This window comes from Melanerpes formicivorus, unplaced genomic scaffold, assembly GCF_026170545.1.
Source record: "Melanerpes formicivorus ecotype bairdi unplaced genomic scaffold, bMelFor1.0.p_v2 SCAF_12, whole genome shotgun sequence".
In the NCBI taxonomy this organism is placed as follows: domain Eukaryota; kingdom Metazoa; phylum Chordata; class Aves; order Piciformes; family Picidae; genus Melanerpes; species Melanerpes formicivorus.
In genome coordinates, this window is record NW_027142364.1 from 1,801,152 (window position 1) to 2,013,640 (window position 212,489).

The 212,489-nt window shown below is 43.7% G+C and overlaps 6 protein-coding genes across 12 annotated transcripts; 3 read left to right on the plus strand and 3 right to left on the minus strand.

Annotated features, from left to right (window-relative positions):
* Positions 1 to 550: 550 nt before the first annotated feature.
* TM4SF18 (transmembrane 4 L six family member 18) lies at positions 551 to 7,265 on the plus strand. Of its 2 annotated transcripts, XM_068144939.1 has the most exons (6): positions 551 to 641; positions 2,565 to 2,773; positions 3,952 to 4,041; positions 4,718 to 4,860; positions 5,536 to 5,716; positions 6,918 to 7,265. In XM_068144939.1, exons 2-6 carry the CDS (start codon positions 2,597 to 2,599, stop codon positions 6,930 to 6,932), a joined length of 606 nt encoding a protein of 201 aa, XP_068001040.1. In that variant the 5' UTR covers positions 551 to 641; positions 2,565 to 2,596; the 3' UTR covers positions 6,933 to 7,265. The 2 variants fall into 2 exon arrangements, with proteins under 2 accessions (XP_068001040.1, XP_068001039.1); XM_068144938.1 differs by lacking the exon at positions 551 to 641 and having other exon boundaries at positions 2,320 to 2,773.
* An 89-nt stretch (positions 7,266 to 7,354) lies between these two features.
* Positions 7,355 to 32,799, plus strand: CP (ceruloplasmin). The gene is made up of 21 exons (XM_068144931.1): positions 7,355 to 9,285; positions 9,673 to 9,895; positions 12,120 to 12,226; positions 15,102 to 15,346; positions 16,019 to 16,231; positions 16,747 to 16,920; positions 17,598 to 17,852; positions 19,048 to 19,213; positions 20,154 to 20,293; positions 21,068 to 21,205; positions 21,840 to 22,051; positions 22,943 to 23,093; positions 24,433 to 24,645; positions 25,457 to 25,664; positions 27,573 to 27,712; positions 28,203 to 28,331; positions 28,908 to 29,014; positions 29,643 to 29,859; positions 30,531 to 30,670; positions 31,155 to 31,317; positions 32,016 to 32,799. The coding sequence occupies exons 2-21, from the start codon at positions 9,725 to 9,727 to the stop codon at positions 32,084 to 32,086; spliced, it is 3,360 nt and encodes a 1,119-aa protein (XP_068001032.1). The 5' UTR covers positions 7,355 to 9,285; positions 9,673 to 9,724; the 3' UTR covers positions 32,087 to 32,799.
* On the minus strand, positions 32,759 to 53,992 carry HPS3 (HPS3 biogenesis of lysosomal organelles complex 2 subunit 1). Its single transcript, XM_068144932.1, has 17 exons — positions 53,640 to 53,992; positions 50,975 to 51,454; positions 49,090 to 49,276; positions 47,135 to 47,220; positions 45,936 to 46,128; positions 45,564 to 45,645; positions 44,386 to 44,540; positions 42,607 to 42,715; positions 42,234 to 42,415; positions 41,046 to 41,223; positions 40,218 to 40,448; positions 38,766 to 38,951; positions 37,483 to 37,671; positions 36,845 to 36,952; positions 35,611 to 35,817; positions 34,319 to 34,409; positions 32,759 to 33,322 (listed from the first exon to the last, which is right to left on the minus strand). Exons 1-17 carry the CDS (start codon positions 53,860 to 53,862, stop codon positions 33,195 to 33,197), a joined length of 3,015 nt encoding a protein of 1,004 aa, XP_068001033.1. The 5' UTR covers positions 53,863 to 53,992; the 3' UTR covers positions 32,759 to 33,194.
* A 1,206-nt stretch (positions 53,993 to 55,198) lies between these two features.
* HLTF (helicase like transcription factor) lies at positions 55,199 to 82,576 on the plus strand. 2 transcript variants are annotated; one of them, XM_068144933.1, is made up of 24 exons: positions 55,199 to 55,391; positions 57,864 to 57,987; positions 58,761 to 58,927; positions 59,373 to 59,506; positions 60,623 to 60,729; positions 61,849 to 61,923; positions 62,585 to 62,776; positions 62,909 to 63,004; positions 64,378 to 64,426; positions 65,022 to 65,109; positions 65,776 to 65,855; positions 66,845 to 66,934; positions 67,791 to 67,888; positions 68,379 to 68,522; positions 69,306 to 69,444; positions 70,689 to 70,824; positions 71,120 to 71,299; positions 71,997 to 72,118; positions 74,006 to 74,184; positions 76,006 to 76,134; positions 77,734 to 77,846; positions 78,147 to 78,327; positions 81,610 to 81,690; positions 82,291 to 82,576. In XM_068144933.1, the coding sequence occupies exons 1-24, from the start codon at positions 55,375 to 55,377 to the stop codon at positions 82,441 to 82,443; spliced, it is 2,874 nt and encodes a 957-aa protein (XP_068001034.1). In that variant the 5' UTR covers positions 55,199 to 55,374; the 3' UTR covers positions 82,444 to 82,576. The 2 variants fall into 2 exon arrangements, with proteins under 2 accessions (XP_068001034.1, XP_068001035.1); XM_068144934.1 differs by lacking the exon at positions 77,734 to 77,846 and having other exon boundaries at positions 82,291 to 82,378.
* A 2,326-nt stretch (positions 82,577 to 84,902) lies between these two features.
* On the minus strand, positions 84,903 to 100,133 carry GYG1 (glycogenin 1). Of its 2 annotated transcripts, XM_068144936.1 has the most exons (8): positions 100,052 to 100,133; positions 96,725 to 96,860; positions 94,633 to 94,807; positions 94,074 to 94,236; positions 90,214 to 90,340; positions 86,649 to 86,865; positions 85,970 to 86,020; positions 84,903 to 85,728 (listed from the first exon to the last, which is right to left on the minus strand). In XM_068144936.1, exons 1-8 carry the CDS (start codon positions 100,056 to 100,058, stop codon positions 85,561 to 85,563), a joined length of 1,044 nt encoding a protein of 347 aa, XP_068001037.1. In that variant the 5' UTR covers positions 100,059 to 100,133; the 3' UTR covers positions 84,903 to 85,560. The 2 variants fall into 2 exon arrangements, with proteins under 2 accessions (XP_068001037.1, XP_068001036.1); XM_068144935.1 differs by lacking the exon at positions 85,970 to 86,020.
* Positions 100,134 to 122,958: 22,825 nt separating this feature from the next.
* Positions 122,959 to 137,013, minus strand: ZBBX (zinc finger B-box domain containing). Of its 4 annotated transcripts, none has more exons than XM_068145699.1 (13): positions 136,841 to 137,013; positions 134,859 to 135,007; positions 133,800 to 133,933; positions 133,124 to 133,237; positions 132,923 to 133,016; positions 129,961 to 130,009; positions 129,676 to 129,785; positions 126,956 to 127,111; positions 126,099 to 126,225; positions 125,173 to 125,293; positions 123,909 to 124,033; positions 123,605 to 123,708; positions 122,959 to 123,251 (listed from the first exon to the last, which is right to left on the minus strand). In XM_068145699.1, exons 3-13 carry the CDS (start codon positions 133,865 to 133,867, stop codon positions 123,006 to 123,008), a joined length of 1,314 nt encoding a protein of 437 aa, XP_068001800.1. In that variant the 5' UTR covers positions 133,868 to 133,933; positions 134,859 to 135,007; positions 136,841 to 137,013; the 3' UTR covers positions 122,959 to 123,005. The 4 variants fall into 4 exon arrangements, with proteins under 4 accessions (XP_068001800.1, XP_068001799.1, XP_068001801.1 ...); XM_068145698.1 differs by having other exon boundaries at positions 126,051 to 126,225; XM_068145701.1 differs by having other exon boundaries at positions 123,074 to 123,192; positions 126,051 to 126,225.
* Positions 137,014 to 212,489: the final 75,476 nt, after the last annotated feature.

The following is a 212,489-nucleotide window of genomic DNA, read 5'->3' on the forward strand; positions in this document are numbered from 1 at the left end:
TCCCCAGCATCAGAAGGACTGATGACTGTTGGAATGAGTCCAGAGGAGGGTCACAAAGATGATCCAAGGGCTGGAGCACCTCTGCTATGAGAATGGGCTGAGGAAACTGGGGTTGTTCAGCTTGGAGGAGACTTTAGAGCTGCCTTCCCATACCTGAAGGGATCCTTACAGGAAAGCTGGAGAGGGACTTTCCATAAGGGTGTCTAGAGGCAGGACAATGGGGAATGGTTTGAAGCTGAGGGAGAGTAGGTTTAGACTGGACCTTAGGAAGAAGTTCTTCAGTATGAGGGTGGTGAGACTCTGCCCAGAGAGGCTGTGGATGCCTCCTCCGTGGGAGAGTTTAAGGCCAGATTAGATGAGGCCTTGAGCAGCCAAGTGTAATTGAGAGGCATCCCTGCCCATGGCAGGGAGGTTGGAGTAGATGATCTCTAAGGTCTCTTCTGACCCAGGCCATTCTGTGATTAAGTCAGTGTTCTGGGAGCTGGATCAGTTATATCCTGGAGAAGCGGTTGGTTTATGTTATACTTATTTCAGTTAGCAGAGATGTCACTCATCCAGAGCAAACCTGAGGCTTCAGTAAAGGGCTTGGCATCAACTCCCAGATGTTGGCACCGAGAAGAGAGCAGTTGTTGCAACACTTGGTAAGTAAGGCATTTGAGAAACTGTTTGCCAGGTTTGCTTAATACTTAGTATAAGATGGTTGCTTTCTGTTGTGGCAGTGTAGTGTGCCAGCAAAAGTAAAGAGAAGAAAAAGCACAGCTTGAGCTGGTATTTGCAGAGCTCAGTTTAAATACAAACCAAGTCATGATGCAGACTGCTGTACTGCAGAATGGATGTTGTTCCAGGTGTCACCTTCCAAGTAGGTTTCTTCTAATCAGAACAAATTACTATGGGGACTAGCAGCAAATCTGACAATAAACTCAGCTGAATGCTAATCATTTTGGCCATTGCTTTTAGAAAAGAAGTATTTCAGCCTTTTATGTGATCTCTGAATTTTGTAATAGAAAATAAGCCCTGGAGATGGTTTGTGCCTGTTTCCTCTGGTCTTTACTGTGGATAATCTGAGTTCTGTCCATGCCCATGAGCCTCCAAAGGGAGTTTTGTCACTAATTTCAGCTAGAGGAAGGCCTGAAAAAAAAGTTTCCATAGTGACTAGGGAGCAAAACAGAAAATATGGGAAGAGCTTCACAGTAAAGTCTGAGGACTTCAAAATGAAACCTCTTAGGAAAAAGAAAAAAAAAGAAAGGGAGAGGGGAATGAAAGAGTGGAGAGCAGAGAACAGATAGAAAAAAGGAGGTAATGCATATGTACCACCAGGCCCATTTCCTTAGGTGATCTCATTTGAAGCAATAGGAAAGAATTAGTTACAACAAGCAGCCTTTATGAGAACATGGGAGAAGCCTCACACATGCAGAGCCTAAAACAGCTCATGAGGAAACAGAAAGAAAACCTACCATGACATCATTGGTTCTAAAATCAGCCTTGCCTTTGCTAGAGCCCAAATTGGTTTTGTTCTCTTACTGTGACCTTCCCACTGAGCAAACCCTATTCTTGAATTACTTTTCTGATGATTCACATCAGGGGCATAGAAGGAAGGCTTGGGTCATGCTCTGAGCATTCACATAGCCCCAGCTCTGTGTTACCAGGATGATGTCTAGTTGCTTAGGGCTTAGGGAATGATGACACAGGAAAATGGAGAAACTGCCTGCCTTTGGCTTTGCACAGTGCAAAACAGCAGGCATTTCAAAACACAGCCAGACCTTTTGTTCTGCACAAGAAGGCATGTGTATTTAGGTCAGATCTGCAGCTATGCATGCTCAGCTCTAAGCACAGCATAAAGCTGCTGGAGAAATAGCAGAATTTAATTCATAAAACAGTTCAGCTTCATAATGCTGCAGAAAACAGTAATTAATGACAGTGTGACGAGAATCCTGCCTGGCCACTTCTAACCAGTGCCATTTGGGCTTCTGTACTCTCTGCAAGGTGGCTGAGACTCAACTTAGTGTTTTTATGAGGCTGCCCTAAGATAGCAGCAAGTGTTGGCTCACCCTTAACGGCCTTATCTGCCAAGCTCTGGCACATTGATTCCTCTGTAACGTGCGGCGGCGTGTGGCCTTCTGTACAGGGACTGGACACATTTGTCATTTGACAGCCCCTTTCCCCATGTAAGGAAGGGAAAATGCTGAGCTGCAGGAAGGCTGAGCATCCTGCCTCATGTCAGAGTATCTGCATCACGGTCGGTGTGCTCGGGAGGAGTGCACTTCTGAGCAGTTGCTAGGAAGTGAGATTTCTGAAGTTCCTTCCTGAGTCTGGCTCCTAGACATATTTCATTTGGAAGATCACAGAGGAGGATCTTTTGGAAGGGAAACTGCTACTTAAAGACATATGCTTAGAGTGGCCAATCAGTTTAGACAGCAATATTCTTCTGTTGTTCTGCTGTGAAGCACTTCCCTGTCTCTGGAATCGTCTGGCAGTCACCTGCTTCCCGTGGATATGAAATGACCGAACCAAAATGAGGAGGGCAAATGCTTTTCATGTTTAAAACCTTTCTGATCTTTTCCTAGCTTGGAAGAGCAAAACTAACGTTTCTAGAGGGATGGCTTTAGAAACATGTGGAAGCTGTTTGAGTTGCCTGCTGATACCTCTTGCACTTTGGAGTATTGTTGTTAACATCCTTTTATACTTCCCTAATGGGAAGGCTTCCCATGCTGCCAGTTACCAGCTGCCCAACTACGTGTGGTATTTTGAAGGGATCTGTTTCTCAGGCGTGATGGTAAGTGCTGATTCCGTGGATGTTTGATGAATTGTTTCTCCTGCGAGCCGTGTTGGGCTGCCGAGCAGCTATGGAGTTGTGCTTGTAAAGGGAATGTGGATTCCTTTGGCACAAACACTGCAGGCAGGAAAACTTGCCCAAACTGCAAACATTTGTGAATATCCTGAATGACATGCTCTGCATACTGATTCCATGTCAGTGCTTTGTTTTGGTTGGTTTTTTCTTCAGGGTTGATTGTTTCTTTTCTACTGACTTTTTGTTTAGGTGTAATTTACGTCTGTATTACAGAGGCAGGTATTATGTTGATTTAATCCCCTGTGGAGGTTGAATTAGAGCTCTATAACCAAAACAAAATGAAACAAAACCTAAACCAGCTTCTCATGACTGTCCAGATGTACTTAAGAGCTGTATGCAGTCCAGTCTTTAGAGGACTACATACAGTTCACAGTGCCTAGTGCCACTGTTAGGCTAACTGCAGCAGGTATCTGTCTGTGATTGGTGTAGCAGGATTTTTCTCCACGACCCTTGCAATGGGTTCCTCTGCAATGAAACTCAGAACTGCCCGCTGCTTGTACTGTTTGCTGTGTTCACAAAGAACTGTAGCCTCAGGAGCAGAAAGCAGGTATATAGTAAAAGTGCATGCACACAATCAGCACTTAAAAGTAATAAGCAGGGTGTTTTTATGAAGGTGCTGAACTGGAAGACTTATTAAAACAGGACCCACTTGTTTGAAATAGTGTAAGAAAAACCTTATCTTGTCTAGCAGAGGAAAAACACATCAAGCAGGGAGTATGAACAAAAAAGCACAGCTGAGAATTTGGGGACAGGGCAGCAGGATGTGAGAGGGTAGTGCTGTGATTCAAAAACATTCCCTTTTCATGTTTCAAAGATATTCAAAGTGAGGGCTCTGGGCAAGCTGATCTAGTTTGAGGATGTCCCTGCTTACTGCAGGGGGGGTTGGACTAGATGACCTTTAGATGTCCCTTCCAACCCAAACCATTACATGATTATATGCTTCTATAATGAGAAGAGCCCAGTTCTTGAGTAACTGTGCTTTCCTTTTGAGCAGCTTCAACATCTCAGCAGAGCATAACATATGCAGTCCCTGCCTTTAGGTGAAGAAATCTTTGGCTTAGTATCTTCATCCATTTCATTGACCTTGTAACATCCCCTTACAGATCCTTTTGTTGGCAGTAATTCTAATAACACTGGAGGGTAACCTGTTCTATCGGTGCTGCCAGAGCGAGAGCTGCAACAAAACCTACAGGGTGAGTCTGTGCTTTGTTTTTGTGCATCTCCAGATTTGCTCTGAGTGCCTTCCTGCTCCTGTGTTTCTAGCACATCCTTCTGTCCTTTCCCTGCTCTGCTTCCGCTTCCTTTCACAGAGAAGTATTCTAAGTAGGGTTGAGAGGTCCCGGAAAGTGTGGCTCCTTCCTTCTGATGCACAAGCAGGATGAAAGACAAATTAAACAAGAACAAAACAAACAAATTAGTGCCAAATAAATGAAGAATGTAGAAGCCTGAGAGTTTCAGTGAAGTGCCCCAGCTAAAGCATTTCATCCCCTTGCTTGTATTATTTGGAGGGTTTTGGAGTAATAACTCAATATATGCTATCTGGCACTCAAAAAAGTTTAACACCTGGTTGTGTTCCTCTAGCAGTTGGAGAAACAATTTTGCAGGAGTGCAGGTTTGAAGGGGAAAAAATCCTCAAATGATATTTAACTGAGAGCTGGGAAACTTCCTTAAACTCTGTTTTAATCTATATTTTTGTATATAGATTTGTATGCTTACTATTCTTTATCTGGGATTTGTCTTTCTGAATTTTGAGGTGAAATTTTACAGGTGAAATTTAACCTCAAGGAAGCAGCTTGGCAGGTTGAATGACTGCATTTGCTGTGCACACTGTGCCCATAAAGTAATACTTTTTTTCTCTCTTTACTTCAGAGCTTTATTTCAATTGTGCTAGCCCTGCTTGGAGTTGCTTTCTCTGGATACAGTTGCATCATTTTTACCTTGGGGTTGATCCAAGGCCCCTTTTGCAATTCATCAAGTGGATGGGATTATATCTTCAAAGACACTGCTGGAGGGTAAGAAGCCTAGAATGGTTGTGTCTTTCTAATACCTGGGTGTCAGGGAAGCTAAGGAAGCAGATGTGTTTGAGGAAGATGTGTCTTTTCTCTCAGCTGTGTTTGACAGACCTGTGCAGGACTTATGTTGGTGTAATGAAAGACCAGAGTCTGGCTCCTTAACTTGAAGCATATAAAGCCCAGTATGATTTTTCCATATTTTATAGGTAAACTTTTGCTGTGAGGACAGGCTGAGGGAGCTGGGGTTGTGCAGCCTAGAGAAGACTCCAGGGGGACCTCAGAGCTGCCTTCCAATACCTGAAGGGATCCTACAGGAAGGCTGGAGAGAGACTTTTCATAAGGGTGTCTAGAGACGGGACAAGAGGGAATGGTTTGAAGCTGAGGGAGAGTAGGTTTAGACTGGATCTTAGGAAGAAGTTCTTCAGTGTGAGGGTGGTGAGACTCTGGAATAGGTCGTCCAGGGAGGCTGTGGATGCCTCCTTCCTGGGGGCGTTCAAGACTAGGTTGGATGAGGCCTTGAGCAACCAAGGGTAATTGAGAGGCATCCCTGTCCACAGCAGGGAGGTTGGAGTAGATGATCTCTAAGGTCCCTTCCAGCCTAAGCCAGTCTGTGATGATGATGATAAAGATGATGTGCCACATTTAATGACTTTCACACTGCTGTTTCTCTAATAGGTACCTCACAGATTATCCTTCTTGGTCTCGGTGCACGGAACCTCCTAACATAGTGGAGTGGAACATCATTTTACTCTCTGTTCTGATAGCACTTAGTGGACTGGAGTTGATTATCTGTTTTCTCAAAGTGGCTGCTGAGCTGAAACGGACACTCTGTGGCACCTATTCTGTTTTTGTCCAGGTAACAAAATATTTGAGGTAATTTCTTCAGCATCTCCAAGTCAGTTTAGCTCCAGCAGTTTCTCTCAGTTAAGGGCTTACCCTTTGGGTTTATGCATTCTCTGTGCTGCTGCATTTCTAGATAAAAATGTCAGAGGATGTGTAGTGATAATTAAATCCATTGTGTTTAATTCATCCCCTAATTCCTTGTGCTATACAGGGATTGGTGACTGCTCACTCTGACTTTTAAGGCTAGGATTGAGAAGAAAAAAATGTGGCAGAGGTTGCTGAGCACCTTTCTTCCTGCATTCAATTTAGAGTCATTCTTAACAGTGTGTGCTTGACAGCAAACAGAAGAAGATGCCAGAGGTAATAGGCAGCAGTTGTGGTCTAGGCATCAGTGTTTGCTATATTTGCAGTAGCTTATTGAAAAAATAACTGAGAGGGCTCTGCTTTGGACAAAAGAAGCAGTTGGAACCCCAGAGCTGAAGTGACAGATGCTGCTAAGCTGCACACTGTAGTGAAGTGGTGTGGTTTAGTGAGGCATTCAGTTTCCCTAGTTTTGGAGGTAGGGTGAAATTAGACATGCTGATCCCTCCCTTTCCATCTGCACTGGGATCAAGAAGCCCTCAGGGGTTTTATGTAGCCAGCAGTCTCAGAGATGACAGTACACTCAAGAAAGATTTCTAGTCAGAAGAAGCAGCCACCCTCAGAGCATTCCTGCACACCCACACGTATGTGTGTAAGGCAAGGTGTGTCCACCTGCATACACAGCAGGGATAGCTCTGCCACGGAGGGCAGGGAGGACAGAGCAGGCAGGGTGGCAGTGCCTCTGCAGCATCAAGTTGCCTGATCAGCACTGGTCAGCCAGGGCAGGGGAATTGCAGGTCCCATGGAGAGCCTTGGGCAAGAAGACAATGGGAGGGCTTCTTGTAGGAATTTACTGGAAGAGAACCTAAGATAAGGTCAAGGCCTGGGGCAATTTTTCAAAACATTCTGCTTGCCAATGAGTGTCTCATCAGCCTGGGACCCAGCCCAGCTTCTAGTGAAGTCAAAAAGCAATACTGTCAGCTTGTTCCTGGGTGCAAAACAGGCTCACCTCTGGAGCTCTAAGCATGTCAGATTTAGATTGGATGTGGACGTTGAACAAACAACTTCCATTGATAAAACCAACTTGAACTGATAAAAAGAGGGCAACTACTTCCTTTCTTTTTTATTTGCAGGCCAATGTTCTTTGAAAATGGCAAGAAAAATCTCCACTGCTTCTCCTCCACCCCCCAGAAAGAGAGAAATACCTTCTCCAACGTTTCTGATAGTAGATTTGGGTGCTGCAAAGACCAATGTAACCATGTCTTAAATCTCTGTCTCTCAAGCCTCTCTGTTTTGGATGAAGTTATTTGAACTGTTTGACATCTACCTTTCCCCAGTTGCTTTCTGCCATTCTGGTTGTCCTTGGCAATGACTTTTCTTTTTACCCTCCAGCTTGCTCTGACAATAGGGAGGTTTGATGGCCATGGAACTGCTTTTGTATTGAAATCACCCTTTTGTGGAATAAACTGCTGTAAAACTTCTATTGAACTACTTCTATACTCCCTTCTTTTTGTTTAGAAGAGAGGTGTGTTTGTTGTTCCCAACAGGCCTGGATCAAAGGCCAGTATGTCAGGAGGGGTTGTTCCCTTGAGAATGGATGAAGCCATGATTCCTAAATGAATACATTTTCATTGCAGAAAGACCATAATGGCCATGACAAGCAGCAGCTGATCCTACTCATTCTGTCTTGGAAGTTCTGAACTGCTTTTAGAAAGGCATCCAGGATCTGATTCAAAGATCAGATGCCCAGCTCTGAAGTCAGCCCTGCTCATTTGTACACATTAATAGCTGCACTGGGTTCCTTTTTATACTTTTTTATACTTAGTGGCAAACTTTTTTGATCAGTTTTTGTATGACTTGAAGGAACAGAGGAGGGAACCTTGTGAGCACCCAGGACTATCTTAGTACTCTTCTAAATACCCAGCCTTGCTGCAAATGGAAGGCAAACGTTCTTGACAATAACAATCAGACCAAAAAAAGTTCTTTTAATTTCTCAAACACTTATTTTTATAAGGCTGATTTGCAGCCACATGGGCAGCATTTGGCTGTGTTCAGCACTGGTTTTGAGAGAAGGAAGGTCCAGAGGAATGTGACTTGGTGATCCCAAAGGTCTTTTCCAACCTGAACGTTTCTGTGATTCTGTGTGAAATACATACTTCTGACTTGCAGTAATGCCCTGGGTGGGATTCAGCTCTATCAACTTCTAACATTAAAGACTGTAAGGACTGCAAACCAAACAATAAGTGGCAGAAGTAGCAGCTGTGGGAAAGATATTTAGGGGAAAAAAATAGAGTATATCCAATTGTGTTTCAAGACAATATTGCTATTTTGCCTTGGTATTGTCTTATCAGCTTGGTTTGAAAAGCTGAGTTCTTCCTGTGAGGTTTGAAGAATGCATCTGAAGTTGGAAGTGCTTATTTTTTTATTAGGTTGCAAAAAGGAATTAAAGAAAAGGAAGGGTGTTTAAGAATGGAGCTATTCTTTTGGGAGATGGTTCAAAGTGGCATGGATGTTCTGAGCTGCACGTTAAAAAGCCATGATTATGACACGGGGACTGCTCGTAGCTGCATACTCCTTTTTCCCTAGGCTTAAATCTCCATCATACACCTCCTTAAATGATAATTCCACGTTCTTACAGGTTTTTTTGTGTGTGTTGTTTGTGGGCAGAAGAAAAATAAAGAAAACTTAACAATCAACCCGTACTCCTAGCAAACATCTTGGAGGATTTTGCTGATTTTGTGCCTGCTGTTTATTTTGAAAGTCATAGAAAGATTTTTTTTTTTCCTTTTAAACAGGTTTCGGTTATTTGGATGAAAAAAAAAAATGCATGTGTGGGGTAGACCTTCAAAGCCACCCCCCCCCCCCAGAATGGCTAAATATTCCTAAAATGAGTGGTGGCATTGGACTAGATGGCCTTTAGAGGTCCCTTCCAACCCAAACCATTCTCTGACTCTATGAATACTCTGTTCAGACTCCAGCTCAGCCATGGGGAAAATATAGACTTAACTTCAAGCAAACAGAAAGACTTTGCTATGCTGGATGAGAGCAATGAAATACCTTAAAGACACACCTGGAAACTCTTAACCCTTTACCTTGCTCCTGGATATGTCCTTTCCACTTTTCAATAACTTCTGTCTCTGATCATAGAAAGTCCTGAGCTTGGCAGACAGTGACACAAAGAACAGCATCTAGCTTGAGAGTTTGTTCCATAGCAGTGTTAATAGTGTTTGAAGTAAAAGAGCAGCTTTATGCTTTTAAAGCAGTTTTGAGAGCTTTCAGAACAGACAGCAGTTCAGCATCCTCAGTATGAGAAATGAGAGGGATATTCATGGCACCAAGCTGCAGACTCCTAACTGAACCCATTAAATTAGTTGTTTAGTCTTTTTAGGTCCTGTCTATCAGAGGAGAGAGGTTCCTGCTTTTCAAGCATCATCTGAAGATAATAATACAGGTTTGGGAAGCTGAGTCATCTCTGAATTGTTGGAGTTCCTTAGGAGAAAGGTAATAGGAGTTTGCTCAGGCACACAAATGCCTTGCAAGTTTGGAGGGTAATGGAAAAATCTTTCCTGTCCAACGTTTTTGTTTTGCCTTGAAATGAAAGCAACATGCTGGTTATTCTGTAAATCAAAATAAAAAAGGAGAGTAATTGAGAGGAGTCAGGAGCGTAAGGCAAAGAAATGCTCAGGTTTTTACCCTCAAATAAATGTGGAGATTTCAAGGGTGCTGCTTGTGAGGTTTTTAAACTCTTCCTCAGCCTGCTGGAAATGTGCACAAAAATAAACCAGCTAGCTCATATGTGGATGAACAACTCTGTTAGCTGAGCATTCAGCAGTGACTCTGAATTTAAGTAGTGTAAGAGAAGGTTAACATTTTCTTATTTTTACTCAGCTAGCTTACAGATGCAGCCTGTACAAGCTGATCTTTCCACTGACCTTCATCCATGGCAAAGAAGAGCAACAACAAAAAAAATCCCTGCAGAAATAAATCTGAGCATGTGTCACCAACCTGGGAAACTCCAGAATTTCATCATAGATTCAATCAGATTTCAAAAACTTGGCTTTGGCCACAGTCATGTAGACAGCAGCAGACTCCTTCAGTTAATGCAGTTAAGGTGAGATGAAGAACTTCACTGTTCTGACACTGCCTGATTTTTTTTGTGTGTGTGTATGAATAATAAAATTCATAATTTCTCACAGTCCTGGTTAAGTCAGGTTTAGGTTTGTATGGCAGTAAAGGAAGCATTTCATAGTTAAGTTCTGTTCTGAATCTTTGTCTGCTACCCAAAGTAATCTTGATTTTTCTGACCATTAAGAAAATAGCTTTAAAGAAGATTGTGGCTATTACAGGCATTTTTAAGTTACCATGCAATGAAAAAATGCCATTTAGGATGAGTGTGGCTGTGTCAATGCTCAGAGTGCAGAAGAGCATTCTCAAGTGACAGGCTAGCAGGTCGAGAGAGGTGATCCTCCCCCTCTACTCAGCCCTGGTGAGACCCCACCTGGAGTACTGCCTCCAACTCTGGAGCCCCTATTACAAGAGGGATCTGGAGGTGCTGGAACGTGTCCAGAGAAGGGCCACAAGGATGAGCAGAGGGCTGGAGCACCTCTCCTATGAGGACAGACTGAAGGAGTTGGGGCTGTACAGTCTGGAGAAGAGAAGGCACCCAGGTGACCTAATTGTGGCCTTCCAGTATCTGAAGGGGGCCTACGGGAAGGCTGGGGAAGGACTTCTCAGGATCTCAGGTAGTGATAGGACTAGGGGGAATGGAATGAAGCTGGAGGTGGGGAGATTCAGGCTAGATGTGAGGAGGAGGTTCTTCACCATGAGAGTGGTGAAGCCCTGGAATGGGTTGTTCAGGGAGGTGGTCGGGGCCCCGTCCCTGGAGGTGTTTAAGCCCAGGCTGGATGAGGCTCTGGGCAGCCTGATCTAGTGTGGGGTGTCCCTGCCCATGGCAGGGGGGTTGGAACTAGATGATCCTTGTGGTCCCTTCCAACCCTGAATGATACTATGACACTATGAGAGAGATATATATATAATATAGATAAGTGTCTATAATATAGATAGATATCTGTAATATAGGTAAATATCTATAACATAGATGAGTGTCTATCACATAAATAAATATCTATAATAGAAATAAATATCTATAATATAGATATGCTTCTGGTTTTCAACACAAGTCTCTACAATTTTCAGATTTACAGGCGGCTTTTGTCTGAAGCCTCAGACTCAACCATGATGGAACAGGGAAAACAAACCAGCTGAAAACTTTAGGTGCTTTTCAAACAGCCTGTGTTAAAAATCTGATTCTGGTCCTGTTTTTCAGTGAGGTTAACAGATCACTGCTTACAGGACTCACATAAAGCCAAAGCACAGCTTTCTGCACCAGCCAGTCATTTGGTAATGGTAACATCTGGAGCTTTGTACATCTGTTATGCTTTAAATCATTGAAGAACGTGGCCTGCTCTGTCTGGTGGTAGACTAGGAGGAAGGCAGCACAGGGAGTTCATTTTGTGGAATTTCTGAACCTCATTTCCATTTGGGCAATACTGAAACTGCTTGAAGTGAGATGCAGGCATCCCTGCCTCTGCCTGTGAGCAGCTCTTTCATCTCTAGCTGCATGTGCCACACTGGGCTAAAATTCCATCTCCAAGGGAGCTGTGGTGGGTTAGCAGAGCTTATCCATGTATACATCAGTGTGTCAGCTCTGCACTGACAGCAGTGACCTCAGTCCTCCCTTGTCGCCCTGTGTCACACCAGCAGAGGGGCAGCAGCAGGTCTGCAGGACAGGGCTGACCTTCCATAGCACAGGTCCCCCAGGGGAAAGGGCTCTCAGGTAGAGCTTGTCACAGGGCACTTCAAAAGTTGTGTTCTTGTGCCACACACCACAGACGTTGTTTTCTCAGTAGCATACAGGCTCCAGAGTGATCAAGACAGTGAAAAAGTAATTAAGCCCAAGTCTGTAAATCCAGTTAAATCTGCAGCACTTGCAAGCCTCAGGATCTGCTCACAGTCTAAAGGCTAATTTGTGGGCTAGTGGATTGGCAGAAATTGAAGAAATTCTTTGAAGATTATCTGAACTGACGAGGTTACCAGAATCTTTTGTTTACTCTTGACACACAGAGACATTGTGCAACATTTTATTGTATTCACCAAAGCAAACAGGAGCGGGAAGGGGGGAGGTAAGCAGGGTGGGAGGTGGGAGCAACAACAACTTATAAAAGGACATTTGATGTCCCTGTCCTGGGATTTTATTTCACATTTTCCACAAGGTTCATGAAAGCAAAATGAAGCTGCTCTTCCTAAGCTGCTTGCTATTTTCTTGCTGTTGCCAGTCTCAGGCAGTGAACAGGGAGTACTACATTGGCATCACAGAGACAGAGTGGAACTATGCTCCTGGCAATACTGATATCGTGTCTGGACAGCCTTTTGCAGCAGAAGAGTAAGTAAAACAGTTTGCACTGCTTGTGTTTGATTTTACAGCACTGTCTGCCTTAAGTCTGCAAGCCTGGTGAAGGCAGTGAAGTGAATCATCATACCCCTGTCAGTGGATTTTTGGTCAGATGTATCAGGGAATTTGTATTGTTTTCCTGGCTTGCTTGAGAACTGCATTTGAATGCTCTGCTGATTAAAAGCACTGAAATAGGCAGGGGCGTTATGAATTTGTTGCACTGCAATGTTTACTGTGACTACAAAAAGACCCTGAATGTCCAATGATGTTTAATTTTGAATGGCTAAGAGGGCAGCCCTGAAGAGAAGGCTTTTGCTGGTATGTCTTTAACTATGGAAGTTTGACAGCTGTTAAACTCTCCTTTTGGGCACAGGTTTCCTTTTTTAGACAGTCACTGTTGGCATTGACTATTTCCAGTGCTGCAGCAACACAGCTGGGTCCTTCTGTCCACAGTGGAGGAGCTGGGCTGCTTGTTACAAGGCAAGGAGGGTGCAGAGTGAGAGCAATAAGCAGGATGGGGAATAAGTATGGTGAGGAGGAGGGGAGCACCCTGAGGACATGAAAAATCCATTAGAAAAACTCAGCTATGGAAGGCGTTAGAGAAATATTTGAGAGAGAAGAAATGCTCCTTCCTTCTAATTTTTTTTTTAGTGCCTTTAAAGTGAAATAGGACTATATTAAAATAAAAACAATGAAGAGAGGAAGCAGAAATTAGAAAAATCTCAAAATTATAGTTCTCATTTAGTCTGTAGAGGAGGGATTAGAAGGTTTGCTGTGGTTTGTTTTACCTAGTGAAAGCAAACCATATCTCAGCCATAATCTGCCACTTCATCAGGCATGAGATGAAGCAACCAACTTCTTTGTTTTACTCATGAGCTGAGGGAAGTGTAAGACACTGACAGGGATTCAGCAGGCTAGCAAACTCTGGAAGCAAGGCACCTTGTCTGGAAATTGCAGGGCAGTGTTGCAATCCGACAAGCCAGCACTGCTCACTGCTTTGCTTTGCTCCATGGCAGTCTGCAACATGCTACATGAATTAATTACTACTACTACTACTATTTATTATTAGTAGTATTAGTATTATATTTCCCAATGGTTGTATGCATGCAAAGGAGCTGCTCCCTTTTATTGTACTTTTAATTTTCAGCTTCCCCAGTTTTTCTTCTCCTGATCTGTTCAATTATGAGGCTGTGCTTGCACAGAGCTTGGCATTTAGGGAGGAAGGGAAAAGTAGAGGGGGAAGAGTGCAGTGTACCTGCTAGAAGGAACTCTGCAATGAAATGGTAGCAGGTTAAACAGCCCATGAAGAGCCACAATGTATGCATTTGATCTACTTTGTGGCTAAAGAGCTTTGTGCACACAGATTTCCAGTAACTCAGCCTTTGCAAGCTAAGTTTTTGCTCTCCAAGTTTCATGGAGCTCTGAACTGGCATTTTAATTACACTTCAGATCTGTTCTTGCCAAGGTACAAACAATCCTTCCCCACATGCTCAAACAATGCTCAGCCTTGTGGGAAACACTTCTCATTTTGGGGCAGTGTCAGCTTGCTGCACTGCTAGGCATATGAAACCGAACCGGACGTGTGTCTCACCACGTCAAATGAGAAACCAGGAGGCTGCACAGCTTCTGGCAGTGTTGCCCTGTCTCTCAAGATTGCCTTCTCCTGAAGTAGGTTTGCTTCCATAGCTACTTCTGTGGTTGTGCAGAAGGATTTGTGGTTAAAGAGACTCAGAACTTAGGCTGCCAGCAGCAGCCAGCAGCAGCACTCTGGGTTTGAGCAGCCAGTGCTGGCAGCTTCTCTCACCACTGTGGTTAGCACTAATAACCACTTTTTCCACAAAGAGAACTCTGCTCAGAGAGCAAAATATCTAAGTTAAGGTATCTGACCCTCAGTGCAGGCAAAAGTTGCCTCCAAAGCTGTTCCCAGTAGATAGCTGTCAGAGAAACACAGTGAACCCTGGCCTGCAGCTGGTGGTGCTTGGCCAGCATATCTAGGTTAGGTACAGGGTTCAGAGGTACTGATGCCACGTGCAGGAAATGCCACCTCCATCAGGCTCATTTCAGCTCCTGGGTTGGATTGTTTCCTTGCTAGCTAAGCTCGTGTGTTTTATGTAATTGTTCCATTAACTGAGAGGAGCAATGGTCCTGCAGTTAAGGCACCTGGTGACCGAGGAGGTCATTACAGATTCCCTGCTCTCATGTAACCTGTTTGTATACTCTTGGGCTGAATCTCTGAAAATGAGAGTTTATTAGGGCAAATCCTTATGTAGCTCTGAGGCTGAGATCCTTCTGCATCTGTGGCTGGTGAGCTAAGCCTAGGGCTTCATCTCTCTCATTTCAGCAGTCTGCGTGCCCACCACACCCCATGCATACCCTGGACGTTAGCAGCACCTTGAGCTGCACCTGCTCCTGTCCAGACATGTTAAATGTATTTTACAGCTGAGAAGTCTGCCTCTCATTGCATTAGAACAAGAACTATGCAGACAACATAATAGCATGGTGATGGAAACCATTGTTTTTAACAAGCCATGGGAAAAGTAGACAGCAGTTTAAGCATGCAAATACCAAAGTCCCAAGCAATAAGAACTATAATTTGCCTTGTCCACATGGTCTCCAATTTGCCTCAAATGGTGTCAAATATCCTTATCTTCAGTCTACAAAATGAGTAGAAAATAATCAGGTTGGGGCATAATATTTAACCTTTACCTGAGTCCTTAATTCCTTATAGTAGGAGACATGTTTGCACCTAAACCCAGACACAGCACTGTGGAGGTCTGGTCTTTATCTGAAACCCTGCTAATTAACACCATTTCAATACAAAGTGAGGATCTGGCACTACAGATGTGTTTGCGTATTTTCTTCACAGGCAGGCTGAAGTCTTTCTCAAGCAAGGACCACAGAGGATAGGAAGCACTTACAAGAAAGCTGTCTACACTCAGTATACCAGTCAGTTATATGATGTGGTAGTTGAAAAACCTTCCTGGCTAGGGTTTTTAGGCCCTATCATTAAGGGAGAAGTTGGAGATTCCATTATTATTCACTTGAAGAACTTTGCATCCAGAAACTACACGCTGCATCCACATGGTGTAAGATACACAAAGGAAAATGAAGGTAAGCTTCAGTCTGCCCTGTGCCAGAATATATCAAGACATAGTCATTCCTCTAAGTGATATTCTCTCATTAAAGAGAAGGCTTGTCAAGAAAGTAAAAGTTTAAACCAGGACACAATAAATTTAAAACAGGAGCTAATAAGTTTGATCATTTTTTTGAAGAGTGGAATTCATAAAGGCACCAAGTTTAGAACATTTCACCTGAAATAAGAGTATGTTTATGTTTCACCTGAAACAAGGGTATAAGGGGATGTGACAGATGGAGATATTGAGGATCAATGCTGTCATGAAGAACCAGAATCATAGAATGATTTGGGTTGGAAGGGATCTTAAAGAGCATTTAGTTTCAGCCTCCCTGCCATGGGAGCCCTGGTTGTTTAAGGCCTCATCCAGCCTGGCCTTTGACACCTCCAGAGAGAAGGCGCCCACAACCTCCCTGGGAAACCTGTTCCAGGGTCTCCCCACCCTCACTGGAAAGAATTTCTTCCTAATCTCCAGTCTCAATCTCCCCTCTTTCAACTCAAAGCCTGTGCCCCCTCATCCTATCACCACAAGCCCTTGTCATAAGTCCCTCCCCAGCTATCCTGTCGTCAACTTTAAATCACGGAAGGTGCTATCCTGACACCATATTGTGAATGTGTTTTGTTAACGGTGGCTTTGTGGCATTCTTCAGGTGCTTTTTATCCTGACAACACCAAAGATTTGCAGAAGAGAGATGATGCTGTGCAGCCTGGAGGCCAGTACACTTACACATGGGATGTGACAGAAGATCAAGGTCCAGCTAAGGGAGATGCAGACTGCATAACCAGGGTTTACCACTCTCACATAGATGCTCCAAGAGACGTTGCCTCAGGGCTTGTTGGGCCTTTGATAATTTGCAGGAAAGGTAAACCATAAATAAATAAGTTAAAGAAATAAATACATATGCAAGGTGAATGATGATGGCTGTTTAGTGTACTGCAAAATAATTTAGTGGAAGGGGAGAAGATTGCAGTTAATTTTGGTACAGCAGCTTCTTGTCTTCTCAGTCAGCTTCCTTTCAATAGGACAGGAAGGCCTTTTGGTTTATGTGACAGCAAATAGAAGTTTGCCTACAAATCCACGTGGGTGAGCTGTGCTCATGGCACTCATGCAAAAGCAATCTGTAAGTACTGGTGTGAGAGACAGATTTGCTGTAATCTTATCACATGCAATATTTATTCTTAGTAAATTTGTTTTATAGCAGCTCTCAACCCCCAATTCTGCTTTCTGGGTGTCTGTGAGCTTGTGAACGCTGACACCCAAGGAAAGTGGCAAAATAAGAAGTAAGCATTGACCAGCCCCACTGATCCTGCACTTAAAGCTAATGACAAGATCATGACATTTGCCAGAGACTCTGAATACCCCATTTCTTTTTTTCAGGTACAATGGATGAGGGCAGTGCTGAAGGCTTTGATGCTGAATTTATCCTTATGTTTTCTGTGATGGATGAAAATCTCAGTTGGTACCTAGAGGACAATATCAGGACATACTGCTCTGAGCCTTCCAAAGTTGACAAAGATGATGAAGACTTCCAGGAGAGCAACAAAATGCACTGTGAGAGAATGTTTTGTTACTGTTGCTTTGTAGTGATATGGTGAAGGAATATTTTTGAGTGTTGTCTCTTTTAAGGCAAAATGTAAATATTAGGGGTTTTAAGCAGGGCTTTTTCTTGGAGGATTAAGAAAGGTCATTTTAAATAAGGAAAAAGAAGCAAAAAGCAAAAAAAGAGATGGCAAGAGCTACACAATCAATCCTTTGGAGTCATGATCTGAAATACTCAGGGGCCAAGATCTTCTTGGCCTGTGTAATTTCCCAGGCACTCTAAACAGACTCGTGTTACTTTGTTCTGTTTCTTAATCCTGAACTCTGTACCATAATATCACAGTTTAGAAAAGCAGATTTATTGTATCAACAAATAAGATATCTAACCTAGTTGAGGATGGATGCCCCTGCTTACAGCAGAGGGGGTTGGACTAAATCACCTTTAGAGGTCCCTTCCAATCCAAACCATTTTGTGACTCTATGACATGGATGGCAGAATCATAGCAGGAACTGCTGGTCATGCAGGTGGTTGTACAGGTGAAGGATGTGTCTGACTTGTGCTCACTTTCAAAGGTGTGGAGTCTTATTTTGAGCCTCTTCCAGTTTTGAAGAACAAAGCAGTGGTTCTATGGCACCTGCTTTTGAAGCAAAGATCCTAAGTTAACTGTCCCAAATACCATTTCTTTTAGCAATCAACGGGTACATGTATGGATACCTTCCAAACCTCACCATGTGTGTGGAAGATAAGGTAAAATGGTATCTCTTTGGCATGGGTAATGAAGCTGACATCCATTCAGCCTACTTTCATGGACAGACCTTAATAGAAAGGCATCATCGAGTTGACACCATCAGCCTCTTCCCAGCCACATTTGTTGATGCTGTCATGATTCCAAGGAGTCCTGGGGAATGGCTGCTCAGCTGCCAAGTGAATGACCACATTGAAGGTACAGAATCAGTTCCAGTGATCTGAATGCTTTTAACTTGAGCTAGCAGTTTACTGAGTCACTTCAGCAGTGTTCCTGAGCTGGTAGGATGCCAGCTGATGATATTCTCCTCTAGGTAACAAAACAATTGAAATAACCAAAATGCCCAGGAGTGTATTAGATGGGCTTGAGCCATGGAAATCAAGGAAATTCTTCTCTGTAATGGAAATTATTAACAGTTGGCAGCAAGTCTCCCAGCTGTGCTTTTGAAGGCCTCAATTTCAGACAAACAGCAGCATGATGTTTGCCTCATACTGAAGTTGACTAATCAGAGTTTTCTGTTTGCCAATAAAAAAGTTGACAAGGGGCACAGGATAGGCAGGCTTACTTGCCTGCTCACAAAGACATGTTGTGGGAGGTGCATTGGCCAATAAGCAGAGATGATCTGCATTTCCCTTCCCTGTCTCTTCCTTTGTCCAGTATTTGCTAACCGTATGAAATACTTAGAAGCTAATTAACCATGGTCTGTAGCCCTCTGAGTCAGAGAAGTAATTTGTCGCATAAATGGGAAGGAACAGAGAAATCAGAATGATTTCACAACATCTGGAACTTCTGATTTTAAAGGGAGTGTGTTTAACCTGCACAGTCAACCACACTGAGGTTGTAAGTTTTGAAACAGCTATCACACCAAGCACTATCCTGGTATGATTGAAGGATCCCAGGCAAGACTTGAATGCTACAAGTTGGCTTAATCCATAGTTGCACAAGAACTATAATTTATTGTATTATTTGCACCTCCAGCAAGCAGATTTACTGACAGACCTTTCTCCTAAGGTGCAAAGCCATAGGGGGTTTCACAAGTAAGATGTTGATCAGATTGAGAGGGAAGATGGTCAGCCTGGTGGCACCTGTCCTCAGCTGGAGTGCTAACCAACAGTGCTGTTTCCACTCCACCCTAACTCCTGTTGTCAGTCACAGCTTTACAAACAGAATGCACTGTACCTAGCCTGCCTGCCAAGTGTAAATATCATGGATGGGTTTCTGCATCCTAGCTCAGCTGCCATTCAGTCTGTTACATCCTTTCCATTTGTGATTTGCATATCCATCAATGGTATGGGAGTTCTCCAGGGAAGACAAGAGCTACTTGAAAGCAGGGAAAGAGAAAGTATAGTTCTTTCTCCCTCGTTTTCTCTACCTCTTCGTTTTTCCTCCCCAGGTGGTATGCAGGCCCTTTTTAAAGTAAGAGATTGCAGGAAATCCCTGAGAGATCACAATGAGAGCACAAAGATAAGACAGTATTTCATTGCTGCTGAAGAGATCATCTGGAATTATGGCCCCTCTGCAATGAACCATTTTACAGGGCAAGAATTAATCGCTGACAGGTAAATGCTTCCACTTAAAGAAGTTTCACTTTCCAAGCAGGACAGATACAAACATGCTAAGTCATGTGAGCCATGTGGTGGGTCTGACTTTCAAGCAGAATTTCTCATTGTCCTCACCTCTGCTTAAATACTAATGCTAAGATAAATATCAGACCACATGAGGTCTATTGTTTTCCCGGCTGTAATCTTGCTGTAGTGTTAGCAGTGTCACTGGGATGAAGATGAATTGCAATGCCATATGTAGGCTGAGACCTCCGATGATTCAATCTGGTTGATTATTCTGAGTTAAAGAACAAAGCCAGGAATTCATGACCATCTCCTGAGCTGCTGAGAGCCATGCTAATGGCACCTCATCTAGCAAACAACTTGCAAGAGGCAGCTTTCCCCTTTGTTCTGTGTTTAAGATAGTTAAGAGCTGGGGCGAATCATTGAATACATTGATTCCTCAGGTTTTCATCTGTAAGTTAAAGAATATTTACCTACTCCACAGGGGACAAGGCACAGTTCATTGAGCAGTGATTGTGTAACCCTGAAAGGTCCTTTCTTTGAAGAATAAAAAGGTAGACTGAAACGTGTAGGCTGAATCTTCCCCCTTTCTATTTAGGTATTCATGTTCTTGGTGTTTGTATCCACTGTTGCTGAATCAGTTGTAGAGAGTCAACTCCAGGTTACAAAATACTGACTAGAATCCACTGTTGATGAGTCTCTAAGCATGCTGGCTTGTAAGAGTGATACAGCACAGTGCCTTAAAAAGAGCTTAGTGAAGGATAATGCATTCCAGCACATCTTCATATAGGACTGCAAGTATGTGGCCAGGGCACTAAAAGGAGCACCAAAACACAAACTGCACATCAAAACAGGGTCAAGGTCCTGACTGCCTTTGTAAATGTGAGCATTATGACTTGAACTGTTGTCCTCTGTTGCCATTTCTCTTCCACAGTGATTCTCGTGTGTTCTTTGAACAAAGTGAGACAAGAATTGGTGGCTCTTACAAAAAAGCCATTTACAAAGAATACACAGATGGGTCCTTCACTGTACATAAAAAAAGACTCATGGAGGAAGAACATCTTGGACTCTTAGGTAAGATACCTACAACTCTTTTAAGTCAAAAGATTTATGAGACTAAGCTATCACTTCCACTGGTTGGCCAACAGTGGCCCTCCACCTCCGAGAGAGACTCAGCTCTGCCTGCCTCCTGCAGATCCTGGTGCCTGTGGCTTCCTCCAAGAGACACCCCATGGTGTAAGAAAGCTCTTGAAGGCAGTGCTGTGGTACTCCACTTCTTGCCTGTGGGAGTATGCCATGATATATGCAGGTCAGGCTCTGAATTACAGGGCCAGGCTAGGCAGGCCTAGTCCTATTTATAACCTGGCTTCTTCTGGCACGGCTCTGAACTGAGTTTGATGTTGATGCTAACATCTGTAGGTCACTTTCCAAAGGGAGGAACTGTACTGCATGGCACTGGCTCTCCATGAGGAGTTGGGAATGGAGCAGTCCAGTTGCTGCTAGGCTGCCACATGGTTCAGGCCACTTTCCAGGGACCTGGTCTGTGTTCATACAGTCCCAGTGGCGGCTCCCAGTGCAGCAGGCAAAGCATCCAGCCATTGATTGCTATAAGCTTGTGGTGATCTTAAAGAGAAGTTCTTCACAGAGTTGATGTCCCTGGAAGTGTTTAAGAAAAGCCTGGGTGAGGCCCTTAGTGCCATGGGCTGGTTGATTAGTTAGGTTGGGTGATCAGTTGGACTCAATGATCTTGGAAGTCTCTTCCAGCCTGGTAGTAGGTTGGTACCTGTCTGTAGTCTGCACATCACTTGGTAGAAACATCCTGTCATTAGCCCATGTGCTCTTTTCCAGGGCCTGTTATCAAGGCTGAAGTGGGAGAGCGCATCAGGGTGACCTTCCGGAACAACGCCAGCCGCCCGCTGAGCCTCCAGCCCCACGGCGTGAGCTACCGCAAGGCCCACGAGGGAGCTGCCTATGGTGCCTCCAGAGGTGTGCCTGGGGGCAGGGACCTGGCAGCACCCCAGGGCGAGCTGCCAACACCTTCACCTCTTGAAGGGGATCAAAGGCCACACTTTTGTCCAGTTCTGGGCCACTCAATTCAAGAAAGATGTTGAGTTGCTCAAACATGTCCAGAGAAGGGCAACGAGGCTGGGAAGGGGTCTGGAGCACAGCCCTGTGAGGAGAGGCTGAGGGAGCTGGGGGTGTTTAGCCTGGAGAAGAGGAGGCTCAGGGGAGACTTCATTGCTCTCTACAACTACCTGAAGGGTGGTTGTGACCAGGTGGGGGTTGGTCTTTTCTCCCAGACAACCAGCACCAGAACAAGAGGACACAGTCTCAAGCTGTGCAGAGGGAAGTTTAGGCTTGATCTTAGAAAGAAGTTCTTCCCAGAAAGAGAGATTGCCCATGGGAATGGGCTGCCCAGGGAGGGGGTGGGGTCAGCATCCCTGGAGGTATTTAAGAAAAGCCTGGATGAGGCACTTGGTGCCATGGGCTGGTTGATTAGTTAGGGTTGGGTGATCAGCTGGACTTGAGGATGATCTTGGAGGTCTCTTCCAACCTGGCTGATTCTGTGAAACAAACAGTGCTCATCAGGTACCTTTACAACCTTTGATTTCTCCAATAGGCACTGAATCTCCAGCCTCTCATGTGAGCCCTGGTGCTATGTTTACCTACGAGTGGGATGTGCCAGAAGCTGTGGGCCCCACAGAGCAAGATCCAGACTGTTTAACTTGGATTTATTACTCAGCTGTGGATGCAGTCAGAGACACCAATTCTGGACTCGTTGGCCCTCTCCTGGTGTGCAGGAAAGGAGCTCTTCATCCTTCTGGGAAACAGGTCAGTCAAAGAAGAAGAATCAGAGGATGTTAGAGGTTGGAAGGGACCTACAGGGATCATTGAGTCCAACCTCCCTGCCAGAGCCAGAGCATAGAATACAGCCCAGGTCACACAGGAACACATCCAGGTGGGGCTTGAAAGTATCCAGGGAAGGAGACACCACAACCCCTCTGGGCAGCCTGTTCCAGTGCTCTGTGACCCTCACAGTGAAGAAATTCCTCTTCGTGTTGAGATGGAACCTCCTGTGCTGTAGTTTCCATCCATTGCCCCTTGTGCTATCACAGGGTGCAACTGAGCAGGGCCTGTCCCCTCCCTCCTGACACCCAGATAGTTATAAACATTTATTAAATCCTCTCTCAGCCTTCTCTTCTCCAGACTAAGCATTTGTATCATTGTAGCTGAATCTGCTTTATCCTTCCAAATTGTGCCCCCAGGGTCTGCCACATTCATGACCACTCAGCACTACCTGCTCTCCACATGGCAATCTCATCCCTGTGCTAAGAAAGTGGGTTTGAGATTTGGCTTTGTTTTTCAAAAAGAGAAAAATCAGTCTGGCTCCAGCTGGGCAGAGTCTGTATTGTGAAACCACCCCTGGAGCCCAGGGCTGAGTGACTTGGTGAGAATGAGTAGAGAAATGTAGAGATGTTCAAGACCAAAACACTCATTCGTTGCCAGAGGTGGTTCCTGCTATTAGAAGGAGTATTAGCAGCAGAGGTTGAGTCACCAGCCACAGCAATTAGACATTCTCAGAAGGAAATATCCCTGCATGCATCTGTCCTGCTTTGTGAATTATACTCATCAATTATTGCACACAGTAATTTGTTAGGGTTTTCTTCCTGACATGCACTATTAACTCCTTTCTGTTTGCCTTTGTGCTTTTCTTCCCAACAGAAAAATGTGGACATGGAGTTTTTTCTACTTGCTACAGTATTTGATGAGAACCTGAGCTGGTACTTGGATGAGAATATTTTGATGTTTACACTAAATCCTGATAAAATTGACAAAGAGGATGAAGACTTCCAAGAGTCTAACAAAATGCACTGTAAGAAAATTATTAGCTAGCCAAATATTGATTTCTAGAACAAGATTTGGAGCCCTGGACACTTTACAGAGGCAGTGTCACACTTCATTCCACTGGGAAGAAAACCATGTTTGAGTGCAATTCAGCTTCAGCTAAGTGTGGTGCATATGGTGCCAGCTGTTAACATCTTGCATGACAGTTGAGCATTTAGCACTGTTGTGGTACCACTCTGAGCAGAGAGGGGGAGGAATTGAGTCTGTAGCTAGTGTGCAATCCCTATAAATGCAACCAGGCAGCAAGAGAAAACTGACCTCTGCCCTACAAGTGATGTAGCTGAAAGTAGGACTTCTGCCAAATCACAGACTGGTTGAGAGTTGGAAGGCAGCTCTATCTGGTCCAACCCCCTGCTGAAGCAGGGTCATCCAGAGCTGGTTGCCCAGGACCATGTCCAGATGGCTTTTGAATATCTTCAAGGATGGAGAAAGACTCCACCACCTCCCTGGGCATTGAGTGCTACTGTTTGGTCACCCTCACAGCAACAGAGTGTTTCCTGATGTTCAGAGGCAACCCTACTATGTGTCAGTGTGTGCCCATTGCCTCTGGTCCTTTCACCAGGCACCAAAGAACCTGGCTCCATCTTCATTCCACCCTCCCTGCAGGGATTTGTACACATTGATGAGCTCCCTTGAGCCTTCTCTTCCCCAGGCTGAACCATGGTAGGGCTCTCAGCCTTTCCTCATAGGAGAGACAGTTCTTGTCCTGTCATCACCTCTTTGGCCCTTTGTTGGACTCTTTTCATTATGTCCAGATCTCTCTTGCACTGGGGGAGACCAGCACTGGACACAGCACTCCAGCTGTGGCCTCATCAGTGCTGAGGAGAGGGGAAGGATCCCCTTTTCTGACCTGCTGGCTGTAGTACTTTGCTTAATGCAGTCCAGAACACCTTCACCTTCTTTTCAGCAGGGACAAATTTCTGGTTCATGTTCAACTTGGTGTTTACCACAACACCCAGGTCCTTTTCTGCCAAGCTGCTTTTCAGCTCCGTGTGACTGAAGAGCAGCTGCAGTATGACATCCATCACCTGCTGGGACCACTCCTCCTACTGGTACCCTGCATACTTGATGGGTGTAAAGCAGTGGAAGTTCCAGCTGGTCCAGTCAGCTACCAGTGCTTTAGGCACTGGGTTTTTGAGGTTGTTTTGCTTGAACTGTTTCTCTATATGATATGATAATTTATTATGGATATTTCTGTCAGTCTGAGGCATCCCTTCCTTCTGAGACAGGAATTCTTTCATCTGCAGTGCAGAAGTAAGGAATGTGTTAATCAAAGTGGGTTTTTTCCTTCCTCAAATCTTCTACAGCCATCAATGGTTATATGTATGGAAATCAGCCTGGCCTGGAGATGTGCAAAGGCAGTGTGGTGTCCTGGCATTTGATGGGCTTGGGGACAGAAGTTGATGTCCATGGGATATACTTTTCAGAAAACACATTCACAACTAAAGGCACAAGAAGGGATACAGCAAATCTGTTTCCACATACATTTCTGACAGCTGTCATGAAGCCTGATGCTGAAGGTAAATGTCTTGGGGAAAAAGAAATCCTGTTACTGGTTTAGAACTGCTTCCCTATGAACATTTTATGCTTAGAGACAGGTTTTAAACAGCAGGTGTGTTATCTTTTGAGTGCTAAAACTGTGTCTGAAGGGCTGCAAACAACTTGTATTCACAGGATGTAAGTTCTTTATGCTAAAGCCTTGATTTTCCTAGCATGTGCTGAATTTTATTACTACAGGAAGCCATAGAATCATAGAATGGTTTGGGTTGGAAGGGACCTCCCAAGGTCATCCAGTCCAACACCCTGCAGTCAGGAGGGACATCCTCTATTAGATCAGGTTGCTCAGAGCCCTGTCAAGCCTGACCTTGAGTATCTCCAGGGAAGGGCCTCAACCCCCTCCCTGGGCAACCTGTTCCAGTGTTCCACCACCCTCATGGTGCAGAACTTGTTGCTGACATCCAGTCTAAGTCTCCTCTAATTTCAAACAGTTGCTCCTCATCCTGTAGTGATAGGCCTTTGGGAACAGTCCCTCTGCAGCCCTCTTGTAAGTCCCCTTCAGGTACTGGAAGGATGTTGTTAGGTCTCCCTGGAGCCTTCTCTTCTGCAGGCTGAACAACCCCAGCTCCCTCAGCCTGTCCTCCTAGGAGAGGTGCTCCAGCCCCCGGATCATTTTCATGGCAGAACCCCCTCTCTCCACCTGCACACCACACAAAGAATTTGGATGTCATATGAGCAATATCCTGTGGCTCAGTCAGTGTAGGCAGGACAATGTCAAGATCTACCAGTCACAAACTTTTGTCCTCAAGTCTTTGTTTGCTGTACAACATCTAGGAGTTTTTGAAGTGTCATGCCTGACAACAGATCACTACAGAGGGGGCATGAAGCAGAAGTACAGAGTGAAACAATGCCACTGGTGGAACGTGGATGTATCCATGTATCTGCATGAGAAGACCTACTACATTGCTGCAGTGGAAGTTGAGTGGGACTACTCTCCCAACAGGACATGGGAATTTGAGCGCCATCAATACCATGAGGAGAGGTACTTTGGGACACGTATGAGGCAGAACATGCAAAGGAGCAGCTCACTTATCCTCTGGGCTGTTCCTCCTCCAGGTGTTTCTAGACACAATTTCTTTGCATTCCCTATATATATATATATATATATATTTTAGGGCTCACTTCAATTCTCTATTAATGGTGTCCTGTAGCTGTTAGCCAGATAGCATTCACAGAATGGTCCAACCAGCCAAGATACCACCCAGAGGAGCTCAGCCCCAGCAAGGAGGCCCAGCCAGCACCCGTGGATGATATTGGAGGAGTCATCAATCATTGCCCTAACAACCGGGGGGCCACCAGGCCCCCCGGCCTTTGTAGTCACCATCACCCAGTGTGCACCAGGGGCACTCACCAGAGATGAGAGGAGGATCCCTCAGCCCAGATGGGCTCAGCTTGGGGCTTCTGCCTTTCCTGGGGGGGATTAAATAGGGGAATGGGTGGGGAAGGCAAAGTGACCACACCTGGGGTGGAAGGAGGCTCCAACAGACCCCAGGTGCTGTGGGTTTGAGGGGAAAAAGGGGGAAAATGGAGTGGGTGAAGGACTTCTAGGGTGTCAGGTAATGATAGGACTAGGGGGAATGGAAAAAAAACCACTAGAAATGGGTAGATTCAGATTGGATGTTATGAAGAAATTCTTCCCCATGAGGGTGGTGAGATGCTGGCACAGGTTGCCCAGAGAGGTGGTGGAAGCCTCATCCCTGGGAGTTTTTAAGGCCAGGCTGGATGTGGCTCTGAGCAACCTGATCTAGCGTGAGGTGTCCCGGCCCATGGCAGGGGGGTTGGAACTGGCTGATCCTTGAGGTCCCCTCCAACTCCAACAATTCTATGATTCTAAAACAATTTTGCAGTTTAGACTGGATGTTAGGAAGAAATTCTTCACAGAAAGAGAGACTGGCCTTTGGAAATGGCTGCCAGGGAGGTGGTGGAGTCACCGTCCCTGGAAATGTTTAAAGTAAGACTGGATGAGGCACTTGGTGCCATGGTTCATGGTTTAGCTGATTAGATGGTGTTGGATGGTAGGTTGGACTTGATGATCTTGAAGGTCTTTTCCAACCTGGTTAATTCTGTGATTCTGTGAACATAAATCTTCTGTAGGGCAGCTGCAGATTAGCACAAATCCCAGACAGTGCTCAGAGATGGTGTTGACAGCCCTGCTGAAGTCAAGGTAGCCACTGTCCACTGCCCTCCCCTCATCTATCCATCCAGTGTTGCCCTCATAGAAGGCTATCAGGTTAGTCAGACATGCCTTCCCCATGATGAATCTATGCTGACTACTTCTGATAACCTTCTGCCAGGCCAAGCACTCAGCATTCTCTCAAATGCTGCACGGCCTTTGTGGTGTGGGATTTTAACCTGCCAGCTGAAACCTCCCAGTTTAACAGGCTCATTTTCATTTTGAGGGTAGCAGTTGCCTATGAGATTGGGTTCAGAAGATGATTTTTGTTTGATGGTTAATTGACATAGCTGCAAAAGATGTTTTTAAATACATGAATAAATGTACAACATATTCTTATCTTTTCCTCTTTTCTTCCCCCTTTTCTTTTCCCTTTTCTTTTCCTTTGTCTTTTTCCTTTTCTATTTTCCTTTCCCTTTTCATTTTCTACTTTCCTTTTCCTTTCCCCTTTTGTTTCCCCTTTCCTGTCTTTGTCCTCTTCCTTTTTTTTTCCTTTCCCCTTTTTCCTTTTTTCCTTTCCCCTTTTTTTTTCCTTTTCCTTTTTTCTTGTCCTTTTTCTTTTTCCCCTTTTCCCTTTTTACTTATTTTCCTCTTTCATTTTTTTCTTTTTCTTCTTTTTTTCATTTTCCTTTTTGTTTTTCTCTTTTCCTTCTTTCCCCTTTCCTTGTTCTTTTCCTGATTTTTCTTCCTTCTACTTTTTTTCCCCACCCCCCCCAGCCCTGGCAATCCATTTTTAAGTAAAGAAAACAAATTCATTGGCTCCAAGTACAGAAAGGTGGTATACCGTGAGTACACTGACCAGACATTCAGTACCCCCAAAACCAGAACAGAGGAGCAGCAGCACCTGGGAATTCAAGGTATAGTCATCATGAAGTTCAGTTTTGAAACTGGGGGAAAATTCAGTGAAACAAACCAGAACAAAAAGATACTATTTGAAGAATACAGAGTAGAGTTCTACTCACACAAAGTGCCTAAACCTTCATGGAATTGCTACTTGGATTGTGGTGCTTCCCTTGCAAGAGCACATTGCTTGCTCTAAAAGGCAGAACCCTTCTGGTTTGCTGCCTGATCACAGGTCATTGTTTTCAGCCAGCATAAACCTAGGCAGCTACATCCAAATTGGCCTCAAAATGTACAGTTGGTGCTCAGAGCTTTGGAGACTTTGGCCTCTCCCGAGATGCCTCTTATTAGCTACTCCAGCTGGCATCTCACAGGGAGTGACATTATCCATGCAGAGCTTTCAGCTGAATTAAAAGCCATTATTGTGTATCTGAACACAACAAACTGTGTCTCTCTCACCTCTGACCTTTTGTAAAACCAAGTTCATCTTTCTTTTGCATCCAACAGGGCCACTGCTTATGTCAAATCTCGGAGATAAAATTAAGATAGTTTTTAAGAACTTGGCATCGAGACCTTATTCAATACATGCCCATGGAGTGAAAACAGACAGTTCTCTTGTTCCTGTAACTAACCCAGGTATCAAAAGCATCCTTGTTGCTTCCCAGCAGGTAGCAGCAAGCCTTCTAGAAAGGCTTAGCAAGCTCTCATTTTACTTAGTGGGAAAGACTGAAGGTTTGTTTGTTTATTTTAACCTCAGGTTCTTCAGTTCTTGATGCTGATTATGACAATTAACCTGGCCCTGCTAACTAAGCTGTGCATTCTAGCCCTTGACATGACAGATCAGTAATTTTTGTGACACAGTGTTGCTGCACCTTTTCCTGAAAGCAAGGAGATTGGGCTACATGGGAGAGGACAGCTTAGGCCAGCTGTTGTATCAGCTCCTCTGCAGTCTGTACAAAGATACAACTGGTTATATTGAGTACGGCAAAGTGGGCACTGCAGCCACACACAAAATCAACCCCAAAGGATTGTGAGGAAGAGTCAAAGATCTACAGAAGGGAAATAACAATAAGGCAGCCAGTGCAGTAATAGGGAAGGGGAAGGTAAAGACCAACATAAGCTCAAAATGAAGCTAAAGCCTGTTTCAGGGTGACCTCTTACAAGTCAGCACACAGAGACCTTCTAAAATGCATCACTGTTTATTTAATTCAGGTGAAACCAAAGCATATGTCTGGAAAATCCCAGAGAGAGCCAGTTCTGGGAGAGGAGACCCACACTGTATTGCATGGGCATACCATTCCACGGTGGACATCATTAAGGTATTCACCAATCACAACTTCAACACAGATAGTGAGCAGCTGAGTCTAGTTGAGAAGTTGGAGCAGATGATCTCTAGGGTCCCTTTCAACCGGAGCCATTCGATGATTCTATCACATTCTTACAGCAAAAGGGAGATGAGTTTGAAGCTCTTCCTTCCTTCTCTGTCAGGTCATTCTCCATTACCATAGTACCTTCAAATTTAAATGGGTCTTGAATCATGCAAGAAAGTCAAAGCAGAAATTGAGAGTCACAGCCTTTTGTGTTCCTGCTCCCTGGGTCTTCTGCTGTTGGTAGAGTCACCTCTCTCACACAATTAGAAGTGGGCAGATTCAGATTGGATGTTAGGAAGTTCTTCCCCATGAGGGTGGTGAGACACTGGCACAGGTTGCCCAGGGAGGTGGTGGAAGCCTCATCCCTGGAGGTTTTGAAGGCCAAGCTGAATGTGGCTGTGAGCAACCTGCTGTAGTGTGAGGCGTCCCTGCCCATGGCGGGGGGTTGGAACTGGATGATCCTTGAGGCCCCCTCCAACCCTAACAATTCTATGATTCTCTGTTTCATGTCTGGCATAACAAGGGCTTCTGCTTAGTCCCATCTTGCTTTGATATGATGTTTCATTTGTCATTTCAGGACACTTTCAGTGGATTGATAGGCACCCTTGTTGTGTGTCACAAACATTATTTGCCATCATTTCATACTAAAAAGAAAGTTCAGTTCGCTCTTCTCTTTATGGTTTTTGATGAAAATGAGTCATGGTACTTGGATGAAAACATTAAAACCTATTCTACCAACCCTCAACTTGTTGACAAAGAGGATGAGGAATTCCTTGAAAGTAACAAAATGCATGGTGAGTTTCCCAATTTTGTCCATGTAACTCAGGGAAGTCTACAACATTGTAAATTATCTATTGGAAAGCTTTGCACAGAAGTTCAGCTTCCTCCTCTCCTCTGCATTTTCAACCCCAGGGTGGAAGGACTGAGAAATTTCACTCAAAGCCATTTGAAACACTGCTCATGCCACCAAATGACTTTGGTTGGGGGTGGGGGTGGGGGTGTTTTGGTGGGGGATTTGTTTGGTTTGGTTGGTTAGGTTTTGTTTGTGTTGTTTGCTTTGGGTTTTTTTTTGGCTGTTGTGAAAAAATGATCCCAACTTGAAATTCTGAGGAGAGAGTGAAAATGGGAGTTGAAATAAGCAAACAGATGTTGTAGCTAAGGTGGGAAGGCAATGATCATCCCCCAAACCTGTCCTCTTTACAAAGAGCTGCAGGAGATGCAGTACTGACAACAGTGTACAGCCAAGAACTTTTCTTTCAACTCCCTCTTACTTTCTAGTTGACTATGGAATATAACCAGACCCAGTCATGGGTTTATACACCATAATATGCTTTGCTTTTTTATACCACTTAAAGCCATTGTTTCTGCCTGGCCCTGGCTTTCAAATCTTGTGTTCTAATAACATTTAAACAATGAACAAAGCACAAAACCTTTGTTTTCTGCCTTGTTCTTCCCCTCTTTTTAGCCATTAATGGAAAGGTGTTTGGAAATCTCCATGGTCTGACTATGCACGTTGGGGATAGAGTAAGTTGGTATTTGATGGCAATGGGCAAGGAAGTAGACATTCACACAGCACACTTCCACGGGCACAGCTTTGACTATAAGGTAAGAGATCCTTTCCACTCAATGCCTGCTGTGTTAAAAGGGAGAGGCAGATCAAGTGCACCATGGGCTGTAAGCGCTGGTGAGAAGTCAGACACTGCAATCTCAACCCAGATTTGTAATTTGATCTTAAAGGTTTTGTCACAAACCTGTCTTTGATCAACATACTAGAGACAGAGTCGACCCGCTAGAGCACTTGCTTAGCAGAGGCCTCACAGCTCACTTTCACAAGGTAGCTGTGAACTTTCCTGGCTGTAGCAAGACAGCAAACAGTAATTTTCTTCATCTCCACTTAGCTGCTAGTTTATTATTCTTTTAAGTATGAACTAGATGCACAAAGTGAAGCTTCTGTAGAAATTACATACAGGAGATGTCTTTTCACTCAACTGATTAAGAACTTTGGTGGGAATATGGATAAAAGGTAGCTGAAAGGACTGCAATCTGGTAACAGTGCAGTGTTTAACCACTGTTTCTTTTTGTCCTGAAGCAAACAGGGGTTTACAGGTCAGATGTCTTTGATCTGTTCCCTGGGACATTTCAGACTGTGGAAATGACCCCTCAGAACCCTGGCACCTGGCTGTTACACTGCCATGTCACTGACCACATCCATGCAGGCATGGAAGCAACCTACACAGTGCTGCCAAAGGAAGGTAGGAGCTCATCTCTCTAAGTGATGCTCATTATGCTTAGAGCTGTAGAATGGGGCTCACAGACAGGCCAGCCTGCTCCCAACCAGTTCAGACACCCATCAGTCTTTCATGGCTTAATATTGCTGTCTGGAAGCCAGATGGCTGCAAGCCACCTGACCATACTTGCCTCAGCAGTGCTGCTCAGAAAGCAGAAGCAGGTAAAGGACTGGATGTTAACTAGCACTTCAGCTTCCTATCAGTTGCATTTAAATAACAGATTGTAGAAGAATTCTTCAGGAGACAAGAGTGTTTCTGTACCCAAGGAGTGGGTCAGACCCGCTACTCAATCTTCATTTAAAACACAAAGAACAACTGGTAAATAAAGCTGAAGTCATCAGCCCTAGCAGTTAAAGCACTGCAGAACTGGAACGGTGGTTTCTTTCTGAAGGACATGCGGTGGTGAAACACTGGAACAGGCTGCCCAGGGAGGTGGCTGAGGCCCCTTCCCTGGAGATATTCAAGGTAAGACTCAACAAGGCCCTGGGCAGCCTGATCTAGTTGGGGATGTCCCTGTTGACTGCAGGGAGGTCAAACTGGATGACCTTTGGAAGTCTCCCAGTCTGGACCATTCTATGATTTCCTCTGGACTCTGCTGTCCATGTGCATAGACTCTTCCTTTGATGAAATGTGCGTACCAAAAGCTATTTCCCCTCTTACAGACAAACAGTCCTTGTTGTCAAGACTATTCCATCAGTTCCAGTGCAACAGGACAGCAGACACACGGGAATGATGAACAGTTTCCAAGGCCTACCTTCAGCGAAGCGCTTCTTGAGCAATGCCATCTCCTGCACAATCATCTCCATGGCTGCTTTTGAAGATTTCATTTGGTGGCCCACAGCTAACGAAAGGTTCATAGGCTAAGAGAGCTGAATGGATAGAACAACTTTTCCTCTAAAACAAATGTATCTTGCAAGCTAAACATATTCTACATGATGCCTAATGCATGTTACTAAGCTGCTGAGGAAGAGCCAAATGACATGTACTTTCCTCTTAAGGTTGTAAATAGCCAGGTGGCAGAGCAAAACATGTTTAGGTTTCTGCTGCTACATTTTACTAGTCAGATAATGATTGCTTGGAAAGTAGGAATTTGGTTGCCACTTTTGGTTGGCAAAGTGCAAGGTCCTGCATCTGGGTCAGGCCAATCCCAGGCACATAGTTCCTCATAGGTAAGTTAAACTATTTCACTACTATTTTTATTTTTCTCCCTGTTTTTGAAGTACATTTCATTTGCAGTGTAGCTGATCTCTTCTGATGACCTCTGCAGGCTTAAGTAACCATTACAGCCTCAGTGAAAACAGATTTGATAGGAGTCAGTGTCAGCTAATTACACCTTTAGATGGCTCTTGGCTTGTGGAGTCACTCTTCTGCTTGTGGTACACTCTCAAAAAGCCAACTGCATTCATAAGCAGGTAATAAACATTGCAACAGTTTATTATCACTGAACTCCAGCTGAAGGAACAGAAGGATGTTTTCTGACAGACAAAGATCAGTACACACATGCACAAGTACCTGAGATGCTCATCAAAAACCCAAAGAAATGAGTTTTCAACTGGATTTGTGGCTGACTGATACTTCAAATACTCACAATACTGCCTGAGTGCAACAGGAGAAGAAAGAAAACAAACCCAAGCAAGCAGCAGTCTGCATCTTCTGTTCCCCTTGGGACACTGGCATTTCTCTTTCATTTAGGGCCTTCTCCTTTTGGATTGCTACATGAAAACATTTTCAGTGTAAGACCTGCATGGCTGTGTAATTAAGGGGGCAGAGCAGCCTGGCCAGCTGTAATTCCATGTAATATCTTTGCTGCAGAATGACCTAAGTGGGGCCCAACTGTTGTTTCAGGTGAGCAGCTTTCTCTGACTGCAGTGAAGAAGATGTGGCAGGAAAAATGCTGCAGCTCCATCCTCTGGTAGAAGGCTGAGGAAATCCCTTAGTTCCAGTTCTGTCGCAACAACTGATAAAGTTTCTGCTCAGAGCAGGGGAGAAAATCTTGGTTAGGGATTTGGGAGTTAGAACAAGGACATTAAAGAAGTCCATTACCAGTGTAGTTAGTAACCAAAGTCATCACATTATCTGAATGTTTCAGCTGGGGTGAAATTTCAGACACAGCCATTTGGGAGCAAATACAACTACAGGGAATCTCAGAAGTAAACTGCAGTTGAGTCTTAGATGAAATCCACACCTCCAGCTCAACTCCTCAGCTCCACCTGTGGCACTGATGCTTGTGAAGTCTGAGCCAGTGCTTCACATGGCTGTACCAGTGCAAAGGAAGCAGCACAAACAGCTTCTCAGACCAAGGGGTTGTTATGCCATTACAGCACAGAGTTTCAAAGAGAAACTGGAAGCTGATGCAGCTGAGGCAGCCCTGGGATGCTGCCCTTGGGTGTTATACTGGCATTTAAAATGCAGCTATGCCTGTGTGCTTTATTGAATCTTCTTGGTCTGGCAAAATAAACACAGCTCTACACAGTATCATTGCCTAACAACAGGACCACATCACCTACCAGGGCTGGTTTCTGTACTCTCCTACAGTGATAGGTTGTGTGGTTTTCAGTCTATAACCTAATCACTTAAACACCTACTGGTAATCACCAACACACTTAAACACCCACTGGACTATCAGTAATAGCTGTCAGTGCCTAGAACCACACAGTTACTTAGCCTAGAAAAAAAACCCTAATTATTATCTATTAGTTCTATTTAGTCTTTTCAGTGTTGTCTGTCCTTGACTTACACAGAAACAAGTCCTTTCCAACAATTTAACTGCTTTCAATACAAAGGAGGCAGCAGCCTGTACACTGCAGAATCCTGTGCAAGCCTGCTGAGCTGCATTACCTTTTGCTGTGCAAAACAGTACCCCCCCACCTCTTTTCCTCCCCCCCATGTTATCACACCAGTACTCCTTAGCCTGAACAGTATTTAGAATGACGTACATATGTTGAATTGCAATCAACTGATTTACCTTTCAGTGCTGAGATAAGAACAGGGCAATCAGTTCCAAGGAATCTGGCTCTCTTGCAAAGTTCAGGCAGCAGCTTGTTCCACCACATGGCCTAACCCACAAAAAACCCCAGCAGAAGTGTACATTAACAAGGACTGCAAGGAAGAGTATGAAAGACCTGCTAAAAATACACTGCTCTAAGCTCAGAGATAGGTACAGCTAGAGGTAGGTCACAAGGAACTCAGTAATTATGCCATGCTTTGAAATGCTGAAATTTTGCACAGGCTGTGAGTTTCCAGCTCCAGCTTTTTCTACTTGAAAAACTTTGCACAGTGCCCTCTACAGCCTCTAGAGAACAAAGCAGAAAACGTCACAGACTGATAGAGGCAGAAGATGAAGTTGTTCTTCCTTTCAAACAGCTCCATGCAAAGTGTGACTGCTGCTGTCTGCAGGACTCATCTGTCTAGTCCCACCAGCTGTAACAGTGAGCTATGTCTTGTGTGTAATTTTGTTGGCAAGAATGGAGAGAGGGGAAAGGATTTCTCTCCTTATTTAAAGTGTGGTAGCTCTGTTTTTTCCCACTTGTGTTGTGATTCTGTACTGCAGCCTTGCATTCAACTCTATAACTAACCTGGGAACAGAGAAACTGTTTCAGATCTGAATAAAAAGCACAGCTCTGGCTTTTGACCAGAGTTCTAGTCTGTCCATCTGGCAGAGGATCACCTTTGCTGCTTCCAGCCAGCAAAACAGCTGTGATGGGCAATGGAAGTAGACATCTGGAATAAAATCAGCTCCAAAATCAAAACTGCATATGGGACATAGAGGACATGGCAGCAGTACCATTCTGATGTCACAAGGTCAGCTTATGTTGCAGAAATAGCATTTAAGTGTGATTTTTACTTGAAAGACCATATTCTCTTATCAGTTAGCTTATCACTAACTTTTCATGTTATACAACACTGCCAGAATATTTAGAACACTGATTAGGGAGAAACTAGCTGGGGTTTGATTTACAGGAGAAGTGTTCCATTCCCTCTTGTGAGACACTCTGGCATCTGGAAAGGCTATGCTTTACATTTCCTAGGGTGAATACAAGAACTCACAGAAGAAAGTGGGTGAAAAAAGTAATTAAAATGAGTGGGGAGTAATTAGGAAATTCAAATGCCAAGCAAGAGGTTCAAAGCAAGCCAAACAATTTACTTTGTCTGAAAGCTTGGCTGCTTGATCCATCCTGAGTCCATCTGTACACAAAAGCATTTTGGTCAGGAGAAACCCTCCAAAAATACTGAACAGCTGCAAAGAAAGTAGCTCACCCTCCTCTCATCTTTCAGCTCATACTGAGCATACAACACAGCTGCATCAGGGCTCCTTGTGAGAAGCTGGTCAAGGGCCTCCTCGTGCTGGCCTAGACGAGTGCTGCAGAGAACACGGATGGCCAGGCCGATGCTGCCTGCCTCTGTCAGAGGCTCCAAGAGGGGCAGAGCTGAAGCTATATCAATTGACTGACTACACAAAAGAGCCTGAAGGAAAAAAAGTATTGTTGGGGCTTAAGACAAACTTGCAAAAACAGGCTAACCAAAACCTCAGAAGAGAAGCCCTTACTTATTGGAATAGTTTTTAAATGATTCATTTGTCAGGGTTGGAAGGGACCTCAAGGATCATTTAGTTCCAATTCCCCCTGCCACAGGCAGGTACACTTTCCACTAGATCAGGTTACCCAGAGCCACATCCAGCCTGGCCTTAAAGACCTCCAGGGGTGGGGCTTCCATCACCTCCTTGGGCAACCTGTTCCAGTGTCTCACCACCCTCACGGGGAACAACTTCTTCCTAACATCCAATCTCAATCTACCCATTTCTATTTTTTTTCGATCCCCCCCAGTCCTATCCCTCCCTGACACCCTAAAAAGTCCCTCCCCAGCTTTCTTGTAGCCCCCTTAAGATACTGTAAGGCCACAATAAGTCTCCTTGGAGCCTTCTCCAGACTGAACAACCCCAACTCTCTCAGTCTGTCCTCATAGGAGAGGAGCTCCAGCCTTCTGCTCATCCTTCTCTGGACATGTTCCAACACCTCCAGATCTTTCCTGTAATAGAGGCTCCAGAACTGGACACAGTACTCCAGGTGGGGTCTCACCAGAGTGGAGTATAGGGGAGAATCACCTCCCTGGACCTGCTGGCCACACTTCTCCTGATGCAGCCTAGGCTCTGGTTGGTTTTCTGGGCTGCAAGCATACACTGGCAAGCTCATATTGAGCTTCTCATCCACCAGCACCCAAAAGTCCTTTCCTTTAGAGCAATAATACTTTCTTTAATAAATGGTACTGAAAACTGAGAAAGCAAGTTCTGAGTGGACTGAAATTGTAAGTATCATTGTTATCGTCACATTGCTGCAGTATTTTTTCTTCTATCATTTCAACAGGCCTTTTAGCTCAACTTGGATAACCTGGGATGGAAGCAGGAAGGGAGTCTGTAAGAGAAATTTGTTCATACTTACATGAACATCTGCAGACTGGGTCTAAGCTGCAAAGAGTAAAATGAAGGGCTTCATACCTGTAGTTTTGAGATATCCTCATGGTAATCTTTATCAGCTAGAGATGCCATTGACATAATGGAAGTTATCCATGGGAAAATCAGCCCATAATGTTTACAGGAGTTTATCTATACAAGAATTGAGTTGCAGTAAAGGAAATATTTCTGTTAGTGACAGTTCCAGGTGAGAATCACCACAAGTGAAGAAAAGTTTACTCTCAAATAGCACAATTTACAAAAGCAGCTACTCCTCCTTCTGATTCATACAACTTAACAACAAACAAACTGGGAACTTCTCTTTTAATTCTGTGTTTCAGCCTTCCCATTGAGAATCCTCTGAAATTCCTCAGTCACACCTTTTCCTCATCTTGTCAGCTGTGTAAAATTGCAAAGACTCCACCTGACAAATTCCCATTGCTTCATTTTAGCCCCATATTTCTGTCCATTCCTGTTGGAATTACATCTGCAAAGGTCCCCAGAGAATGATTTCCCAAAGCCAGCAGTATCTGTCTGATAAGATCAGATGTTTTTCTTGCACTGCCCTTATATGCTTTCAGTCTTGTTTTGTCTAAGAGAGAAACTGCCCAGAATTAGAAGTATTTGAATAGACTTTGAAGGGACAATGGAGTCATAAAACCTCCTCTGAGTGCTCTACCTACCAGATCCTCTGCTGTTTTCAATGGCTTAGTCTCAGGAAGTTGCTGCTTTGATATCCTCCAAACATACTGAGAAGTAACCCTCAACAAAAGCTCCTGAAGGACTTCTTCCTGAGAGCATACTACAAGAAGAGCTTCCCAAAAATCCACCAAGAGCTGAGGAACAGTGTTTTCATTGTTACTACACAGTATCTGGGAACAAAAGTATTAGAAGACAGCAAGTTAGCACAGACTATGCTAATTATTAGCAGCAGAAGTTAGAAGAGACAGGAGGAACAGTTTTGATTCCTTTTTTTGTCCTGATGTATTTTTAATGCATGGGATTCTACATGATGCAGAGGTAGGCAAAGTATAAAGCTCAGGGAATGATTTTACTGTAATAAATTCTAAACAAACAGATTTGATTTATTCTTCCAAGATTTAGTCCAATGCCAGAAGCATCAGCAGACTGTCAGCAAGTATGTACAGACTGCTGATTTGGAGGATTTTTAGGGATGGCAATAGCCAAGCAGGTGTCTTTAAGAGAAGACTCTGAAGCTCATGAAGAGAAGTTGTGTAGCTCAGTTGGGCATAATGGTAGGACCCACAAGGGAGATGCTTTAAGGTCTGGTGTGTCAGTGAAAAGGATTTCACTTGGTTTTCAACTGGCTTTAAACAACATCACTTGCTCTGAGTTTCATGACAATATTTCTGATACAGGCCCTTCACAGTAACAGATACAAGACTGCACCACAGCTACATTGAAGAATATTTGGGTTTAATCCAAACCAGGTTATTCCTTGTAGGGAAAAGAAGAAAGGTTTGTCTATTTCCAATCTAAATAAAGAAAACTTCAGTGACACGAGAAAAAGCTGTTCTGTTTAGCTTTCTTCTCATAAACTGCAAAGATCCACTCTGCTTCCAGAAGTTCACACAGAACATTTGATACCTTCAAATTGAAATCTGATTCCTCAGAAGTATGTTTCAATCCTAATGATTTCTTCAAAAGGAGCTTTTGGAACTGACCTATCTAAATTCTGTTAAATCCAGTAGCTTTGGGAAGCCACTGAAAGACCTCTGAGATCAGGGTATTCTCTATTCAAATGATAAGAGTCAAAACAAAGAACTTAATGGGTTTATATTTTACTTTCTCTTGATTTAACCAGTATTTCTTTACAGGACATCCAGTTTCTACCTCTCTAGTGACTAAAATGCTGCAATGTGAGTGAAGCAGCAACTGAGGCTGCTTTGCTTACCCCTAACACCACTATGAGAAAACTAGAAGCACAACATGATCACACACCAACCTTGAAGAAGATATCTGCTTCTTCCAGTTCAATTTTACTGTTCTCATGTAAAGCCACAATGGCAGCCACCAGTAAACAAGGCTGCATCTCCTTCAGGTGAACAGCAAACTCTGTTGGTGTAACAATTCCTTCCTTACGCTGCATCAGGAGCTTCGGCTGCCCAGCGAAGCCACAGGCCAGCACTGTCTGCAGACACAGTCAGATGTAAATCAGGTGAAGAACTCAAGCCACACGTGATTTGACTCAGCACTGCCTCAGGCAGCGAAGTTTAGAAAGATGAAACAGAGGCAAGTCAGGGAAGGCAATAAAACCCTTTCTACAGTGGACAGAACAGCTCTGCAGAGAGCAAGCTCCAAACCCTCTGCCAGAGCAGCAACTGCCACACAAGAGACCCTTTGCCTGAGCACTGAGTGGCACAGGCTGGTGAAACCTGAAGGCTTTATGCACCCAAGTGCCCCAGGTTTGGCTAGGATAGGGTGGGTTTTCACGAGAGGCTGGAAGGGGCACACCCAGCTGGGCCAGCCATTGGGGTATTTGCTATCTGCTAGATAAGGGGAGGGCTGGCTGGGGTTGGGGAGGAGAGGTGGGGTCTGCTGCCTGGGCAGGAGTGCTTGGGGCAGTGAGTTGCTTGTCCAGCATCACACACTTTACATGTTACTTCATTACCATCGATGTTATTACTGTTCTTCCATCCCTCTTGGTGTTGCTTTATTAAATTGCCCTTGCCTCAACCCACAGGGTCCCGATTCTGCTGTGCATCCCAAGGGTGGGGGGGTTCAGTTAGTGTAAACATGCTGTTACACAATCCTGCCATGCTGCTGAAGAGCACTGGCTCTGCAGATCTTGTTACATCCCAGTAAGCAGCATCTAATTCATCCAAACAATAAAACTACCAGCTTCAAAACTTCTGCTTATTTGGTAAGGCCTTGACAGGATCAGACTACCTGAAGGTAAACTGCCCAGTCCCAGTCTATGCCAGCCCTCCATTCTGCTGTTCACAGAGTCATAGAATGGTTGTGAGGGACCTTCAAAGGTCAGCTAGTCCAACCCCCTCGGCAGTAAGCAGGGGCATCCTCAACTAGATCAGTTTGCCCAGAGCCCTGTTGAGCCTCACACAGACATTCAGTGAAGCCTACACAGCATATTGAGAGGAAGAGGAGTGACTGAAGGTTTTGTTTTGTTTTTACTGTAAAATACAACTATCATGGAATCACAGAATGGCTCAGGCTGGAAGGGATCTCAGAGCTCATCTACTGCAGTCTTCCTGCTGTGGGCAGGGATGCCTCACAACTCCACTGCTTAAGGCCTCATTCAACCTGGCCTTGAACACCCACAGGGAGGCATCCACAACCTCCCCAGGAAACCTGTTCCAGAGTCTCAGCACTCTCATTGTGGTGAGAACTGAACTACAAGCCAAACCTACTGACTTGGGCTTTTTCCATCACACTTTACCTCCTTGTAGGAGTCCATCTCATGTTCATACATCGTCAGGTCTCCCATTTTCAGAGCCATGAAAGCCTTAGTAAGTGTCAGGACCACTGATGGTGCAATCTTTTCTACTTTCTGAAGATAACTGACAGCTGTTGAAGGACATACATTTCTCATGCAGGTGCTGCAGAGGATATGAGGCAGCTGCACAGGATCAGCAAGATGGAATACCTGGAGAACTTTATTTGCTGATTCCTGTTGAAATAAAAGCCATTTGACAGTTTAGACCTTTCCAGACAGACACTATTCTGTGGCATCTGAAAGCATTGCTGAGGTGGTTTGGTTGTTAATAGAGCAAACAAGTTCAAGCTAACTCCTCACATGCCTTTCCTGCCTCTTTCCTCTCTAGTGATGAAAGTAAAGGCTCTCTAAGTGGCACTGATCCAGCCTGTACTCTGTGGTGCTAGAACATCCAGCACCACAGTGAATTGGTTTTACCAACCTTACAGTTGGTCAGTAGACAGGAACAGGTAGTTTTGTCATAGACATGTGAGATGGAATAAATCTGAGGCAAAGCTTTCCTAGAAGTGTCTCTGTGTGTGCAGGGGGAGCCAGATCACTATCAGCATGCATCACGATAGCCAAATCATGAAAGCAGCCCCAAGCATCCCAAGTGCTGCTTGCTGTTTTGTCTACAATAAAAGGAAACCAAAACCCACATGAAAAACCCCAGCTGTAAAGCCTTGCAAGCAACTCAGCATTTTCAAAGGAAATGAAATTAAAATTTGACACACAGTTCTTACAAACACAACTAAAGCAACAGGTTAAGGGAAAAACCAAACTTGTTTGTACCTTACTTAATTCTTCATTTGAGTCTTCATTAAGTGAGTGAGTTAAATAAAACACAAATCCTCTCTCGTACGTCTGCATTTCATCACCGTCTGAAACCAGCCTCTTTAAAACTTCAGCCATGGACAAACCTGACATTCTGTAGTATGGCAAAGCAAGGTGGTAATCCTTTGTGTCAAACCTGAAAGCAATCAGAGAGGGAGTGGAAAAAACCTGACAAAACAACCAAGGGCAACACTTTTGTCTTCTCTGGTTGGAAGACCTAAAATAATACAACACCAATACTTGCAAGTGCATAGCCCATAATCAATGTAATGTTGCATTCTGTGTTCAGTGGCAATAAAGACAACCAAGAGCTGAAGAGATTACTCAGAGCAAACTGGTTTTGTAGAACCTAAAGTTTTACATTATATATTTATAGTAAATATATGCATATATATTTACAGCATATATGTAAATATCAGTGTAAAGCAGCAAAGACTGATGGATTTTTGTTTTGAGGTTACATTATTGGGGAAAAAAGCTCACTTTTTCCAGGGGAGATTTAGACTGGACATTAGGAATCATAGAATCGTTAGGGCTGGAAGGGACCTCAAGGATTATCCAGTGCCAACCCCCCTGCCATGGGCAGGGACACCTCACACTAGATCCAGGTTGCTCACAGCCACATCCAGCCTGGCCTTCCAAACCTCCAGGATGAGGCTTCCACCACCTCCCTGGGCAACCTGTGCAAGTGTCTCACCAGCCTCATAGGGAAGAGCTTCTTCCTAACATCCATTCTGAATCCACCCATTTCTAGTTTTGTTCCATTCCCCTCAGTCCTATAACTCCCTGACACCCTAAAAAGTCCCCCCCCAGCTTTCTTGTAGCCCCTTTCAGATACTGGAAAGCCACAATTAGGTCTCCTTGGAGCCTTCTCTGCTCCAGACTGAACAACCCCAACTCTCTCGGTCTGTCTCCATAGGAGAGATGAAGAACTTTACTGAGAGAGTGGTGAGATGTTGGAGCAGGCTGCCCAGGGAGTCGATGGAGTTGCCATCCCTGGAGATGTTCAAGAAGTTGTACACATGGTGCTTCAGGATATGGTTTAGTGGTCATGGTAGCTTGGTAGCTGGGTTACAGTTGGACTCAATGATCTTAAAGGTCTTTTCCAGCCTTAGTGATTCCATGATTCTATGATCTAAAGCCCACCTGCTGTAGCAGTCTCCTAAGAAGGCACAACTTTCACTGAACGCTGTCAGAAGTTCTTCTTTCTCATCTGAGTCAAGGAAACAAGGGTCCATGATAGCTGCTCTGACCAGTAAGTGAGCTTCACTCAGCAGATGAATGCAACTCTCAGTTTTGACATTTTCATAAGTTCTGCTATAGTCTACCTAGAACAGACACAGGACATGCTTAGGCTGCTGGGAAAATCAGGAATATACAGAAACAACAACATTTGAAACAGGGTTATGGGCTGTCCACAGGAATGTATTACATAGAGTCAGCAATGGCATGCATCAGGGATTAATTAACAGTACTTATTTTCAGTCACCAAAGAACAAAAGCAGGAGCTGGGCAATACCATTTCTCTGTAAAGCTGAATTGTTGAAACAGTGTTTATAATATATAAATTCCAGCCAGGCTCTGACTCAGAATTTGTTCTGGATTTGATGCTGTCAGCCTTCCTGGAACTAGGGAGAAGTAAAAGAGTTATCAGTGTCCAAATATCATGCAGCCACCCTCCCCAACTCCCCCTCACCTTGATAATTGAAATACATAAATAAGTATGTTTGCAAGCTAGTAAACACTTGAGAGCTAAGCTGTGAATTTAAATCTTAATGGCTGATAACACAACAGGAATAGACAGGAACAGCACCAAAACTGTCTACTGCATTCCCTCCTGGGCTTAACACCAGGTAGTATCAGATACTTAGATGAAGTAATTCAAATTGCTACCATGTTCACCTGCTTCCTCGAAGGACTTAGTACACATTTTCCCCTGCAGCTCTATTAAAGTGTTTCTGAACAAGAAACAAGACAAGACATTAGGAATCATAGAATTGTTAGGGTTGGAAGGGACCTCAAGGATCATCCAGTGCCAACCCCCCTGCCATGGGCAGGGACACCTCACACTACAGCAGGTTGCTCACAGCCACATCCAGCCTGGCCTTAAAAACCTCCAGGGATGAGGCTTCCAAGACATAAGACTGCTTCTACTCACAACATACTGGCCAGGTCTGTGATGCTCTAAACACTGTAGGAAAACACAAGCTCAAATTTGCTCCATTTTTGTTGCTGTTTGGTATTTGTACCATGTTCTATTTCAGAAGGCAAAAGCAGACCTTTCTCAAATGCCAACTATCATCTCTGAGGCAATGCAACTGGCAGGAGAAAATCTGCTTTGTGCACACACAACTGTACCATACTCCTTCATGGGCTCACCTTCACCTTCTGTATAATTTCTGCTCTAGGCTTTAAGAAATACTGCTTCAGATGACTCTTCAACCAACTACAGCTCTCCCACTTTTGTTAATGAATTACCTTTAATAAATGTGAATAGCTGGTTGGTAATAGCTGCTTACCTGATTAATGTAAAGCCCTCAAAACCAGACTGACAATAAGCAGTTCTCACAGGAATAGATAAAAACTCCTAAGTGCCTCTGGCTACATACACCTACATGGAGTGTCTTGGGCCAAAGTCTGATCCTTCTCTTGTCATGGATTACTGGAGTGATGTTCCTAACTCTTCAGGGAAAGAACCCTTAGCCAAATGCAAGGCGTTGTCATTTTGTTAGCCTGCAGCTTGCAGACTCCTACATATTTTTGTCACTCAAGGTGAGCATTGCTTTCTTCTCAGATAATACCTATGCAAGTTAAGCTTTTTTTATAATCTTGAGTAATTTTTATTTCAAGCATTTGTGACCCTATCCTCATTTCTTCTGTCAGTTAAGAGAAGTGAATTTTTTTTATTCCCTATTTCATATTATTCCCTGTTTTTTATTATTATTATTTTTTATTCCTTGTTGTGTTGTGTGTGGCTGTTCTCATCAGAGAAAGGGCAGCTTGGGGTAGGAACAGGAAAGCTGCAATCCCAGCTGGAGATCACTAAGAGTCAAATCAAGGTGACACCCTGAGAAGAGGGACGGTGCAGACTGAGGGGTAAGAGACCTTGCCCCAAGCTCCAGAAACACAGAGGGGAGGCTTCAACAGCAATGACAACCAAAATGGATGCCTGATTTCTGTTCCTGTGCACCAAAACAGTTCTTCCAAAGAGTAACCTTTGTTCAACTCCAACACCCATGAATTCAGCACTGTACACAGAGCTATAAACACCGCCTCCCAAAAAGACACAAATCCTTACAGCATTCTCCTTGTAGGCTTTCTTCTTTCAGTAATATCTTCTGTGACTGCCTTAGTCAAAAGAATGATATGGTTCTTGAAGTGACAGATAGCTCTTGGTCCTATAAAAAGCTGCATTCTTAATGTGCAGACATCCAGTGTGACAGGTGGGCAAGCCTGTAAAAACAAAGTGTTTTGTGATTTCAGTTGGGATGTGCTAAAAAAAAAAATTAACCTTTGTCCACCTCAAATACTGCCTCCAGTTCTGGTGTCCCCAGCATCAGAAGGACACAGAGCTGTTGGAATGAGTCTGGAGGAGGGAAACAAAGATGATCTGAGGACTGGAACACCTCTGCTATGAAAATAGCCTGAGGGAGCTGAGGTTGCTCAAGCCTATAGAACAGAAGACTCCAGGGGGCCTTAGAGCTGCCTTTACCCACTGTTAAATTATCTATGTCATAGTTCTGAGCATTTGAATTCTTGCTTAAGGGAAGCACTTGAAGTTAAAATAGACCGTGGCTGGTTTTAGTGTCAGATCATCATAGAATCAGAGAATAACAAGGGACACCTCTCACCTAGACTCAGCTGCTCAAGGCCTCACCAAATCTGGCCTTAAACACCCCCAGGGAGAAGGCAGCCACAACTTCCCTGGACAGCCTACTTCAAAGTCCCACCACCCTCAGACTAAAGAACTTCTTCCTTGGCTTCAGTCTAACCCTGCTCTCCCTCAACTTCAAACCATTCCCCCTTGGCCTGTCTCTAGACACCCTTATGAAAAGTCCTTCTGCAGCCTTCCTGTAGGACCCCTTCAGGTATTGGAAGGCAGCCATAAGGTCACCCCAGAGTCCTCTCTTCTCTAGGCAAAACAACCCCAGCTCCCTCAGCCTATCCTCACAGCAGAGGCACTCCAGCCCTTGGATCATCTTTGTGGAAAGCATGGAATTGACTTGAAACTCTAAGTGATTGTACAGCTTTTGATGTTTCTTAAAGCATTATAGTAATGGTCCAGAACCTTAAATGGCTCTGATAGATTGTTTCACTGAGATATTTGTACACTATTAAAGCAAAATATGCCATAGGTCAAAGTAAAACAATCATTTTGGGTGTTATTTTCTTGGTTCAGCCAATAGGAACTACAGGGTTTGAGAAGGAAACAGAAGTGCCATACTACTACCACCCCCAAGATAAGAAGAGCAGCACCTTCACAGTCGTATCAATATATGGATCCTCATCACGAGCTGCTGCTGCACTGCACCGCACTGTGAAGCACTGTAGGCTCTCACTGGAGAGAAAGAAGAAACCAAAATGTTGAAGGAAAAAAGAAAAGGAAAAAAAAAGATGACTTACAGAAATCAAGTAGCCAAGAGCACAGAGAATCACATCTTCTCCCTTTGCAGAAATGGGCCTTGAAGCCTAAGCAGGAGGGTGTACTGCAATGTCACATGAGCCTACCCAGACAGTTCCAGGAGGCTAAAAAGGACATAGAAGAGGGGGAAAAAAATAATAAACCAAGAAAAAGCAGCAGCACAGAGAAAGGCAGAAATACTGCCAGCACAATCAGAAACACAGTACCTTGTAATGACATGCAGGAACTGTGGAGTGAGAACTGCCTGCTCTGACTTCTCTGAATATTGGTAAGTTGAAATCAGTTCTACTACGCTCCCAACAGAGTAGAGATATCCAACATGAGGTAAAGAGAAAAAGCAGAAGAGGCTCAGCAGTTCTCCCTTGTTCTCAGCTTCCTCATGGGCTGTCACAGAACTTCCTGGATGCAAGAATAAAAAAGGCATTTTATGTACCTCATAAATGAAAACCTGGCAATCCCTTTGCAAGCCTAACTGCAATTTGATGTCTATAAAATGCTATCAAACCTGAGTGGTTTTGTTAGGTGCTAGAGGAGAGAAAAAGAACTGCATGAAGGTCAGTGTGCAGGTCAGATCAGCACACAGATCAAACATCTGTACCTCATCTTACCTCACTTGGAGGCATTTCTAACAAATGTACCACTGAATGGAGAGATTCTATAGATGTAACAACATCTGAGAGTCCTGGCAGATTCAGCACAGCTAAGCAGGTAAAGGCTGTGTTCAGATTCTACAGACCCTCTGGTCAAAGGCTGGAAATCACAAGGGAACATAAGGCAGGTGGACTTCAATAGCAAGTAGTTCATTCTCTTGAGTCAGCTGTCACTTAAATGAGGCTTTGGCACTCAGCAGATAGCCAACCACAACGAACTGGGTGAGCAGTCAGTAAAGCTGATTGATACCCTGCAGCATTAGGTTTTGCAATGAGTCTGTTGAGGCTTGAGCTAGTGAGTAGTAATGAACCTCTAAAATCTGCATTCAACCCTTGCAGTCTTAACTAAAGCCTGTCAGAAAGGTAATGTCTATCCTAATGATTATTAAGGTTTACTACTCAGATTTCCCACTGTTGAATAATGAGCAGCTTGATATCTTCCAACACTAACTTTATTAGTGCAATGTAAAGAGTGACTGCTTTGTGATGTAACATTAATCACCAGAGAATTAATAAAAGCTGTCTCCTTCTGGTGTGGTGAATTAATATTTCAGTTCAAGGTTTATGTAGAACTTGGAAAAACTTAAAAGGTTTTTTTGTTACTAGAAGCTGCTCAATTAAAACCATTGAAAAGGGAGGAAAGACCTTAATTCAAAACCAAATCACACAGAAACACAGTAAAAAACAGAAAAGGCTCCTTATTTCTAAGGTCTCCTGTGATACAAGTTGTAATGCATCCATTCATATCCATATACCTGTCGGGTACACAGGGAGCAGCTGAACAGAGTGCAACTTTGTCTCCTCACAGAACCCAAAAGGCGACTGGTCAGGTGTAAAATGTCTAGAGAAAAGAATCCAAAACAAGATGGGACCTCAGTGAGAAATGATGAGCTACTCTGGACAAGTAAACAGCACCAGCTGTAATAGGCAGAGCTGATGTTTTCACACTCAGAATCACTGCAGTCCCACTACAATGTAATTAGCACGGCAATGCCAAGAAACATTGTAGCACAGCTAGAGACCACCAGCTTCAGTTCTTGCAGCCCAAAATCCCTTTTCTCGGCTTGTCTACAAGATGTGTGTTAATGTTTGGGATCACTGGAAGACATGTGGCAATGGATTTGAACCTCAGTTTGGGTTTTTTCTCCCTTCTCTTTTTATTTAACTGAGTTACATGTAACATGTAGCCATCCTCGGGGTCTCTTCCAACCTTAGTTATACTGTGATACTGTTATCTGTTGGACTTGGTGATCCTGAGGGTCTTTTCCAACCTGGATGTTTCTATTTCTATGATCCTGTGATCCCAAATCCTACTTTCCTACTTTGTGTCATCCTTTTTCCTGCTTTGCTTTGGAATTCACTGCTGGACTGTCATATCAGTTCTTCCTCAGTACTGGATCAAAGTTTTAAGCCTATGATCACTATCAAACAGTTTCTTAGTGTTTGAGAAACTCAATAAATTCTTTTGCTAGCTAGAGAAAGGAAGAATACTTTTTTGTAGAGGTACTCCTAGGGGTACACTGGGGGAAGAATTGGCTGGACAGCAGAGTTCTAAAGGGTTGTTGTGAAGGGGGCTACATCCTGCTACCAGCAGTGTTCCTTGGGCTGAATCCCAGGGCCAGTGCTGTTCAATATTTTGACTGATCACCTGGATGCAGGAGTTGACTGCATCATTAGCAACTTTGCTGATGATACCAAACTGGGAGGTGTGGTCAAATCTTGAGAGACAAGAGGCCTTGCAGAGGGATCTGGATAGACTGGAGCACTGAGCTATCATCACCAGCATGAAATGGAACAAGTCCAAGTGCTGGGTTCTGCACCTATGACAGAGCAATGCTTGGGCACAAGTATAAATAAACTGGGAGAGGCATTGCCAGAGAGCAGCACTGCAGAGGGACCAGGATGTGCTGGCTGACAGCTGACTTGAGAGGAGTCAGCACCTTGGAGTGCTGACCACATGCTGAGATGCATCAAACACAGCCTGACCAGCTGCTCTCACTGTATTCCACCCTGGTGTGGCCACACATGAGACCTGGTGCAGTTCTGAGCCCCACTATTTAAGAAGCATCTTAAAGGTACCTGAGTATGTCCAGAGGAGGACGACAACCTTGTGACAGGGCTGGAGAGTGTCCTCCTGTGAGGAGCAGCTGAGGACTCTGAGTTTCTCTAGTTTGGGGAGAAGGAGGCTGAGGAGTGATCTCATTGCTCTCTACAGCTTCCTGAGAAGGGGACATGGAGAGGGAGGTACTGAGCTCGTTTCCCTGGGATCCCGGGTCAGGACATCTGGGAATGGATCAAAGCTGCACAGTCAGGGGAGGTTCAGACTGGATATTAGGAAACTTTACTGAGAGGGTGGTCAAACACTGGAAAAGGTTTCCTGGAGAGATGACCATTGTCCCAAGTGTTTCAGAGGCATCTGGGAAATGCCCTTAAAGAAGATGTTGTAACACTGGGACAGCCCTGAAGTGGTCAGGCAGTTGAACTAGGTGATTGTTGTAGACCCTTTTGAACTAAAAGATTCCATTTAAAAATCAGCTGTCTTTAGTTCCACCTCATCTTCTTAGTGAAAAAGAAAGAAACAAATCAACAAACCTCAGCCTTATACAAACCCCAGAAGAGACATACCAAGTTTTTTCTTTCAACAAGCCACAGCTCATTCTGGTTTCCTGCAATCAGTTAAGCTATGAAGGAGGGAACAGATTTGTAATACCTGAAAAGCAGATACCGCACTTGGAAGCACTTTGTGTCTTCAGTAGGTAACTCTGTGGACTCCAGCGTGATGCTTATCTCACACAGCTTACACTCTTCCCCACGCAATTCCACTGGCTTCTGGCATATGATGAACTCATCTAATTCAAGCTGCAAGTTATCTTTTGAAAGAGCTTCATCTTTTAGGCCTTCACAAGGAAAAGGCTGTGTTAATTGCTCAGACCACTCCATTTAGCAGTGAGAAATTGATACAACACAACAGTAATTCAATACTCCAATTACAACTACCTGGCTAGCATTGGTTTCATCAGACCAGCAGATTTTGAAAAGACACAGAATCACAGAATTAACCAGGTTGGAACCAGTCCAACCTATCACCCAACTCCATCTAATCAACCAGAACAAGAGGACACAGTCTCAGGCTGCGCCAGGGGAGGTTCAGGTTGGATATTAGGAAGAAGTTCTATACAGAAAGAGTGATTGCCCATTGGAATGGGCTGCCCAGGGAGGTGGTGGAGTCGCTGTCACTGGAGGTGTTCAGAAGGAGACTTGATGGGGTGCTTGGTGCCATGGGTTAGCTGTTTGGGTGGGTTGGATTGGTTGATGGGTTGGACACAATGATCTTGAAGGTCACTTCCAACCTGGTTTGGTTTATTCTAAATAAAGGTTTATTCTAAAACTAAACCATGGCACCAGGTGCCTCATCCAGTCTCTTTTTAAACAATTCCAGTGATGGTGACTCCACCATCTATGCTAGATGATGTGAACAACCCTTCAGTTAAGCCTCAACACTCTGAATACCTAACAATCAAGACTTCTAAAGGAACAGGTAAACTGGCAAGTCCAGGGCAACTTGTGCTGTAAACGACTAGCCATCAAAAAACATGGTCATTTGGCTGAAGAGGTCTTAAGAAGGGAAGGGTAGCTATGATAGAAAGCTGTGTTATCTTAAACTCACTGAAGTTCTGCAAAGCAAATCCTAACAGCACTCAGAAAGCAATTTGAAACTTTCTGTTTAGGTTTTAGTGATAAAAAACAATTAGGAGCAGGATGCTATTAGCTGTGTTTGAGATCCACCTTCACTCAGTGAAGAACATTCCAGTTTACATTTTCTCTACATGATAATTCTTAGTTACCTTTACATTCTTTCTAGGTACAGTTTCCACTTCTAACAGATTATGCTTTTCTGGTTTAAGTTCCTTCAATTCATAACTGAAGAATTTTCCTAAGGTCTGTTGGTATTCATCTGACACCTCTGGAAATGTGGGAACTGACTACATAAGGATTCATTTCTTGCAATACATGGTAATGAAACCTACTGAGTAGCTCTGCTTCTGGGATTTCCAGGATTCTACCCTGAACAGGATAATTTACTGACACCTTATGCAGTTCTGAGCCTACTAACAGTTACAGAAAAGCATATGCACTGCCACAGCAGCATTCTTAAGTGAGCACTGCAGTATGCATGCTACTTTTAAAGGGTCATGAGATGCTTCTTCTATTTGACCTCCCACTTGTCCCTTTGAAGAGACATGAATGTGTATTTGGGCAGTGACACTGACAGAATAGTTTTTTCTGAGCACAGCACACTCAGCTGTTATCACTTTGATTTGGCCTATGGTGGTGCTCCAAAACAGGGACGTAATTCTATCCCTCCAGAGCTTGCACTGTCCTGGAAGTGCCTGCAGAATGATGGCACGTTTAAGTGTTACCTACAGCTGGTACCTCCAGGTGGTGTAACTTTTCATGCACTAGAATATTCAGCTGACAGCACTAAGATGTCCTGAAAATGTTTTGTGAAGGGCAATGACCTTGTTTGAGCCTGCTTTGAGAGAACAGGAATTGGTTAGCACATTCTCAGATACGTATTTAACTCCTGTACTTACCTCCACCCACAGGCTTTTCTAGTGCACACTGCTCTGTCCCCTCTGCACTTTGCTGGACCAGCTCCAGTTTCAGGATGAGAACCTCCAGCTCTGTTGTTATGGCTATATGTCTGGCACAAAATGCAACTTCAGCAGGAATAACATTATCCATGTGCAAAATCAAGGAGCGTTCAAAGTCTAACACAGTCAAGTTCTGGTGTATCACCAGGTATTTCAAACGGAACAGGACCAGTTTGTTTCTGCAGCCCACAAGAAGATCTCCATTTACAGGGCAACATGAAATGCACAGTGGAGGATCTGAAAGTGGCATTTCCACAATTGACATCTGCTCTTTTAAGGTTTCACTGTATGACTCTTCCAGCTTGTGGCCAACCATGCGAACACAAACACGAGAGCTGCCTGCAGACATGCACCTCCAGTTCGTATATGCTCTTAGGAAAGTTGCTTTGCTTTTCTCTTCAATTGTCACCAGATAGTCTCCTTAAAAGAAAGCAGCAATAGGGGTGCATCATTAAAGAACAGATAAATTTATCAGTATTCTTCAGTAAATTTGCAGATGACACCAAGTTGGGAGCAGGTGTTGATCTGTTAAGAGGGTAGAAGGGCTCTCAAAAGGGACCTTGACAGGCTGGACAGACGGGCAGAGTCCAACAGGACGGCATTCAACAAGTCCAAGTGCTGCACACTGGCCACAACAACCCCATGCAGTGCTACAGGCCGGGGTCATAGTGGCTGGAGAGCAGCCAGGCAGAAAGAGACCTGGGGGTACTGGTTGACAGCTGGATGAACATGAGCCAGTAGAATAGAACAGAACAGAATGGAACAGAATAGAATTAACCAGGTTGGAAAATAACTTTGAGATCATCAAGTCCAACCTATCACCCAACACCATCTAATCAACTAAACCATGGCACCAAGCATCCCACCCAGTCTCTTCCTGAATGCCTCCAGGGATGGTGACTCCACCACCTCCACGGGCAGCACATGACAATGGGCAATTTCTCTGTGAAGAACTTCTTCCTAACCTCCACCCTAAACCTCCCATGGCACAGCTTGAGACTGTGTCCTCTTGTTCTGGTGCTGGTTGCTTGGGAGAAGAGACCAACCCCCACCTGGCTACAACCTCCTTTCAGGTAGTTGTAGAGAGCAATAAGGTCTCCCCTGAGCCTCCTCTTCTCCAGGCTAATCAACCCCAGCTTCCTCAGCCTCTCCTCACAGGGCTTGTGCTCCAAACCCCTCACCAGCTTTGTTGCCCAGTGTGCCCAGGCAGCCAAGATGGCTGATGGCATCCTGGCCTGCATCAGAAATAGTGTGGCCAGGAGGAACAGGGAAGTTGTTCTGCCATGTACTCAGCACTGGTTAGGCCACAACTTGAGTACTGTGTCCAGTTCTGGGCCACTCAATTTAAGAAGGATATTAAGACACTTGAATGCGTCCAGAGAAGGGCAACACGGCCGGGGAGAGGTCTCAGGCACAGCCCTATGAGGAGAGGCTGAGGGAGCTGGGGTTGCTTAGCCTGGAGAAGAGGAGGCTCAGGGGAGACCTTATTGCTCTCTACAACTACCTGAAGGGAGGTTGTAGCCAGGTGGGGGTTGGTCTCTTCTCCCAGGCAGCCAGCACCAGAACAAGAGGACACAGTCTCAAGCTGTGCCAGGGGAGGTTTAGACTGGAGGTGAGGATGCAATTCTTCCCAGAAAGAGAGATTGGCCATTGGGATGTGCTGCCCAAGGAGGTGGTGGAGTCACCATCACTGGAGGTGTTCAAGAGGGGACTGGACATGGCACTTGGAGCCATGGTTTAGTTGTCATGAGGTGTTGGGTGACAGGTTGGACTTGATGATCTCTGAGGTCTTTTCCTACCTTATTGATTCTATGATTGTATGAGTTTTCAAGATCCTTACCTGCTGTAGCACACTCCAAAGAACACCTTAAGTCTCGGTTTTTACATAAAGTTAACATTTTCACCAGTATTTTTCTATAAAGAAACCCAAAGTGCAAGTTTCTTTGCTAGGTGGACCAGACTTCACATGCCACTAAAAATAAGGACTTGTAGATGGGACAAACTCCTAAGCGAATCTGCCAGAGGAGCTGTGATTGCAAAGTGTATTTGAATAATCATTAACGAGAAAATATTTTGTTCTCTAAAGAAGAGGGAAAGTCACAGACTAATGAAGGCCCGTGGGGGCCGTCTGGAGTGCCCACCCGCCCCGTGCTCTGAAATCCAAACGATGGGCAGGCACACAGGCTCCAGGCAGGGCGGCGGAAGCTGTCAGAAAAGCCAATGTGCTGGCCACGCTCCTGACTCGCCGGAGCGCTTCCAGCCCCTCGCACAGCTCTGACCAGCCCGCGGCTCAGCAAGCGCCGGCCCTGCGCTTCCGGACAGGGGCTGACAGCCAGCTCCAGGGAGCGGCACCCGAACCCGCCCTCCGCGCCAAGGCAACCGTGCTGGGCAGAGGCGGGGAGGCAGCGCCCGGCCCTGCTCGCGTCCGGCCTAGTCCGGGCGCCCGGCTCGCCTAACTCCCGCCGCCCCGGCCCAGCCCCAAGTAGATGAAGCACCTCCGCCGGCTCGCCCGCCCCGCCCGGAGGAGCTGTAGGGCTTCTTCCCGCAGTCGAGCCGAAGAGGCCCTAGATGCGTACTCCCAGACCAAGCGGCGAACTGCACTGACCTGCCTGGCTGTGCGCCATGCGCAGCACGGGACCCAGTGTGGCGAAGGAGCCCAGAGGCTCACAGAGGCCCTGGTCGCGCACAGCGAACACCTCTACCCTGCAGCTGGCCGCCGTGCTGGCCACGAACAGCACATCGCGGCCGCAGCAGAAATGCGCCGGCTCTTGCTTGCAGGGCACTACTCGCTGCGACCCGAACGGGTGCAAGTTGTACAGCTGCACCATGGCTCCCCTCAAGGCTTCTCAAGCGCAGCAGAGACGGCTCCCGCAAGCCTCCCAGGGCTGCGCGCCACTTCCGGCGCTCGTGGGCCCGCCGCCAGGGCGGTGCGCGCCGCGCCCGGAGCCGCCTTCTGCCGTGTGCCTGGCCGGGCCCGGCCCGGCCCAGCTACAACGGCGGCGGCGGGCCGTGGGTGGTCGTGGGGAGCGCCGGGGTTGTTCTTCCTTGTCAGGAGACGTCTCGCCCTGTTGCATCTTGAGTCAGGCGCATTTTTGTGTGGTACCAGCGTGACTCCATGGCCGTGTTCGCACATTCAGCCACCCTCCCCGCCCCCAGTGTCAAGGCGCCCTACGCGGCCGCGGGTCGTTAGCAAGTACTTTGCGCTAATCTGTTCCAAAGCAGAATGGCATCTTGACTTTGCCCAGCAGTTCCCTGTTTAACCATGAGGCTCTCCTGGCTCCCTTCCTTGATTTCCTACTCACTGGGATGCTCTGATCTTGAGCTTGGAAGAAGCGGTCCTTGAATATTAACCAACTATTTTGGGGTCCTTTACCTTCTAGTTCCGCAGGATTTCCCCTAGCAATTGCTTGAAAAGGCCGAAGTTGGCCCTGCTGAAGTCCAGGGTTGTGATCCTGCTTGGTATTCTGTTCCTACCACACAAGATCCTGAACTCCACCATCTCATGGTTGCTGCAGCCAAGGCTGCCCTCAACCTTCACTGCTTCAACCAGACCCTCCTTGTTAGCGAGAAAAAGATCCAGCAGTTGTCCCCTCCTGGTTGGCTCATCAACCATTTGCATTGAAAAGTTACCATCGATGCACTTGCAGGAGCCTCTTGAACAAGGAACTTTCTTGTGGTGGAAGGCGTAAGGCAAGCCTTGGAACAACTCATGAGGTGAATGCAACTCCGTATTTAGTTTGGAAACCACAAAAAGATGGGAGTATTGGCTTGTGAACAATTGATCCCTTTTACCTTCAGGCTTTTCTTTTTATGAATAACCTACTAAAATTAAGGTTTATGTTCTAGTTTTGATTTATTAAAATAAAAAGTATAAATATTTATAAAAGGGCGTTGGATTGTTTTACTATCATCAAATCAGGGTAGCCCTGAGGGAGCAGCACTTACCGGATCTGCCACAGACGGCAGCCACCAGCGGCCCCCAGCTAGCCCTGCACCGCCGGAAGAAGGGTGCGGAGTGAGCACGGCGTCCTCCCGCCCACGGGCCCTTCATTGGCTGGACCTGCGGAGCCTCTGGCAGCGATTGGTGGTTGTTGCACAGGGGGAAAGAGCGGCGTTTTTCCGTTCACGGGCCCTTCATTGGCTGGGCCTACGGAGCCTCTGGCAGCGATTGGTGGTTGCTGCACAGGGGGAAAGAGCGGAGTTTTTCTGTCCACGGGCCCTTCATTGGCCGGGCCTGCGGAGTCTCTGGCAGCGATTGGTGGTCGCTGTGCTGGGCTGTGGAGCGCGGACGTCTGAGTAGCGCTATCTGGGCGCTGCGGCGCTTGGACCTTGCTGCTGCCATGTGGAGGCTGCTCAAGTGAGACGGGGGTGGTAGCGGTGGGTGCTGTGCTGTGCCTGCACCGCAGCGGGGCCCTCCTGTGCTGGGCCGCTTGGTCTTGCGATCGGTGTCGGGCAGGTGCTGGTGACGGGGCGAGCTGAGGTGGCTGCGTGGAAATTCAGGCTCCGCCGCCTTATTCGTGTTGTCGGTGCTGCGTGCTGGGGTCGTTCCTGTGCCTTCTGCGTTTGGCGAGGCTCCTGGAGAGCTATCCGCAGGACAGTGGCAAAATGGCTTCTGGTTCATCCCCCTCTGCTGGCTCCTCGGCACAGCAGAGGCTTTGGCTTCTCCCAGTAACGCTGTGTAAACACGTTTGTGTTTGTTTGGTTTTCTGTCGGAGAAAACAGACAGGCACTTCTGTAGTGATCTGAGATACCATTTGCAAAACAAACCAAAGCCGACTATGCCAAGTTCTCCATGACTAGTATATGGAAACTTACTATTTTAATGCAGATGACAGGGAATTTTGACAAGGGCTTGTAGTGATGGGAAGAGGGGCAATGGCTTTGAGCTGGAAGAGGGGAGACTGAGACTGGACATTAGGAAGAAATTCTTTCCAGTGAGGTTGGGGAGACACTGAAGCAGGTTGCCCAGGGAGGTTGTGGATGCCTTCTCCCTAGAGGTCTCCATGGCCATGTTGGATGAAGCCTTGAACAGCCTGGGCTAGTGGGAGGCGGCCGTGCTCATGGCAAGGAGGTTGGAACTAGATGATCTTTAAGCCCCTTCAAATGAAGCCATTCTTTGACAAAATTGGGTGAGCATGTTGATCTGCTGAAGGGCTGGATGGCTCTGCAGAGAGATCTGGGCTGAAGCCAGCACAATATTGAACAAGGTCAAGTGTTGAATGCTGCACTGGGGCCACAACAACCCCGTGCAGCATTACAGACTTGGGGTAGAGTGGCTGGAGAGCTGGGCTTGTTGATTGGTGGGTGGCTGAACTTGAGCCAGGGTGTGCCCAGGTGGATCAGGAGTAGTGGCCAGTAGGACCAGGAAAGGGATTGTCGCCCTGTACTGGGCAGTGCTGAGGCCACAACTTCAGTACTGGGTTTGGTTTTGGGCCCCTCACTACAAGAAGGACATTGAGATGCTGGATGGCAATAGAGCTGGTGAAGGGACTTGAACACAAGTGTTAAGATTGAGGTTGTTTAGTCTTCAGAAGAGGAGGCTGAGGGGAGACCTCATCAAGTTATAACCGCCTGAAAGGAGGTTGTAGAGAGGGAGGGGTCAGTCCCTTTTCAGTTGCAACAAGTGACAAGACAAGAGGAAATGGCCTCAAGTTGTGCCAGGGGAGATTCAGGTTGGATATTCGGAAAAATTTCTTCACAGAGAGGCTTATCAAAGACTGAAAGAGGCTGCCCAAGGTACTGGTGGAGTCCACATCCCTGGAGGTATTTAAAAGATGAGTGGATGTGGTGCTCAGCAGTAGTGGTGGGATCGTGAAAAGCTGAACTTCATGATCTCAGAGCTCTCTTCCCACCTGAACAGTTCTATGATTCTTGTATGAATCCAGCAGCACCGCAGGGTAGTTTTGGGATATACCAAAGGTCATGGTTATTGTGCATCTGTTGAAACTCATGTTGAGATTTTAACCTAGACCTTACTTGACAAAAGCAGAAGTTGGTGTGTTGACCTTCACTCAAACATGCATTGAACTTGTGGGCAGAGATGCTTCCGTTTCTTTGTGCAGAGCAACATGAATTGCAGGGTGCATCTCTGCAGCAGAAGGGGAACCTGCTGATGGAAGCCTGTGTTAGACATACACTGTGTGATTACCTTGGTTAGGTTGGTGTAGCTGATCATCTCTGAGGTTTATTATAGAGTATGAACAACAGGTATTAAGGTATGAAGGCAAGCTTAATAAATATGAAGGCAGCAGCTTCAGCTTTTCAGCTTTTGTGTCTGCAGGCAGGAAGTTATACAGAGTTAATTGTAACTGGGGTGGGGGATTAGCCTTTTTGTTCTTAAATGGGAAAAATGGATGTTAGGAAAATACATGGAAGCTTTGCTCTGCCAGGTATAATTAGAAATGTAACCAAATCTGGGGAATCATTCATGTTGCTGATAAAGATCATCCTATGAGGGAAGGTAGGGTGGAATGCACAAGTACCATACCTTAGGCAGTTAAATTGTCAGGTCTTTATTGTGATGGGCTTAAACTGATTTATTTGGGATTAAAAAATTGCAGACAAAGTTTTCTCCTACATTAAATCTTTTTTTTTTTTTAAATGTTTCTAGGTAACTATTACCTCAGCAAAGTTGTAAACCTGGGGCTTATAGGTAGCCTTAGGCAAAAGTGTGAAACAGATTGTGAGGAATAATTCTATTATTGGTAATGGTCAAATACTTCACACATTGTCCTTCTGCAGAGATTCTGCAAGAGGATGCTCTCAAGATGACATCTCCAGAGGAGAAAGGAAACTATTCCCATTCTTTCTCTTCTGATTTTTATTCCAGCCTTGGGTTGGAAGACTTTCTCTCTGTAGGTGACACTTCTGGAACGGAGGAGGATACAGACTCTGCTGTCTTGTACGGAACTTTGCGAGGAAGTGTTGTTGGATTACGATACTACACAGGGATTGTAAGTGCACGATTGATTTCAAAGCAGCTGAAAGAGTTGTCAGCCTCAGACTAAATCTGTGTAATTAAATTCTGAGAACTTTTGCCCAAGCATAATTTCAACAGATACTTACTTCTTAACTTGCTGCATTCAATGTTATTCACAGGAAGTCCATAGTCTAACGTTTTAATTGCAAACTTTAAGGTAGCAGCTTTCAAATCTGGTATAATTATTTGGTGACCTTGCTCATCTACATAAAGCAAATAACAGTGACTGAAAACAAGAAATCAGGTTTGAACTGGCTTGCTAAAACTCAGGAGGTCCCACCTGAACATGAGGAGATAACTTCTTTATGATAAGGGTGCTGGAGCCCTGAAGCAGGCAGCCCAGAAAGGTTGTGGAGTCTCCTCTGGAGACTTTCAAAATCCATCTGGATGTGTTCCTATGTGTTCCCTTGGGTGATCCTGCTTTGGCAGGGGGGTTGGACTTGATGATCTCTAGAGGTCCCTTCCAACCCCTGATTTGAATTGTTTACATGGATGCAAAAGGAGGTCTGTTCCCTTACAAAATGTCTTTTCCTTCGAAGGTAAGGTCTTGCTCTCTGGAATATTTTTGCAATTGGTAACATTTGTCAGGTATTTGGAATAAGTAGTAGGTTGGTGAACTGAATGGAACGCTATGGCAAATGAGTCTTTAATCTTCACAGTGTTTAAGTAAAGGTATGACAGATATTTCTGCATGTAATTGGCAACAAAATGTGTGTGTTCTGGCATTTGTTTGTTATGCTTTGGTAGGTTAACAACAATGAGATGGTTGCACTTCAGAGGGAGCCTAATAATCCTTATGATAAAAACGCAGTGAAAGTGAACAACGTGAATGGAGACCAGGTGGGCCATATAAAAAAAGAACTGGCAGCAGCACTAGCAGGCATTATGGACAACAAACTAGCAGTAGTTGAAGGGTAAGTGTCAAAATTATGCTTGTAGTTCTAAGAAGAGAAATAGTGGAATGGGTTTTCTTACTCCTAGCACATTCTGAAAAGTCTTTAGAAGTGTTTCTCTTTTGCCAGAAAGAAGATCTCCTGGCAATGGGATCAAAGCTTTGTGTTTTCAGACTCTCTTCTGCTCTGCTGGCACACAGGGCATTCTTTCCTATAGATGTTAAAATGTAGAGGCACTAGTGAGAGGAAATTCCTTAAAGGCTGTTGTGGAGCTTTTAAATGAACTGCATGTGGTGGTCTGTGTAAAAGGTTTATGCAGTACAGGTACTAACACCTGTCTGGAACATTCTGTGTTTTGATGAAGACAAGAGCTTTGAAGCAGCGCTTGCTGAAGAAGTAGCAAAGTTTATTATAAAAGGAAAAGACAAATTCTACTGCTATGTGTTTTTTCCCTGCTCTTTGTCAGAGTTGTCCCTTATGGAGCAAAAAATACCTTTACCATGCCTGTGCAGATGAGCTTTTGGGGAAAAGAAGAAAACAAGGAAGCAGTGCTGAATGAGCTAAAAAAGCATGGATTTAAACTGGCTCCTCCTGTGAAAGGTAAGTCTTACAGTTTGGGGGTTTTATCCCTTTTCAAAAATACTCAGATTAATCTTACCACTGGTGAGAAGAAATCTCAAAAGGCTTAATTCTCATTGTAGTGTTGTCATTCATAAAATTATTTTTAGCCTAGCTGAGGAATAATGCAGCGCCCACAGCTATTAATTTTAAACTTCCTAGGAAGTATGCTTTTGTGTCCTAGCTTTTACCATCATGGAGTCATAGAATGGCTTAGGTTGGAAAGGCCCTTAGAGATCATCTACTCCAACCTCCCCACCATGGTCAGGGATGCCTTTCAACTAGATGTGACTGCTGAAGACCTCATCCAGCCTGGCCTTGAACACTGCTAGGGAGGAGGCATCCATAGACTTCCTGGGCAACCTATTCCAGAGTCCCACCACCCTCAATTGGTGAAGCATTTGAGCAACCTACATTTCTGATGTTCTATTGCTTGATTCCACAAGTTCCTTAAAGATCCATAATGATTCCCAGTGTTTCTCCAGACTTGAAAAACTTTATTTTTGTAAAGAAACAGATGAAACATTTTCACAGGCTGGGAGTTTAGGGACAATGCTGCTTTTTAGCAGAGTGCTAGGATGTGTATCCTACTAATGAAGTGTGAGCAAATAGAGATGAGATATTTGAACAAGTAAGCTTAGCAGACCTGATGGTTTGCAGAGCCAGCCTGGTGTATAAAGCCACCTGTGCACTTTGTTGAGACAGTGGTAGTCAGGAGTAAGGATGCAATAAACACCTGGTGAGGGATAGATCTATTGTACCTATAGCAAGCTTTCAGGTTTTATCTTACAGATTCTGTTGTGATAAGAGTGAAAAAGCATTTTGCATTACCAGTCGTCATATTTCATGTGACCAGTCAGATTTCATGTGACAGCATTTTTAAGACACGGTTGCCATCTCAAAGGATCCTGACTGATGCCTCATCCGTTTCCTCTGGGTCTTACAAAACATTGTGGAGAAAGCCTTACTGATAAACTGAAGCTAGAAGACAAGTGGTGAAAGGTGGCCTTACAGCCCCCAGTCTGATCAGCACTCTTACTCATGAAGGTTGGGACTAGGAAGTCATAATGGTGTGTTTCAAAATCCCATCTTTTTCAGAACAAGCAGGTTCAGGAGGTGGTTTTGGATCAAAGTGGGTTTCCGGGAGAGCTGGTCCAAGTTACAGTGCTCCAGCTCATGCTGCTGTCCAGTTGACCACAGAACAGGTTTGGATTTCACACTAAAACACCTGGAAATTCAAATTTTAACAGTGGGAGGCTTTAACTTAACAAAATAATGCTCCTGAAGGGGAAGCTGCTTTTGTTTTCCTTCTCTAAACCACAGATTTGCAGAAGTTTCTCAGTCTTGTGTAATTCTGGGAGATTCTGGCTGTTCAGCAATTCATTTATATCCTTGTGGGGATGTGGGATTTTTTTAACTTCTCCATCCTAATGCTTTACCAGATAAAAAAATACGTTAAGACCTTAAATGAAAATGAAGTCTGACTTCCAGACTTTGTCTTCAGATTTGGCCAAGGGTGATAGATGAAGGGTTGGGAGGTGGTTTGGTTTTACTACTGGTTTTTGTTTGCTCTTCCAAAGCAGACAGAAGTAGTTACTTCAGTGAGTGTTGGGTGAGGATGTAAACATGTTCAGCGGTCCCTTCTCAAGGTCTTGCTTGTATTGGCATGAGTTTGTCTTGGTAAAAGTGAACTTAATATTTGTCTAGCAGCAGCTAACAAACTATATTCCAGCAAACCAGGTTTGGCTATCTAAATTAGATTTATTTATAGTTTCATAGTTTCATTCAGGGTTGGAAGGGACCACAAGGATCATCTAGTTCCAACCCCCCTGCCATGGGCAGGGACACCCCACACTAGATCAGGCTGGCCAGAGCCTCATCCAGCCTGCTCTTAAACACCTCCAGGGACGGGGCCTCGACCACCTCCCTGGACAACCCATTCCAGGGTTTCACCACTCTCATGGTGAAGAACCTCCTCCTCACATCTAGCCTGAATCTCCCCACGTCCAGCTTCATTCCATTCCCCCTAGTCCTATCACTACCTGAGATCCTGAAAAGTCCTTCCCCAGCCTTCCTGTAGGCCCCCATCAGATACTGGAAGGCCACAATTAGGTCACCTCAGAGCCTTGTCTTCTGCAGACTGAACAGCCCCAACTCCCTCAGTCTGTCCTCATAAATTAGATTCACCTGAACTGGTAGATTTAGCTATATTGATTACCGTATGGCAGGAAGTTGTAATTTAATAGCCAGTGATTATTTACTGAGGTTGTTTGCAACTGCAGCCATTTTAATTGCAATTTCTTTGTTCTTGTTCATTTCTGCAGCTTAAAAGCGAATTTGACAAATTGTTTGAGGATCTGAGGGAAGATGACAAAACTTGTGAAATGGAAGGAGCAGAGGTATATTTTTTTCCTAACTAGAAACAGTTTTCTATGAAAATAGAAATAATTAAACATCTTGATGCATGTTTAGCTTTGTCTGGACATGGGGTGTGGGGGGGTGGGGAATTAGTAGATAAAACTCTATTTAAAACAAAAAGTTTCTTCCATAAATGGAATGCCAGATTTAATTTGCAAGTAATGCAAGTAATTTTATTCTAATAAAGGTTTATTCTAATACCTTTGTAGCAGAAGCTAAACTAACTGAAAGAGGATCTATGGTCAAATTATGACATCTCAGGATATTGCTGTGCATCATCAGAGCAATGGCAGTGGCCTGCATGTGCCCACATTAGCTAATGAAAGATGTCAATCATAGGTAGACGCTGGAGATAACTGTGACCTAAATGACGGTCACTAACAGTCAAGTGACTCAACCTCTTTTTATAGGACTGAGGAGGAAAATTCTGAGTTGTTAGCTATTGGAATGTACTGCCCAGGGGGGTGGTGGAGTCACCGTCCCTGGAGGTGTTCAAGAGGGGACTGGATGCAACACTTGGTGCCATGGTTTAGCAGGCATGAAGTCTTGGGTGACAGGTTGGACTTGATGATCTTTGAGGTCTTTTCCAACCTTGTTGATTCTATGATTCTATGATTCATAGCATGTCTCTTTAATTTGCAGGCTGTTGGCACACCCTTGCTTCCCCATCAGAAGCAGGCTTTAGCTTGGATGGTTTCACGTGAGAACAGCAAGGATTTACCCCCGTTTTGGGAAGAGAGAAGTGACTTCTATTACAACACACTTACCAATTTTGCAGAAAAGAAGCGACCTCAAAATGTCCTTGGAGGAATACTAGCTGATGATATGGGGCTGGTAATACTAGTTAACAAGCTGTCATTCATGTGTTTGTTTTGTACAGCATGTCTCTGTGTGTGTTTTTCGATTCAGTGGTCGTTTGGTTTGTTTTCACCTCTGGAAGATGTGATGTTCTCTCCTGTTATGCAGGGTAAAACACTTACTACTATTGCACTGATTCTCACAAATTTTCAAGATGGCAAGCCTCTTCCTGTTGAAAAGGTCACAAATGCAAAGTTCTGTGAGGTAAGATGGAAGAAGGAGGATTTAACATCAATGAATAAAACCACCTCTCCCTAATAGCTTGCTGTATGGCAAACTTTGTATCCATTTAACAGAAAATGTTATTCAGGTACATTCAAGAATAGTGTAGATTAGTTGAAAGTAGGGAAGGGACCTTGAAAGATCACCCAGACCAATGGCCCTTGCAGAGCAGGATCACCTAGAGTTTATCAACTTCCGTCCACCATATTCCCTTTCTTAAGGGGACAACGTCAAACGGTCACAATCCAGATGGGTTTTGAATGTCTCCAGAGGAGGAGACTCAACAACCTCTCTGGGCAGCCTGTTCCAGGGCTCTGTCACTCTCATAGTGAAAAAGTTTTTCCTTACAATCACATGGAACCTCCTCTACTCCAGCTTGCACCCATTGCCACTTGTCCTGTCACTGGGCATCTCTGAACAGAGCCTGGCTCTGTCCTCCTAACACTGCCCTTTACATCTTTATAAACATGAATGAGGTCGCTCCTCTGCTCCAAGCTAAAGAGTCCCAGCTCCCTCAGCTTTTCCTCATAAGGTGAACTATGTTACTCCAGAGTGTATGAATGAGCTGTAGACTGTAGTCTGAGCAATGTAAGGAAGAATTTCTGAAGGCACCAACTTTTTCAATGTTACATTTTATAAATGCTTAAGCTTCTTACAACTTTCTCCTATGTGCAAGCTCTGACTGCACAAATACAAGTGGTGTTTTAGGGGTGTGCATGCATAGATCCTGTGTGGTTTGGAGGAAGTGCCTGAAACAACCAAAACACCAGGCAGAGTGTTTCAGTAGAAAGCACATAAATGAATAAACCTTGATTTATTTATTTTTTTGCCAAAGACTTGAAATACAACTACAATTAGTTCACTAACACCAGTGTGCAAGCTTTTCTTAAGTAGTGTAGTTGAAGTGCTTTTTGCTTTCATTATGACACGATTTTCAAGATGCTGAAACAAATTCAATGCTGGGATCAGATGGTTTTCTCATGCAGTGTTCCCTGACAGTGTTACAGTTGGGAGGCTTGTTTCATTTCATCATACTTGTCAGAATTTAACAAAATAATGCTCTGTATGTGACTTCAAAATGTTAACTATGAGATACTATTAGTGTGCTTTGTTTACAGGGCAGCTGTGCAGACTTAGTTTCTCTCCTGTGTCTCTCTATAGTTTAATTTTAATCCTGTATTTGGCCACCAAAAAAAACCTTACAGCATCTTCAAGTGACTGACTGACTTGCTACTAAACAAACCTTTCATGTTTCAGAGCAGTAGTTAATCACTGGTCAGGTTAGTTTAATTATGTGATTTGGCATTTTTTTCCAGTTGCTACATTAAAGAGTAAAAGTTTCCATTTCTCAATAGGAATCTGATACTAACAGCATGAGCAGCGTGGGACCTAGAGCATGTAAAGGTGATGGCAAAGTGTGTGAAGTCCAGCAGTGTTTGTGTGATAATTAATGCTATTAGGAGGCTACTCATAGTCTGTGGTCAGTACTTGTTGTCACAAACCATTAATCAACTGTCTCAGAGAAGCATTTAAGGATGTCTCAGTTGATTTGTGAGAAGATTTAAGTGCCTTGTGAGAAAGTTGCACCTTGCCAGGAAAGTTAACACATGCAGGAAATAGATTCTGGGTTCCTTTTGCTCTCCTTTTTATTCTTCCTCGTGGATGAAAGAAGAGCAGTGTTCTGCATCTGTTTAGAGTCTTGCCTTTTATAACAGGAAACATTGTTAGATTCTGTAGGAGGTCACTGTTTAGGAAATGTTTTAAAGTAATGAGCAAATGCCAAGTGTTTAGTAGGATTTTATCACACCTGTAGTTTTCAGGTTGTGTCAGGAGGATTTATAGATAGTTAGTATGGTTTGTAAATCAGTGTCAGTAGCACTTGTGCTGTGCAGGATTAAGGCAGTTGGTATTTGATGAAGTTATGCTAAAGTTAGACTGATAACCAAGCTGAAGACTGTGGATATTTTTCACACATACTTTTTTTTTTTCCTTTATGAAGACTCTAGCAGTGTGATGGAGCCTGGTGTTTCAAGTGTGAAAAAACCTAAAATTGCTGTGTTGAAGCACTCAAGTTGTCTTCCAAAAAGGTACATCGTTGGAATAATCTTTGTACTGGTTGGTCGCATAGATGTTGAGTGAAAAATGAAGTGGTACTTGGCTATGATTAACCATGGCCTAGAGCATGTTCCTGCCGTCTCCTTACCCTTCAGTATGCTGTACTGCTGCTTACATTAGTCATAAGTTTTCTGTGTCAGCATTGCACTTTGGGATATATTAAAAAGGGTTAGCACATTCTACATGGCTTGCATGACTGCATGCTTGGATGTCTCCTTCAGTGCTAAACATGTCTGATACTCTCGGTGTGGTACATCTGAAAAACTGTCTGTGAAGGAATCTTCTAGTATCAGTAGGGTTTGTAAGTGGTTTACTTCTGACAGACAGCTTAAAGATGGTGAAGTTGTGGAGCTTGCTAATAGATTTGAAGGTTCCCAGTGCAGTAAACTCTTTATAATTGGTGTGAACCTCAGTGATGACCTGTGCCAAGTTTATGAGCATCATTCACCCTGCTGCTCTGTGTTCTGTGCTTTCCCTTTTACTAACCCCTTAAAGAGAACACATTCAAATTACAGTGGTATCTGATTTGCAATGTCAAGTTCATTTGCTTTATGCTCTTGAGATTTAATATATAAATCAAGCTGCAGTAGAGTCGTGGGGTTTTATTTGTTCTTTCTTTCTTAATAATGGTATCTTAGAGGCAAAGCCAAGAAACCCAAATACTCAGGAAGCAGTGACTTGGTAGAGTCTGAAGAATTGCAGCTGCAAGAAACAGAAAGTAAGTTGCAAGGAATTTTTGGGGTTTAGTTGGTTACTCTGACACCTGGTATCTTCCCTTCTGAAGCCAAACTGAAAAGAATTTCTAATTAACTAGAAAAGGAATTAACTGAACTTGATTTTGGGTCTTTGTTTTGTGTTGTGGGGTTTTGTTTGTTTCCTTGCTTGGTTGGTTGGTTTTTGTTTGGTTTTTTTGTTTCCCAACCAACTGCTGAAGGGGAAAGAAACATTTTGGCTATGAGTGTTGTAGGTTGTTTCCTTAGCTGAGTTTGTGTTGAAGAAACAAGCTCTAAGCAGGGTCAAATGGATGGGTGAAGGCCAGAATTGTTAAGTTTTTCAGAATTTGACATGTATTTGTTGTCAGGGCACTAGAGTTGGAAAAACAAATGAAAAATAATGAAGTTCATCTTTTGTGGTAAGTACTTGAAATGTGATCATGAGGAGGCAAGAACACATGTCACTCCTTGAACTAGGTATCTTGCATGGAAAAAACTGAAGGGCTTCTGGAACTCTGGACTAAGCAGTTCAGTTCAGTTTAGGTAAAGTTTAATTACTTGGAGTGAAACCTGTGCTAAACTATCTATTCTTAATAACTGGTAAACTGCATTCCTATCGTAGAATGGTCTGGGTTGGAAGGGACCTCTGAAGGTCATCTAGTCCAACCCCCTCTGCAGTCAGCAGGGACATCCTCAGGAAGTAAGCAGATTTGTAACCTGAAACATGTATGAAATACTGTATTTCTGTGCACATACCTGTAAGAGTCCAAGGAGCATCTGGTTGATGCTCTTAGACATATGGTTTAGTTTTAAGTAGTCCTGTGAGGAGAAGGTGGTTGGACTCAAGGATTCTTATAGGTTCCTTCCAACTCTAGTTATCCCACCTCATTGTATTGCAGAGGAGAAGTAATTTGGTTAACAGCTTTGGTTTTTATGAAACATATTAAACACCCAATGCATTCATGGTGTGAAAAATCTGTTTGGCTTTTTCCAGCAACTTCCTGTGTTACCCAAGATAGTACAGCCTTTGCATCTGCTCTTCAAACTTCATCTACTGGTTTAAAAAGGAGAACAAAGAGAAAAGGTAAGGAAGGGATAAACAGATAATACTAATTTTGCAGTTTGATAGTTGACTGAACATGAGTCAGCAGTGTGCTTGGGTGGCCAAGAAAGCATCCTGACTTGGATTAGAAACACTGTGGCCAGCAGGAACAGGGAGGTGATATGCCCTGGTACTGAGCACTGGTAAGGCCACACCTTGAGTGTTGTGTTCAGTTCTGGGCCCTTCACTGTGGGAAGGACATTGAGGTGCTGGAGCATGTTCAGAGAAGGGCAGTGAGGCTGGTGAAGAGACTGGAGAACATAGCCTATGAGGTGGTCCTAAGGGAGCTGGGGTTGTTCAGTCTGGAGAAGAAGAGGCTGAGGGGAAACCTCATTGCTCTCTAAAACTCCCTGAAAGGTAGATTAGAACAAGTAGTGGGCAGCCTTTTTGGTGTCAGGCAACAGGACCAGAGGAAATGGTTTCAAGCTGCACCAGGAGAGGTTCAGGCTGGATATTGGGAAATACTTCTTCACAGAGAGGGTTCTCAAACACTGGAATGGCCTGTCCAGGGCAGTGGTGGACTCATCATCCCTGGGGGTGCTGAGGTGCTGTGTAGACCTGGTGCTTAGGGACATGGTTTGGTGTTGACCCTTCAGTGCTAGGTCAAGGGTTGGACTGGATTGTCTTGGAAGTCTCTTCCAAGCAGATACTGTCTGTGATTCTATGATTTTACACATTTGACTTAAAGACAGGAGCTTCATTTTTTTTATAAGTTGCTTCAATGCTGAGCAGGTGAAGAAATTTAGAGAGGACATCAGGGAAACCTAAGTCTCTTGAACTTCTGCTTTTGCTTTAATGTGAATTGTTAGGCCACTAAATATGTCTCCTGTTTTCTCAGGTACCGCTGGCATTCAGTCAGTTGAGAAAAAATGTTCTGATGCTGGCCCCAGGGCAACACTGATTGTATGTCCACTGTCTGTCCTAAGCAATTGGATGGTAAGTTTATTTTTAACTAAATCAATGCTAAAATTTAAACTATGCACAAGGTCTCCAAAAGTGCCTGGAAGTCTTAAGACTTGGTGTGGCCTCACTGCTGGGAAAGGCAAATGATTGAAATGGTTTAGTGGTCATGGAAGTATTAGATAGAAGGTTGGACTAGATGATCTTAGAGGTCTTTTCCAACCTTAATGATTCTGTAATTATTTGATTTTTGAAATACATATTCCATCAGGATGTGAATTAGTACTATCTAAGAGGTAGAGCTAGAGCTCTAATGATTGAGGTGCCTGCTTCTTGTCCTTCCTCTCACCTGGGTGAAGAGGTGAAAAGAAACCCTAATCCAAATAGCTTTTGTTGTATGAGTGGATGTCGAATGGAACAGAGCTAGAGGGAGTGGCTTTTAGTTACTGAGAGCTGACTGCATGATTCTAGCAATTGCATAGTGAGGCAGCATCGTTGGGATTACTTCTGACAACTTCTCTTTCAGGACCAGTTTGAACAGCATATCCACCAAGACTTTCAGGTCAAGGTTTATGTTTATTACGGCTCTGACCGTAGCAAAGACCCCTTGGTCCTTTCAGAACAAGATGTCGTCTTGACAACATACAGCATCTTAGCTGCTGATTATGGAGTAAGTAAATGAGAAAAAGTGTTCTTGGAAAGTCCCTTCATGGTCAAGACCCTGGGTGTCTGGACTAATGTTGGCAGTACATTTAAGTGCTGCTCTGGCAGGCAATCAGGCTATGGCTGTAGTTGTGCTTTACATACCTCCTTACGTGTTCACTGTAACAGCAGAGGGAGGCTTTCTGTTGATTGCTCCTGTAGAGAAAATGATTCGATTGCAATTATGACAACTTCAGGAGGAAACTTTCACAGGATGGAAAAGGATGTCAAGTGTGGAAATCTCCCCAGATTTTGGTAGCATAAGGCTGCCATTTCTGCCTTCCCCTGTTGTGTTCAAAGAATGTGGAGCATATGAAAACATAACACCAAGGTACCTGCTGCACAGGGGCTGCAACCAAGTTTCTCCCTGCAGGAGATGCATTTCTGAAGTGGTATTTTCATAGAAATTCCAGCCATTTTAAAAGCCTGAAGATTACATCTTCAACTATAACACAAACTTGCACTTTGTTCTCTGATCCATTTTCTATAGCTCTGCCTTTTGAAGCTTTTCTTATTTCCAAGCTTAGCTTATTTTTGCTGTAGCTCATTCCCCATACTCAGTTAGGAGAAGATTTTGGTAACACTTTCTGGCAATCATTACATCTGAAAGATTTTGCTCTTATCTGCTGATAAATAAACAAGATGCCAATACATCTAGTTATGGAATGGTTATATTAAAACCTTGCTCAATCCAGTTGTAATAAAGTATTTTACTTTTGAGTCAAAGATTTACAGAGAAGCTCTGTTTCAGACCAGAGGTGAGAGCCCTTTACACAAAGTCAAGTGGCTGAGAATTGTGTTGGATGAGGGCCACACCATACGAAATCCAAATGCTCAGCAAACTAAAGCTGCCTTAAATCTGGAGGGACACAGAAGATGGGTACTTACAGGTAAAATAGTTGGCAATAGTACAACAACAACTTTTGTTTCCCCCTTTGGCTTTTTCTGGATGATGGCTGATGTCTGTCTGTGTCAGTTTCATTTGGAATAGCTTTGCGTTTGTCTTTGAGCAATGATTGAGGCATGTCTTATGGTTGTTTTTAATTTGGTTTGCTTGGTTTTGTGATTTGGTGGGGTGGCTGGTTTTGGTTTGGGCTTTTTTGCCCCAGGTTTTATTCAGCTTGTTGACACAAATTTTCAGATAACCTGATATGCAGGTTTGGTGAAAGTGGAAGTGAAAAATGACCTCTTCGTGAACCAGCACATTATGTCTAGTTAGCAGTGCTCACTCTTAATGTGCTTCTCCAAATCTCAGTAGCTTTTGGAAATGCAATGGTGATTTTAAACTGCTAGGGACCATGCAGGCATATGATCACAGTTCAGAATCACAGAATGTTAGGGTTGGAAGGACCTCTAGAGATCATCTGAGATCAGACTGAGAGAGTTTGGGCTGTTCAGTCTGGAGAGGAGAAGGCTCTGAGGAGACCTTATTGTGGCCTTCCAGTATCTGAAGGGGGCTATAAGAAAGTTGGGGAGGGACTTTTTAGGATGTCAGGGAGTGACAAGACTATGGGGAATGGAACAAAACTAGGAAGTGGTTAGATTCCGACTGGATGTTAAGAAGAAGCTCTTCCCCATGAGGGTGGTGAGACACACAAACAGGTTGCCCAGGGAGGTGGTAGAAGCCTCATTCCTGGAGGTTTTTAAGGCCAGGCTGTGAGCTGCTCTAGATTGAGGTGCCCCTGTCCATGGCAGGAGGGTTGGAACTGGATGATCCTTGAGGTCCCTTCCAACCCTGACAATTTTATGATTCTATAATCTAGTCCACCCCACCCTGCCAGAGCAGGATCACTTAGGGCAGGCTGCACAGGAACGCATCCAGGTGGATTTGGGAAGTCTCCAGAGAAGGATCTTTAATAGTAACCACTGCTGGTGAAGTTGAAGTAGAAAGATTAACATCCAAGTTTTCCTAGTAGAGAGAGCTGCAGTTTTCTCATTCTTCTACATTTAAGTGGGTTTTAATAGTTCAGTTAAATAAATACTATGTATTATACTTAATGAGATGTTAAACTGGCTATGAGAAACCTTGTCCGTGGTGTATGGTTTGGAGACAGCACAGAACTTCCGCTTTGACTGAAAACATGTAGCTCTTTGGGTTTTGAGGTTTTACAGTCTTCCTTTGTTTTCTCTTTAGGCACTCCTATTCAGAATTCTGTCAAAGATCTGTGGTCTCTTATTTCCTTCTTAAAACTGAAACCTTTTACTGACCGAGAGTGGTGGCACAGAACAATTCAACGTCCGATCACAATGGGAGCTGCAGGAGGGCTTGGGTACGAAGAGCCTGTGAATGAGTATGAGTGGCAGTGCTTGGGCAGCCTGACTGCCTCACTTTTATCATTGAAATGCATCTCTGATCAGTTCTTATTTATTTTTTTTTAAGGTCAAATTGATAAAATATTAACCACTTTTAATTACTTAGTGTTTCAGATGAATGAATGATGTATTGCTGGGCTTGGGTTTTGTGCAGAAGATGTATTTATACGATAAGTTAAAACTAAACCCAGATCCAAAGACCAAGCACCCCACCCCAGCTGGGTAATATATTGTCTGCTATGTATTCTTCAGGCGTTTACAGTCTCTCATTAGGACTATTACTCTCAGAAGAACTAAAACAAGCAAAGTCAAAGGAAAGCCTGTGTTGGAGTTGCCAGAACGTAAAGTACTTATTCAGCACATTACACTGACAGAGGAGGAGAGGCAGATCTATCAGTCTGTGAAGAACGAGGGCAAAGCTGCTATTGGCAGGTAAATAAAAAGCTTTTTATCATCCTGAAGGTTGAAGTTTGATATCACAAAGTTGTGTTTTGGAAGTTTTGGTGCTTCACTCTAGTAGGCACGTGTGTCAGTTTGGATGCCATAAGCTAATCATTGCAAAAGAGTGTAACCTCTGCTTGCTTCTGAAGTAGAGGCTACTGCATAACTCTCTTAAGTTCTGTCAAGAAACAGAAAGATACCAGATGTGTAGGCTCCCCAGAGGGGTTGTGGAGTCTCCTTCTATGGAGATGTTGAAGGCCTGTCTGGATGCGTTCCTCTGTGACCTGAGCTAGATTGTATGGTCCTGTTCTGGCAGGGGGGTTCAACTCGATGATATCTTTGGGTCCCTTCCAACCCCTGACATCCTGTGAGCCTGTGATACGTGAGGAATGGCCTTAGAATTGTTGTCAGCACTTGTTAGCATTTCTTCTAGGAGAATATGCTACTGGTAGCAATTGATACACAGAATCACAGAATTACTGAGGCTGGAAAAGACCTCTGAGATCATCAAGTCCAGCCCATGACCTAACACCACCACATCATTGTTACAGAAGAGGATTTAATAAAATAGATTCAAACAGGACAGTGAAAATGAAACCGTAACTCTAACAGCTAAACCATGATCACCTGATGCCATCTGTTACTTCAGGCTGTAGCTTTGCACACTAACAATCAAACTCTTGTTCAGGTTTTTCAGGGAAGGGACTGTACTAGGTCACTATGCTGACATCCTTGGTGTCCTGCTCAGGTTAAGGCAGCTTTGTTGTCATCCTCGTCTTTGCATAAGTATGCCTTCCAGTTTTCCAGCTGGTGAGTGAATGTTTTTGGTTCCCATGTTGCTAAAAACAAGACTAAGTTCAGAAATATGTTTGTGTGTTTTCCAAGCTTACTGGCTTCTTTCCAGTTTGGTTTTTAGCTTTTACCTACTTTTTGCTTTGTGACTGTTTTTTTCTTACTGTAGGATGTTTTGAACATGTTTAAGAAGTGGATACTTGAGCACATACTCAAATATGAACGAAAGCAGGGAAATATATGAGTAGTCACATGGGCTAGAAGCAGGAGTAAGTAAGATTTGACAGCCCATAAAGAAAAGACTGGAGAGATCCTCTGCAGAGCCAAATGAAGCTTGTCAAAGAGCAGTGCATCTGTTGTTGTAATAACTTACAGAAGTGCTTTGACAGCAGTTATTTTTCTTTGCCTCAGGAGAGAAGATGTGGAAGAGCTTTGGGGAATGGCTTGGTAATTGGTAGCCATGTCAGCAGAACCATTGCCTCTTCAGCAGAATAGGAAACTGTTGACTTTGTTACAGCTGTAAGGAAGGGTGAACACAGAGGACTGAAAGGAGAGTGAGATTTGATTTTTGACAGGACAGAACTGTGTAGCTGCATGGTGTTAATCTGCATTCCTTTCAGAGGAATGTGTAAGCTGCTTGAAATACTCTGAATTCTCTAATGTAATGTTCCTGTTCTGAGGTGACATTGCTATAGGTGTGATTATTACTTATTTTTTCTCTTCAGGAAACTGAAAGACCAATGAGATGTGACCAGAACCTTTGCTACAAGGTTGTCATTTATCTTGCTGACAAATACAGGATGGAGAAATGATTGGATTATTGGTTGACAATTATTTAGAAATTAATTAGTAACTAGAAAGGATGATTTTTAATTTCCTTTGCTTAACTAAAGCAATCTTAACTGTCAGCAGTGCCACCTCTATGGTACTGCCACTGGTTGAACAGCTGCCATTAGAAAGTTGCTAGGTATTGAGACACACAGGTATTTATCACTGAGCATGCAGCTGAGGTTCTTTGATTTCCCAGTACCATTTTTCCAAGTAAGATTATGCTGAATGTTTTTCCACAGAATTAGAGAATGGCTTAGGTTGGAAGGGACCTCAGATCTACTCCAGCCTCCCTGCCATGCTCAGGGATGTCTCTCAGTTAGACCTGGTTGCTCATCCAACCTAGTCTTGAACACCTCCAGGGAGGGGGCATGCATAACCTGCCTGGGCAACCTCTTCCAGAGTCTCACCACACTTGCCTTGAAGAACTTTTTCCTAAGATCCAATCTAAACCTACTCTCCCTCAGCTTAAAACCATTCCCCCTTGTCCTGTCACTAGACACCCTGATGAAAAGGGCCCTTCTGATTTGGCAGCCTCTATTTTATACGTTATGGGCCGCAAAGATGATCCAGGGGCTGGAACACCTCTGCTGTAAGGATAGGCTGAGGGAGTTGGGATTATTCAGCCTGGAAAAGAGAAGGCTCCAGGGGGACCTTAAAACTGCCTCCCAATACCTGAAGGGATCCTGCAGGAAGGCTGCAGAGGGACTTACTACAAGCGTCTCCACCAAGAGGACAAGGGAAAATGGATTTAAATTGAAGGAGAATAGGATTAGATTGGATCTTAGGGAGAAATTCTTCACTATGAGGGTGGCAAGACCCTGGAGTGGATTGTCCAGAGAGGTTGTGGATGCTTCCTCCCTGGAGGTGCTCAAGGCCAGGTTGGATGGGGCCTTGAGTAACCTGAATGATCTCTAAGGTCTCTTCCAGCCTAGGCCATTCTGTGATTTGATATCCTCATTGTGGATTAACTGTCCTAATTGCATTTTGATCAGTGGAGCTGTGTGGATGTGTGCCAGCTCAGAGTGTTTCCTGTATGGAAGTAACTGGGTTTTAAACATCTTTCTGTGTTTGCAGATAACACAACCCCTGAGGAACTGCGTGAAGCATTAGTGAGCAAAATGAAGTTGGTCCTGAGCTCTGGCTCAGATGAAGAATGTGCAGTTTGCTTAGAATCCCTGACCCTGCCGGTGATAACACGCTGTGCACACGTGTTCTGTAAGCCATGCATCTTTGAAGTCATCAGAAGTGAACAGGTTGGTTTCTCTGTGGTTACAGTTAATTGCAATCATGAACTGCTGTCACCAGAAGGCCAGCTAGATACTGCTCTTTTAAATCTGAAATGGTGAGCAGTGTAAATTATCAACTGGGTTATAAAAACTATTGCCCTGAGGTCAGGCTATGGAGAGAGCAGCTGTCAAACTGAAGTGCTCCAAGTCCATCAGCATTTTCAAATGCTTTCCCCTAGTTCTTTCCTCACATTGTCCCTAGGGTCAAAGTGATGGCATCCAGTGCAGCACTGTATACCTGGAGGTGTTTAAGCCCAGGCTGGACGAGGCTCTGGCCAGCCTGATCTAGTGTGGGGTGTCCCTGCCCATGGCCGGGGGGTTGGAACTAGATGATCCTTGTGGTCCCTTCCAACCCTGACTGGTACTATGATACCTCCATGTGGCTGGGCGCCCCTTTGCTGCACATATCTGCTGTGATGCATGTATCTGTTGTGCTTAAAAGAGGCCAAATCTGTGTATTGGAATCACAGAATGGTAGGGGCTGGAAGGGACCTCAAAAGCTCATCCAGTCCGCCCCCTTTGCCAGAGCAGGATCACCTAGAGCATAACTCAAGAGAGCGTATCTCTCTGGAGATAACTCAAAATCCAGGTGGGTTTTGAGTTATCTCCAGAGAGGGAGACTCCACAACCCCACTGGGCAGCCTGTTCCAGTGTTCTGTCACCCTCACAGTGAAAAAATGTTTCCTCATGTTTCCATGGAACTTCCTATGCCTTAACCTCCACCCATTGCCCCTTATCATTGCCCCTTGTTCTGCCTGGGAATTTGGCTCTTCAACTAAAATCACATCTACTCTCCTTACTGCAAATTGATAACCTCCTAGAGTGAAGTAGCTGCCTTGCTGAAGGACTGTCTTTATGGCCTTTCTCTGGACATTCTCCAGAACAAACTTGTGGATGAGCATCTTTTGAATGCCCTTTAGGTTTTTCTGTCTTGTTTTTGTTTTGTTTTTTTCTTTCATGTGCTTTGTGAGGTCTGCTCTGCATCCTGTCTAAAGATGCTTTGGTTCTGTGACCAGATGGGCTGTGCAAACCAAGTTAGTTAAAGGCTTGTTCTGTCAGGCAGATGTATTTATTTTTTCATGTCTGTCATTTTTGTTTCACAAAGTTGTGTGCTTGTGTAGCTCCCACAGTCTTTTGTTACATGCTGTGAGCAGTCCTACTATGGAAGTGCTATTACATGTTCTAAACTTGTTTTATCTATTATATATATTCTAAACTTTACCTCTTGCTTCAGAGGGGGACAAAAAAGCTTTGGGTGTTAAATTATGTCTCATTTCTCATGTCTGTTGGGGGAGAAGAGAAGATACACTGTGTCTGGCCCTGACAAAGCATATTTCATCAGACTGCTATTATTTCTGTGCAGGCTTTGAAGAAAAAGGGTAAAAGGTCATTCTTTGTTTGTAGCTAAGAAAGATCTTGTCGTTGAAAGATGGTTTATTTGTCTAATGTTTTCAATGGTCTTCTCCCCACAGCCCAAGTATTTGCTTGCTTTTAAATCTCAGTCTGCTTATTTCAAGTATAAATACTCTCAGACCACTTTTAAGAAGGGCTGAGTGTCAAAACACATAGCTTGGATGTTGCCTTCATGTTCTCACAAATAGCTACCTTGATTTGTTATGTCAGCAATGACAAAATGTGCTGCAAGAATGAATGTGCTGCTGGAGGGTTTTTTGGTCTGAACACCAATATAATGATTTCATAAAAGGGGCTTGGCAAAGGTGATCTTTCGTGCTCACTATCAGTGATTTGGTTTCATGTGTTTCTTCTGATGTTTGGGCTTTTTCCTAGCCAAATGCCAAATGCCCTCTCTGCAGGCATGAGCTTAGAGCAGAGTACTTGGTGGAATGTCCCCAAGAAGAGGAAGCAGACTCCAGTAATGGGAAGAGCTCTGATCAGGAATGGACATCCAGTTCAAAGGTATATTCCATTGTGTTTTCCTTAGCTTTCATTATGCTTTTTGGAGCAATTCAGAGTTTCTATGTAAGTAGGCTGAGCATGCTTTACATGTGCACAACAGACTTTGAGTCTTGTAAAATCTGTGCAGTGTCTCTAGCCACCAGAGGAGAAAACTAAAACTTCATCATAGACAAATTTTGCAGTGGGGGAACAAGACAAAAGGAGCACAAATTGTGGTTAGATGCTGATCATTGTGCAGTACATTATTTGTGCAGTATTAAACAGGATTTTCAGTATCATAGAATTGCTTAGGGTGGAAGGGACCTTACAGATCATATATTCCAGCCCCCCCTGCCATGGGTAGGGACACCTATCAAATGGATTTGGTTGCCCAGGGCTTCATCCAGCCTGGTTTTAAACACCTTCAGGGAGGAGTCATCCACAGCCTGCCTGGGTAGCCTATTCCAGAATCTCACCACCCTTGTACTGAAGAACTTCTTAAGATCCAGTCTAAACCTACTCTCCACAGCCTAAAACCATTCCCCCTTGTCCTGTCTCTAGACACCCTTATGAAAAGTCCCTCTGTAGCCTTCTGGTAGGATCCCTTCAGGTACTGAAGTAAAACCATATATAGTAAAGAAAGTACATACAGTAAAAGAGCTGTTGCTTTGCCTTTCATTCCTTTCTGAAAAGAGAGTAGTACTATAACCAGGGAATTTATTCACCTCTTAATTGAGTTGGAAGCTGAAAAATCTAAATCATCTAAATAAGACCTAAGTCTTCCTCCTTATGCTTTAAATGTTTTGAGAGTGCTTTTCTGAGGCATTGAATTTTCAGTGTTCCTTTGCAATGAAGCTCTTGTTCTTTCAAAACTTGGTTATAAATTTATTCTCTAAAAATCCTAGTGTGGAGGCCTAAGAACTAATTTAGGACTTTGTGGTTTTGAATAAAGATGATGATGATGATGTTGATGATTATGATAGTAAAAATAACAATTATTACATGTTATATATGATTACTAATTTTTTTGGACCTGGTGCAGTGGCTTGCATTCTCTAATTAGTGGTTCTTTACCTCATCATAGCCAATTATACAGGAAAACTGAAAATGGTTTTCCTTGGTTTTGATTCCTCAGATCAAATTCCTTGCTGCTTCTGTTCTCATGCTGATCCCAAGAGTGCTTCAGATGCCCCTCCTTATCTTCTGTCATATCACACCCAGGGTCTTGCCTGAATTTGCCTGAGTATTCCTGGGGGAACCTCTTTCAGTTTCTTGAGTATTGCTACAGCAGAGCACTTGGCTTGTGGCTGTCCCTTGCTTTAAGCCTTTTTGGAGTTCCTTTTTTCCATATGCCCTGGAGGTAGGGGACTTGTTGACTGCTGACAGTGGAGAATGTCTAGAAATGGGTTTGTGAATCCTATTCCCCACAGCACTGCCAATCACCATGTAGTTTGTGACCATTAAAAGTGCTCAACCTGTAGTTTTCTTTGGAAACTGAAAGAAACCCTCCCCACCCTATTTCAGATTGATTTCTCTACTGATAGGAACTTACCAAAGCACCAGTAGGAGAGGAATCAAACCAAGCCAGAATGAGCTGCTTAAGTCTTCATTTGGTTTCAGATAAATGCTCTAATGCATGCTCTGATAGAACTGCGGAGGGAAAATCCGACTGCTAAGTGCCTGGTTGTTTCTCAGTTCACAAGTTTCCTGTCACTGATAGAAAAGCCCTTAAAGTAAGTAGAAATGATGTGAGTTTTAATAAACTTGTGCTTTGATGGTGCTTCAGAAAGATCTGGCAAAGAATATGTAGCATCCTTTCAACTTGTAGAACTTCAGAAGAGGAACAAATTACTTTAACATTTGGTTGAGTGGGGGAAAAAGCCATGAAGCTCATTCTTGTTGCTTTTAATGTGTCACCAATTAAAGGCAGAATTGTAACTACAGGTTTTGAAGTGGAGCTGAGGATTTTGATGTGTTTCCTGTTGGCACAGAAAAATGAATGGTTAAATTGAACATTTTTACTTTCTCTTCAGAGAATCAGGGTTTGCCTTTACTCGTTTGGATGGTTCAATGGCACAGAAGAAAAGAGTGGAAGCAATTCAGTGTTTCCAGAGCAGCCAAGCAGGATCTCCAACTGTAATGCTTTTGTCTCTGAAAGCAGGTGGAGTTGGATTAAATCTGACAGCAGCTTCCCGAGTGTTTTTAATGGATCCTGTGAGTAGTGGCTTGTTCATAATGAGCTGGCTTAAGCTAGGTGAAGCTCCTTTGGTGTCTTCCTAAGAGGTAGAAGGAAACACCCTCTGAAAATGAACGACAGGGAGTATTAAAGGGCAAACAGGGCCTTACTTTGTATGTTTCCCTGGCATGTTTTTGTTTTAACACAATGTTTTTGTGCTGTGAACAGAAAGAATGCTGTTAACAAACACCTGACAGTGTCATTTGATACTGGTTCCTTCTCTATTTCTTCCTCTCTGATACTTCTGAATGTGGCTTCCTGTTAGTTCTGTCCCTAAAGTGGAATTTCAGGAGCAGAATATATTTTTTCCCCTCTTGTGTTATAAAGCAGTGCTTCTCTGCTCTAGTCTCTTCTGTTATTTTTGTGATTTTACTTAAAAGTCTGAGGTGACTTTTTATGGTTCTAGGAGACTGACACAGATGGTGGTATCTAAATTCAGGATTATTTTTTTCCTTTCATTAAAGCACTGAGGAATACAAAATTATTAGTGAGGAATAAAAATGTGAATTATGTTAATGGGTAGCAAAATGGTTTTCATAACAGAATTGGTTCATGTCTTGTCTCAGTGTACAAAAATCAAAGTTTCTCTCTTCACTTCCTCCCTTCCCCATTCTTTACTCCGCTGCTCTGATGTCCTAGTTTTCAGGTAGTTGGAAAGTGAGACATTCTGCAGCTTGTGCATTTGAAAGCAAAACTTAAGTAAATGAAATTAAGTCTAGCTTTGGTCTTGGGCATCTGGTAACACAGACAGTAAATAAAAAGTACTAGCTTGGACACCAGGTTAGTGATAATAACAGCAGGAGGACAAGGCTATTTACTTAATAAGCTAAAGGAATTAAATAGGAGCAGAGGGTGGAGGTGTTGCTCTGGAAAAGGTTTTTCATGAACTGTGGCAGATCTTCACAACCATTGTTTCTGTACAGGTGGTCAGTTGGAAGGGACTTGAAACACTATCTAGTCCAGCTGCCTTACTTTATCTTTTAAACAATTCTCTGAGTAGGAAAACTAATGGGAAATCCAGCAAGGTGTTGATTTCCTGTGAAGTTAATGAGGTACAGTGCACACTCTGCCTTGGGGTGAGCCCTCGTAAGAACCTAGGGCAAGCACCTTTAACACCAACTCAGCTACAGTGTGCAGTTACACCTCACACACTAGAGCCAAATGCAGCTGCATCCCTTGTACACCACTGATCAACTTCTCTTGATGCTGCTGGTAACCATCCCAAGTGGCAGTGTCTGGTTAGTGTTTGATGGAGGGGCAGTGGATCCTTTGTGATCTCGCGCAGCGTTGAATGAGATGCAGTCGTGCATTAGCATTCCTTGAAGTGAATTAGCAGCAATAACAGGATTTAAGAAGTAGCAGCAGCTCTCGAGGCAGTGGAGTAACCAGTTTTTCTACTCAAATTCCACAGATTTGTTGTAGAACTCTAGCTTACAGATTTTCATTCTTTCTCAGAGGCAGCCTGGTCTAGTTGAGGATGCCCCTGCTTACTGCAGAGCGGGTTGGACTGGATGACCTTCAGAGGTCTCTTCCAACCCAGACCATTCTATAATTCTATATCAAAGTGCAAAGGAGGAATGTTTATCCAACTGTAGACTACTTTCTTCCCCTTCACCCCCCCCCTTTAAAAAAAAAATATATGTTTGCTTAAATACAACACTGTCTGCTGAGTTCTCACCTTTAGGAAGAAATACAAACCTTTAATGTGAAAGTATCACAAGTATACAGAAGTTTCTCTGAGGCTCAAGCTCCTTCATATTTTCCCATGTGAAAAATAGTATCCTAGGTATGAGATATTACAGAATGGCATAAAGGTATTGCAAATCAGTTTTCTCTGCTTGGACTGAGAGAAGAGTGAGTGAGAGTAGTACCCTTCTGTCCTCCTCAACCACAGCAAGGATAAAATGGAACCTGCTTGTGCATGTTTGGACTTTGTTTGAAGACATCATCTTGTATGTGCAGTCAGATTGGCATTGGAACTGTTTGCTGTCCATACCTTGCAGTAGGCTTATCTCATGGTGATGGATATATGAGTTGTTGCTCTCACTGCCTTAGATTGGAGAAACAAGATTTGTTTGGCTTTTATCTTGCAGCTTGATATGTTAAGTGTGTCTAGGCATCAGATTCTTAGAATCTAAAATGATTTTTTTTTTGTGCTAGCCTACTGTAGTTTTTCCCTGGTTCTGCAGAAAAGGTTCATTAAGAAGAATACTTAGGTAACTGTTTCAGTATCACAGAATGTTAGGTGTTGGAAGGGACCATACAGTCCAACCCCCCTGCCAAAGCAGGATCGTACAGAAACACATCCAGGTGGGGTTTGACTATCTCTAGAGAAGGAGATTCCACAGCCCCCCTGAGCATCCTGTTCCAGTGTTCTGTCACCCTCACAGTGAAAAACCTTTTCCTCATGTTTCCATGGAACTTCCTATGCCTCAACTTCCACCACTGCCCCTTGTGCTGTCATGGGGCATAACCAGGCAGAGTCAGGCTTCATTCTCTGGCCACTCACCCTTTACATATTTATAAACATGAATGAGGTGATCCCTCAGGCTCCTCTTCTCCAAGCTAGAGCCCCAGGTCCCTCAGGCTCTCTTCATAAGGGTGCCATAGCAAGGTGAGCCCACTGCATGAGCTTTGCTTGTCCCAGACAAAACACTGTTACATTTTAGGGAGATCTAAGTATTTCTTCTCTGAGAACGAGTAGCGTTCTAGCCTTGCTTCAGGCAAAACATGCTTGAAAAGCATTGGCATTTCACAAATCCTTTTACTTGGTGTTCTAGCCTAAGCATAAGCAGGAGCTGCTGCACTACCATTTTGTGTTCAAGTTTGTTTACTTGGTGATTATTGCATATACTAATGGAAACAGACGTGGGCTTTCTTAATGCAGGGCTCTTAGTCTGCTGTTTAGTAACTGCCTGTGCTTACCTACTTTGGATTTTGCTGTCAGCAAAAGGGTACTGAGGCAGTTAGTACCTGCCGTGCTTATTTCAGCATTAAAACTCCAGCAACCTTGTTTCGATGTCTCTAATTCCTGACAAGCTTCTGCTGGTTACAAAAAATGTAACCAGTTTGTCAAATCTTTCCTTATAGTGGGAGGGATTCTTAAGGAGTGAGAGATTAGGTTAGGAGTAATGAATCTAAAAGAAATGCTTGTTCAAGAGGTGATGGTACAATAACTCCTCTGTGGTTTCATGTGAATCTATCTTAGTTTGTATTCTGAGGGGAGGTTATCTAACTTGTTCATTGTTGGTACTGGACAGGCTTGGAATCCTGCTGCAGAGGATCAGTGCTTTGACAGATGTCACAGGCTGGGTCAGAAGCATAATGTTGTTATTACTAAGGTGAGTTGTGAGAGGAGCTGTTCCAACACTTTTCTGGTCATTAATAAATAAATGCTCAAAAAAGCTTTACTGAATTCTTTAGAAGCACAGTGACACTGTACACCTTAAACTGTGGTGTGGTTTCTCCTTTGAAGGGTGTGCTTCAGACTAAGATTTTGTTAAATGTTACCTGCAGAACATTAGATGGCCCTGTTGAGTGGTTTGGAGTGACTAAATGGAGTGGTATTGCTGTCACCTAGCCTGGCTCTTACACTTTGTCTTAAGGGTATAGAGAATGGGTTTGCTTTTGTTCTAGCAGCTTGTTTAGCTCCAGAAGAGCAAGTGGTCTGCCTCTTTAGTAGCCAGTCACAACAATGTTACTTAGGAAACTGAAATCAGCTTCTCTTCTCTGTTACTTACGTAGATACTCTTCCCAAAAGTGTTACAATATTCTTAAATGCCAACACTTGGCCTCCAGCTGCATTAGAACCCTTCCCCCCTTGCATTTTCTTTGCAAAGTGGTAATGGAGCTTTAGGCTGCTTGGCTTCCTACCTCCCCCCCACGTACTTAAATTTCTTATACTAAACTTGGAATTGATTAATCCCTTCTTTGTGTTTCAGTTCATTGTGAAGGATTCAGTGGAAGAAAATATGCTGAAAATTCAAAAGAAGAAAAGGGAACTTGCAGCAGGAGCCTTTGCTACCAAAAAGCCTTCAGCAAGTGAAGTAAAACAAGCCAAAATTAATGAAATTAAGACTCTGATTGATTTATAGCTTGGAACTACGGTATTTTGAGCAAATAATACATTTAATATTTTAGTTAATATTACCCTTCAAATTACAATGGCTCATGCAAACTTTTGCTATCTTTGTGTTCAAAAGATAAAGGCTTCAAATAAATGATAAAAACAACTTTGCTCCTGAATGTTCATTTAGAAATGCACAAACTTCTTATGCATTCCTGAAATCTTTCTACTGTCCATGTCTTTGAAATGCTACTTAGTCTGTACAGTACTTAAGAACACAAAACCTCTTCAAAACAGAAATGCATATTCACACATTCTGACTTACAGACTCATACAACCATTCAGGTGGGAAAAGACCCTTGAGATCATCAGGTCCAACCATTAACCCTCCTCTACTAAGTTCATCACTAAGTACCACATCTAAATGACCTTTGAACACCTCCAGGGATGGTGACTTAACCTGTTCCAAAGCTTGACCACTCTTTCAGTGGAAGAAAGTTCTCCTAATATCCCATCTTACCCTACCCTCGTGCAGCTTAAGGACATTCCATCTTGTTCTATCACTAATAACCTGTGAGAAGAGACCAGCACCTACCTCTCTATAATTGTCCTTTCAGGTAGTTGTAGAGGGCAATAAAGGGCTCCACTCAGTCTCCTCTTCCTCAAACTAAACAGTCCCAGTTCCCTCAGCTGCTCTTCATAAGACTTAAGGTTGCTCTGAGTTGTCACCATCTAAGGAACACCATAGATTAGATGCTCTTTAGAGGCAAATGGAGTTCCAATACTTGAGTCACAATCTAAGCAGTTAATGCTTTGAGTCCCTACAGTTTCCAGCAGAAAATGGTTTGATGCATCAAGTGATGCTATTACAGGGGATAAAAAGAGTGCAGTTTTTCTGCAAATGCTGTCTGCAGTAACTATGAAGGAAATTGTGGCAGATAATGACATAGAGGTCATTCTATTGAAAATAAACTGCATAGAGTTTGGTATAGATCATACCATTTGCTTTCCTGAGGCTATAGATAAACACTTGACCATAGTATAAGTCAAAGAGGCTAGGACAGAATGGTTTTAGAAGTTTTCTTTCTTTACTAACTACATCTTTTAACCAAAAACATGCAGGTTTTTACCTTATTCAGCATCTCTCCTTATATTTTCTATTAATGTAACAAAACTTGCATGCTAAACCAGATTTTTAGGTTGGAATAGTCTCATGCCCTTAATACTTTCAGTTTTCTCCAACCAAACTTTAAAAACAAAACAAAACAAACCCATATCTATACTTTAGTACAAATACAGACAAGGGGAGCAAAATTAAGACTGTTGAGCTGTCTTCAGGAGTTATTTACCATTTTCCCTACAGAGCATTTTGTGAGCATACAGAACTCCAGTATTTGTAGCTGTTGGATAAACTATACTTTTGTTACTACAGGCTATTAACTACTAATCCCTCCTGCTTGCACACTTCAAATTTATCTGTTATAAAAAGAAATAAAATAACCCAAACACAGCAACAGAAAAATCCACACAGGAAAGGGCTAATTACAACTAGTTCAGATACTATGTACTTTTAAATAGCTACAAGCTACTTAGGCTTGGACCTCATCCTTAGTATTTTTTGCTAAATAGTGACCAAGGAGTCTTGGGTTTTGCTACTTAATTGCTCTAAGTTAAACTAACTCTCATACCCAGATTATGTCTTCTGCTTTACCAGCAAGTGGTGAGAGCTTGTTGATTTTATTTCTAGGCTGAAAGTTTAGCCCCCTCAGTAGCTTCCTGCCAAAATCCTGCTTTATTAGGAAATTATGGAATCTTTTCTTAGGGTTTCTGGATGAGTACAGAGTAGAGCTGTCAAAGGCACAACACTAAATCATTTAGTTCTGTTTAGGCTGCTGGCTAAAAGGATGGATCTGAAATTCAGTGCAGTTAACAGCCAACCTCTGTCTTCAGCACACTTTCATTCCTGTGGTATTTTTACTGCTTTTCCATGTGTCTTAGAATGTAGTGGGTAGCCTGAGTGTGGCCAAAAAGCACTTCCTTTTACTCTGCACACATGGAATAAATAGTTTTCCTAATCAGGGTAGGTACTGTTACTTAAGCAGCTATTTAATCTTTATTTGCCAAAACAGCATCACCATTGCGTATAAAGAGGTCAGTGGACAGGGCTTGGTTAGGGATGAGCTTTCTTTAGTCACCAGAAGAAAGATTCCCTCTTCCCAAGCTCCACAAATAGCTTCAGTAGGTACTTTCCCCATAGCCCTGCCCTACAATTAGGGTAAGCTAATAAGGGGATTAGCCCTAAAACAGCTCCCTGGCCACCAACTAGAGACTCTGTACACAATTACAGAACTAACAGCTGGACACTTGCTAACAGCAGCTCAAAGGGCATTAGCAAGGCTTAAGGGTTACACCTGTTGAACATTTTAGCTGGGACTGCTTCAGAGCTCCCTTTTTTAAAATTGCTCAGGAGTTTAGGGAAGCCAGAAGTGCATGACAACGTTTTATTTTCGTATCATGTGCAACATTGCAAGTAACAGATAAAACCCAGATGACTAGTCCCATAGTATACAGAACTGAAAAATGCATTCTGCCATGCTGTAGGCACTGTGCGTAAGAACCTGGTCAAAACTTCAGTGCAATTGTGACTGGAAGAGCAAAGCAGTGCTATGACTATTACATATCTGTCTGTATCCCAGTGGCATTAATACATGTATGGTAAAGCAGAATGGCTACCACTCCAGTGTATGAGCAATCCCATGAAAGAGATTTTTTTTCTTTTCCTCTCTTTTTTAACATCTAAAACAGCAAGCAAAGGAATCAAGGCTAAATCACCTTAATGAGGTGAGGTAACAAACCCAGTTTTCAAGGAATACATTGAGCCAATTGATCAAAACAGAAGGAAAATTTAAGCTGAAAATACCTGGTTTTATCTAGTAGGGAGAATTGGAAATTGGGCAGTTATAGGTGGCCCAAGGAATTCTGCTTCCTAGCTTTTGCTCAGTCTTCATCTGTAGCACTGCAGAGGCCTTCAGCCAAGAAGTTTTTCAACAAGCTACTAGCAAGTGTAACTGACCACCATCTACACCTTTCTAGCTGTTAGTTCTGGAACAAGTCCTTGCATCACCACTGTTTGAGACGGGCATTTCTACTGAAGGTAGGTATCGAGTTTCTTCTTGATGTTGTCAAAGGAATCCACTCCCATATAGTCAGCTTGGCCCTGTTCCCACCGTTCCTTGCGTTCTTCTGAAGATACAATTGGTAATACTGGTGGTGTTGATATTGATATGTGGGACACTGCCTCTGTAACCTCTGCCTAAAAGGAAAGGCAGAGTGAAAAATACAGAAATACTTAGCATAGCTAAAGTGAGCAACAGGCCATAGAATGGGACAACGAAGTAGATGTTTCTCATGCGCAGCAGCAAGCATTGCCAATGGGCAGGGATTGTGCAGCTTTCCTAGCAAAATAACAAAGCAGAGTTACAGAAGTTAGCAGGGAGAAAGGAAAAAAAAAAAATAAGAGGAAAAAAGGAAAGGAAAGTTTAAGTTCTTCATACCTCTCTACAGAAGCCACAAGAGAAAGCCAGAGTATAGACCAAGCCCGATAGCTGCAAATAGTTCATTAGAAAGATGTAAGATTAACAAGAGAAAGCACATCTCAAGAGATCAGTAACTTTGGTCTTAGAAAGGTTGAGAACTTAAACTGGCTTATGTACTAAGCTAGCAAGTCTGCAGTGAGATGCAAGCTACTGAACTCTGTGAATGAGAACTAGTTAGAAGCATTACTTAGGCTGTAAGTATTGGGATTGACCGCTGACAGTCTACCTATCCTAGGATTACTTAGATTTGTTTCACCATGCAAAATCTAGATTTATCTACTGCATGCTGGACTGTGCTGCTTCTGCTAGAGAACCTTATTAGCTCCAGCATATTAGGAGTGAGGGCCCTTCCCTGCACCTATTAAGAAGGTCACTACAGTATGATTTCTGGGGCACTGTTAGTTGCTTACATAGCTTGTTTTAGGCAAGCAGACAGCTATGTCCAAGACCACTATAGCATGCTTCTCTTCTGTAGTACCGATTATTCCAAGCTTAAAAGCTGCAAACCAAAAGGCCCTGCATCCCCAAAACTAAACCACATCCATGCTTTGAGACAGAGGAAAAGGAAAAGAGCAGGATGGTGAAGAACCTGCCAGCCATACTTGGGTAGTTTGTATAAGAACATTAGAGCGCTTACCATGTTTACACCTGTGGCTTCTTTAACAATTCCATGCTGTTCTAGTAATGGTAAAACATGAGCTAAGTAGGTGTCCCACCACATGTTGAGGAATTCTGGGTGAACTATTTTAGGGTCATCCATCTTGCCTTTTATGCTTTTTGTTCTGGAGTCATATGTGTAGTTCCATGGCTTTGTAATTCCCAGGAAGTGCACCACTTTAGTATTTGCACCAAACCTGTTGGACAGAAAAAGTTAGAACCCCCAGTTTGGGCAGGTATCTAGAAAACAGAGTTTTGACTGGGAGACTACTTTTTTTTTTTTAACCTGCAGTTTCTGTAGGTGTCCAGAAAACAGCAATAGTATTTAGGAAGCTAAGGACTAAATGACCAAACTGCCAACACCTACAGGGATTGAAAGCATCACTATACAACAGGAAAATAAAAATGCAACCAGAATTCTATATTATACTAGTCAGAATACAGCCAAAACCTAATGGTCTGGGCTACTTAAGTACTTACAGCCAACTCAAGTCTTTATGTAGAGTGATGTCCATAGCTCAGGAGAGAGCAGTCTCAAGCAGCCGTTGCAATCAGAACTGGTTTTAAAAGTGAAAAAGATTCTACTCCAAAGTCAGTGATCCAGACAATTAGGCATGACAAGCATTAGGTAGAGAAGGGGCAGTGTTAGGGTTACCCTTTCAGTTTACAGCCCTAGAGAAAAGCAGCATTGGAAAGCCTTGCTGCAGGATGACTGTGTCCCTGTGAAATAATAGCTCTGTATAACCTGAGCACTTCAGAGAACTCGGCTGCTGGTACAGCTGGATCTTGCCAGACAACCAACCATTATTTTCAAAATGACCTTAGCTAAGCCCAGAGTAGGGGCTGTGGTGCTGGTAGGCTTTTGTTTGTTTCTTAAAAGCTATTTTAACTCTGTGTTCAACATGGACTTCTAGCTTTGGCCCATATGTTACCAGTTCCTGCGTTTGGTATTAAGAGTTTGATGAGATGCCCCCCTTTTTAAATACGCAGCACTAAAGAAGATGGCATTCACTTCATTATTCTGTGGTTCCAGAACTAGAGCTCAAGTTGGATCAGTTTTAGGAACAAGCAATACCAGTCTCTCTACCAGCAACTGTCTCACCTAGTTCAGTTTGTAGCACATTAGGATTTCTTCTCCACACAACTGATTCAAATGAACAATAATGTCAAACTGGTTTGCTTAACAGCTTAGGTACATCCTGGTCACTTTGAGCAGGACTCTGCTGGTTTCCAAAACTTTAGAATAGTCAAAAAAGGCAGCATGCATGTAGGTGATAGTTTTCATGCTATTGTAAGATCACAGCATCACAGAATGTTAGGGGCTGGAAGGAACCTCAAAAGATCATCCAGTCCAACCCCCTGCCAGAGCAGGATCACCGAGAGCAGATCACACCTGCCAGATGCATCCAGGCAGGTCTTGAATAGCTCCAGAGAAGGAGACTCCACAACCCCCCTGGGCAGCCTGTTTCAGTGTTCTGTCACCCTCATCATGAAATATTTTCCTCATGTTTCCATAGAACTTCCTATGCCTCTACTTCCACCCATTGCCCCTTGTGCTGTCATTAGGCATCACCAAGCACAGCCTGGCTCCATCTTCTTGGCACTCACCCTTTACACCTTTGTAAACATTAGTGAGGTCACCCCTTAAGTCCCCTCTTCTCCAAACTAAGGAGACCCAGCTCCCTGACTTCATTTCAATAGTCATGTTTAATGTTCTGAACACAATTAACCAGTCTTCAAGAGGTCAGTTCCTCAGCTTTAATTTTCAAAGCAAAGGGTTAAGATTTGGCATAAGAGGACTACCATAGTTTTGTTAGCTGTCACAGGGCTACTTAACAGCTGAAGATACTTGTCATTGTTCAAAAATCAAGGCTATGTAAGCTAGAGAATGCCTAACAAGTGTTTTGTTACACCTACTGCAAGTGTAGAGATCTTAAGTAGATGGAAAACTAAGAGTACACTCCAACAGTTGACAGACACCAAGCTTTATGATGTTTCCAGGATCTGCTTTCTAGATACCTTCTATGTCTGCAATACTTTCCTTTGCATTTAAGCTCAGCTGTTAGGAAGCTTTACGTCCACACTGGCCTCAGCAACTAATCTGTCTTTCCCCATCTCCCAGAAAAGTCCTTCATCAATGTTTTGAAGTTGGAAAGCATTTGTCATGAATTGGCATTTTCCTTTGGAAAAAGGATTACTGAGACTGCTGTGAAATGTAGTCTCGCTGTACAAAGCTGCGAAAAACTTAGCTATTGATGTCACTAGCTTTAAATTTCACTTCATTCCAACTGCTGGTTTTCAGGAGTGTAGCTGTTGATCTAACTAAGGGAAATTGTTTCACCTATTTGTCAGGGAATACTACTTAAAAGGGGCTGTACTTCCAACATTCTGCTTTTGAAGGTCTGCTGAATTCCATTCAGCAATCAACTCAATGGCATTTTTTTTCAGGAGCCCCCAACTCTAAACCGTCTTTTGTGGCAACGAGGTCATTTGTAGATTTAAGGTCATGTAATGGACCACCAGCCAGCCATGGAAGAGGACATACTTTACAATAGATGCTGGTTAGCTTATCAAATGCTGTCTTACTACTTAGTCATTCTTAGGCTTGCATATAGTTCTTTAAATAAGTGTTCCACTTCTAGCATGACAGGATTTCAAACGGTATTCTGATCACAAGACATAGTTTGATCTTGGGCCAGCAACAGTCCTGCTTATGCGAGCTGCTGCTTTGGACACTAGTAACCTGATGTCATTCAGAGATCAGATTGTTCTCCTGCAACTGGGACTTCCCCTCCCCCTTTCCCCTGCTGTTTTTGCAGCACTTAATAAATCAGTTTCTGTGTAATGTTTCAGCTTCCCCTGCTCCTCCCCTTCCTCCTGTGTTTACTTCAACACTGAATGACCCTGCCACTGAGACACGGTTTGCTCATGTGCCAAAAGTAATACTGATAGCTAGGGAGGATACAGTTTTCCTTGCACAGGAAACGCCATAGCCTTTGTTCCATCTTGCTATTACTTAAGGAACTGTTCAAGAACTGGAAAGAATTCTAGCTTTATGCAAATGTTTGTCCACCATGTTTATTTGAATGACATAGGCTGATCAGACAAAATGTAAGCGCTGCCTGGTAAATACCTGAAGTAATTTAAGTGAGGAGAAAGCTAGTTACTTAGGTGGGATTGATACCACCAGTGACACACTGAAGCTAGCTCAAGCTGATTCAAGAGCAGGAGCCTTTGGTTAGAGCTGTAATAGACAGCATCCCATACTGGAGGAGGGTTACTTGCTTTTGCCAAATGTGCTTGCTCTAAATCAGTGTTACTAGCAGGGCTGAGTTGTTTAAGCTACTGATACAGCTCTGCATTTATCATGAGATGATTCACTTAACTAGTATTAAACTTTTTTTTGGGGGAAGAAAATGTATCTTCCTTTAGTGACAATAATGGCCTCCCTTTAGAAGAGCTTGTGAGTTTACATTGTGCCTGCTCATTCTGTACAAGACATTAGTTAATATGAAGCTCAGAAACTCTTAGGATTTTGAACTTACGCTTTAAATGCTGGAAGGTAGGAATATACTGAAGTGCTGCTCAGATTATAAATAAATGGTAGATGTTTGCTCATGTCTGTTGTTGCCCAGCTGCTGAAGAAGGTGTTTAATAACCCCTGATCTGCACCTGAAAGAGAAACCATTAATAGCCTACAAATATCACATAGCTTTAAGATCTTTTTCAATCACTTTGCTAATTAAGAGTTGCTAATGCAGTAGTCCTGTCCAGCAGGAGTTTGGCTCAGAGCACTAGAGTTCCAGTTGTGACCAACCCTTTAAACTTTGCAGTCTTTGGAAATTAGAAAATAAAATAAAATGCACAGAATTAAAAGACAGTATTTGTGTGGGGCTGCTACTGCTAAAAGACAGCAAGTTGCTCCCAATTCCTGCTATTTGGTTCCTTTTACTGCTCAAAACCCGGGACTTGACAACAAGTACTGTTGAGCTTCAGCTGAGCTCAGAAGGTCAAGCGCAAACAACTAGTTTTACTATATACACTTACAGATGCCTGATCAGCATCTTCAACACCAGAATTAGGTTATCAGAAGGCTGTTAGACCTGCAGTCCTGGATGCAGCTACAAACATTATGATCCAATAAGGAAAGCACAGTGAGTCTTGGTGACAACTTTAGAAACCTTAATCAAATCCCTTAAGAGGCAACAGGCTTTCCTAGTTCTGCACTGAAAAGCTGATGACTAACCTCTGAGTGAGGATTACAATCTAAATTATGTCCAGGCCTATTGTGTTGGGAGAGGGTTGTCTCTTAGTTTGCAAGCAGAGATTGTAAGAAGGTCAAATGAATCTGAAGTTGTTTGGTCTGTCAGTAGCAGAGAGGCTTAGAAAAACTCCAGCCTTTGGCCCAAACAGGTTAGTTAAAAAGCAGCTACTGAGAAGTGAAAACTTCATTTATATCCATTCTTTATTGCAATGAATATACTTAGAGACTAAGTGCTAATAGTTTCTCTTATGAAAGAGATGGAAGGGAGTCCCTCAGCTTTCATTTGCTGTCTTCCCTTCAGCTATGATGCATTCAGAAGTAGAATTGCTAAGAAGTAAGTAAATGCACAGCTTAGACAATATTTATGTTAATCCTTTATTTTCTAAAGCACTCAGTCTCTGCTGACATAGGAAAAGGATTTTTTAATTGGCCTATGATTAGATTTAGGACAGTACAAGGATTTACACCCTCACTGCTCTTTGAGCAGAATTTGCATTTTGCAACTGAAATATCTAGACACTGGGCACAAACTTCGATCTAAGGCAGCACACTGACAAATATAAAGTCTAGGTATTCTGTTACAGCTGTCAGCAGGACATGCAGATTGCAGAGTGAGGAATTGCTTAGAGACTCAGTCCAGTAATTGCAAACTTCTCACTCGCCTCTCGCCCGTAAAGGAAGGAAAGCACTTTTGAAGGAGGCATGCCCATCATGAGATAAGCCAAAGACTAGCCCTCTGGTCTTTACTCAGCTCTTTCATTTTAACTTGGTGCTGTGTTAAGCATATGTATGTTAACGGCAAGATCGTCTAAAAGAGAGGAAAACCTGTGATGCCCTCTCAAAACAGATAACTCATAACTGAAGGGGCACTAACAACATATTAAAACTTCTTCCACAGGACTTCCTCTCACTCAGAATGTTTTACATACTCCCATTTTTCCCCCCAGATTTCAGGCACTGTTGTGAAAGCAGCACAAAAAAGCAGCATTTAGCAGTCCTAGTTCAGACCTCAGCAGTAGTTTTGTGAAAGGATCAGGCAGTAGTTACATTAGCTGCCAATCTACAGCTTTGCTGCATTGTATCTTTAAGTAAAAGCAAACATTTTAGATTCCAGGCTGAAGAGCAAGAGGAATGTTGAAGCAATAGCAATGTTCTTAAGATAGCAGTGCTACCAGATTCCTTTTAAAAGCAATCTTTTCCCCCTTCCACATCTTTTAGACTGCAGTTAGAATTATCACATGAGATATTCCTCATTATCTAAAAAGGTGAAGTTCAAGCAGACAAAGCATTTTTCTACAGTTAGGTATCACTCTACCTAATTTCTAGGCAACAGCATTACATAGGAGGAATCTGTCTGCTGTTGTAAACATGAAATACTCTGAGAAGTCCTGCATTTGCTTGATGCTACTACTGCAGATAGGGTACTTAAAGCTTGACTTCAATTATGCATCACCTGGTAACTTGTTGAGCTTGCACCCCTGTGTCCTACTAAGGGTAGGTACCCTTCACACGTGCTAGTTTATCCTAGGAACATTTATTACTGTCTAGACAAATTTGAATTTAAATCCTCTTCTGTCCCCACCAAGTTCATGAGCTCAGCAATAGTTTATGCAGGTAGTATAACCCTGCCTGGTCTCATTATTCAGATCACTGCTACCATTTAATAAAATTGAAATAACCCTTAAAGCTGAACTACAAGTTACAGTTCCAGAAATCTGGTACCTAAACCATTAACCCATCTTTTTTGCTGTTAAGAGCTGCAACAATTGTTTCATGGTGAGGACATGGAGGAAGTTTCACCATTGTGCGGCTTTAGCTTTTAAGTCACAAAATACCTTGTGGAAGTAAGTCTATTTCTTCAAAGGACAGAGGCCTTAGGCTTAGAAGATAGGATCTGCTAGCAGTCAAGCACAAAGCTCAGAGGAGACAGTCACCAAGTCTCAGATGACTCTGGAGCTACTCATCAGTCAATTTGCACAGAGATGTGGGTTGGTTTGTTTCTTGTTTGTTTGTTTTTTTAATAGCAACAACTCAATACTGAACTACAGTTTTTGCCACAGCTGGTGATCAACTGACACCAAACACTTGAGAGCACTCCCAGAGCTACTAACTGCTACCCTGTCAGTAGCTACCCTTCATCACCTTGCAGTACTTGTTTTCACTAGAGTTTATTCACATGGCAGCACCAAGTATCCAACTGCAGCTAATGTTCTTTAGGAGGCCACACAGAGGAGTCAACACAGTAAGAGGGATAATTCTGCAGATTAGGAGTGACACCTGGAACTCTGGCTTTTTACAAAGTATGGAAGGGAAGGAAACAGGGCAGATAATACCTTCCATCAAGAGTTTCATTTTGTAGTCTTATTTCTGTAGTATTCTGTGGCTTTTTCAGTCAGACTGGTTTGCACCATCATGGTTACACCAGAATGCAGTGACAGCCATTCAGAAGCCTTTAACTGTAGCAGTTTTCAAGCAACATGTGCTTGGTAATAGGTTTAGGAGACTTACAGGACAGCAGAGCTTGGCTTCTGAAGCTTAAAATTTGGCACAGTAGCCAGTTCCAAGTGACCTATAGTGGGAAGCTACTTGCTACATGCACTTGATATTAGGAAAAAGACAGTCACCAGCTGATAATCATAGGAAGCTGTCACTGCAGAGCATGTGAAGAGATAGTTGCAAACTCAAATGTCTGTTTCTCTGAAGCTGCACTCAAGTTCAACAGCACTGTTATTTCCAGAGCAGCTTGACTTAGCACAGAACATTCAAGTCTGGAGTATCAGGAACTCATGATGCCCCGTTGTGCAATTTCACTTGCTAATGCATGCTTGCCACATCTTAAGATTTCTTGTGAGGTGATTCTACGTTGCTCATGCTTACAGCTTCTAGTTTGGAGGACAAACTCTTAAGTTTTATTTTACGTAGTCTAAAAAAAAAAAAGGTAGTTTTACAACACATTGTAATGATAGCCTCTGCTGTCAGAGGCTATCCTTCTCTGTGAGAAGGACACAGTTTTTGTGCAGCTCCACAGAGGTCAGAATTCTATGCTACAGAGTCCCCATGACCTGTATGCAGTTACTGAGCCATCCCAACCACTCTTGCCATTTTGGTCTAACACACACTGAAATACAAGTTGCCACCTACCGTCAAAGCTGCCTTTCTCTGTGGCAAACTGTAACAGCTGATTGTATGTTTCAATGGAAGGTCGGTAAACAAAAACTCCAGAATTAAAACAGTCAGGCCAGCCTGGATCTGGCGCTGCAGACAGCTCTTCTCTCTCAAAAAGTTCATCAATATTTGACAAAACCTAGTTGTAAAGGGGGTAAAAAAAAAAAGTCTTCTAGTTTGTGTTTTTTTAGGCCAGGAATTGGGATATCACGTTTTAATGGTTTTTGCTAATCACCTTAAGACATGAAGGAAGTATCAATGTTCTTTTCTTATGGGAGACTACTTTACAGAATCCCCACAGATTATGTTACTATTATTTTAGATTTTAAAAAAGCACATAAGTCTTCAGATCTACCACTTTAAACAGCAAAAAGGCTTCTATTACCTCTCCTCTTAAAACAAACACCAGTCCTCCCTCCCCCCATGAAAACCCCAAGTAATAAAACCAAAAAACAATCCACAGACCAAAAAATGAAATCAAATCCAGCAACCCCCATACCAGGTCATTAGAAGGAACCATGAGACAACCACTTACCATTGTATCTGCATCCATGAACACACATTTTGAAAACTGTGTCAGTTCCCAGCAGTGAAGCTTTGTTAGTGTGACACCCAGCTCAGGTCTTTTCATTAACGCCAAGTGTGCTGAATCCCCACTGTCCAATACATTTACCAATATGACTTCATCAAAGACTTTTTCCATCACTTTCCTGGGGAGAGAATCAATAGCCAAGGTTTAGTTTTATTGTTATTCCAGTACCAGACCACAAGACAGATTCCATAAAGAGAAGTTGAATAACAAGGAACTTGACAGCGTTTCTGATTTGCCCTCAGAAAGAGCTGACTGCATGTGTTGGAATGCAGAGGGACACCTGTCTGCCTCAAGGTTTCTAGTTTGCCATGGGCCCCATTTAGGGGAACAAAGAAATGCGAGTTGGTTGTTTCTGTGTTTTGATTGTTATTGTTTTGTTTGATTGGGTTTTGCTGTTGCTTGGGTTTTGTTTTTTTCCCCTTCCACAAATAGTTGGCATTGCTACCATGTTCAGTAGGTCATGGCTATGTAGTACAAACTTTCCAGACAGCTTTTTTCCCAGTCAGAATCCAATTTTTGAAAAACTCAGTATACTTTGACCAGGCAGTTAAGAAATGGGAACCTGTCAGAGTAGCCTGAGCAGGACAGCAACTGAATCCTAAAGAGTTGAGACAGAAGTTTATGCAGTAGTTATGACAACACTGTTCAGTATTTGTGACTGTTAGGGGCACTTGACCAGACTCAGTTGCTAAAGTTTTCTTTATCACAAAGTTTTATAAAGACTTGCTTAATCATCACTGTGAGTACAGGAGTGTTTTGATCTAGTATCATGTTTCCCTAAAGGTGATAAACTTTCAGGCAGCATAGTGAAATCTGTGGCAGATATCCAGCCTTTGCTTTCCCATCAGTAAAGCCTTACCATTAGTTAAGAGATGTTAAGGAGTTCATGCTGCTTAAAGTATGAAGCATCCATAAAATCTCAGTGTTCCACAGTGCATCTTGAACACTCAGCATTTACCAGTACAATTTGAGCCACTTTTAGAACTCTGCCCTGGAAGGCTCAATTTATACTGACAGTGTGGTATGGACAGTTGCTTCTGAACTTAAGGCAAACCTGTTAGTGAATGCTGAGTGAGAAATGGAAATCCCAGTTACAGTGGTAGGTAGGCATCCCTGGCCTAAGGGCATAATACTAGTGAGATCACAATGATGATTCATCTTAAGAACACACCTGCCTAGTATGTTAGAATGGATGTTCCTACCTATATCATCTTTATATTGATAAAGCTATTTAGCTGCCAAGAGACTCCAGGGAGAGTCACTCCACTTATTATCGAGCCACTCCTCTACTGTCTCTAAAAACAGATATCTTTTCAGAAGGATTTCCCCACATAAAGCATCTTGACCTGTCATCTATAGTTCATGTAGCTATTAAGCTAATTGGGCTTTTACCCTCCTCTTGTGTGGAAAGAGCACCCTGTCTGCTCCATACTGAGACTATTTTAGAGAGACTCTAGGAAGCAGTTGCCTGGCATTTCGTTTGTTGTACTGTGGTGACTTCGTTAGAGGCCTCTGCATATCTGATAATTTTACATACTTAGTGCTACTTTAGCTCTGTTCATTTTCTTCTCTCATGATAAAGTCTGATTTTAAGTGTCTGCCAGATTTCAAGAGAGCTTGTGGTACATGATCTCAATTGAGAACACTTCTACAAGACAAATACCAGCCCCATACTCCCACCTCCACATGCATACGCAAAGCACTAATGAATGTATAGGCAATATTAATAACGGTTGGACAGGTCTAAGCAGGACTACAAGAGAGCAAAGATCCAGTTGAAATGTCAGTATCAAGTCACAGCTTAATGCTCTAGCTACAAAGTATTAAAATCATCCTGTCAGAGGAAAGAAAAACAACAACAATCTGCCAGTTTCACGTCTGAAGCACAATTACAGAATTGCAGGCAGTGTAAGCTGCAGTCTGCTAAGCTTAGACCTCAGGCTTCTAGACTTTTGAAAGTTTAAAGAACTTCCCGTTTTCCTAGCCTTCATGTCAGCAAGAACTGTGGCAGTTTGAAGTATACAAGGGATCTTACCTCATAGGATCTGAGACCTGAGGAGTTATGAGTACAGTCAGCTTCCTTGTTGTTCTGTACTGTTGCAAGGATGAACCAAGTACCAGTGCTCCTTTCCCATAGGAGTCATTTGTGGCTAGAGTCACAAAAGACTGGTCTGGAAAAGAAAGAACTTAGCCAAGTTAGCATGATCCACTATGTTATCCTGAGACAGATGTACTAGAAACCTAGTATTGGTAGGTAGTCATGCTGTGAGCCCCCTGAGGTGAGGCCTTTAACCCTGTATAGCTGAATTAAGCAGATTATCCTTGCATAACTACACTTGCTGTTAGTAACTTGACAAGTGGCAACCAGCAACAATAAAAATTGAGACTGTTGCAGGAGAAAACCATTTCCTGTCTGCTTACAGGTTAAAAAAAGCATGCCAACGGTCAGAGACAATCCAAAAGGTCTAAACTGCTTCATTAGGGCCACAAATATACTATTGTAAAGTTAAAAGTACTGGGAGTCAGTGAGCTTGCATTTGGTCTAAAGTTAGTAACAGTAGAGTTTTGTACTTAACTCTAGGTTCAGCTCTCAGTCCCAAAACTAGGATAGCATAAAACTTGTGCTTCATTTTCAAATGGAAGTAAGCATTGAATTCGATCTTGGACAGCAGTATTAAGTTTTGCTAGCTCAGGAGTTTGCAGATGAGTTGTTCTGCAACCCATGGTTACAGCTTTATGATAAGAATGCAAGATTTAAATGGAGTGTAAGCAGTAAGATAAGCAATTTAAGACTTGCAGCAGTGATCTTTGCTCTTCAAGCAGAAAAAGCTAAGGTTGGACTGTTACTATAAAGTGTAACCTTCTGCTCCAGCTATACCTTAACACTACATTAAAGAGGGATCACTTTGTCATATATTGTTAAGTGAGGCCATACAGTACAAGCTTTGCATTCTTTCAGTTATCACAATTTTTTCAACTGCCAGGATGGGACTTAAAGAAAGGCAAACAAATCGCTTCTAAACTTCTTCAGCTCACTGTTAGCTGTCATCATGCATTACTCCTGAGTCACAGCACTCCATAAAGAGAGGTATTCTTTTCTACCAAACCATTTCTGACACCATCAAAACAGTTTCTAATCATCATCAAATCTCAAGAGCAGATGATCACATTCAAGTTTTTCAGCAGTCATGATTTCTTTTCTTTACAGAAGTTGCTAGCTAGTTTAGATCACAATTGAGAGCTCTGGGCACTTAAAGACTTACTTTCAAGTCCTGCAAGGAGGTTAACATACTGACCACTCCACTTCCAAAGAGATCGTTGTTTGGTACAACTCCTCATCCCCATAAGACAGTCACCAGTAACTTTTTAACCAACTTGACAGTTGATAACAGAAAATCATGGACCACAATTGTCTATAAGCTCTGCAGATCTGGTTTGCAAGCTCTACAGACCAGCTAAACAACCTTCTATTCTGCTTAGCAGCAAAACCAACTAGTCCCAAGGGATTTATAGTGGGCAATTACAAAGTTAAAAAAAAAAAGCTTCTACAATACCAGAAAGAGTTATTTTTCAATTATTTTCCCCCTCAATTTTAACTACCAATTTGCAATAACATATAATCCAGCAAGTCTGCACAACGATTTTCTTTGAAGCTTTACAAACAGCAAGTGTGTAGCATTTTAAGTGGTGTGAACATCTTCCTAACAGGGCAGCATTTTTCACCGCTTAATTTTGCTTGTTACTCCTCAGCTACTCAATGCATAGAAGTCTGCCACTCTGCTGACAGACAGCTCACTAAAATCCGGTGTGGACAAAGTGGGATTGTGCCCAACATTCATCTGAATGTTGGGGTTTTTATTCCAGCAGCAGAACAGTAATTCTTAAAGTGACCTTGTCCCTGAAAGGGTAGCCTTTTTCACTGAACTGCTAGCAGGTAAAAAACATCTACGGTCTCCTCATACTACTGAAACTGAGTATTCACACACAAAGGCCTTGGAGAAACAGTCAGTGTAATGATGAAGCAAAGGCTAAGAAACCCCCTGTTACACCCAGCTGCAATAGGAAACTTAGTGACTGCTTGACAGGAGAAGGATATGGGCAACCTGTAGAGGATCTGTCAGTATAGCTTTTCAAAGTTTTGAATACACCATGTTCTGTCTCATTGACAAGTATGTTCAGACACACTATATATGAGTCCATACTGCAACTTTGGCAAGACCAGTTGCTCCTCATTATGGGAAGTTACATCTGCAAGAGACCTCCACTCTCCTTCAAGCACAAGTATTTCTGTTGTGTGGGTCTCCCTTCCCATCCTGTCCCTCTTCTGCATTCTCTGTAACTGTTTCCTCCACCACAGGCTATGTTCAAACAGCAGTCACTGCTATGCCTTAAACATGCTTAACAATAAGCATGACTTCAAACCCACAGACAATGTGAGATGATATATCCAGGCCAGAGACGGTGTTGGCCACCCAGCTCAAGGGCTATAGTATCTGTATGTAAGAGTCTTGGCACCCAGGAGCATCCTGGGAGGCTGAGCTAGGAGCAAGCTTTCACTTGACAGCATGCAAGAGGGGACCAGGGTACTTGCCCCAGATGCTGTATAACTTCCCCCAGAAGCATTTCCAGAGGCATGGGCAGAGTTGACAGGTGCCTGCCTGCCCCCCATTCCCTGAGTTAGGGGCTGCTACATCTGACAGTGATTTTCATTTCCGAGTACGAGATTCCTAAGGAGACACATGTATCTAATCAGGACATGCATCTGGAAGCAGACTTTTCCTGCAGGCTCCCAGATCTGAAAATTAAACCAATTCTGTTGACAGCTTCAGAAAAGGTAAGACACGGGGGGTGGGGGAGAAATACACGAAATAAAAAGCCAGGCATACCCTGAGAGGTGGTAAGGGATTGCTCATTATAAAGTATCCGCGCGTACATAACCTATACACGCTCTTCACCCTCTCAGGAGAGGCCGAGGGCTTGACTCTCCTGTGACGGGACAGAGCCCCCCGGCCGAGCCCCACTGAGGGTCCAGGCGGGAAACGGCCGAGCGCCCCCGCGCTCCCCCGCGGCGGCCCCAGCCCCCCCGCCGGCTGTGGCCGGCCCCATCGCCTGCTCGCGGCCCCGGCCCGCCTCCGGCGCGCGCCGCTGCCAGGGGCCGCCACCTAAAAATAGGCGCGGCGCGGCCCGCCCCGCTCCCGCGCGGAGGGAACGACAGGGGGCACGCGGGGGGCACGCGGCGGACACGCGGCAGCCCGGCGGACACGCGGCAGCCCCGCCAACGCGGCCTGCGCCGCCGGCAGCCCTCGCGAATCGCGGCGCGTGCGCTGGGCGCCCGCGGGGAGGTGTGGCCGCGCGCACTGACCTGCCATGGCGCTAAGTCCGCGGAACGGCTGAGGCTGAGGCGGCAGCCGCGCTCCCGGTGCTAAGCGGAGGCCGCCCCTTATATAGGGGCGGGGCCAGGCGCCGCACGTCTTTGGCTGGGCGCGGAGGCCCCGCCCCGAGGAATCCCCGCGTCGCCACGGGGCGGGGTCTCCGCCATGGTGTCCTGCGGCGGTGTCACGTCATCCCTCCTGCGGGCGCCGCTCGGCCGGGACCTGGCACAGCGCCGGGCGGGCCCCTTACCCACCCTGCCCCCGGTGCCTCCCAGGCCAAAGCGGAGCTTGAGAGCGCTGCGCTGTGCCGACGGCGTCCTCTGTGTACGCTTCTCCATAAGTAGCGTGCGGGTTTATGTATCGTGAGTAGCGTGCGAGACGTTCCGTCCGTATTTGCACTTGCAAAAAGACGTGGAAAAACACAGTTCTTTGGTTTGGGACATAGTGAAAATAACCTTTGTGCATTAGAAAGGAGTAAAAGCAACCGGATCCAGTTAAAGATGTCCCAGCTGACTACAGAGAGGCTGAACCAGATGATCTTTAAAGGTCCCTTCCCGCCCCAAGCATGCTGTGTTTCTGTGGTTGTGTGCTGTGGCGGGGCAGAGCCTGAGACAGGATGCTTTGGCTTCTAGCACCTGTGGTCACCAGCGCTGCGGTAACCACAGGCCTGGCCCAAAGCCACCTGCAGCTGTAGGCAGTCTGCTTAGAGTACGTGCAGGTGCCTGATGGTCCAGACCCGTCGTCAGGCATTGAAATGCAGCTAGTGGTGCATGCAGCATTACAGGTGGCTGGGTGGTGGCCACTGCAGGGTGGCAAGAGAGACCCTAGGAAAGACATGAAGCAAGTGCTTTCAGTTGAAGTCTTGCACTGTTGTACTTCTATTAAGGTAACATGATACTGCTGGCAATGCATGGCACCTCCAGGGAGTGTGTATCAGCAGCTGAGATGAGGAGCTATGCCCATACTTGATATTTTCTTTGTGGCTCAGTTTCAGTCCTTGAAGACATTTAAGCTTGTCCAGGGAGGTGGTTGGGGTGCCATCCCTGGAGGTGTTTAAGACCAGGCTAGATGAGGCTCTGGCCAGCCTGATCTAGTGTGGGGTGTCCCTGCCCATGGCAGGGGGGTTGGAACTAGATGATCCTTGTGGTCCCTTCCAACCCTGACTGATACTATGATAAGCTGTAGCTTTTCAGGAATATAGGAAACGTGCTAATAAGTGTTTGTGCTCTATCACCCTTGCAAGCATTACGAGTATTAAGACTCTAGTACAGGTCCTTTGTTGCTCACATGACTCTACCTACTAGTGAAAACTGAGCAATGGAAGATAATGACAAATAGTGAAGCTTATAGATATGTGAGATAACCTGATTGAACAGATGAGTTAGTACAAAAAAAAAAAAATCACAGGATTACTAGTTGAGGTTCAAAGGCACCTCTAGAGGTTATCAGGTCCAATGCTCTTGTTCAAGCATTGTCATTCAGAGTTGGTTGTCCAGGACTAGGTCCAGATGGCTTTTGAGCTGGAGGGAGACTCCACCACCTCCCTGGGCATTCAGTGCCACTGTTTGGTCACCCTCACAGTGACAGAGTATTTTCTGATGTTCAGAGGCAGCCCCACTGTGTGTCAGTGTGTGCCCATTGCCTCTGGTCTTCTCGCTGGGCACCACTGTAAAGAACCTGGCTCCACTTTCATTCCACCCTCCCTGCAAGGATTTGTACACGTTGATGAGCTCCCCTAAGCCTTCTCTTCCCAAGGCAGAATGGCTATAGTTCTCTCAGACTTTCCTTATAGGAGACATACTTTCCTGACCCATTATCATCTCTATATTCTTTTGTTGGACACTTTCCACTATGTCCAGATCTCTCTTGTGCTGGGGAGACCAGCACTGGACACAGCACTTTGGGCGTTGCCTCATCAGTGCTGAGGAGAGGGGGATCCCCTCCTTTGACCTGATATCTGTATTTTGCCTAATGCAGTCCAGGACACCTTCACCTTCTTTTCACCAAAGGCACATTGCTGGCCCATGTTCAACTTGGTGTTTACCAGGACACCCAATTCCTTTTCTGCAATCATTATCTTCCACAAGACAATGACCTATATCTGCTCTTTGACCTGAGGAAAGTCTGTTAGGAAGGGGATTTCTTCCTAACCCAAAATGGCAAATGAGTTTCATCATGAAAGGGTTCAAAAAGTAAACAAAGTCTGAACTGCAACCTGATGAACTCCAAATTTCCCCAAGATGGGAAGTTATGTTTGAGCAGAGACAATTTTTGTAGACCTGTTTTAAAATAAAACAGCTTACTTTTTAAAATGCCCAAATAAGAAATTTTATTCCTTGACCAGGAAGATGAAGAAGAACAACAGAAAAGACTTTTAGAGCGTACCAGTGATTTACAAAACATCACATGCATGAAAAATCCATGACTCCTAATCCCAGGCAGTGCTGTTAATGTTGTGTGTGAGCAGAGATTACGACTGTTTTCTGCTCTTTTGGTATTTTTTTGTTTCACAGGTGTCCATGCCTTTGACAAACCGTCTCTGTGATGGTGTTCGGTGTGGTTTGAGTCTGTCTCAGATGAAAGTTTTGAGAAATTTTTAGCCAGCACATTTCAGCTGTGTCTAGCTTGTTGCTCTGCCAAGTTTTTGAGAGACAACAATAGAATAGCCACTGCTGGTGATTGCCCTCCCTGCCCCCGCCACCCCTCCCTCCCCAGCTCCTTTGTATTGTGTTAGAGTGGAGTCAGAGAGCATCATTCCTTCTGGCTTTCATGTTAAAACCAAACCAAACAAAACAAAACAAAAAGGTAGGCTTGTCAGTCTGACAGAGAAAGTATGTCCATCATGAGAAGGACACAGAGCTGTTGGAGTGAGTCCAGAGGAGGGTCACAAAGATGATCCAAGGGCTGAAGCACCTCTGCTATGAGGACAAGTTGAGGGAGCTGGGGTTGTTCAGGCTAAAGAAGAGAAGACTCCCAGGGCACCTTAGAGCTGCCTTCCAATACCTGAAGGGAACCTACAGGAAGGCTGCAGTGGGACTTTTCATATGGGTGCCTATCAATAGGACAAGGGGGAATGGTTTTAAGCTGGGGGAGAGTAAGTTTAGACTGGATCTTAGGAAGAAATTCTTTAGGATGAGGGTGGTAAGACACTGGAACAGGCTGCTCAGGGAGCCTGTGGATGCCTCCTCCCTGGGGATGTACAAGGCCAGGCTGGATGAGGCCTTGAGCAGCTGAGTCTATTGAGTGGTGTCCCTGCTGGGGCAGGAAGGTTGGAGTAGATGATCTCTGAGATCCCTTCTGACCTCAGCCATTCTATAGTTCTATGATTGTAATGATCCCCCACCTCTGTACACACACCTGTTTAAATATGCTGGTTTGAGATTTTTCAGGTGTTTGTGGCTGAACAGGCTGTAAATTCTACGGTTCCTTTGTGTGACCAGATTGCACATACAAGGGTTGCACTCCTTTCCCCACAGCCTGGTGGCAAAAAGTCACAGGAAGAACCTGAGAGATAATCAGGTGTCCCATTGACTTCCAGTTCAAATGGAAGAAAAGATCATGGACATGAGGATAGAAGGGGGAAAAGCCAGAAAAGAAAGGACAGAAATGCTTGGGACAAGCTCTCATGAGATGAGGGCTAAGATAGGAAAGCATCTAAGTCTAGAATGAGCCGAGTGGAAAAAAACCATCTTGGCCTCCTTCTATTTTGATGGAAGCAGAAAAATTTAAGACTAGGTGAAAGATAAGTATATGAGCATGGGAACTAGCCAGGCAAACCTGTGTTACTTGTCAGCACACCACAGACCTTGATAGAAATCTGGGGAGGAGGAAAAGTAAACGGATTCTGCTGTATGAAGAGAGAGCATTCAGAAAGAAGGGACAAAGTGCCTCATAGCAGCTCATGAGGTGCACTGAACAGGGGCAAGTTCTATGGGAAATGAGCTTATTGTAATGCAATTAAAAAATTACATCACAATGCAGGTCATAGAAGTCAAATTACCACTGCACATTATAGAACCTCCTACTTGTAATGACTAATAATGTTACTTTAGTAGAAGCTTGTCTATAACTTAAGGAAAAAGATGTTTCAAGCCACCAAATACTAAGAACTAGCTTTGAAATATACCTGGGACTTACACAGCAGTAACAGAAACTGTTGCTCCTGTAAATGGCCTGTGCTGAGTGTATAAACTTCTAAAGCACTTAATTAGCCATTAACTGATTAATTGGCCATGATTTTGTAAATGTGCACAGTGAGCCCAACCATTGCCCTAATAAAACATTGTAGGGAACATTTTGGGATAAAACCTAATTTCTGCCTCTGCAAAATGTGGAGAGACAAAAATTAAACCAGAGAACTCCATGCAGTCAGTCCCAAACTGACTGGGATTCAGTTTTCACAACACTGCAACTGCAATGATGATCTGCCTGGTTAGGAAAGAGGCTTCCCCAGTGCATACTTAGAGATATTAAAAGAATATAGCCCAGTTCAAGACTATGCTGTGAGGTTTGGCCTCAGTTTTGATCCTGGCATCTCTGTCTTGCCCTGTCATAAACTTCATTGATGACAAAACCTGTTCTGGGTCATCCCCTCTGCTTTTGAAGCTTTTCTCACTGTGACCTTACTGTGATGCTGGACTGGTGCTTTATTATTTGGTAACTTAGAATAGCCTGGATTGGTCATTTATTATTAGAGAACTTAGAATAGCCTGCATGGAAATTATTCTTGGCACATTTCCCACCCCCACCCCCAGTACTACGATTTTAGTATAATATAACATTCCGATAGGACTCATGTTTCTATCTGAATAACCAAAATATGAATCTGTCACTCCAGCTTATTTCACTCCTTCACATTCTCCTTTCCTAATGGGCATTCTCTTTGTCTGACCCACAGCAATTGCAGATTTGGCCTTCTTTCCTTCAAAAAAGATCCTTCTGCTGCATTGACCAAGAAGGCCAATGGTATCTTTTAAGTGCATTAAGAAGAGTGTGGCCAGCAGGTCGCGAGAGGTTCTCCTCTAGCTCTGTTTTCTGCCTTGGTGAGGCCACATCTGGAAAATTGTGTCCACTTCTGGGCTCCCCATTTCAAGAAGGACAGGGAACTACTGGAGAGAGTGCAGCAGAGAGCCACTAAGATGATTAGAGGACTGAAACATCTACCTTACAAGGAAATGCTGAGAGAGTTGGGGCTGTTTAGCCTGGAGAAAAGGAGACTGGTGGGGGGGAATCTCATTAATACTTACAAGTATCTAAAGGACAACTGTCAGGAGGATGGAGCCAGCCTCTTTCAGTGGTGTCCAGTGACATTACAAGGGGCAGGGGACGCAAACTGGAACATAGGAAGCTCCATGTAAACATAAGGACAAAATTTTTCACTTTGAGGATGCCAGAGCCCTGGAGCAGGCTCTGCAGAGAGGCTGTGGAGTCTCCATCTCTGGAGAGGTTTCAAACCCACCTGGATGTGTTTCTGTGTGACCTACTCTAGTTGATCCTGCCATAGGAGGGGGGTTGGACTAGACAATTTTTCAGAGACCCCTTCAAACTTTACCATTCTGTGACTGTGATAAATATACTAGTCCTTTAAAAAGCTGGGCTCTGACTTGCCATTTTTGCTTGGTGTGTGCTACTTAACACATGGCAGTGTGCACATTTAGCAGATTAAGGAATTCCTATGATTTCTTCTGGCTACCAGGGTAAAAGTGAAGTGAGCAGTGAAGTGAGTAGGTCTCAGTTTGTATTGATTTATATCATCCCAGTGGTCTATAATGCATACTACAATAGAAGCTTTTCTCCTGGTGGCATCTATTAAGAAGTAAATTGATGCTGAGCCCTTTTTCTCATTGAAGAAATTGTTCTCTCTCTCATATATGTCTTTACAACACTGTTAAAAAGCAGTTGCACTGAGACCTCTCTCTGCTTTCTTAAACTTAATGAAAAGGTTAAAATGAAACTGGAGACCACAGAACCACATGCAAATGATTTTTCAATCCTCTTTTCCTTTGGAAAATGGCCTCAATGGGGCACATGTACACCTGTTTTTCTCCTGACCTGCCCTCTGCTCCATCTCTGTCTGTTCCCCTTTCCTAATGATTCTTCTGGAAGGGGAGGCCACAAGACCTACTGATTAGGACATGTGGCTAGGAGCTGAAACCAAGAGTTTGTTACCTGTTCTGCTCCTTATTTGCCCTGATGTTAAAGACAGGCAGTGCAGCTACATATTTGCTTCTCCTCCCCCAACTTGACTAAACCCTTGGTGTGTATTTGTACAAGGAAGTTCCAGTCATGCATCCAAGCTGTAGGTGCTTCTTCATCAGTAGGTAACAATGAATCTTACCTTTTCTAACTTGCATAGAGGTGCTGACCAGGATTTAAACTCTCCCCAAAGAGAAGACTTTCAATGCCTCACCTTAACATGCATTTCATTCCTTAGTACAGAAAGTGCTAAACTTCATAATACTCAAACCAAACAAACTAGCAGAAGATAAAATTTGTGGAGATGCAAAGTTCTTAAGATGTAGAGATTCTAGCAGAGGTCTGGGAAGAAGCAGTGGCAACACTTTCACCAAACTGGCCAGACTGGATGAGCTTTTAAAACTCTAGGGGAAGGTGTCCCTGCCCATGGCAGGGGGTTGAAACTAGGTGATCTTCACGGTCCCTTCCAATTCAAACCATTCTATGAATCTATGATTTTAAGTTACTCAGACTTTACAACAGTGCTCTGGTCCCATGCTAGAGTTGTACTGAGTTTCAAGCTAGTGCTTCCTCTAGTTTAGACCAAAGTTAGTGTCATGTGAAAACTAAAATAAATAAATGAATACATTTTAAAAATCAAGTTGATCTCCTGGGAATGACACTGCAGATGAATATGAAATTAATTTAGTTACTTCCTTTCAGAAGACCTTAGTACCATTAAATTCAGATGCTTCATACACCCCTTTCATAGCTAAAGAAGTACATGTTGTCTATCTGGGCTTTACTGAAGCCTTTGACAACCACTTCCCACAACATTCTCATGGAAGAACTGGTGGCTCATGGCCTGGGTGAGGATGCATTTAGCAGGGTAAAAATCTGGCTGGACATCTGGGCCCAAAGTGTTGTGGAGAATGGAGTTAAACCCAGTTGGTGACTGGTCAGGAGTGGTGTTCCTCAGGGTTCAGTGCTGGGGTCAGTGCTGTTTAACATCTTTATCCATGATGTGGATGAGGGCATCAAGTGCCCCTGTGGTATACTTGCAGATGACACCAAGGTAGGTGGAACTGTTGATCTGTTTGAGGGTAGAGAAGTTCTGCAGAGAGATCTAGCAGTGCTACAGGCTTGGGGAGGAGTGGCTGGAAAGCTGTTCAGCAGAGAGGGACCTGGAGGTGTTGACTGATGGCCAGCTGAAGATGAGCCAGTGATGTGCCCAGGTGGCCAAGAAGGAAAATAGCATCCTGGCCTGTGTCAGGAACAGTGTGGCCAGTAGGAACAGAGAAGTGATTGTTCACCTGTACTCAGCTCTGGTGAGGTCACAGCTTGAGTACTGGGTTCAGTTTTGGGCCCCTCACTGCAAGAAGGACATTGAGGTACTAGGGCATGTCCAAAGAAGGGCAGCAAAGCTGGTGAAGGGTCTAGAGAACAAGGCTGATGAGGAGAAGCTGAAAGAATGGGGATTGGTTAGTCTAGAGAAAAGAAGGCTCAGAGGAGACCTTGTTCTCTACAACTGCCTGGAAAGATATTGTAAAGAGGTGGGAGTCAGTCTGTTCAACCAAATAACAAGTGACAGAACAAGAATAAATAGCTTCAAGTTGTGCCAAGGGAAGTTTAGGCAGGATATTAGGAAGAATTTCTTTACTGAAAGGTTTATCAGGCATTGGAACACTTGTCCAGGGAAGTAGCAGAGTCCTCATCCCTAGATTTAAGAGTCATGCAGACATAGCACTTAGGGATATGGTTCAGTTGAGGACTTGTCATGGTTAGGCTAATGATTGAACTCAATGTTAAAGGTCTTTTGCAATCTAGGCCATTCTGTGGTTCTCTAAGTTTAATTGCATCTAGGATAGGAGGGAAGGGAAGGGAAGGGAAGGGAAGGGAAGGGAAGGGAAGGGAAGGGAAGGGAAGGGAAGGGAAGGGAAGGGAAGGGAAGGGAAGGGAAGGGAAGGGAAGGGAAGGGAAGGGAAGGGAAGGGAAGGGAAGGGAAGGGAAGGGAAGGGAAGGGGCATAAATTCAGTTGGAAGAGATCAACAATGATCACCTAGTCCAACTGCCTGATCACTTCAGGGCTGACCCTGTGTTAAAGCATATTATTTAAGGATATTGTCCAAATGCTTCTTAAGCACTGACAAGCTTGGGGCATTGACTCACTCTCCAGGAAGCCTTTTCCAGTAAAGGCTTTCTCTCAGTAAAGTTTCCTAATGTCCAGTCTGAACCTCCCCTGACAGACACTGCTTTGAACCATTCCCAGGTGTCCTTGTCCCTGGATCCCAAGGAGAAGAGCTCAGCACTTCCCTCTCTACATCCCCTCTTCAGGAAGCTGCAGAAAGCAATGAGATCACTCCTCAGCCTTCTTCTCCCCAAGCTAGACAAACCCAGGATCCTCGTTTAGGACAAGAACATTACTAGAGAGGTGACACATTAGCAATAATGTTGAGCAATTATAAATGTCAACCCCCTATATAAGCACTAATCTCACATCTCTGAGCAGTTAGCTGTTACCAGACAGATTTTTACTGCAGAAGATTACAGGGCTCATTTAAGTGAAATGAGAAGGTAGTTTGCAGTTCATGCTAGCATAAAGCAACAACAGTGCTGCTAAAACAATCCCTTCCCTTGGAGGACCTTCAGATCACTCAACACTGGTCTTTCTTACCTGACTTCCTCAGGGCTGCAGAAATGTATTTAGTGAACAGTAACTGAATGAGGCTGATCAATTCCCTGTTCACAGTGATTGTGTACTGTAGTGCTGTAAATTCCACTTAAGAGATAGGTGGTTGTTTTTCTGCTGAAAGTCTGCAGAAAGCAATGCTGACATCTTCTACCTCCCAGATGCAGACCAGCAGGCACAAGTGAAGCAAGCACAAGGGAGCCAAGGGGTGCCCAAGACACAGGGTATGAGTCCAGTACTCCCTAATTACACCTCTCACCCATCTAGCTCCTCAGTTAAATACAAAGAGATGAGGAGTGCCTCTCTCCATCCCAGTCAGAGCCAGCAGCATGGCACAAAACCTGCAGCCAGAGGAACATCCTGGAGACCTAGGGAGGAGAGTCACATTGAATGCCTGGAAGTGTCAGACCAGGCTGGATGAGGCTTTGAGCAACCTGATCTAGTGGCAAGTGTTCCTGCCTATGGCAGGGCATTTGGAACAAGATAATCCTTTTTTTTTCCTGTGTATGTGTCTGTGCTGTGCCATATTTACAGCATTCCTATTGGCTGTAGTAGGTATGTTTGCTGTCTCAGGTGTGTCCCTCCAAGTAAATATCCACACGTTAAAAGGTTGATCCTTAAGTTTACTCTTCAGCACAGTTACAACAGCTGTCAGCTGCCTTGCAGTAGAAAGTGCACATCTCAAAAATGTAGTGGGGCCATATTAGGAAGCTGGGCACAATGACTTTTGACAATGCCTTCTCTTATGAATCGGTGCCTGTGTATCAGGCGTGGCTCAGCGATGGTTTCCTATCTGCAGAGTTCACACAGGCATTATTTATCCTGTGCAGACATTGAAACAACATCTCACCCTTTTCTCACTGTACAGTCTGGTTATTTTTTCATTGTCTTTTATCAGGATTTTCATCAATGTTTCCCCACGGCTTCCAGATTGTTCAGAGTGCAGATGCAGCAGTTCTGTTCACTGGGCTGGGCAACAGCAATCACGTTACCCATGCCCTGCATTCTTTACATTAGTTGCTCATAGGAAGACAGATTGAATTATAGCTGCTACAAAGCTGGGACAGAGGGAGACTTGGTTGGTTGTTTTAAAAGCCATGATTGGCATAATAAGGAGCCTTAAGCTCCATTTGCTCCTTCCTGATGCTTTTGCTAGTGACTGTTTGTACTTTGATGCAGCTTATTGCTTACAAAGGTCAGTGTGTTATAGCAGTTTACACTGATACAGCTCTTGTGGCTGGCACTTAAGATCTAAAGCAGGTGGGTCTGAGTGGGTTCTGAACCTTAGAGGTTATCAGCACTATTTTAGTGGCCATATTTTTATTTTCCATAAGCATGTGAAAAATTTAGCAGCTCTGCAATGCTTCTGACAACAACATCTTATGAAGTGAACTCTACTGGCTAACGTTTTGTCTGTGCTAAGTGCAGGCATCCTTCCCATCCGGTGTTCTCCAGTGTCTTCTGGAGTTTCTAGTGTTCTGGAGCTCCTACTGCTTCAGGAAAGGTTTCAGGCAATTTTTGGCTGCTGTTGTTGTTTTAGAGGTCTTATATTCTCCTAATAACCATTGTTTGCAAGGGAAGTTCTGAATATTTTAGAATACACAGGGATGACTGCTGTGTCCAGTTCTGGGCCCCTCAGTTTAGGAAAGATGTTGAGATGCTGGAAGGTGTCCAGAGAAGGGCAACAAAGCTGGGGAGGGGTTTGGAACACAGCCCTATGAAGAGAGGCTGAAGGAGCTGGGGTTGCTTAGCCTGGAGAAGAGGAGGCTTAGAGGAGACCTTACTGCTCTCTACAACTACCTGAAGGAGGTTGGTCTCTTCTCCCAGGCAACCAGCACCAGAACAAGAGGACACAGTCTCGAGCTGCACCAGGGGAGGTTTAGGCTGGATGTTAGGAAGAAATTCTTCATAGAGAGATTTGCCATTGGAATGGGCTGCCCAGGGAGGTGGTGGAGTCACCATCACTGGAGGTGTTTAGGAAGAGACTGGATGGGGTGCTTGGTGCCATCGTTTAGTTGATTAGATGGTGTTGGATGATAGGTTGGACTCGATGATCTCAAAAGTCTCTTCCAACCTGGTCTGGTTCGGTTCGGTTCGGTTCTATTCTATTCTATTCTATTCTATTCTATTCTATTCTATTCTATTCTATTCTATTCTATTCTATTCTATTCTATTCTATTCTATTCCATTCCATTCCATTCCATTCCATTCCATTCCATTCCATTCCATTCCATTCCATTCCATTCCATTCCATTCCATTCCATTCCATTCCACTCCACTCCACTCCACTCCACTCCATTCCACTCCACTCCACTCCACTCCACACTACTCTACTCTACTCTACTCCATTCCATTCCATTCCATTCCATTCCATTCCATTCCATTCCATTCCATTCCATTCCATTCCATTCCATTCCATTCCATTCCATTCCATTCCATATTTTCTGGATTTTATTGTTGTGCTCTCTGCTGCAAGAGGCAAACCACTTTTGCAGGTAGGAACTCCCAGCTTAACATTTTTTTTTCCATCTAAATGTATCATTTATAGCTTTTATAAAAGCTGTGGTATAGAATTATTTGTGACATGGCTCTTGCCTAGGAAAGAATAAAATCACTCCACTTGAACACAAGTGGTTTTATTGAAATGTTTAATGGGTGTAATAGTCCAGCTGAGAGATCACAGTCTTTAGCCCATAGTTTTTAAGCACTTAACTTTGCTATGGCTTATATTCAGATAGCCCCTTTGGATACAGCTTTGTATCACTTATGTATATATATGTTGAGGAAATGTGTTTCATTTAGGAAATGGCACAGCAAAGAGGAAACCTCTCTTTTTGAAGCCTTGTAACAGCTATGAAAAGCAGAGTAGAAAATATTTTGGTTCAAGAGTCTCCTTCAGCCCTGGCACATTTAATGGCTGCAGCTTCACTTAAACTAATGTGTTTTTATCTTCTAGCATATTAGGTACATTGAGAGCCACTGCTGGGCTTAAAATATTGCATGGAATGATGCCCTTTTGTGATTACTTGTATTAGAGAGGACAGAGTTTTGTTCTGCAGTGATAGAAATGAAGGAAACAGTGCTGTCTTTTCCTAATGATTACTATTTATACACTGTTTCCCTGCTCAGTTTTGTATTGCTTCTTAACTGAACTTGGAGTGTTCAGACACATCAAAATGGTGTATTGGTCCAGATAAGAAGAAGAAGAAAAAAAGATCAAGAATTGAGAGAGCAGCAGGAATAGTGATTTGGAGCATCTGTGGTAGGAGAAAGGACTGGGAAATGTCAGGCAATCAGCAGGAGAGCTGCTATGCACTGCAGGGTTATGCTGGAGAATATGGTTACAGAACCACAGAATGTTAAGGGTTGGAAGGGACCTCAAAAGGTCATCTAGACCAAGCCCCTGACAGAGAGCATCACCTAGAGTAAGTCACACAAGAATGCGTCCAGGTGGGTTTTGAATGTCTCCAGAGAAGAAGACTCCACCACCTCTCAGGGCAGCCTGTTCCAGGGCTTTGTCCCCTCACAGTGAAAAAGTTTTTCCTTACGTTCACATGGAACCTCCTCTGCTCCAGCTTGCACCCATTGCCCCTTGTCCTATCATTGGACATCACTGAGAAGAACCTGGCTCCATCCTCCTGACACTCACCCTTCTCTTCTTTATGAACACAAATGAGGTCATACCTCAGGCTCCTCTGCTCCAAGCTAGAGCCCCAGCTCCTTCAGCCTTTCCTCAGAGAGGAGATGTTCCACTCCCTTCAGCATCTTTGTGGCTGTGTTCTGAACTCCCCCAATCAGTTCCCTCTCCTGCTTAAGCTGACAGGCCCAGAAGTGGGTCATTAAGCTACAAAGATGATGAACTGAGATGAATGTGACCAGAAGCTATAGATTATAATAGGCTGCTTTAATTTGTTAAAATCTATTTTTCAGAAGCTGCTCATATTAAACAACTCTGCTAGGGAAGTCTCTGTAATGCTTGTAACTGCTTATCACATCTTTCCAAGACCTCAGTGTCCAAATGCACCTTCAGAGCTTATCATGATGGGTACAAAGAGAGTTTTAGTGCTGGTTGCACTGCAACAAGTGTGAGTTAGCCTGGAGAAAAGGAGGCTCAGGAGAGACCTTATTGCTCTGTACAACTACCTGAAAGGAGGTTGTAGACAGGTGGGAGTTGGTCTCTTCTCCCAGGCAACCAGCACCAGAACAAGAGGATACAGTCTCAAGCTGTGCCAGGGGAAGTTTAGGCTTGAGGTGAGTTTCATAGTTTCATAGTTTCATTCAGGGTTGGAAGGGACCACAAGGATCATCTAGTTCCAACCCCCCTGCCATGGGCAGGGACACCCCACACTAGATCAGGCTGGACAGAGCCTCATCCAGCCTGGGCTTAAACACCCCCAGGGACGGGGCCTCGACCACCTCCCTTGACAACCCATTCCAGGGTTTCACCACTCTCATGGTGAAGAACCTCCTCCTCACATCTAGCCTGAATCTCCCCACCTCCAGCTTCATTCCATTCCCCCTAGTCCTATCACTACCTGAGATCCTGAGAAGTCCTTCCCCAGCCTTCCTGTAGGCCCCCTTCAGATACTGGAAGGCCACAATGAGGTCACCTCGGAGCCTTCTCTTCTGCAGACTGAACAGCCCCAACTCCTTCAGTCTGTCCTCATAGGAGAGGTGCTCCAGCCCTCTGATCATCCTCGTGGCCCTTCTCTGGACACGTTCCAGCACCTCCACATCCCTCTTGTAATAGGGGCTCCAGAACTGGACACAGTACTCCAGGTGGGGTCTCACCAGGGCTGAGTAGAGGGGGAGGATCACCTCCCTCGACCTGCTAGCCACACTTCTGATGCAGCCCAGGATCTGATTGGCTTTGCGGGCTGCAAGAGCACATTGAGAGCTCATGTTGAGCTTTTTGTCCACCAGCACCCCCAAGTCTCTCTCTTCAGGGCTACTTTCCAGCCAGTCACTGCCCAGCCTGGATTTGTGCCTGGGATTGCCTCAACCCAGATGCAGGACCCTGCACTTGCTCTTATTGAACTTCATGAGGTTGGCTTGTGCCCACCTCTCCAGCCTGTCAAGGTCCCTCTGGATGGCGTCTCTTCCCTCCAGCGTGTCTGCTGCACCACACAGCTTGGTGTCATCAGCAAACTTGCTGAGGGTGCACTCAATGCCACTGTCCATGTCCCCCACAAAGATGTTGAATAAGACAGGTCCCAGGACTGATCCCTGAGGGACTCCGCTTGTCACTGGCCTCCACTGGGACATGGAACCATTGACAGCCACTCTTTGGGTGCAGCCATCAAGCCAGTTCCTTATCCATCTAGTGGTCCACCCATCAAACCCATGTGTCACCAGTTTGGAGACCAGGATGTGGTGCGGGACAGTGTCAAAGGCTTTGCTCAGGTCCAGGTAAACGACATCAGTTGCTCGCCCCTCATCTTTCTTCACAGAAAGAGTAATTGGCCATTGGAATGTGCTGCCCAGGGAGGTGGTAGAGTCACCATCCCTGGAGGTGTTCAAAAAGGGATTGGATGTGGCACTTGGAGCTATGGTTTAGTTAGTCATGAGGTGTTGGGTGATAGGTTGGACTTGATGATCTCTGAGGTCTTTTCCAACCTTATTGATTCTATGATTCTATGAGTGTGAAGTAACACTTACATGTGGTATCTGTGATAGTGAAATGTGACCATGGACAGCAGAGCAGGACACAAGAAACAGGATTTGTAGTAGAGGTCTTTTACTTGATCATCTGATTTAGTAGGAGGAAGTAGACAAACTTTTGGACACATGAGCCCTTCTTTGGTCTCAAATAAAACCATGGGCTCCACAGCCTTATTGCTTCTATGGTGTATCATAATATACCTCCTCATTTGCTGGAGGTCAGGAGGAAGTTTTACACAGAGAGTGATTGCCCATTGGAATGGGCTGCCCGGGGAGGTGGTAGAGCCACCATCACTGGAGGTGTTCAGGAGGAGACTTGACAGGGTGCTTGGTTGCATGGGTTAGTTGGTTGGGTGGTGTTGGATGATAGGTTGGATGTGATGATCTTGAAGGTATCTTCCAACCTGGTCTGGTCTGGTCTGGTCTATTCTATACCATTCCATTCCATTCCATTTCATTTCATTCCATTCCATTCCATTCCATTCCATTCCATTCCATTCCATTCCATTCCATTCCATTCCATTCCATTCCATTCCATTCCATTCCATTCCATTCGCCTCTCTGCTCTGTAGGCAATAAACTGCCTGTCTTTCTTCTCGAATGCTGTCTTCTCTCTTGTGCCCTTAATAACTTCCCTTTTACTTCAAAGCTGCCAGCCAGCTTGTCTTTCAGAGGTGATCTAACTGATACGTACCCAGATAAACTCTCACCAACTGCTTTCTAGCAGTATTTAGCTCAGCTAGTTTTATTTAGGTCTGTCACACCTATTTTGGGTCTGTTGAGGGCTTTTGAATGCTCAAAAGTTGGTCTTTTGTTATTGTTTGGTTGTTATGTTTTGCTTTGGTTTACATTTATAGCAGCTGTGTTGATGCAGCCTAATACCTTGATCTGCAAATCTAATGACTAATTTTTGAGAGAGAGGTGAAAAAAAAATGACTGAAGAAGAACTTGAACACATTCTGGACCCACCAGACTGAGAACAGTGGTGACAGGAGTTTTAAGAAGTATTTAAGAAGTATTAAATTTTACCTTTGTCTTCAAGGCTTGAAACAGCACTGGATACATACAAGGAAGCAGTCTGGAAATGCTGATCTTCACCATCTCTAACACTGGGCTGCCTTACTATGAACATTTTGAAGGCAAAACCCTTTCCATGGCCATATAACATTTGTGGCAGCTCTTGGTGTCAGTTTCTGGTTGAAGTGCTTTGATTTGTTTCTTGTCTCCTTAGGCATATTCATTGGTACTTACACCTTTGGCTCTACTCTGGTGAACTTAGTGGGCCAGAAACTTGTATTTCTTGCCTTCAAGCGTGCAGTCTTCTGAAATGTGCTGGGATATTAGGAATATTACCTTGGGTTTGACAAGGTTAGAGTAAATTTTCATAAGAAGCTGGATGAGGTGTGCAGCCAGGTTAGCCAACAGAACCAGCCAAGGGGATATTTTGTAGAATCATAGAGTGGCTTAGGTTGGAAGGGATCTCAGAGATCATCTACTCCAATCTCCCTGCCATCATCTGGCATCACCTCCTGGCACTGCTGGGTGACCCTAGTTCACTTCTCCAGTAGACTGTAAATAAACCTGGGCAAGAAAACATGCACACCCACCCAGTGGTGAGGGCCACCAGTGAGGTTGTTCCCAGCCCTTCTTAGTTGCCAGACCTTTAGTATCAGATCAAACCAGTAATATGATGCCCCCTGTTCCCTTGGGGTGAATCTCTGACGGGTCTAAGTCATGCACATTTCTGGCCCTGTTTTTCCTCTCTATTTAATGATAAATATGTCCTTTATTACATCAAAACAAGTGTCTGCATAGTTTGTGCTTTCTCAGCATGTTATGTTGCTATGTCACAGTCTTGGAATGACCCAGAGTGTTAGGACATTCCAACAGGAATATTTTTATTCTTGGTTTCAGAGATACCCAAGTTGCAATTATAGACATAAAGATTGCTCTAGCTTTTGCCCTCACAATGCCAGCTTAAGTTGTCCATTTAGGTTTCTCAGAATTCCTTTTCAGGAAAACCAGAGAACACACAGCAGATAATAGCTGCTGTAGACTGTGGCCTAGCTCCCTGACTTCTTTTACTGTGGAATGGAAGAGAGTAGCCAAGCCACACAATGATGGAGCTTGGCTGAACTGAACAGGCCTGAGACTCACTAGGTTGAGTAAAAAACTAATTTCTCTGCATCTATACAGTGAGTGAGAATGCAGGAACAGCTGTAAAGGAAAGGGAAATGGTTGAAAGAAAGAAAACCATAAGGTAGGCCAAGGAACATGAGAGAATTTATGAAAACTAAGGAGAGGCAAAGCATAAATGAGAATAAATGAAATTGAAAGAGAAGAAAGGGACAAAAGAATTTCAGCTCTAAGGAGTTTTCAGAATTGGAAAAGGAAGAGACCTGTAAGAGCAATGTTTTGTTCTGGGGTTCTTGCAAGTGGGATGACAATGATGCAGCAAAGACAGGAGAGACAAAATCAGAGACTTTGGCTGGGACACTTATGTAGGGAGAATTTGTAAAAGGCTTCAGTACCGATGCTAAGAGAATAGGGAGTCTAAAGAATTGTATGGGAGAGAAGCCCAAAGACAGGCTGGAGCGCTTTGGCAGCGCTTTGGTAGGGACATTTGGCAGTGTCTCTTGAAACCATTGCCCAGAAAGACTTGTGGAAAAGAAGAGGGGCACTAGCCAAGCTTCTTTATAGCAAGATCTCCCTAGTAAGCCAGTGGATTGTGATATGTAAGAGTGAGATGAAGTCAGCAGTTTCACTGGGGCTGGCATACAGCTACTAATGCTGCAGGGTATTTTGCATCCCACTTTGTTTCGTTAGATCTTTCCTGCTCTGTCTTTCCTTAAGAGAGCTACTGCTCTGCTCACTTTCCAGTAAAGGAATGGAATTAGCTGGAATGATTCTGTGTGGGCCTTAGATGAAGCATATGTTTCATTGCAGCACATTGTACTTGCATTTAGTCTGCTGTGATAAAAAATTCAACAACTTTGTAACATCACACTTTGTGTTGCCTAAGGGCTGAAATACCTGGTTTATCAGCTTAAAGTTTCATAAGTGTTCATTTTTTTCAGCCAAGCTATGGATCTGAAAACTGACATACACAGACATAGTCACACTTGGAATTGTATTTATACTGAGGACTGCATCTTTCCTTTTTTTGTTTTGAGAGCCCACCCTGTATCAAAACCAGTGCTGCCTGCAGGACAGTGAGACTTAGGAAGGAAGTGCTTTCAAGCTCCTCTGTATTTACCCATGAGAGATAAAATGTACCCCATAGGGAAGGGGAATTCTTGTCCTTCAGTTTGGAGGAGGAGATCAAATCTGGGCAACACCTTTAATCACTCCAGAACATCCTCAGCCATTGCCCCTTGCAGGAAATGAAATGTTTGCTTCCAGACATTTAGAACTTGACTCTTCCACTTGAATTTGTTGTATCATGTTGACAGTTTTCATTAGCTGGATTCAGATGATGTGTGTCATCAAAGCTCCATTCATATTGAAGCCCATCTCTAATTCTAATGTTGGTCCTGCAGAGTCAGTTTCTCCTCACAAATACTTCTCATTTCATGAACAAAGATTTGAATGCAACTCTATGTTAAGAATGGATGGGGAAAATGCTGTTGAAGATGAATTATCTTTGGAGCCCTCCTTTCTGTCTTGCTGTGTGAAGTGTGATTGTAATTTTGCCTTGAAGAGCACTCAGTTATTCTTGCTTTTAAGTACTGATTACTGTGATTTGTTTATTGAGCAAGATTTAGTTACAGTAGCTGGTACAACTTAAGGATGTCATATTTGCAAAGTATTGTGCAGGAGAGGAACTGCGCTGAATCCACATGTTGTACATTTTCAGTCCTGGCTTTCTCTGCCTACCTTATAGATTTGGAAAAAATATTATATATAACTCCCAAATCAAAGTAATGTATTCCTCAGCCCTCTCTTCATGGTTAATGTAGTTATTTAAGTTGCATGTGCTATATTCAGACCAGCAAGTAGAAGACAGAGGAGGCTGCTTCAATCCTCAAGGAAACTCATATGAGACAGGGGAAATAAAAGACAAGACTGAGGCCTCGGTTTACCTCATGGGGCCTGGGAACATGCTTTCCTCCTTGCTTTGTGGCCAGTGGTGCCTGGGAGTGGCACCTGAGAGGGAAGGAGCCCTTTCCCTGTGGCAGGGGCAGGGGAGGGTCATGGGCACCAGTGAGATGAACCAGGCCTTCGGCACTTGCAGGCTCAGGTTTGTCAATGCTGTGGCTGCCTGGAAGTGGAGGTGAAGGTTGGGGGATCTAAGCTCAGGCCCACTCAGTGTGGGGGTTTGTGGGGCAGGGTTTGCACGCATCTGACTTTCCCATCCCTTGTCTGGTTTCAGGGTTCTGGTTGTTCCCCAGCACCAGGCGGGGTGTGCAGTCAGCGCTGGGGGCATGGACAGCCGGGAGCTGTGGGGAGGAAAGCAGGCAGGCTCTGGAGCTCCAGGATGGTGTGTGGTGCTCTGGGGGGTGGCGGCTCCTGCTTTTGTCAGTCCTGCCTGACAATGCTGGTGACAAGTCAGGCTAAAGCCAGCTGTTGGTCTGCAGTGGCACTGCTTCTAGGTGTTAGACACTGGAGCTAAGGGGACCAAAACTACTCTATTAATTGTCTGTAATGAAGATGAGTTAGTGCTCAGCTGGTGGGTCCAGACAAAAGTGTGTTTAGTGCAATCCTGTGGATTGATTCCCTCATAAAATCAGACCTACCAACAGCACCTGTAGCACAGCCCCGCTGCACCCCCTCTTGTTCTGTTACACAAGAAGTGGATACTTTAAAGGTTAAAGGCAAAAATGCCTTAGCTCTTTTTACTGTTTTCCTGCTTCTATGTGCTGTGACACACACTGCTCAAACTTCAGAGTCCGGTCTCTCGCTTTCCGTCAGTTGTTTAGAGTCTCTCCCCCAGGGATTAGTTCATAAAGTTATTCTGCAGAGCCCTCTCCGCTTGGCCCCGGCTGCTTGCAGCGGCGCCGCAGCGGCCTGGCTGTCACTCGCCGACCACAAGTGACCGCCGCGCTGCGGCCATGCGGAGCGCAGCGAGCGCTCACTGCTGCCCCCGGCTGGCCTCTGCCTGCACTGCAGCCGGCTCACTCCTGCCCTCGGCTCGTCGCGCCCCAGTGCTGGCGCATGCGGTACCCGCCACGTCCCGCAAGCCGCTGGCAGCAGCGGGTCCCTCCTGTCCTTGAACTTCGCAGCATCTGTCCTGGCTTCTTCGTGTTCCCCTCTGTGACGAAGACGGGCAGGCAGTCTCGGAGCTGCTCCGTGGTGGTGTAGAGCAACAGTCCAGGAGCCTCTGCTCGCTGACGCACCGCGGCATGCACGGGGAGCCGCAGTGTGTGTGAGCCAGGAGCTGGGGGCACACCCGAGGGGGAGCGGGCCTGGTACGGGACCGAGCTGCGAGCGCCAGGGGCAGGGGACACAACGGGAGCAGTGCTGTGCTAGGGGGGCTTCTTTCCCACCTCTACCTTGCCTCCCCCTAACCACAACGCTGGCAGCTGGTGTGTCGATCAGCATGACGGTCCCTGTGGGAGAAGGGCTATGGCTGTGCTAAGTGAAGCATTGGTTGTGTATGGAAGATGGAGGGCTGGAGACCTGGCACAAGACTGGCTGCCTTCCATGTTCTTCAGGTGGATAAAAAGAGTGTTTCTGGTGAGAGTTCACTGAAGATGTGGTGCTGTTAGGCACAGTGGTTGATGGTCAATTTGGAGTCTGAAATCTTTGCTTTCCTCCTTCTGCCTGTGGTGAATGAGAGGGTGGCTAGGCCAGTGGCAACTGTTCATTTCTCTTTTCTGTTTTATCTGTGTGCATTTAAGACAAATGCTTCCAAATTGCAGTTTCTGTGCTGCAATTGCCCTGAGGATTACCATTTGTCATGTGCTAGAGTTAACTGGGTGCCTGAGCAAGGCTGACCCTCTGTCAGGACTATTGTGGCCTCTTGGTGACGAAGCAGTGCCAGAAAAGTTAGCTGTAATTGTGTGAGCCTTGTATGCCTTGGATTTGGGAGAGTTCTGGAAGGGCTGTGCAGTTCTGTGGACTCTTGGTAACAACTGTTTAGCCCTTTTGCGGGTATTGAAGTGTAGTTTGGTGTTTGAAGGAGCATCATGGATCAAAGCTCTGCAGGTTTTGTGGCTGGACACAAACGACAAAGCTTTGACTTGCAGCATGGACACAGCATCAAGCAAAGGATTTTCTGCTTCTCCCACTGCTCAGCCAGCAAAGAGTCTGGGGGTGCACAAGGAGTGTGTGTGTGGGGGGGACACACAGCCAGGACACCTAACCCTAACTGACCAAAGGGGTATTCCAGACCATAGGATGTCATGCTCAGCATTTAAAGCTAGAGGAAGAGTAAGGAAGGGGGCACATTTGGAGTGGTGGCATCTGTTTTTCCCAGGAACCATTATGCATAGTGGAGCCCTGCTTTCCTGGGGGTGGCTGGACACCTGCCAGCCCATGGGAAGCAGGGAATTATTTCCTTGACTCACTCTGCTTGCATGTGTGGCTTTTGCTTTTCTTCTTGATCGGTTTTTATCTCAACACACGAGTTTCTGCACTTTTGCTCTCACACTTCTCTTCCCCATCCCATCAAGGGGGGAGAGAGCGAGCAGCTCGGTGTGGGCCTTTGTTGCCGGCAAGGGTTAGACCGCGATACTTCGTCATGCGGGGGGCGCGGTGGGCGCCGCTCCGTGACCGCGGCGACCGGGATGCCTGGAGCCGCGCTGGGGAGCGTTCGGTGCTGCCGCCTGGCGGACGAAAGGTGGTACTGCAGCTCTGAGCCGCACGGCAGTTCGCCGGTAACGGCGATGCGGTATCTCGGTGCTTGCGGAGTGGTGCTGCCTCACTCGTGACTGCCTCTGGGCCAGGAAAGGCCGCGGCCGTCCCCGGCGCGGACAGCAGCAGCGCCAGGGCTGGCCCTGGGCTGCTGTTGACTGCATCTACCTCATGCTTGCGTGGATTGTGTCTGCCCAGATTCGCTCATCTCTTGGGATGAGGGTGAAAAGGGACAAGTGGAGCATTTGCACGCTGTGGACAGGACTTGCTGAAGCTGGAGAGGCCAGACAAAGATAAGAAGTCAAAGGATGCCTGGCCATCAACAGCCTCCCACTGCAGGCAAGTGACAGCCTGCCTTTCTGGATGAGAAAGGATTCCTCTTTGTAGTCCGCAGCAGAGCAGACCACGAGTGTGCCCGGTGTTGCTGGAAACGGGTTGTAGGTGAGTGCGGCAGTGATTGCCTGAGAGAGCCGAATGCGGCACCCGAAGGATCCGAGCTGCTCACCCCGCATCTGGGCAGGAGATGCCGTCGGGGCTCAGTGCTGCCACCAGGTGTTTAACTGTTTACACTGCACCCCTGTGGCAGCGTGTGCTGCCGCCGTCACTGCTCAGTCCTGCTGCCTCGCATCGAAATGCCTGAAAATTCCTGGCTGGGGAAGGGGGGGAGTGGAATTAAAATATGTTTAAACCTGTGTGTATTAGTGCGAGGAGTTAAATAGAGAGAAATCTCTAATTTGTATGTAGAGATCGAAAATTGCATTCATTTATAGTTCAAGTGCGTTGCTATGGACTCGGCCGATGCACTATAGAGCCTCCGCGTCCCGCCCCTACCGGGGCAGGGCTCCGCTCTCCAGCGCTGCGGGCACACGCTGCAGAGGCCCCCAGAATGGCTCTGACGTGGGAGCCAAGGGGTCCTGGAGAGCCCGAAACTCGGCGGTAGGGTGAGGGGTTTAAGGTTATCAAAGGACAGCACTTGGCTCATTTCAAAGCTGCAGTTTCCTGCCACCTCCACAGAGAACGACTCGGCTGCTGGGTACAGTTAAGCAGAGAGAGAGAGAGAGCAAAAAGCGGAGAGAGAGAAAGAGCAAAAAGCCCCCAAACCTTCCTTACATTAAAGTACCACCTCAGCAGGTAACAGCCAAGTGACCTTTCACTGAAGTTAGATTAATTGCAGTTAGCCTTACATTAGCTGGGAAGAGGAGAAAAGGAGGAAGAAGGAACCTTTTCTTTTTATGCAACACAGAGACAGCCAGTTCTGAAGTACAGCTAAGGCCTTGTTATGAACAGATAGAGAAATTAAAATGGTTTGGTGAAATCAAAGCCACCCAAGATCCTATTTTAATTATATTTCCTCTTTTTTCTCTTAATATGAAAACATCTGTAAGATAACAACCTACAGGAGATCTGAATTGGGGATGAACACAGATCACTCTCAACTGGCCTCCTGGAAGAGTAAAAGTACAGCACAGAACGAGAACTGACTTCCCCTCAACCCTGACCAGAGTGAGCCTACAAATCAGTAGCACAAGATAAGTTTTCTTTTATTCTCTGACTTCATAATAAAAATAAAAGCCAGAATCCAGGAGTTTAAGATTTCTTTTATTGACAGTTTTACAAAATAATTCTTAATAAACATCATGAAGAGAACTCAAGACACTTGTTGGTTTGTTTCTTGGTTCTGTGTGACACACAAATGGAGACTTAGTATGAAGATCTTCACATGTTCCGTGCAGGGCAAGAACCTGTTGCTTATCCTCCTGAGTATCTTCCTCATCATCCCTTTGGCTTTCATCCCAGCCCCTTAAAAGAAACCTACCACAACAATTTCTCACCAAAATGTCAGAGGATTCCTCCAAGTCACTGCCATAAGACTGATTGAAAAAAAAAACAAACTCAAAAACATTTCAGCAACAGATTAAAATTAATACCCCCCCCCCCCCCCAGGAACATTAACTCAAGTGCTTAAAAGCCTGAAGACATTCATTTTGTGTATTTTCTATGTAGTAGAGGCTCTGGACAGAACAGGAAAAAATTACAAGGGAACTCTGGAAAGATAAATTTCCCACATTTGTATGAAAAAGCTAAACAATGCCCCAATATTTTTTATTTTCTAACTAGAAATTATTGAACTGTTGCTACTTTAAGTATTTAACAGATCACTATTTAAACAAATCACTTCAGCTCACTGTGAAGATTGAGATAGAGTCCTTCATTACATACTTACATCATCGAGGAGCTCAATTTGCAAAGAGGACTCTGCTCTTTCAGAACCAGTGTTGGCTACTCCCTGTCTAAAAAGAGATGTCCAGTATCTCTTCACCTCTTCAACTGCAAAAGAAATGTGATTAGATGCATTTCATTTTTCCTGACCAAGATTCACTTCCTCATTCATTATGTAACGCCACAAATTCCTTCTTGTATTATTTTTACTTTCTTTAAGCAGCAACTGCTTGAGTGTGTAACTGTTCAGCAGTCATAGCAAAAGAAAATAGTAATAGTTAGGTTCAATAGATAGGAATCTGTTGTACCTGTTAGGTCACTGACATCATCATCTCCTCCTTCCCCTCCTCCAGTCACAGCCTGATGGACACTCACTGTTTGCACAGGCCTTGAATCTTTAATGCCACTACCAGAAAGTTGATCAACAGGAGTTCTAACAAAGGAAAAGGAAACCAATCTTAGAAAGTCATATCTTTTATATATATAAAAATATATATTTTATCTAAGTAATATTTTATCTGAGTAACATTTTATGTATAAAATATCACCATCATTAGAAAACTCCAAACAATGTGGTCATTGTTTACTGTAGCAGTACCAACTGCTGGTGAAAAGCAGCCACGCCTCCCAATTTCACTGAGGTGACCTCACACCTCTGGGCTAGCCAAACAACTCTGTCATGTTTATGAAATGATCCTGAAAAATCTAACTTCCTTTTCTCCATAAAACTCCTGGAGGAAATGCCCCCAAATCACCCAACCAAGTATCACTACCAGTCTTTAAATTCCACAATACCCTGATGGCAAAAAGAACCTTAGCTCTGCAGTAATTCTGAAGGGTTGAGTCATGGAGCCTGGTTATGATGGTTATTAAAATAAAGCACTCTCTGGACAGCCACCTTAACTATGGATACTATAGAGCTAATATTTTAAAGGCTCCAGTGGAATTTTTCTTAATGCTGTTCAGTATTTCTGACTTCTTTCATCACTACCATCGAGGGAGGTGATCCTCCCCCTCTACTCAGCCCTGGTGAGACCCCACCTGGAGTACTGTGTCCAGTTCTGGAGCCCCTACTACAAGAGGGATCTGGAGGTGCTGGAGCGTGTCCAGAGAAGGGCCAGGAGGATGATCAGAGGGCTGGAGCACCTCTCCTATGAGGACAGACTGAAGGAGTTGGGGCTGTTCAGTCTGCAGAAGAGAAGGCTCCGAGGTGACCTCATTGTGGCCTTCCAGTATCTGAAGGGGGCTACAGGAAGGCTGGGGAAGGACTTCTCAGGATCTCGTAGTGATAGGACTAGGGGGAATGGAATGAAGCTGGAGGTGGGGAGATTCAGGCTAGATGTGAGGAGGAGGTTCTTCACCATGAGAGTGGTGAAACCCTGGAATGGGTTGTCCAGGGAGGTGGTCGAGGCCCCGTCCCTGGAGGTGTTTAAGCCCAGGCTGGATGAGGCTCTGTCCAGCCTGATCTAGTGTGGGGTGTCCCTGCCTATGGCAGGGGGGTTGGAACTAGATGATCCTTGTGGTCCCTTCCAACCCTGAATGATACTATGATACCAGCAACTTCAGCAGTACCTCCTGTATTTCTTAAGCAAGAGTTTCTCCATGTAGCTCAGGCCATCCTTCTTGAATTCAATCTGGATTGGTTCCTTTGTAACAGTAGGATTGGTCTGTACTTCACAAATTCCCACAGACTCTATTAGAATTGTTATAGAATACAAACAAATATAAAAATAGCTGTTCAGACTTATAAACTTGCTGTTTAACTCCCTGATTTTTTGAATGAATGTCTGTCACATCAGCAGCCAGAATTTAAATGGCCAATGTGTTATAATGACACAAGTCCACCAGCAGTGGGAGTAGCCAGTAAAAACTCATTTATTGCAGCTTCTGGGATAAAGGATAGTGGGGGGAAATCCATGACTCCACAGGTAAAAAGCCCACCATATGGCATGAAAGAAGAAAAATCAGACAAGAGGGTTTATTTCATATCTTTCCACAGATATTTCAACTGATTGCATCTTTTCCCTGGGATAAAGAAATATTAAGGTCCTATGGAAGACAGGCAGAAAAGGTACTTGGATGCAACACACAAAATCCTGAACCATGCACATTCCTTGTCTCACTTAAAAGCTGTGACCTTATGCTTGAGTATTACAGCCCCCACTGAAGTCTCATGTCAGAACAATGCCACAGAGAAGGACAAGGACACAAGCTGAGCAGCCTGGCCAACACCACAGTTCATTACAAGAATTGAGTAAACACAACCACATTAGTGGTTGTTGTCAATTTGTAAAGCAACAAAGAACATATAAAAAGAAACATTTAGTATGAAGAAACATTTAGTGTCCTCACAGACTATCTACCTTCACCAATCAGACATCTGCTACTCCACCAGAATGGCTCCTAAGGCTTTGAGAATGTCATTAAACCAGAAAAAAAATCAGTCATACCTGCTAGGACCTCACTGGCATGTGGATGTTCTCTGTGATCACGATTACCTTTTCTCCACTGAAGCAAAGCTTCCTGAAAAGACCTTGCAGATTCCTCCTCATCAAATATACCATCCAGTAATAATCCTTTCTCCTGATTTTCAGGGCTTGGACAGGTTGATTCTGAGGGTGGTTCCTAAATCAGTTCCACAACATAATTAACGTAGCATTGGTGATGATAATCCTTTCCCCAGTAACATACAACAGCAAGGATGTGTGAGTGGCCAGTCACTTTTCAGTGGCACTCAGCAACAGAACAAGGGGCAATGGACACAAACTGGAACCCAGGAAGTTCAGCCTGAATGCAAGTTAAAAGTTCTTTGGTGTGAGTGTGCTGGAGTCCTGGAGCAGGCTGCCCAGAGAGGTTGTGGAGTCTCCTTCTCCGGCAAGATTGCAAACCTGCCTGGACATTGTGATGCTGGGCAAGCTGCTGCGGGTGACCCTGCTTTAGCAGAGGGTTTGAACTGGATGATCCCAAGAGGTCCCTTCCAAGCCCCACCATGCTGGAATTCTGTGATTTTTAATATCAGCTATGGAACTGCAGCACTCTGTTTCCTGCGCTTAGTCCAGCTACCCTGGTAATCGAGATCCCTCAGTTTTGTGTGCCCTTGCTCACAACTAAATTACAAAACACACACAAAAAAGTGTGTGTAAGCACACAAAATAATCATTTAACTTAAATGTTTTCAAGCAGGCAGAAAGCAGTAGCCATGGGCAGCCCACATGCTCTATGGATATCATGTTGACAGACCTGAACAGGGGATGGCCTCATCCCTCACTTAACACAGAGGAAAGCCTTGATGCCTATCTACCTAAGGTGTCCTAAATAACAAGGAGAATTGTTTTTATTTGGAACTGTGCACTACCTCAGCACTACCTGCTGACACTAGCAGAGATGAAATCTTGTCTGGTATGACCTTTACTTTCTTCTGCTCACAATTAACTTTCGGTCCCTTCAGATTCCCTTCCTGGCTGAAGTGATCAACAACTTCCAGGTTTCCAACATGCCTGTTGGCTTCTGTCTGTTAATGAACCATTATGAAACCATTAATTTAGTATAAACATACTCAAACATTCCACCAAACAGCATATTACAAGCAGGCAAGTAACTGTATACTGAAGAGTGATGGTGACATAAGCACAGAATCATTTCAATACTCAACAGTGTGCAAATATGTGAGCAAAAATTCCATACCTGGATATATCAGTAGGTGCTGGACAGGCCAGACTAAGGGAGGTGCTTTACTTAGCACATACCAGTTAAACAAATTTATGAGCTATGCACTTCATTAATGAGGTTCTGCTTACTGAAGCTTTTTAGTAGATAGAAACACATCTGTAGAGGTCAATGCAAGGAAAAGATTCATTAAGGGACCAACTAGAATAGCAGTTCCCTAGTTTAAGAGACAAGGGACTGTTGGAGAGAGTCTGATGGAGATGCTACCAAGATGGTAAGTGGACTGGAGCATCTCTCTGACAAGGGGAGGTTGAGACACTTGGGATTGTTTAGCCTGGAGAAGAACAGACTGAGAAGGGATTTTCTCAATTCTCATCAATAGCTAAGAGGTGATGGTCATGAGGATGGGGTTGTGCTCTTTTTATTGGCACCCAGTGATAGGACATGGGGCAATGGGCACAAACTAGATCACACAAGGTCTCACTTAAACATGAGGAAAAAAATTATTTGCTGTGAGGGTGCTGGAGCCCTGGAGCAGGCTGTCCAGAAAGGCTGTAGGGTCTTCTTCTCTGGAGAGACTCCAAACCCGCCTGGACATTGTGATCTTGAGCACCCTGCCGTGGGCGACCCCGTTTTAGCGGAAGGGTTGGACTAGATGATCTCCGGGGAACGTTTCCAACTCTCACCATGGTGTCATTCTGTGTGACAGGGACTGGGATCCGGGGCAGCCGCTGCAGAAGCGTCTAATGTGGGGGCGCAGCGCCGCCTGGCGGCCAGCCTCAGCCAAGCAGCGCTGCCCACACTCCAGGCACAGTTTCGGTGGGGGCAGAGCGCACCCGGCTGGGCTCTCGTATCGGGGACAGTCCACCCGCTGCCCATGGCACACTCATCGCAGGGCTCCTGACCCGGGGAGAGCCCTCCCACACCGAAACACTAGGTACTGCTTCATATTAAAAAAAACTAATAAAAACATCGTGGTTTACCGTGTAGGTGGGATAGTACATCAAAAGCTTGAGGGGAAAAACCCAAAAGCACGCCCTTTGCACGGCTGAGGATTTGATTACACAGACAGGGTGTTAATTTTTAGGTGAGCATTAATGAACCTAGGGGTGGGGTGCTGAATGCAAGGATAAAACAATGACAGAATAACCAGAAAACCTCCCCACAACCAAAAGAATCCAGGAATAAAAACCCAAACAAACACACACACCCCACTCCACCCCCCCAAAAAAACCCACAACCAGCCCAAAAAACACCAACCCAAACAAGCCAACCAGCTCCCAAACAAACCAACCAGCTCCCAAACAAACTCCAAACAGCTTTAATGCCACAATTTTCTTAACAGAGATTTAAAGTCCCCGGGTACTTATTGCCTAAGGAAAACCATTTTAAAGACCCCCACAAATATCTGCTCCCACTGGTTTAATTTTCCTTAAATCAGTACAAACCACAAGCTGTGTTGCAGGGTAGGAAGGAGATGATCTTTCTAAGAGAGATACTAGATTTTTAGGTTGAAAATATTATTTTCTTACTCACCAACAGAACTCTATTTGTGCAAGTTACTTCAAAAATGAGACAGCATGGAGCTATCCTGTATTTTGGAGGCTGGGTTTCCTATTTATACTTGCTGAAAGTCAAACCCTCTTTTTAAACATATAAATCACCTCATACTAATACTAATTTCCTCTCTAACACAGCCAGCTCAGAAAGCAGTCAGAATTAAAAGTGTGTCCTGGTTCTAATAAGTATCTAAAATGACAGCATATTCATGGACCACTCAGTTTTACCCTGTTTGCCTGAAACCATCTATCTTATTTTAATCATCCAGTAGTATTCTACAGTTAGGTAAGAGATCAGTCTTCCTCAGTCACATTCACATGCTGAGCAAGTCAATAAAAACACAGCTTAAAGAAGCTCCCTGATAACAGAATTGTGCACTAAGTGGTCATCACAGCAAGAAACCCTAGAACTGAAGTGGCTATCACCAATGTATTTTGGGAAACAGATTTCAAATAAAACCCTACTATTTTAACTCCAGCAAGAGAAGGTCTTTAAATAAAGGAGGATAAAATTAATCTCAAGTAGGCAGAGTATTTTTCCCCCTCTTTTAAGTTGCTGCACATCTAATAGTTAATATGGCATCTCTTAGAGCAGCTTTGTTTTCCCAGCAGAACAAACTGCAAGAATGAGGTAGGGAAGTAGCTTCAATTCACCAGAAAAGCTAAACCAAAAAGTTCAAACAAGCTTGCTGACTTCATCATTTCCACAGAAGGCCAGAGGCAACAAGTAACAACTGCCACAATGCAACTGCATCAGGCACGAAGCTGACACAGGGAAAGCTAAGGTAAGCTGCTATATTAACACATTGTATTCTGCTCTAGGGAGTGATTTTGAAACCCATTTACTTACCAGCAGTGCACTCTTAATTTCATGAAGTCCAGGTGCTATCCTCTTCCCTTGAGATTTTTCATGAGCCACAGCATTTGCCACCTCATGCATACATCGTTCTTTCACTGGCTCTGATGAAAAAAAACACAACCCCCCCCAACATACTGAGTACTTCTGTCTTATTTATTGCTTCATTACAGCAACTTCCAAGAATCAGTTACTCTCAAGTTTGTGATTTTTTTTTTTGTTAAGACACTCTGAAGTTTGTGATTATTCTTTTTATGTAGTTAACAAAGGCATCTTTACCTTGAAGCCGTTCTTTGAGTATTTGCAACTTCACTTTTCCTGAAGAAACCTATGTGGGAAAAATATTTACACACACAAAATTAATACAAGTGAAACTAATAGAGAATTAAAATACTATTGTTTTACACAGAATTATACACACAGAATCACCAAGGTTGGAAGAGACCTCAAAGATCATCAAGTCCAACCTGTCACCACAGACCTCATGACTAAACTGTTTCTAACTCAGCATGCATTTAAAGAGAAAACTACACGTATTGCTCATGACAGCCACTAAATCCAGGACCAGTTTCCCTCCCCACTCATGAAATGACACTCCTCATTTGCCTAGCAAGTGTTTTCCTCACTAAATCCATGGCCAGTTTCCCTTCCCACTCATGAAATGACACTGTCCTCATTTGCCTAGTGTTTTTCTCACTAAATCCCTGATGTTTCACTCCCCACTCATGAAATGAAACTGTCCTCATTTGCCTAGCAAGTGTTTTCCCAAGCATAGGCCTGCAGAACTTTCCTAACCATAGTGACTTAAGCTCAGCATCAACCAAAGAAGTCTGCTGCACATGTATCTATGTATAGTTTGTGTAGGGGGAGGTGTTAGTTTGTTTTCCTTCTGCTTCTCCTCATTACCCTTCCACGATCTGGCATCCCAGTAACTAATAATTTTCAACATCCTTGCTCTTCAGTTTTTCCCTCTGTAAACAGAGTCCACCCTATGTCCTCACTTTCCCTCCTCATTCTTATGCACCTGCAGTCATATTAATTTTACCCTTTGGAAAATTCTGCCCCACTCATCCTCTCCTTTGTCATCACAGCTGATACCTGAAGTCTTTGAAGTAGTAACAGCTATGAGCTACTTGTCTCAGAGAAGGGGAATGAAGTGGATTAGAAAAAAAACCCTTTTCATTCTGATCCTTTCTTGTGCTCATGAAATGGAGCTGGCCAGGAAGACCTTCACACTCAACTGCTGCTGCTTCAAAAGACTTCAAATACCTGCTGCAATGGCTTAGTCTGAAGCTGTCATTGTCTGGTTTTCCTCTCCAGACTTACATAAGCTTCAGTTCAGCCAGTTTCAAATGGTCTCCCATAACTACCAGCTCTCATTTCAACCTAGCATACACAGCATGGCTCCCAGAAACAAAAATGGTAAGAAAAAAACTCTCTTTTTATGTCCCATTCAGTCTAATTTGCATGCTTCTCCAGACACATCCATGTCTGCTAAAGGAATGAGCAAGTGCCTCTAAGTTGAATTAGTTTGGATTTGGGGATCCCCTACAGATTTTTTGTACTAATTCATGGAGCAAATAAAGAGCATAAGCTCTGTTATCACAACTGGCATTTCAACAGCACTCATGAACGCTGTTTGATGATGGACATGCCTAATACTCACTTCCAGGATGTATAAGGCCTCAAGGACAGGAGCCTAAGCTATAAAAATGATGAACTTATTTCACCAGAGAATGAAATATTAAAGACTAGGTTATTACAGTGGGAAGTGATAACACTCCTTACCATGTCCACTCTTCAGCTACTTACAAATCTGACCAAGTTTTACCATTCCCAGATGTCTGCCTTATCCTTAGTATTTGGTGGGAGCTCAAGCAAAATTGCCCTAGTCATTTATTATGGACATAATCAAACCAAAATTTTCACTGATTTAGCAGGGAAGTTCTACATCCTTCATCTTAGTTCTAAGCAAGGACATAATAGAACAAAAGTCAATTGATAAATTTAACCTACATTTTAAAACACTCAGAAGAATTCAGCCTCAGTCCATTGGAATGGACTGAGTCCAGTTCTTCTCCAAGGGAATGCTTCAAAAATCTTATTAACCTGCACTTCACAGAATGATGGATTTGAAGGGACCTCTGGAGATCATCTAGTCTAACCCTCCTGCTAAAGCAGGGTCACCCCAAGCAGGTTGTCCAGGATCACATCCAGGCAGGGCTTGAATCTTTCCTGAGGGAGACTCCACAACCCTTCTGGGCAAACCTGGTCTAGTATTCCAGCATCCTCAAAGGAAAGGAGCTTCTCCTCATATTTCCTTATGTGGATGTTCCTGTGTTCTAACTGGTGCCCCTTGCCCTATCACTAGGCACCACTGAAAAGACTCTGTCCCCATCCTCTTGACCCCAGGCATTTAGCTACTGATGAGCATTGAGAAGGCAGCTCTTCTCTCGGCTAAACAGACCCACATCTCTCAGCCTTTCCCCATCAGTGAGATGCTCCAGTCCCCTCAGCATCTTTGTAACCTCCATCGGGCTCTCTTCAGTACTTCTCTACTGAACTGGGGAGAACTTGGCCAACACTTGGCCAACTAGCATCACTCCTTGAGGATCAGTGTAGGGCTTTTCCAGTTACTGTGGACCAAGTAGCAAATTGGATTCTCAATATCTTCCTGTACTTACAGAAGGAAATCCAGAAGCATCATAATAAAGATTGAAGGACATGCAGAAGTTGGAGAAGAGGGGGGAGAGAGGGAAGAGACTGAACTACATAGTCATATGGGAGTTCTACTGTGAATGCAAATACCATTATGCAGTGTCTGAGTTGAAGAAAAAGCTGTGTACTGTATTTTAATGTGTGCATTTCCCGTAGCTTTTACCTATGAAGATAGAGAACTTGTACTCAAAATGTCATGTGAAGCCTTGTATTTTGACTCAAAATGTACATTAAGCATTGAAAGACAGGCTCCTGATGACTTTTGTCACTACCAAATTAGACTCTTAGAACATTAAATCTGTAGCAGCAGTGCTAATTTGCTCTCTACAACAATTAAAATCCAACAGATCATCAAACAGAACTTGATGTTCCTCCAGCTCAAAGGGAGCCATAAACCTGGCAAGGCAAACTAAACAATCAGAATTTTGTCAGAACCTTTTGTTTTTACAGCATTTAAAATTCTCATGTTCTACAGCTTTTGTTTTAAATGGCTTTACATGCAAATATCCTGCCAGTTTACTACCTTGTTACTGTTTTCTCTTCTTTGTGACAAAACTTGGGCTTGAGTGGTCATTGGTCTCCTCTGTCCAGATTTCCAATGATAAGCACTTGATGCCCTGTGAACCAACAGCGAGAAAGAACTTACAAATTTTATCTTCTGTAAGCAAGGTATGGAGGGAGCCTCTCACTGGATTCCTTTGTATGAAAGAGAAATTTAACTTACTTCCTCTCTTCTTTTTCTCTGCTCATGTTTGACTTTAGTTGCTGTAACCTCTTCTCCATCTCTTCATTTTCAGTTTGTAACTGCACTTTCTCCAGCTGCAATTCTCTGACAGTTCTGAAGGAGTTAAAGTCATGAAACAGTCATCAGAAATTACACAAAGGACAGAAAAGTACCTTAAAGCAGCAAGAAAGGAAAAAACAGAGAGTTGAACAACTTGTTATTAAAGGTGCATCACCCTTCTGCTTCCCAGGAAGACTGAAAACAGCTCTGGAGTGCAACCTTCTTGAACCCAAGAATCTCTAATTACAGAGGAGTATGCTGACAGGGATATGGCTCCTCCAATATAAGCTTTAGAGTGGTCAACATAAAAACCCAGATACAATTGTGTCTCTATTCAGAAAGGTTTGTTGTTGTTTAGTATTAGAATAAACTGTCCCAGTGAATTCCTTAGTGTTGTTTGTTGACAAAGTTTGTATGTTAGATACACAGCTACACTCATAAAGAAGATTAAAGCCTTGGAAATGGCAGGCTGAAGGATAAAAGTATAGAGAAGATACTAGTAAAATTGTGATTCTTCTTGCTCTTACACAAATAGGTTCTCCTACTGAACAGGGCATTAAAACTTATTAAAAACTATGAAAACCATCTCTATCACCATCAGATAAAAGGCACTTACTTGGCTTTTAATCTCACAGAGGTTCCAGTTTTTGAGCCTGGGAGTATTACAAAATCATTGATGTTCATGATACCCAATATAAGAAGAGGATTTCAGTGATCTGCAGGTAGCAATGTGTAGAAATGGGAATTCAGCTGAAATTAAAACAGTAAAAGCTTGTGACAAATCCAATAACATTAATGTATAGAAGAAGAGAACAGGAGCACAGAACTTGTTTATATCAAGTGTCAATAAAATCCCAGAGCAACTCAAAATTAAGTTTTACTGAAAGAAAAACTTTTAATTACATTTATCATACCAGGGAAGAGATTTACTTGTCTGTTTCATTTGGGCAGTTCCCTACAGTTCAGTGAAAGCAGTTTAATGTTAAACAAAACACTGCTTTCTTGACCCACACAAAACACAGAGAAGCAGAAAGTTGTATCAATGGCCATGAAGTCAAACCATCTCAACTGATTTAGTTGAGATGTCTTCTGTCGTATACACATGGATACAAAATACAGTAACTCACAGAGCATTCCCTACGCTCAAAACTTCAAGACAGTGGTATGTTAAAGAAATTTTTTTTCTTCCAGGTTGTTTAGGGGACACAGTCTCAAGCTGTGCCGGGGAAGTTTAGGCTCGAGGTGAGGAGAAAGTTCTTCACTGAGAGAGTAATTCGTCATTGGAATGTGCTGCCCAGGGAGGTGGTGGAGTCACCATCCCTGGAGGTGTTCAAGAGGAGATTGGACGTGGCACTTGGTGCCATGGTCTAGTCATGGGTCTGTGGTGACAGGTTGGACTCGATGATCCTTGAGGTCTCTTCCAACCTTGGCTATACTGTGATACTGTAAAACACTCTTCCAACAAGCAAGAGCATACAGCACGGAGTCCAAACTGAAGCTTAACATCCCTAACCTCCCTGCTCTAGAATCAAAGCAGTAAACCCAATGCAGACTAAGCAGGCTGCTGGAAGAAGCACGCTCGATGTCGAGCACAGCACCAAAGCTGAATATTTATTTGTGCTGCTGGATGCATATGGAAAAGGGAAAAAAGAGAAAATATAGTCCAGAGACTTACAGCTGACAGAATGTTTGGAAACTGTCCTTCAACTGTTGTCTATCAGATTTCAGCCGCAAACAGGACCCAAATGAAATGATGTGGAGAAGCTCAGTATTTGAAATACATGAAAGGTCTAACTGAGGTCTGTTGCCTGTTCACACATAAACCTGAAAATGACCATTAATACAGTTAAAATGTCTTCAAATAATACCCCCACCATGAGGCATAATGCCTGTCAGTGGCACATTACAAACATTAATACTGGCACAGGTTGCCCAGAGGAGTTGTGGACATTCCCTCCTTGGAAATGTTCAAGGAAGTGTTTGAGCAACCTGGTCTAGTGGCATGTGTCCCTACCCATGGCAGGTGGATTGGAACTAGGTGACCTTTAAGGTCCCTTCCAACCCAAACCATTCTGTGAAAACACCTGGTGCCACAGAGCCTAAAAGCAATGAGATGTCAGTGCTGACAGAAATGTCAGACGTGAGCATACAAGGCTTCCCTTGCCGCCAGGGAAGCCCACCAGGGGCAAGGGCTAATGTGGCAAATCCAAACTGTTCAAACTCTGTAGCTGGAAACAGGCTTGTATTTTAAATACAAACAAGAATTCCCTTTCTTTTGTGTACTTGTTGTTTATTGAATCCCTTTTCTCTTTCTAATAAGGCAATTTTCCAGTGAGGCAAAGAGTAAAACAAATCATCAATGTAAATAAACCAGTATGAACTATCCACATCCTTTCTGCCTGCTCTTCTCCACACACTAGTAATCAAATGTCATCATTCTGACAGATTCCTCCACGCTGCTAATGGACACACTGCCCAACTGAATGAAACAAAAACTGGTGTTTCTGCTAAATGAAATTTAAGTCAACTTCATTTTAAAGCCTGCATAGCTAAATGAACACAGATTCTATATACCCTACGTCTCAGCTTCGCTCACATTTCCTCCTAATCAATTTAAAGACAGTTTTATCACTTAAAAGACAACTGGGTGCAGTTTGTTTCAAGCTGCAGGAGTTTAACTAGAGCAGGCTAAATTTCAACAGCTTTCTCACATCAATCAACCTATAAAATCCAAAGGGATACTACCGTATATGTAATGGCTCACATCCAATTATCATAACCATGAACACGGATTCCATGCTAGGCTGAGTCCTACCCACTCACCAATAATTCAAACCAAACTATTTCTTTTGAAGAAGAATTCTCATTGTAATGAAGAATCTGGCTGGCACTGCAATTCTACCCATGTCCTGTTAATTATATCAGCTGAGATTCTGAGACTTCTGGTCCTTCCAAACAATGCCCTTTCATGTTTCACTAATTAGTAAAACAAAATAGAAAATAAGAAATAAATATTTTCTAAAAGGGAAAACATTTCTTTAAAAAAAAGACAACCACACACTTTGATTGCTTTGTAAATCTGCTCCTAACAGCTAGCCTATGGCCAGCAGTCAGGTATGATAATCTCTTAAAATAAACTCCTATTTTCTATGTCAAAATACCTGTGACATCAACTGTTTCAAACATCACTTTCTGTTTTTAAACAAATTATCCATCTCTATGTTTAATGCCATCAGACATGCATAAAGCATGATAATGAAAACCACATTAAAACTGCTAAATGATACTATCCCCAAGTTATTTCCCCAAACTTAGCAATTTCATTGCACATTGGCAAGTCTGAATGACTCTGAAAAGTCAACAGATTTCTACCAGTTGTGCATCTTCACTTGTTTAACCAAACCCTATGATTTCAACTACATATTAAGTAATTCCAAACACAAAAGACACTGAAGAATGGGTCTCTGCCTCTCCATGCAGCCAACTGACCCCCAAAAGCTCATTACCAAGCGAGATAAATGCCTTATCATCCAGACTATACAGCTGCAGTAATTGCCCTGTGAACTCCTGCAGAAACACTGCCCGAAAGTAAGCAGAGAACGAAGGAGCAGGCAGGGGGAAGTACGGGTGAATAAATGAAGCCAAGTCAGTACTTGCCTTTAAAGCTTTTATCAAACTCTAGTCTCTGCTAAGCAAGGCTCACGGATTTCAGCCAGTCCAGCTGGCAGCTCTAGGAAAACACTCAACAAGGCATAAAGAACGCCGTCAAAGCAGGGATCTTTTTTAGTTTCGTTACGGATGTCTCTTTTTTTCCAAGAAGACTGATACAAGGCTGGAAGGACAGGGAAGAAGTGCCTAGAACTGTAACCTAACACCAGAAAGCCATAAGGAGGGGATAGCGAGAAAAGTGACCAGAACGAACACAAATTCGAACTGTAAAGGCACTTGGCGAAGCCATCCCCAGGCACAATCTGGGGACACTTTCACCTGCCCCCAAATACTCTCTCGGCCCTGGCCTTGTGGCGGGCGGCAGCTGCGCTGGCTCGCTCGGGAGCCCTCACACCTGAAGGGGAACCCCCCAGAGCGGGGCCTCGGGAGCCCTCACACCTGAAGGGGAACCCCCCAGAGCGGGGCCTCGGGAGCCCTCACACCTGAAGGGGAACCCCCCAGAGCAGGGCCGCGCTCGCTCGCTCGGGAGCCCTCACACCTGAAGGGGACCCCCCCAGAGCGGGGCCGCGCTCGGGAGCCCTCACACCTGAAGGGGAACCCCGCAGAGCGGGCCCGTGCCGCCTCCGTCCGTGGGTCCCGCCGAACCCAGGCGCTCTGCGGCTCACCGCGGAGTGGGATCGGCCCGGTACAGCCCCGCTCCCAGTTCCCGCTGCGCCGCCGTTACCACGGCAGCTGAGGCGCAGCGCGTCAGCGGGTGGGGAGCAGGAGAGCCCATCTGCCGCCGTGGAGGTGGGACAGACTATTCCACACGGCCGCAGGGGTGAAGTGGCCATTTTGTCCCCGGGGCAGGGCTCTGCGTTGGGCCCCAGCTTCTCTGCCGTGGCCTGTGAGCCATGGTCGCGCCGAGCTAAATTCACATGCCAGGCCAGCACCGCCTTCTGCGAGCTGTCGCTCACCTGGCACAGGGCTGCCCTGAAGGCTCCAGCCCAGCGGACGTTCTATGTGTGGCCCAACAGCTGCATGTTCCAGCCACTAACGAAGAGGGGCAAGGCCCTTGGCACTGCCAGCTCAGTCTGGCAGGCCAGGCTCAGAGCTTTTTCACTCATCAGCTTTAAAGGTGACCCTCAAAGGCCTTTTGCATCAACTAGACCCAGTGCTGCTGCTGCAGACACCCTTCAACAGCCATGCAGCCCACAAGGCGAGGGAGGCCTTCCAGGAGTCCTGAGACACAATGGCACAGTCACAGGACTTCTGTCTGTCACCTTCAAAGTTTCCAAGGGGTACTTTCTTCACTTGTTTCCTCCACACTAAGGACAAAGACTTTTCTGCAGTGAAAATAGAAATGTTTTCATGTATGTTGCTCGTCTGAATTGCCCTCCTGGCATAGGCTGGGACTAGGCCAGGCACTAGAAAAGTGACAGAGGCCCTCTGTGAACCCCTCTGCCTTCCCAGGGGAAGAGAAAGGGAAGAAGGGAGAAAGACTGATGGGTTGGGAAAGAAACTAAAGGGGCTGGGATGGAAATGAGAACAATCCAATGAAATAGAAACAAAGAGGTACGAGTCAATATGGGACCCCACCCCTGATGGCAATGAGCTCATCACTGTCAGTCACCACTGGTGCTGGGGACAGCCACTGGGGAAGTCCCAGACTGGAGTCAGCAGCAGATAGGAACTGGATTCAGGAACACACAGATGGGGATAAAAGGCAGAAGAGACAGAGTCCTCCTGGAACACTGACCGTTGAACAGGCTTTACCCTGGTGATCCCTCAGCTTTCTCCTGGAGATGATGTCCATGGGATGGAATCGCTTGTTGGTCAGCTGAGGGTCACCTGTCTGGTCCTCGCTGCAAGTGCCACCTCTGACGTACTGCACTCCAAAGTGGGGCACAAATTTAGTAGTGAACCTTGGTCTCCACATGATCAAGACCCTTTCTGCTCTTTGCCCCTGTGAGAAACTCTCCCCATCAGTGTTCTCGCTGCTGGAAGCAGCTACTATCTGTGAAAACATTCACTGAAATTCAGAAAGTGCCATCACTGATCAGAGACTGAGCTGAGAAGTCGAATCACTGAACAGAATTAGTTCAGTTCTAACTCAAACCAGGGAAACTCCTATCATAAGTGGTAGGGAACATCCTGAAAAGCATGGCAACAGGGGAACTGCCTCAGAATGTACCAACTGTCCTCCCGTATCAGCTGAGTTAGAGCTGTCGTGGCTCCACCTCTGGGTATGTAAACTCAATGGGTACCTATGGCTGTGACACAAAAGGAAGCCATTCCTCTCCCTGGTACCCATAGTGCTTTTGCTACAAGTCTTCCCATCTTGTTTCAACCTTTATTCCCAAGGCCACAGCAAAACATGCCTCTGTTTATCTTTGGGCTCTTCTATGTTTTTCTTCCTAACTCATTAATTATTCAGAGCTTCATCTCTGGAGGAACCAATGTACTCTTCCTGCTGATTTAGTGCCATGCTTTAAGAAGCTAAATCCAAATCAACCCAGCTGTGTGCAGGAAGGCTTCGAGTAGCTTTTCATACAAATTATCCTGTTATCCACTGCCAGTTCTTAACCTTTTGTTGGTGCTCAGGACCCAGAGAGCTATAGGGCTTCCTTGTGCCATTTAATTTTTCAGGAAGAGCTCTATCTATGCTCACCCTGTAGACATGTGCAGCTGTAGATCTGTGCATCACTTCATTATTCCAAACCAGGTGTTTATGCATCTGCCAATAAGCGATAACTCCCATGCCATTCCCTTAAAGGATACCTGGAGTACATGGCAAGATAATTTTTTAATCAGTCATCTTTTTTTCAGCTTGTTTGCTTCGAGTCTAGCCCTTCCACTTTTGGTGCCTAGACCGTTATTTATAACAGATGCTCCTTTAAGGGGGTAAAAACCCCTCAGTCTTTACAGACAAGTTGGCATTTCAGGAAAGAAGCATATCTGTTTGTGATACAAGCCAAGTTTTAATAAGTGCAAACTATTATCTGTTTGAAATTTATGTACTCTTAAGCTGTGTTTCATTTGAAAAATTTGCATCTGTGCCCATATGTATTCGAGCTAGGAGGCACAAAATAACTTACACAGTTTTTGTTGACTGTACAATCTGTCTGGCAGTAATTTTCCCTCAGCATCCTGGTAACAGTACAGTTTTCAAGATTTTACCCTGACAGGCAATTTGTGTTGAGAGCCTGTGGAAACACATATGGATTTTTTGATCTTGAGAAGGAACTGTAGTTTGCATAATGTGAATCAGTCTGAAAATATGTCCTAATGCTCTTTTCTTTGAAACAAATTTGGAGTTACTTTCTGTTGGGCCAAAAAAACTCCAAGTGTTTGGGTGAAAAAGTAGCAATCAATTATTATGTTTCAACAGAATAATTCCAAGGACTATGCAAACAGGAGCCAGCTTAGGCTCTCTTACCTGGCAGTAAATGAGTATTTCAGAATAATAATAATAAAAAAGTAAACATCAAAGGAAGTGTGACTAGCAGGATGAGGGAAGTGATTCTCCCTCTCTAGCTCTTGTGAGGGGCCCCACCTGGAGTTCTGATGCCCCCAGCATAAGAAGGGTTTTGAACTACTGGAGAGAGTCAGAGGAGGGCCACAAAGATGATCAGAGGGCTGGAGAACCAACCTTACAGGGAGAGCCTGGGAGATCTGGGGCTGTTCAGCCTGGAGAAAAGAAGGCTCCAGGGAGACCCTAAAGTGGCCTTCCAGTACCTGAAGGGGGCTGCAGGAGAGCTGGGAAGTTACTTTATACAAGTGTTTGTAGTGATACATGAGAGGGAATAGATTGGAGCTTGAGAAGGGGAGATTTAGACCGTTCTTTACAGTGAGGGTGGTGGGAAGATGTTGCCCAGGGAGGCTGTGGATGCCTGCTCCCTGGAGGTATTCAAGGCCAGGTTGGATGAGGCCTTGAGCAACCTGTTGTAATAGAAGGTGTCACTGCTTGTGGCAGGGGGTTGGAACTAGATGATCTATAAGGTCCCTTCCAACCCAAATTATTCTATGAATAAAAAGTGACACCAATTTGAGGAAAAATACTGTTTTTAGAAGATGTTTACATAAACCTCACCTTTAAAAACACTCAGTAGCTGAACTCAGTGGAGGCCATAACATCCTAAACCCCAGTATCTGTATCCTTTTGCCCTTTCTTTGTTGTGACAGAGCAGAGCAGTGTCCAGTGAATTCTGGACCTTCTTTGGAAGATTTAAACATGTCCTTTCTTCTAGGAAAATTATGTTGTTACTAGCCATGTAGATAGAGTTCTTTGTGTCACATTCTGTAATGATGCCTTACTGAAAGGCATTGTACATGGGAAACTTACCTGTTATCTTTAAGGCATGCATTAGTCTGGACACATTGTTCCAGCCATTGTTACAATACTCAAGACTACTTCTGATTACCACGTTTTTGCTAGGAAAAATGCAAAGCATTCCTTTTCAGTTTATCTGTAAGATAGTTTTCTGCAGAAAAATTCACTTTCAACTGGCAGATGAGGTTGCTAAACCCCTCTCTATTATATTTCAAAAGTCCTGGCAGTCTGGTGAAGTCCCCACAGACTGGAAAAGGGGAAACATTGCCCCCATCTTCAAAAAGGGTAAGAAGGAGGAACCAGGGAACTACAGGCCAGACAGTCTCACCTCTGTGCCTGGAAAGATCATGGAGCAGATCCTCCTGGAGTCACAACTCGCTCAAAAGAATAGTGAAGAGGTGATTGGGAACAGTCAGCATGGCTTTGCCAAGGGCAAATCCTGCCTGACCAACCTGGTGGCCTTCTATGAGCAAGTGACAAAATTAATAGATGAGGGGCGAGCAACTGATGTCATTTACCTGGACCTGAGCAAAGCCTTCGACACTGTCCCGCACCACATCCTGGTCTCCAGACTGGTGACACATGGGTTTGATGGGTGGACCACTAGATGGATAAGGAACTGGCTTGATGGCTGCACCCAAAGAGTGGCTGTCAATGGCTCCATGTCCCAGTGGAGGCCAGGGACAAGCGGAGTCCCTCAGGGATCAGTCCTGGGACCAGGCTTGTTCAACATCTTTGTGGGTTACATGGACAGTGGCATTGAGTGCACCCTCAGCAAGTTTGCTGATGACACCAAGCTGTGTGGTGCAGCAGACACGCTGGAGGGAAGGGAGGCCATCCAGAGGGACCTTGACAGGCTGGAGAGGTGGGCACAAGCCAACCTCATGAAGTTCAATAAGAGCAAGTGCAGGGTCCTGCATCTGGGTCGAGGCAATCCCAGGCACAAATCCAGGCTGGGCAGTGACTGGCTGGAAAGTAGCCCTGAGGAGAGAGACTTGGGGGTGCTCTCAGTGTGCACTTGCAGCCCGCAAAGCCAATCAGATCCTGGGCTGCATCAGGAGAAGTGTGGCTAGCAGGTCGAGGGAGGTGATCCTCCCCCTCTACTCAGCCCTGGTGAGACCCCACCTGGAGTACTGTGTCCAGTTCTGGAGCCCCTATTACAAGAGGGATCTGGAGGTGCTGGAACGTGTCCAGAGAAGGGCCACAAGGATGATCAGAGGGCTGGAGCACCTCTCCTATGAGGACAGACTGAAGGAGTTGGGGCTGTTCAGTCTGCAGAAGAGAAGGCTCCAAGGTGACCTAATTGTGGCCTTCCAGTATCTGAAGGGGGCCTACAGGAAGGCTGGGGAAGGACTTCTCAGGATCTCAGGTAGTGACAGGACTAGGGGGAATGGAATGAAGCTGGAGGTGGGGAGATTCAGGCTAGATGTGAGGAGGAGGTTCTTCACCATGAGAGTGGTGAAACCCTGGAATGGGTTGTCAAGGGAGGTGGTCGAGGCCCCGTCCCTGGGGGTGTTTAAGAGCAGGCTGGATGAGGCTCTGTCCAGCCTGATCTAGTGTGGGGTGTCCCTGCCCATGGCAGGGAGGTTGGAACTAGATGATCCGTGTGGTCCCTTCCAACCCTGAATGAAACTATGAAACTATGAAACATAAATGATTCATACTGACTTTGTAAGCTTTGGACCAAGTGTTTGTGGCTGGAAGAGCGTCAAGAGCCTGATTTGTGTGAGGTTTGGACCATTAGATTTACATACATGGGAGGTGAAGTCATGCAGAATTTGGTGCTGGCATTCTGCACATCCCCATGTTTATAATTATTTAAGTTGCAGCCATTTTATGTGGCTTCTCTGGTGTCCAGTTCTGGGTTTTTTCTATCATTTCCTCAGATCTGATTTTCACAGTCAAACACAATGTCATATTTTTGCACTCACCTTTCACCAACATAGATCACATAAAGGACTGCAGGGCTAATTTCACAGTATCACGGTATCACTTAGGTTGGAAAGGACCTCGAGGATCATCGAGTCCAACCTGACACCGCAGACCCCATGACTAGACCATGGCACCAAGTGCCATGTCCAATCTCCCCTTGAACGCCTCCAGGGTTGATGACTCAACCACCTCCCTGGGCAACCCGTTCCAATGCCGAATGACTCGCTCGGTGAAGAACTTCCTCTTCACCTCGAGTCTAAACCTCCCCTGGCGCAGCTTGAGACTGTGTCCCCTTGTTCTGGTGCTGGTTGCCTGGGAGAAGAGGCCAACCCCTTCCTGGCTACAACCACCTTTCAGGTAGTTGTAGAGGGCAATGAGGTCACCCCTGAGCCTCCTCTTCTCCTGGCTTTCACCCAGGGTCCCTTTTCTTGCACGTAAATGTAAACTTTCTAAGGAAAAAACTCAGGCTGAAATTCAACTAAAAACCATCTGGTGGAGTTGTGCTATAAGTTATAAACCTTCTGTGTTTCTTAAGGCTGTTCCTGTTGCCATTATCTACCTTTGTTCTCATACTGCTCTTGACAACAGGGGAAACCAGATTTGTTTTCTCTCTGGCTTTTATCAATTCAGTCCTCAGTAAAATGTATTTAAACTGTTTTTTGAACCTGTGTTTAAAGCTACATTTAGGAAGAGCACCTGAGCACAGAGGCAGGAATCTTCCAGAGACTGATAAAATGTTAAGGTTTTATACCAGCCCACGTCCCTTAAATTTGTTTTGAGCATCAGTTTCAAAGAGAATAAAAGGCTGTTTATTTCCATTGTGGAATAATTGGAAGCAGCTTTTACTGTCTTAGGACTGAGGAACTTTAAAACTCTTCAGATGTTTTTAAACAAATTTCTTCTTTAAGTAAGGTACACAGGACTTAGCCCACTCATTGCAGACATAAAAGATGCAGGGTTGAGATGCATGGGAAAGGAAGAAGGTCTGTTGAGTTCAGTACTGGGGAAAGGACCAGGCACTTGGGCATTCCTGTTCAACTCCCTACATTGTATTCCCTCATTTCCATACCATAAGGCTCAGCCCTTGAGATCACAGAATCACATAGTGGTAGGGTTGGAAGTGGCCTCTGCTGATCATCTAGTCCAACACCCCTGGTAAAGCAGGGTCACCCAGAACAAGTTGCCCAGGACCCCAATGTCCAGGAAGGCTTGGAATCTCTCCAAAGAAAGAGACTCCACAGCTTCTCTTGGAGACCAGCTCCAGTCTCTGTCACCCTCAGAGGAATGAAGTTTTGTCTTATGTTGAGATGGAATTCCCTGGATTCTAGTTTGTCCTATCACTGGGCACCACTGAAAAGAATATGGGCTTATCCTCTTTCAAATCATAGAATTGTTAGGGTTGGAAGAAACTTCAAGGATCATCTAGTTCCAAACCCCCTGCCACCTCACACTAGATCACGTTGCTCAGAGCCACATCCAGCCTGGCCTTAGAAACCTCCAGGGATGGGGCTTCCCTGGGCAACCTGTTCCAGTGTCTCACCACTCTCATAGTGAAGAACTTCTTCCTTTCCTCCTGCTCTTTAGTTATGGATAAGCATTGAGATGATCCCCTGTCAGTCTGCTGTTCTCCAGTCTAAACAGCGCCAGGCCTCAGCCTCTCCTCATCAGAGAAGCTCCCATCTCCTCATCAAGACGGATTATTGTTACCCACTTTGTGGCCATTGGTGTTGATTTGCCCAATTTTTCTTCCATCCAACCTCCTGCCATTCACAGAGGACGAGTCACTGAGTGTAACCACATGCCAGCCCAGCAAGGTAGGCTGTAGGAGAAAGCTGCCAAAGGAGGAGAGAATGTTCCTCTTCAGAAAGTCACTGTCTTCATCCTTTTTGTGTCTCTGGTGGACTGAGACTGATAGCCAGGGAGACATTTTCTCCTGTGAAGGTGAGGTCCCAGACACATGATTTCAGGCTTTCTGAAGCTGGAGAGCTTTGAGTTACATCAATACTGAAAATGAAGAACAGAAAATAGAATTCTGTGTTTTCTCAGTCTCCCTTTGTTCACTTTCCACAAACATTCATGCAGCTCAAATTCCACTTTCATGAACATTTACAAAAAGCCAGTTTTAAAAATCTCATAAACTGGTATTTGCAGGAAATGAACTTCAAATTTGCTCTGGAGCAGCTTGTTCTTATGACCAGGCAAGAAATGGAAATAGCATTGTTTTACTTACCTGACCATGCACTACTAATACATTTGCAATAAAACCAGAGCTCTCTTAGTCTTCAAGAGGAGACCACATTAGTTATCACTTGTGAATTATTGGCTCCCTCTCATCATACAGCAAGAACCTTCTTTTCCTTCTTCCTAAAGCATTTTTGGCTGCAGATACATATATGGAATAAAAGCTACCAATCAATAAGCTGGAAAACACATTATACTTCTAGTCACATCAGATCCCATTTAAGATGGTCTTGAGTTTTAAAGCTATTTAAATGCAGGCCAACCCTTAAACAGTGCAATCCCCTTGCTTTATAGGAGATGGCTGGTTTTGTTTGCTGGGTAGACAAAGCCAAGCAGAATGCACATCCAAGGAAGGCACTGGTGGAAATATGTTGGATATCCAAGGAGATTACTTGACCCTGGTGGTCAGTGAGCTGAAACCCATGCTCAGTGTCATAAGATGATCCAGCTTTTCACCTTTTCAGTACAAACCCTGAGATCAAATCTCTATTACATGTTTGGTTCACTGTCAAAACTGTCCTTCACACTTCCTAGAACTCCGGGATGATGTTGTCATGCTCAACAATTTTTTAGCATTTTTTATAATGGGATTTCCTCGCTCAGCCAGAGCTCCTTGTGTGATTAAAAACCTTGGGCTCAACCTTGGGCTCACTAAGTGCATGCAGGAATGAACTCAAAGCTGCACAGAGGAACACACACCAAAGCATCAGAGTGTACCTGGCAAAAAAAGATAGTGCTCACCTTGAAGAGTGGAGTAAAGATGAAGTAATTAATTTCTGCTTGCAAATGCCTTGAAGGAAAAAAACCAGCAGTGTCTTTATTGGCCCTGTTTCACCCAAAATTCAATCTGAAGTGTCAAAAAATGGAGCCAAGCTTCAAGTTTTTTGTGAGACCAGGTGAGTTTCAGGTTCCATTGCCAAGTTTCAGGCAGCTCTACAACCTGCAGCCTAACATCTGACGTTTGTAAAGCAGGCTGATATCTAGAAAGAAAAGCACTTTGCAGTAGTAAAATGCAGGGATTATCTTCAGCAGTGAATACAGCTGCTGGATGATGGTTTATTTGTTCATTTCATAAGGATAAAAAAATAAAAATGAACTTGTCTTAAGCCATTCAGGTTTAAGACAGGCTTTATCTTCTTCGTTGGAGGAAAAGATTAGTACTTATTAGAGCCTAATCTTAATCATATCCATTTATAAATAGGGCTTCAAATTGTCTAAAATATTTAAACACCATGAAACAGAAATATTGAAGACAGCTGAAGTCTTCAGGGGGAAAAAAAAATGAAAAAACCTGAAGATTTCTCTACAAAGATTAAAGTAGCTCTTATGGCAAAGCCTTGAGAAAATAAGATAAAAAATCCAAGGAAGGAAAACAGCAGCCTTTGCTAATGTCTGTTACAAGGCAAATTAAGTTAGAGATGTACTAAAATGGCTAAAGAAAAATAAAGGTTTGACTGTTTAGCTGCTGTTTCATAGCCAAAGGCCACACAAGCATTTTCCTTTCTCTAGTCACTTAGGGGTTTAGACAGTCTGTGCTTTTAATGTATAAGATTGTTAAAGCATTCAGGCATATTCAAGTGTTAAAAATAGAAAAGATAAATAGGAAAGAGAAAACAGAACTTCTTGTTTCTATTTGCATAGATTCTGTATAGATACTATAATATCTGCATAGATACTGTAATATTTGCATAGATATAGTGAAGACTCAAGAGAGAGTTACTTTCTGATCACAGAGTGTAAGGCCAGGTGGCAAGTGTTACCTTGAAGAAATAGTTTCATAGATTCATAGTATGGTTTGGGTCAGAAGGGACCTTAAAGAGCATCTAGTTCAACCCCCCTGCCATGGGCAGGGTCACCTTTCGCTAGACCAGGTTGCTCAAGGCTTCATCCAACCTGGCCTTGAGTACCTCCAAGCAAGGGGCATCCACAGCCTCCCTGGGCAACCTGTTCCAGTGTCTCACCACCCTCACTGCAAAGAATTTCCACCTAGTATCCAGTCTAAATCTCCCCTTCTCGAGCATCAATCTATTCCCTCTCATGTATCACAACAAGCCTTTGTAAACAGTCCCTTCCTGGCTTTCTTGTAGGCCCCTTTCTGGTACTGGAAGGCTGCTCTAAGGTCTCCCTGGAACCTTCTTTTCTGCAGGCTGAACAGCCCCAGCTCTCTCAGGCTATCCCTGTAGGGGAGGTTCTCCAGCCCTCTGATTATCTTCATGGCCTCCTCTGGACTCTCTCCAGTAGTTTGATATCCTTCTTATGTTGGGGACACCATAACTGAACACAGTATTCCAGGTGGGGTCTCATGAGAACAGAAGGGGAAAATGACCTTCCTTGTCTTGCTGGTCACACTTCTTTTAATGCAGCCCAGCACTTGGCTGCCTTCAAGGCTGCAAGCAACCATGGCTGGCTCATCTTGAGTTTTTTGGCAACTGACACCTCATAGTCCTTCTCCTTGAGACTGCTCTTGAGCCACTCCTTACCCAGCCTGTATCTGTGCTTGGGATTGCCCCAACCCAGGTGTAGGACCTTGCGCTTAGCCTTGTTGAATGTGTCTAAGATTATTTGTTGTTTACAATAGCACACACAGACTTGCTAGAGAGATTGAAACTAAAAGAAAGAACTTCGTATGTTGATATTCACTTGACATGGTTAGTGAGTGTACCTCAGCTGTGCAATTTATGTCTGTAACTCCTTTACAGAACTTCACCAAAAACTTACCAAGGTATTTCTATGTCATCATCCGTATTTTCATCAAAATCTGGACATGATGACCAATAAATGGGCAGTTTAGATATGCATATTGGTTAGCTTTAACAGCAATACCAAATTATTTCCCATAGCCCTAGTAAAAAACAGTTTAACTATTTCACATATATAAAAAAAGTGAAAGACTAAGAGCCAAAACCGAATGCAGATCACAGCCAAGTTTTGCAGCCAGAGTGCCAACATATCAAGTTTTAAAGAACTTTTGCTAGAATTGCTTACAAATATGAAGAAATGTTGCTTATTTAGCACATCTGTAGGGGAATGAGAGAGATGCTTCTCTGGAGAAGAAAGTTTTTAATATAATCATTAAAATCATTCTGTCTAGCAAAAGTTTGCAGTTTTGCTTTTGCTAGGCTTTGCAAGACTGCAGGCTTGCCAACTTTTACTCTTCATTTGCTCCAGCTCCTATATATTTAGTAGACTATGTGCAAAATGTGATAAGGATGGTTTGGTCTGCTTGTATTAAAAATGCCTTCATTGCTGAACCACTGCAATGGCATATTGAAGTAAGAAAAATCAAAGGCTCAGGTCCTGGTTTTTCTGGGCTTGTGGGGATAGCAGTTCTTAGAAGATCATGTCCTATTGTTCTCATTACTAGTAGTTAGATAATGGTTGGACTCCGTGATACTAAAGGTCTTTTCCAACTAAAATGATTGTATGATTCTATAAATCACTGTAATCAATAGACAGATGTTACTGGAGTCACTGATGCTGAAATTGGTGCTAGGTGGGTCGGAAAAGGTGATGGAGCAGAACTGATGTGGTTCTTGGTCTTTGCTCTCCAGTATCAGGTGATAGGATGAGAGGAAGTGGCCTGAAGTTGTGCCAGGGGAGGTTTAGATTGGATATTAAGAAAAATTTCTTGACAGAAAGAGTGGTCAAGCATTGGAATAGGTTAACCAGGGAAGTGGTGGAATCGGTATCTCTGGAGGTGTTCAAGAAATGTGTGGACCTCCGGATCTAATTTAATGATATGGTGGTGTCAGGTCAATGTCTGGACTCAATGATCCTAGAAATCTTTTCCAGCCAAATCAGTTCTGTGATCATCTGAGGGCTCTGAAGACAGGCTGAAGAGTTGGGGTTGTTCAGCCTGGAGAAAAGAAAGCTCCACAAAGATCTTACAGCAGCCTTCCAGTAACTAAAGTGGGCCTATAAGAAATCAGGAGAGGGGCTTATTATAAAGGTATGTAGTGCTAAGACTAGGGGTAATGGCTTTCAATTTAAAGAGGGGAGGTTTAAACTAAATGTAAGGAATAAGTTCTTTGCTGTGAGGGTGGTTAGACACTAGAGAGGTTGTGGAAGCCCGATCCCTGGCAGCGTTCTGTGCAAGGTTGAATGGGGCCTTGAGCAACCACTGCAGGGGGGTTGGAACTAGATGTTATTTGAAGTTCTTTCCAATCCAAACCATTGTGTGAGTCTGTGAACTTTAATAAGAGGTGGGCTTTGGATCATTCAGTGATAGTGAACACCAAGCTACTCAGCCTGTCACATTTCTGAGCAGAAATTGAACTGTGATGCTTAGGGAACTTTAGTATCAATATCAAAGATCTGTTTTGTGTGGGTTTACATTGTGATTCTGGACTTGGCCATCTCAGTTCTGTCTGAATACTGCTAGAGGTGCCAAAGGTCTTTACCGGATAGGTTTCTTGCTGTGCTTTTACAGAAAACCATTTCCAAAATGCTGTAATTGAATGCAATCATTGTAAACACTGCTACCCTACAAAGGAGCCCTCTCTCCAAGAAAAATCCTAGCAGAGCCCACAAAAAAGTACTTGCTATATCATAACAACATAAAGGTGTGGCACTTAGAATACAGAGACTGGCTGCTAGCTACCTCTGTGCTGAAATAACAGCTTTGGTCATGGCTCCACCAGAGTTTTTGAAGAAGCAATTAGCATATGTTAGATATTTGGCCATAAACAAAGATGTCTTTATAGTGTAAATTTTGTAGTCTAGTTATTGGATCATTACTGAGGAAAGACAAGATGCAATATCTATCAGGATATTGCTGACAATACCACAAATAAAGAAGAAAAAAGATTCAAGCTGTGCCTAAAAAAAAAAAAATCCAATAAAGTAGGAAGCACAAAGCAGCTGTTGTATTAAGAAGAAAAGAATAATGAAAAAAGGAAAGAAGGGGAAAAAAAAAAAGCTTCACTGTAGAAGAGCTTCACTGGAGTCCTTTCTTGTGCCAAAAAGCGATAGAAATTAATCATCTCGGCTGGCATGTCAGAGTTACAGACTAAAACATGAGTCCTGCAAGTAAATACAAATGTACAAGTGAAGATCTTGCTGTTAGGAAATTCATGTAAAAATCATTCCAGCAGAGGATGACGATTTTCTTCCAGTTCCAGCAAGCTCACAAAAGCAAGAATTAGACATCAAGTCACAGTGTGCATGAATTAATCAGTGTGGATCTCAAATATGCCTCTGTGATGGCTATATGAAGATGAAGAGACAATTATTGCCTTGGCAAAAAAAAATAAGCTGCTGGAGAACCAGAATTTTTATTCTGAAATTCGAGCCTTCTCATCTTTTTAGTACTTAATGAATAAAATCAGTACTTAACTATTAATAATGAGATTGTGATTTCAGAAAATTATATCTTGCTACCATCCTTATGCGATTATTCCTGATCTCTTCCACTCCGTGGCCTTTTTCAGCGTTCCTCAAAATGCATGAAGCTACATATTGAAAGGAAAGGAACATTTGCTTAATGCTAATCATTACTGTGAACTTTGGTTTTCATCAGTTACTAAATAAATGTCCTTGGCATTGGAAAATACCACAGTGAAATGTAATGTCACAGAACACTAACAATTCCATTCTCCTTTCCAATCAAGCTGACTTTACCTGCACTTATTAGTTATTTCCATAATAAAAAATAACTCTAAACATAAAGTGTATTATAGCCAAAGGACTGCTGCACATATGAAGTTGATGTGAAGTTGACTGCTTTTGTGATACAAGTTGGGGCTTATTCAGCATTTGTTCAGTAGTAAACTACCACTTAAGGTACAATTACTGCTATTACATTCTTCATATAGTTCCTTGCTTTCAAAGAGATGTACATAGTTCTTTAAATGCCTGTCATTACCCAAGACTCTCCATAATTCATTTCTGAAGACACTCCCATAAAAATACCAATTGTATCATCATCAAAACCAGGCATTTTCTCTTCTTTTTATGGCATCCATTTGGATTTCCTACAAATGAGCTGCCGTTGATTCAGACTCACAGTGTAGGAAGTATCTTAGTCTTCACATCATAAAACAGTAGAATTTTTCTCTCATTAAAGACATACTGTTAAAAATAATAGTGTGAAAAGGTGTGGGGAATTTACTGTCTCTCCCTCAGCACCCATTTGCTGATTGCTATCATATGGTACTGTGATAAAGTCCCCCAAATGCTGCCTTATGGTAGTAAAATAATGAAATGAAATGATTGCTATTCCCCAACCACTACTACAGTAGTTCTAAGGGACTTGAATTGTCTCTGGATGAAGAACAAGGAAAGCTGGGATAAGGAATTAGAGTTCTTTCTGTAGAGTATTCCAGTCAAACTATTTGTTTGTTTTAGTGTTTTAATTTTATCTAGAGACAGTGAAAAATCATAGCAGGACTGCTGTGAGAAAGAAGAGCAGCTGAAGGTCAGTTAAATCTGATATAATAAAGAAAATAACTTAATAGATTTCTGCTATGTTCTAATACAGGAGTCTCTGGTTTGCTTTTTTGTGCGTTGTGAAGAAATAACAGTTGTTTGGGTTTTCCCCCCCTTTTTACAATCAGCTACCCAAGATCCATCTTTGGGTCCTGAAGAACACTTTGCATTTCTCCTATGGAATTTGGAAGTATGGTCAGGAGGCAAAACCTGCCAGCACAGGTCACTGTCACATCATTCTTTCTTTGTAGTTTGTTATACAGGAAAGAAGAGTGACACACCTTAGTAGAAGAGTTTGTTAAATCATAAGCTAAAGACAACTGAAAATAAGGAGAAAATTTGACACTGTGTAATGTGCATTTTCTTTAAGGACCTAGCACAACTAATTGTTGATAGTCAGGTGGCTTGAAATAGCAGGTGGGTTTAACTTCTTCCACTCAAGACATGACGTTTCATTGTGAAACTTATGAACAGGGCATATTGTAACTACATTCTGTTTTAACTGTAGTTATTACTTCCCCTGGCAAATGGAAGACATAAAATGGCCCATTTAGGTGATGATGGATATGTTCAAGAACAGTGGTTTACAACTGAAAATGTGCTGCTTATGAATTAAAACTTCATACTGGCAAACTCCGTCGTAAAAGTCATCTCTAATTCCCTTCTTAGCATCCTTGCTACATGTAGTAAATTACTTGTTCTGCATTAAAACAAGTTGACAAGCAGTTTAAGGACCAGAAAACTAGAGCAGAAATTAACTTAAAGACAAAATTACCAAGGTGCAATACAGAAGTGCTGCCAACTGTCCAGGGCTTACTGGTGCTATGCAGAGAAGGACTCCTCCAATTCTTTGCTCCCAGACTGCAATATTCAGAAGTCAAGCGAGCATGGTTCTCTGTGTGCAGAGAGCAGGGGCTCTTGTCTTCACTGGGTTGACTGACAATGAGTCCAGGAGGAACTGGATCTTCTGCTTACCAAAACCAATGGAAAAATTCCCATTAAATTAGAAGTGAGGTAGGAGTTTGATACCATGAACATGTTCTCAATTTCTGTATGTTAATCCTTCAGGTTTTATGTCATGAAAAACAGCAAAAGCTAAGGCAAGGAAGTACAACACAAAAAAATACATTACTTATCTGAAAATTCCCTTCTGCCTCTTCCTCCTGAATTTCAGTGGACCAGTTTCAAATCACCTGAACTGTAGTAGGCTGTTTCTACAACTTCTACAGCTATATCTTGAGCAGAAGTAGATGGTTATTTTTGTGTTATTTTTCATGTTAATCCTGTAGTTTAAGCCCCTTTATAGTAAAAATTTTCCCTGCTAAGAGTTGCACTTCAGGTCTCAGCTATGGCTGGGCGCACTGTGGTTAGAAGTCATTTACAAAACAGGGATGTTTTGTTTGGTGACTTCCCAGTATCACAACTCTTTAAGCCTTAGCAAATGTAATTCTGTATAACAATATTAAGAAATTCTTCTGATGGCTGAGAATGCAAAGATGATCACTGATGTTTTCAGAGCAGCTTAGCAGCTTTCCTGTCCTTCACAGATTAGCTGTTCATGAGAACAGGTTACGGAGGTGCTGACTTCCAGTTCCACTGAGCATAGTCTTGAATCTGTCAAGGATCACAAATTCAGTGTAAAACAAACATTTAGGACATAGGGGAAGTGGAGAATAACTGGCAAAAAATGATTCTGCAAAAGCTGTAGAGAATTTACCATCTGTTTTGTTTTCTGTCCAGGTACTTCTGGGCTCTGAACAAGCTTTTGTGTCTTGGAAATTCACCAATTTTATAGCTGTCTGAAAAAACTCCTGGTTGCTATGGCAATACCATTCTTTAATGATGAATCCTTCTTGAAGGAAGAGGACATTGACAAAATTAAATGTAAATCTTTTTGTTGGTTTGTTTTGTGTTTTTTTTTATTTGTTTGTTTGGTTTGGTTTTGGCTTGGGGTTTTTGGGGTTTTTTTTGGTGGTGTGGCAGACAAAAGTGGCTGGAGCAGGGACTAATTCCTCACCCTCAAAACGAACATTACTATTATCATCTTCATTTGAACAACATAAAGCATCTGTGTAATGGTGTTGTTAGCTATCCACAAAACACATCCATAATCTCCTGCAACTCATAGTACAGTGCCACCGATGCTACTTTGCAATGTTCTCAGTGTTGCCTTTGTGCCTGCAGGTCTGTCGTAATGAAACAGCAAGTTAAGAGAGATCAATAATGATCTCCCCTTCCAAACAGCTCTTTAGTGCTATCTTTGTAAAGGTGATAGGTAAGGAAATTAGATGTCTGTGCAAAGTGTCAACATCCCTGTCAGGCTCACATGAAGGAGGATGCCTTCTCATTCTGTGGCAAACCACAGCAGGTGGAAGCAGATACAGGCAAAAAGTAATGAAGGCTAAAGAGTGTATGTGAAAATAATGTGATAGCAAAGCACACAGTTTTCCCTCTTTCTTTTTTTACCCTCTGCTTTTTTCTTCTTCCATGCACTCTGCCTACACCTCCAGCCAGAAGTACCCCAAATCTGACCCTCAAGATCAGCATCACAATAGACAGACAGACATGGTAGTGCTTCATTTCCTGCTCCCCACTCAGAGCCCCCCTATAAATACAACCTGATGGCTACTGAAGCTGTTATCGACCCTGCTTGTGTAGAGTGGGAAATTAAATGAAGCCACTCCTTCAGCATTAAGACCTAATCCATCCTTCAACAACTCAGACATTGTGGTGATTTACAGCCAAATTCATTCCCTCCCTAAAATGCACTTAACATCACAGGCTCAGGGACTACTCGAAGAAATTAAAACAGCTCAGCATAAGCATGGCAAATCTGTCTGTTAACCTTAGGAGTTTCTTCAAAGGGTAGTACCAAATAAAATGGATTTCAAAACCAAAACATGAAAAAGGGCAATTTAAAGATGGTTCACCAATGAGATTCTTGGGCTCTCTAATAAATTGATACCAGGAGCTGAAAACAGAGTATGTGACTGTTTGCTTTGCAGTGTGGGTAGCATGTTAAGAGGTACAGGTGATGTTTTAAGTCACTGGTGTGCTTTGGCTGTCATTTTTGAGAGCACTGATATTTTGAAATGTTCACCTTATTGACTACATGTTTTGATTCCCATTTTTATTTTTGAAGCCTGCATCAGCTGCAGTTCCAAAGCATCTCTACCGATGTCACTAGCATTACAGCTAAACTGCTTTGTGCCACTCAATCAGTAGTTTGGTTTATTTCACCCTATTTCCCCCTCTCCTAAGTTCCATCCTCATCTTACTTTGTTCTGATGTTGTAATTTTAATAACCTGTGAGGAAATGAAATTAACTTAGTATCGTGGCCACCTACTGCCTGTGCTCTGCTCGTGCCATGTTGCATCAATAGGCAGCCTGAAAAGAGACCTTTCTGCCAGGGACTGACTGCAGGACACTTGGCAGCAGGCACAGGGGTGGTGCTTAGTGCAACTTGTCTAAGTATTTCTAATGGTGAGAGAAACAAATCACAATAGCTGGTAATCACCTGCCTGAAGGAATGTTAAGGGATGTGGTTTAGAACCAGACTTGGTAGAGTTAGTTGATGGTTGGTTTTAATGACCTTAAAGGTATCCTCCTCTGGAGACATACAAAATCCACTTGGGTGCATTCCTGTGTGACCTACTCTAGGTGAGCCTGCTCTGGAAGGGGGCTTGGGTTGGATGATCTTTCACACTCTCTTCCAACCCCTAATCTTCTTTGATTCTATGATTCTGTGAAAGGTCTTTTCCAAGCAAAATGGTTCCATGATTCTATGAACAGACTTGTATCACTGACCTCTGGTCAATGAACAGGTGATAGAAGCCAGGTTATTCCTTCTAAGTGATTTTTTTGGATAGTCTAGAAAGGACTTTGGTAGGAAAAAGTGGTTCAAAGCAGCATTAAATATGCTGCAGACTTTTTACTCTAACTTAAATCAGTGACTATACTTGCTTGTATTAGAATGATAAAAAGTGATTAAAATAGGCTTACTGCCATTCTGAGTTTTGAGATGCAAATACTCCTGCTTTTAAAAACATGAATTCATCTTTTCCATACAGGTTGCACACCTTTGAATAAGTGTGAGCAAAAACTCTGGAAATTGCTTTTGAAGTTTGGGGTTTTCTTAATCTTTCCCTGTCCATCTTACTTTTCTAAAAGAAGACAGTTGAAAATACTCTTTAGGAAAGGCTGAGAAGAGAACAGAGCTACAGCCAGTTGCTGACACAGGATCAGAATTTGACACCAGGAATCTTTTATGATAGTAATGACTCACTTATTCCCCCAGGAATATTAGCATGGTGCTCATGGCTAAATTTTTGTACACAGATTGTAACAGTGTGTGTGGCTACAAACCCTTCAGAGGTACCAGGTACTTTGTTTGAGATGTTCTGGGTAGCTACAGCTACCCTGTGCAAGCTGGAACTGAATAAATACAACACAAGAGCAGTCAAGGACTAAGGTCTCCAGCCATCACATACCTGGCCCCACCATCAGCAAGACAGCAGATGAAGGGTGCCTTCAAAGCACCAGACACACTCTTACTATGCATCAGGAAATCCTCCTCTAAGGGTTCGATTTTGCCTGTATTGAAGCCAACAACAAAACTTCTGACTTCCAAGATGTAGGACTGAGCTATAGACAATACTTGATTCCAGATGCTTTTTGGTTTGTTTCCATAACAGTGCATTCAACAGAAGTGTTTACATAATCAGCCTGACTCTGAAGGTCAAAAATAATCATTTTGACAGGTATCTTTAATGTACTTTTAAATGAATCAATTTCTTTTAGAGCTATTTGCTGCTTTGATTTATGGTTGTTGTTATTATGTGAAAAACACTTTAAAACAATAATCTACTCAAATTTATGCCAGTAGCAGGGAATTCATACCTCTATTACACAGTACAGACAGCAGGAAATCAGCAGATACTGTCATCTCAACGCTGGGTTTAAGTGCTTGTCTTTTTAATGCCCACTGTCCCGTTTCAAGAACCAGAGCAGACCCTGAAAGGGCGAGGAGCCTGATGGAGATCCACCAACAGCTGCACAGCACTCGATATGGTAGGGATGGAGCTGGTCTCCAGGCCCGGGACACCACAGTAACAGGGAAAGCAGAGCTTTGCTGTTAAGCACTTGTCATTATAGCACAGTTTATTGCACTTTTCCCCTTCCAGATGATTGAAGCCAATTAAATTATTGAAATCAGGAACGTGACTTATCTTCAAAGTGCTACACTTGTGTGAGAGCATTAGATAAAACAGTACTGACTTTTCTGAAGCTTTATAGCTCAGTCTCTTTAGCTCACATGTTAGGAACATGCCTTTGGGAATGTTCTCTCTGACCTGCTACAGGACTCGTTGTGTGTCAGCCTTCTAAAGTAAACTTTTGTGTCTGGACAAATAGAAGATCAAATCACACAAAAATCTGTGTAAGTGCAAGTTAAGATTAAGATATGGCTTTCTTACAAGTAATATTTCACATAATGTTAAGGCTTAAGGTAACATCTTCCTTTAAATGCCACACAGACACAATGAAAATTATGTCACAATTAGGAGACTGTTTCTGTCACTCCTGAGAAATAAGTTTGATGACTGACTCAAACTTGCTGCTCAAATCACACAATCACAGAATGGTAGGATAGGCCTTGGAAGGGACCTCTGTGGATCATCTAGTCCAATCCCCTGCTAAAGCAGGGTCACCCAGACTGGGTTGCCCAGGATCACAATGTCCAGACAAGTTTTGAATCTCTTCAACCACCTCTCTGCAGGACAGCCTGTTTCAGTCATCTGTCACCCTCAAAGAAAATATTTTTTTCCATAAGCTTTGGTAGAATTTAGCTTATTCCAGTTTGTGCCCATTGCCCCTTGTCCTGTCACTGGACATCACTGATAAGAGTCTTCCCCCATCCTCTTGACACCCATCCATTAGATACTGATACACATTGATAAGATCCCCTCTCAGTCTTCTCCAAGCTAAATGGCTTCACATCTATCAGCCTTTCTTTATCAGAGAGATGCTCCATTCCCCTCAGCATCTTTGTAGCCTCTGCTGGACTCTCTTCAGTAGTTCCCTGTCTCTCTTGAACTCGGGAGCCCAGAACTGGACACAATACTCCAGATGTGACCTCACTGGGGGAGGGGGAGGAGGTGCAGAGCAGAAGGGGAGGAGAATTACCCTTGACATGCTGGTCATGCTCTTCTTGATGCCCCAAGGTGCTATATGCACAAGTGTTGTATCACTCTTACACACATCTTGAGCTTGTAGAAAATGATTGTGAAATACTCTGCTGTAAGTTGAGAGTGGCTCTCATGGCAGATATGAACCTGGATTTTCAATTGTTCAGTGCCTATATCCAGAATTTGTAAGTTAAGATGACTAAAGGTACTGGTATAAAGCTGACCTTAAGTGACATTTAAAGAATAAGAATTTTTTTTTCACTCAAGCTTGGAAGCCCAAGACAAACTTTCCTTTAGAAATGTTAGTTTCAGACATTGACTTAGAAGTACATTTCAAAAAGATCACCGACACCCACACGCCCTTTGCCTCCATCCAAAGAGCTGCCACAGCATGTTTGTTTTCCTTTGTGGAAACCTTATTTCTCACTATAGAAACACCATACAAAGAAATAGGATATCTCCAATGGGTTAGCTTAGCATATAAACCCCAGCCACATTAGGGGTCTGAGGGCAGAGAAGATTTTAAAAGCATCTCACTTCAGCTCTGGAGAATTCTGCACCAAACTCATCATTCTGTTTATCACCTGTGCTGTCCTAAAGGCATCATCTGAAAAGGAATAAAGCCAATGGGACTCTTCTCATTTACTTTAATGGGCTTTGGACCAGTGCCCACACGTTATGTTTCAGAGATAAATATATCTTTAATTCAGTCAAGTTTTCCACAACAGCTTCTATGGAGATCAATAGTGAACCTACTGATCTCCTGGGAGAAGAGATGGGACTCACGCTCACTGTTCTGCTCTCCTGCTGAAAGCTTAAACAAAAGTAACCTGGATTTAGGCAGCAGTAATAGCAAACACACTTTAAAGCATTTAACTTTCTTCTGTTAATAGCTGTCACTACTGCAGCAACCTGTCTCATGTGAGTAACCATCTCTAATACATTCGCTGTTCCCCAAAGCCGTTTAAGGGATTAACGTGTACAAGTACCTGGAGTACAGTATCCCCTCCCAACCCTTTGGTTTTAAAGTAGGTTTGCCTTGAAAATTAAAGACTAAAACAAGTACACAGCTAAGCTTATCAAGAGAAACAATTTGGTTAATGCACCAAGGCCCACATCAAGCAAGAGCCAGAGCTGTACTGAGAGGATGCTGTCCTGACTGAAGCAGTGTTAGCTGGGCTGCCCAGGCTGCCTTTGGGAAGCAATTGATGGAGTGAGCACCTTTTGGGGTTACACAGAATCACAGAGTGGTAGGGGTTGCAAGGGACCCCTTGGGACCATGTAGCACAACCCCCCTGCAGCATAACCCAAAACAGGTTACAAAGGGTTGCAATGTCCAGGGAAATTTGAAATCTCTCCAGAGAAGGAGACTGCACAACCTCTCTGGGCAGCCTGCTCCAGGGCTCCTGCATTCTTACAGCAGAGATGTTTTTCCTTGCATTTAGGTGGAACTTCCTGTGTTCCAGTTTCTGCCCGTTGCTTCTTGTGCTGTCACTGGGCACCATGGAAAAGACCACAACCCCATCCTCTTGCCACCTACCCTTTAGCTATTGGTGAGCATTGAGAAGGTGCCTTCTCAGTCTGCTATTCTCCAGGCTACACAGCCCCAGGTGTCTCAGCCTCCCTTCATCACAGCGATGCGATGCTCCCCTTAGCATCTTTGTAGCCATCTGCTGGACTCTCTCCAGCAGTTCCCTATTTCTCTTGAACTTTGGAGCCCAGAACTGGAAACTGTGCCAGAGGTGGCAAAGTAGAGGGGGAGAAGAATGTCCCTCAACTCTTCTTCATGAAGCCCAGGAGACCAGTGGTCTTCTTGGCCACGAGAGGACATTGCTGGCTCATGGTTAACTCAGGGGATGATCAGAGCTTAAGAAATACTCCCTTCTGTCCCAGTTTACCTGACACTTGTGTTTACCTTGCAGCCTCTTTTGAAAGAGAGTTCAGATCTCTGTATTATAAAGCACTGTATTACACAGGGGTTGTGATTATCTTGTCCTGTGTGCCTCTATGGGAATTACTCCATCACATGCCTCTTTCTTTCTTCCTATAGAAAAGGGAATCAGAAGCAACTTCTGCAATCCTCCTTAGTCAACAGGAGGGCTGCAGTTCAGCCCAGCCCATACCCAGGGCATACTACACAAATGCAAAGAAAATTCCTCAATCTATCACTAGCTGAACAGATGAACGTGAACAAAACAGCTTTAGCCTAAAAGCAATCTAGTCTAAAGCAGAGAAATATTGCAACATTTAAAGCTCTGGAAATATATGATTGAACATCTAGAAAGCTTTTAATCTGGGTGAGTCTGAGATAAGGCTGTTGTCACCTATGGGAGTCATCACAGGCACGTTGCAGATCAGTAATGTATTATCCAGCCTGTGTGTGCTGTGTCTCTACCAAGAGCATTATTTGTGGCCATTTTACAAACATTCATTGTCACTCTGCCTATTTGAAATTCGAGCTTGCTCAAGCGTTGAAGGAAGAGAATGCCATAAATAATGTTGGAGAAACTTCTGAGATTGACCAAAAAAGCTTTTCTGTAAATAAAGGTGACACTAGTATAAAGCCCAATATATTGCCATCTCCAGGGATTAGAAGCAGGTGTTGTGGGAGGGCAGGAATCTTCTTTGTTCAAAAGCAGAGAGATTTAATTTCAAGCCCTGAGGAGAGAAATAATCACGCCTAAGTCACTGTTGCCCATTTGCACTCACACCTGCATGGCTCTGATGTGGGGCAGATGTGCACCAATCACTTTCCATTTCTGGAAGGCAGGAAAGGGCATGGCTACAGCAGATCGATTTTTTAAAAATTGGCCTCTGCTTGAAACTCCTCAGGTTTGAAATTAAGTTTAACTGATATGAAGAAGAAAATGTTTTGTGTGAGCATCAGGCAGTCAAAAGGGAAAGTACCCTCTGCTCCTGCGGTGCTGGCAGATACATCTTTCTGTCACCCTCCGTATTAATCACCTCTCTGCCTCTTCACCCCTTCTGACCATGCAGTGCTCAGCCAAAGCCTATCTACTGCTACCCTGCAGGTAAGACCCTCCTGGTGATCTTTGCCACACCATTTACAAACCTCCCAAAATATTTGTGTGTAAGAGCTGCTTGTTTCATTTCACTAAGCCACTTGATTATTCTAATTATCTAACTTACAATTGGAGTTCCTCAGAGCCAGGATAATTTTTCACCACTTAGAAAGCATCAAGCATCTAGCGTGTGTGTAATTGAGGTCCTAAAGTCATCAAAGCAATAATGCAGGAGAGCTGTAAAAGACCCAAAAAAATTATCAGAGAAAATATCAGGCAGAAGATAGGAGACACAGTTCTGGGGGGGGAAAAAAGGAAGAAAAACAAGAAGAAAAAAATTAAATTACTAGTCATTGAGTCTTTGGCTTAATTACTTAGCTTGCTGTACTTCAAACTAAGTTTTTGAAGTATAGCAAGATTCAGTACTCCAGATTCTATGTCTATATACATTCTATATAGATACAAAAGAGCTACACAGATACTTCAGATTCTACCTCTATGTAAATTCTATATATCTCCAGAATAGATCCATAGATACTTCAGACTCTATATCAACTGCTGCCTTAGTTTTAAGTTCATATAAAGAATTGAGGGTAGGGATGGGTTTTAGTGTAGCCTGTCTCTTAGAATCATAGATGGGTTTGGGTGGGAAGGGATCTTTCAAGCTCAACTTGTCCAATCCCCCTGCAGTTAGCAGGGGCATTTTCAAAAGATCAGGTTGCCCAGAGCCCCATCCAACCTGACGTGGAGTGTTTTCAGGGTGGGATATCTACCACTCACCTGGATATGTAGTACATGCCTTGACAGTAGCCTGAAATGTTTCACCAGGGGAAACCAAGTCACCAGTTTAGCCTAAAGAAGGCAAAGCAAGTACCATGAGCACAAACTGTGATGGCCACAGCAAGATCAGAGGGCTGGAGCACCTCCACTATGGGGACAGGCTGAGACAGGTGGGTCTGTTCAGCCTGGAGAAGGGAAGGCTTTAGGGAGAACTCATAGCAGCTTTCCTGTACCTGAGGTGGGCTACAGGAAAGCTGGGGAGGGACTTTTTATAAGGGCTTGTAGTAATAGAACAAGTGGGATGGCTTGAAGATGGAAGAGAGGAGATTTAGACTGGATATTAGGAAGAAATTCTTTACAGTGAGGTTGGTGAGGCACTGGAACAGGTTGCCCAAGGAGATTGTGGATGCCTCAGCCCTGAAAGTGTTAAGACCAGGCTGGATGAGGCTTTGAGCAAGCTGTTCCAGTGCAAGGTGTCCTTGTCTATGGCAGGGGGTTTAGAACTAGATGATCTTTAAGGACTCTTCCAACTCAAGCCATTCTATGATTCTGTGATCCTGTATCTATACAGATTTTAGATACATATATAATAGATACATAAATACTTCAGATTCTATATCTATATAGATTTTTGTATCCTTGCCACTAGATGCTGAAATGCTCTGAATTAATGAACATCTATTTTATAATGCCCATTAGCATATTACTATGCAATTATGCTCTTGTAGGAGGTTTTATGTACTTTAAACTTCACATGGTGCTGCAAAAACCCCAAGTTTTGACCTTGTAAACAGCTATACACTTGAGCTTTAGGTTTTGTAAGAGCATATGTATGTCCTATTGAGTTCAGTTTGACTAACATAGCAACTGTTTGCAGGGTTTGGTCAGGAAAATTACACATGCAAATTATATCACAACAGGACATTTTTACTGATTGACTTAAGCTTGAGGACGAGCCAAAATACGAATATTATTTTCTGTGAGATATGTAAATTGGTTTGAATGAAGTCCATTTAATAGTGAGAAAATGTATTCCAGCAGAAATGATAAGACAAACGCTCAACCATGCACTGCAGAGAACAGTATTTCCTGAGCACAGGCTGCATCTGAGGCTGGAAACCAGCTCCGTGTTTTCTTCCTATAATCTGACCTTGCTCCTTAATGAATAGCAAAGCTCCCGGTGGAAAAAGAATTAGAGCTTGAGTTTTCAGAAAAAGTACCTCTTAAAACATTTCTGTCAGTTTAGGCAAGCACTTGAATAGTCAATTACTGATCCCAAATTTATCCAGAACAGGTAGTAAACTGGAAAATGGAGGATATTAAGTTGTCTACAGAGCTTTCATGCCCCTTGGAGCCAAAAAGGAGATCAGAATAAAACAAAGTCAGAATACTGGGGGAAGGGGGAGATGTTTCTTATCCAAAGAAACACAAAATACTGTTTTCATTTTTCATTCCCAGGGAGAATAGCCCTGGTTGCCACGATTGGTGTTTTGCCACCAATCCAGCCAAGGTCCATACATCATTTGCATGTGGCTTCACAGATCCAGAGGGGTGTCTGACAGAAGCGTGACATCGAGTTCAGGGTCAGTACCTATTTAATCTGAATTAATGAGTATCAAACCACAGGGACAGCACATGTTTTAGGAAGAAAATCTTTGCAAATATCAGCTTCCTCTCTGGCCTCAAGCTTTTTAGGGTTAGAATAGGAAACTCTTGAAGAAAGCCTTCAGTTTGGAAGAGGAAAGGCAAATAACTTCACTGGACCCAAACTGTAGCTGCTGTTTTAAATCGGATCTGAATTCAATCGCTCCCAGTTTTAAAACACCACAAGAGCATCTGAATGCTTAGAAACTTCAGCTAGACATCAGTCAGAGAAATGTTTCAAAACAGACCCCCCCTCCCCCCCCAAAAAAAAAAACAGAAATCCATAAAATGACCTCACTGATTTCTGTTAGTTTGATGAAAACCACAGAACAAACTAGAGAGATGGGATCCGAGTTCAAACCCGAGAGCTGTGTAAGGATGAGATCCCAAGTAATGGCTGAAAACATTGCCCCTAAGAAGAAAGGGAGTGCATTGTAAAAACTAATAGCATGTGGCAAAGGCAGTTTCACTCTGTATATGACATTCTTTATACACACTTTCTTTTCTAAAGGGAGGTTTATTTTCCTTCTAGCTTTGCTTGCTTCTTATTTCTTTTTATCTTGCCTTCACTGCACCCTCGTTCACACAGTTGCCTTGCTTTTTGTTCCTGATCATGAATGTCTTTTGGGAACAGGCACTCCTCATCAAATACAGCTTTCAAGGCTACAAAACAGGAGTGAATTCCACATCAAAATCAGTTATACATTTGGTGAGGTATACCGTGAAAGTCAGGCTGCTGAAATAAGAAGAAAAAAAAAGACCTGAAGAACTCAACTTCACAGAGAACAACACTGAATTTTCTGCTTCCAGTTCTGCTGAAAAGTTTAGCTTTGGGGTAATTTTTCTTCCAGTTAAGGATCTGAGGCTTGTTCAGACCTAAGGACCCCACTGTGTTCTTCTCTCCTTTGTACCCTTTGAGTCCATTGGCCAGGTCTAGCAAATCTGATGAAAGAGTGAAGATCTCAGGGAACTTAATTCCTACAAAACTGGAAAGCAGATGGAAGGGATGGAGAAGAAAAAGGCTTTCCTGTGGGGAAGTACAGCAAGGTAACTTTGGTGCCCATAAAGTTGCAGGGGAGGACAGCTCTTCTTGGGAGATGCTCCTGTTCCTTAGAAGTCCTCAGCCAGAGCCAGCACCTTGTTGGGTGCTGAAATCAAACTCAGTAAATCTCAAGGGAGAAATCCCTGCTGCTTTTGCAGCTCCTTATTATTTTTCTTTCTTTCCCACTTAAATCTTGGTATTAAAAATCAGCTGAAGGGTCTGAGTTGACTGAAGGGAGAGGCCTTCCACCCTGTACATGCTGCCTGTACCAAAACCCACCCTGTGTCAAGCAGAACTTTGCTTTGGGTTTCTCACAGTGGGGGTTAATCCCCTGCTCAATGCAGGGAGATGAGACCTCTCCCTTCTTTTAATGTATTATAACTTCTATCCTGCCATTAAGCACTCAAAAAAAAATTATCAAATTCTCTGTTGAAACGAGAGCATTAAAAGTCTTCACTGAACATCTGCATGACTGAGCAGGTTTCCCCTGCAACCATTTATTTACATATATACAGGCAGGCTGATCTTCAGGGATTCCTTCAGTCCCAGATTAAGGACAAGATTCTATCTTCTCGTGTGCAAATATCCCTCCCACTAAAGTCAGATTAGTTCATGAATAAGAATTAAATGATATTCACTGAGCTGTTACTATGACACCTGATAGCATCTCATTTAAGCAGTGTAGGCTGGAAGCCTGGGCTATTTTCCTTGGGAAAGAGGCCTGAGGAATCAACCTGTTAAGGATTTCATCTGCTCTTCTATCCTTAACAGGATGATGAGCATTAGCTCATTGGAACATGGGTGAGCTGCAGAGATCAAAATTGCTGCAGACATTTAAGCTGAAAGGTCACTTGCATTTAACAAGCCTTGAATCCAGCAGGCAAAGACTGGATTTTATTCCCCAGTGACTGGTAATGCTGTAGAGACCACTAAAAAAATAAAATCAAAGGTACACAATAGCGAGCCCTGCTCATTACTGCTTAGGCAGGAAATGGTCCCCTCTGTGAAGAGTGGGAAACTAAGAAGCAAAAACTTCAAGACAAGTTTTTGCCCAAACTGTGGAATCTCACCTTACAGCTATAATTACAGGTACTTAGCTCTTGGGAATGCTAGAGGAGTTTATCTATTGATTTCAATAAGCTTAGGATGAAACTTGCAATGGTTTAAAGGATTAGAATTTGAGAGATGTAAGCTGCATTTATGGCTTCAGTTAATTAAAGGGTACATTAACCTCCAAAGCCAAAAAAAGCTAATTAATACATTAGCAGGGCTTTATACTTCATTTCAGATGCAAGAAAGCCATTTAAAAACACACTAAAATGTGAACAGTTTTGACTAGGAACTGTTGAAGTTAGCTGCAAAAAGGATCTCACAGAAAAGTACTGCTACCCTGACCCAAAAGGCAGCAGAGTGCTGCTCTTGGCTTTAATGGGAGATGGTTGAAAGCCTCACACAACACACCAGGTCCCAGTGCCTACATCTGCAGCACAGCCACTGCAGGAAAAATCTCAGTAATCGGTGTGCTTTAGGCAGAACTGGGTCCACAATGCATTAAAATACTCAGCGGCACAAACTGGCCTGACACGAGGGAGAGATGTCTATTAACCATCCAGCTGTTTCCTCTCTGTGTAGTGGTGGCTGAGAAGCCAAGTCCACTTAGAAATAAACTGCAGCTCTGCTAACAGCTGTGCTTGTTCAGCTGGGTAATGGTAATACTCACACATTCAAGTTTATGAAGATTACACTTCATTCAAGTTTTCCTTTTACAACAGCACTGCCCACACTATTTCTGTGCCATTAAGGTTCATTTATGTCTCATTTTGAGCAACTCGCCGGAATGTGGAAGCGCAAGACTTACCCTTCTTTTGCGTGATAAGGATGAGGTTTGGGTAGTTAAAGTTAAATAGCAGGAACACACTGAAATGCTGGGATCATCTGTATTAAAATCATAGTATTTTATATCTTTATGAGAAAAGCAGAGAGAGGTGGAGAGAGACATGGCAGAGGCACTGCTAATGAAATGCTCATTAGGAAATGACATCCCTCGGTCAGATGAAAACAGGCACCTGATTTAAAAAAATTAAAGCCCATATGACAATTAATCCTACCTCAAAGTATTTAATGTAAAGATTGCATGTTTGGCCTTGCTGAGTCAGCTGCAGAGTGTCTAACACAATCAGGTTCTCTCACCTCATTTCTGTCTGTGAGCTTAGCTATTAACCTTTGCTGTCCATCTCACCGACAGCTGATAGCATCTCACAGATGAGCAGCAAATCCTGACCTTTGAATAGCTGATATTTGTATCTACAACCTGTGATCAATCCAATGCTGCAACGTGCATGGTTCCAAGCTTCTGATGTCCTTCACACCACAGCCAGATGGTGAGCTGTTGTGTTTTGAGAGCTTTCCTAAAGAATCGGGAGAAACTGCAAAACAAATTGCAGAGCCATCAAAAAAACCTCATCAGAGCTGAAAAGACACTAATGAATGCACAAGTCGACTTCTTTAATGAATCAAATTAAGTAGTTATGCAACCCTTGCTGAGAGGCAGCCTGACATGAATGGTGCAAAGGTGTCTCTGAACCAAGACAAGACCTAGGTGGCAAATCCCTATTTTAATGAGACTGGTAAAGCTGACACTTGATTGGAACTTGGCTTGCTCAGTAGTAGGAACACCTAAACCAGAATGGTGTCTGGAGGGGCTTGGTAAAGACAAGCCACAGAAGTAATTGGGGGTTTCTAGCCTCCTTCTTAGCATTATGTTTACTTTCAAAACATTTCCAACTTTGTTCTGTTTCATCAAACATTTCTTTTTAATGAGCAATTAAAGCCATCAGCAGGGACTTAGACATCCAGAGCTGGTCTGGGAAATGAGGAGTTGTCTGATGTTGCTGGGTTTAGATTGTAACTCAACTAAGGAGCAAATTACTTCTCAAGTCAGCCAAAGTAAATTCTTGCACAGCTTTCAATCTCCCATCTTTAGTCATTTGACACTTGAATGAAGCTTACATTTTCCAAATGGACTGAGGGGAGGCTCTCACTTTATTAATCCTCATACCTGGGCAGAAATCACCTGGTACAATATCCAAATTCCCTCTCATGCTCTTGGATTATTTTTTTTTTTTATTATATGATTTTTTTTTAATCTGCTCACAAATGAAAACCCATTTTCTTTGGTCAAACACATTCAAAAGTCAGTATTTCAGACTCTTTTTTTCAATTAACCTGTAAAGCCTCCTCCAGTGCCTGGTGAAAGAAGTTCTGATTTTTCCACTCAAACTCAGTAGGTAATGGAACATGTCCTGACAAAGTAAGAAGTTGTTGAGATGGGATTTTATGTCTTACTACTTACTTGAAGCCTCAAATCAGCTGCTAAGCAATAAATCTTGTAGTTCTCTATTACCTTAATCTCATTTTAGCACAGATGGTAAAAGCTAGTGACCTTTATTTTTTGCTTTTCTGTGCTGAGAGTTGGAGTAATGAGACTATAATGAAGGTCTACTTATTTTCCAACAGGATAAGAAGACGCCGATTTTCAGAGCACCACTCCTCTCTCTTTTCCCTGAAGTATTTGCTCAGGGAGAAAAACAAAGCCAGACTTGTTTGTGCCATCAATCTCCTTGAGGGCTCCAAAATTCAATGACCTAAACCTATCTTAAAAATCCAGGTTTACTGAAAACCCCAATTCAGTTGTGCTTCTATGCTAAGATAGCTTTTTTCATCTAATCTTCAGAATATTACTCTACCAGACAGACAAGATGGTTACAGGCAGTGTTCAGGACTCCTGAACAGATGTGCAGAATAAAGACATGATTATTTTTTGCTCTTTAAGACACAGTCAATTCTTTATGATCTTTTAGGGGAAATAAAGTTACTTTTCTTTCATAAAACCAGCTGCCATTTGAGTTAAAGAGCCAAAGTTCTGCCGGCTCTAGATGGGGTCCTTCCAGAGTGAGATGAACACAGCTAGTGCAATAAGTGCTGGGAAACTGGGCCAGCCTCATGAAGATAATAGTCAGAGAATCATAGAATCATTAAGGCTGGAAAAGACCTCTGAGATCAAGTCCCAGCTTCATCCCAACACCACCATGCTCACTGAGCCATGTTCTGAACTGCCATGTCTACATGTTTTTTGAACACCTTCAGGGATGGTGGCCCCACCACCTCCCTGGGCAGCCTGTTGCAGTGCCTGACTACTCTTGCAGGAAAGATTTTTTCCTTATATCCAACATAAACCTCCCCTGGTGCAACTTGAGGCCATTTCCTATTGTCCCTTCACTTGATACTAGGGAGAAGAGAGCAGCCCCCACCTGAGTCCAACCTCCTTTCATGGTATTGTAGAGAGTGAGAAGGTCTCCTTTCAGCCTCCTCTTCTCCAGCCTAAACAGCCCCAGTTTCCTCAGCTGCTCCTCACAAGACTTGTCCTCTAGATCCTTCACCAGCTTTGTTGCCCTTCTTTGAACATGCTCCAGAACCTCAGTGTCCTTCTTGTAGTGAGGGGCCCAAAACTGAAGGCAGTAGCCAATGTGTGGCCTCACCAGTGCTGAGTACAGGAGCACAATCACTCCCCTGGTCCTGCTGACCACACTATTGCTGATACAGGGCCAGGATGCAGGTGGCCTTCTTGACTACCTGAGCACACCGCTGGCTCATATGCAGCTGGCTGTAGCCCAGCACCCCCAGGTCAAACAGCTTTGATTACTACTTTGTTTTGTGAAAAGAAGCCTGTGCTGATGAAAACAAGCAAGTGCTATGTTTCATTTGTTGCTGAAATAGTTAGATGTCTTTTGAAACAATGACACTAAGAGAGTCCCTTGGGAATCAGTTCAGCCCCCTGTCAAAAGCAAAAATGTCTGGGCAATAAAATGTGAAAATGTCAATGGAAATAAATCTGTGCCTGCTCACAAGTCACATCACTCATGGCCTCCCCAGACACAGCAAACTGAGCGTTAAGTGTCTCCCTCAAGGTCAGGCTCACAGGAGGAGTCTGTAGGTATTGATCCGGGGAGCAGTTATCCACCCTCCGCTCGCCATTGCTCACATTTAGATGGTGCACACGCTGTCGCCTGTGGGCTTTTCCTGAGCTAGAGAGCTGCCAGGTTCAGCCCAATCTGAAAAGCATTTTCAGGGGGCTATTTTTTATAAGCATATGTTTTATGTATTTATTTTTAAAATATCTATTTAGTTATCCATGTGTGCAAATGTGGCACGAAGCTGATCTTTAAAGAGGCCTGGAGAAGAGGAGGCTCAGGGGAGACCTTATTGCTCTCTACAACTACCTGAAGGGTGGTTGTAGCCAGGAGGGAGTTGGTCTCTTCTCTCAAGCAACCAGCACCAGAACAAGAAGACACGGTCTCAAGCTGTGCCAGGGGAAGTTTAGGCTCAAGGTGAGAAGAAAGTTCTTCACTGAGAGAGTCATTCGTCATTGGAATGTGCTGCCCACGGAGGTGGTGAAGTCATCATCCCTGGAGGTTGTTCAAGAGGGGATTAGTTGTGGCACTTGGTGCCATGGTTTAGTCATGGGGTCTGTGGTGACAGCTTTTGCCATGGGTTAGCTGTTTGGGTGGGTTGGATTGGTTGATGGGTTGGACACAATGATCTTGAAGGTCTCTTCCAACCTGGTTTGGTTTATTCTAATAAAGCTTGGACTTGGTGATCTTTGAGGTCTCTTCCAAGCTTGGTGATTCTGTGATTCTGTGAATAGAGACTACAAGTTTTATTGCCTGCCAGCTACGTAGTCAGCTTTAAGCATCCACAAAAACATTTAAGTAGTGCTCTGCTTATAGATAGTTGGCTTTGGACTTGATCTTAGATGTCTTTTCCAAACTTAATGATTCTATGATTCTTTTTCCTGTGCAACCTGCTCCAGGTGACCCTGCTCTGGCAGCAGGATTGGACCAGATGATCCCCAGAGGTCCCTTCCAACCCTCACCATTCTGTGATTCTATGAAACTTTTATAACATGGCTGCAGAAAGAGGTCTGAAACTCTTAAATGTCCTTCAGTGGGAGGGTTCTTATTATTTTGGTTTTCTCTGAAAGGAGTAGTTGAAAACCAACCTCGGAGCATTCTGTGCTTAGATATACATGTAACAAGGGAAATTATGTCAAAATAGCTGTTTACCACTTCACTGCTTCATGTTGTTTTGGCAATTTAAAGTTTCCTTCCTCACTGAGTTTTTCCCAGAAAATCCAGAGGGCGTCTTGTACCCTGTCTTTATCCTGAGATGGTCAGAAATTGCTGTGGTTTCAACAATAGGATGAAGAGAGGGGACATTCAGATGTGTTTGCAAGTCCATGCAGCTTCTGCTTTAGCAAGCATAAGCAACAGACCTAGTCATAGCAAGTGTATAGTCAGATCAAAAAGGCCTTTAAATCCAAGAGGAATTTCTTCACCATTTTAGAGAGCTTTGGATTAGGTAAAGATCCCCCTGCAAAGAGTATGTGAAATTGCCTCCTTGCACAAACAGAAGCTAGATGTTTAGCAAGTGAGCCAGAAATGAAAGTTACATAATAAGGCTCCTAATCATCCTTTTTAAAATGAAATTTTAATTATGTAAAAAATTAGTAACTTGTCTGGAGGTTTGTGCATTACCATAAATGTCTCCAAAAAAGAACATACTCTAACAACTGCCTCACATCACTGAAGAACTGGAAACTAGGACATGTTGCTGTGATCCCAAAGCAATTTTTCCTAAAAGCACTGTTTCTGAGGAATCTGGCTCTAACAAAAGACAGAGTCCCTCATGAGCTGCCTTCTAGTAAAATATTTACAGGAACACCCAATAGCCAGTTGGTTTATTTCATGAGCTTGTAAAAATGTACCAAAAGTGGAACAACCTGAGCTATTTATCTCTAGGTACTTCTAAAACTCAGAGAAAAAAAAAAAAACCTCTGCCATTCTCTCCCTAAAGCCATCTGCCAAGGCACCTACTGGGATGGAAGGTGGAAGAAAGGGCTGCTGGCATCCCTCCATGTTGGTTATCATGGTTGGGAAGAGGCAATAAATGGCAACACCTCCAGAAAACTGCACAAAATGGCACTTCTGTAGCTGTTTGCTGTTTTCCTACCAGAGTAATAAAAAACTGTGCTGTTTGGCCCAGTTCAGGTCTGGTTTCTAACTGCTGTGCAGAGTGCAATCTAGGGGGAATGCTCTGAAATGAGATCCTGGGTTTTGTAGTATATTAAAAATGTTTTTCACCCGTTCTTTTTATCTGCTGCTCAGTCTAACAGATTCTTTATCCCATATAGAAATAAACCCACATGTAACAAGATTACCTTCAATTTTAATTCATTTTGATGATTCAGATGGCATTGCTAAGATTAAATTTGTGAATGCTATCTAAAAAGTGTTTTCATACTCTTAAGTGTTTGGGGATTTTATGTTCAGAAAATGTAATGCAAGGAAGTATTTTAGTACAATTGCATTTTACTCTGCTTATGTTTTGTATAGTCCATGCTGCAGAAGGTTATCGAAGAATGGAATGCTCAAAAGCACACCAAAGCTATAAAAATTAATACATCATACTGTCAGCAGGGCTAAATATTATATTTTGTAATGGTGTCTAATAAAACCCACATCATTTTGGAGAAAATAGACTCCATAAATGTAATAATAAAGCCATGCAAACTATATTACAGAACCACAGAATTGTCAGGGTTGGAAGGGACCTCAAGGATCATCTAGTTCTGACCCCTCTGCCACATAGGCAGGAATACTTTCCACCAGATCAGGTTGCCCAGAGCCACATCCAGCCTGGCCTTAAAGACATCCATGGGTGGGGCTTAGAATGGTTTGTGTTGGAAGAGACCTTAAAGATATCCAGTTCCAACCCTTCTGCCATAGGCACAAGTACACCTTCCATTAGACCCTGTTGCTTAAGGCTTCATCCAGCCTGGTCCTGAACGCCTCCAGGGAGGGGGCACAGCCTCCCTGGGCAACCCGTTCCAGTGTCTCACCACCCTCATGGGGAAGAAGTTCTTCCTGATGTCTAATTTAAATCTTCTCTCCTCTAGCCTGGATCTATTCCCCCATAGTCCTATCACTCCCTGACACCCTACAAAGTCCCTCCCCAGCTTTCTTGTAGGCCCTCTTCAAATACTGGAAGGCCACAATAAGGTTTTCTTAGAATCTTCTCTTCTCCAGACTGAACAACCCCAACTCTCTCAGCCTGTCCTCATGGGAGAGGAGCTCCAGCCCTCTGATCATCCTCGTGGCCCTTCTCTGAACATGTTCCAGCACCTCCAGATCTTTCTGGTAATAGGGACTCCAGAATTGGACAGAGTACTCCAGATGGGGTCTCACAAGAGCAGTGTAGGGGGGAAGAATCACCTCTCTCAACCTGCTGGCCACACTTCTCTTGATGAAGCCCAGGATCAGCAAGCAGGCATCATGCTATACCATCCCCTTTCCATTTGAAGGAGACACTTTCTAGCACACAGACAAGATGCACTCAGGGCATCTAGGCAATGCTGGGAAACTCCATTTGCTCTTTGCACATCACAGGAATCCATGTTCTTAACTGGAGGATGGGGAAAGCAAAGCACAGAAATGTTGAGATAGCACACAAATTTATTTAAAATATGGTGTCTGTTAAGCTAGCAGACAAACAGTTCAAATGGGAGATCCTTTCAAAGCCTTATTGAATAAAATCTTGAAGTCTTGCATTGTTCTCCAAAACATTTGGCCTGAAGTGTCCTAGATTTTTTTTGTCCCCTTATCCAGTCTTGACATAATAGGTCAAAGGACACCACTGCCTTTTATGAGTTACTTACAAGTCAAATTGCTGTTTATCCCCCACACCAAAGTTAGGAGATTCCTCTTCAAGAAAAAGAGTTGTTTTCCTTTGTGTCTTCATCCTCATCAACCTTTTTTTCCTTGCACTTGTTGTTTTCTTTTCCTTTTTGCCACATCCTTCCTGTGAAAGGCAAGAAGATTTTTAATTTGCTGATTTTCTTCTTAAAAGTAGGGAGTGGAGAGTTGCTTGGAGCTTGAATAATTTCTTGTAGTCTTCAGATAAAATAGGCAGACTCTCTTGTATATAAATATATCAGTTGTCATCTTTCCCCCAAAGGAATAAAGAGACAAAGAAAGCAAGCACACCTCTCCCCTGAGACATCTGTAGAGCTGCAGTATTTATTTCTACCATGGCAGCTCTTAAAAGTGTTGTTTTTAAAAGTCAGAATAACTGCTGTACCACAGCTACTTTGTATCTCAGATTTCTACCCAAGTACTGCCTAAAGACGGGAAAATTGTTCCTAACATGTTCCAGCCTTCCACAGAAAGAGCTGGTAAAGCTGAACCTTGAGCTTTGCTCCAGTGACACAAAGGGATATGGAGAAGAACTGGCAATGAAGCCTCCCAGTAAGAAAATGGCAACTAGCTGAGCTGTATTTTTACTGTTAAAAGAAATATGTTGATGGATGCAAGTGCTCACCATGAGCAAAACTCCACTGTCACCCATCTGCACGTGGCTCTCTGAGAGACTACCACCACCAGTGTGGCTGGGACATCCTGGGCAGCAGATAGGGCTGGGTACCTTCTCACTGGGACTCAGAGAGCAGTCCTGATCAAAACAAAATACAGACAGGAAGAGTCTTAAGCTTCCCAAGGACCACTGCTTACTGCTTTTGGTCCTGGGTTTTGGAGGATTGGTAAGGAAATGTCTCCTGCTGCTAAACCCTTTTTGTGGGAGGGGGGAATAGGTTTTCTTTAGCTGCCTTTGTGAATTGCAGAATGGTTTGGTTTGGAAGAGACCTCAAAGATCTTCTAGTTGCAGACACCCTGCCATGGGCAGGGACATCTTCCACTGGACCAGGTTGCTTGAAGATCCATCCAGCCTGGCTTTGAGCATTTCCAGGAATGGGGCATCCACATCCTCTGTGGGAAACCTGTTCCAGTGCCTCACTGCCTTCACAGTGAAGCACTGAACACCCATTTCAGTCAGTTACATGGTTCCCATAAACTTTACTCATTAGCTTAGACCTGAAGTTTCAAGCTTTGCTCCATTTTCCCCTTTGCTAAAAGATAAACAAAGGAAGAAATTGAGAAATAAATTCACAAGTAAAACCCAATTCATTTGCACTTGTCCTGTTGAATGAGAGAGTAAAAGAAATAAAGAGGATTTCCTGGTACTCCACCTGTTTATTCCATACTCTCACTTGCCTGATCTAGTAGGAGACACTGGCTTTGTCAGCAGCCATGATAATGGATCCAGTTCCAGCATGAGCATCACCCCCTGCCATCAGCTGCTGCCCCAAGGTACTGCAAAGCTTCCAAGGGAAACATAGATTGCTCCACACTCCTCCTAGAACAAGACTGTGGCCAAATGAGCAGGCTCAGCAATTCTACATTGAAGCAGTCTGCACTGTGCATGAATTTACAGTTCCAGACACTTTTAAAATATGAGACAAATCTGCAAATAAATTCCAACCACGTGAGAGTGGAAGTGCAGGTTGGTTGCTGGAAGCATTCATTTCCCTGAGCAGTGCAAAACACAGAAGAATTATAGCACATGGAAAATATTCTTTCTCAAATCCAACCTTTCTTTTCGTGAGTGCTGTGATCCAAAGTCAGTCTCTGTGTAAACAGCTTTCTCTGGAGGTTTGCAAGTAACTGGTGAAACTGAATATAGATGGAGGGAAAACCCAGAATCAATATCCCTGTGAACAAGTTTCAGATTGCTTTGTAGATGCATGAGGTAGATTTGAAAAATGCCCAATAAAAGCAACAGAGAATATATTTTACATTCTCAAGACAAAAAAAAAACCCACCAGCTGGAGAAACCAGTACAAAATCAAAGCTTGCCATGATGTATGTCCTGTGCAACCTGGCTGAGGTAGAGCGATTTCCTGAGCTAGAAATCTGTACATACTACGACTCCACGTTTGCTGCCAGACTGGGTTTAGACTATTTAAATTCCCTGTCAGCATCAGTTATGATCAAATCATTTCACATAAAAAGGGAAATGGATCCATAACAAGACTTACTGCTTTGTTGTTTGCAAGACTGCTTGAACCTGCAATTAAAAACTCCAAGGGCTTCCCGTGAACTGGGATTTTTTAGCGAGAGAAAATTAAAGATTGTTACATACTTGATAAACCAGGGCCATTAATAACTCCACTGCTCCCTAGAAGTAATTTTACTCATTATAGGCAAATTGAGCCAAGCAAGTGTACAGAAAATAGTTTAAAACACCTGTCAATGAAATATTCCTTCTCCAGTCTCGAAAGAAAAGTCTCATCACAGCTTGCTGAAATGAGTGCCAGTCATTAAAATCACCTGCAGACATTGTGTGCCTCCTAGGCCTTCTGTGAAGCATCACCACATTGCTGTTTTAGTCACTGCGTGACTAGAAGAGATATTCCCAGCTTTTATCAAGGAGCTTGTGTTTGTAAATAGGCATTATAAAACCTCACAGCTCATTTTCCCACTTTCTGTACTTCACTGCTGCATGAATCCCAATCTCTTTTGAAGAGAATTTGCACATTCGTACAATTTTATTCTAACGAGCTAAATTCTGCCATCCTTCATCGTGAGAAAGAGAATCACATCCTGGAGATTAATCACTGAATTTCAGTAGAACCATTCATTGACTAATGATCAAACTCAACAAACAAGGCAGCAGATGGTGGCCATATGAGATTTCTAGTGCCTTCTTTAATGAGCGCAAAACACAGTCTCTACCTCATTTGCACATCCCAGCCACTACATCAATGAGTTGTCTACACACAAGCAGCTGTCTGAACAGAAAAAGTGTTGCCTAATTACAGGGCCAGATCCTCAGCTAGTGTAAACTGGCCTTGCTCCGTTTAGATCAGCAGAGATGGGGAATTTGTATCACTTACCTATTGCGTTCATGACCTCTGGAGAGGGGCTGTGGGACTGTAGGATCAGCAGCAGGCCCTTTTCCCAGGGAGCTTTTCCACCCAGCTCTGCAGGAGCATTGGCAATAACTTTGCACCAGCTTACTCTGGGTACCAGCAGCAGGATGAAGAATAGACCCCTAAAAGCTCAATAAGCTTATTGTTCCTTTGACATATCGGTGACATTCAGAGTGTTGTAAGCCTTCCTCCTCTGAAATATTTAGCTCCATAGAAGCAGTCAAACAGATATGCATGCTGGCTGGCACATACACGCAGTAGATCACTTCTTTATTTCTTACAGCCCTCCTGGGTGCTGTATGTGCTGAGACAACTGCATTCCCAGAAATGGGCATAAATATCTGTATTTATTTTCCCATCATACTGACTGGGGAGTTGGGGAAAAGGAGAATAAGAACCAACATGGCTTGACAAATACTCTCGGTACCCTTCCTCCAGTGGAGTACTCGATGTTAGTTCTCATCTTCTGGGCTACAGTTTAGAGTGGGCCATAATTGCAGATTTCCAACTGGCACGTTGATCATTATGTATTAGGTGATAGCCTGTAAAGAATGTCAAACCAATGAAATTGTCTGGTTTCGAGGAGCCTCCAGGGTAGGGCTCTGAAAGACTCTGTTTCATGAGCAGTTTGTGTTATTTATAGTTGAGAACTAAACAAGGCAGAAATTAAAGGGATGCTCCTCGCTGAAGGTAATGATATGAAAATGCTGATGTAGGTCTGGGACGGTAGACAGAAGCAATAGCCTTGAGGATATATTGAAAGTGTGGAGGTGAACAGAGTGAGCATCACCTCAAGGCTGCTTTTTGTCACTCTGACAGGACAGAATCTTAAATAATCTGCCCCCCAAGCCTCAATTATCAGTAAGTTAGTAGCACCCAGGATATTATATGTGCAGGAAAATATAGCATGGCACCTCCAGTTCACAAACAAATCTCTTGGATAAGTTGCTTTTTTTTCACCTGATTTGGATTGCAGGGGCTTGGGAGGGTTGGCTGCGCAGTAGTGGTGGGTTTGTGAGCTCTGGGCGAGTGGCTGTTTTGATGACATCAAAGCTCTCTTCCAGCTTCAGGAGTTCTATGGTTCTATTGAAGTGCAGTTTAAGGCAGGCATTTGCCATACTGCTATTCTAAACAACTTTTCCACCATAGTTCCCTGGACTGAACGATGTTGGCTTTAAATTAATTATTCAGTCTGGACCCAAACTTGGAGAAAAACTGATTCTTACCAAACCTGATATAAAAGGTGGTGGAACACTGAAACACATTACTCAGGGAGGTGGCACAGGCCCCTTCCCTGGAGACATTCAAGGTCAGGCTCGACAAGGCTCTGAGCAACCTGACCTAGTTGGGGATGTCCCTGCTTGCTGCAGGGGAATTGAACTACATGACCTTTGAAGGTCCCTTCCAATATAAACTGTTCCATGATTCTATGATTCTAATATATACCTATGCTATATGAAAGTTCACTTTACCAAGGTTAACAGAACTTGCATTCACAGACTCAGAATGGTGGGGATTGGAAGGGACCTCTGAAGATCATCTAGTGCAACCTCTCTGCTGTATGTGCAATGCTAATCACAGAAGAAAAGAAGAGAAGGCAGGGGGGAAGGAAAAATAGAGTGTTTTTTATAAAGATCAGACTATTAAAATATTGGCAAAGTTTTTCTAAGAATGTGAGAAACATGTCCTAAAGTCTTTGCTGTTCTCTATGTCGCCAGCAACTCCCACTCCCCCCACCACTTAACATCCTTGGAAAGGAAGTAGTTTCATTTCAGGTTCTCTCAGAAGGAGACCAGTCTGTCTTATTGAAGGGTAATGCAGAGCTGTGGCGTGGATGTGAAGCTCTGCATTATGAGGTTTACCTTTGGGACCATCTCAGAAATGCTCCGTGCTGCCTGTAGACTGTGAACTAGTTTCCTGCCCAGATTGATTCCTTCAGTCTTTGAGATGGGAGGATGGGAGAGATGGGCAAGAGTGAAGCATTTGTCACTGCCCCATCAGGCCAGTAATAAGGTACATTCTCAAGGGCTTTCAGTCCTGCCTCCTTAAAGTCCAGACACAAGCTTTGGCTCATGCCTTCTTTCATGCCTGTGTAATTGCCAATTCTATTAGCAAAAAATTGAACTTGCAATCCTTGCTGTCAAAAAGGCATCTAAATGAAAGACTGCAGTGCTTTACCGGCTGTCTCTGCTACCCTGAGCTGCAAAGGAACACACACCAGCTCAGCCAGTGAGTTATTTCAAGAGTGATTTAACCATACTGATGCAAAATGAAATCAATGAGGAGTAAAGATTACATAAAGCACTACATCTGAAATCTTTTTGGACCTCTTTTGTGTGTACATTGTACTTTCAGGCTGTATTTGCCACACAGAAAACGTTACTTTGATGCCTGTAGGATGTCTGTCCTTTGAGTCAGTTGTAAATCACATACATCCATACACTCCTCTGAGGGGGAAAAAAAAAAGGCAGCTTATATTTGAAAAACAAACTTGTCCACAGAACACAAACTCACTATAAACATACATTTGTCCTTGATCTCCAAATGATTCAATTTGGTCACGTCTAGTGACTACAGCTTGGCCAGCAGCCAGCATCTCAGTCCTCCCACACAGTGATAGAAGAACCAGACTGGTGTGATAAGGAGGGCACATTCCCAGCTGATCTATGAGGCAATAAACATTCTGCTATCTGTAACAAGAGTACGTGGCAGTAAAATGCAGTATGGAGGGTACGATACTGATACCAACCCCTCCCTCTTCCCCTTCTCCAGCTCACACAGAAAATTCCTTCACCTTAGCAGGTGGAAGGCTGGCATTACCCTCATAAAAGATGCACAAATGAAGCAGTCACAAGCCAATTAATCTAGTCACACCTTACTACTACAGTGAGGTGCTTTAGCAGGATTGCCTTAAATATGATAATTATTTCTAATAGGTTGAGCTGAATTTTTAACTGCTGACAAATCAGAGGATAAACCAGTTCCTACCAGGACTGAACACTGCACCTGGCTTGCAGCAGATCCAGCCTCACGGGACTGATGTTCCCATCAGCAGATATGTCAGTGATGTTACTGGTATGATGGCTACAGACACACAGATAGATATACTGTCATAGGAGTATCTCGTAACATCTGTCACCAACAAAGCGTAGTGACATCCACACCAAATCATGTTCAGACCTTCAGCATGGCTATGCAGAGCTTACCATCTGAGGAAGTGCTGTGGATGCTTTCCTAATGATCAGTCTTAGAAAGATGTCAGAACTTACACAGAATTGTATGGAAGCCAAAGACATTTCAATTAAGCATTTCACTGATAAAATCACAGAGTCATTTTGGTTGGAAAAGACCTTTAAGGTCATTGAGTCCAACCATTAACCCAGAACTACCAGGCTGCCACTAAACCATGTCCCTAAGTGCCAACATCTACACAGATTTTAAATCCCTCCAGGGATGTGGACTCCACCACTTCTCTGGGCAGCCTTTTCCAAAGTCTGATCAACCTTTTAAGCAAAGACATTTTTTCTCAATATCCAGCCTAAACCTCCTCTGGCACAACTTGAAGCCATTTCCTCTTGTCCTATCACTTGTTATGTGGGAAAAGAGACCAACCCCCACCTCATTTCAACCTCCTTTGAGGTAGTTGTAGAGAGCAAGAAGGTCTCCTCAGTCTCCTTTTCTCCAGGCTGAACAACCCAAGTTCTCTCATCTGCTCCACGCCAGACTTGTTCTCCAGGCCCTTCACCAGCTTACTGACCTTCTCTGGATATGCTTCAGCATTTCAATGTCTGTCTCAGGGTGAGAGGGCCAAAACTAAACCCTTTTGATTTCAATTTGTCTATTGATTGGAAAGAGACAAACTAAACCAGACAGCAAAATTTCTGTCTCCCAAAGGGATCACAACAGCAAGATTATACAGGCTACAGGTGGCCATGGCAGAGTTATAAGCAGGGACAACAGACAGCTGTCCTTGTACTATGGTAATTTAATAAGAGTTTGACAGATAGAACTAGGGAGCTAGAAATAATCAGTAACAATAATCTTCTCTCTCTTTCTACTATTTGCTTTAGGAAGCAAAAAAAACAGGCAAGCCAGTCCAGTGATCCCAGCTGAGAACTGGTTGGCTCAGTAGCCTGGTAGGAAAAAAATAGACTGTTCTCCCCCCAGATGGAGACCTTTAGTCCTGTCTCATATGCAGACTGCAATGAAAATGTAGCCCATCTGCAACAACATTTTCCATAGCACAGTGATGCTTTGTTGTCTGTAGATTAACATTTACTTTCTATTCAACATGCCAAATAAACTTTATTTAAAAGAATCTAAGCCATTGTTGGAAAAAACAACTCCTTGAAAGGACACCATAGAAAATAAACCAAACTTCATCACTCTCATTAGACCCTCATGTGCCTGTGGAATCGTAGAATGGTTTGGAAGGGACCTTAAAGAACATCTAGTTCCAAGCCCCCTGCTATGGGCAGGCACACCTTCCACTAGACTGGATTGCTCAAAGCCTCATCTAACCTGGCCTTGAACACCTCCAGGGAGGGGGCATCCACAGCCTCCCTTGGCAACCTGTTTCAGTGTCTCACCACCCTCATGGTAGAAATGTCTTCCTAATATCCAATCTAAATCTCCCCTCTTCCCACTTCAAACCATTCCCTCTTCTCCTATCACTACAAGCCCTTGTAAAAAGTCTCTTCTCCAGCTTTTTTGTGGGTCTCCTTCAGGTGCTGGAAGGCTGCTTTAAGGTCTCCCCAGAACCTTTTCCAGTCTCAACAGCTCCAACTTGCATAGCCTGTCACCATAGAGGAGGTTCTCCAGCCCTCTGATCATTTCCTTGGCTTCTTCTGGACTTGCTCCAACAGTCTGATGTCCTTCTTGTGTTGGGGGCCCCAGTATTGGACACAGTACTCCAGCTGGGGTGCCATGAGAGCAGAGTAGAGGAGGCAAATCACCTCACTTGCCCTGCTGGTCATACTTCTTTTGATGCAGCCCAAGATACAGCTGGCCTTCTGGGCTGCATTCTTTTCAAGTAGAAGTCACCTGGGACCTTGCCACACACCATAAAGCCCAGGAGGGCTGACTGGCTGCAGAGAGCTCAGGCAGAAACTCACTACTCAAATGGTTTCACAAAATGTGCTGATAGCTAATTTGGATTCAGTTCAACATGGTAGTCACCTGTATCTACGCCAGTTTCCTTGGCTCTTCATAGAGCAGTTCATCCCTCCTACGTACACAAGCTAAGAACATAGCCTGTGCTGGGTGGAGACAAAACCTACCTTGGCTGGAGAAAAAAGCAAAGTGGAAAAGAAAATAACATCAAGACAAGCATTTAGAGATTGAATTTGGGTGAGTTTACACCCAGGTGTCAATTGGAAATAATGTCATAATGAGCTTTATTCTTGGTTCATTGCAAACATCACGGGCCCAGAGGTTCAAAGGGAGTTTTAGCTACTTAGGAGCCATGATTACTTTGGAGGCATGTGTGAACAGCAGCAGTATGTTCTCACCTTGCAGCTGGGAGTTACAGCCTGAAAGCTGTAAGCACTGTAAATACACAATGCAAAACAGGGAGAGAGAGGCAGCCTGCACCCGTGGCACTCTGAGGCATTTTTCCCCCTTTCCAGTGCGTTGCCAATACATTTTATTGAGCGTGCTTCTGCCCATAAATTGCTGGATTTATATCCTAAGAGGCACAGAAAGAGATTTGTTTTGAAAGTGTCAAAGGAGAGAAAGACACAGAAGCAATTTATCCCTTCTCATTCCTCATCTCACAATGAACAAATGTCACCTCTTTAGCTAAAGCAATGTCTGATTCTTTACATCCCTGAGTTTACAAATTGAAGGTTTCTGAATTTTGTCTCAACTTTTTTTTTTTTTTTTTTTTTTTTTTTTTTTAAATAATAGTATTAAAATTAAGCAGAGAGCTGCTTTTTGAAATTCTCTTTGCTCTGGTGAGGCCTTGCCTGGAGTGCTGTGTCCAGCTCTGGGGCCCCCAGCACAAGAAGCTCGTGGACCTGCTGGAGCAGGTCCAGGGGAGGGCCAGAAAGATGATCAGAGGGCTGGAGCACCTCTCCTATGAAGGCTTGCTCAAAGAATTTGGGTTATGCAGACTGGAGAACAGAAGGCTCCAGGGAGACCTTACAGTGTGTCCAGAGAAGGGCAATCAGACTTGTGAAGAGCCTTGAGCACATGCCCTGTGAGGAGTGGCTGAGGGAGCTGGGGTCGTTCAGTCTGGAGAAGAGGAGGCTGAAGGGAGGGCAGGTGACAGCACTAGAGGATTAGAAGGATTACAAGTTGTGCCAGGGAAGGTTTAGGCTGGTTATTAGGAAGTACTTCTTCACTGAAAGGGTTGTCAAATGTTGGAATGGTCTGACCAGGGTGGCGGTGGAGTCACCATCCCTGGAGGTGTTTAAGTAGTGTGTGGACCTGGCACTTAGGGACATTGTTTAGTGTTGACCCTTCAGTGCTGGGTCGAAGGTTGGACTGGATGAGCTTGAAGGTCTCTTCCAACTACATATAGTCTGTGATTCTGTGATTTGATTGTGATGTTGATAGGACAAGAGGAAATAGCCTCAAGTTGCACCAGGGTGGGTTTCGGTCAGACATTAGGAAAAATTTCTTCCCCAAAAGGTTTGTCAAGCCCTGGAGCAGGCTGACCAGGAAAATGATGGAGTCACCATGCCTGGAGGGATTTAAAAGGCATGTAGATGTGGTGCTGAGGGAGGTGGTTTAGTGGTGGTGACCTGGCAGTGCTGGGCTAATAGCTGGACTCAATCTTAAAGGTCTTTTCCAACCAAAATGATTCAATGATTTATTTTTTTCCCCCATGTATAGCTGTACTAGCCCAACATCCAGCTCCAATCCAAGAAACTAGGGTCTGTGCATTGCCACACATCTGCACTCGTATTCATTAATTTACAGCCTGGCTTCTACAGATTAAAAGATGCTTTGAAAAGATGCAGTTTGGGGAAATATTGGTAGGGCATCTCATTTTAAAGGCAATATAAATTGTGCAGGAATCATTTCTATTGAGAGTCATTTCAGCTGAGATGTGTTTGCCATTGAAGCTGGAGTACATTTCACCTATAGGTATTCCAACTTTGCATATTTCCTGGCAGGAATCTATTTCAAAGGTGTTGCATACCTTCATTTCAGGTAAGTGGGACTCAGGGAGGCTTCCCCTTCAATTCTTATTTTCAAGACAGGAAGATTGAAATGAGGCATTCCCGTACTGTATCACCCCTGCTGGGACCACAGCTTCAGGACACTCATTTAAAAAACTCTGACTCTGCTTAAAACTTGGTCTTTCCCTGCTTTATTCTTGGAAGAACCCCACTAATGCATCTCTGGGCTGTTTTGGTTTCTTTTTCCTTGTTTTATTTTAATTTTTTCTTATTAGAACTGTTCAGTCTGGAGAAGAGAAGGCTCTGAGGTGATCTCATTGTGGCCTTCCAGTACCTGAAGGGAGCCTACAAGAAGGCTGGGGAGGGACTTCTCAGGATCTCAGGTAGTGATAGGACTAGGGGGAATGGAATGAAGCTGGAGGTGGGGAGATTCAGGCTGGATGTGAGGAGGAAGTTCTTCACCATAAGAGTGGTGAAACCCTGGAATGGGTTGTCCAGGGAGGTGGTTGAGGCCCCATCCCTGGAGGTGTTTAAGACCAGGCTGGATGAGGCTCTGTCCAGCCTGATCTAGTGTGGGGTGTCCCTGCCTATGGCAGGGGGGTTGGAACTAGATGATCCTTGTGGTTCCTTCCAACCCTGACTGATTCTATGATTCTATGAAAATAGGGCTCTCGTTTTATGATGCAACTTCTTAAAAGTCAGACTGGAGAGCAAGGATAATAGACAGAAGAACTGATAGACCTAATGTTCTGAGACACAACTTTTGTATTTAGACAAATCCTAATGTAACATTAAGAGGAGCCTCTTTTCCAGTAAATGCCTATTATTATTACTACTTATTAGGGTTTCCCACTTCTCTGTAGTAACCTTTCTCTGAGAGCACTTCTTCTTAGAGAGAGCCAAGAATTTAATTCACATTAACCTCAGCATCAGCATTCTGGATAATGGGAAAAGGCACAAGGGCATAAGCAGGATCTTTGTTACAAGATTGAGTTCAAGGCAGCAAGAACATAACATTTAAAAGACTTTGCCATTATACAGAGAAGTTTCTGCCTGTAAGGTACCTCCAGATAGCAGAAATACTTTGAGCAGGTACACTGGGTTTAGACAGCTGTGTTTCCCACAGCTATATAGCAAACACACTACTGTCAGTGAGTTTGTGGTAGACTTCAGTCAGTCCTTTTTTTATCAGCAGCATCTGCTGATGTGTGTGATGTGTTTTATTACAGAGCTCTGCTGTGGTTTAACCCCAGCCAGCAACTGAGCACCATGCAGCTGCTTGCTCACTCCTTCTCTCTTCCCAGTGGGATGGGAAGGAGCATCCAAAAAAAAAAGGTAAAAGGCATGGGCTGAGAGGTGAGCAGTTTAATTAAAACAATAACAAAAAACATAACAGCAATAAAATGTAATAGTAGTAATGGAAAAGAAGATTAAAAATGATAAATAAATGCCAAGCAAAGGCAAGTGATGCACAATGCAGTTGCTCACCACCCACTGACTGATGCCTGAGCACCTCCCAGACAGCTCTCCCAGTTTACATACTAGGGATGACATTCTGTTGTATAAAATATCTCTCTGGCCAGTTCAGGTCAGCTGTCCTGGCCATGCTCCCTCCCAGCTTCTTGTGCACCTCCTCACTAGCAATGCATGGGAAAGTGAGAAGTCCTTAACTTAGGGTAAGCACTACTTAGCACCAACTCAAAGATCCATGTCTTATCAGCATTATTCATAGCATCATAGAATTGTTGCAGTTGGAAAAGACCTCTAAAACCATCAAGTCCAACTCACAACCTAACACCACCATGGCTACTAAGCTGTGTCCTGAAGTGCCATGTCTGTGTGTTTTTTAAACACATCCGGTGATGGTGACTCCACCACCTCCCTGGGCAGCCTCTTCCAATGCCTCATCACCTTCAGTAAAGAAATTTTTCCTGCTGTTAAATCTAAACCTCCCCTAGTGCAGTTTGAGGCCATTTCCTCGCATTCTATCACTTGATACTATGGAGAAGAGACTGACACCCACCTCACTACAACCTCCTTTTAACTAGTTATAGGGAGCAATGAGGTCTCCCCTCAGCCTCCTCTTTTTCTTCTTGTGCTGCCTTGCTTCACCCCTGCTGATGACTTTGAAGGAGCAAGTCTGCTGTTGGCCCAGCAGCTTTAATAGTGTGGAAGCAGAAATGGTTTAATGAACTGAAAAGGGAGTGGGATGAAAAAAATCAGTGCCAAGCACTCTGTCATTTGCATTTCAGACTTTAGTGTAAGTCCAGAGCACACGTGTATGAGATTATTGTAATGAAGATGTACATAGCCAGGCTTCCTATTTCATCACAGCTTCTGCTTTCACCTAGGTAATTAGCTCCAACGCAGGACCCACTGTTATCTTCTTGCTGACTGACAGTGGGCAGAAAACCAAACCATTTGCTGGTTGTCATGGGGATGCTGAGTTTGAGCAATGTGGCACTGGATGCAAGCGAGACAAGGCTTTTCCCTGGGAGCACAAGTGGAATGGTAAAGGTGCAGGGAAGCCCATCCCTCTCCTTTAGCCTTTGGAGGTATTGGCTTCTCTCACAGCTTTCCCCAAACACAAAATGGCAAAACGATAGCGTGTTGCTTTCACTGCCTTGCTAAGAAAGATATTGAAGCCATAATGCTGTTAGGGAAATTGGAGTTAGATTCCATGTCTCATCTGAAACCCTAGATGTACACAGAAACCATGACATGCAACCCTTGCTTCAAGGACTGTGCAACATATGGTAGAAACCCTGCTTTTCTTCTTCAATTACTTCAAGTCAGCTAAAGGAGAGAGGCTGTATCAGAAGCCTTCCAAGCTACTGATCTCAGTAGATTTTGTTGCCCTTTCATGCATCTTTCTGTATCATCTTTTCATTCAAAGAGCAATGAAGCTGGTGAAGGATCGAGAGCTCAGGTCTTATGAGGAGCAGCTGAGGGAACTGAGGTTGTTTATCCTGCAGATAAGGAGGCTGCAGGGAGACCTTCTCACTCTCTACAACTTCCTGAAAGGAGGTTGGAGAAAGATGAGGGTCAGTCTCTTCTCCCAGCTAACAAGCAGTAGGACAAGAGGAGATGGCCTCAAGTTGTACCAGTTGTATTTAGGTTGGATATTAGGAAAAATGTCTTTACTGAAAGAGTGGTGAGGCATCGGAATAGGCTGCCCAGGGAGGTCCTTGAATATGCTCAAAAAACTTGTAGACATAGCACTTCCAGGCAGGGTTTAATGGCCATGGTGGTGTTAGGTCAACCATCAATGATCTTAGGTCTTTACTAACCAAAACAATTCTATGCTTCTATGAAAGCCACACTCCAAGGGCTGCGGGACAGAAAGGCTCTGACTAAGGCTTGCTCCTGTGCAGACCAAGGGCACTGTCACAACCTGCACACCACCTTGGGGTACAGGAAGTCAGAGGTAGTGCCTGCAGGGAGCAGCAGACAGGACAGATGACCCTCAACTGACCACCATGAGACTCTATCCCATGGATGGCATCTTCGGGATAAAGCAGAAGGTGAAGCCTCTTCTTCAATGGCTCATGTCCCAGGAGGATTCCTCTCTCTGTTCTCTCTTTGATTCTGATCCATGTGTTCCTGAATCCAGTTCCAGAGTCCAGCTTCTGAATCCAGTTCCTATCTGCCACTGAGTCTCATCTGGGACTTCCCAGCATTAGTGGTGACAATGGTGATCTCATTACCATCAGGGGTTGAGTTCTATACTGGTTTGTATCTCTTTGTCTCTGTTTTATTGGCTTGTTCTCATTTCTGTCCCAGCTGGTTTAGTTTCTTTCCCAACCCATCAGCCTCTCTCCCTTCTTCCCTTTCAGGAAGGCAGAGGGGTTCACAGAGGGCCTCTGTCACTCATCTGGTGGCCAGTCCAGCCCCAAACCTTGACATTTAGGGCATAAACTAATGTTTGGTCTTAGCACTTAAGGCCATAAATATAATACTATTGCAGCAACAACTGGTCAAAATGATCAGAAATGTTTCCCTCTGTGCTTGTAAGGACTGAAGGAAACCCCAATAAAGCTTCCCTTTAGAGGCAATACTTCAGAAGCAATACTTGAGAAGCAATATACTTTGTAATTTCCAGATTACAAAGGCTGCTTCTCCCCTTAAGAAATCTCAAGCAGAGCAAAAACTAAACTCTGAGTATAACCAAATTCCTTTTTCAGGACAAATGTTGGTATTTTCTTATGCATTCTAAGATCTCTGCAGAGTATTGAAGGATACTGGGAGGATACAGATTGCTCAGAAAGGAAAGGAAGAGAGAGGAAAAAAGGAAGACATATCATCTCATCTATTCAAAAAATACGCTGAAAGGGCAAAACAGATCATGGCTTACCACAGATCACTAATTTCAGAAGGCTTTATATATAGATGCAGATATATATAGAGAGAGAGTGGTTTATGAGCAACTCACAGAATTAAGAGCAGTGAAGAGAACAATCACATAAAAAAAAGAGTAAAGGATAAAAATAAAAATAGATTTTAAAATAAAAAGGTTAAAAAAAAAAATACAAGGCACAAAGGGTGAGAAGTTAACTTGCCAGTGACAAAGATAAGATGAATAAGAGGAAAAGCAGGGAGAAAGTTGGACTAGATGATCCCCAGAGGTCCCTTCCAACCCCTACCACTCTCTGATTCTGTGAAAAATGTTGGTTCACTAGAGATCAAGATTTTGGGCAAAGCCCAAAATATTCAATGCATACTTAATTAGCCTTATTAAAGATGTCAGGCAGATAGTTAACACCAATGACAGAAGGGGAAGAGATCTCCAGGAAGCAGCTCTGGTCATAATCAGGCAAGACAGATGCTTACCAAGTCTGACCAATGAACCTCTATATCTGAACAGTTCTTCAGTGAGGAATCATGGAAAAAAGCATGATAGCAGGAAAGTTCAAATGCAGTTTTTCTCCTTGTCTGCTAAAAAAAAAAAAAAAAAAAGGAGAAAAGAGATGGGAAACCAAGAAAAAACTAAGACAGCATTACTCCCACCCCATTAAAAAAAATAATCAGGACTAATATAATCATATCACTGTTGAGCAGCAAAGGGTAACAAGAGGTGAGCAGTGGACAGCAGTCGCTCCTCAAGAACAAAGCACATCCCACTGCCTTTCACAGCACCACTGCAGGAAGCAGCAGCTAATGTCATATGTCTTAGTATTAGGCAGACATTCTCCTCATTAGTTGTCAAGATCAAACTGTTCTAGGAGAGAAGCAAAGTGGGTGGATAGTCTGTGATTCACTGCCCAAGCAGGAGGCTGTGCTGTGTGTCAAAAGATGGGCAGAAGTCTGGCAGCCTTTGGTGGCTGGTTGATGGAAGGGATCTGGTGACATGGATTTGGGAGGTACAATGCCTCCCAGGGGACACAGAATTAGAAACCATGGTCATTTAGATGGTTATTCTCTTACAAAATGCAGCAATTAATGATACATTGACCTATCTGCAAGACATGTATTATCATAAAATCTCCTGGCTGGAAAACACCTTAAAATCATTGAGTCCAAGCAGACCCTGACATCGCTCTGTACACAACTGTTAGACCATGACTCTAAGAACTGTTGAGGCTTCCACTGTAACCATTGCTGAAGAGAAGCCTAGCAAATATATGGATCAAGGACAGCAAATATGTGATTATTTTAGCATAGAGGGCCATGAAGATGATCAGAGGACTGGAGCACTTCCCCTATGGGGACAGGCTGTGAGAGTTGGGGCTGCTCAGCCTGGAGAAGAGAAGGCTCCAGGGAGACCTTATAGTGGCCTTCCAGCACCTGAAGCAGGCTACAAGAAAGCCAGGAAGGATTTTTATCAAGGGCTTGTAGTGATAGGATGAGAGGGAATGGTTAGAAGCTTGAAAAGGGGAGATGTTAGACAGCATGTTAGAAAGCAATTCTTTATGGTGAGGGTAGTGAGATGCTGGAACAGGTTGCCTGAGGAGGTCACAGATTCCCCTCCCTGGAGATGTTCAAGGCCAGGTAGGATGAGGCCTTGAGCAACCTGGTTTAGTGGAAGGTGTCCCTGCCCATAGTGGGGAGTTGGAACCAGATGATTTTTGAGGTCACTTCCAGCTCAAACCATTCTGCGAATATATGAATCAAATTATGGGAAAGAAAATCTAGTCAGACATTATGAAAAAGCTCTTTAAAAACTTTTCTTTTTTCTTTTTTCTTTTTTTTTTTTTTTTCTTTTCAGGAAAATGTAAGTCTAGGATAAATTATTTGAGGAATTAATGGAGAAGAACTTCTCCCAAGACCCCACTTCTCTATGGCCAGCATCCAGCAAGCAGACGCTTATGGTCAAACTCACCCAAGGTAATTTAAACAGGGAGTGTGAGAGAGGAGTTCCTATCTTCTGATAAAGAAATGGGGGAAAAAGATAAATTGAAAGAAGTGACACCAAGAAATGCAAACTCTGTTGCTGATTATGACACAATTGTCAGATAAAAGGCACAACAGAGCCAGAAAACCTGGTTGCACCTCAACAAGGAAGTCAGACAGGTGAAATAGGTATAGGACTGGGCAGTTATGATTACAGCTCCAGACAACTTCTAGATACTTAAGTTTCATGGCTGCTCTCAGGAGATTTGATGACAAAAGCTGTAAAATTCAAGATTTACTTGATCTAGCAAGCATTGTGTAGCAAAGTTAGCAGACCAGTTACTTCTCTGAAGGTTTACCTGTCCAAGCTTACCCATGGCCAGTGTGGGAGCGGTGCAGGACATGATGGCTCAGGCTGCTGAGGGCAGCATTGAATTCAGCATTAAATTCTATCCCTAGCTTTTGCAAAGACTGTGGTTTTCTTCTGGCTGAGAGGTTCTTTGCCCCTCTTTGAAACAATTTCAGATAGGCATTTTTATTCACACATTTACTGGTAATTGCAGTTTTCAGCATATGGCTGCATAGCTAAATCTTGCCTTTGAAATCAGGTAGAGAATATCCCAACTGAATTACTCAGTACATGCTGGTGGAAACAGAGCTGATTGCCCAGCTTTGGCTGACCCACCACGTGCACTGGCACTCTTCCAGTATGATGAGAAATGAACTTTTAGATAACACAATTCTGTCTCTATCAATGGATGATGCTGACCATGCCAAACTCAATACTGGAAGACAGACACTGCTCAGTTCAAGAGAATCGGCATCTGAAATCAAATGAGTAGAAGACTTAAATAGCAGAGGGGAAAACAAAATATAGGGCAGGGAATACCAGAGGCCCATACGCCACCGGAAGTGAAGATATACATTTACAGCCCGGAAAACACACATTTCACAGGTACCTGCCCTAGATATACTTCACATCTAGGCACGGCTCCAGATACTAAAAAGCAAAATTAGCTTTAGCAATAAAACCCACAAGCCACAGGGTGAGAAATTAGGTTTAAATCTAGACACTAATTACTCTAAATATCTGAGGGAAATAAATCTGCAGTCTAGATCATAGCCATTTATAGAGGGGAGACAGATTTGCTCTCTGGAAGAGGTTGATTCATCTAAATGGACTACTAGACTTGCATTTTAAGCTTGTCTGAGAGGATTGTGTTCTCCTTTAAGCTTGTAATAAGCTTTATTACACTTTATTACTAGCTTTCCTGAAGAAGTGCTTAATTTCAGAAAAATGAACTCAAAATGCAACTCTTCATGTCAAATCCATGATGCTCACTGCAGCCAGAATGAGCTGTGCTATTTAAGCATCTATTCCCCAATCACCATGCAGCAACATCTCACCTTGCTCCGCTGAGCCTTCCCTGTAGTGATGTGAAGTGCTGAATGTTGAAATAACAGAGAGACTGACAAATGGTAGACAGCAAGCAAAAAAAAAAGATTGTTAACAATCAATAACCACCATTTCCCCTCCCCAGCTTCAAATGGGGAATTATAAATGTAGGCCTAATTTCACAAGGAGATATACTTGATAGAAAGCTCAGACTATCTGAGCAGGAGCTGTTGCTATTTGTCCAGGGCAGGATTTTTAGCCTGAGTTTGGTATAGAGAGATAATTTGGAATACTGAAGGAAAAAGTACCCTTTCTCCTGGTGACAGCTATCAAGCTCTCTATTACTCTTGCTTTAAGCATGACACATAGTGAGAGGACCAAAGAGGCAGATGGTCTAAGGAAGTGGTGATGCAGGATCATCACTGTCAAAAGTGAAGAAACCACTGTCTGTGCTTTGGGTATTTAACTTTTCAGTGTTACACACATCAGAACAAACTGAACCTCCAAATTCAGGCATTCATCTCACTTTTGAATATCACTATATATATATATATAAAAAAATGCTTCTTGATGGTTTTGTCCCCCAGATAAAAGCATCATCCTTTCCTTTTGATTCTGGTTCTGTGGCTCACAGAACCTTTGATTTCAACAGCTAAACTGAAAACATATGCACCTGGAAAACAGCCTCCTTCTTGCTAAGTAACACTTAGCTTATAACAAAATTAATATTATACTTAATATTATAAATCACTTTGAAGTTTTAATCAGAAAACATCCAGGACTTGGTCCATTGCCCAGAAAACTTTTGCCTGCTCCATGGTAATTGCATCCATATGTTTTACAGTATTAGGGTAGGAAAGGAAGACCTCTTGGTCAATTGAAAATGGAAGTGGACTTGTACAGCCACAGCTGAAAACCAGGTAGGATACCAATGCTAGAGACAGCTTTTTCAGAAACCTCTCCAGCCACTGCTCTGAGTTAGACAGACCCAGCAGAAATGAAAATCTTTCCTTTCAGTAGCCCAGCTATCCCAACATCAGATTCAAGTCCTGTATCTCCTTCTTTACTCCAACACCAGCTTGATCTGTACACACGTTCCTCTAAGGTCTCACAGAAGGTTGCCATTACCTCTTCTGGTTCTTAGCCTGCACCACTGCTTTTGTTATGGCATGATGCATTTACCCTGAGCTTGAGACAAACAATTTTCCACTTCCATGCTGGCAAGTGACATTTTGATTCAGCTTCTTGAGACAGGAAAACCTCTCAAACACCGATCTTACCTTCGCAGCCTGATCCAAATACAAAGTACATTTGAAGATGATAGATTTCAAGTGCACCAAAAGCTATTTGGGAAGGAAAATTCAGCCTACAATTTACCAGCATGAGCTCCAAGGAGTCTAAAAGCTGTTTTAGCACTTAGTGATGGCTGACAAAAATATATTGCGAAGGAATAATTGCTAACCATACAGGCTCCTAAGAAGAGGTTGCATTAGTGTCCCCATTAACGAAACAGCAAAGAAACTTCTTGTAAACAGAGTTTAAAACAATCTTAACTTCACTTAAAGCTTTAGGAGACATGTTTAAGAAGGATTTATTCCTGTAACCTGAAAACTCTGTCCAGAGGGAGAGGATTGTGAATTGTGCTTTCAGGCAGGTGGGCACAGATAGATGGCTTTGACAGCAAACTAGATCCCTGGCTGCTGTTCTTTGGGGTATTTTTTTTTCCCTTTGTCTTTTTAAATCAAATTGTAGCACTGCTGCCTCACCATAAACATTCATCTGCACCAAACAAAGTGATGAAAAAAAAGTCCTGATACCCTGTATCAGAACACAATATGCTCTGAGGTTTGCATCTCAAGCAGTAGATAAAAGATGCGGTTTGGGCTGAGCTCTAGAAAATGTTATCAGAGGCGTTCCCCTCTCTAGCAACCATGGCTCTTCATTGAGATGCAGGTAGTGCTTCAATACCAAAGACTGCAGTGCATCATTAAAGTACTGTGAAGACAAACAACACTCATGCTGCATACCAAGTGGTTTTACATTTAACTGAATCATTTTAGTATGAATACATCCAGGTCTGACACCCTAAGCCACTTGTGTATAACGTGCTGGCAGAAATGGGACTGCACTAATTACATTTCATGCATATTTCAGAATTAACCTCAGGGATACAGAAAGGTGGCAATAAAGAAGATTTTATAACCAAGTTCATTTGCAATTGGCAGCCACATGAAGACTAGTTTTCCTCAGAGATAACGTTAGAACATCTCAGATGAGGAGTTTTATTCCTCTTATGGTTGTTTCACTGAAGCACAGGACACATGGAGGTTTTGTATCTCTTTGAAACACCAAACCTTCATCAGAAACTAAGCCCCTTTCAAAAGTGAAAGGCTGGAGGACTTCAGCTAGTCTGCCAGCTCCACTAAAATTCAGGAGAAGCAGAATACCTATATTTCTCTCCAGGGAGTGGTGCAAAACATCACAATTAGGCTACATCAATGGAGATAATTTCCTATCCAAAGTAAAAGCTTGTTTCTTTTTCATCCCTCTGAACTTTCTGAAATCTCTTCCAAGGACACACTTTCAAATAGTTGATTTTATTTTTCCAGGGAAATGCAGCAAGGTCAGTTTGCCTTTTACCTTTACCTCTTTCAAGACCAAACTGCACAGGACACAACAGTTTTCCTGCTGCCTCTGACCCTTCTGCTAGATTCTGCTCCATTTCCAGTAGTAACAGTCCATTATTAAGAGAGATAAAGGAGCATCTCAGAGCTGTATTAAAACAGAGAGAAAAATGGGATTTCAGATCTTTGGACACATGCCAACAATCTTCTGGATGCACAGCTGATGTTGAATGCCCCAGATCCTCAACACCTAGGAACACAACAGAGAAATCACCAATTATCTCCATTTTTTGCTTCAGAACAGAGTTCAGAAATGAATAACTTGCACTGCAGAAGGTCTGCCTTGCTTATTATTTTCCTCATCTAACACTCAACACATTTTGCTTTGCTTTGCTTTCTAAAGAGTTGTCAACCACCTTTTCCCATTATTATTTGCTTTGTATCAATAGCCAGGGCCCTGCTGCACTATTATTGCCTCCACAATACAATATATTTGAGTGATACCCTGATCCTGCCAGGGCACCTTATGTTTTGTGACTTTCACAAAAGATCTTACATTTGTCAAATAAAGCTGCAGAGAGGTTTGTGACTTGTGATACCCACGGTTGTGAGGACATCTGGAACAAAACATCTAGCGCAGAGGTGCTTGTAATTGCAGGGGCATCATCTTCATGATCCTCGTTAGTCCTTCTAGTCATCTATTTTAAGACAGTCTTTGTCTAGACAGTCTTATCTACTGCACATTCAAGGGGAAGGGAAAAAAAGAAAAAGCAAACAGGTGATTTATCCAAGGTCATAAAGTAGGTAAAGGGCAGAGTTTGCCATCAGTCCTGTTTCTGATCTCAGCACAATGTCTCAGCTAATGAATCACTCTCGTTTTCTTCTTCACAGCTTGTGCCTTTCTCATTTGATGTGTCTGCATTGAAACATATTTGTTTTATAATCAGGCAAACGAGGAGGCAAAGCCATTATGTCTAAAACCTCTTGCTCTTGCACACAGAGAAATTTGAGTTGTCAGAAAAAAAGAGCTGAAACATCAGCAGTGGCAGAACTATGTTTCAGAAAGATCTCCCAGGACCTGGAAATATTATACATGAGCTCTGCAGCCAGCAAGGTGTGTTAGGTAAAAATCTCTGGTGGAATTGTACAGAGGCTGATGCAAGAGACTGGCAGCTTAGACAGAAATATCCTGGCCTGTTGTTCACGTAAATAAACAGGCAATTCTAAACCAGTATTGACCTAGTATGTCATAAGGGGCTTTCAGTAAGTGCATGACAGCACCTGCTCCAGATCCTAGGAAACTGCCCATCCTGCAGGGACAACGAGGTGGGGGTGGCCATTCTTTGTAGCACTCCTGAAAATATACAACTGCACAACATCAATAACCAAATGCAGACAAATAATCAACGTGCAGCCTTCTGCAAACAGGGTCCACCACTCATTGTCCTGAGATCCCTCTCTGCAAGAGGCCCTCCAGGAAAGACAGATTTTAGTTAAGGAACTATCCCATTGCTCAGAATATTGGTGGATGGCACTAGTTCTCATGCTTCAGTTCAAGACTGCTTACACATTTAGGTGTGTTTGTGGGGACCCACCAAGGGTTCTTAGCATGTATTAGATGACTCTGTAGAGAGCAGACATGACTTGACAAGGTGCTGGATAATGTACATTTAATCCTGTGAGATACTACAAAGAATCACAGATTGATAGGGGTTGGAAGGGACCTCTGCAGATCATCTAATCCAATTGCCCTGCCAGAAGAGATTCACCTAGAGCAGGTTGCACAAGACAGAAATCTAAGCAGAGATAAAGACTCCACCACCTCTCTAGGTAGTCTGTTCCAGTGCTCCACCACCTTCAATGTAAGGAAGTTCCTCCTTCTGTTTAGATGTAACTTCCTATGTTCCAGTTTGTGCCTGCTACCTCTTGTCCTGTCACTGGCAGTGACCCTTACAGGCTCAAAGTTGCAGGAGATCCTCTGCTTCAGAATGGGCCAAGAAAAGAATCTACTGTGGTGAAATCCTGCCCTGCTGTGTATAATATGCAGATTATATAGTTAGGATCCACATAGAAAGTGAATGACTCTGAGCTACTACTTCTAAACCATTGCCCCTTATATTTAAACACAGTTCTGAGGTGATTTTTCATAAGTGACCTCAATTTTGTCCCTGCTACTAGGCTAGTTATCCTTCACTCAAAGCACAACTGATACCCGATATTTACATTACACACCAATTATCCTTCCAGGCTTACTCTGCAGTATGGTGATGGGATCAAACCATGTAACTACCTGAGAAATCTTCAAGTTACTTTTTTTTGTTTTTTCCTAGTTAAAACCCAAATGCATTTTTAATTTTTGCTCTTCAGTCCACACAGAAGGACAGCTGAGGAGATTTCAAAGCCTGATTGCTGCTGAAGGACTTGAGTCTGCAAGGTTGTAAATGGCATTTGTACGAAGTTGTGTTTCACGAGCTTGGTAATTTGCAGTTTGTTATAGAGACATAAACTCGTTTCTGACTAAATTGTATTGTAAGTCATGCTCCTCAGAGAATGCCTGACTAAAAGGTGATGTTAAAGTAATTTCCATAACATCAAACTCTACGAGGAGCTAAAAACTTCATAGAGGAGAAAACTGGGGAAAAGGTGCAGGCTGAGCTGGAGTGAATTGCTTTATGGTGATGCTTGAAAGGGGAAAAGTCAGATAGAATAGAATAGAATAGAATAGAATAGAATAGAATAGAATAGAATAGAATAGAATAGAATAGAATAGAATAGAATAGAATAGAATAGAAAGGAATAGAATAAACCAGGTTGGAAGAGACCTTCAAGATCATCGCGTCCAACCTGTCATCCAACACCACCTAATCAACTAACCCATGCAACCAAGCACCCTGTCAAGTCTCCTCCTGAACACCTCCAGTGACGGCGACTCCACCACCTCCCCGGGCAGTCCATTCCAATGGGCAATCACTCTCTCTGTGTAAAACTTCATCCTGACCTCCAGCCTGAACCTCCCCTGGTGCAGCCTGAGACTGTGTCCTCTTGTTCTGGTGTTGGCTGCCTGGGAGAAGAGACCAACCTCTGCCTGTTTACAACCCCCCTTCAGGTAGTTGTAGAGAGCAATAAGGTCACCCCTGAGTCTCCTCCTCTCCAGGCTAAGCAGCCCCAGCTCCCTCAGCCTCTCCTCATAGGGCTTGTGTTCCAAGCCCCTCACCAACTTTGTTGCCCTTCTCTGGACTCTTTTCAGCAAGTCAACATCCTTCCTAAACTGAGGGGCCCAGAACTGGACACAGTACTCGAGGTGTGGCCTAACCAGTGCAGTGTACAGGGGCAGAATGACCTCCCTGCTCCTGTTGGCCACACTGTTCTTAATGCAGGCCAGGATGCCATTGGCCCTGCTGGCCGCCTAGGCACACTGCAGGCTCATGTTCATCCTACCATCAACCAGCACCCCCAGGTCCCTCTCTGCCTGGCTGCTCTCCAGCCACTCTGATCCCAGCCTGTAGCACTGCATGGGGTTGTTGTGGCCAATGTGCAGAACCTGGCACTTGGATGTGTTCAATCTCATGCCATTGGACTCTGCCCATCTGTCCAGCCTGTCGAGGTCTCTCTGCAAAGCCTCTCTACCCTCTGAAAACTCTGCTCTGAAAACTGCAATGCTAAATCTGTCTTAAAAAGCACAGCATTTGATTTTCAGCTGTTTGACAGTGACTGGCTTCACTCTTAGCCATCATTTTCCAGCAGCATCCAGCCACTCAAACCCCACCCTGCAAGGAGCGGGGTCCTGGCAGGAACACACCAGCACAGCTGTAACATGCTTTAGAGTTTCATGGCACAGGCATCTGGCCCCCAAAGTTATTTGCAGATTGCATTGGGTTGGAAGGGACTCTCAAAGGTCATCTTATCCAACATCCCTGCAGTCATCCCAGATACCTCCAAGCAGATCAGGCTGCCAAGGGCCACATCAAGTTTGTTCTTGAATGTTTCCAAGGATGGGGCCTCAGTCACATCTCTGGGGAACCTGTTGCAGTATTTTACCACTCTCATCGTGAAGAACTTCCTCCTTCTGTCCAACCTAAATCTACCCAGATGCAGTTTCATACCATTGCCCCTTATCCTATCACCGCAAGCCCTGCTCCAGCCTTCCTGTAGGTCATCTTCAGATAATGAAATGTAGTTATAAGCGCTCCCCAGAGCCTTGTCCTCTCCAGGCTGAACAGTCCCAATTCTTTCATCCTGTCTTCATAGCAGAGCTGCTCCAGCCCTCTGATCATCTTGGTGGCCCTGCTCTGGACTTGCTCTCTTACAATATGTAAGAAATATATCACTGAATTGTAAGATGCTGGGAATTACAACAAGAAAAAAAGCCCCTCTCATGGCATGTAGTCCACTTTAAGTAAAGGATTGAACCTGCATGTGCTCCAGCAATCATAACTGCTCACTGCAATAACGTGACATTTGGAAGGGAAAGATATTTGATCATTCAATAAAACAAAAAAACCTGCTTCCTTCCTCTTGTGAAGAACTAGCTGATCATTTGAATGAGGAAACCAGAGCAGTGGAGACAATAACTCACACCTGCCAAAGACCAACCTAACTTGAAGAGGAGGGAGTGGGAAAAAAAAAAAAAGGAAAGATTCTGTCAACCTTGAAATGTCAAATCGAGACGTTTATCAAGGCAGCTGCACCAACTGCAGCATGGAGATCCTGTGCTATTAACAATCCCTGGCTGGCAGGTCTTTAATATCACTGCTGTGGCTATTTTCCTTAATGAGACAGGAGGGGGTTTTCTTCTGAGAGAGGCCTAGGTGTGTACAACTTGGGTATGTGACAAATAAGGGGGTGACAAACTGAGAGGCAATGAAGGCAGCCAGCATAAATAGAGAAATCCCTGTTTAATACAGTACAGTGATTATAAATGTGAGGGATGGTTATGCAGCAAAGATGAGGGCAATTTATCCCCAATATTGGAAAGAGCTCCAACAATGAGACTGAATTCATGTTCTGAGCTGTCAAGGTGAGGGACTAAATGACAGGAGAGGGGCTTTTTTTTCCTCCTGTAATTTCCATCATCTTATGATTCAGTGATGTATTTCCTTCCTACCTTTGCATTTCATTGAGGGCAGGTACAGAATCATAGAATTGTTAGAGTTAGAAGGGACCTCAAAGATCATCCAGTTCCAACCCTCCTGCCATGGGCAGGGACACCTCACACTAGACCAGGCTGTCCAGAGCCACAGCCAGACTGACTTAAAAATCTTCCAGGTACTAGAACAAACCTCCTCAGCCAGGGGGTCAAAACCTGTGATTCTGTGAGCAACGAAATCTTTTCAAAAGCTTCACAGTCTCGCACTTGAATGCAGCAATGCCACTTTCTTGTGTGATAATTTGTGTTTTCTTACAGTTCCCACTGGACAGCTGCACTAAAGCTAGCTGCCCTAATGGTAATTGCATGCCTAAATCATTCAAGGCCAGTTTATATATGTTCTTGTGCCAGTACTGTCCTTTCACATGACTTCATCTTTTCACATCCATTTATTACCCTAAAATATAGATGAATGTCATAGCAACCTCCCTCAGCTGAAAAAAACCCAACCCAACAAACCCTGTTTATAAAAAGCCACATGCTTTCTGCAAAAGATGATGATGAGAAGAATGAGGAGCCTGCCTTCTCATTTACTCAGTGAGATACTTCTCATTTGCTCAATGAGATGCTTTCCCTTTTAAATTTAATTTAAAGTTATTATGGAATTTTTATCCAAACACAATTATGACATTGTGTTTAAAGTGCTAATGAGTGACCAAACATTAGTGCTGCCAAATGTTAGAATGACTTCATGCTGACCATAAGCTCTGTGTCAAAACAGTAGCAGTGCTCCTGGACAAGCACTCTAGGACAATCTGTACTGGGAAGAGTTCTTGATAGAATTTGGGGTACAGAAGCAAATCTGTATAGGTAGAAGAGTCACCACAAAGGAAAAAGAAGCACTCAAGAACTTTGTCATGGTTTAACCTCAGCCATCAGTTCAGCCCCATGTAACTGCTCACTTACTGCCCTCCAGTGGGATGGGGATGAGAACTGGAAAAGTAAAAGTGAGAAGACTCACAGGCTGAGAGAAGAACAATTTGACAGGTAAAGCAAAAGCTGCTCTCACAAGCCATGCAGAACAAGGACTTCATTCACCATATCCCATGGGCAGGCAGGTGTCCAGCCAGGAGAGCAGAGCTCCATCATGCATAATGGTTACTTGGGAAGACAACTGTCATCACTCCAAATCTCCTCCTCTTCCTCCTTCTTCCACCAGCTTTATATGCTAAGCATGACAGCATACGGTCTGGAACATCCCTTTGGCAGCTTGAGGTCAGCTGTTCAACTGTGCCCCCTCCCAAATTTTTGTGCATGCTCTCTGCTCCCTGGTGGGGTGGGGTGAGGAGAAGTCCTTGACTCAGTGTAAGCGCTGCTCAGCAGCAATAAAAACATCCCAACACAAGTGCTCAGAATTACACCACCAGTCCTGATCTCACCATAAACATTGACAGGCTGTGCCAAGGTCTAGTAACGATCCAGAGAACAAAAGTAAAGGCACATTTACCTGTGCTGGAAACTTCCCTGACATGAATATCCACTGTAAGGGATGAAACATACACACCACCAATTGCTCTAAGCTACAACAGTAGGGACAAGAGTGGATTTCATACACTGTTTACTCCCCCCCAAAAGATAATTCCAATACTTTCAAATTCCCTGGGGGATATACAGTGGCATTGGCTTCTCTGTGGGCCAGTCACTCTGCTGAGACTCCACAAGGTGTAAATTAATTCCAGCTCTAAACTTATTTCAGATGATCTATTGAGTAGCTGTCAGGTGGTAACGATTTTTGGTTGCTGTGCTCAACCTGATCTGGTGAAATTGGCTGGAAGCTTCTGCATTGTATTAGTAATCTCCTAAGCAATTACCCCTCCAGCACACATTTTACCTTGATTTCTTCAGTGGTCCTCTATTAACAAGAAATATGCACTTTGGGCAGGGTGTAAGGGGAAGGCAATGGAGAATGAATTTAGGAATTTCTTCAGTGGTCTTTTATTAGCAAGAAATATGCACTTTGGGCTAGGGGTAAGAGTGGGGCACTGGAGAATGAATTCAGGAATGCAATCCCATCTCTTCCTGGGAAATTCCTGTCCTGTACCAATAAATACTCTCATTTTGATCTTAAATAAAAATCTGAGAAATAAGAGTAAAAATCAGATTCATAATCCTTGCATAGAAAAAAAGATCACAACTAATTCTTGGATCAATGCTATTAATGTTTTCTTACTGCTATTTCTGCTAGTCTCTGTTTGACATTGCCATGGTTGTCTAGACTGCAAATGCCACATTGGGAGAAGGACTTATTTCACTCATGACAATGAGTATCTCTGCTTTATGAAATTGCAAATATACCCTGACTGTCTAAGGGGCTAAGCAATCCATGAGAAATGCTTTGCCAGGGGGTCAGTAAGTGCAAAGAGAAAACAATTCAGGTTGTGTCTAGGTGGATGAAACCTGAAGTCAAAAGGAAACAAAAACACAAATAATTTTTCTCATCATAGAAGAGCAGAATCATTTTGGCTGAAAAAGACCTTCAAGATCATCAAGTCCAACTCTTTTCTAACTCTGCCGAGTCTGGTGCTATACCACATCCCTCAGCACCACATCTCTGCATCTTTTAAACACCTCCATGGCTGGGGATTCAGCCACCTCCCTGGAGAGCCTGTTCCAGCGTTTGAGAATCCTTTCAGTAAAGAAGTTGCCTCTAACATCCAACCCAAACTCCCCTGGGGCAACTTGACATATAAAAAGCCTTCATGCTGAATCATGAGTGGTTTTTGTCCTAGAAATGGTTTAATTCAGACTTAAAAAAAGGAAAAAAGAATCAATGCCTAAATATTTAAGTTCTAAATGTAACTTTTTTTTTTTTTTTCCCCAAGGGTAAAACTTTTTGCAAGTGTTGAACTAAGTAATCTTGATTTTTTTTTCCCAAACTATTATTCCCCCTCCTTTAGCTACACATTTTAATTCTGCTAGTTAAATATAAAGTTGGATCCATTTTTACAGCTGGTTTCAATGAATCCAAAGCAGCGCTTTTTATTACAAAGGATTTTGTGGTTGAAGAAGCTCACTTAGCTTTACACCAGAATGGAGCTTCAGTTCATCCATTCAATATATCATCACACACTCCAGGTCACAACCCACTTCCAAGCAATTTACAGTTTCGAAGAACTCCATAGAATGATAAAGGGAATTGCCCTTATCTTACATCTCTGTAGTACATCATACACACACACACACACACACAATGAGTTTACACTATCCAGGTGCTGAGGCATTTATGCCATCAGGACAATCAGCTTTATCTCTAGCTGGCTGCAGCTAAATTATTCCATTAGGAAGTGAGGAAAAAAAAAAAAAGCCAAATATCCTCTCTGCTACACACATACATACCAAAAAAAAGCAAAGCAAAGCAAACCAACCAACCCACCCCAAAAAATGGAACTCCAGTACTTAAGGAAGGGGAGAAAAGTGGATTCCTGGCCCAAAACAGTGATGAGCAAAAGCATGTGATGGTTACAGTGCAAATGTTTGTGTGGGAAGCAGTCACTGAATAGCCTTTAACCCTTTGCCCTTAGGTACAGATAAGCCTCAGGTATTTATAGCCTTTATCTAATTTCCTGTCCCCAGGCTGTCCTGCTCAGTTACACAATGTCTTCCAAGAACTCAAATTCCACCTTAAGGCCATTTATGTTCTTTTGCCTTATAAGATGTACAGAAGAACAGAAAACTTCCTCAGATAAGGAGGGAACTCCCCTTGTAGTAGCTAACAACTGTAGCCATCATACTATCATTGTTTGATCATACAATCTTGTCAGCTTCTAGCTGAAGCAATTCTCTTTTTATCTATCCCAAATACCTAAGTAGAGATTCATAATCTCTTTTCTGACCTTGATTAGATTTTGAACAAGCCAAACCCTTAATCTCTCTTCATAAAAAGATTAATCAGTTCTGCTGATCTTCTTAACTGCCCTTCTCTGGTTGTTTCCACCCAAGGCAATCTGAACAGAAGCAGCCAGAACCATACAGGTGCTTTTCCAAGTCATCTTACCTCTGCCCATTACAACTCTAAAACACTTCCTTGAGTCTAAAAGTGTTGGGCATGATTCATCTAATCATGGGATTCTCTCTCATGGCTCCCACACTGATGACCACAGTAGTTCTTAATGAAGATACAGCCCTGAACTGTTCTGCATGTAACCTGTGTGAGATATGAATCAATCTGCCTTTTCCAGCATAGGCCTCTCAAAATGTCATCTTCAGGTTTAGCAGAGGTCAGGCTACTTAGAAGTGTTATTTTGTAGTCAAAAGGGACAAAAAAAGGAAGTAATTAGTTATTACATACATACTACATGAAGATGGTGCAATGATTTCCCAAGACAGGCACCAGAGTTTCATTTTTATTTTCGATAGACCCAGGATTTAAGCCTTGATTAGGCAAAACTAAACAGCTAGACATATTGAAAGCACAGAATTAGCCATGAAGACATATGTGCCAAACCATCTTCAGAGCTGGATCCCCAAGTCTAAAGTACAAGGGGAAATGGGGAAAAAAATAGAAATGGGGAGATTCAGATGGGATGTTAGGAAGAAGTTCTTCACCAGGAGGGTGGTGAGACACTGGCACAGGTTGCCCAGGGAGGTGGTGGAAGCCTCATACCCAGAGGCTTTTAAGGCCAGGCTGCATGTACCTCTGAGCAACCCAATGTAGTGGAAAGTGTCCCTGCCCCTGGCAGGGGGATTGCAACTACATGATCCTTGAGGTCCCTTCCAACCCTGACAATTCTATGATTCTAAAGTAAAAATACTTTCTTCTATCTGTTCTGACACCTCCTCTCACTGCCCTCTTTTTCCATTCTATACTGCTTTGGACTAAATTTGTCTCCAAAGAGACAACTTGTCTCAATTACAAAATGAAATCTTTAATGAATTTGCACGGCAGCATTGTTGCTATCTCCTGTGAACAGCCTCTGAAGCAAAAGGTTAGATATTTTATATTAACACAGCCAATTTGCCCTGCTCTCCACTGTTTTCTGCCTGCTATCAGCTTGTAATGTGAGCTAAAGATTAGGAAGAGGCAGAATGAATAACCAGACCGCAACTCGAAGTCAAAGGCCAGTCTGTTCCCTACCACCACCTCACATCAAGGGATTTGTTAAAGTTATTTTTATTAAATATGATACTGCAACTTCTATTCCTTTGTGTGATTTTTCTGTGACATTTTGTCCTAGCAGTCTTTATCAGTGTCACAGGATAGGGTGGGGCTGGCCATTAGACAAGTGACCGATGCTCTCTATGAACCCCTCTGCCTTCCCAAAAGGGAGTATGGGCTGGAAAAGAAAACTAAAGCTTCAACGAAAAGAAGAACAATAACATTGAAGAGATACAAAGGATACAAACCAGTAGAGAACCCAGCCCCCCAACAGCAATTATGTCACCATTGCCACTGATGCTGGAGGCAAGCACTGGGGAAGTCTCAGTAGCAGGTGGGAGCCAGATTCAGGAGCTGGATTACTGGAACTGGACTGAGGAACACATGGATCAGGACCAAAGGCAGAACAGAGTTGTCCTTGGATGCCAGCCCTTGTTGAAGAAGTGATCACTCAGCTCCATACTACTTATGGAATGGATCCCTTGGTCAGTTGAGAGTGACCTGTCCTGTCTGCTCCTCCCCACAGGTGCCATCTCTGACTGTCTGCACCCCAAGGCAGGGCACAAGACTCAGAGATTGCATCCCCTTCCAAAGTCACCTTGTGTAACCCCCGCCCCCCCCCCCAGTCAGCCCAGACACCTCCAACTAGATCAGGCTGCCCAGGGCCATATGGAGTCTGATCTTGAATGTCTCCAGGGACAATGCCTCAACCACATCCCTGGGCAACCTGTTCCAGTATTTTACCACTCTTATTGTAAAGAACTTCCGTATGTCAAATTTAAATGTGGCAGTGCTGTTGGTCTGCACAGGAGCAAATCTAAGCCAGAGTCTTTCTGCCCCCAGCCCTTGGCAGGAACTCTCCCCATCACCATTCTCACTGCTAGAAGCAGCCCCTGGCAATACAAACCTGCCCTGAACCTCACAGTGCAGAAGCTGAGCTGGGAAGTCAAATCCCTGACCAGAATCGATTCTTATCTAGCTCAAAGCAGGACAATCACTGAAATCAAACAATAAGGCAGTTTCCCCTTGCAGAGGCAGGTTAGTCTATAAAAACCTGACATAATTCAATCATCTGGACAAAGGAAAGCTAGATTCTACTTACGTGATGCCAGTAATCTTCAGCAAAACTTTCCTATCCTGCTCTCTGAGTCATACTGTTCTGAACTCCAAGCTCTTTCAACCCCAATTTGTCTTGTATCTCTGCACAACATGAAGCATAACAAGACCCTACTCTGAACTGACAACTTGCAGTATCACAAATCTATCAATAATGCTGGATTGCTGGAAAATAGAGACCACCCAGGAATAGTTTTTCAGGAAGATGAAAAGCTCCTGCTTTAGTCTTAAAATAAGTACTAATAATTCTTAAAAAAGAAAAATATGCTAAAGAAAACAGTTAGTTCAAGTCCTGATCTTCAGAGAAATGATGCACCACAGGCATTCTGTCTGTGACAAAAACCAAACCTATTTGACCATACAGGGAGGGAGGATAAGACCCCCTCTTTTTTGGTTCTCCTTCCTCTCTTTGGCAGAAGGGAGCTGGCACATTATGGAGCAACCCCAGAAGCCTTGCGTCTGGATTAAAGCAGGCATCACATCCAATGTCTTGAAGGACAATTCATGTTAAGGTACTTCCAGATGCCACTGCTTGAAGCCTGAAGAGGAAAAGGCCATGTGGGCAGTAGCAATGGGTGGCTGCAAGATGTCCAAATAATGTCACGGCCCAGAGAGCAGCACAGAGCTGCAGGGAAGCATAGATCAGTTCCACCTGGCACCTCTGCAGGTGCTGCAGTCAGGAATGAGCAGTTTGAGACATCTTGGCATTTGCCTGCTCTGGGAAGAAAACATGCAGTAGACATTTTAATGAGATAGTAAAGATTTTTCACCTTCCAAACGACAATTTCCTACAAACTGTGACTATTCTCCACCAGTATTTGCTTCTCTGATTTTCTTCTGGCAACATAATCCATGCAGAAAATTATCTGAGTTCTTTAGCTGAGAGACACTGACTTACTTATTCTCCCTCAATTCTAAAATATTTAGAGGATACCATCTAGTTTTTGTGTGTTCCCATACTGTGACTTGCTGCTGTTGCTCACACGAAAACATCTCTCATTCCAAAGACTATGCAGCACTCTCAAACCTGACAGACTCATTGGCTTGCAAATCTCTCCTTTATGCTTGGGAAATTTTATTATTATTACAGTAATGTACCTGAAATCAGGGCCCCGTTGTGTGTGCTCCTTAAATAATGAAGAGGGAACTGAGGCACAGAGAAATTAAGTGCATTGATCAAGGTCAGACAGAGGTTAGGAGCACTGGAGCTGCAGGGTCACCCTTGTTCTCTGCCAGTCTTTGTGGTGGTGTCAAAACACCCCTGCCACCAGAGACAAAACAGCTGATCCATCACTTTTAAGTAGGGACCACTTGTGCCAGTCATATAACAGAGATACAAGCGAGACAAATGCATGCACACATCCAGCACAGACTAGGTACACTCAGTCCCACATCCCTGCTCTCCAGGGCTCTGTCCCAGCTCTTTATCCAGTCACTAATGGTGTCCCCCAGGGATCAGTGTTGGGCCCCATCCTGTTCAATATCTTTACTGATGATCTGGATGAGGGCATTGAGTCCATCACCAGTAAGTTTGCAAATGACACCAAGCTGGGGGCAGGAGTTGATCTGTTAAGAGAGTAGGAGAGCTCTGCAGAGGGACCTTGCCAGGCTGGACAGATGGGCAGAGTCCAAGGGCATGAGATTTAATATATCTAAGTGTAGGGTTCAACACATTGGCCACAACAATCCCATGCAGTGCTACAGGCTGGGGTCAGAGTGGCTGGAGAACAGCCAGGCAGAAAGGGACTGGTTGATAGTAGGCTGAACACAAGCCAGCATTGTGCCCAGGTGGCCAAGAAGGCCAATGGCATCCTGGCCTGCATCAGGAACAGTGTGGCCAGCAGGAGCAGGGAAGTCATTGTGCCCCTGTACACAGCACTGGTTAGGCCACACCTTGAGTCCTGTGTCCAGTTCCAGGCTCCTCAGTTTAGGAAAGATGTTGAGATGCTGGAAGGTGTCCAGAGAAGGGCAATAAAGCTGGGGAGGGGTCTGGAGCACAGCCCTGTGAGGAGAGGCTGAGGGAGCTGGGGTTGCTGAGCATGGAGGAGGCTCAGGGGACACCTTCTTGCTCTCTACAACTCCCTGAAGGGAGATTGTAGCCCGGTGGGGGTAGGACTCTTCTCCCAGGCAACCAGCACCAGAACAAGAGGACACAGTCTCAAGCTGTGCCAGGGGAGGTTTAGGCTGGATGTTATAAAGAAATTCTTCACAGAAAGAGAGACTGGCCATTGGAATGTGCTGCCCAGGGAGGTGGTGGAGTCACCATCACTGGAAGTGTTTAAAAGGAGACTGGATGAGGCACTTGGTGCCATGGTTTAGTTGATTAGATGGTGTTGGGTGAAAGGTTGGACTTGATCTCAAAGGTCTCTTCCAACCTGGTAAATTCTATTCTATTCCATTCATGCCACAACAGGCATGAATCCAAGCTTTCCACTGGGTCAAAGAGGTGCTGGCTGGCAACTCACAGCAGACATTTCCAGCTGCATCACATGGAACATAACAAGAGATGACCTCATTCACAGAAAATGGGAAGTAAATCTTGTGGTTACACAAATGTGCTGGCAGTGCCTCAAAAAAAAAGTCTGAGTTTGTCCTTGAGAAGAGTGAGGAATAGGGATTAGTTTCAGTGGGTGGTTAAAAGATATTAAAGGGGTTTTAATATTTATTTTTCAAGTGTTACACTGATGGCAGTTTTGACTTGGGTACTGAATACTGTAGCACAAAGGAGGGATTTGTCACAGTAAGATAACTGGTCCCCCACAACAGTAATCCATGGAAAAGGGAAACTGAATCCTCTTTGCACCTGCAAATGACACTGGATTTGATGCTCCTTTTCAGCTTAGAGTTACCTGTTGAGGAATGTTCTACACAATAGGAAAAGCTGATGTATTCTGGATATACAGTTATATGGTGTCAGAATCTTAGAATCATCAGGGCTGCAAGGGACCTCAAGGATCATCCAGTTCCAACCCCCCTGCAATGGGCAGGGACACCTCACACTACAGCAGGTTGCTCACAGCCACATCCAGCCTGGCCTTAAAAACATTCAGGGATGAGGCTTCTACCACCTCCCTGGGCAACCTGTTCCAGTGTCTCACCACCCTCATGGGGAAGAACTTCTTCCTAACATCCAATCTGCATCTACCCACTTCTAGTTTTGCTCCATTCCCCCCAGTCTTATTACCTGACAGCCTAAAAAGTCCCTCCCCAGCTTTCTTGTAGCCCACTTAAGATACTGGAAGGCCAGTGCTGGCTAAACAAAGATCCAGCTTTATTAACTACAGCCATAACAATACCACATTTAAGCTAGGAGGCAGTTGTGGGATGTGATGAAGCAACAGCAGGAGTTACTCCTGCTAAAGCCAGTGCAGATTTCCTTACACACCAGCACTCGCCTTCAGAAAAAGGCTCCTGACTCTTATGCCTGGGAATCTTCTAACACTGACAAAAGGCAGCTCTCAGGAATAATGTTCCACTGTCACTTTTCCTAAGACAAAGGTCAATTCTTATTTTAATACTTAATTATGGAATTTCAAACTTAGTACTTCCAGTTTTCAAGTTCCACTCTCCCTAGCATGAATTCTTCTGTCCAACTTTGAGTTCCTCCACTGAGATAGAATAGAATTAACCAGGTTGGAAAAGACCTTCAAGATCATAGAGTCCAACCTATCACCACACACCATCAATTCAACTAAACCATGGCACTAAGTGCCCCATCCAGTCTCCTCTTAAGCACCTCTCCCCAGCTTTGTTGCCCTTCTCTGGACAGGTTCCAGCAACTCAACATCTTTCAAAAACTGAGGGGCCCAGAACAGGACACAGGACTCAAAAGTGTGGCCTAAGCAGTGCTGACTACAGAGGCAGAATGACTTCCCTGCTCTTGCTGTACCAGCAGAAAAAGCAGCCTTTCACTGCAGAGACTGAAAGACAGGATTTTAGGTGATTCATCTGTGAGAGATTGAGATGAATTGGCTTTTTGAACTCTGATAGCTCAGGGACAAAATTGATAGGAACCGTCTCTTTGCTTTCTGTTGTTAATTCATCTACAAGAATCTGAGCTATGCAGCAGCTTTTACAACTCCTTTGCTTCATGGGAAGGAGAGATATTTCAGCACAGCAGAGACAGTCTTGTAGTTGCTTCTAAACTTACCCACCCAGAACATGTAAAATCCCCACACATTAAACTGCTCCTACACTAATCTACATACACTGTTTATACCTTAAACTCTACCAACAGTACTGCAAAAGGCAATTAGAAGAGAAGCAACATCATTCCAGCAACCAGGAAGCATAGAGTATCTACAACTAAAAATATTATCCAGCTTCTACTGTGGCAAGTAGTCACACATTCATGAATTCAGGTGGGAAAAAAAAATAAGTCTTTAAAGTATAACTAACTTGTAATGAGCATCCCCTGACCTCCAGGAAAAACAAACCCAAACCAGCCCAGACTAACACCAATATGAATCGTCTGCAGAGATGGAGAAAACAATGTAAAGGCTAAGAGGTTTTGTTCATTTCTACCCCATTGTTCTTCTCCAAATAGTTTTTCTTACAGAAATAGAGAAGTGATGAGAAGCTTTGCCTTCAAAGCATAAATGTAGCAGAAAGTGCAGGTTTTGAATTAGCTTTTAAGTAGTCAGAAAGCCAACAAAGCTGCCACCTCCTAAAATTTAGTTCCAGGCACTTGATTCAGAGAGACAGACAATCTAGTGATGAACAGCAATCTAGTGATGCAACAGCAGTGTGCAGCTGGACCATTCCCCTAGTAAAATCCATTTACTTCAGGCATTTTTGATGATGAACTTTTCCCACTTGTTCCTAAAGTTAGGCTGAAAGGACAGTGACTAATAGCTCAGAGAAGAACTGAAATTGGAGCTTGCAGTCTGAACACAGGAAACCAAGCCCAATGACTGCTGCTACAAAAATAAATGGCAGTGTGGAGGTGTACCTTGTACAAATGAACTCCATCCATTTTAAGCAGCCTCAAAGGCTACAGCAGCAGAAGAGGCTAGAAACAAATGAGAAGTGTGTGGTGAAAGTGATGCCCCTAAGCTCAGGCTGCTGCCCTGCATGGAACAGCTGGGGGCAGAGCAGAGACCTCTAGCCCACTTTCCCTCAAGCCTAGACCCAGAGACCCCTGGTGCTTCTCTAAACCCAAGAGCCCTTACTGAGAGAGAAATTTGTGGCCTGTGGAAATAATGAATGTTTTTGTACTAAGCTCATTAAAGAAAGTCAGAAAGGTTTGCACTTGATTCTTCTTAGAGTTCCAAATTGCAATATCTAAGAGGAGGATGAGGTGGTGGCTGCTCATTGACTGTTTCAAGAATTGAGTGGAAAAAGCCCAACGTCATCTCAGACTGGGAGAGGAGGGGGAGTGGGCTGTTGATTCCCTCCCCTAGCAAAGACAGCAAGAGAAAACCAAGCATGTCCTGCTGGGCTGAATGTCCTTGCAGATGAAGCACCGGTACAAGGTTACACATCATACTTGACACCTCAGCAAATGAGAATTGGCCAAATGGCAGCTTTGATCTCTAATTATTCCAGTGCATCAGCCTTGCTGGTTAATTTGTGTCTAGCAGACACGATTACAGCAGAGGGGTTTTTGTGCCTCAGCTGTATTTTTTTCTTATACATTACTCTGCTAATGCAAGTTGCTCCCTTGTATTGGCAGAGAATTACTGAGGCATTATTGCATGTTCATGAGAAAAAGCCCCTGACAGAAAGAGGTCAACAGGTTGAACTTCACTCACTTTGGCATTGTCAGCAATTGTCATTGCTTGTATTTCATGACAGAAAGGTCTCTTATGCTGGGAGAAAAACCAACACCAAAAAGCATGGAGTTTTTTGGTCTTGCTGAGTGGACGTTTTGTTTTGGTAAAGGAGACAGAGTTGGGACTGTTCAGTCTGGAGAAGGCTCCAAGGAGACTTTATTGTGGCCTTCTAGTATCTTAAGGGGGCTACAAGAAAGCTGAGGAGGAACTTTTTAGGGTGTCAGGGAGTGACTAGGACATGGGGGTGGTGAGACACTGGAACAGGTTGCCCAGGGAGGTGGTAGAAGCCTCATCCCTGGAGGTTAAGGCCAGGCTGGATGGGGCTCTGAGCAGCCTGATCTAGTGGAAAGTGTCCCTTCCCACAGCAGGAGCTTTGGAACTAGATGATCCTTGAGGTCCCTTCCATCCCTGACAATTCCATGACATTTATTTACTCTTTGAAAAGAGCATCTTAGCTTTCATTCAGATATTTGAGAGAAGATACTCACTTGCACAAGGTTTTACTGCTCAGCCTTGGGGCTCATTGAAAGTTTATATTTAAAATAATATTTTAATATTTGTATTTTGAACTTTGTCATTGAGTATTTTTAAATACAGGTTAAGAGATCTAAGAGTTTTCTTTTACCCCTTTAACATCATAATTCATATTCACTAGAAGCAGATAGGAGTTTCCCTCCCATTACCTGTAGCAGCCAAAGCTCTTGGTGTGGCTTCAGACAAACCTGGATTAAATCTGAGGTTGACAAGGCTCAGCTTAGCAGCACAGCTTCCTAAATACACTATGCCTCACACTGCAGCATCCCATACATGAGAGCTCTACTTAGGTACAGCTATAGCAGACACTGTCTAGATTCAGAAGCAACTTACAGCTAGGATTGAGTTTTGCTTCTTAACCTTCACAGGCAGTATTTATGAGCCTCCAATAGGAATTTCTCATCTCCCACTCAAAACCACTTCAGCAAATTCTGGCTGTCACTCATTGAAGTGCTCTAGAAAACCACAGAAAATTGTTAACACCACATGGCTATGCAAACAGCAGTGAGAAATGGTGTTGCCACATTTTCCTCGATAAGCAAGGCAAAATCCTCCCAATTAACATTTTAATTAGAAAATTCACTTACCATGAAAGGGTCCTGCATTTTCTTAAAGGTCATAACTCAGTCCCCTTTCAGATTCCTCCACAGCATTTTTCGCTGTGGCTCTATCAGAGATTAAATACCCAGCAGCAAAAAGGGAGTTTGAGTGAGTTATACTTTTTAGCTCATACTTTGTTCTCTTTAAAACTTCAGGCACTCAGGCTTCTCTTTCACCCATCACTTGCCCTTGAAGACTAAGGCAGCTCGATGGGGTGGGGGGGGAAGGCAATTACCTACTGTGAAAAGTTCAGTAGTTACAATTATGAAATGACAGAACGGCAAAGGCATCTAATTTAGATCCAGGGGTTTAAACTTCTTGGCTTAGTGAAATACAAAATATTCTCTACAAATCATTTCTCCATCAGGTACAATGACCCCTTTGTGATAACACATGCAAATTCACAAACACTTTCACAGCCTGGGTGT

Bases quoted from the DNA above. Each gene is read 5' to 3' on its own strand.
- GYG1 (XM_068144936.1), bottom strand. The intron at 90,341-94,073 runs GTAGGTGGCAAC...TTTCTCTTTCAG, and splicing joins AGAGAAAGGCAGCTTTGACG to GTGCAGATCAGGGGTTATTA. The intron at 85,729-85,969 runs GTATGAAGAACT...CTTTCCTTTTAG, and splicing joins CTTGTGGCTTCTGTAGAGAG to GCAGAGGTTACAGAGGCAGT.
- TM4SF18 (XM_068144939.1), top strand. From the start codon at position 2,597: ATGGCTTTAGAAACATGTGGAAGCTGTTTGAGTTGCCTGCTGATACCT. The intron at 2,774-3,951 runs GTAAGTGCTGAT...ATCCCCTTACAG, and splicing joins TCTGTTTCTCAGGCGTGATG to ATCCTTTTGTTGGCAGTAAT. The intron at 4,042-4,717 runs GTGAGTCTGTGC...TCTTTACTTCAG, and splicing joins GCTGCAACAAAACCTACAGG to AGCTTTATTTCAATTGTGCT.
- HPS3 (XM_068144932.1), bottom strand. From the start codon at position 53,862: ATGGTGCAGCTGTACAACTTGCACCCGTTCGGGTCGCAGCGAGTAGTG. The intron at 44,541-45,563 runs GTGCTGCTCTTC...TTGTTTTTACAG, and splicing joins ATATTGATACGACTGTGAAG to GCTTGCCCACCTGTCACACT. The intron at 40,449-41,045 runs GTACAAACAAGT...TTATTTCAACAG, and splicing joins CAAATGAAGAATTAAGTAAG to GAATCAGCAAATAAAGTTCT.
- HLTF (XM_068144933.1), top strand. The intron at 63,005-64,377 runs GTAAGATGGAAG...ATTTCTCAATAG, and splicing joins CAAATGCAAAGTTCTGTGAG to GAATCTGATACTAACAGCAT. The intron at 67,889-68,378 runs GTAAGTTTATTT...CTTCTCTTTCAG, and splicing joins CTGTCCTAAGCAATTGGATG to GACCAGTTTGAACAGCATAT.
- ZBBX (XM_068145698.1), bottom strand. From the start codon at position 133,867: ATGAACATCAATGATTTTGTAATACTCCCAGGCTCAAAAACTGGAACC. The intron at 127,112-129,675 runs GTAAGTAAATGG...GTTCATTAACAG, and splicing joins AAATTAAGAGTGCACTGCTG to ACAGAAGCCAACAGGCATGT. The intron at 124,034-125,172 runs GTACTGCTGAAG...TTCCTTTGTTAG, and splicing joins TTGCTTAAGAAATACAGGAG to AACTCCTGTTGATCAACTTT.
- CP (XM_068144931.1), top strand. From the start codon at position 9,725: ATGGCAAAGAAGAGCAACAACAAAAAAAATCCCTGCAGAAATAAATCT. The intron at 17,853-19,047 runs GTACAGAATCAG...TTTCCTCCCCAG, and splicing joins AGTGAATGACCACATTGAAG to GTGGTATGCAGGCCCTTTTT. The intron at 24,646-25,456 runs GTAAATGTCTTG...TACAACATCTAG, and splicing joins CATGAAGCCTGATGCTGAAG to GAGTTTTTGAAGTGTCATGC.